The sequence below is a fragment of the Urocitellus parryii genome, chromosome 1 (genome assembly GCF_045843805.1).
Source record: "Urocitellus parryii isolate mUroPar1 chromosome 1, mUroPar1.hap1, whole genome shotgun sequence".
Classification (NCBI taxonomy): Eukaryota; Metazoa; Chordata; class Mammalia; order Rodentia; family Sciuridae; genus Urocitellus; species Urocitellus parryii.
The window spans coordinates 268992586-269241243 of record NC_135531.1 but is presented as its reverse complement, the minus strand read 5'-3'; the positions used below and the strand labels follow the sequence as shown (position 1 = coordinate 269241243).

General features: G+C 40.5%; 2 protein-coding genes and 1 pseudogene across 2 annotated transcripts; 1 reads left to right on the top strand and 2 right to left on the bottom strand.

The window, feature by feature from the left end:
* Positions 1-19398: 19398 nt before the first annotated feature.
* Positions 19399-97620, top strand: Farsb (phenylalanyl-tRNA synthetase subunit beta). Its single transcript, XM_026390400.2, has 17 exons — positions 19399-19481; positions 29032-29087; positions 31156-31310; positions 33380-33449; positions 34369-34484; positions 40830-40980; positions 48430-48538; positions 49473-49543; positions 51718-51779; positions 52890-52941; positions 56258-56319; positions 56663-56870; positions 57331-57411; positions 60973-61065; positions 66271-66388; positions 76710-76865; positions 96757-97620. Exons 1-17 carry the CDS (start codon positions 19424-19426, stop codon positions 96906-96908), a joined length of 1770 nt encoding a protein of 589 aa, XP_026246185.2. The 5' UTR covers positions 19399-19423; the 3' UTR covers positions 96909-97620.
* A 9474-nt stretch (positions 97621-107094) lies between these two features.
* Positions 107095-218429, bottom strand: Sgpp2 (sphingosine-1-phosphate phosphatase 2). The gene is made up of 6 exons (XM_026390424.1): positions 218355-218429; positions 211785-211805; positions 169350-169496; positions 138648-138827; positions 136210-136299; positions 107095-107646 (listed from the first exon to the last, which is right to left on the bottom strand). Exons 1-6 carry the CDS (start codon positions 218427-218429, stop codon positions 107095-107097), a joined length of 1065 nt encoding a protein of 354 aa, XP_026246209.1.
* On the bottom strand, positions 108888-109076 carry LOC113183912 (small nuclear ribonucleoprotein G pseudogene; annotated as a pseudogene).
* Positions 218430-248658: the final 30229 nt, after the last annotated feature.

Below are 248658 nucleotides of genomic sequence, written 5' to 3'. Positions count from 1 at the left end.
GTGTCCGCCGAGAACTAAAAAATAAACATTAAAAATTCTCTCTCTCTCTCTCTCTCCTCTCTCACTCTCTCTTTAAAAAAAGAAAAAGAAAAAAGAAATGCCATTGGGATTTTGATTGGTATTGCATTAAACCTATAGAGAACTTTTGGTAATATCGCCATTTTGATGATGTTAGTTCTGCCTATCCATGAACAGGGTATATTTTTCCATCTTCTAAGATCTTCTTCTATTTCTCTCTTTAGGGTTCTGTAATTTTCATTGTATAAGTCTTTCACCTCTTTTGTTAGGTTGATTCCCAAGTATTTTATTTTTTTTGAGGATATTGTGAATGAAGTGGTTGTCCTCATTTCCATTTCAGAGGATTTGTCGCTGATATACAGGAATGCCTTTAATTTATGCATGTTGATTTTATATCCTGCCACTTTGCTGAATTCATATATTAGCTCTAATAATTTCTTTGTAGACCCTTTTGGGTCTGCTAGGTATAGAATCATGTCATCTGCAAATAGTGATAATTTAAGTTCTTCTTTTCCTATTTTTATGCCTTTAATTTCTTTTGTCTAATTGCTCTGGCCAGTGTTTCGAGAACTATGTTGAACAGAAGAGGTGAGATAGGGCATCCCTGTCTTGTTCCAGATTTTAGAGGGAATGCCTTCAATTTTTCTCCATTCAGAATGATGCTAGCCTGAGGCTTAGCATAGATTGCTTTTACAATATTGAGGTATGTTCCTGTTATCCCTAGTTTTTCTAGAGTTTTGAACATAAAGGGATGCTGTACTTTGTCAAATGCTTTTTCTGCATCTATCAAGATGATCATATGGATCTTATTTTTAAGTCTATTGATGGGGTGAATACCATTTATTGATTTCCGTATATTGAACCAGCCTTGCATCCCAGGGATGAATCCTACTTGATCATGGTGCACAATTTTTTTGATATGTTTTTGTATCTGATTTGCCAGAATTTTATTGAGGATTTTTGCATCTAGGTTCATTAGAGATATTGGTCTGTAGTTTTCTTTCTTTGAAGTGTCTTTGTCTGGTTTAGGAATCAGGGTGATGTTGGCCTCGTAGAATGAATTTGGAAGTTCTCCCTCTTTTTCTATTTCCTGGAATAGCTTGAAAAGTATTGGTATTAGTTCCTCTTTAAAGGTTTTGTAAAACTCTGCTGTATACCCATCCGGTCCTGGTCTTTTCTTAGTTGGTAGTCTTTTGATGGTTTCTTCTATTTCCTCAATTGATATTGGTCCGTTTAGGTTGTCTATATCCTCCTGACTCAATCTGGGCAGATCATATGACTTAAGAAATTTATCGATGCCTTCACTATCTTCTATTTTATTGGAATATAAGGATTCAAAATAATTTATGATTATCTTCTGTATTTCTGAGGTGTCTGTTGTGATATTGCCTTTTTCATCCTGTATGCTAGTAATTTGAGTTTTCTCTCTTCTTCTCTTCATTAGCATGGCTAAGGGTCTGTCAATTTTATGTATTTTTTCAAAGAACCAACTTTTAGTTTTGTCAATTTTTTCAATTATTTCTTTTGTTTCGATTTTATTAATTTCAGCTCTGATTTTAATTATTTCTTGCCTTCTACTTCTTTTGCTGTTGTTTTGCTCTTCTTTTTCTAGGATTTTGAGATGAAGTTGAGATCATTTATTTGTTGGTTTTTTCTTTTTTTAAGGAATGAACTCCAAGCAATGAATTTTCCTCTTAGAACTGCTTTCAATGTGTCCCATAGATTCCGATATGTTGTGTCTGTGTTTTCATTTATCTCTAAGAATTTTTTAATTTCATCCTTGATGTCTTCTATAACCCATTGATCATTCAGTAACCTATTGTTCATTCTCCAAGTGATGCATAATTTTTCATTCCTTCTTTTATCGTTGATTTTTTGTTTCATTCCATTATGATCAGATAAGATGCATGGTATTATCTCTACTCCTTTATATTGTCTAAGAGTTGCCCTGTGACATAATATATGATCTATTTTTGAGAAGGATCCATGTGCTGCTGAGAAAAAAGTGTAACTGCTTGATGTTGGGTGGTATATTCTATATATGTCAATTAAGTCTAGGTTATTAATTGTGTTATTGAGTTCTATAGTTTCCTTATTCAAGTTTTGGTTGGAAGATCTGTCAAGTGGTGAGAGAGGTGTGTTGAAGTCTCCCATGATTATTGTATGGTGGTCTATTAGACTCTTTAACTTGAGAAGAGTTTGATGAACATAGGTGCACCATTGTTTGGGGCATATATATTTATGATTGTTATGTCTTATTGGTGTATGGTTCCCTTGAGCAGTATGTAGTGTCCCTCTTTATCCCTTTTGATTAACTTTGGCTTGAAATCTATTTTATTTGATATGAGTATGGACACTCCTGCTTGTTTCCGAAGTCCATATGAGTGATATGATTTTTCCCAACCTTTCACCTTCAGTCTATGTATGTCTTTTCCTATCAAATGCATCTCTTTAGGCAGCATATTGTTGGGTTTTGTTTTTTGATCCATTCTACTAGCCTGTGTCTCTTAATTGGTGAGTTTAAGCCATTAACATTTAGGGTTATTATTGAGATATGGGTTGTTCTTCCAGCCATATTTGTTTATTTATGTTACTAAACATGGTTTGTTTCCCTCATTGATTATTTTCCCCCTTTACTGTACTACCTCCCTCTGTTGGTTTTCATTGTTATTTTCCATTTCCTCTTCCTGTAATGTTTTGCCGAGGATTTTTTTGAGAGATGGTTTTCTAGCTGCAAATTCTTTTAACTTTTGTTTATCGTGGAAGGTTTTAATTTCATCTTCCATCCTGGAGCTTAATTTCCCTGGATACACAATTCTTGGTTGGAACCCATTTTCTTTCAGTGTTTGAAATATGATATTCCAGGATCTTCTAGTTTTCAGAGTCTGTGTTGAAAGATCAGCTGTTATCCTGATTGGTTTACCCCTAAATGTAATCTGCTTCCTTTCTCTTGTAGCTTTTAAAATTCTGTCCTTATCTGTATGTTGGGCATCTTCATTATAATGTGTCTAGATGTGGATCTCTTATGATTTTGCACATTCGGCGTCCTGTAGGCTTCTAGGATTTGGGATTCTGTCTCATTCTTCAAGTCTGGGAAGTTTTCTCGTATTACTTCATTGAATAGATTGCTCATTCCTTTGGTTTGGACCTCTATACCTTCCTGTATCCCAATGACTCTTAATTTTCGTCTCTTTATGTTATCCCATATTTCTTGGATATTCTGCTCATGGTTTCTTAACAGTCTTGCTGAGCTATCTATGTTCTTTTCAAGTTGAAATACTTTGTCTTCATTGTCTGATATTCTATTTTCTAAGTGTTCTACTCTGCTGGTAGTATTCTCAATTGAGTTTTTAAGTTGGTTTATTGCTTCCTGCATTTCTAGGATTTCTGTTTGTTTGTTTTGTATAACCTCTATCTCCCTGTATAGTTGATCTTTTGCTTCTTGGATTTGTTTATGTAATTCATTGTCGAAGTGATCTTTCATTGTCTGATTTTGCTGTCTGATGTCTTCCTTGAGACTCCAGATCATTTGAAGCATGTATATCCTGAATTCTTTATCTGACATTCCATCTGCTGCAGATATTACCTCTTCTAACGTTGAGTTGACCTGCATTGCTTGTGGTCCTTTCTTTCCTTGTTTTTTCATACTGTTCGCGTTTCTTTCTGCTTGGTGAAACTGTTGTGTTATTGAATTTTCCCCCTATATATTTATATTGCTCTTGTATAGTTGCAAAGTCTCCCTCACAGGCACGGGCAGCGACTCTGCCCCTCCTCCAATTGGGGCAATGTGCCTACCACACCAGCAGGCCGCTGGGCCTGTTCTGCCGGTCGGTAGCAGGTCCGCCTACCTTGCAGGTGCGGGCGGCGGCGGCTCTGCCCCTTCCCCAACAGGGGTGATGTGTCTACCACACTGGCGGGCCGCTGGGCCTGATCTGCTGGTGGGTCGCAGGTCCGCCTACCTTGCAGGCACGAGGCGGCTCTGCCCCTCCCCCAACCGGGGCAATGTGTCTACCACACTGGCAGGCCACTGGTCCTGTTCTGCTGGTGGGTCACAGTTCCGCCTACCTTGCAGGCGTGGGGGCGGCTCTGCTCCTCCACGGGTTGCTGGGCCTGTTCTGTCTGTCGGTTGCAGGTCTGTCTACCTTGCAGGCGCGGGTGGCGGCTCTGCCCCTCCCCCAACCGGGGCGATGTGTCTACCATGCTGGAGGGCTGCTGGGCCTGTTCTGTTGATGGGTCGCAGGTCCGCCTACCTTGCAGGTGTGGTTGGCGGCTCTGCCCCTGGGCAGGCCGCTGGGCCTGTTCTGCCGGTGATGAGTCCTACTAACTTTACAATCACTTTTGTAAACCCTGCCAGGAGTTGGCCTCATCGGTTTCTCTTTCTTGATTGATGCCCTTTGTTTCCACCTGTTTCTTCTCAGGGTTGGTGCACTTGCTGTTGTCCTACAAGTTACTTCACTGTTCATTAAAAGCAATTCAAAGCAACTCCGTGACCCCGCTATGTTACTGGTTCACATTTCACTGCTCATTACTGACTACTACCTAACACACTGAGGTGGTCAAAGGCAAAGGGAAGCACTTGTGTAAAGGTCCTCTAAAAGCTGGGATGGGGGTGTTGTTTATAACTTTTTGTATACAAATTTTAAGTTTGGGGATTTTTTTTCTTTTAAGAGTCACTTTATGCTCAGATTTCCTCTCTGAATCTTCCACCAGTGTTAGGTTGGGGTACTATGTCAGACACTGTGTGGATCCCTCCTTCCTAAGCATGTCCTCATTCTGTAGCAACTCTACAAAATGAGAATTAGTTTCAGTTTTTCATCTAAAGAAAGCTGGATTCAAAAGTCACACAGCTGACAAGGGGCAGAGTAGAGAAGTTTCAAATGCAGTTTTCTCTAAAACCTGGAAAGATGAGTCATCTCTTCATCAATGGAATCAAACATGGAGGAAACATGGGTTTGGGTACCTGCTTGCATTGGGCATGGTCCCTGGTGCTGATGACATAAAGGTAAACCAAGATGTTGTCTCTGTGTTTTTGAGAATTTACATGCACTTTTTGACTACTCATATGTATTAGGCTCTGAATAGGGAGTGGGAATGGAAAATAAGAGACGTCTCTGTCCTCCTGGGCTCAGGGTATAGTGGGAGGAAAAGAAAGTAAGTGTGTGTGTGTGTGTGTGTGTGTGTGTGTGTGTGTATGTGTGTGTATGTGTGTGTAAAATATTGTTTTAAAAGAAACATGTGGGCTCCATTGTAGAGAACATGGGCAGCTAGTTAGAACAGACTGGAGGTAACAAGAATGAAGCAGAAAGAGTCCTAGGGAAGTACTGTAGGATGAGTGTAGAGGATAGTGGACTGACCTCCTGTGAAAGCTAGGAGAACAGACGTGGATCCAGGATGTGCATTAGAGAGATAAATGGTAGAACTGATTGATCAACTAGATGCATAATATATTGGCAAATAAGAAGAGCAAAACACCCAGAACTCTTTATCTTAATCTCCTAGGGTGTGCTTAATAATGCTTTTGTCACTTTCCCAGAACACTCAGCTGGTAGAAAAGAACCATCATATCTCCACAACCCATGAAAGCAAAACATGGACCCACAAGGGTCCAGTCTGTGAAAAAAATCCATCATTATTTGCATGAACAATTAAATCATCTACACATTCTTTTGACATTCAACATGTATTTATTTGTGCACACATCATGTACCATGTTATTAGATTGACATAATGAGAAGGCTTCAACACTTTAAGCTATTCAAAACAACTCTTCTATACGAATGTCACTTATCTGTAGAAGTAAAAATAATAGGAAAGCAAGAATCTTAGACATTATCTCTCCAAACTACACATTTCATGGACTAGGAAACTGAGAGCACAGAGTTGGGTGATTTTTCCCAAAACAATCCAGCCAATTATTGTTAAGGAGTAAATATTGATCTCTTTGTAGACAAACAACCAACTTTTCATATTAAGAAACAAAACAGATAAGAAAAAGCAATGTGGTTTAAGATATGGTTTTAATTTTTTTTCAGAGGAATTCTTTTTTTAATCTTCAAAACCCTCCAGTCTATGAAACAGCAAACCAAACCAAAGCAGCTCTACTTGAAAAGTGACAGGGACCCTGATTTCTCCAGCCTAACTCCACATCTTCCTCCTCCCCAAGTTGACTGTTTCTTTAACAAAATGAAATTGACATCAAATAGTCAAAGACATATCTAGTACCGCTGAGGTGCAGCAAAACCCAGCTTAGAAAAATACTGTTTATTTTGCTTTTGGTCTTGTTTTGGGGGGACAGTCTAATATTTGGAGAAATACAAAGTCCAAAGCAGGGTTTCAGGTAGAAATTACATATATCAATATTATTGAGAGTTTACCACTCCCAGGTTCTGTTTATGCCTTGTGTGCCATGGTGATTCAAACCCCACAAGAACTCTGCAGGGTAGGTACTATTATTTCTTTCATCATTGAAAAAATTGAGTCAAATTATTCACATAGTAAGTAGTAGTAGAATTGAGTTTCTTTTTTTTTTTAATCAGTTTGTCTGTTCCTAAAACCAAAGCAGGTAGCTGTAATACTAAGGTTTTTTTCAAATAATACAAGGAAGAAAGTGGGTGTTGTTAAACAGAATCATTGTTTAATGACTCTGGGTAGAAGAATGCCAAAGTCTAAACTTGTGAGTTTGGCTTGGGACTAGTGATTCATTCAATCAGATCATTTTAGCAAATGATCAAAGAAAATTACACATGGCACAAAGGTTAGCTTTGTTCCGATGTGCTTGGCACTGACTAGGTATGCATGAAGAATATGTACATACATTTATAATAATTCAATAAAAGAGCATCAAACTTGATGTGGTGGTGCACACCTGGAATCCCAGCCACTGAGGAGGCAGAAGCAAGAGGATCACACATTTAACGCCAGCCTCAGCCACTTGTGAGGTTCTGAGCAATTTAGCAAGGCCCTGTTCCAAAACTAAAAACACTAAGGGCTGTGGATATAGCTCAGTGGAAAGTGCCTTCTTGGTCCAATTTCTAGTACAAAAAAAGAAAAAAACACCCCTAAACAAAAAACAAAATATCAAGCCACAGTGCTCTGATGAATCCTGGAGAGGGAAAGAGGGTACTGAAAACCAATACGATCCTGTTTAAATATTCCGAGATTGCAGGGTACAGTGGTGCATGCCTGATTACATGCATGCCTGAGACCTTGTGAGTATCCAAAGGCAAGAAGAAAGTATGGAGGGAAGGGCAGCTTGGACCATGATCATGGAGGCTATCTCAAGACTCCTGCAAATGTACCCAGAACATGTTTCTAAAACATGATATTCCACTGTGAGTTAAGATGTTCCTACTGCTATGTTAAAAAGGAAACAGTATTCTTTCTAGACTGAAAGGTTTTAGGAGGGATAGTTTAAGACATAAGTCACTGTTCTGAGTTTCATGAAATGCATTAATCATGAAAGTAATATTTTTTCCAGTGACCTAGGAGGCTGAGACAGAAGGATTGCAAGTTCCTCGCCAACCTCAGCAACTTAGTGAGGCTCTCAGCAATTTAGCCAGAACTTGTTGCTATGGGCTGGAGATGTAGCTAAATGGTAGAGTGTCCCTGAGGTCAATTGCCAGTACGGAAAAAAGGAAGAAAGAAAAAGATTATGAGATTTCACTGACTAAATATGGTTTCCTCTTTCTACTTGCCCACTCTTGACTTAAGAAATAATAAGTGGACAGTTCAAATTGTGTCACAGATTATGAAAGCCTTCTCTTGCAAATGCATGAAGGTTACTCCTTGTTTATTTTTTTCCTGTGCATTGTACCAAGAAGGTGTTGATGTGTTTTTCTAAATCATGACATTCCACTGTAAGTTAAGATGTTCCTACTGCTATGTAAAAAAGGAAACTGTATCTTTCTAGACTGAGAGGTTTTAGGAGGAATAGTCTAAGACATAAGTCACTGTTCTGAGTTTCACAAAATGCATTAATCATGAAAGTAATATTCTTTTTCTCAGAGAGAAAGACACCAACCATAACTTATTGAGAATGACCAGCTCTTGTTCAAGCTAGAAAGACCTTACCTTGGTAGTTTCAGCAGAATGTCCTACAAGAAGTTCTGTTTTCAGGAAATTTAGACAAGGCTCAAGAAATTTGTTCTGATCCCTCTGTTTTCTTATTGTTTTTCTTTAAAAGTATTTATCAACCTGACAGGGCTCAGGCATGTTTGTTCTGGGTAGATTTGCAGGAGTCTTGAGATAGGCTTTGTAGCCTCCATGATCATGGTTCAAGCTGCCCTCCCCTCCATACTTTCTTCTTGCCTTTGGATACTCACAAGGTCTCACATCCTATGCACTGTCTGACCCTCCTTCCTCTCATTCTCCTTTGCACACTCCATAAATCTAGCTTCAGTTGTTATTGAAGGATATGGGAAATGACAATCCCAAGAAAAGGAAATGACAATCTCCAGGAAGAAGGCGAAACATTGATCCTTTCCCAGTGACAAGACAATCCCTGGGAATGAGATATCCATCAATCCTAAAATGGCAGTCCCTGGGAAGAGGACAAGTATTGATCCTATCCCCAAAAAATCCTTTCCCAGTGACAGTATAATAGGCCCTGGAAGGAGAGAAAGGAACACTGAATGCTGGACTCTCCATCCTTGCTCAGTAAAAACAAGTTTCAAATTCTCACAACCTGTGTCCATTATCAAACTGACAAATTCTGTTAGAGATTTAAGTCATGTCTCAGTGTAACATATAAAAACCTAGACCCCTTCTGTAACCAGGGGTCATCTTCCACCCAGAAAGTGAGTCCGTCCAACATCTGACCCTGCTGCTGAATAAAAGGCATAGCTGATCCATGAACTCTGCTCCTGTCCTCCTTATTTGTGTTTTCTTTATGGTGCCGAAAACCATTTTGGTTATTTTTGCTTACAGTTATGTTTCCATTAATTTATTAACGTTAACATATGATGTTTGCTGTACAAATATGCGCTTCTCAAACTGCTCTTTTAAATTGTATATTATGACACCATGATGATTACTCTTAGAAGTTATAATGGTAATCACTCTTTTCTCATGACCCCACCCACCTCCATTTTCATTCGGTCTGGGAACCTCAATCAAAGCAGAAACAAGAAGAGAGATGTGGTCTGGTGCAACTCACCTTAGTCCAGGGCAGGCTTTTAAGAGGAAGTCAGCAACTCAATCAGCAGTGTCCCTGGCCAGGTAGCAAAGCAGCTTCCAGCATATATTCTAGCATCTAAGAAGATCTACACTATTGCCTGAACATCTGTGACCCCTCAAAATTCACATCTAGAAATTCAAGCCACCAAGTCACGGTGTTAAGGGGTGAGATGTTTGGGAGGTGACTAGATCACAGGGGCAGAGTCCTTATGAATGGGATTAGTGCCCTTATAAAGAGACTCAAGGTGATTTAGGAGATTGAGGTTAGGAAGATCACAAGTTTGAGACCAGCTTCAGTAACTTAGTGAGGACCTAAGCAACTTAGAGAGAACCTGTTTCAAAATTGAGAGAGAGAAAGAGAGCTCCAAGGGAGCTCATTTGCCCCTTCTGCCATGTTGACCATATGCAGTAGAGAAGAGGGCCCTCACAAGAACCCAACAATGCCGGTACACTGATTTTCTGCTTCTCCCCTTCTAAAATTGTGAGAAACTTTTGCTGTTTATAAGCTACTCAGCCTATGGCATATTGTTATAGCTATTCAAATGGACTACGATAGTACAATATGGGTAGATGAACTTGAACTCATGTGTGTATGTTTCTGGTTGTTTATCTACTTAGTATATGACCTGTGGAGTCCCTTGGCCCATTATTATTATTAGTTGTTGTTGTCATAGTTTTGACACATGCCATTTTCCTGTTATTTCTCCCCTATATTATTGAAACTTTCTAACTGATCTTCCTGCCATAAATTTTGCCCTCTAAACACCTTTAATTCCTTTTCCACAATATACGTGCTGTAGTTTGGATGAGCAAAGACCCCTATATTAAAGGCTTGGTGGCCAGGGTTATATTATTGAAAGGTGTCCATAGATAAGTGCTATCTAGTGAGAGTTCCTTGAGTACTGGGGGCATGTCCTCCAAGGGGATTAGGGGACTCTGCCCATCCCCCCCACTTTTCCCTCTGCTTCCTGGCTCAATATGTGACCTGTCATCTTGACATACACTTTTCCCACCCTCACCAGACAACCAAATAAATGGGACTGCTCAAACCTGGACTTGAACCTCCAGAACCACGAGCCAACATAAACCAGTCTTTATTTCATAAGTAACCTATGTCAAGTATTTCTTTAGAGTGTCAGAGAGCTAATACAACACTCAACACCATTTTTTTAAAATACCAAATTAATCATGTCATTTATTGAAATCCTTGAATTTCTTCCTATTGCTATCAAGATAAATATGAACTTTTAAATATGGTTTGGACCCCACATTATAGTCAAATATAGAGCTTTTTTTCTGTTGAAAAAACAAGTTTCAGGAAGAGGAGAAAGATATCTTGTTCTCAAAAACAACCAGGAATTTAAATACTTTTAGATTTTTCCATGATTTTTGCCCTTGCTCTACGAGTCATTTCCTCCAGCTGCAAATTAGTTCTGATGTTTTTGTTGCTGTTGTTGCTTTGGGTGTCTTGTTTTAGTTTTGGCTGCAATGAAGTTTGGACTGTGATAGTAGGAGCAAATGTGACTCCATTTTGTTTTATGATTTAATCCTGTAAAACAACATGCCAAGTAGAAGAGTCATGACTGGGGCAAGATGTTCTTTTTCTTTTGCTATAGAAACCTTTAAGAACACGGAACTACCTAATGGGGTATTGTTTCTGTAACTGGGGTGACTGGGCTAACTGTGATTGGTTAGGCTTCCCTCCGCTGGACTGCACTGTCCTGCTTCTGTAACCTGGCTGGCTTGCATTGCTAGACCCCTCCCCCCGAACATCCCTTTTGTGGTTTTCAGGCTTATAAGGAGTGCCCTTGCAATTGTTCGGGGATGATCAGGGGAACAGCTTTATGTTCTGGTCAGCTGCCACCAGTGTGCTTCAATAAAGGCTTGATTCGATTATATGTGGGTGGTCTGGAAGTCAGTTTATGAAACCTTGGGACGAACCTTTAACTATAACAGGACCCAGGGCCTTGCATAGGCTAAACATGAGATCAAGTATTGAGCTACTCCCCAGCTCAAAAGTTAGTTTGCTTCGTGGCATGGCACCCATGGCTGCCAATGACTCTTCACCTGCACCTCACAGCTTCCACCATTACATTAAATACAATGGACTTAGTTTCCAAGTCCAAAATCCAGTTTGGATTAGTTTTTCACTCCTGCCCCACATCACTGGAGTGAGATATAAGGTTCCATGCTCTAAGTTTACCCTGTGTCTGAGAGAGAAAATGCTAAGTAGATTTTGTCAAGTTTCTGTGATAAAAAACTAACTAGAGGGCCTGGGGTTGTGGCTCAGTGGTAGAGCACTTTCCCAGCACATGTGATGCACTGGGTTCAATCCTCAGCATATAAAAATAAATCAATAAAATAAGGGCATTATGTCCAATTACAACCAGAAATTAAAAGAAACAATTAGAAGAGAAAAATGAGGGAAGAGGAGTTAGGTTAATAGCTTCAGTACTTCTAACTTACATAACTCAGTGAATGAAAGTGACATTTGAACAAGCTAAAAATACATGGGGAGGAACAAGCCTCAGGGATGAGGGGGAAAGTTCTGTTTTTGACACATTGAATATGACATTCAGGTGCAGATGGTCAGAAGCTGGTAAGGAATAGTGACAAAAGAGAAGTATAGGATGAAAATTATAATGGGACATGTCCATGTTTAAGTGGTAATAGAAGCTGAGAATAACATTCAAGGAGAATATCACTAAGCATATAGCTCTGGAGAACACCCCGCACTGAGGAAAGGATAGAGGAAAGTATAGTGGAGGAGGGAGAAGAGGCAGTGAGAAAGTAGTGTTTATCAAGTGTTCATGATGTGCCAAACCCTAGGACAATTCATTTCTCTTAAACTTCATACAACCATCCTATAGTATATCTATGAGGAAGGTATTTTTATTATCATCTTACACATAAGGATTTAAGGCTGGTCAGTAGTTAGGAATGGGTCCAAAGTCTCAGAAATAGTAGAACCATCTTTCTAATTGCTGACAAACTTATTGAACTCAACACTATATTGACTTGCCTCTCAGGTAATGATAGTAGGATAATCCAAGGAGTCTGGAGTCAGGAAAACTAAGGACAATTTCAAGAATGAGAGAATGACCAACAATAGACAATGCTGAATGAGCTTACTTTTAAAATACAATTTGAAATCCACCATTGTTTTGACAACTAGGAAGTAGTACTGATCCACCTGATTCCTGGTAGCTCTGGCAGAATTTCTTAGCTTCAGATGGGTCTATCAATGGAAACTCAAGAAGACAGATGTTGGTCCTGTTCTAAAAGTCTCATGATAATCTAGAGAGATTAGAGTGTCCCTGAAAATTTATAGGAAAAGCATGTACGGCTTTGGTTAGATTGGAACCAGCTTGGGATACACAGTAAGTAAAAACAATGTCCATTAAAGTAAATTTTATGATCTCTCACCTGAATTGATAGACCTGCCTCTGGGAGATAACCAGTTTTACTAAGATTAATACTGGAGAGTTTGTAGTCTTGGATCACTTGGGTTATTAACTTCAGGGTAAATATTTAATACTCAAATACACTTTTGTGTGTTTCAGATTGTTTCTACATACTTTATCCTCATAACTATCTGAGGAAGTACTATCTCCATTTTATAGATGAGGAGACTGAGGCTGGGGTAGACAATGTTTTTGGAGAGTAAAGCACTGAACAGTATCAGTGGGTCACTTTAAAGAACCTGATGCTTTACCTTAAAATATCATCCAAGCCAGGCACATCCAAACCATACTAGAGGCTGAGACAGAACAATCCCAAATTAGAGGCTAACCTCAGCAATTTAGGGGCACCCCCAGCAATTTAAAGAAATGCTGTCTCAAAATACAAATAAAAAGGACTAGGGATGTAGTTCAGTTGTACAGTGCCCCTGAGTTTAATCCCCAGTATCAAAAATAAATAAAACATCACTTAGAACTGTGCTGCATTTTAGGTCCTATGTAGAAAGAATGTTATACCTGACAGCATCTCTTTCCCAATTATTGCCCAAACCACAAGCAGTATAGTAAAGTGACACAACCATCCCAACAACTTTCTTTGTAAACATCAATATATTTTATAAGCAAAAACCAATCAGCTTATCCAGGCTCTGATCCTATGTGGTTCCTACGGGGTAATGAGAGAACTAGATCAACTATTGATGCCTGATCAGGCATGGAAAAGATGTGAATGTGAGATCAACTATTGATGCCTGATCAGGCATGGAAAAGATGTGAATGTGACTGTGTTTTATAACCTTACTTTTTCCTTACAATAAAAGCAATAACTATTAATTGCAATGCTGTAGACTATAAAAGAACAAAGACGAAAATAGTTTCAGGACCCAAAGATAGCCATTAATAATACTTTTGATGTATATCATGCCAGCTAGTTTTTCCTTTTTCTTTTTATAGTAGTGGATATTGAACCAAGAGCTTTGCATATGCTGGGCAAATGGTCTACCATTGAGCTACATCCTCAGCCCCGGCTGTTTTATTTTTGTTTACAGTCACATTCATTTAAGCCTATTTATTTATTTATTTGTTATGGTACTGGGGATTTAATCACTGAATCCATTGAGCCACATCCCCAACTCTTTTTATTTTTTGAGTCACAGTCTAAATTGTCTTAGGCTTTTTTTGTTCTAATTAGTTATACATGACAGAATGCATTTCGACTAATTGTACACAAATAGAGCACAACTCCTCATTTCTCTGGTTGTATTTCATGCGCAGTCACACCATTTGTGCAATCACACATGTACACAGGGTAGAAATGTTTGTCTCATTCTTCCATGCTTCCCACCCACATACCCCCTCCCCTCTCCTTTCTCCCCTTTGCCCAGTCCTAAGTTCCTCTGTTCTTCCCTTGCTTGTGCCCTGCCCCTACCCTTCATTTACATTATGGATCAGCATCCACTTATCAGAGAAAACATTTGGTCTTTGGGTATTGGTTTTCTTTGCTTAGCATGATATTCTCCAACTCCATCCATTTACCTGCAAATGCCATAATTTCATTCTTCTTTAAGACTGAGTAATATTCCATTGTGTATATATATCACAGTTTCTTTATCCATTCAGATATTGAAGGGCATCTAGGTTGGTTCCACAGTTTAGCTATTGTGAATTGAGCTGCTGTAAACATTGATGTGGCTGAGGCACTGTAGTATTCTGATTTTAAGTCCTTTGAGTATAGTCTGAGGAGTGGGATAGCTGGGTCAAATGCTGGTTCCATTCCAAGTTTTCTAAGGAATCTTCATACTGCTTTCCAGAGTGATTGCACCAACTTGCAGTCCTACCAGCAATGTATGCGTGTACCTTTCCCCCCACATCCTCACCAACACTTATGGTTTCTTGTTGGCGGGGGGGTATTGAACTCAGGGGCACTAAAAGACCACTAAGCCGTATTCCCAGCTCTATTTTGTATTTCATTTACAGACAGTGTCACCAGTGATGCAATTTTTCCAAAGGAGCCGCCAACTGGCTTGGTGTCGTGGCATTTCTGTATCCTCCTCCCTTCTGCTAGTGATGGTCTAAAATTTGGGGGCCAACAGAGGTGAGGCAAGAACCTCACCCCCCAACTGGTGCACAGGCCTATCCACAAGTATGGCTGTATGCTGGACCGGTAGTCAGTGACGGGCGTGATCCAATTGCAGTGGTATCAACCTAAGACAGGAGGCTGACACCTAGAGGTCAGTTTTTCCCATGACGGGTAAGAACCATATGTTGAATTGGCCAACCTACCAGGCACGGTCCTTAAGCCACATTGCTTGTTGTTTAATTAATCAGAAGGGGGGAGATGCTGAGAGCCATTGCCAAGTAGGAATGACGCATCGAAATTTCCTTGCCAGCGTACCCCATGTTGCTTAGAGGAAGGAATTGTGGAAATGGACTTGCCTTGGACATTTGCAGTGACATTGCATGTATGCTTGAGTAAGGTGACCTTACTCAAGCATACATGGACCAGGGCGGATCCGGGTTTAGGGCAGATCAGGTTTTAGGGAGTATCCCGTCCTTGGGTTTAGGGCGGTTCCAGGTTTAAGGTGTACCCTGCCGGGAATAGGGCGTATCCTGCTGATTAGAGCCTGGTGGAGTATGTGAATTTTGCGGCAGAACGTGAATTTCCCCAGAACGTGTTTGTAGAGGGCCGGTGGGAGTTCGGGAATAAAGAATTGCTGTTTGAATCTAAAAAAAAAAAAAAAAAAAAAAAAAAAAAAATAGAGACAGGGTCTCACTGAGTTGCTCAATGTCTTGCCATTGCTGAGGCTTTATTTAAACTCCAGATCCTCCTGCCTCAGCCTCCTGAGCTGCTGGAATTATAGATGTAGGCCAATGTGCCTGCTTATATTCTTAATAATTGCCATTCTGACTGGAGTGAGATGAAATCTTAGAGCAGTTTTGATTTGCATTTCTCTAAGTGCTAGAAATGTTGAAGATTTTTTCATATATTTGTTGATTGAGTGTGTATCTTTCTCTGTGGAGTGTCTGCTTAGTTCCTTAGCCCTTTTACTGATTGGGTCATTTGTTTTTTTGGTAGCTTTTTTAGTTCTTTATATATCCTGGAGATTAGTGCTCTATCTGATGTGCACGAGGTAAAGATTTTCTATCTTCTAGAACTAATAAATTAATTAAGCACAGTAGCAGGATATAAAATAAATAAACACATAAATCAAATGCATTTCTATACATCAGTAATGAATCCTCTGAAAGAGAAATCAGGAAAACTACTCCATTTACAATAGCCTCCGAAAAAAAAAACACTTGGGAATCAATCTAATAAAAGAGGCGAAAGACTTCTATAATGAAAACTATAGAAGACTAAAGAAAGAAATTAAAGATGACCATAAGATGGAGAGATCTCCCAATGTTCTTGGATAGGCAGAATTAATATTGTCAAAATGGCCATACTACCAAAAGTGTAATACAGATTTAAGGCAATTCCAATTAAAATCCCAATGACATTCCTCATTAGAAATAGAAAAAGTTTCTGGTTTGATCCCAGAACCACAAGAGTAAGTAAATAAACAAACAAACAAAAAAGTACATAAAAGAAGAAATACATATGTACATAAAACAATCAATATTATTATTATTATTGTCATTGTTATTTCTGCTACATGGGGATGGAGCCCAGAACCTTGCACATGCTACACCCCCAATCCTACATTATGTTTAATGTTTGCATAACATTCCATTGCATACAGGTATCATACTTTATTCAAAACAAATTGTTCAATGTTTAGATTATTTCAAAATTTTCTGTATTGAAAAGGATATTTACCTGTCTATTTACTTAGAATAATTTGATAATGTGTTAATTCACATTATCAAACTGCTTTTGTATTCCTCACAGGAGTGCTGACTTACTAAATATTTGCCAGCATGGGGTGTGATGGTTTATTTAATTTTTGATAATCTCCTTTGGAGAAAATATCTCTGCTTTCATTGTGGTTTTAAGTTGCATTGCCCCCTCCCATTTTGTTTGTAGTTAACAAATTGCTTTTCACTTCCTTTATCTAATTTTTTTCTATTTAAGTATATATTTACAAGTATATTAATACTGAACATTCAAAGCAGCTCAGGGACTCAGAAGGATGTTGAATGTTCAGTATTAATTCCCCAAACTCCTACTTTTTTTCCAGCCACCTTACTGAGAAGCTGCCTACCTGCTTTCTTGGTTTCATGTCCCAGAGCAGCCTGGATAGCAATCTCCTCTACTAGTATTCCTGTCATTAAAAGAAAACTTCAAATATTGAAGGAAGGGATTGCTGTGTGCCAGGTAAGAACCTTTGCTCTTACAGAATGTATGTTTTAGTAGGGAGAGATGTTTATACCTAATAACCATAACAAATTGCAGGGGCAAGGATAAGACTCTTGAGAATACTTGAAGCAGCGGAGGAATGTAGCTCTATGGAGTCTGGATACAGTAGATTTTAAGTGGAGGAAACTGCTGGTTCAAAGACCTAAGATAGTCAACACCTTGCATGAGAAGAAGAAATAACAATGAAAGAACTTGCATGGAGTTATGGTTTTTGGATAGAAAGATTCCTAATCCATAATCCATGAATTATGGATTAAAGATTCCATAATCCATGAATTATGTTTGATTCATAGTAAATGAAAAGAATGTTTTTTAGAACTTGAAAAAATTCAGAATTCCATCTTAAAAAAATAACACGAGCCAGTAGTCACAAAACTTTTGAAAGAGAAAGTATCAAAGATAACTATTCTAGATAAAAATATATTATAATGCTACAATGATTTGTCTATTAGTCAGCTAATGTCACGTGTGATGAGTACTCATGGCCTACTTTTCGCTTTTCCATTAGAATCTTCTAACAGTTCAGCTAGACATAGAGAAGGTGCAGAGTACCTGCAATGTGTACAATGATAAAAACCAGAATAGATGCATTGGGGGATGCGGGAGATGGGAACATAGTGTTCCCAGATGGTCTGAGACTAGTAGGAAACTGACTACAAGGACAGGACAGCAGACCTATTTCCAGGACCAATGACTTGATAAGAACTATACTAGTCTGTTTTTTGTTATTTGTGATACTGGGGATGGAACCCGGGGCCTCAAGCATGCCAGCCACACATTCTACCACTGGGCTACACCCTAGACCCCAGACAAGTTATTTATGAGAATTATTTCTAAACGTTATAAAAGTGTGATTATCTCTATTTTATAGATGAGGTAACTGAAGTTCAGATGCCACAGAACACTCTCGAGTACCCAGAGGACACACTAATTCTGGGTCTTTTATTCCTTAATTGAGTTCTAAGCACCGATTTGGGATAGAAAGTTGTATATGGCATTAGGGTTTTGCCATTCACATGATGTTTGCATGTCTATTATGTTGTTCACTGGGGACTTCCTGTGGCCATGAAGAAAAACTAACATAGTCAATGACTGCTTGATTAACAGGGTGGCCTGAGTCCTGCCCAGCTTCTATCTCCTCAAGTGAAGTGCCTTCATTGTACTTCACCCAGAGGATAAGGGCAGGGCTCCCCTGAGGAACCGGGAGCCTTGCAAGTTGGGTGAGTGGGACATCTATAAAATGGGGACAATAATGGAATCTGCCTGAGTGTGTTAGTTTCTCAGGGCTTCTGAAACAAATTACCACTAACTTGTGGATCTAAGACAAAAATTTATTCATTCATTGTCCTGGAGGCTCCAAACCCAAAAGCAGTTTCACTGCTCACAATCCAAGTGTGCATAGGGCTGCTCCAAGGGCTAGGGGAGACTCTCTCCTTGCATCTTCCTGTTTCTGGAGGCTGCTGGCATGGTCGGTTTGGGGCTGCCACACTCCGATCTCTGCCTCCCACTTATAAGAACACATGTGATTACACTGATAGCCCATCTTGATAATCTAGGATAATCTCTCCATCTCAAAATTCTTAATCTACCAAGGCCCGATTCCATATAAAGTAACATTTACAGGCTCCAGGGATTAGGGCCCGATATTTTTTGTAATCTTTCAATTACACTCGGGGTTGTTTTAAAGAGGAAATCTTCTATTGCTGGCCGAGGGATGAGCACAGCACCCGACAGCAGGCAGCATTAATAAATCGCATATTCCCTCTTCTAAAAAGAGGTCTCTAACAATACTTCTCCACCAGAAGTGGCCGCTGCCAGATATCAAGCCCTTATAAGGTACTGCACTTATAAGGGCTTAAAAAATAAAATTAAGGCGTGTTCACAACATCCCCTCCGCAAAAAAAAAAAAAAAAAGTAAATAATAAAACAAAACCTTGTATTTACACATCCTTCCATCCAGGAAGTCAGACCCTGCGCTCCTTCTTTTCCAACCCTCAGGAGAAGTTTCTGTAACCGCAGAGCCTGCCCGTCCCGACTTCCGCCCCTTCTCGCCCAGCCTTTCTAGGCACCCGCCCCTCTCTCGCCCCGCCCACTGAATTTGGTGACCCTCGTTCTAGCACGTTAGATCCGGGACCTTGAGGTCTGTCCATTCTATTGCCTATCAAATCCTAGCCAACTCTATTCAATTATGTCTCCTTACCAAGAGTTTAAGTCATTGAAAAAAATAGATAGATTTAATCATCCTAATGGAGGCAATTTTATTGTACTCATGTACAAAAAAAATGGAGAAAAAATTGTCGTCTGTAGACTGGCTATATTTATGACAGCCTGCATGAGAAGTCCCGGGTCCTACGCTCCTGGGTCGCCCAGACCTGGCCCGCTCCGCGCGCAGGCGCAGTGGGCCCGACTCGCCATGCCGACTGTCAGCGTGAAGCGCGATCTGCTCTTCAAAGCTTTGGGACGGACCTACAGTGAGTGGGCTCCGCGCCTTTCCTCGGGGGCTGGGACGCCCTCCAAAAGGGCGTTGTGGCAGCACTGAAGGTGCCCTGCACCTTTTGGCCTTGAGGACGGTCAGGGTCCACAGGGAAGGCTGCATAGCAAGCGGCTCGGCTGCTCGGAGGGATTGTCGCGAGCGGCTTCACCGCGCGTGTGCCACCCGCACGTGCCCAGCTCTCAGTGTCATTCGGTCACTATCGGCATCAAGTGCCTTCTGCGTGCCTAGCCTCGACTTTAGTGCCCCCGTACAGAATAAGAGGCATCCCCTGGATTCGCCCCGAGCGTGGGCACGGTAGTGTGCTGTTTGACTCGGCTGGTAAAGGGGCGGGAGGAGTTTGAGCAGAAGAGAGGGGACGACATTCCCATCGGTCTCTGTTTTGTTAGATGCTTCCAGAATGGCTCTTAGTGTCAGGCAGTGTTCTAAGTTTTGGGGAGTACAGCTGTGCCCATGGCACTGAAGGTCCACGTTCTTGCTTTGATGAACAGGGCGGACAGCAACTAACCAGCACTCTAATAAAATGATTCTGGATAATGTTAAGTGCTGTCAGGGAAAGAAAAGCAGGTGATGTGCTGGGAACAGCATTTGATAAGGTTGGTAGCACTGAGTTGGGACCTGGATGATGAATATGTGGGATGGGTTTATTCTTCACGCTGTACCTCATCCTTTCCTCAGTTCCCAAAATACCACCATTAAACACACAGAGGGGAAATGTTAAGTAAGTTATCAGTTGCCACACAGCTGTAAGAGTCAAAATGATATTTTCCCCACCCAGTAGTTATCTGTGTGTAGAGGCCACAGCAAGCAATTTGTGAGACCTGTTTTTTGTTTGTTTGGTATTAAATGTCAAGATGATAACAAAGCTCCAATCAATTGAATCGCAGGTGCAGTTTCTTAGAATAAGAGATTACCATTACTGTGAAAACAGAGTTAGCTTTTAAAAAAAACTTTTCTGAATAAGCCAGGTGTGGTACATGCCCGCAATCTCAGTGAGTCTGGAGGCTGACACAGGAGGATTGCAAGTTTGATAAACATTGCAATTTAGTGAGGCCCTAAGCAATGTAGCAAGACCCTATCTTTAACAAAACAAACAAAAACTTTCTGAAGGGGTACTTTTATTATTTTTGGTGTTGGTTTTTTTTTTTTTTTTTTTGTGTGTGTGTGTGTGTGTGTGATACCGGGAATTGAACTCAGGGCTGCTCCACCACTGAACTACATCTCCAGCCTTTTTTATTTATTTATTTGAGACTGGGTCTCTTTAAAGTGCCCAGGCTAGCCTTGTGATCCTGCCTCAGCCTCCTGAATTGCTGAAATTACAGCTCTGTGCTATCTTGCTAGGCGAAGGAGTACCTTTAGATATTACCTACTCTGGAACTATTATTCTCCATAGGTTCTGTTCCAACTCCTGGAAAGTAGAGGTAATACCCTCACACTTTGAACTTGACTCTAATTCTTTAACCACTTTTTATAATATAAAATTCTTTTTTATATATTGTATATTTTTAATCCACAGTTTCACTAGTAGTGTGTGATATATCTGAATGGCACAAGATGGTAGGTGGCAAATATTTGTTTTAAACATCTATAGTCAGTTCCCAGCCAGATCTCCATCTTGGGAAAGTAAGTTTTTTTTTATAACCTCTTTACTACCATCCAGTTTTTTTTTGCCATATTCTCTACCCCTCCCCACTCTTTTCTCATATTGTGAATGATCAGGTAAGCTTGATTTTTTTTTTTTTTTTTTTGGTTCCACAGAGAATATTTATTAGCTACTGGGTCTTAAAAAAATTTTGACAATAAATATTGGTGTTTTTGAGATGTATTTCAAATGAGTTAGGAGTAATATTCATCATTAATTTATATTGTGTTCTTTCTTGAAACTTTAAGTATCAATTGGGTTGAGGTCAGAGTGTTTAGCAAAGCATCTGGTTTCCAAATAACATAGGCTCATCTCGTTTCTTCTTCTTCTTCTTTTTTTTTTTTTTTTTGCGTTTTCCTCTTTTACATGTTTTCACGCTTTTCCTACATTCTTATCTTTTTTTTCAGATCCTCCCAAGACTATCTTCTATCTGAATTCTGTAGTTTCTTCCAGTTGCAAACATCCCCTTCCAGGTGTGTTTTCTAGTCAAAGATGCTTCTCTCTTGGCTGTTTTGTTAATCTGGTCCTTGGTTCCTCTGCCTACTTTGGAGCAGTTTTATCTTCTTAGTCTGCCTTTTTATTGCTCATATAGTTTCCTGTGTCACATACATGCCGGTTAACTGATTTGTTATCACTGGTCTTTAATTCTGACCCTATTTTGGCTTGGAGTAATGGTTGGCAATAGTTATATGCAGTTTGGTTAATAACCATTTAGTTGTCCATTACTATGTAATAAATACCTCAAAAACTTAGCATCTTAGAACAATAATCATTTGTTATTTTGTGTGGTTTCTTATGGTCAAGAACTGGGGAGTGGTGGTTCGGCTCTGGATCTCACCAGGTTGTGGTTAAGGTATTGGCCAGATCTGTAGTCATCTCAAGGCCTCACTGGGGCTGGAGATTCTGCTTCCAAGTTTTTCTAACTGCTTGTTGGTAGCTCTTAATTCCTTGCTGATGTTTGGCTAGAGACTTTATTTCCTTCCACTTTGACTTTTCTATAAGACTGCTTATAACATGTTAGTTTGTTCATCCCAGAGTGAGAGGTCTGAGAGAGCAGATAAATGGGAGAGTGCTTAAGCAGAAACCTCAGTTTTTAATAATGACTTGGAAATGATATACTGTCCCTTTTCATATTCACTTGGTCACACAGACTAATCCTGACTCTGTGTGGAAGGGGAGTATTTAAGGAGGTGGGTATCATTGGTGGCCTTCTTGATAGCTGATGACTACAGTCTTCTGCCTGGCCCACAGTAATTCATGTTCTCCTACATGCAGAAGAGTTAGTACCACAAGTGCCATCTAGTTTCAGCAGCTGCTCAAAAATCCAAAATATTATCATCTGAGTATAGCTCCTGAAGTTCAGTTTACTCTTGGCCTGAGAGACTCAACAGCCAAGTTATCTGTCCACTGTTGGGACAGGTGAAGGATAGCTACTATAGCCATTCCTCTTCAAAAGGGGAGAAAATAGAAGAGCCAAAGTCTCTAGTCTGTGGCAATTCTGAAATCAAATGGCAAATGTTCAGTGTTCTTGATTAGGTCTCAGGACTTGGGATAATTCTCTCCATGACTCTGTGCTCTTGCCTCTTGGTTCTACCCATTGATTCCCAGAAAGCATTTGCTTCACAGCTGATTGATTTTCTCAGTCTACATCCTCTAATAGAATTTTGAGGGTCAAATACTTCTATTTTGTGTCATGTATGCCTCTTTCAGTTTAAGCTGGCAATGTTTCTGATTGTACATTTCTTCTAAAAACTTTATGGATCTTTAGTGAATTTTCCTGGCTTCCATTTCATTAGTCAAAAGCTTTACCATCTGCAAATCTCTGTGCTTTGGACTTTGCTTCATACAATGTTCTTAATTAAGATCTATTGTGTGATTAATTGGATTTCTGAGGCACACCCTTAATTTCTTTATAGCACCTTTTGTTTGAATGAATTGTGCCTTTGATTTTTCTAACTCTTTAACATTTTTCAGTCATGCTCTTAATTCTGTCTTATGCCTTAGGTTTGCTCTTTGCTTAGAAATTTTTAAATCTGTTTTTTCTTTTTCACACTGGGTATTAAATCCAGGGGCATTCTGTTGCTGAACCTCATCCTCTGCCCTTTTTATTTTATATTTTGAAATAGGGTCACATTAAGTTGCCCTGGCTGGCCTCAAATTTGTGATCATCTTTCCTCAGCCTCCCAAGTTGCTGGGATTATGGGCAGGTGCCTCTGCACTTGGCAGAAGATATTTCTTAATTGTAGCATTGTTTTACATCTGAGAGGTTGAACTTTTTTGGTGGGGGGGTGGGTTCTAAGGATTGCACTCAGGATACTTTACCACTGAGCTACATGTCTAGCCATTTTAAAAATAATTTTTAAAAATTTGAGACAAGATGTCTGTTTTAGTCACCTTTGTGTCACTGTGACCAAAATACTCTACAAGGATAACTTAGAGGAGGAAATGTCTATTTTGGTTCATGATTTCAGCGGTTCAGTCCATATGTTGACTGCATTGCTCTAGGCCTGAGGTGAAGCGAGCATCATGGTGGAAGGCTGTGGCAGAGCAGCTCAGGACATGGCACTAGGAAGCAGAGGGTGAGCTCTGCTCACCAAAGACAAAATACAAAACCCAAAGACATGCCCCTAGTGACCTACTTCCTCCAGCTACACCCTTCCTGCCTATAGTTATCATTCAGTTAATCCAAAGGTAAAGCTTTCATAATTGAATCATTCCAACTTTGAAAATTCTTGCATTTTCTAACACGTTAGCTTTTGGGGGACAAAAGCTAAACTCTAACGATGTCTAACATGCAACCCTCCTGCCCCAGCCTCCCAAGTAGCTGGGATCATAGGCGTGCACCACTGTGCCCAGCTGAGGCTGAGCATTTAAAAAATCATCAACATCCTGACTCCGTTTTGTTTAACATTCCTTCCTTTAGTTTATCCCTTCTTTCACGTGAGCAGCAGGAAAAAAAAAATCAGGCTGCACTTTGAACACTCATTGAAAATCTTAAGTCACTTAGTAAATGGTCTACATTAATTGCAGGCTGGTGTTTTTAAACTTTATGCTTCTACATACCAAGGATTTCCCTTCTTCTGCTTTCTAGTAGCACTCTCTTTTGCATCCTCACCTGCCTTTTGATCAGTAGCATCTTGAAGGCCCTTAGGATTTCATTACAGTACTCAAAGCCTGCTGTCTGGTTCCAAAGCCCTCCAGAGTTTGGTTTTTGTTTTAGCAGCACTGCACCTCCAGGGAGGTGTGTGTTAACAGTCTATTGGTACATAATAATTTACACCAGCACTGTGAGTGTGAGATAGTGTACCATTATTACTTCACACAGTTTCTGAGAAGCAAGAATCAGAGGGCTTAGCTGGGTGCTTCTGGCTGTGAATCTCTCACCAGGTTGACAGTCACGCTGTCAAATGGAGCTGTCAAATGGCACTGCTTCGTCTCAAGGTTTAGCAGAACCAGAGAATCTGCTTCCATGCTCACCTACATTGCATCTGACCTAAGTTCACACAGGGGCTTGAATACTAGGAGGCTGAATCATCAGGTGCCATCTTGGGGGCTGGTTACCTCTCTTATTACCTATACTAGTTAATGAGGCCTTTTTTTCCCTAAAACCAGAAATTTGGGAATCATCCTGGACATCCTGGCTGTTCCACCTGCCTTCAGTCAACCATTAAGCCTTACACATTTTGCCTCATTAACATTTCTCATGTTCATTCCTTCTCCTTCATACTCATGCTGCTGGGAAGACTCCCTGCTACAATCATCCTCTACCCTTCCATCAGTTTTTAAAATGCAGATCAAGGGCTGGAGATGTACCTCAGTGGTAGGATGCTTGCCCAGCGTCTGAGAGACTCAGAGTTCAGTCCCCCTCACTGGAGAAAGAAAACAAAAGCAGATCCAATTATGTGTTTGCCCAGCTGAAAACTCCTTCAATGTAATGCCATTGCTTGTAGGTAGGACAGAGGGCAAATTTCTTGGTATGTCATGAATTGCACTCTTTCTCCTTTTTCTATTTCTTCTTTCTTCTTTAAATATCAGTTCACATTTAATAGTTAAACAACATTAATTTCCAGTATACAAAGTAACTAGCTATTAAGCAAATATAAAAATGTTACAGGTAAGATGTTAAGAAGATGCGCACAAGACTTTTTTTAAAAAGCCATAGTTAAAAAGTAGTGGTTAACTGTCCACGTGTTCTCTAGAAAAGAAGTATTATCCAAATTCTTGCATATTAAGATGCATTTTTGGCTGTCCTTTCAGACACACCCATCCATTCCCCAATTTTCGTGTAAATCCATTCATTAATAGACATATTTATTGAGTGCATATTTTCAACATAGACTTTTTTTGGTGTTGCTGATTAGAGCTAAACAAAGTAGACTGGGTTCCCACTGACTTGGGGCTTATGGCTTCATTATTTAAACATGACCCTGCACACATTTACAACACCTGACACCTGCCTAGTAGTGCAGACTTTCAGAGGTGAAATGCTGGATTTAAGCCACAGAATCAGGTCTTTATAAATGTGTCTTATATACTAATAACAGAATTAGACTGCTAGCAATATCACAGATTTTGTTGCTTTGGGACAAAATGTCCTGAAAGAAATATAACTCTGATTTTTTAAAATTTAATTTAATTTTTTACACAAATGGAGCCCAGTGTTTCATTTCTCTGGTTGTACATATGTCTGTCTTATTCCAACATCTTCCCCCACTACACATACACCCTCTCATCCCCTCTCCTCTGGCCAATCCTAAATTCCTCCATTCTTTCCTTGCCCCTCCACCCCCATTATGAATAGCATTCATCAAAGAAAACATTTGGCCTTTGTTTTTTTGGGATCTGTTTACTTCATTTAGCATGATATTCTCCAACTCCATCCATTTACCTGCAAATGCCATAATTTCATTCTTTAAGGCTGAGTAATATTCCATTGTGTATATATACCACAGTTTCTTTATACATTCAGCTATAAGGGGCATCTAGATTGGTTCCATAGTTTAGCTATTGTGAATTGAGCTGCTATAAACATTGATGTGACTGCATCACTGTAGTACTCTGATTTTAAGTTATTTGGGTGTAGACTGAGGAGTGGGAGAGCTGGGTCAAATGCTGGTTCCATTCCAAGTTTTCTAAGGAACCTCCTTACTGCTTTCCATAGTGACTGCACCAGTTTGCAGTCCCACCAGCAATGAATCAGTGTACCTTTTTCCCCATATCCTTGCCAGTACTCATTGTTGCTTGAATTCTTTTTTATTTATTTTTTACTTATAGGTGGACATAATATCTTTATTTCAGTTTTATGTGGTGCTGAGGATCCAACCCAGTGCCTCACACGTGTAGGGAAGCTCTCTACCACTGAGCCACAACCCCAGTTCCTTGAATTCTTGATAATTGCCATTCTAACAGGAATGAGATGAACTCTTAGGGTAGTTTTGATTTGCATTTCTCTAATTGCTGGAGATGTTGAACATTTTTTCATATATTTGTTGATCGATTGTAATCTTCTGTGAAATGTCTTCCCAGTTCCTTAGCCCATTTTTTGTTTGGGTTCTTTATTTCTTTGGTGTTAAGTTTTTTTTTTTTTTTAAGTTCTTTATATATCCTGGAGATTAGTGCTCTATCAGATGTGTGTGTGTGGTAAAGATTTTTCTCCATTTTTATTGGCTCTCTCTTCACATTATTGATTGTTTCTTTTGCTGTAAAGAAGCTTTTTAGTTTGAATCCATCTCACTTATTGATTCTTGATTTACTTCTTATGCTTTAGGAGTCTTGTTTAGGAAGTCAGGTCTTAGGCTGACATGATGAAGATTTGGCCTACTTTTTCTTCTATTAGGAGAGGATTCTCTGGTCTAATTCCTAGGTCCTTGATCCACTGTGAGTTGAGTTTTGTGCATGGTGGAGATAGAGGTTTAATTTCATTTTGCTGCATATGGATTTCCAGTTCTCCCAGCACCATTTGTTGAAGAGTCTCTTTTTTCCAATGTATGTTTTTGACACCTCTGTAACTCTGATTTTAAAACAGAAAGTTAGGTCAGGTACAAAAACGTCTTTTGAGAAGCTCAGGGAATGAAAAATATTTGTTTTTTATAATACACAATAAAACTGCCGTGGCACCTGTACCTTCTGTAAATATACTGTAGAAAATAACTCTGAACACATGAATGTGTTCTCCACTTATCTGGTTTCTTTTGGAAATTCTCAGTGTCTTTTCTTCTTTGGTTCCCCTGGTTTCCTGGTTTTTGTTCTCAGAACTTTTGTTACTTCTTTGCTATCTGTGCTGGCTTCCTTCTATTCTCAGTGTTCTGGAAGCATGGCCCTGACCCAGAGGGAGTGACAGCACAGTGAAGGGACATTGACCTTTCTTTTTCTTTCTTGTTTTGCTTGAAGAAGCAAAACAAAAAGTCTTTATGTTAGTAGAAAGACATCGTTTATTTTTAGCAAGTTATTGGTGGTGGAAATTTTGGGAAGGATTTGGCTTCTTTAGATGAGTATCCACTTTCTTAGTCATCTTACTTCTTCAGCCAAATCAAACACGTGGGTGATTTTTAACTTTTTCAGTTCTTTAGGTCTCTCTAGTTCTTCTGCTTTGACCAGCAGTTTACCTGATCCCATTTCTTCAGTCTCCTCTGCCGTCTTAACTGTGTACAAGGCAGTTCTAATTTTGGTCTGGTGTAATTGAGGAAGCTGACCCAGAGCTCATCCTCCTTTTTTCTTGCATATGCTGACCCAGTACACTTTTGATTTCTTCGCTAGACTAAAAAGTAGTGGAGTATTTATCTTTGTAGCTCTGCATCTAAGTGCCTGTCATATAGTAGTTGCTCAATAAATATTTATTAAGTTGAAGTTCAGTGTCTGGATTAGATTAATCTTTTTTTTCACCTCCTGATGCTGGCAATTGAATTTAGGGCATGGCACATGCTAAGAATACACTCTTCCACTGAGCTTTACATCTGTTCCATAGTCAGGAATCTTAAGACAGCTTTTCACTAGAATGTACTGGTAGATAGTTTGTGTTCCATTTTTTTGTTTGTGTTTTGGGACCAGGCATTGAGCTCAGGGGCACTTGACCACTGAGCCACATCCTCAGCCCTGTTTTGTATTTTATTTAGAGACAGGGTCTCACTGAGTTGTTTAGTGCCTCACTTTTTGCTAAGGCTAGCTTTGGACACACAATCCTCCTGTCTCAGTCTCCTGAGCCACTGGGATTATAGTTGTGTGCCACTGTGCCCAGCTTGTGTTCAGTTTTTGATCATGTGAAAACTCTGAAAATGCTGTATCAAAGAAAGTGGAATAAGGAAGGAAAATATTAGTGTAGACACACTGTATTTCAGGATGTATGCCCACTCCATTATCTGCCTGATGTCATTTAAATCTTTGTAACAGTTCCATGTTAAAAATAACTGTAAAAGGTCACTTTATGGATGAGATATTGGTAAAGTTTAAAATAGGTGCCAGGAATATTTATAAAAGATACAAAGCTCCCACAGCTAATAAGTGGGATAATCAGAATTCTAAACCCTGATTAGCTTGGCTGTGAAGTCAGGTGTCTGATGGCCTCAGAGAATTTTAAAGGATAACTGGGCTTATGTGATGTTCTATTGTGTAGGATTGGTGGCTTGGAGCCATTTAGTAGGTTGTTGTTTTTTCCTTGTATCTTTTCAAACTTCCCAACACTGGTAATCTAATCCTGTACCTGAGCAATTAGTCCTACAATAGTTTTTTTTTTTTAAGCAAAACTTTTGATTGTTGTTGAATGATGATGTCTAATGTTTGATATTTAGTATGCTGAGTGTAAAAGGTAATTATTAATAAGAAAATACAATTCATAGACAATTTTTATTGTGCTGAACAAATTAAAACTAATGGTCTCTTTTTTTCTTCTCAGCTGACGAAGAATTTGATGAACTATGTTTTGAATTTGGTCTGGAACTTGATGAAATTGTATGTATTAGATACTTATTTTTCAGATATTCTGAATATGAGCTCATTTTTCTGAGGTTGCTTATCTTTGTTACCTTATAGTTAGACTATGATGATTCATCTGTGGACTGTGATGTTTTTAGTGTTCAGAGAAAATTACTTTGCCTCTCTAGTTCTCATATTTTAGACTCTGTTCAATTGTGAAGTAAGGAGTTTAGATTATATCATCTTGATATATCCCTCTTGCTCTCAAATTTAACTCAGTCTTCACATATGGTCTTTTTAAAAAAATTAATTAATTTTGTTTGTGCAGAATTTATCATACTGCCTAGCACAAAGTTACGTATGATCTTTTGATAAAATAAGATACTGAAAATTGACATCATTATCCAAAGTACATGTATGAAGACACGAATCTGATGCCAACCTATTTTATATACAGAGATATAAAAAATTGTGGTATATATGTGTAATAAGAATTGTAATGCAAAAAAAGTACATGTATAAAGACATGAATTGGCGTGAACATACTTTATACAAAGATATGAAAAACTGTGCTCTATACATGTAATGAGAATTATAATACATTTTGCTGTCATGTATTTAAAAAGAAAAGATACTGAAAATTGAAAGATTTAAGCTGTTCGCACGTGTGTGCACGTGTGGCCGCATACTGCAAAAGAATTAGGCCATTTTATATTCAGATACCTTCGTTTATCTGGTTCCCATATTATGGTGGTTTGAACTAGTCATGTGGTGGCTGTGGGAGTGCATCACGTAAAACCAAAGTTTTTATGTTAATAGAAAGCCATTGTTTATTTTTAAACAAGTTATTAGTAGTGGAAATTTTGTGAATTCTTGTTAAGTGGGATTTCTAAATAAAGGGTAACAATAACAGTTGGATGTAACATAATTATTTTGATTGAAAAATTTATATTTGAAATTCTCTGTTGTAGACACAGCAAATAGAAATATATTCTCTACTATAATGTGGTGAATAAGGTACTCTAAGCTTTGCCACTGCATTAAAAATTGCCACCCTGTGATGTTCCTCCTCCTTCTCTTGGTTGCCTTCATTCTGCTGTCTTTACAGTATATCTTTACTGTCACTAGATTGTACCTATTATGCTAATTCTCATTCATACCTTCTGATGATCACTTTCCTCGCCTGGAGATGTTTTTGTTTGCTTTTATATTATCAGTCATTCTCACATTCCTGCTGGGCTTGGGTGCCCAGATGATTTCAATTTGGGGTTTTTGTTTTTTTGCAGTGCTGGGAATCAAACCCAGGGCTTCATGCATGCTAGGCAAATGCTTGATCACTAAACTATACCCTCAGCTCAGGATTTAGATTTGGAATGGAATCTTTATCGTATAACAAATTGTATTCTTTTTTTTTTTTTTTCCTTCTCAGTACAGGGTATTGAACCCAGTGGTGCTATGAGCCACATCCCTAGCCCTCAGCTAAGTTGCTCAGACTGGCCTAGAACTTTCGATCTCCCTGCTTTAGTCTCTGGAGTTGCTGGGACTACAGTTGTGTCCCACTGCACCCAGCTAGAAATACATTCTTTTATTTGATGATTTATCTTTCTTTCTTTGACATTTTGGTTATTGTTCTGTGTTTCTTTCTTTGACACTTCCATTATTGCTTTTGGTGGTGCCTTCATGTTCTTTTAGATAGAGATGGCAAACTTTTTCTATAAAGGTCCAGATAATAAATAAGTTAGGCTTTGGAGGTTATTATCTCAGTTATAATTCAGCTATTGTACTGTGCGATAACAGATAATATATAAATGAATGGGTCTGTCTTCCAGTAAAATTTTATTTGGAAAAGCAGGTGCTAGGCAGGAGTTGACTAGTGGGTATTTGTTGACATTTTCTTTAGGTGGATTTGTGCTGTTCTGGAATCACTGAGGATCCTACATGTCTGAACTGAATAGGAATTTGAGTATTTTTCTGTCAGCTCCAATTATAGCATTTAATATTTTAATGTTGTTTTTGTTGTAGATGTAATAAACCTATTGTTGAAGAGAAGAATATGCATAATGTAGTTTTATTAACCTTTTCACTTTGATTTGGCTTGTTTTAGACGTCTGAAAAGGAAATAATAAGTAAGGAACAAGGTAATGTGAAGGCAGAGGGGGCCTCTGATGTTGTTCTTTACAAAATCGACGTTCCTGCCAATAGATATGATCTCCTGTGTCTGGAAGGATTGGTTCGAGGGCTTCAGGTCTTCAAAGAAAGGTAAAGAAATATATTTGTTAGGGTTCAGTGCCTCTTCTCCCTTTTATTCCCAAATTATTGTCAGCAGTTGTGTTTAAATCTCAAGAAACAATGTCTGAATACTTAGCTGTAGGTCAGCATAAAAGGAAGATTGAAGGATCAGATTCATGGAGATTGTAGCCATTTTAAAATTTACCTGAGTCATTGAATACTCATTTTGGAAATGCATTTGAAAATTGGGGTTAATGACTTTATGGCTTCTTAAAAAACTCCATAGGTTTGTGTGGTATACCCTACTAAATAATCTTTTTGGAAGGGGGTACTTCCTTGGATTTGCTAACATTTGGGAGGAAAAGTAGAGATGGCTGTTCATTATGTATCCTTTTGCCTTAAGAATTCTTAGGAAGCTCAGGAGTAGAGCATCCTAACTGGAAAACCTTGATGGTTTATGATATGTATATGATTGGTATCTCTAATTTCAATCTCCTAATCTATAATGAATTTATTTATTTATTTAGGATTTATTTATTTATTTATTGGTACCATGGATTGAACCCAGGGGCGCTCAACCACTGAGCCACACCTTGATTGTCTTCATTCTGCTGCCTTTACAGTATATTTATATATTTACCTTGCCCTTTCCAGATTTTATTTTTAAATTGCTTAGGGCCTCACTAATTGCTGAAGCTGGCTTTGAACTCACTATCTTCCTGCCTCAGCCTCCCAAGCTGCTGGGATTACAGGTGTGAACCGTCACATCTTGCTGAAGAAGACTTTTAAGGCCTTTTCTATTTCTGCATGTAACCCTTAATAGAGTTTAATGAAAATATAAAGTGAAAAGGGTAGAAGAAGTAGCTCTCAAAAGTAATTATTTTTGGTTTTAATTACTTATACATAATCCATGAGTAACAAAAGAATAAGAGCTAGCTGTTGGGATAGATTCTGAAATTATCATTGGGTGAACAATGGCTTTTTGTGAAATGATAATGATCGGTCATTTGATTAAGGTGGTTACAATTTGGGGGTTGAATAAATTGGTTCCATGCATGACAATCATATGCTTACATTTTAGGATATAAGGATAAAGGATAACCTTTCAGAGTGTTTCCCAACACATTGATCAGAGTCTGCATTTTTACTAGGCAACTCGTGTGCTTTTATTTTGTTTTATTTTTTCGTGGGGGGTACTGGGGATTGAACCCAGGGGCACTTGGCCATTGAGCCACATCCCCAGCCCTATTTTGTATTTTATTTAGAGACATGGGCTCACCAAGTTGCTGAGCACCTTGCAGTTGTTGAGACTGGCTTTGAACTCCCAAGCCTCCTGCCTCCGCCCCCTGAGCCATTGGGTGCCTGGCTCTTATGCTTTTTTTATGAGACAAAATTAGGAACAACTTAAGACCTTTGCAACTTAAAGTGTGGTCCATGGACCAGCAGTATCTGCATCATTGGGAGCTTGTTAGAAATGCAGATTCTTAGCCTCTATCCAAGATCCACTTAATCAAGTTCTGAGGTTTAACATACTCTTCAATTGACTATATACACGTTGAAGGTTGAGAAGCACTGCCTTAAAACAGTAGTTTGTAATCACCAATGGAAAAAATTATCTAGAAATGCTTTCAAAATGCACCAGTTACCAAAACTTTGTTTTGACTGTTCTGATTCAGTAGGTCTAAATAGACCCAGGGATTCTGTATTTTTAATAAGCTATGTTTTTTTTTCTTTGAAGCTTAGAATCTCATGGTTGTGGTAAAAAAATAACTAATCCCGTTCCTTTAACAGTTGCTCTATTAATGGTTTTGTAGCCTTTGCTGGAACTCTAGTGATAGAAAACTTGTTATTATTAGGCATCCAGAGACCTTTTTGAATAACCTAAAGTGTTAGAAAGTTTGTTAGTTTTTGTTTTCTTTTTTTCCTTTTTTAGTTTTTGCTTTCCTATTTTTAATATTTAACTGCTATAATTCATCTCCTCATTGCCTTAATTCTTTTGATTTTTGTAAACATTCTTTTTACTTATAAGCAAAGAATGTAATCAATTTATCAGATGTTTTCACTAATTACGAATAACTTTGTTTTATTATTAATTTTAGGATAAAAGCTCCAGTATATAAACGGGTAATGCCTAATGGAGAAATTCAAAAACTGATTGTCACAGAAGAGGTAATAAGAAAAAATTAGTATTTTCCCTTTCAAAAGAATCTCTTCTGTGTGTTTAAGGTGGGGAAGACAAAGAAACAAATCTGATCCTTCTGTCAAATGTGATTTTCTGTGATCATTTAGATATGTTTTTAGCCTATAGCTCTTTTAAAAAAAATAATCAACTTATTACCAAGAAACAATAGAAAACAAAGTACCTGTTTCCCATAAATGGTTTTGGAAAATGTCCAAATGTTTATATGAAACACATTTGAGGGCTAGTGTTGCTGTTCAGTGGTAGAGTGCTTGCTTATTAGCATGAAAAGGCTCAGAGTTTGATGCCCAGCACTGCAATCAATTAATAAACATTTGAGATATATTTAAATTATGATATGTTACAAAAATTTTAAAGATAAAATGTGGGAGGTTTATCTTGGTAAAAATATAAACTTTGAGCAGTTTATTTTTATTTTCTATTTATTTGTTTATTTATTTTGTTACTAGGTGTTGAATCCAGGGATGCCTAACCACTGAATCATGTCTTCAGCCCTTTTTATTTTGAGGGTCTTGCCAAGTTGCTTAGGGCCTCTTTGCTTAGTTGCTGAGGTTGACCTTGAACTTGTGATCTTCCTGCCTCAGCCTCCTGAGTTCCTGGAATTTTAGACATGTGTCACTATGCCTGGATGAGCAAATTATTTTTAAAAATTATTTTTTTCTCAATTATTTAGTAAGTTTTAAAAATCTCACTAAAATGTAAATTCTGTGAGGCTAGTGATTTTGTCTCTTGCTTACCACTTTATTTTGCTCCTATGATTGGTAAATGAAGATACTTGTTGGAATCAGAATTTTGGCACTGTTAGGAGTATGCAGTTACCTTTCTATTGTAAGATTATTATAAAGAAAAGCTTGAGTGTTTACTATCTCTTGGTATTTTTAATTGCAGACAGCTAAAATACGCCCTTTTGCAGTCGCAGCAGTTCTCCGGAATATTAAGTTTACTAAAGATCGATATGACAGCTTCATTGAACTTCAAGAGAAATTACATCAGAATATTTGCAGGTTTCTTGTTTTGTCTTATTTCCTCCTTGCTTTTTCCTCTGTTCTGCTCCTCTCCTTCCCATTCCTTTCTGTCTCCCTTTTTCCTGTTGTTCCTTTTACCTTTCCTCCCTCTGTCCATTTCCTTTTCTTCCTCTTGCATTTCTAAACTAATGGTATATGAGAGCTTACCTTTGCTTTCCGAGATAGATATTTGTTACTGTTTATAAATGATACATGCATGGAGAAATAGTAAATTTTGAGAAGAATTATCTAGTCATGGACATTTTCTTGTTTCGTCATTGAAATCATTAATGGATTGTACTGCTAAGTATTAGCTGTGGTAAAGTATGGTCTAGCTTTTTTTTTTGTTTTTTAAATGAGGTGATTTTTTTTCTCTCTTTGTTAATTTGTTCTTTTTAGATATATATGACAGTAGAGTGTATTTTGACATACACTCAGTATAACTTATTCTAATTAGCCTCCTGTTCTTGTGGTTGTTCAGATGTGGAATTTCACTGGTGTTGTATTCATATGTGAACATAGAAAAATTATGTTCAATTCATTCCACTTTTTTATTTGGTGTAGCATTTTAAAAATGAAAAAAAAAAGAATTTGACTTGATCTTACTTTTTGAATATATATAATCATGAATTAACAGATAAAATTTAAGTTTAGGACTCAGGGTATAACTCAGTTGTATAATGTGTGCCTAGCATGTGCAAGACCCTGGGTTCAATTAATTAAATGATTAAAAAACTTGTATAAATGACTTAATTTTACTTTTTCTATCTCTACATTAGTATACATCATTTCCTGCACAACGTTCTTTGATTCAGTGATATTTAAACCCATTAGGTCTAGGAAAATAAGAATGGGAGTATTTTAAGTAATGTCAGTATTTCAGAAATCCTAATGAAAACTGTATATTTACTGATGATGAGAAACCCCAGACTTGAGCTAACATATGAAGTTTATTTGTATTAGTCCTGAATAAGTTATATCATGTTGATCTAAAGATGTGTTGACAGTTACATATGCTTTTAGATTATGTCTTTGTAGGTGAGATGAATGTTTTACAGGCACCTTATTGCTGGATCTTGTTTTGTCTAATCAGCCAATCTGTGTCTTTTAATTGGAGAATTAAGACCATTTACATTTAGGGTTATTATTGAAAGGTATGTAGTTGTCTCTCATTTTGTTGATGTTCTTCAGGTTTGATTTTCTTCCTGTTTTATCTTTGAGGTTTGATGGTTTGCTCCTTTGATAATGTTTGATTTTTTTCCTGTTTTTCTTTTGTGTGTCTAATTTTCTAGTGAGACTTATTTTTTCCTGTGCCCAAGTGATTGTGTTAATCATTCTTCTTTAGGATCTAGGATTCCCTTGAGTATCTTCTGTAATGCTGGTCCCATGGTCATGCTGTTCTAGCAGTTTTAACTTATCTTGGAAGGTCTTTTTCTCCTCTTATTCATCACTCTGTTCTCTCCTGGCCTTTAGAGTTTCTGCTGCCAGGTCTGCTGCTGTTCTAATGTGTTTACCTTTAAATGTGACCTTGTGTTTCTCTTGCAGCTTTTAATATTCTGTCTTTGTTCTGTACTTTTGGCAGTTTAACTATATTGTCATGGAGAAGTTCTCTTCTGGTCAGGTCTATTTGGGGTTCTAAATGTGTCTAGTATCTGGAAGTCTTTGTCTTTCCTAAATTTGGGATTGGTTTTTATTATTTTATCAATAAATAGGTTTCCTCAGTTCTCAGCATGTGGCTTTTCTCCCTCTAGTATGTGATCATTCAGATATTTGGTCTTTTTTTTTTTAAAGAAATTTTTAAAATTTGTCAATGAATCATTTATTTTATTTATTTATATGTGGTGCTGAGGATCAAATCCAGGCCTCACACATACCGGGCAAGTGCTCCACCACTGAGCCACAATTCCAGCCCCAGATATTTGATCTTTTAATGGTATCCCAGAGATCCTGTGTGTTCTCTTCCTTCTTTTCTTTTCCTTCTCTCCCTCCCTCACCCCTCCCTCCTTCCTCTCTTCCTTTCTTCCTGTTTCAGTGTATTATTTTGGCAGAGTTCCGTTCAAGCTCTAATAGTCTTTCGTCTACTTCATCGAGTCTATTGAGGTTTTTACTGAAATTTTTTTAATGTAACTTACTGAACTTTCATTTTCAAGATTTCTGTTTGATTCCTTTTCAAAGTCTGTGTCCCCTTATTAATGTGCTTATTTATGTCTTGCATTGTTTTCTTTAATTCAGCTGATTATTTTTATTCTTTTGGATTGCATTGAACTTTAAGAAAACCATTTGTTTGAATTCTTTTTGAACTCTTTGTTTAACTTTCCATTCACTTTGATGATCTCTTTTGTGGGTAGGGGTGGGGTGGGGATTGAGCCCAGGGGTGCTTTACCACTGAGCTACCTCCCTAGCTTTTATTTTTTGAGATAGGGTCTTGCCGTATTGCATAGGGCCTTGCTAAGTTGCTGAGGCTGACCTCCAAATTGTTATCTTGCCTCAACCTCTCAAGTCACTGGGATCACAGTCATGGGTCACTGTGCCTGGATCACTTTGATATCTTTGGCATCTGTTATTAGGTAGTTTTGATCTTCAGGAGGTGTCACATAATTTGTTTCTTTTTTGCATTTTTGTTGTTTCTATGTGGAGATTTATGCCTCTGTTGGGATGGGTATATTTTCTACTTTTATGTGAGAGCTCTTTTCTGAATAAGTATCCTTTTTATTGTGTAATGTAGAGTTTAATTCCAACTGGGAATTCCTTGGGATTTCTGTACGATGTATTTTGACACAGGCATACCATGTTGGAGCCTGAGAACGTGCTTTCTGTGTAAGTCTTATGGAGATGGGACGCTTTGGTACTTAAGATGGGTGTGGTGTAAACAGCAGAGGATGTAGGGTGTACACTCTGGTTATTCCTTGAGAATGGACACCTCTCTCAGGTGTTGGGGTTTTCCTTGGGCTCTGTTGATATTGGTTGTTTCTTGAAAGCAGTTCTACTACTGGCTATTCCAATTACAGTGATAGGCCTGGGATTTTATACTCTGTGCAGACATTGGTATAATCCCATTTGTTTCTCAGGGAGAGTCAGGGGCCAGGGTCAAAGCTCCCCACTGTGGCACTCACCTCTAGTCTTGTCAACAGTAGGGTGTGGGAGTGATGGATGCAGTTCCTTGTAGATAGTACCTAGAACAGTTGTGCTATTTCTCCCTGCTGTTGCTATGGGGCGAGCTTCTAGTAGCAGGACATGTCATGCATGCTTGGGGGATATTGTCTGAGGGCTTTTATTCTCCTGTTATTTACATTGAAGTATCTTAGAAGGTTTGAATGGGGCTAGTTAATATTTTTAACTGGGCTGGGTATGTAGCTCAGCAGCCTAGACCCCACCCAGGGAGATTTGATTCCCAGGCCCAATCTTTACCACCATAAAAAAAAAAAGGAAAAGAAGAAAAACAGACAAAGAAATAAAGTGGAAGCAACAATAACACCATGAACAAGGGAATAGATGGGGAAAAATAATATAGCCATAAGATAATATTTTAGAAAAATAATAAAAGAAAAAAATGGCAGAAATAAAAAATGAGAAAAGGAGGACAAAGGATAGAAAAAGAATATTTTTAAAAGGAGAAAAGACATAAAAAACACAAAAAAATAGCAACAACAACAAAAATTTATAAAAATAATTCTTTTTTTCCTCTGCCAACGTGCTTGAATGAGCAGGAAAGAGTGAGTATTTGTAGTCTGTGATGATTGAGGTTTCTTTCTGTGTCTTCTTGGGCTCTATGCCTCTTGGACAGAGCAAAGGCTGGGGGTTATTCACTCCTCCTCTTCTTTCTTTTTTGGTGCTTCTCAGTTGATTACAGGAGTTTGTTGAATGTCTCTCAGCTGCTTTGCATGGTGCAGTGAGGAAGAGCCGATCACAGAGCTCCCAGATGAAGATTCTCTCTGGGCCTGTTCTGGTTGAGATCAGGGTAGATGCCATTCCCGTGGTGTGTCAAGGAAGTAGCACAGCATATGAACTCCTTCAAGATTGTCTCCAGAGGTGTTTGTGCACAGAATGTGGTAACACGAACTCTGTGGCATGAGGCTGTATGTCCCCAAAGATGGAGAGAGGCCATGGAGTTGAAAACATCTACAGGGGGCTGGAGTTGGAGCAAGTATGGCAGCAGGTTCCATCTGATCTGCCCATGATTCCAGTGTTGCCTCTTCTGTGTCCTGTGTGCCATCACACATGCCTGCTCACTTCCCCAGACTCTGGCAGTTGGGTTATCAAGCCACAAATTCCAAAAGCAGGTGCTTCCTGTATTCCCACGTGCTGCAGTCAGTGATAGAACTCTTGTCAAGTTTGTGTCAGTCTTTGACGAAACTGACTGCTGCTCACTCAGCAGTGCCATGATAGTTACTCAGGGGTCTCAGAGACAGGAAAGTGCAGGGGCCTTTCACTCCTAAAGTAGTAGTAAGCTCAGACAATAGGGCTCTTCTCAACATGGTTTCCAGTTGCAACACTGAGAACATGCTTGGAAGTGCAGAGAACTCTAGAACCCATTCGCCATGGAAATCTTAGGACTGTTGTCTGTTTAGACTGTGTTTCTGCAAGCTGCTGAAAACTGTGCCATTGATGGTCACTGGAACTCTCCCTCTTTCATTTCCACTCCCACCAAGCAGGGCTTCCCTTTTCCTCTACTGTGTAGTTGGTACTGGGACATTCTCTATTTCGCTATCCACAGTCTCTAGGTTTCTCCAAGTCTGTCTGTCCACTATTGAACTCCAGTGTTTTCCCCATGATCATTTACCTGAAAAAGCAGCTGCATCCCAGTTGTTTCATTTCTATCTCATGGAGAAGCAGGCAAGTGCTGGGTGCTCTTAATCTGCCACCTTGTGAAGTGAAACTCAACTTCTGTTCTATATAGTATTTCTCGAAGCCATCAGCGTTCCTTAAGGAAAGAAGAGAACACATCCTAATAGTCCAGTGTGCTCGAGTCATTTCCTTTCAGTAAATACTAATTAACCTCTTAGTGAGTTTTAGAAATTTGTGTTTTCCAAGGAATATATCCATTTCAGTGTATTGCCATAAAGTTGTTCATAATGTTTTCTTACTATCCTTTTAGTATCTGTAGTGATCTCACCTCTTCTTTTTTCCCCTACTTTGTCAGTGTGGCTAGAAGTTTAGCAATTTTATTGTTCTTTTAAAGAACAAACTTTTGGTTTCATTGATTTTTTTTTTTCCCCATTATTTTTTGCTTCTTTTCCTGTTTTTAATTGATCAAGCAGTGCTTTTTTCTATGACTGACAAGTCTCTACCTTCTTACCTTTGGATTTGGCAATTGTTAATTTATCTAAATTTTCTGAATCATGTGTATTTTATCATATGGTAGTTCTGTTTATCGTCTTCCACAAGCACCTAATTCATTAAGTAAAGTAACACTTTCTTTTTGCTTGCCTGCAGTTCTATTTAACCATAGTTTATAAAGTTGTAGTTCACCACTCTTGATCAAAATTTAATATTATACATTTTCTGTTGTAGTTATATGTGTAGTAATTCATAAATACTCAAATATGTGTACACATATATGTTAAACTAATTTAAAGAAATCTTAACACAAGTTCTGGCCAAATTTCTCTTTTTGAATTAATTGACTATTAAAAAACGTAGATTTAAATTTGTGACCCTCCCTGGTAAGATTTAGGCCTTTAGATTCTAATTTAGTTTTACATTTCCTAACTTTGTTTTATATCCCTATTTCTGTTTTTTTCTTTTCTATTTTGTAGCTTACTATAAATTCCTAAAATTACCTTAAATTCTTTGTGGATAAATTATAAGATAACTGATATTAATAGCTTTTGAACTTTGTTACACAGTAAACTTGAAATGTAATTCATAGCTTTAAAATCAAGTAATACAGCTGTGACAGAAAATTTAAGAAAATAGAGAAAGTTAAAAAAGAAAAGAAAAGAAAAACCCACAATAACTAAGTAGCTTATTTTAATCCAATATATAATTTATGTTTACTGGAGGACACCAAGAAGAGATCAGTTAAAGGAAGGTAAAGGGAATGCTGACTTTGAAGCTGTCCTAGTAACATAGCACTTGGGAAATCACAGAGACATGGAATTTGCTTCACATACTGAAGTGTGTTTTAAGTAGCTTTGTAGTTTCTTAGTACTTGAAAAGTTGTAAGAATTTATTATAATCTAGTAAAGATGCCATATAATAGAAAGTGCTGTTTTAGGGAAATGTTTAAGTTTTTAAAATACATAGTGTTAGTTTTAGAATTTCTACTTTGAAATATTCAGATCTGTTTCCCTTTTTTCATTTCCTTTCCTCCCTCCTCCTTTCCTTCTTCCTCTCAACATTTAGGAAAAGAGCATTGGTTGCCATTGGTACTCATGATTTGGATACTTTATCAGGCCCTTTCACCTACACCGCAAAGCGTCCTTCAGATATCAAATTCAAGCCTCTGAATAAGACTAAGGAGTATACAGCCTGTGAATTAATGAACATATACAAGGTAAATATTCTTTTTTATTTTGCAATAGCTTTGAATAAATCATTAGATGCATTCAAAATTGTCTTGAAGTTAGGGAAATGTAATAAATGCTTTGTAAAAAAACAACAGTTTTGGGCTCTAATCCAGAGATACTGACTGATTTCCTCTGATTTTTTTATTTTGATTACTATTTTTATTTATTTTTTGTTTTCACATTTTTTATTGGTTGTTCAAAACATTACAAAGCTCATGACATATCATCTTTCATACATTTGATTCAAGTGAGTTATGAACTCCCATTTTTACCCCAAATACAAATTGCAGAATCACATCAGTTACACATCCACATTTTTACATAATGTCATATTAGTGACTGTTGTATTCTGCTGCCTTTCCTATCCGCTACTATTCCCCCTCCCCTCCCCTCCCATCTTCCCTCTCTACCTAATCTGTTGTTGTTCAGTTCTCTCCCTTGTTTCCCCCCCCCCTTTCCCCTCACAACCTCTTATATGTGATTTCATATAACGTTGAGGGTTTCCTTCCGTTTCCTTGCAATTTCCCTTCTCTCTCCCTTTCCCTCCCACCACTCGCCTCTGTTTAATGTTAATCTTTTCCTCATACTCTTCCTCCCTGCTCAGTTCTTAGTTGCTCTCCTTAAATCAAAGAAGACATTTGGCATTTATTTTTTAGGGATTGCCTAGCTTCACTTAGCATAATCTGCTCTAATGCCATCCATTTCCCTGCAAATGCCATGATTTTGTCATTTTTTAGTGCTGCGTAATACTCCATTGTTTATAAATGCCACATTTTTTTTTTATCCATTCATCTATTGAAGGGCATCTAGGTTGGTTCCACAGTCTAGCTATTGTGAATTGTGCTGCTATGATCATTGATGTGGCAGTATCCCTATAGTACGGTCTTTTAAGGTCCTCAGGGAATAGTCCGAGAAGGGCGATAGCTGGGTCAAATGGTGGTTCCATTCCCAGCTTTCCCAGGAATCTCCATACTGCTTTCCATATTGGCCACACCAATTTGCAGTCCCACCAGCAATGTACAAGTGTACCCTTTTCCCCACATCCTTGCCAGCACTTATTGTTGTTTGACTTCCTAATGGCTGCCAATCTTACTGGAGTGAGATGGTATCTTAGGGTGGTTTTGATTTGCTGCTAGAGATGGTGAGCATTTTTTCATGTACTTATTGATTGATTGTATGTCCTCCTCTGAGAAGTGTCTGTTCAGGACCTTGGCCCATTTGTTGGTTGGGTTATTTGTTATCTTATTGTTTAATTTTTTGAGTTCTTTGTATATTCGGGAAATTAGGGCTCTATCTGAAGTGTGAGGAGTAAAGATTTGTTCCCAGGATGTAGGCTCCCTATTTACTTCTCTTATTGTTTCTCTTGCTGAGAAAAAACTTTTTAGTTTAAGTAAGTCCCATTTGTTGATTCTTGTTATTAACTCTTGGACTGTGGGCGTCCTATTAAAGAATTTGGAGCCCGACCCCACAATATGTAGATCGGAGCCAACTTTTTCTTCTATCAGGCGCAGAGTCTCTGATTTGCTATCAAGCTCTTTGATCCATTTTGAGTTAACTTTTGTGCATGGCGAGAGAAAGGGGTTCAGCTTCATTTTGTTGCATATGGATTTCCAGTTTTCCCAGCATCATTTGTTGAAGATGCTATCCTTCCTCCATTGCATGCTTTTAGCCCCTTTATCAACTATAAGAAAGTTGTAATTTTGTGGATTGGTCTCTGTGTCCTCTATTCTGTACCATTGGTCCACCCGCCTGTTTTGGTACCAGTACCATGCTGTTTTTGTTACTATTGCTCTGTGGTATAGTTTGAGGTCTGGTATCGCTATACCACCTGATTCACACTTCCTGCTTAGAGTTGTTTTTGCTATTCTGGGTCTTTTATTTTTCCATATGAATTTCATAATTGCTTTATCTATTTCTACAAGAAATGTCGTTGGTATTTTGATTGGTATTGCATTAAACCTATAGAGAACTTTTGGTAATATCGTCATTTTGATGATGTTAGTTCGGCCTATCCATGAACAGGGTATATTTTTCCATCTTCTAAGATCTTCTTCTATTTCTCTCTTTAGGGTTCTGTAGTTTTCATTGTATAAGTCTTTCACCTCTTTTGTTGGGTTGATTCCCAAGTATTTTATTTTTTTTGAGGATATTGTGAATGGAGTGGTTGTCCTCATTTCCATTTCAGAGGATTTGTCGCTGATATACAGGAATGCCTTTGATTTATGCGTGTTGATTTTATATCCTGCCACTTTGCTTAATTCATTTATTAGCTCTAATAGTTTCTTTGTAGACCCTTTTGGGTCTGCTAGGTATAGAATCATGCAAATAGTGATAATTTAAGTTCTTCTTTTCCTATTTTTATGCCTTTAATTTCTTTGGTCTGTCTAATTGCTCTGGCTAGTATTTCAAGAACGAAATTGAATAGAAGTGGTGAGAGAGGGCATCCCTCTATAGTTCCAGATTTTAGAGGGAATGCCTTCAGTTTTTCTCCGTTTAGAATGATGCTAGCCTGAGGCTTAGCATATATAGCTTTTACAATGTTGAGGTAAGTTCCTGTTATCCCTAGTTTTTCTAGTGTTTTGAACATAAAGGGATGCTGTACTTTGTCAAATGCTTTTTATGCATCTATCGAGATGATCATATGGTTCTCATCTTTAAGTCTATTGATGTGGTGAGTAACATTTATTGATTTCCGTGTATTGAACCAGCCTTGCATCCCAGGGATGAATCCTACTTGATCATGGTGCACAATTTTTTTGATATGCTTTTGTATTCGATTCGCCAGGATTTTATTGAGAATTTTTGCATCTAAGTTCATTAGAGATATTGGTCTGTAGTTTTCTTTCTTTGAAGTGTCTTTGTCTGGTTTTGGGATCAGGGTGATGTTGGCCTCATAGAATGAATTTGGAAGAGCTCCTTCTTTTTCTGTTTCTTGAAATAGCTTCAAAAGTATTGGTATTAATTCTTCTTTGAAGGTTTTGTAAAACTCCGCTGTATACCCATTCGGTCCAGGGCTTTTCTTGGTTGGTAGTCTTTTGATGGCCTCTTCTATTTCTTCCTTTGTTATAGGTCTGTTTAAATTGTGTGTGTCTTCCTGACTCAATGTGGGCAGATTATATGACTTAAGAAATTTATCAATATCTTCACTATCTTCTATTTTATTGGAATATAGGGTTTCAAAATACTTTCTAATTATCTTCTGTATTTCTGTAGTGTCTGTTGTGATATTGCCCTTTTCATCCTGTATGTTAGTAATTTGAGTTCTCTCTCTTCTTCTCTTCGTTAGCATGGCTAAGGGTCTGTCGATCTTATTTATTTTTTCAAGAACCAACTTTTAGTTTTATCAATTTTTTCAATGTTTTTTTTTGTTTCAATTTCGTTGATTTCCGCTCTGATTTTAATTATTTCTTGTCTTCTTCTACATTTGCTGTTTTGCTCTTCCGTTTCTAGGATTTTAAGATGTAGTGTGAGTTCATTTATTTGTTGGTTTTTTCTTTTTTGGAGGAATGAACTCCAGGAAATGAATTTCCCTCTTAAAATTGCTTTCATTGTATCCCATAGATTCCGGTATGTTGTGTCTGTATTGTCATTTATCTCTAAGAATTTTTTTATTTCCTCCTTTATGTCTTCTGTAACCTATTGAGCATTCAGTAACGTATTGTTCATTTTCCAGGTGATGCAGGATTTTTCCTTCCTTCTTTTATCATTCATTTCCAGTTTCATTCCATTATGGTCAGATATGGTGCATGGTATTATCGCCACACCTTTATATTTACTGGGAGTCGCCCTATGGCATAATATATGGTCTATCTTTGAGTAGGATCCATGTGCTGCTGAGAAGGACGTGTATCCAGTTGATGATGGTTGATATATTCTATATATGTCGGTTAAGTCTAGGTTATTGATTGCGTTATTGAGTTTTATAGTTTCTTTGTTCAGCTTTTGTCTAGAGAATCTGTCCAATGGCGAGAGCAGTGTGTTGAAGTCACCCATAATTATTGTGTTGTGGTGTATTTGACTCTTGAACTTGAGGAGAGTTGTTTTATGAACGTTGCAGCTCCATTGTTTGGTGCATACAAATTGATGATTGTTATGTCTTGATGGTGGATGGTTCCTTTTAACAGTATATAGTGTCCTTCTTTATCCCTTTTGATTAACTAGGTTTGAAGTTGATTTTATTCGATATGAGTATGGCTACTTCTGCTTGCTTCCGAGGGCCATGTGAGTGGTATGATTTTTCCCAACCTTTCACCTTCAGCCTGTGTATGTCTTTTCCTATCATATGAGTCTCCTGAAGGCAGCATATTGTTGGGTTTGTTTTTTTAATCCAGGTTCCTAGCCTATGTCTGTTGATTGGTGAATTTAAACCATTAACATTGAAGGTTACAATTGAAATATGGTTTGTACTTCCAGTCATGTTTATTTATTTATTTATTTGAGTTTGGCTAGTTTTTCCTCTTTGGTTATTTTTCTCCCCCTTTACTGAGATACCTCCCACTGTTAATTTTCGGCGCTATTTTTTAATTCCTCTTCTTGTAGTATTTTGCTCAAAATGCTTTGCAGTGCTGGTTTTCTGGCTTCAAATTATTTTAGTTTTTGTTTATTGTGAAATATTTTAATTTCATTGTCCAATCTGAAGTTTACTTTGCTGGATACAGTATTCTTGTTTTTCAGCGTTTGAAATACGTTGTTCCATGATCTTCTCGATTTCAAGGTCTGTGATAAAAAATCAGTCGTTAACCTAATTGGTTTACCCCTGAATGTAATCTGCCTCCTTTCTCTCGTAGCTTTTAATATTCTCTCCTTGTTCTGTATGTTGGCTATCTTCATAATTATATGTCTTGGAGTTGGTCTATTACAGTTTTGGATGTTTGGGGTCCTGTAGGCTTCCAGGATTTGGCAATCCATTCCATCTTTCATCTCTGGGAAGTTTTCTAGGATTATTTCATTTAATAAGTTGTCCATTCCTCTGGTTTGAACCTCTGTGACTTCTTCTATCCCAATGACTCTCAAATTTGGTTTTTTAATGAGATCCCATATCTCTTGGATAGATTGCTCGTGAGATTTATGCATCCTTTCTGTGTTGACTATATTCTTTTCAAGTTGATAAACCTTGTCTTCATTATCTGATGTTCTGACTTCTACTTGATCTAGTCTATTTGTAATATTCTCGTTAGAGTTTTTAATCTGGTTTATGGTTTCCTGCATTTCTAGGATTACTGCTTGTTTTTTTTTTTAAATCTCTATCTCCTGGTAAAGCTTGTTCTTTGCAGTTTGAATTTGTTTGTTTAATTCATTTTCAAAATATACTTTCATTGCTTGGATTTGCTGTCTCATGTCTTCTCTAATATTCCGTTCCATCTGAGTTAGGTATGCCTTGATTTCTTTCCCTGTCCATGTTTCTGATGCTTCTAGGTTCTCCTGTAGATTTAAGTTGTCCTGCATTGTTTGTAGTCCTTTTTTCCCTTGAATTTTCATGTTGTTCATGTTACTTTCCAGCTCTGTTTGACCGCTGTATAACTGCTTTCTCCTATACATTTGCTTTGGCTTTGTATATCTCTGTTGTCTCTCCTAGGAGATTATGCCTAGAAAAGTTGGGCTTTATTGTACTTTAAAGCTGATTCATTCAATTCATAAAAGGCTTCCGGGTTCTGTTTGCATATAGTGATTTGTTGTTTGTTCTTAGGACTTTATGTTTAGGTTAGGTGCTATGATGGTATGAGGGTTAGTATGTCTTGGCTACTTTAGAAGATTGCTCTACTGAGGGGGGATACTAACAGGCGATTAGATTAGGGTGTTGGTCGCAGCTAGGTACTTAGGAGCCCTATAGACAGCCTTGAGACATTCACCTATTTGCATTTAGATAATTACACGTAATAGAAGAAGTAATGCTTGGGATGAAAGTTGGGGGGTAGGGGAAGGAAGGTGCTCTTAAAAAGAAAGAAGGAGAGAGAGAGAGATAGATTAGAGGAGAATGAAAAGAACAATAAGACTTGAAACGGGAAAGAAAGAAGGAAGGAAAAGGGGAGAGAGGGACAGAGAGAGAAGCAGAAAAAAAAAAAGACAAATTGAAGTCTTAGAGATCCATTTTCTTCTCTTCCAGTAGACTGAGCTGTGCCCTCCGAGCAGAGCTTCTGCCCTCTACCTGCCAATAGCAATCCCTGTAAGGCGGCTCCTGGGAGTCTCTCAGTCTTGTCAGTCCAGAGCCGTTTCACTTCTCCGGCCCTTCCCCCCCTTCCTCCTGTCAGCCGGCCAGCCAGGTCCTGTTCACCAGAAGTGGTTCCCCAGAGATCTAGTTACACTTGCAGAACCACAGCGCGTCCCATTTAAGCCCCAGTGCTGTGGAAACTGGCGGCTAAGACCTTGGGAGTCGCCGCTGGTGATATGGGGGATTGGGGGTCGGGGATCCCCTCTGCTTCCCTACAGACACGCCCCCAGAGAGATCCCTGAAGTTTCCTGGCTGCTTGTATCTGGATGGGGCGGGAGTCACACACCTGCTAAAGTGGATTCTGCTGGGAAGGAATTCTGTCAGCTGAACTCCCATGACCTCACCTCTCTGCTATGGTGGGCCCCAGGCTCCTTGCGGGAGTGTCCGAAGGGAGGGGTGGGACTGGTCCCTCCCAGTTGGCCTCAGCTCCCAGATCCCTATTTCATGAAGGCTTGGCTAAAACCTCTTCCTGCCAAGCTGCGTCTTGGAGGCTAGCGGGACCCAGTCACCTTGGCTGCGAGCGGGCGGGCACCCGTGCCGTGGCGCGGACAGCAGCTGGCGGATCTGGACCTCTGTGTCTTGTGGCGTGGATTCGCTCGTCTGGGGCAAACTGTCACTTCAGAAAATCCTAGTGGCTCCCGGCTGGTCTCTCTTCAGTGGAATTTTGCTAGGAGATTCTCCTTGGTAGAATCTAAGGGTTATCTATGCATCTTTCTGACCCCATCCCTGAGGGGGTATTGAAAGTGCTGCTTCTCCGCCCGCCGCCATGTTGTTCGATTTCCTCTGATTTAAAGTGGGGCCTAGATCATAATTTTGTTTGTTTACTTTTTTTAATTACTTTTTTAATCTGTGGGATGATTTTAATGTACTTGTAGAGTTAAGAACCACTTAAATTGACTGTATCATATTTTAATCTTCATATTTGTATAAAATTAAAACTCATGCAAATATGAGGAAAATAATATTTAGTAGGCAACTGGGAGGGATACTGTTATAAAGTGTCTGCCTTTCATTACTAACATTTTAGAGTCCGACAATGAACATGCATTCTACTAACACTTTCAATTGCTAATAAATAAAAATAGTGCATATCAGTGAAGAGCTTTTTTTGATTTGGAATATTTTAATGTTTTTCTGACTCCCCCCACTTTTAAAATGTCAGTGTATGAATTAATTATAATAATAGAAATTTTTAAAATTAACTTTGTTTGACTTGATTTTTTTTCAGACTGACAACCACCTTAAACATTACTTGCATATCATTGAAAATAAACCTCTGTACCCAGTTATCTATGATAGCAATGGTGTCGTCCTTTCAATGCCTCCAGTCATCAATGGTGAGTTCCTTCATGAGCATCATGAATTATTGCTGTTTCTTCTTATTCTTTACCATTTTTGTAGATTCTCAGTAACTTGGCTGATCAAATCAAACAACTCAATCTGATAGTCTCAGGTCTTTTGTTGATTTTATTCTAATAGTTCTTTTCATTATTCAATAATGTTTTACTAATGATTTTTATATAATTTATAAATTTGTAAATATTTGTAAATGTATGAGTACTTGTAAATATTTATACACTTATAACTATTTATACACTCATAAATATTTACTGATAACAGTTTCTGGATTTTGTTATATTCTTCCAAAGGATGTTGACATTTTAGTTTTAGTAGTCATTCACTTGGTTAAACTCAGAAGTCAAACTCTGTCTTGCCTACAGTTTTTTAGTTAAAACTACAACTTTTAATCTAAGTTCTACACTCAATTTCTTTTTGAAGGCTCTTTTTATGAGGCAGTTTGAATGTGTTTGCAGAATTTAATGTCTAAGCCATGGGTGTTTGACTTTTTGGAGGTGAGAAAGAGGTTTAGCTAATTCACCATGAGAAGGAAAATCCTCTTCTTGAGATCTTGAACTTTAGCAGTTACAGTGGTTACATAGGCCTCAGAGTTAACCACCCAGAGCTTAGCTTTGCTATTTGCTAGCTAATGATCATGGCAAGTTGCTTAATCTCTCTGAATTTTAGTTGTCTTGTCTGTAGTTAGGTCATAGGTTGTGGTAAAGATTAGATAACAGTCTCAATAAAGGTTTGTTATTCTTTTATTGTATTCTCCAACTTGCCATGAGAGTTTAAAATAAAAGTTGTATATCCCCTTATCTCTAAGATGGTAGTTTATATTTTTTTCTAAATTTAAAATGTAGCCTCTGAGCTTTGTAATACAGTTATGTTTTTTAAAATGGTTGTTTTGTTATTGTTTTGTGTTCATTGCAGGGAATCATTCCAAAATAACAGTAAATACTAGAAATGTATTTATCGAATGCACAGGAACTGACTTTACTAAGGTAAATAAAACTTCTAATTTTTTTTTTCCCCCAATACTGAGCATTGAATCAAGAGCACTTGACCACTGAGCTGCATTCCCAGCCTATTTTAGTTTTTATTTTGAGACATAGTCTTGCTAAGTTGCCATGTCTGGCCTTGAATTTTTGATCCTCCAACCTCAGCCTCCCAAGTTTCTGGGCTTACAGGTGTGCCCCACCACACCCAGCTAAAATTTCTAATTTTATACCATCAAATAGAATAGATTTTACTTTTAAATCAAGTTGTATGGTAGAAATTAAGATATTTTAAGACATATTTATTTCATGTTTAGAAAACTAGAATATTAAATCAGTGTAAATTCTGTATGTTGTTTATGGTGTTTTCAGTTGACAAATTTTTTTGTTTTTTTTTGGTACCAGGAATTGAACTTAGGGGGTGCTTAACCACTGAGCTACATCCTGAGCCCTTTTTTATATTTTATTTAGAGACAGGATCTCGATGAGTTGCTTAGGGCCTTGATAAGTTGCTGAGGCTGGCTTTGTTTTGTCTTTTTTAAAATTTTTTTTTTAGTTATAGATGGACACAATATCTTTTTTCATTTATTTATTTTTATGAGTGCTGAGGATCGAACCCATGCCTCACCCATGCTAGGAAATTGTTCCATCCCTGAGCTATTGCCTCAGCCTTCCCAGCTGCTGGGATTACAGGTGTATGCCACACTGCCTGGCTGACAACGTTTAATGAGCACTTAATGTCTTCTCAGTGCCAGGGATTTTTAATGAGCACTGAATGTCTTTTCAGTGCCAGGGATTTAAGAATGGGTTACATGTTTTTTGACTTCAAAAAACTAGTCTAATGGGAGAGTCTGCCATATACATGACAACAAAAAAGAGACTAGAATAAGTACCATAACAAGATCAGTAAAAATCATTTATCTTAGTTGGTTTCATTTAAATGCTGAATGATTTCCTATCTTTGTGTACTTGAAAGTTTTCTGTAAAGAAGTTTTAAATTAACAAAGGATTTATGCATACAAAAAATGTAGAAGATGTAGTTTACCAGTTGTTTACTCCCTTTTATTTGCTACCTACTTTGGACTATGTTGGAATGGTTTACTATGAAAGCTCCCCACCCCCAATACTGGGAATTAAACCCAAGTCATCATAGATGCTAGGCAAGTGCTCTACCATTGAGCTACATCCCTAGACCTTTTTATTTTTTAAATAGGTTCTCATTAAGTTGCCCAAGATGACCTCAAACTTGCAATTTTCTTTCTTCAGCCTTCCAAGTAGCTGGGATTGTAGGCGTGTGTCACCATTATTTGGGTGACATATATCAGCATAGGGTGAGGGGGCAGTTGAGCAAATTCAGAAAGATAAACTCGAATAACAGAAGGCGGCTGGAGTATAAAGGTAGGGGAGATACCTAGTATTTGTGTGGGTCTTATAGGATTTTGGACATTTTAAGGTATTTCATTTGTAACATTTACCTGTCATATTTGCCTTTAGAATTATTGTCAGGATAATATAAGATTTAACTGTTAAAACATTTTTAAGCCTTTAAGTTATGCATTGACAGACCTTAGGTATTTTTTCTGAAACTTATATAATACTTGAATGTACATAAGAGCAATGCATACATTCCAATTAGGTTAGCATATTTTTTCCTACTTATTTTCAATTAAAAATTATTTAACAAGCTTGTGGTTCTTACTGAGCACCATCTTATGTGTATTGATGCTCACAGTGACAAATGAGATAGGAATTTTTATTGTGTCTACTTAACAGATAAGAAAAGTGAGATGAAGCGAGAATAAAGTAGCTTGTCTGAAGTCACACTGTCAGTCAGTGGTTGAGCCAGTATTCCGGCAGTCTGGTTTGAGAGACTTATGAAATTGAAAACATTTAATCCAGTAATTGGCCATTTATCTCTCTTGAACCTGGTGAACCAAGGTTGGGAGTGGGGAACTAAATGATTTGTCTCGGTCATGGATTGTAACTCTCAAAGAGCTGCGTAAATGCAGAGCACCTGAAGATAAGAATAGCCCTACTCGTAAGTTTTTATTCCATTTTCTTTTTTGGAATGTAAATGTAAAGGTCCATTTTTATGTGATTGAGGGCTAATTATTTTAAATATTCATTACCCTCTGAATGGAGAATATATAAATTACCATAATACTCTTTTTCTTTTGCAGGCAAAAATAGTTCTTGATATTATTGTCACCATGTTCAGTGAATATTGTGAAAATCAATTCATGTAAGTTCATTCAGCATCTTTATTGATGGCTTCTGTTTTGAAGTTGAGTCATTGGGCCTTGCGCTAAATATAATGATGAAAAATATGGTTCCTGTGACTAGAATATAAAATATGTTAAAAGAAATAAGAAATACGGCTAAGTAATGTAGAAAGCAAAAAGTGATAAATACTTGAGACGTTTTGGCGATGTTCTGGTATTTGTAAGGTCAAGTTACTATTGGCTGAAGCAATCTGGGATGGCCTCTTGGAGGCATTGAAATTTAGACTGTATTTAGGGATTACTGAGTCTGAGAATGTGTAGGAGGAACAGCAAGAGGCACAACTAAACAAAGAGAAACATATGAGAGTAAAATATATATGCCATATATTTATCAGTAAAATTACTTTTTCCCAAAGTGTGTGTGTGTGTATTTTTGTACAGGGAATTAAACCCAGGGATGCTTTACCACTGAGCTACATCTCTAGATCCCTGGCCCTTTTTATTTTTTGATTTTGAGACAGGATCTTGCTAGGTTGCTTAGGAACTCCCTAAGTTGCTGAGGTGGGTCTGGAACTTGTGATCCTCCTGCATCAGCCTCCTGAGTCACTGGAATTACAGGCATGTACCTGGCTCAAAGCATATTTTTAATTAAAAAAAAATTAAACCCATATGGCCTTTACTGTGTACAGTATTGATTATAATTCACAGTACATGTATAATTATAAAATGCATGACTGAAATTATATGGGCTGTATTAGTTGTGTGTGTTATTTTCTTTAACTCATTTTGCATTTCATTGGTTGTATCAGTTAACTTTTGTCACGTAACACTACCCTGATGAAACCTGGGATACCAGATTAGCAGAAAGTCCATACAGGATGCATGCTTTGCACTACCAGGAAATAAATTTTGCAAGTGGACACTGCCTACAGGGACATGGGAGCCTTAAGAAATGAAATGGTAGAATAATATATAGGAAGATTAGTTCACACAGTGTTAGAGTATGGTAGATTGAGTGTATTGAGATTGGAGTTGTAGCTCAAATTAAAGATTGATTAACCATGTACATTGCTGGAATTGTGACACATTTTTTCTTTTTAAGCATTTTATTTCTGACATTTGTTTTTTAGGGTTGAAGCAGCTGAGGTAGTTTTTCCTAATGGGAAGTCAAATACTTTTCCAGTAAGTATTTAAGAACTGATGGTGACCACAGTAAAATGGCTCCAGAGTGCTTGTTTTCTGTTGATTTACCCATCGATCCATTCACCCACCCTCCCTCATGCCAGACACTTCACAATGACCCTGTGAGGATGTTTTTTGACTTCAAATAACTAGTCTAATGGGAGAGTGCGATTATTTATGCCTTTTCTAGAAGAAGATCCTGAGATCTTGAGATTTTAAATAGGTTGCCTGTTAATACAGTGGTGGAGCTAGGATTTAAGATCAGACAGTCTGACATCAGATGCCAACATGCTGGGTTATACAATCACATTATAAGGCCATAATTTTTGTGATCTTATTAACCAGCTAACTGGCTAATTTATAGTCTCACCCCTTTAAGATTACTCAGCCCTGCAAATCTAATTAGTCTGTTCACACCTGAATTACAGTTGCTGAAGGCCAGCACTGTAACTAATACATAATTCCAATTGTGTTAATGAGACTAATTCAGTAGCAAGTACAGCTATTGTCAGAACATAGAATATTAGTAAAAAATTTAAATTAGTTTTATTTTTATACTTCTTTCTGATGATACTGGGGATTCATCCCAGGGTCTTGTGTATGCCAGGCAAATGCTTTGCTGCTGAGCTTATACCCTCAGCTCCCAAACTAGTATTATTCTTAATTGACTGGACTTACTTCTCCCCAAGATGGCTACATATAAAGATGGCTATTCTGAAACATGACAGTATCACAGTAAATTAGTTGTGGTTCTGACTCAGCGAGACCATTCTTTAATGAGCTTTTTTCTCTTTGGATTTTTTAGTTCCTTCGTCATTTATGGAGTGAATCAGAGCCCAAATAGTTAAATAGCTTTTAAAGTAAATTAAACCTGCCATGACCAAAACATCTCCCTCCCCAAAACAGTAGGTTTAACAATGCATTTTATTCTAGAACATTTATTGTTAGTCAAAATAACTGTATAATCATAGAAGGCATAACTGAAATTACTTGGTCAGTATCAGGGTTTTTTAAATTTTTAATTGATCTGGAATTTAGTAGTTATTATCAGTTAGCTTTTGTTGTATAACAAACTACGCTAAGACTTAGTGGCTTAAAATAACAGCCATTTACTTATCTCCTGATTCTCTTGGTCACTTCAATGGTTCTTCATGTCTGGGCCAACTTAGCTGATCGCTGCTGAGCTTGCTCATATGGGTAGCCGTGTGGCTGGTCAGCTGATGGCAGGATGATCTGAAATGGCCTCACTCATATATCTGTTTCTTGTTGTGGGGTCAGGGTGTCAACTGTCCCTAATCATCATCCAGCTTGCTAGCTTGGTTTTTTCGTGTTCACATGCTGCTGCTGATGGAAACCAGGGCCTTGTGTGTGCTAGCAAGCTCTGAGCTACACACACCCTCTACCCACACTTGGGCTTCTTAATATGATGGTGGGTTGCAGGGTTCCCAGCAACAAGGGAGCAGGCCCATCATGCTTTCAATCATGATGTCCTATTGGCCATCACTGGTGTGGTGGAGAAATAGATGCCATCTCCTAACTGTAGGATCTGTAGTGTCATGTTGCAAAACCATGGATGTAGAGAGATTAAGAATTTGTGATTATTTACCTCACTAGTAGTTGGAATTAACCACAGATAGCTTTTTAGATTGTTTTTTAAAATGTCTGATTTGAGGAAAGTTTCTCTTTAATATGAGGAATTGTCAAGTGTTGCTAAAACTAAGAATATACTTTTGTGAAAGGGGAGAAATGTGTTTTAAAATTTGGTTTACTTTTCTCATTTGGATCATTTATTTATGTTAAAAGAGCTTTCATAATTTTGACGTCTTTCTGAAAAGGAGTACTACACTGGTGTTTGGCATTTGTTAATTTATTTTCTCCTAAACTTTGGTTAGAATAGCTCTCAGGTTGTCTTCTCAGAGAGGAAGGGTCCTCTAGAGGTTCACTGCCTCTTCTTCACATGAAGTAGCAAAATTTCACAAATACTTTGAAAGTTCTTTGCTAGGCTTTTAAATTTTTAGAAAAGAATAAAATTTGAAATAAGATAAGTGGTAGAGAGAAATGGTTAATGGCTAGTGGTGAGAGCTTTGGAATTAGGATTTCTTAATTTGTTTATCAAGTCAAGTTTATTTTTTAGTTACTTTATGCATACATTTATTCATTAAATATATACCAAATGCTTATTATCTTGTAGGAATTTTTCTAAGCTTTGGGAATATAGCAGCAATTAGACTCAGCAGCTTAGTACTTGGAACCCAGTACTAGTTTTTCTCTAAAACTCACATTCCTTATCTGTAAAATGAGGATACTAACATTGAGGGGATTAAGAGATTATCAAAAGTATATCTTGAACTGTTAAGCGCACAGTAACTATTCAGTAAAGGTTTGTTATTACTGTTGTCATCTGAGCATCTCGACCAGTCTGTGCCACCGCAATTCTACTGTGCATTCAATTCACCTGGGAATCTTGATAGCCTGCAGTGTGGGCTATCAAGTTTAGTATGTGTAGTGTCACTGATGCTAGCTTGACCTGTGAAGAATGTAAGTCTGCCTTTCTCACAAGCACTCAGGTAATCCTGATACTCTCGCTTTGAAGACTGTATTTTGAGTAGCAAGGCTCTGGTGCATGGTCCTTGCTTGGATCAAAATAGGTTTTAAATATATAGCCTTTTTGATAGTGACGTTTATACTTTGAGAGTAATTTGGTGCCAAGAAATATTTGTTTCCAAAGTGTGGAAATCCCTGGATGGTAAATTATGTTCCATTTGAAGTATAGTAAGTATCAATTTATGAGATGTTCCCACCCCTTTTATCTCCTCAAGCAGATTGATAGCCAAGACTTGGGGCATCATTGATTTTCCCCATGTGGGACATAGTAATAGAGAAATGTCTTAACATTCTTAGACTCAGTATGATGGATGGTACATTGTGACACTTGAATTGTTCTTTTTTGGTCACACACACCTGCTTGCGAAGATGAGACTGAAAATCTTTATTAGGATTTATAAACATCTTGGAAATGATGTAATGCAGCTATGTTTTACTGTAGGGAATGTGGAATAAGCATCTAAAGAGAAAAATGTTTGGCACAAGTAGTACAAATCATCTAGCAAGTAGAATGTTCATATAAGAATGTAATGTAGCAATTTGTTTTTCTGTAATAATTTTTAAAACATCAAGTTTATTTTCAATATGTGACTCTAAAGATACTTTCTTGGCAAAGTAATAAAGCTGCAACAACAACTAATTGAATTAGAAAGAGTCTAAAACTATATCCAGTGGGAAATGATTTAAGCTTTCAAACTCTTTTCTCTTTAAGGAACTGGCTTACCGAAAGGAGATAATTAGAGCTGATCTTATTAACAAGAAAGTTGGAATCAGGTATGTTTTAAAAACTTCATTTACTTATTGTTGGAGAACGCTTTGGAATTAGGCTCTCTCAATTTGTTTATCAAGTCATTAATTTATTCCTTTGTTACTTCATGTGTAACATGTACAAACTTCATACAAGGCTATTTAATTTTTCCTGAAAGAATGCTTGGAGAGGATTTTGATATTGTTCAGAGTAAGTTAAAAAATGCCATGGCATCAGTTAGGATGTCTAATGTCTAATAGGATTCAAAAAGAAAGTCATGGTTTCAGGTAGTAGCATTATCTTAAATCAAAATGTAAACATGTTTTACATAATCCAGAAAAGTTTATGGTTTGTACATTCCTTTTTCAGAGAAACTCCGGAAAATCTTGCCAAGCTCCTGACCAGGATGTATTTAAAGTCAGAAGTCATAGGTGATGGGAATCAGATTGAGATTGAAATCCCTCCAACCAGAGCTGACATTATCCATGCGTGTGATATTGTAGAAGATGCAGCTATTGCTTATGGATATAACAACATTCAGATGACTCTCCCGAAAACATACACCATAGCTAATCAAGTAAGATTGCACCCTTAAATAAACACTCCTTATTGTTAGAAACTGATTATTGAATGCCAGGAAGGCTTTGAGAAAAACAGAACATAAGAATTAAGCAGTATTTGGACATGCTTTGCTATGAGAAGCATTTGCTATGGAAAGGATACAAAACAGATGCCCAAATGATTAGAGTAAGTTGAAAACCTGTGATGACTAGTTCTTTAAAGAAAGACAGGTTTTGAGAATACAGCCCTTGTTGAATCAGACTAGGAAATTCATTTTCTCAATGTGGGCCTGAAGGCAGAATTGTGTGTGGGAGATGTGGGGGTGGGGACAGGGTGTAATCTATATAGATAGTGGGGTATTAATGTGTGTGGGGATAGAGTGAGGGTTGTTTGCTTTTAATGACATGTTCAATATAAATGCAGTATTTTAAAAATGGAGATATTACTGAGGTGAAATAAAGTGAATTTTTTTCTAGTTTCCTCTTAATAAGCTCACTGAACTTCTCAGACATGACATGGCAGCAGCTGGATTCACTGAAGCACTTACCTTTGCTCTGGTATGTCTTAAAATGTGCCCTTTCTGCTCAGCTGATTTTTTTATTTTGACTAAATTATTTGTTCTGTGATTCTGTAAATGTGTTTTTAAATCTAGACTGCTAAAATTTCCAGACTATAAAAGAATACCTTTGTTACTAGAGATTGAACAGTTAAAAGAATGTTGAGAGGTTTCTGTATATAATCATAGGAAAAACATAAAAGTCTAGAAATATTGCCTTAAGTGACAGATGACAAAATATTTTATAGTTTCATGTAAGTGTTGAGGGTTCATAATGAATTGTATAACCAAATTTATGAAGTTAGAATATTTGGTCTTAATTTGGTTGTGGCTGTGCCCACTAGATGCCGCCCTGGTTAAGAGCTTGTGGACTGTTCTACATTAAACTTATTTCTTTGTCTTTGAACATGTTCACAAACATTTGCTTTGAGTTGAAAAGCTGACATAAAAGGCCTAAATCAGGAAATGAATTTTATTACAAAATCAGAAGGAAATCTCCCTCCCTTACCAGATTGACCATTTAAAAGAATAAAATATGTATGCAATTTGTAGGCTTTTTTCCTGTTGCTGAGTATTTCTGTGGTACCTGTGGTGGAGTTTTTGAGCATTCAAGTTTCAGTTTAACCTTAGGGAGGAGCTACTTCTTGCTCCCCAACTCAGTCCCAGCCCTGAAATTCTCAGTCTTTTAGAGTATTTCAGAGACTGTCTAGATTTTCTAGTTTAGGCCTTGATTTTTCTGAGTCAGTAGTCACTCCTTCAATAGTTGTTGAACATGTGTCATGTGCTAGGCATTATGCCAGCAAGGAAGCCTGAAACTGAAAGAGGACCTAAGTACCTAACACATTTTCCACAACAGCACCACCGTGACTACAGTCCTGGCCTTTGGATTCCTAGAGCCATTACCACTGTCTCCTTCTGTGTACACTACTTTTTATAGCAGGCACCAAGCCATTCAAATCAGGCACACACATGTTCTAGTCATGAGCATCTACAATTTTATGTAAAGGGAAATATAACACTGAGAAGTGTACTTTTTATTTTTTTAAAAGTTTTTTAAATATTTATTTTTTAGTTATAGTTGGACACAATACCTTTATTTCACTTATTTAGTTTTATGTGGTGCTAAGGATCAAACCCAGGGCCTCGTGTGTTCGAGGCAAGCGCTCTACTGCTGAGCCACAACCCCAGCCCCATATTTTAAAAAAAATTTTAATTTGTTCTTTTTAGTTATACATGAAAGTAGAATATATTTTGATATATATACATGGAGTATAACTTCCCATTCTTGTGGTTGTACATGATGTGGAGTTACATTGGTCATGTGCTCATATATGAACATAGGAAAGTTATGTCTGATTCATTCTCCTGTCTTTCCTGTTCCCATCCTCCTCCCTTCCTTTCATTCCCCTTTGTCTAATTCAGTGAACTTTTATTCTTCCCTTCTCCCCATTTTTTTAATATGCAAGTGGCATAGGAATCAACAAATTCTCTTATTGATGGATTTGGACTTCACAGATCCCATTGAGTAAACCATGACAGTTCCCCTCCCTATTTTTAATCCTGTTTTCCTTCCCAGATCTAATTGCTGTTAAAATTCTGGCATTAGTTTTCCCTGCCCTTCTATGTTAGTGGTGCATTCTGATGTAACTATGTAGCTTAGAGTATCTTTGGAAGAACACATAAGCTGAGTTCCACGAGTAACTGCAGGGAATGTTTACCCTGTGCTAAGGCTTTATGTACAAAATTCCGTTTCTTCTCTCTCAGCCTTGTGTAGTAGGCCTTTCTGTCTTCCACAGTGCTTAATTTGAGAGTCACTCATCCCACTCCCTGTTGTCAGTTGACTGTGGACCAGATTCCAGCCCAGGCCTGTTTTTTCATCCAAAGCTAGTGACTGAATTGTCATACTAGAGACACTTGTCATATTAGCCTGTTTGGTTGTCCAGAGTCACTTTTTAATACATTTGTTGTTTGTCACGGGAGGAAAAGAGAGGTGCTAGAGTGTTTCAGATTTCAAATAACAGTTTTCCTGTAGGATTTTCACCATTGGAGTTCAGTGTTTGAAAAGTTACACATTTTATAAGGAAACCTAAACATCACTGAGTTAAGATGGCCTGTATTGTTACATACGGTTTAATACAAGAGTGACAGTCATTCTTTTTTTTTGCGAGGGAGGGGGTTACCAGGGATCGAACTTGAACATTTGACCACTGAGCCACATTCCCAGCCCTATTTTGTATTTTATTTAGAGACAGGGTCTCACCAAGTTGCTTACTGCCTCACTTTTTGCTGAGGTTGGCTTTGAACACATGATCTTCCTTCCTCAGCCTCCTGAGCCACTGGGATTACAGTGTGCATCACTGCACCTGGCCCATGACCATTGTTCTATTCCTTGAGTACCCAAGTATAGTAAGCAGTTCATATCCCATCATTATGATTTTTGCTATATCTGCATACTGGTAGTAATGTTTTTCTTTTAAGATTGGCTCAGTTTTAAAACTAAATATCCACTTAACATTTTCTACCTCTGCAGCCTAAGCAGATCAGGGAGTTCTTCTTTGCTAGGCTTGGACATGGCTTTGGGATCTCTCCCAAGAGAGCATGATAGGAATCACTAGAGCTGGCTTTGGCATTAAATGAATTCTTTTTACCATGTCAGTTTTTCTACCTCCCCCCCTTATTTTGAGGGATATACATGCCAATTATTCCTTGAAAACTGTTTTGTAGAGCAGTACAATGGGCGATCGTTTACTCTCTGCCAGGCAGTGAGAATGCATTATCTTCTTATCTCATTTATTATTGGGCTTGATGTGTCTTAATAGTTGGTTTTATTTTCATAACTTTTGCCTGCTGTCTTGGTTTCTAAGGTGGACAAACCTTTTCTTTTCTTTTCTTTTTATGCAAGGGTACTTAGCAATTTGCTACCATGAGCTTTATCAAGCAGGTGCAGGGAAATTAAATGATAGAAAAACTTTGGGCAGAATTCAGGCCACTTGAATTCTTTCCACTTGAATTCTACCATTCTGTACACAGAGTGGATTTAGCAAGATTTACATTCATTGCTAGTCAAAACAGAAAGTCATAGGAAATTCCAAGGAGGCAGAGAGAATTTCTGATTGGAATCATTAGGGACATTTTTGTGGAAGAAGTGGAAAAGAGGTCATTTAAATAGAGCTTCAGGGAATGGCTGCATGTGGGGATGGGAGGCATTTCAAGTAAAGGCAGGGAAAAGTATAAGGTTCAGGAGGGTAGGGACCAGGGAATTAGGAGATTAGAAAGATAAATGGGAGGCTAGCTTAGCAAGGACCTGGGTATAGGTTTTACTACCATCTCCACTTGAAAAATTTACTTTAGCTGCATATCCTGGCTAAAACTCATCATAACAGAATTATTAATGTTAAATTATATATTCTTTGGTCCTGAAATTGATGAATTAATTACTAAAACTTACATATAGAGAATATAAATTGCTGAGACCATTGCAGGTTGATAGCATTCCTTTTTAAGTTACATTTATTCATTTTCCATATTAATGTATTTTTGTGTGTGTGTGTGTGCTTTTTAGTGCTCCCAAGAAGATATTGCTGATAAACTTGGTTTGGATATCTCTGCAACAAAGGCAGTCCACATAAGTAACCCTAAAACAGCTGAGTTTCAGGTAAAATTTTAAGTATGTAAGAATTTGTGTAAGAACTGAGAATTAGTACATTATTTAGAAAAATTCCTTGGTTATTATGCCTCCAGTGGTGAAATCAGAATTTTTTAATAGTCTCTTCTTAGATAAGTTTATAGTTGATTCTTACATGCGTTGCGAATCAAAATTCTTAACATATGTGTATGTGGTGGGATCAAACCCAGGTATTTACACATACTAAACAGATGCTCTACCACAGAGCTACCAGTACCTAAATTTCTTAAACTTTCTTTCTCTCTCTTTATATTTCCATATATATATATATATATATATATATTTTTTTTTTAAGGTTCTGGGGCCTTATGTAAGTCAAACAAGTCCTTTACCACTGAGCTACATCCCCAACCCTAACACTTCTAATCTTTTTTTTTTTTTTTTTTTAAAGAGAGAGTGAGAGAGGGGAGAGAGAGAGAGAGAGAGAGAGAGAGAGAGAGAGAGAGAATGAGAATTTTTAATATTTATTTTTTAGTTCTCGGCAGACACAACATCTTTGTTGGTATGTGGTGCTGAGGATCGAACCCGGGTCGCACGCATGCCAGGCGAGCGCGCTACCGCTTGAGCCACATCCCCAGCCCACTTCTAATCTTTTGATTATAGTTTTTGCATTTTTTTTTTTTAACAGATCTGGTTCAGTTTCTCTTAACTGAAATTTCCATTTTATAATTGATATTTTGTATACTCTTGTCAGATTTTCATCTCTTTTCCATATATCTGTGATAAATGAATCAACACCAGTTATCTAATACCTCCATAAGTCATTCACTTTGAAATTAGCTATTAAATCAGTTCTTGACTGTGCTGCTTTGTTTTTCATTGTAGTTGCCTTATTGGCAGTTTCATACAGAGTTTAAGAATATTTAAATGAGAATAATACTACTTTAATAGAGAATGTTAAGTGATTTATATTATAGTTTGGGATATTAACTATTAAAAGGGAATTTCAAGGTTATAATGTCTTTGCTTATTAAGTTTCAATAGTCCCTATCTCTTTCATATCAAGGTACTCTCACCTCATTTTTCTTTTATATTTTTTTTAACCCAGGCTTCTAGAATTAAGAGGAATGTTAGAACTAGAAGGATCTGCTTTTAAGAAAGTTAATGCTATCATAAATAATATATGAACTCTTTGATTTTTAGTTAGTTTCTTTGGACCTTGATTTTCTTTTTCTTTCTGTTTTAAATACTTTTAGTTGTAGATGAACACAATGCCTTTATTTCATTTTTTTATGTGATGCTGAGGATTGAACCCAGTACCCCATGTGCTAGACAAGCCACTCTACCACTGAGCCACAACAGCCACAACCTGAGCTCAGGCTTTAGTTTACATTTATGTAAAAGTAGGGCATTGGGTTAGTTTAAAAATTCCACATTTTGGGACTAAAAATATAGCTCAGTTGGTAGAGTACCTACCTTGCATGCACAAGGCCTTTGGTTTAATCCCTAGCACCACAAAAAAAAAAAAAAAATCCACATTTTATGTATACAACTATATACTAATGTGGCAAATTAGACTAATATTTGCATAGAATGATTTTTCAGTAAATCTTAAGTACATTTTTATTATTATTTGCTTATTTCAAATGTGAACCCCCCCTGCTATACACACACTCTTTTCATTTGTCAGGCATAATAGATTTCTTGAGATGTGGTAACTGCTATGGTTTTTAGGATTTATATTCTGGCTTATCTATTTTATGTAAGTGGAGGGAAACTAATCATCAGTGTACTGTCTCACTACAAATAGTTGTGGTTTAGCTTAAGAGGCACCATTTTGGCATAGAATACATTAGAGATGACTAGAGATGAGATTATCTTTTAGATTTGACAGATATCTATATTTTACCTCTGCTTTGCCAGCATATATATTCTACCACTTCTAGTATGGCTAATAGGTTTACATTTATTTTTAGTTAAATTAAATGGAAAATTGTTCATGGTCTTATACAGAATTTTCCTGCATTATTCTAAACCTTGGATTTATTTCTCATAATAGATATTGTTAAAAAAAAGGACAAGAAAAATATTATTTAGGTAAAATTTCATTCTAATCATTGTAAATAAAATTATAGAATATTATTTCTCTTCCCCCCAAATTAATTTGTATCCTGAAATGTCCATTTCCTGTTGAAGTATTCCCAGTCATCTTTGTTTTTTTTTTTTTTTTTTTTTTGAGTTTGAGTTGGTATTCAAATGAGGTTTATGCATCAAGTTAGATTGATGTGCTTCTCAAGTCTTATTCTGCAGGTTGCCCATCCACTTTTTTTTTCTTCCTGAAGCCCGCCCTTTCAGTTTGTTGAAGAAACTGGGTCCTTTGACTTGTAGAATTCCCACATTTAGGATTTTGCTGAATATATTCTAGTGGTTCCTGTATTTTCTGTAAACTGGTAGTTAACTCTGGAAGCTTGATTCGATTCAGCTTAATTTTTTTTTTAAAGAGAGAGAGAGAGAATTTTAATATTTATTTTTTAGTTTTCGGTGGACACAACATCTTTGTATGTGGTGCTGAGGATCGAACCTGGGCCGCATGCATGCCAGGCGAGCGCGCTACTGCTTGCTTGAGCCACATCCCCAGCCCCAACTTAATTTTTTTGTATTGCTGTTTTTAACTAAGCACATAGGTCTACTATGAAGTAAACTAAAATTTAAGAAAAGCTGTCTCAAAAGTTGCTTGTCTAGCTGGGCATGGTGGCAAGTATCTGTAATCCCAGGTGTTTGGGAGGCTGAGGTAGGAAGATCATAGGTTCAAGGCCAGCCTAGGCAACGTAAACCCTGTCTCAAAATAAAATGAAAAGTAAAAATGGCCAGGGATGTAGCTCAGTGGTATAGTGCTTTCCTAGCATGTGGAAGGCACTAGGTTTGATCCCCGTTCCACAAAAAGAAAAAAAAAAAGTTTGTTTACATTCCAGTAAATTAAATTTCTTTTTCCTTCACATGGTAGTTCCCTCCTTACAAATTAGGTACTGTAAGAGATTAACAATAGCTAATAATAAAGTGGAGCAATTGTAACAGTGTACTGAAAATGAAGGTTATGTGTGAATGTATTTTGTTTCTCCCAAAATACCTAATTTTACTGTAGATCGTAGGCATCTCACCATACTGTATTTTTTTTTCTTAAATTAGAACTTTAATCTTTTCATTTAAAGGAAATACTTCACAGCTGTTCTTTACAATATCTGAATTGCCAGCATCAGTGTTCTTGCCTTTTGGGGCCACTATTAAATAAAATGAAGGTTTACCTAACATGCATACTGCCATAGGTAACCTGATAACTGAGCTAACTTCTCAGTGCCTGTTGGGCAGAGGGTTCTTACAGTGGGTACACTGGACAGGGAGCTGATTGGGAGCCCTCATTATGCTGCTCAGAATGATACTCAGTTTAAAACTTGCGTAGTATTGTCAAACCATAGTTGACCACAGTAAACTGAAACTATGGAAAATGAAACTTAGAATAAAGAGGCATACTGTAGTTTCATTTCTGTGAATGGTTTGGACACTTTTTCCTCATTGTTAAGGTTTACAGTACTTATAAAAGACCAAGCTGAAGGCTAATCACAGTTTACTGGTAGAATGATAAGAAAGGTGTTCTTTTCTTCCTTCAGCACAGGATCCAGCAAATCCCCTTAGGGATTTCTGTTACTTGTGTAGAATCTAACAAGCCTACACAGTTTTAGTTGGAATATCAGAGGAAACCTCTGTAGGAGAGAACGTTTGAGCAGAGGTGTGAAGGAAGTGAGATAGCCATTTGTCAATCTGGAGGAAGACCACATGAAGCAGAGGAAAGAGCAAGGGCTGAAGCCCCACAATGGGAGACCAGCTTACGGACCTGTGCAGTACCCAGTGTGGCTGGAGTGCTGTAAGCTAGGAAGAGCAGAAGCAGTTGCGGTTAGGGAGGGAGCCAAGGCCAGATCCTATAGGGCCCCATGTAGGACATATATATTTTTTTTTCAAAATTTAATGGAAAGCTGTTGATAGTTTTTGAGGGGGGAGTTATATGATTGAATTAAGTATTGAAGGACTGTGACGATTGGACCATAAGATGGACAGAAGTAGCCTAAGAAGCTCATGACATAGTTTTGGGCAAAACAGTGGTGCTTGCCATGTGCAGTGGTACTCACTTATAATCCCAGTGATTCAGGAATGCTGAGGCATTGCAAGTTCAAGGTGAGCCTCAGCAACTTAGCAAGACCCTGAGAAGCTTAGTGAGACCCAGTCTCAAAATAAAAAAATTCAAAGGGTTGGGGATGTGGTTTGGTGGTAAAGTGCCCTGGGGTTCAATGCCCAGTACTCTGCTCCCCACCCCCCAAAAAACCAGTTGTGTTAGTAGGAATATGTAACAACAAATCCTACTGTTACATATAGTATACTACAATAATAAAAAGGGAAGAAAAAAATAATGTTGCTTAGAGGCTGCTGTAGAGTATAGCAATAATGTCATATCACTGCTCATAAAACCCATCTATTAACATATGTTGAAATAAAGTGAGAAATTTATCTCAGACAAAAGGAGTGAAGTTTTGCTTTTTTTTTTTTTTTAAGAACTGGGATATGCATTTCTTTGACTGGTAAGAATAAAATGACTATAAATATTTTCTTATTTGCTTTAGTGAATAAAAACCAAGAACTACATCACAGCCTGCCCATTGGCAGCTATATAATTTTTTAATGACTACATATTTATATTATATTTTCCTTCTTGTCCTGGTATTTTAATTGCATGTACGTTTTCCCTGGTCCTGGTTTTTAAAACTTTGATTAATTCATGTTTAATTCACTTAATTATTGATATTTCTTGTCATCTACTTCATTTACTTCTGAAATGGGGCAGGATATGAAAATTTACATATTTGAAATCTTGAAAGCCAGCTTTCATTTTAAAAATGATAATGGAATAAAATAACTAATCCTTAGGTGAGAGCAGTCATATTTTTAGTTAGTCTTGTGTGTCACTTATTTTTTTAATCAATTTATTATTTTTTGTTTTATAAATTTGGAATTGAGAATATTTTCAGTTCTTTTAGTGACCTGGAATTTAAAATTAACTTAAAATTTTAGGCATTGCATTTTTCAGAAGTATGGTCTTCAGAAGCCATGGATTCAGTGCTTTGTCTTTAACAGGTCTGCCTGTTTGGGTTCTATTTGTTTAGTGCAATTTCGCATCTTTTCCTGTAGGTGGCACGCACTACCCTTCTTCCTGGCCTCTTAAAGACCATAGCAGCAAATCGGAAGATGCCTCTTCCTCTGAAACTGTTTGAAATCTCTGACATTGTAGTAAAAGATTCTAACAAAGGTAGGAATGAATCACTTTTGACTTGTTACTTTTAAAGCATTTTTTTATTATGAAAATTTCAGTTCTATGTAAAAGTAGAGAATATGGTATAATTATCCTGTGAATCTATCATATATCTTGTAACAGCTAACAACACATCTTTCATCCATATCCTTGCCAATCACCATATATATGTATATATATATTTTTAGTTGCAATGCTGAGGATAAACCCAGAGCTTTGTGCTTCTAGGCAAACACTCTACCACTGAGCTATAGCCCCAGCTATCCCTCACCTTTTGTGTGTGTGTGTCACAGGATCTTGGCTAAGTTGCTGAGACTGGCCTTAAATTTGTGGTCCTCTCGCCTAACCTCCCAAGTTAATAACAGGGGTGTGCCACTGCACCTGGCTTCCACATTATTTTAATGTGAATCATTTCATCAGCAAATACTTTAATTCATATTTCTGAAAGATAAGGACCATCACTTTTGTTTGTTTTTTAATAACCCAACAATACTATCACACTTTACGGTCAAATTTCCTAGTGTTTAAATTTTCCCAATTGTTCCATAGATTTATTTTTGAATCAGAATCTTATCAGTGACCAAATATTTAATTACTATGTCTCTTATTTGTTTGAATGGAAAACACATTTTAATAATGTCTATGAAGAGCCCTATTAAAACCTCAACTAACACCATGAAGGCTCAGTGGTAGAGGTGCTAAGCACATTCTTACATGTGTGACGCCCCCTGGGTTTGATCCCTTGCACTGCAATAAATAAATATAAAAAATGGAAAAGAAAAACACTGAAATATTTTTATTATATATAATTTACATACATATCATTTTAATGTACTTGATATCTTGTCATTTTAGTTTAGCAGTAATTGCTTAGTTGTACCAGTGATTTTTTTAGCATGTTTATCATATTTGTCCTTTTTGAGTATAGCAAGTTTCTTGATCCATCACTTGGAGTAACAGTGGTTATTTAATACACATGTCATAAATTTACTAAGTATCTAAACTTGATTGTCAAAGAAGTCTGTCTCAAAATCCATGTCTCCAGTCTCTGATGCAAGTCTGACTGGAGCACTGTGCAGTGGTCCCTTGGTGAGTAGTGTCTCAAATGACTGCATTGCTGGCAGATTCCTGGGTTCCCTGAATTTTATACATCAAATGCTAACAGCATTTTTTCAGTGGTTCTTACTCCAAACTCTGCAAGATTCGGAGTGTTTTCTTTTGAATTAGTTAACAGAAGCAAAGATCTTTTTCTCTTTTTTTTTTTTTTTTTAAGATTCTAGTAGGCATCATTCTTAACTATCAAGTTCATCTTGGAAACTGATGTTCTGGAGGTATGAACTCCTTGATTTTCACATGGAGACTCTCCCTAAAAAACTTTTTTCATCCATCCAAGATTCAGTTCTGTCTGTTTTCCAACATTGTTCCATTTAACAAATTGGAAAATTCAGACAACAAAACTGGTAATTTGCCCAGGGCTTTATAAAATATTGGACTTCGAGATGGGGCCAGAATTTAGGTCTTAGTGGACATATCCTTAGAGAATAAATGTTCGTTTTAATATCAGTTTATGTAAAATTTTCTTTGGGTAATAAATAGATTTGGAAAACATTTTTAGTGCCAGCTGAAGAAAGTTTTGAGGATTCTTGTGACTTAAATTCTCCATTAGTACAGATAGCTGGAAATTTGTTAATAAAATTGCAATGTCACATTTATCTGTTTACTTTGACTTTTTTTTTTTCCAACTTAGTTCTTTGAGTTTTATGTTGTCTTGTTCTTTGATGATCTTTTTGTTTATAAATTTAAAATTAGGTTAATTATACAAGATTTCCTCATAAGCTTTGTAATACTCTTTCAGCAATGGTCCTTCTCTAATTGCCAGGCTCCCTAAGGGCTCTGCAGAGCTGGGCATGTTCACAACTAGGTAGCTCAGAGTGAAGATGAGGGCAAGGAGCAAGCTGGGGTCCCACAGTTGCTTTGAAGAAGGTTTGGGTGTAAGCTTCACTGTGTTACCATTCTGTGTAGAAACAAAGATTAGTTGTTTTTCTTTTAATCTCTGTGTTGGAAATACACAGGCATAGACCTCTCTGCTTCTCATTCTGGCTTCAGTGCCCAAGTTTTGAGAAACTCCCCTGAAAAGAGATTGGTCACAAGTGCTAGAGCTGTCTCTCATTTTTTTTTTTTTTAAACAATTCACCTAGTGATTACCCCCCAAACCCAGTTCTTATTATTTTTATTTGAAAGATTTTCACTTTTGTTGTAATCTGTTCCACCATGGAGAATAGTTCTTGTCTTGTTTGTACCTTTTTTTAGTTGAAATTATTCTGTTCTATTTTATACATTGATTTAATTTCTGATTCTAGTTTTGCCCATTGTCTCACACTGGTTTATTCATTTTCTTTAATATTTTCTATCTTATCGATAGGATTTGAAAAATGAAGGGAGGTAAATGCACTCAGTATATCTTCCATCTTGAAAACATTGGTTTAATGTATTTGGAGTATGTTTTGTGTTTAGGTGGGCCTGGATTTTATTTCATAACAAAAGAAGCCTTTCTGATGGAATATTCTAAATATGTACATGTGGGTTCCTGCCTGTCATATGGTGTACATAGAGGACTCTGTAGGAGAGGCAACACGGCATCACGGTTCTGCAGACACTATAGCCACAGTGCTTGGCATTTCAGTCATGGTTCTCATTTACCAGCCGCTTCTCTTTAGGCAGTTTATTTAGTCTCCTGTGGCTCAGTTTCTTCACCTGTACAATGGGGATAATGATAACACTTACTTTGTTTAAAAGGATTAAGTGAAATTAACATTTGGAAAGTTCCAGCTACAAAGAATGCAATATTCAGTGTTGCTCTAATTAGGGTTTTAATAGTCCTGATGGCAAATTAACTAGCTTCCTGATCTTTGGGAATTTTTTAGAATGGGTAAAAAAGCCTCAGCTATCTCCAAAAGATTAACGTTGCCTAGCTGAGGCATTGGGGCAGGTTTTTATCTTAACCTTAGACTTAATTGGTTTTTCTTCTGTCATGTTCTTTTCTTTGTAGGATGAGAAACAAAGACATACTAATGTAGGAATTTACTTAAGAAAACAGGAATGTTATTTTTGAAGGAATTTGTTACCTCCTATTTTTCAATGAATTGACACACACGTTTTTTACTGCCTATCAAATCAGTAACCTCTTATCTGTTGGGTTTACCTTAGCCATCTCATCCTAAATAATTAAATTTTTTGAAGAAAAGGTTCTAATTAATCAGAAGTTAAAAGAGGAGTTTTCCAATTAACACAAAAATGTCCCCAAAATCTTAATGATGGAAGTAGTTCCCTAAACAACAGGTTCAAAGAGGTTGGAGATGTTTGGCAATTATGAGCTACTCTCATCCAGCACATTAGTAGAAAGTATTTTTGAGTTCTTTTTCATTTTTAGGGGTTGCTTTAGAGGATAAGAGAAAGTTTCCAGTCTTGAAAGACACAGATTTGTGAGTAGATTCTTTGAGATCATAATCAGAGAGAATGTCCAAAGTGCCCTGGGAATGCAGAGAAGGGAGTGATAATGGTTATTGACTTTTTTCAAAATGTTAAGAAAAACCAACACCCCTAGCCTCATATCAATTTCAGGTCTGCAAGCATATCTTCCAAAATAGAATGAAAATGGAATCTACTGGATTTCAACATGACTCACACCATTCTATCTGACCTGCATTTCTGTAGGAATGGCTACTCTACTAGCTCCTAATTTTCATGTTTGACATAACTGGACATTTCTTATTCTAGTGTGTACTCTCTTGACTGACCATCCATGTTGAGTGAGACTGTTAGTCTGCCAATTTAGAGGCTGATTCAGGCATACTTTACACTCAGTAAATCTTCTCTAAACCAGATAGGTTCAGGTTCTTTGAGGGTGCGCCAGTTACTGCATTTATTAAGTCTCAAGATCTGAAGTTGCTGCAACATTTTTAAAAAATAGTTATGACTCAAGGGAGTAAGCTGATTTATCCCCGTGGTTGGGCAAAGTGGTATGTGTTTTTGGAACGAGAAGTTGAATGTTGATTCTGCCTGGGGTAAATTTTTCAGCTTTATAACAGGGAATTCAGCAGAGGAGCATTGAAGCTGCCATATCAGGCTGCTGTGTGAGTTAATGGTTGGTTTCAGTAGATGATACTTTTGCTCTTTTTGTTCAGTGTCAAGAATAACTAAACTCTGCACTGAATAATAAGAATCAACTGTAGGAGGGCAAAGAACCTAAATGTGAATTGCTGATCTTTCTGCTCAGACAAGCAGCAAAGCAAATATATTTTGTACAATCCAATATTCTGGCTTTAACATAGACTGAATTCTGTAATCACAATTTATTCCTCAGTGATCACTGAAGCTGCCAGTATGCCTACAATCTCACTGAAATGGCAAGAGAAGACATATCACTGGGTTGAGGGAGTTTTAGTTGAAAAGGAGAAAGAACCTAAGATGAATTATTTTGGCTTTGTAAAGTGTAGAGGAGGGTAATTTAGATAAGCAGGATACAAATATCCAGTTGTCTTTTTCTTTGTCCTGGGGATTGAACCCAGGGCGTTTAACCACTGAGTCACGTCCCCAGCCCTTTTTTTTTCCTGTGGTATGTCCCTATAGAGAACCTTCATCATCAAATTGCCATGCATTTTGGTTTCAACTGCATTTAAAATTCTTTGGATTTTAGTAGATGTTATAGTAAATGGAATAGATTGAAAGGCCTTTGACCACTGACTGGGCTGTAGTTATGAAGCAGGATTACTCTGTGCCTTCACTTCTTGCTCAGAACACTTCTATATTCTCCAGAGCATTTTAGCAGTCCTGGTTTAAACTGTGCTTTCCCACCCATCACTGTCTAGTTTCTAAAATCACACATTTCTTTCTGAAGTCTTTCTAAATGAGAGGTTGATCTACTTCTCCATACCCTACTTGTATGAAGATGAAAATTCAGAATTTTTAAAAAACTTTTAATTGCAATATATATTTAAGGTTCTGTTTCTTTCTCCTCCTTTGACCACCATGTCTGTTGTAGAACATAATAAACTCTCTTGGCATTTATGATTGAGTTTGATCTTTTCATTTGCTATCAGTTTGTACCACATATGTAGTTGGTATTTGTCTTGTATTCTAAGCTATTAAAATATAGGGGCACATGTAAGGCCGTGGGTTCAATACCCAGCATCACAAAAATAAGAAGAGATAGGTAGGTAGGTAGGTAGATAGATGAACCAGATCTATATAGTTTTTTTTCTTTTTTCCTTTGGTATAACTGTAAGCTTGATAAAGAGCTCAACAAAAGCATTTCACTATGGGCTTGTGAACTACCTCTCTGAGAAATTGTCCATTAATTCTGGAACCCTCAAATAATGGAGGATTATCTAGCATCCACATGTGGAATGTGGTTTTCTGAAAAGGGCTTATGTCATCAGTCTGGATTAATTTAATTTCACTATTTCATATTTTTGGCATGTAGAATTTCCAATTAATAATTCAAAAAATATGGGTGTAAGGAGCATTGACATTAACAATTTTTGAAGTAGCATCATTCACATATGTGATGGCATTTTAACTGTGTAAATATATCATTTTTAATATAGAAAGTTATTTTAGTATGTTTGGTTCCACATAGTTAAGATCTGCTAACGTGAGTATAATGTACTCTGTCATGCATTGAATATTGTATTTTTTTAATAGATAAAAATCCATTCCAGGTTTATGCTAACTAAATAAAAGCCAACCCACAAGGACATAACTTTTTCCCTCATGCATTGAAAAGGTCATAGATTTTTTCCTCACATTTGTTTCTTGGCTTTTCAGCATTAGTTAAAAAAGAAAAGTCTGTATTTTTATACTATAATATAGTACAATATAGAAGCACTTTAAGGCAAATTATTTCTGAGATTTCTTGTGTTTTAAAAATTGAAAATTTATTTGTAATGTCCTTAAAAGCTCTCATGAATGTATATTTTTAATTCAGACTAATTTTGTTCTTTTTCTACTTAAAAAGTAAAGTGCCCAACTCTTCCCCAATCCTATACTTGGAATTGGTTTTTAGACTTTGTGTGTGTGCAGCCTTGTGTTTGACATTCTTTATGTACCTGTAGATATACATAAATACATTTTAGTGTTATACAAATGGGATTTTATTTCACCTGTACCGTTCTGTACATTGGTTTTCTCTCTGAACACATTTTACCCACCTCATTTCATTTTAAAGGCTATATAATATTTCATATGGAAGCATATAATTTATTTATGCAAATTGTTATGATGAATATATAATTGCCAGAATTTTAGTAAAATAATGTCTGTTGAAGTAAACGTCTTTGTTCCCCTATTAAAGACATAATTTTAGAAATAGAATTGATCACTTCATTGGTATATACACTTAAGTGTTTAATAACTTGTCAGAATCTCTTCCAAAGAAGAACTTAAAGTTGTTATTTATGTATCTGTTCCTACCAAGAATATATCAAGTTTCCTTTTTCTCTCTGTTAGATGTGACCACAGGGTGCTTGTAGCTTTTATGAATCATTTAGGTTTCATTGGAATGCTTTAGGAAAGAAGTAAAATTTGCAATATAAATTATAAGTCTTGTGGGTGCCAGTATTGAATAGATTTTAAAATAAGGTGGTGTGTTGTATTTTCTGAGCTTGGCCAGACTATTAATTTCAGATGCTACATCAGCCCCTGATTGTCCCTGAAGCCTTTTAAAGGTCTTCTAGCACCTTTAGGGCTTCTAGGTGAAGGTGAGAATAGATATGGAAAGAGTCTCTTGAAGATTCTGCCCATTTCCAGTCTGTGCCATTTGTGCTAAAGATAACTAAATACCAATAATTTACTTAAAATCATTGGTACTTTGGTGAAAGAGGATCTATACCAGGTGGTAGCCTATTCTAAAATTTTGAATTATATGCAATTGTTATATAGTAGGGATATCAAGTACCTTTCTTTTTTTCAAAGAAAATCATTTGGCATATTCTTTCAGCTTACAGAACTGTAGCTAGCTGCCCCTCCTTTTGGTGGTTTAGATCAGCCCTCTCCAGGCTGTACTTTGAAGTCTGTGAAATACATGGATAATTTAGGCTGACATACTTGGCAGGCCCGTTTAAAAAGCAGAATTGTTTGATGGCATGACACAAGAGGTCTGTTAACTGAGTTATAAAGAACTGAGGCATTTCCAACAAATCCTAGCTTTGGCATGAAATTTAAATAGTTCTTATTTCGTAGTGTGCAGTCAGTGAACTTCCTGAGATATAATATGGTCTTTCAGTGCAAAATATTAGGAAATGGAAGTTTTACTGTACCTAGCTGTTTCTCCAAGGAGGAATGGATGGAATTGAAAATGTGGTTATTTTCTCTTTTAATTCATTTCAGCTAAAGAAGAGAGACTATGATAGCAAGATGTGAGGAAACCAGTCTAGAAGGATTGGTAGCCCTTGGGAAATGTGAAAAAGTAGTTAATCGGTGGTGGGGTTGGGAGGGGATACCAAAATAATGAGGTTAATCTAATTATTATGGTGAATTTAGTACATAGCCCAAAAGTCAGTGGCCTTTCTTAAAAATATTACAAAATTAAATCTAAAGATATGTAGTTAATTGTCTGTGTGTATGTTATAAATGTTCTCAAACCTTGCTTAAACAAAGTAGAATTTAATTTTTTAAAGTTCTATATGTTTATTGTAATTTCATTCTGATCACTATAATCAATCAGCTTTTTTAAAATTCTAAGTTTTTGACTCAGATGTGCTACTCTTACCAGAAAGGTGAGTTTTATATAATTTTGCGATGAAGAAAGAACTATTCCAAGGCAAAGGTTACCAAAATAAGGCTTCCAGTTTATGTTGCTAAGCTCTCTGAATGGTGGCATTACTATTGGGCCATTCTCTCACAATAAAAATGAAACTACAAAGTAGTTTGAATACATGCCTGTGTGTTATTAAAGTGGAAGCATGTGACACCAACAAATGGGTACCACATGGTAGAAATACCCAGAAGCAAGTCAGTAGTATGAAAGGGATAATTTAGTTCTGTTTCATTTCATTTTTTTCCCTTTAGGAGGAGAAAGAGTTTGTGTATGTTTGTGTTCCTACCGTAGAATTAGGCCCCTCATTTAAGTTTATGCACATAGTTGGTTTTGTGGGGTTTTGTTCCTGCCTGATTTTAATATTGATCTTTATTCTTTCTCACACCTTTGATTATAACTTTTAGATACCAGATTACTTTATCCTTGAAAATAGAAAGGATGGAGAGTGATAGTATGGTGCACACTTTCTTACCTCAGCAGTTGGCTTCTGTGTTGCCTTAGAACATGGCCTACCGTTCCTGGCCTTGTTAGTTGTTTGGGTGTGCTTAATTCCTTTTCCAGGCTTTAGTCATTTATCAGAAAATAATTATTGAGGGATTAGTACATTCAAGCCCTATGCTGCCGCTGACCTCTACCATCTAGGGATATCAATAGTTGAGTATGTTGAACATAATATGCTCTAAGATGTTACATGGCAAGAGCAGTTATTTCTCCATGTCTGTTTAGTCAGAACCTTAATTCAGAATATGCTTTCCATAAGTTACAATACCGTTGGTGACTTCACTTGATTTTTAAAAATAATGTATTCCATTTGCTTACATAGAATTCTTAAAAATCATGAAAATAAGCATGTGTATCAAAAAACATTTCAAGAATTCACATCTTTGCCCAGTGCAGTGGCACATGCCTGTAATCCCAGCAATTTGGTAGGTTGAGGCAAGAGGATCACAAATTCAAAGGCCAGCCTGGGCAATTTAGCAGACTGACTCAATATTTTAAAATCGGGGTAGAGACGGGGGTAGGGTGGGGATGTAGCTCAGTGGTATAGTGCCCCTAGGGTCAATCAATACCTAGGACTGCAAAAAAGAATGCACACCTTTAATTATATTAAGTAGATATATTTATAGCTATACATAACTTGGCTCTTTACCCATATTGTCTCCATCTAAATTTAAATTCTTTATCTGTGTACTATGTAGTACTGGAAGGAACATGGGTTTTATTGTTAGACAATCCTGATCATATCCTGATTTTGTAATTTATTAACTATGTAATTAATCATAGTTATAGCCAGTTAGTTTGATTTGGGGCAAGTTCTTAAGTCATTCCAAGTTATTGTTTCTCCTGTTTCATAAGGATAATAATACCTACCTTGTATAGTTGCCTTGTGACTTCAGTAAAATTATAGATAAAATTAAGTACTAAATACCTGACACGTGGTAGATTATCAGTTAATATTAGTTTTCCTTTTACCCCATTTGTGTGCTCACTTTTTTTTAAAATTGTTTTTTTAAGAGAGAGTGAGAGAGGAGAGAGAGAGAATTTTTAATATTTATTTTTTAGTTCTCTGCGGACACAACATCTTTGTTGGTATGTGGTGCTGAGGATTGAACCCAGGTCGCACGCATACCAGGCGAGCGCGCTACCGCTTGAGCCACATCCCCAGCCCCTGTGTGCTCACTTTTATACTACTTTAATAGTAGAGTACAGTATCTTAAAGTACCTAGGTCCTTTTGGATATTCAGATGAAAGTCTTATATACTTTATGTCAATTCTGACTAGTAGCTCTTACCTATTGTGATAATACTGTTGAAGAGCTTTTGCTTAGTATATGCTAAAATGAGGCCGCATTCTCTTTGTGTTTTATTTAGAGACGGGGTCTCACTGAGTCGCTTCGGGCCTTGCTCTTACTGAGGCTGGCTCTGAACTTGCAATCCTCCTGTCTCAGCATCTGTAATCCTCCTGGTTTAACCTCCCGAGCCGCTGGGATTACAGGCATGCGCCACTGCGCCCTGCTGGCCACCATAGTATTCTGATGAGTAACCATACTGTATTTTATATAGTTATTTCCCTATTTAGGTTGTTTCTGATTTTCACTATTGAAAATAATGATCCAGTAAATGTCTTTCTACATGAAGCCTTTATTTTGTTTGTATTTAAGATTATTTCCTGTAGGTAGTATCATGAATAAATGAATAAAGAGTATGAGTTTTAAGGCTCTGCTAAAGTGTTGTGCAAAGAAATTTTGTGCTTTATATTGTAATAAAACCTTACTGGACTCACATTGAGGGTTCTTCTCCCCTCCTCCCCATTAAATACCTTTGGAAATTCAGTGATTGAAAAGGACTTGCATTCCTGAGGTCCGATGCTTCTTTTTATGTCACATAATAGGTTTTCTTTTGTGTGTGTGTGTGTGTGTGTGTGTGTGTGTGTGTATTGAGTCAGTTTCTTTAGTAATGGTTAATGTGTCCTTGTGACCAGTTCTTTTGGTTTTTTTTCCAGATGTAGGGGCAAAAAACTACAGGCATCTCTGTGCTGTTTATTACAACAAGAATCCTGGGTTTGAGATAATCCATGGGCTACTGGACAGAATTATGCAGCTGCTCGATGTACCTCCTACCAAAGATAAGGGAGGCTACATGATAAAAGCGTCAGAAGGTAAGGTGGGCTTGCTGAATCCAGAGTTAGTGATAATGTATTAAAGAAGCTAAATAAGTCCTATTTTTCTTTTCTTCTTCTTCTTCTTCTTCTTCTTTTTTTTTTTTTTTTTTTTTTATTTAGAGGGTATGGGAAGGGTTATTTGTACTGGATTGAGGTTTGGTTGGAAGATATTTTTGAATTTTGCTTATATTTATTTTTCTTAGTCCTCAGAGATTTTTGTTTTAATGTTTGTTTTCTTTTCCATTTTGAAATTTCTTTAAAAATTACCATGAAATGTATGGATCTTTTTAAAGATGAGTAGGATTCTCTCTTTCTTTTTTCAATAAAATTGAAATATTTAATAGCATAGAAATAATGCAAGAAAGACATTATGCTCATAGAATTCTGGTGTTAGAATGTAAACAACACTGAATTTATCTCCAGTGCCACAAAACAAAAAAACTAAAGTCAGAAATCTTCAGAAAATAGAAGCTGTAGCATTCAGCATTTGGAGAATCCAGTGTTCATATAGTCCAGTATCCTGTTTTTCTAAGAAGGGAACTCTAAGGTGAGGCAAGTGAAGTGCATTGAGCTGGGTCACCCGTGTAGAACCAGGACTCACCTCCCATGTTCTTCCTGTAAGGCCTCGCTGTCAGCCATTTTGTACTCACTCACCTGCTTACTCTAACTCTTGAATTCTGCCCTAAGATCTGGTGGTCCAGGCTAATGGTAACCTGTAAATAGATGTGAAATATTTCTTTTCCTTGTATAGAAAATCTTTCTCAGAAATCTTATTTAGCAAACAGGTTAACTGAAATTAAAAATCAGTTCCCTAAAGCAGATTGTGTCACTTAAGTGAGGTCCAGTTATTTGGAAAGTTGCAAAGAGCTGAACTAGTAGATTCAAACATACTTTGGTATTGGTATGATGCTTTTTATAACTTTTATATAAATCATTATCTTTATATTGTGAATCTCCTGTATAAGTTCCTTAGACATTCATTTCTCAGAAGAATCTGAGGTCCCAGTTAAGAAGATAAGCATAATAATAATAATAATAAATTTTAATTAAAAAAGAAAAAAGAAGACAAGGATGGATAGGACCTGGGCCCTGCTTGGAGGAACTTGCAGAGGAAAAGGCTGCTGTATCTCATCTCTTAAACCAAGCTGCAAAGATATGTACCTCAAGGTTCAAAGAGGAAGAGAGTGCAGCTTCTTGAAGCTACCAGAAAAATATTAGTGAGTTTCTGGAAGTAAGGTGGATCTTTGAAGGAATAGATGGACCCAGGGAAACAGGCAACCCCTGTGAGCAAAGCTAAAGGTGGGAAACAGGCTGATTTGTCGAGCAACAAGCTGCAGTTTGTTTTCAAGGGAAAACTTGATTAAAAAACCTTTTGGAGCTGAGGATATAGCTCAGTGATAGAAGACTTGTCTTGCCTCTGAAAAGCCCTGAGTTCAATCCCCAGTAATGCAAAACAAAAACAAAAATTAGAAACCTTTAGAAGGTAGAAGCTATAGAATTTAGCTTTTGGAAAATGTCATGATACATGCCACTTGGAACTTTTTATGATTCAGTTAATATGTGCTGATCTCCCTTTAAAAATTGGATTTTTATAATTCTAAATTTGTGGTATAATTTGAATTCTACCTAAATTAGCACTGAAACAGAATATGACGCTTGGAACTTAATTTCACTAATATACCATTATCTGCTGCTTTGGTTCAAAATGTATTTTTTAAATTAGTAAATATATACATAAATGATGACTTCTTCTGATGTGGTTATAGCTCTTTTGTTTTTGTGGTGCAGGAACTGAACATAAGTCCTCACCAAAGGCAGGCAGACACTTCACCACTTAGCTACATCCACAGGCTGGTTGTAGCTCTTTAGGTTTGATTTTGTTAGGCCAAGTTGTTACTTTGGTTTTTAATTATGAGAATTTATGGATTCATACTTATGTTTCTTCTATGAATCTTCATTGGTTCTCATTATAATGAAATTTCATAATGTTTTAAAAAAGTTTTTACATCTATGAAATATCTAAGATTTTTTAATTTGGGCAGCTTTGGTATCACTTCTTTTTACATGTGGGTGGCCTGGATAAGTGGTATTCAATATTTCTAACTTGCTTTCCCTGAAAAGGGGTAGGATGTTTACTTTCACTGCCCATCACCATCATTGGCCACATCAGTTGCCCTGGATTCATGGGCATATGCTAGTCCTGGGTGCTTTTTTCTCAGGTTGCTTTCTTGAAGAACCATCAAGCCAAAGAGAATTAAGGTCATTATAAATAATGATTCCTCATTTTTCATAGGGATTTCTAAGTCTGTTTTGATTATCTAAAGACAAATATGATTACTCTTTTTTTCTTTTTTTATGGTCAAAGAAATCAAGGCCTAAAGAAATGCTTGTCAAAATAAGTCAGTGGTAAAGCTGGTATTAGTTCTTTGTCTAATATATATGCATACATACATACCACAACTAAGAAACAAAAATTTGTTTCCATACTCCTAAGTAAATCATTAAACACAGGAATTGGTTGTAGGGGCTTGTTTAGCTACATCATTTCCTCAGGCCTCCTGTTTTTACATATAGCTTTTTCTGCTAACAAAAGGTCTTCAGAGTATCAAAAAGTAGAGTAGAAACAAATTAAGAACTACTGTTCATGCCATTCTTGATTATTGAGCTGTATTCTATTACTCTGGCATATGGTTTACTTTTTAATAATTAAAAATCCCTAGTGGCTTTGCAATTATAATTGAGCTAAGCCTGTACACCAGAGATTCCTGCTAATGTCAGTTACACTGACAGTTATACCTAATTTTTTTCTGTCCTTTGTAATGTATGCTTCCAAGCTTCCCTTTGTGCTGCTTTGTTTGATGGTAGGGATAAGTGGAATAGAACTTAATTCCCTTTGAGAAACTTGGCCCTGTCCTTTGTAAGAGAAATCTGGAAATTCATTTGATTGATCATCACATCAATTCCAAGGAGTTGTGTTGACATTGAATTGTAACCCTGCTTATTATGCAGCCAGCAGCCCTCTGCAGCATGTGGAATATCTGCAGAAGCACTCAGAAAGCCTGTGACTGTCATCAGACTGAAAAGCCTGATTGCTTAATCTTACGTATTTTTCATTTGCTGAGCACCTTTGCAGTTTAAGACCCTAAAGTAAGCTGGAATATCAAGCTGATATGATGATGGAATAAGGTCAATGTTAGTTAAAAAAAAAAAAAAAAAAAAGAGCAACCTTTAACTAGTTAGCAGACTACAGAGAATTTTAAAGATTTCAAAAGGGTTCGACTCAAGAATGTTTTAGTGGCATTTGATCAGATTATTATAGCATATGTATATGCTTTTTTCCAGGCTTTTTCCTCTGTTTTTGTGGTTTGTTGCAAACTAAATTATGTATGTTTAGATGCATTTATCCTTTTCGAAAACCACTTCTGGGCAAGAAAAATTCTCAACATTTTTGTGTTTAGAACAATTCTGTGGTTGCTGGGCAGATCAGTGGCAAAAATTATTTCTTGTAGAATGTAGCGGGCTTTGCTTGTGATTGGTTGCATTGACTTGAGAGGTCCCCTCACCCCCCATTAGCTTGCTACCTATTTCAGTTTTGATTATTTACAGTTCTACAGAAAACTTCAATTTAACTTGAGACAGGGTTCCAGATGGACAGACAAAAGTCTTAGAACTTTAGTTTTGACAATTTTAGTTTTCATGCTGCTCATAATTCATTTTATGAAGTGAAAAATAGCTTTGTAAGTAATATGCACATTTAATCCTACACCATATGTATATACTGTGGCTATTTAGGAACCTTCTGTTACATCACACCTAATGATTGGCTTGACCTGTAGGTCATGACCTTATTTGCCTTTCAGGACACCTGTGAAAGATTTCTGATGCTAAAAAAAAAAAAAATATGGGTGAAATTGTGATGTTTCCCTGGTCGTCAGTCACACTGGTTCTCATGTAATAGGAGCTTAGAAATATCTGTTGAACAATTTGTTGAAGTAAAGGTATTCAGATTATGGTTTGATTTACACAAAATTTTCTGGGCTGTAATAAAGGAGGAACTGTATAGCATGTCTGAATTTAGTTACTATCAACAAAGGTGTTGTTCTGACAAGGCATCAGGTTAAAAAAAGAAGTTTGGAAGCTTTTAAACTTCTAACCTTATTACCCTGTGTAAAAATAGTTTTTACTCCTCTGACTGTCTACTTTGTTGTGTTTGAGGCAAGTTTTTCTAGTACTACCATTTTCATTGGCTTTCTTGCAAGAATAAAAGACTCAAAGCAGTATTAAATGAACAAGGGGTAACTGCCGCACAGCGGGATCAGTGGTGTCCTAGGGGCCACAGGGTTTTTACAGCAGCTTAGCACTAATCACAGATTCCCTGGCCCTGTCTTGGTTTTGAGCTTGTTTATTGTTTTTGTTACCTTCAGATATGCATGAGGTAAGTTCTGCCTCTCTGGTTCACTTAGTTCCTATTTTTGACGTGTTTTGGTGTTTACCTGACATGGCAGTACTCATAACAAATTGGAGTGTTGGACACCAAGTGGACTGGAAATGACTTGGTCAGCTCAGTATTCCCTCTGAGAGGTAACTATTTTAATATAGCATTTTTCAGATTTTTTACATGTTCTCTCCCCTAAGGACCTTTTTCAAACCTTTTTTTTTTTTTTAATTGCCCCTCCGTGAAATTTTAATATACAGGTAACACTGTCTACTATGGGTTGTATTTATAGTGCTGTATATATAAGAAAAATAAATGCAAAGCTTAACATTTTTTCAATAGTGTAGGGTTAACAATGACTAAGCAAAAATTTTAATCTAAAAATTAATATAAAAGTTTTAAGATTACTTATTCATTCATGTAAATTGTATGAAATTACATACACCAATTAGCAGTTTATGAAATACGTAATGAAATAATCAAAAGTTTTAAAAATCATTCAAAACTTGTTTTTTCAACAAAATAATGAAAAAAATTTAATTGGTCAAAAATTTTTCCTGAATTTAACTTTTAACTTTCTGTGGTATGAGAAAATAACTTACAAGTAGTTTATGGTAATCAGATATTGTCAACACTTTTTATATTTAGCATTTGACAATTAATGATGTATTCAATAACTTCTTGAGTTAAATGATGAACTATTTTTAGGTAATTCTCAAAACCTAAGCCACTTACTAAAGCTCTCGGGAGCATACATACACAATATCTCTAAGACAGCCAGTGGCCCCAAAGATACCTTTCAAGGTGACTTTTGAGATATTTGTTTTGAGGCAGGGTCTCACTAAGCTGCCCCCAACTGCCCTTGGAATTCATGAGCTCAGGTGATTCTTGCCCCCCAGCCTTCTGAGCATCTGGAGACACAAGTGTGTACCACCACACCTGGCTTGTGGCTGGGCAGTCGCTGGAATTCCATCACAGCTGTTCATTGCTGTAGTTTACAGCATCGTTACCACGTTTGCCTTGTCTTCTGTGTCAGTGCTGCTCATGTGGTATCCAGGAGAGCAGCCACAGGGATGGAATGCTAAGAAGTGTGTGATTATTGCCACATTTGGCTCAGCTTTGGAGGCGCCAGTCATCATAATGTGTAAGATTTGTTCGTACCCACTTCTCCAAAAACTACTTTTAACTTTTGTTGAGAATATATACACTTTGGACTTATTTAAACTCAACTATGTGTACTGGGTGACAAAAGATATTTTATTTACCACATTGTACTCCCTTTCTTTTCCCTGCCATTAAACTAGACCTTGGCCTCCACTATTCTAGAGAACAGAATGCCATAGCCTTAACACAAAGAGATATAAAATAAGGTTCTTTTTAGCTTGTAATCTTTCAGTGGTTCATGTCCTGAAAGCTTAAAGGATTTTTAGGGTGGTTTTGACTACTTAGTTTTTATTTTATACATATAAGACAGTTTTATTTTTAGGTAGCAGCAATTTTACACTTGGGTCAAAATTTAGCAGCACCGCGGGCTGGGGATGTGGCTCAAGCAGTAGCGCGCTCGCCTGGCATGCGTGCGGCCTGGGTTCGATCCTTAGCACCACATACAAACAACGATGTTGTGTTCGCCGAGAACTGGAAAATAAATATTAAAAAATTCTCTCTCTCTCTCTCTCTCTCTCTCTCTCTCTCTCTCTCTCTCTCTCTTTAAAAAAAAAATTAGCAGCACCTGATTTTGACATATTTGTTATATTTTGGCAGCATGTTAGTTAAAAACCATTATCCCATGAATTCCTATAGAATGTTGTGTTTTGGTAAACTAAATGTCAACCTTCTAAGTAGCAAGTGTAGCTTTACTCCATAAGGACTAATGGGATAGATGGATGGATAGGTGAAAAATAAATAAAATAGTCATAAAAAAATAAATAAAACCTCCATAGGTTTGATCAATCAGTAGCCTGCTGAACATATGGCCATTCAGAGTAAAGGTTTAAGCCAATGCTGTTGCTCAGTGTGTGGGGAGGTTGTTGTTCTAAAGCCTCTTCTCAGGACTGAGCTTGGGAATGTGTCATGGTACACACACACAAACACACATACACATACATACACACACACGGGCATCCCTCAATGTCTGAGAGGGATTAGTTCCAGGATCTACCCCCACTCTTATATAAAATGGCATTTGTAGTATTTGAATACAGGTTGCTTACAATGTCTAATACAGTGCTGTGAAACTAGTTGATATATTGTATTATTTGGGGAAAAATGACAGCAAAAATTTTGTACGTGTTTAATACAGATAAAACATTTAAGATATATATTTTCTGTCTGTAGTTGGTTGAATCTGTGAATGTAGAACCTGTGGATGGAGAGGGTCAACTGTATATATTTTTGAAGACCATAAGTCCACAGCATTACCTCCAACATAAACCTAACACTGCCAGTTTTTCCCTGATCCACATTTGTACCTCTGTTCTCCCATAGTGGGAGACTTGGCTTCCATTATCTTATAATCCATGCCCCTGGGTAACTTTGTCATTACTGTCTTCTCCCTTACACATCTGCCCTACTTTTCTTTGTGAGATGCTGGCTGCCCCTGCAGGGCTGTTCTTGGACACTTTTGGATGCCCTCTACTCTCCCTTGGACTCTGACAACCCATGCTGGCTTTCTATTCCTGATCTGAGACGCATACACTCCTATTCTCCCACTCCCAGTTGGAGATTTCTGCCTTCTTCATCACCTGTGGGGCTGAATTGTTCTGGAAGAGGAGGGTGAAAGTCTTTTTTAATTTCAATTCTTACAAAGTCTTTGGTAGTGAGGGTCTTATTAAAATAAAGGGAGAAAATAGTTGTATGTAGTGGGACTTTCTTAGAAGGGGTGGTAATGTAGAAAATGTGTTTCTTATATAGTTTTTCTGCCTCAGACCTAGAAACAGTCATATTTTAAAATGGCCCTTATTTCTCTTAGAAATCAAATTTAGATCATGATCTGAAGGTTAAGATTGCACATTGCACTGATCTAGAGGTTGTTCTGTGTGCATACATTTTAGTATGCAGAGCTGCACAAAGGCTCCCCCCTCCCAAGGAAAAGCACTGTATTCACATTGTCATTTTCCATTTATATTCAGGATTTAAGAATTTTACATAATATATTTGACTTCTAGCTCTTTTTCTTTACATTGAAAATCTTGGTTCCTAACACATTTATATGATTACTTATTTCCTTGCACTATTATTATAGTTTTAAAATAAAAATACTGATACTGTTACTAACATAAAGATTACTGAAAATAGTGTAAAATTTATTTTCAGTTCTTTTTGAATTTAGGATATTACCTACAAAATAAGGTACATTTAGAGCATTCTGGCTTCTTACCCTTTCCTCCCTGCCTCTACAGGTTATGATTTTTATTAATTTTTAGTCTATCGTTTTGTAGTGTTTCCTTTTGTTTTTTCAATATAAGTGCAGTTGTGTGATCACATTCTTCACTTATGGACAGAGGGGCTGGACGTGGCACTGTTCTGAAGTTTGCTTCTATCTGCTTGTCAGGCTGTGGTGGGGAGCATCCTACAGACAGCAGCAAGTGGAGGTCCACCTCGTTCCCTTGTCTTCTGCTCTATTGCTGTCTTCTCATGGTTTATTCAACTAATTGCCTGTTGATGAATATTGGGTGTTTCCCTCTTTTGCTGCTACAAATGCAGCTATCATGAGTAGCTTTGTGCTTATGCTCTTTGGAATTTTTGACAGTGTATCTTTGGGACAGATTCCTAGAAGTATGGGATCATTAGGGCAGATTCCTAGAAATATGGGATCCTTAGGACAGATTCCTGGAAGTTTGGGATCACTAGGACAAAGGAAGAATTCATATTTTTGCCTGGTAGTGCCAAACACCTCTCCTTCAAACAGCTTGTTTGAATGTTTTGCAAACTCAGCAGCAGCAGATAAGAAGACCTGTTTCTCTGCTTTGTTGTTAGAGTCACTAAATTTTTTATTTTCCCCCAATTATCAGGTAGGAAATAGTATCTCACAAGTTTTCATTAAATCTCCTTTCTTAGAAGCAAGTGTAAAGGTATTTCATGTTTATCAGAAATTTTTATTTCCTTTTCTTGGAATCTCTTGTCTTGCTTATATTTTCCCTTTGGGTTCATTGGTCTTTTTTATTTTTAGAGACCTTGTATATTATATGAACGTAACCCCTTATGACATATATCCAGCTAATTTTTTGGTCAGTTTGTAAACTTATTTTTTTTACTTCATTTTTTGCCATGCAGATTTTATTAAATTATATTGTCAAATTTATTAATCTTTTTTCTTATTGATGTTGAATTTTGAGTCATTTTTAGGAAAGTTTTTCCTGCTCTGAGATTAGTGGGGTTTTTTTCCTTAAATGTTTCATTTTCTTACCTCTTATCTATTTGTAATTTGTCCTGATTACAGTATGAACAGTAGGTCCAATTTTATCTTTTCCCATATGCTTTGTAGATTTTTTTAATACATATTGCTTTTGAATTAGAGTCTGAGTTTTTGCTAATGGTACTGATTAACTTCCTAAACTCACCTTATTTTATATTAAAAGTTCTTCTTGAAGCCATGAAGGAATGGAGGAAATCTAAAATCCCTTGATCTTTGATATATTTAAAAGGTAAAGCCCTTCTCAAATTGAACAGGTCCTTAAGGAAATGTGACCGTTTGAAACTCAGTGAGATTTGGAATAAAAATATGATTCATATCAGAGTGAAATTCACAGATCCTCAGAGTTATAAAAGTACACCTTCATGGTCTCCTTAATCATGCTTTTGGTCCATTTATATTCATTTTTTCCCAGCATTACATTTATCTGTAAGTAAAATGAGACCTCAATTTTGAAAATTAAATGGTTGTTAACTTGTGATTTCTGGGTCTTAAATTATCATATATGCAGTGTATATACCATGTATAAGATTTTGGAGAGGTTCTGAAAGGGTGCATGCTATACTTAGGAGGTGTAAAAAAACATTTAGCTGATACTCTATTACTTGGAATATTTATAAAACTTTAAAAATACATTGCGTATCAAAGTGGCAGCTTATCTTCAGAGCCCCTGTCTGGTTCTTAAGATCTGACTTAAACCAGGGCTGGACAAAGTGTCAGGGTCCATCTCCTTTTCAGAGCACTTTGCTAAGTGACCACATTTCTCATCCAAAGGCTTTGTTGAGAATGATTTTTTTTTTCCTTCTCATTTTCTTTTGGTCTTCTTTGTCTCTGTCATTTATTCCCATAGAATCATGAAGTCATTCCCCTGGATCTCAACACCTTTTTCACAGCCTCTGTTTTGTTTGTTCCCTTCTTGCTTAATTAACGAAGGTCTGGTTTGGTTTAGTGATTCCTGCTACTTATAAGCTAATAGCTCATTTCTAGTTCAGACTTTTATCTAGGAAATTAGAAGGTTGTTAAAAATAATTTTTTGATATTTTATGGTATTTCTTTTTAATGAGCTAGATTCTAGAAGCCTTTAATAACTAATATTAAAATGTATGTATGTGGATTTTTAGGGTGGTGAGTCTGCAGAAAATTAAACATTCATTAGGTGTCTGTCTTCTCCAGAGTTGCTTTTATATACAGCATGTTTCTTCTCTTCTCCCCATATATTCTTTTTTGGAGAGACTCCTCTCTCTCTCTCTCTCTCTCTCTCTCTCTCTCTCTCTCTCTCTCTCTCTCTCTCTCTCTCTAGTTTAAATCGGTCTATGTTACATCATTCCAGGAATCTAACAGGTTGACTTGCACAGTATTTCCCATACCACTTTACATATGATAGGCAAGCTGGGCATGGTGGCGCACACATTTAATCCCAGCAGCTAGGGAGACTGAAGCAGGAGGATCAGCCTCAGCAATTTAGGAAGGCCCTAAGTAATTTAGTGAGACCCAAATTAAAATAAATAAATAAAAAGGACTGAGGATGTAGCTCAGTGGTAAAGCACCTAAGTTCAATCCCCAATACCAAGAAGAAAAAAAAAAGACTTCATGGAGGTCCCAGTTCTGATTTTGATGAATTATTTTTGCACTGATGTTGAATATCTGTGGCCTGACTTGATCTGTTTGAGAAGGAATACTGTTGTTCATTAGGTGCTCAGGTGACTTGAGCAGCCTCTCACCCCTCTCAGAAATATTTCTGAGCACCTGCCGGCCCATGTGGGCTGTGGGTAAGGAGTGGATCTTTCTGCCCAGGGGGATTTAGGCCAGTTGTGGGGTTGGCAGCTTGACTTTGGATCCCCTAGTTGACTTCCTGTGACTTGATTGGATTTTCTTACACTCCTCCCTCCCTAGGATCCTAATTTTTCCCCTTCTGTGTCACTGTACTTTGGCGTTCACTTTCCAGAAGAAAAGGGTTTCTAGTCACACTTCTTTATCCTTAAAGGCTCCTGGTTGGTCTGAATTGCATTCTCTAAACAAAAATTCTTCTTGGGATTATGTCCCAAGGTTGTTTTGAGTCATTTTCTCCCCTCATGGGATTTTTTTGAAAGTAGTAGTTGGTACTTTGTGGGAGAAAGCTTTTTATCTACATTGTACAAGATGAGATCAGTATAGTCTGTGGTTTATCACTCCTACCACAGCTAGAAGTCTATTGCTTAACATTTTGATAAATAATGAGTGGCACAGTAATTCATTTTGGTTTTGTCTTTTTGTGTAGCACTACTTGTGGAAAAGGGAAGTAATCCAAGGAAGAGCAAAAAGTAGCTTATGTTTATAGAAACTTAATACTTGAGTTGTGAATAATTGAAAACAACTCTAAGATAAAATACTTAAAGAGTAATTTGGCAAACTATGATATATAAATATAATGAAAAGTCTTTAAATATGTAAATATAAGTTGAAAAAGCAGATCCCAAGGTGTCATAGATACTAGTTGTAATGATAGGAAAGAATACACTGTCAAACCTAGAACATACGCTAGGTCAGCTGTTGCTGCAAATCCTCTTTCGTTTTAACCATGTGATGCAGGACGTAATTTCTTCGTGCAGTTTCTTCAGCTGTAAAATGGAAATGAATATCTGTCTGTGTGGACCATTGAGTTGTTGGGAGAGGCAGAGACAAGAATTTTGGAACTGGTAAATCACTCCTCAGAGGAAACTTAGTAATGTTGAGTTTGACCTTAGAAAAGCAGCATTGGGCAGAAGAATTGTGAACTGAATTCAAGAAGACTTGGATTCTTAACTGTCCTGTAATCTGGCTGTGTATTTTTCTTTAACCTGGTTTGTCTCTGTTTTCTCCTTTGTCAAAAAAGGGAATGGACAGTATTGCCTACAAGGTCCTTTCTACTTGTGCTGCAGAAGTTTAAATTCAGAAGCAGATTTTGTCACAGGTTCTAACATGTCCACTCTTTTTCTTTGCTTTTTTGTTTATTTACTTTTGGTACTGGGGATTGAACTCAGGGATGCTTTACCACAGAGCTACATCCCCAGTCGTCGTCGTCGTTGTTGTTGTTGTTGTTATTATTATTATTATTATTATTATTATTTTATTTTGAGACAGCATCTTGCTAAATTGCCCAAACTGGCCTCTCCAGCTTGTGATCCTTCTGCCTCAGCCTCCCAAGTCCCTGGGATTATAGGCATGTACTCCCACACGCAGCTTTCTGCCCTTCTAGATAGTGTCACCTTGGTGTTTATTTGTATGCAAAAATAATTCTAGCCTTGTTTTAGAAATCCAGAATTTATTCACTAAGGCCACTGTTTTATGGGAGTCTTTAAAAATGTATTTCTGGGCCTACAGGTGGCATACGCCTGCCTGTAATCCCAGAGACTCTGGAGGCTAAGACAGGAGGATCACGAGATCAAAGTCAGCCTCAGCAAAAGTGAGACACTTAGCAACTCAGTGAGACACTGTCCCTAAATAAAATACGAAATAGGGCTGGGGATGTGGCTCAGTGGTTGAGTGCCTCTGAGTTCAATCCCCCCCACCACCACCACCAATGTAGTTGTACAAGACTACTAGAAGACTGTAGTATTGTTAGTATTATGTTATATTAGTAATATTGTAGCACATACCTGGGGATGTCCTAAGTTTAGAGGTAAGGACCTATCAGTCTTTTTTTACCCCCTCTCTTAAGTTGTGTTTATTTATTTAATTTTAGGCCAGAAGAAGTTTGCAAACATCAAATGGACAGCTTGACCAAAAGCTTAAAAGCATTATGCTATAGGCCTTCTGTGCCTGGAGGCCACAGGAGGAGGGCTGGTTCAGTGGCCCTCCTTCACCTTTAGCCTGCTCTCCTGCCTATACTATTGCTTGCCTTGGGCAAGACTTCTAATCTCCGGGTGCTTCACTTTTCCCATCTGTAACTTGCCTGTTCCACAAAGGATTTGGCCAGGGCTGCCCTGGGACTGCTTCACTGCTTTTACTGGTGATGGAAGATGAATAGAAACAGGCTACCGTGTTTTTATAATTGCATTACTGTTCAATTCTTTTTCTCTTACATGCCTTACTTGTCAACTGAATCTAATTCTAAACTAAAATACATCTATTATAATTGCATGTTTGAAGTAATGTTTGCTACAAGTTAGTCAAAGGTTTCCATTGAATTTACTAATTGTGAAATTATGGACACAATCTCATGATCAACATTTCCATTCTTTCCTAATTAGCCCTACTACATTCTTTTTTTATTAATATTTTTTGTAGTTGTAGATGGATACAGTGCCTTTATTTTATTTATTTATGTTTATGTGGTGCTGAGTATCAAACCCAGGGCCTCACACGTGCCAGGCAAGTGCTCTACCACTGAGCTACAACCCCAGGCCCCCTACTACATTTTTATTACCATTATTATTTCACTTTAATTATGGAAGAATTAGTACATTGTTAAATTTGATTTGAGAAACAGTACCCTTAAAATTTTTTGTCAGGTCATAGACCTATTTGTTGGCTTGGGAAGGCAGGACAGTTTGTACCTTTTATATTTGAAGTTGTTATTCTAAATATCTTGTGCATACTTAAGAAACAGAAAATGAGAGGCAGAAAATGAGTGTCAGGCAAATGTACGAGTTTTCAAAAACTGACAGTTTGAGAGGAATTTTTAACCTAGAGTTAAGTCCTTTGGTTTTACACAAGTTAATTTGATTCTGATTTAAAATTGCAAGTAGAAGATCAGGCATGGTGACACATGCCTGAAATTGCAGCTTTTTGGGAGGCTAAGCCAGGAGAATCGCAGGTTCAGGACCAGCCCGAGCACTTACTGATGAAACCCGTCTCAAAACAGAAAAGGCTGCGAATGGAGCTCAGTGATAAAACAACCCTAGGTTCAATCCCCAATGCCGTGAACAAATAATGAATGAATGAATAGTAGATAAATAATAGTTTTCCTTTAAGCTTTTTGCATCATTCCTGACCTCCTTCAGGTTTTTTAAATATATATATATATATATATTTTTTTTTTAGTTGTAGTTGGACATAATATCTCTACTTCGTTTATTTATTTTTATGTGGGTGCTGAGGATCGAACCCAGGGCCCGCACGTTCGAGGCGAGCGCTCTACTACTGAGCCACAGCCCCAGTCCCCCTCCTTCAGGTTTTTAAATATGACTGTTTATGTGTATGTGACACACACTAGTATAAAATTGGACTTTAAAATTAGATCTATGTTTCCCTAGCATTTTCTTTTTAATCATTTAGTGTTTGCCCTACTAGTTAACTAAAGAAATTTTAGAAAGTGATAGCATTGGGCTGGAGATGTGGCTCACTGGTAGAGTTCCTTTCTAATATGCACAACAAGCAAAATGAGCAAACAAAAATGATGAATTTCTGGCCTGGGGTTATAGCTCAGTGGTAGAGTGCTTGCTTAGCATGTGTAAGGCACTGGGTTCGATTCTCAGCACCACTTATAAATAAAGGACTGTTGACAACTAAAAAAAATTTTTTTAAAAAAAATGATAAATTTCTCTACACTAAAACTGGGAAATTTTGGAATTCTAATTCTAAATTCTTACTTAGTTTTAAGGAGATTGTAGTGACTTATGAAAGGTTGTTCTTTGTTGAAGACAAAGGTGCTTTGCTAATTGCTTTTAAAGAATAAGGTCCCCTAGCCTCATTTGTAATGGGTTTCACCAGGCGCCCTCTTGGTAGAATGCTGCTGTAACAAGGGTTTCCTCTGAGTTCCCTGCTATGGGGTTAAGTAGGCGCTGGTTCTTCTCTCTCATCCAGTTGCCTTCACTTTAAGAGTTAACGATGTCTGCAGGTGTGTTGGGATTAGCACTGGAAAGTTGTGTAAGGGGTTTTCTTTCTTTTGATCTTCAGAAGGGGATGAAAGATGGCCATTAAACTCAAAGGATTAGATCCCCTTTCTTCACAGACTTTAGGTACCATAAATATTTCACTTCAAATGCAAAGTGAGAATTGTATACATCTGGGGGAACATGGGTGTTTTATATTACCAGTTGGAAATTATTTAGTCTCCACTTACAAATTAAATGGTCTTTACAGAGACATTTCTTCTGAGTGTACTGGGATCTGAAAAAATGTTTTGTGTTTATATCTCAGTGGTGATCTTATGGCTCCTCATATTCCTAAGCCTTTTTCTTTCTTTTTTTTAAGTTAATGTCTTGCCTACCTTGTACCCTTTCCCTCCTTGTGTTCTCCCCTTCTTTCTGTAATTCCACTGGTTCTCAAAAATCTGCTGGTTCTAAAATTTTGAGAACAACTACCCATAAGAATTATGGCATGCTCCCATGTAGGAATATGTGCAGTTTTTAAGTCCTATACATTATTTAGAAAAGGAAGGTGAGGCTGACATACTGGCAGCAGAGTTAGACAGTTTACATTCTCTGAAAACTGGTGAGAAAGTAGGAGAAAGCCCTGCATAGGAAGGCATAGCTTCAGCTTTCAGCTCTCTTCTACTCCTTGCCCTGTCACCCACTTTGTTGGTTTCACTCCAGACAGAATGGAATACGTGGGGTTTTTTTTGTTTGTTTGTTTGTTTTTTGTCTTTGTGGGGAGGGAGGTAGGTGCCAGCTCTAGACAGTTCAGCCTATTAAATGATTATTCCTTTCTTCATCATATTACATTAATCAGTCATTTAGATCAGACTTAAACTACATTCATTAAAATACATTCAGGTGGCCCCAGTGACTTACTGTATCTATATAATTCTGTATTTTCTACTTCATTCCTGAATTGGGGATTTGACATCTGGGGAAAGCTCACAAAGACTGTTTCTGTTATTAGCTGTGACAAATGATTTATGGACATTCCTTTTCCAGTATTTCTTGTCCTCTTTTTTATTTTGTTCTTTTTCTTTCAGAAAATTTGGGTGGTAAAGTACCAGATTGCAGGCAGTCAGTCATATGAGAATTTGAACCTCAAAACATGTCCTGGTGATCCAAAGACAGGGAAGAGTTAAGTTATATGAATAGATGATTTTTAGAGATGGGCCAAGTGAAGTGCCAGATCAGTGGGTTGTCATAGCCAGTAGGACTTGAATTAAGGAGTAGGGACCTAGTGCCGGGTAACTTCCTCCATGCTTCCAGATGAGAAGTGCGCCACATTACCACCTTAAGCTTCTACTTCTGACGCTCATAAAATTAAAGGAATGGCTCAATGTGTAAAGCTTATCCCAACTTTAGGCCTGTACTATTACTCTAAAAAAAAAAAAAAAAAGAGGCAAAAAGAAACTGTGAAAGGTGCTTGGCAACGAGCAGGAGAGGTGCTCACAGACTCTTTGATGGTCAATTAGCCAGAAAATGTGCTAAAGACTGGGTGCTGTGCTGGATTATGGGTCCAGGAATGACCCTGAGGTCCTGAGTGGCCCTGCCGTTAGAGCAGAGACGATTACAGACCTTGAAAAGATGCCACAAAGGCTTTAATTAAGGGGCTTACTCACACCCCACTAAGTTTGGGAAATTAAACTCTTATTTGTGCTTAACTGATTTGGGGGGGGGTCAGGGCTTCCACATGTATTTCAACAGGAGCACAATTTCCCCCAGATCTATTTTGTGCTGGAAGCCATTTTTCCATGGTGGCTATCAGCAAGCTGAGAGTTTAATCAGCACAGGGACCTTGGTGCAGGGGTAGGCTGGAGAGGCCTTTTGCCTGGGTGGGGTGCTTAGGACATAGGTGGGACTCTGTACTGTTTGTTTATACATTTTGATATACCAGGAAGTCATGATCTCTATTTGGACTTAAATACACAAATAAATGAAAACTAATTAATGTATTCTTCAGAATTTGAATTTTAGAGTTCCTCTTCACCAGACAATATGATTCTCTTTAAATTGGCAACTATGTGTCTCTAGACACAGGATGTGCTCTTTCCAAAAATGTTTTTGTTTGTCAGTGAGATAAAAGTAGCCTTTGGAAGTTGGCTGCCATCCAGGTCTGAGTTTTCCTAAGCCTGGACCCATATTTAGTTCCATTCTGATATAACTGCTTTTATTTCTGGACAGACTGCTGTTTAAGATGCATCAGTCCTATCTAGCACATGATGACCACGTTGATCCACCTAAGTTACTGAGCTAAACTGCCCTCCTTCTGTTAGCATGGGGACTTTCTCACCTTTGAACTTTCAAGACTGATTAATGTTTAGTGGGGTGTTTCCCCTTTGTTAGTGAAGCAATTCTGCCTGTAAATTAGAAAACCAAAATTAAAAACCATAAAGGTTTTGAAAACGCTAAGAAATGCTTATGTTTTAGTAATTTAAAATTTTTTTTCAGCATTTCTAATTCACCTATAACATCAGTCAAGTAGCACATCTTTTAGGATCTGTCTGTTGCCCTTGATAACTTGAATCCTTTTGTATGCTGCTCAGTTTGTATAGATCTAGGACAACCCCAGCCTTGCTCTAATTGAGGCAAAATGCAGAAATGCTAAGTATTTGTATCATAGTCTGACCTTGTAGAATTGAAAAAAGGACAAGAGAAGTTAAAGTTGTCCTCACAGCTTTAAGTGTGCAGTTTTCAGCAGAGTGAAGTTCATACAGAAATCCCAGTGTTGGGTTTAATGTTTACATTTTAAGTGGGTGGGGGAGACTGTTTATTGAGAGAAAGGACAGCAGCCCCTTTAATGCCTGCTCCACTGGGATTCAGTGAAGACCTTCTGGATGCCCTTATGACTCAGATGGGTTCATGTGCTATGGTGAAAACTTTTTTCTTTTCATTTTGGTACTGAGGATTGAACCCAGGGGCACTTAACCACTGAGTCACATCCCCCCAGGTGTTTTTATTTTTTATTTTGAGACAGGGTCTTGGTAAGTTGTTTAAGGCCTCACTAAGTTGTGAGTGGCTGGCTTTGAACTTGCAGTCTCCTGCATCAGCACCCCAGTTGCCGGGATTGCAGGTGTATGCCACCATGCCCAGCTCTAGGGTGAAAACTTCTGGCATTTGCCATTTAGAATACTGTCATACTTGGCGATATCTTAAGGCATCATGCAAATTTTATTTCTCTTTGCTTGTCTTTAGAAAAAGAGAAAATTGTATTTGGTGACACAAATATTTTGTTTGACCATATACCTGCCTACTTAATGAGCTTAAGCAAAGTTTGATCCAGCTGTCTCTAGAGAGAGAGAATGCAAGCTGGCAACTAAAGAACGTATCTGAATTTTGCTAGAAAGTGCTGATCCAAAGGTTATATGAAGTAAAAATTCTGAGTTCTTATCTCTCAGGCTTTGTTTTGCTAACATTTGCCAGAATGAGCACATCTGGCTTAGATTCGAAAATAGTTTGGTTTTATGCTTCAGTAAAAATGAATCCAATCAAATTGAAATTGAAGATAGACAAAAGGAAAGATTCTGGTACAGCAAGGTTATCAGGGAAGGTCTTCAATATTTCCTTTCTGAGGAGCCTTTTAACCTAGGCCAGTGTCTTTCTCAGAGGGTGTGTGTGTTCAGCTCTGTTGTATGAAGGGGTGCTGGCTGATGGGAGAAGGGAGCCCCAACAATCTCTGAGGTTTATGGTTTTATCAGCTTGGGTTTGCCAGTCATAATGCTGACCATTGACACTTTATACAAACTCCTTGATTTATCATTTGAAAATTTCATTTGCTTTCTGGTTGGGGAGATAATCATTAGATTTTCATTTTAATAGAATTAAAATATACCATCTTTATCAGACTAAGCAATGATTCATGTCTCACCAGGACTTTGTATTATCCTTCCAGTTTGGTTTCTGAATTATTTCATTTGATTCCCTTCTTCACCCCTTTTCCTAAGTGTGGATTAAGTACTTAAATGCAATTCACTGGAACTCTCGCTTTGACCATGAAACAGAATTGTTTATGTTGGCAGACATGAGAAACAGACCACCTTACATTTTGTCCAGACTCTTAGGGTTAAGGACGATTAAAAATATTTTTCAGGTCTTTCCCACAAATATAAAAAACATCTTTCGATACTGACTGAAAAATGTGTACAATTCTGTGCATCTGTGGTATTAACTTGACAGTAGCAGATTTTTCCCTCCCTTCCAACCCTATTTTATAGTTCCTAATTATGCTGACCTTGAAGCCATTTGGAGACTCAGCAGCTTGCTCTTCCATAAATAATGCACTCACTCTGAGTGGCAGGCCGGAGGCTTGTGGCCCGGCTCTGCTGGGTATTTTTAGTTCATGCCAGTAAACGTGGCTTGAATCAGCCAGGAGCTGTGGGCCTGACCCTTTTCAAGTGGGTGGCTAGAGAAATGAGTCAGCATTATCTTAAACTTCAGTAGAGTCCAGGGCATGAATACGCTCCTGTGGCACTGGTAATTTAGCCACTAGGGAATGGGCCTATACGTTTGGTTTGTAGCCAGTTAAATCTTGAGAACCGTTAATGATTGGCGAACTGTGTCAGTGCATTGGCTCCCAGATGAAGAGAGAACTTTCTGCCAGGCTTAAAGTAAAGCAGGGATCAGCTTGGACTTGTTGGGTCTGGCCTTTGCTCTGGTTTTGCAGAAGATGCTCCAGAACTGCTTAGGAAGCTCTTTTCAGACGGGAACATGGGTCGCCTTCTGGCAACGCAGCCTGTAATTAGCCAGTGCGGTTCCCTGTAGCTTGTGAGGACACTGCAGCTTGGGTTTCTCCATGTAATCGGGTAGAAAGGAGTGATGTCACTGGAGTGAAGTAATCCATTGTGGACGTGGTGTCGGCTGTTCCACAGCTCCTTCCTCCCACTCAGCATCCCATCTGCATTTCATTTTTCCCCTTTGTCCTTTGAAGGACAGTTCCAGGTACCCAGGCTCTCCTGACTGTGTCCTCAGCCTCCTTTATTTCATACTTCCTGCTCGGACCCCTGTGATGAACACACAGGGCCCTTATTTTCCTATTCATCCCTAACTTTTCTTCATAGGAGTTCCTTGATGTGATAGCTTCTTGTTAACACTAGAGGGTATGAGGACTGCTTTCTTAGCCTTGTGCTTTAAAGAATAGTTATTTTTAAAGTTGACTTGTGGGCTTTTAGTGTTAAATGTCTATTGACATTTTGCCAGAAGAAACATTGATTTTTCTCTCTTTTTCAGGCCCTGCTTTCTTCCCTGGACGATGTGCTGAGATCTTTGCCAGGGGTCAAAGCATTGGGAAGCTCGGAGTCCTTCATCCTGATGTTATCACCAAATTTGAGCTGACCATGCCCTGCTCCTCCCTGGAAATCAATATTGAGCCTTTTTTGTGAGGATGGATCTCTATTGTACGGTTCTGTCCCCTAGTGTCCCTTTCTCCTCCTCCGGTGTCCTCTCCTACTCCACAGGGAGCATCCATTTGTGCTTTAATGTTTAATAAAGTAAAAAGCTCCGCCTGCCTCCCTGGGTAGCTTGCATTGGGCTGGCGTGTGCAGTGTTGGAACGTGTCTGTGTGCTTTCTTGGATGAGCACCAGAGGAGTGCACTGGGGGTGCAGGTCCGTCTGGAAGCAGAAGTGCTACTCAGACAGCAGGTTTCTCCTTGTCACCCGTAGCTCCTGCATAACAGGATCCCACTTTTTTTTACCCCTTATGGGTGAAACAGGATAATTAGAACACACATCTCACAAATGTGAGATAGTAAGAGTTTCAGCATGTTTTTTCCATTGGGAACAACAAAATAACAATATTTTTAGAAAACTTCTAAGAGTCAACTACAGTCGAGCAATTATCATTTTTGAAGTCTTTTTAAAGTGAAAGAAAAACCTGAAACACAAATATTTAAAACACGAGAACATGAAGGTGTTTTTCTACTCTGTGATAATCTTGAGTACATGCACCATAGATCTGTTCTGCTTACAAGAGTTAAAATGGGCAAGTGTTGATCCAGTGCAATGTGAACATTAGAACAATGAAAAACTAATTTTTGCATTAAGCCTTATGTTATGTAATAAGTCAGTTATAAAATTATGGTTTTAAATACTTAATTGAGCTACTAGTTTCTGCTTATTTTATAGGGAAGTATAATTGCAGCCCTCTGAAGCTAAACCTCTGCCAGTTCTCCTTGTCTTACATCTTATTTTCCTTTCCTGCTTTAATCTAGAATCCAGCTCAAGTACTAAGTGCTATCTCTTGAAAACAGAATCTGGATCTAATGTTTGGTAGAATTTCCCAGTGACTATTGAGATGATAGAAGCTTGGGGGTGTAGCTCAGTGGTAGTTAGTGTTTGACTAGCATGTGTGAGGCCCTGGGTTCAATAACCAGCACTGTAAAAAAAAAAAAAAGAAGAAGAAGAAGAAGAGGAAAAGAGACATGATAATAAAACGTAAAAGTTTGGGTAGCAGTAAAAATAACTGAAAAGATAATGGAACAAGAATTATGTTTATGGAGCTTCTGCTCAGCCTACTAAGAAAAACCCTCACCATATTACAGGGAATATGCTTCGCCTCAGTAGGGAGCATTGTTTAACATAGTAAAATTTTGCATGTAAGACTTCCACCTTAACTTCCCAGTTCTGTTGTGAGTAGACCTTTATTTACATTGTGAAAATGAAGTGAGACACAAGTCAAAGGGCTTGTATCCAGCATACATAAAGAATTTTTACAACTTATTTATCAAGCAATCCTGTTTTCAAAAAATGAATAAAAGAATAGAAAAAAAAAATTTCCTAAAAGAAATATGAATCTTTGCAAAGACACACAACAGCATTAGTCATTGGAAAAATGCAAATGAAAACCACATTAATAAAATACTGCATACCATCAAAAATGTCTAGATTTTAAAAGACTGATCAGATGTTAGACAAGTGGAATTATCATGCACTGCTGTTGAGAGTATAAAATGATAAACCATGTAAGAAAATAGTTGGCAGTTTCTTAAAATGTAAAACACCTACTACCCAGCCATTACTTCTAGGTTTACCCATAAGGCCATCCACACAACAATTTTTGTGCAGATGTTTAATGTTATAGTAGTTTAAATTGCAGTATATTCATTCTGTGGAGTACATCTCAGCAATACACAGGAACTACTGGTGCTCAAAACAACACAAATGAATCTCAAAGCATTATGTTAAGTGAAAGAAGCCAGATGTAGAAAACTATGTACAGGTAATTCCATTTATATGAAATTCTAGAAAAGTCAAAAGCAAATTAGTTGGTAGGATCTCCAAGTGGAATTGACTGTAAAGAGTTTAGAGGACACTTTGGGTAATGAAGATTTATCCAGCCCCCTAGGTAATTTTTGAATGGCCAGAAACTACTTGTATTGATTATTCAGCATGAAAAGGGAAAGATCAACTCTATGCATTTTACAGATGTCTCTGCCCTCTAAAGCAGGAAACTGAGAAGGAAAACCAAATTGGCCACATTAGAAGAGGCAAACTTAGCTTATGAGTGGAGGCTCCACAGCCAGACCATCTTAAACTTGTCCTGGATAAAGCATTTGAATTGGAGCCAAGGTAGCTTGCCAAAAGCCTTTATTAGAGGAGACACATCTTAGTAGAAGCTGGGAGCTCGGGTATTATAAGGAAAATTAAATATAATTGATTTTTGTTCTAGTTTACAGATGACTCCACTTCTATGGCCTTACAGTCCTGCATCACTCTTCTGTTTATAGTCTTCCCACATCTGATCTGGTTTCGTGTGTGTGTGTGTGTGTGTGTGTGTGTGTGTGTGTGTGTGTGTGTGTTTTAACAGTCATAGGAAGTAGAATGAAATTCTCTTGGCTGGAAACAGTTGAGTCTTGGAGAGAGTAATGACTTGCTCAAAGGGCAAATAGCAGTAGATGTGATCGAGACACCTAATAACAACTTGGAGTCCGTGAGTCAGTAGTTTTGCATCATTTACCTTTTTAGCCAACTGTTGAGACTTCACAAGTTTCTTCTAAATATAACAAATCCTGAAAAACAAAAAGGTAAGACTTCTACTTTAAAAAGTTGTACAGCTGGGCACAGTGGCACATGCCTGTAATCCCAGCTGTTTGGGAGGCTGAGGCAGGAGGATCACAAGTTCAAGGGCAGCCTCAGCAACTTAGTGAGACCCTGTCTTTAAATAAAAAATAAAATGGTCTGAGAATGTGGCTCAGTGATCCCCAGGTCAATCCTAATGCCAAAAACAAAGTACAAAGTAAGGCCTTCCCAAACTAACCTATACTTTCCCCCCTAATTCCCTAAATTGACTTCACTGTTAACAATTTTGGCCTCCACTGTTTCTGACATCTTCCTGTGTTTAACAATCAGCCTCACAAACTCTCACATTCTTTTGGGTCATGCTCTACTTACTGGGTTGCCACAAGTTTTATTGTATCTCATGTTTCATTTAATATGGCTTATTTTTCCAGGTTACCTCATTTCAGTTGACGCAATATTCTCTTGTATGGACGTCCGTGAATCGGTTCAGCTATTTCTCTGTTGATGGTCATTCAGTTATTTCCAACCCTTTGCAATTATAAACAGTGTTCCAATGAAAAATAGCACTGGCTTAGGGCCCAAGAAAAACCAGTCTTTATGGATACAACTGTATAAACATTCACATTTGGCATGTGATAGGCACACTTAAAGATGCATGGGGTTAATTAGATATTTCTTAGATGTGACTATTACACTTGAACAACATAATATTCCCTTAGCTTACATTCCTACATGTAAATGTTGCCAGGTCAAAGGATGCATTTTGAATTTAAAACATATTGAATGATTATTTTTACATTTTAAACAGGAGGAGCCTAAGTAGAAACCAGCCAAACTGCTGTTCCTGCTCTCAGCAACTTGAGGCTCATTGGATTAGTAAGAAAGAACATTACTCAAAATTTTGCTTCTTAGCCTCTGTGCTTGGTATTTTGTGAAAACATCAATAACAACACTTGGATGTTGGCTTGGGCTCTTCTCTCCATTTTATCCAAAAGCAGACAGATGGTCTTAAGTAAAATATGTCCTCTTAGGGACTGAAGCATTTGACCCCATCAGGTATCTCCCAAGTTTTGGTTTCCTATGTTATTAGGACCTTAATGTATATTGTAATGGACTGAATGTGTCTTCCCCCAATCCATCTGTTGAAGCCCTAACCCCACAATGTGCTGGTATTTAGAGATGAGGCTTTTGAAGGTAATGAGGGCTAGATGAGGTCATGAGGGGGAACGTGTGATGGAATTGGTGCCCTTGGAAATGGCACTATAGCGCTGGCTCTCATCTCCCCTCACTCTGAACACAGCAAAAAGGTTCCCATGAGCACACAGTGAGACAGTGGCTATTCACTGTGGCCCAAAGAATGAGATCTACCTTGCTGGCATCTTGAACTTCTAGACTTCAGGACTATGAAAATAAATTTCTGTTGTTTAAGCCACCCAGCCCATGGTATTTTGTTATGGCAGCCTGAGCAAAGACAAACTGAACATTACATTTAAGAAAACCAAAGACGGGCTGAGGTTGTGACCGAGTGGTAGAGCACTCGCCTAGCACTTGTGAGGCTGTGGGTTCCATCCTCAGCACTACATGTAAATAAATAAACATATTATGTCCAACTACAACTAAAAAAATAATTTTTTAAAAAAGTAAAGACTGGCATGTGTAATAAAACTAAAGGCAGCAGTGCACCTCTGGGTGCCTGTGAGCAGCTCCCTAAGACCCTTGACCAGAGTCAGTGTGGGGAATGTGACCTCTTTGGACAAAAGTAGGGGAGTCAAATGACCTTGCTTGTCAAGAAGGGCAAAGTCCATGCAAAGCAGTCTTAGTCTCCTTTACAGTCAGTCTGCTTTGATTTTATAGCAGACAGAACAACCAAATGTTATAGCCAGACTGTGGATTGGAAAAATGTCTCCAGCAAAGGGTTCATGAAATTGTGTCTGCCTAAAAGCCCTGAGTTTTTTCCACCCCCATGTGATGAATGCCCTGTTAGAACATGTTCAGTCTTGGGGACAATGGCACATGCCTGTAATCCTAGCAACTCAAGAGGCTGAGCCAGGAGGATCTCAAGTTCAAAGACAGCCTTAACCACTTAGTGAGACCCTGTCTCAAAAAAATAAAAAGGGCTGGGGAATGTGGCTCTGTGGTTAAGCACCCCTGGGTTCAATCCCTAAAACCAAAAAAAAAAAAAAAAGTTCAAGGACAACACTCGAGTTTTTCACATCTCATTCATAAGGTTCAGACTTCATTGTTGATTCAGGAGGCCAGGAACATGGCATGATTCTGCATTAGAAAACATTTTGAAACAGCCCATCAATGTCAGGAAGCAGTGGCGAGGCTGAGAGCAACTGCAGCACTGGGATTGGAGGATTTGTGAGTGCCAAGTAAATCAGGCCATAAGACAGCATAAAGATGTGGGGGAAATGTGACTTTTCTATAGCCAAAGAAATTTTCTACTTTCCACAAGCCTCCACTTTCTGTAGTGAACAATGAAAATATGCCCGTCCCTAAATAAGGATCTCCTAAAGGCTGACAGGAAGCCTTGGGTGGAAGTAAGCTTGTGTAAACACCCTTTTTTGGTGCTGGGCAGATACCGTGTCACATCCCAGCTAGAGATGGGCGGGGTTAATCAAAGATGTCCTGACTGTGAGTCTTGGGCAGAACATTTAAGCAAGAAGCACTTGGGGTAGCTTTGAGGCAGGTGAAGCAAGATGAGCCAGACAGAGAGGCTCCCCATAAACAAACCGTGCTGTAGGAAGGTCATTTAGGCCGGATGACTTATGGAAAGCCCTGGGCCCAGCTGTCACACGGAGGGCCTGGACTGGGGTTTGTATAGGAGGCATAATGGAAATCCCTTTTTGATCTTCGAGAAACTTCAACATCTTTTTATCAGTACTTAATTAGGATGTCTAAAATGGCTTGCATTTTGTGTACTCTGTGTATAATTTGTCCTGTGTGACTGAAGGACGCGGCAGCCTGGAAGCCCAGGAGACCTCAGTCCTCCAGGCTCATGCATACAGGTAGAGGAAGTGACTTGTGCAACGCAGGCAGTAAGGCAGCCCTAGGGGCCACCCTGCCGCCTCATCAAGGACCTCAGGCCAGTGCTGTGTATATTAAAGAGGTATTGACATTCTTTGAACACCTGCATTAGGAAGACTCTGACCAAGGGGACCTGTATGTCACAGCAAGAGAGAAAGCAAGGCCGGCAGATGTGTCGAGTGTGTGCGTTAAGGCTGCGTTCCCGCCGAACTCCAGCTACACCATTGCTTTTCTTGTTTGTTTTTGCATGCCATATAGACAGGCGTGAAAAAGGAAGAAGAATTTTTGGCTTCGTGTAGCTCCCTTGTCTCATGTGGCTGCAGTTTTAAGAATTTAACATTCTATTCATGGCCCACATTCAACTCTCATTCTTAATATGCATCTGTAAATATTTAAATGTGTCCTACAGGTGTGCCCCACTTTAAGAAAACAAAGGATTCATGGTGCACCCCAAGTAATTTATTAAAGCCTTATGTTTAGAGAAACGAAGGATGGCCATATGAGTTTTAAACAGCAAACCCTTCAGTGAACTTAAAGTCTGAAAAATACAAGCAGCTTTGAGGAAAACATCTATTGTGTAAAGTAAGGCAAGCGTATACCACTATTTCACTTGGTTCTGCCCCTTACTAGAGAACCAGGGCTTCACTCGTAATCATCAGAGATTACTGATGGGGTACTGAGTTCCCCACAGGAGGCAGGATCATGGAAATATTCTACAAGTTTCATTTCACAGAACTAGTTCAGGGAACTGGGCAAAGACAAGACTGAGGAACACAATGGGCACAAAGGACACAGATGCTGGTCATCTCCACCCAGGGCTCTCTGGGAACAAGGTTGTGAGTGAGCAATTCAGAGGTGTAGAAGGGGAAGGAGTCTGAAGTCACCTGTAGATGTCCCTTCATTTTTAACACAATATCTAGGTGAGTTTACTTTGGTTTTTCCTTGTAAGCACCGAAGGTATCTGGGGAAGCACCTCTGGTCAGAGCTGATCCCACGTGTTCTTTAAGCCTGGCTCATACATTGCTTCTACACATTGCTTGCATTGCTGCAGTCCTCCACCTGGAATTAATCTCCCCCTCTTCCCGAATCCCACGACACGGTATGTTTTCCCTACAGTCTTAACACTTCAGATCTTGAATTGTAATTCTCTGAGCCTGTGTCTTCTCTCTCCTTGGAGAACTCCACAGGACAGGTTGGAGTTGCTCATTCCAATGGTGCCTGGCATCGTAGGTAATAAATGCATCCTGCTCACAGTACAAAGAGACTCCTAGACTGCTCTTGCAAATATAAGTGTCAACTTCTCATACCATTTCAAATTAGCAAACCGGGGTACTTGGAGGCAGACCACATAGTTGCAGTTGTTACTTTGGTTTAGCAGATAGTGCACTCACCTTACCAGCAGCAGCTCTAACACACCTTCCAACACAGAGTGAAATTTATCTCATTTACAGTAAAAGGACATAGAGGTGGGCACTTAAGCATGCCAGTGTAATATTTCCACTAATCATGCGTGACCGCTATGGGGCTTAGTGGTATTTGCATGTGATTGAATCATGATAACAGAATCATGCAACTTGCCACTTATCTTTATCCCCTTTTTCCAACTCAGGTCCAGTGAACTCAGAAAAACGATCCAGGGTAAGGGGGAAAAAATCCAAAGGAACAGAACATTGACTTTTGAAGCATTTAATAAGAAGTCAGAATCAAACAAAAATGATTTATTTTAAAAAGAATAAATTTACATACCGTACATAAGCAAGACAGCTGAAGGCTTCCAAAATAGAAACCTGGAACACATGGTTCTGAAACACCACATGCTTTGATTACACTTGGGGAGCATGAGTTGTCTATTTGGGCAAGAAAATGCCATGTTTCAGTGAACAATTGAGCATGTGCTGGAGCAATTTCATCCTCTGTCATTGAAGTCCCCTTTAGTCCAGGGGTCTCTTCTATGCCCCGCCTCCATGTGTTGTTATGATGCAGATTTGAGCAAAACTGTCATGAAACAGAATGAAGGTTAAAGGATGAACACCACAGACCATAGTGACAGTGAGCTGGGGGTGGCATGGGGACAATCAGGAAAAGGGTGTGTCATTCTATCTGGCTCCCTGGGGGCTTGGCATCAAGGTTGGCTGGGCCATGTAGGCTTACATTGGACACATTGTGGGAAGCTGGATTTACAGTCTTAATCTCTGAAATTCCAGATCAAGAGAGGGGCTTTGGACCAAGACTAAAGCCAAACCAGCAGGGGGCAGTCTTCCCCCAGAGAGGAAATGCACACTTCATGAAAGGAGACCCCGGCCCAGCTCCCTGAAGGAGAACACTTTGTGGGAGGTGTGGTGGTGGTGGTGGTGGTGTAAGTAGCGGGAAGTTCTGTATGAGAGATGCATGGAAGAGGGACGGCAAGGTAGCGTTTGAATCAAGAAATGACATTTTTTCAATCGGTTTCTGCCTGATTCTAGGCCATAGACCAGAAGTCCCTCAAACTATATATGCTTGGCCTCACCAACATACCCTTATTCTCCCGTTGCTGTGATCAGATATTTTAAAAAGTGGCCAATCATGACATCCTTCTTTAATGTTCCATGGCTAATACATTCATCTTCCACTCAAATTCTGTAAATATAGCTTTGAATACATCCATATAATGGCTTAACCTTCCTATTTTGGGACTTAAAAGGGAGAACTGTAAAAAAAAAATTTATATGTGAATGTTCACACCTACTGCTATGACACTAGTTACAGCCTCTCTTTTCCAAAATTACAAGTGGGCAAAGCTGATCCTTTTGTCACCTGACTTCAGACACACCAAATAAAATCATTTTCTGTAAATAAGATCCAGTATTGCAAACTGGTTTAGCTTTTGGTAGGGACAGAAGTATGGGAAAGGGCCTTATCAAACCAACAGCCACTGCACTAAAGAGGCAGCCCTAGGCAGGAGGGCCTGCAAGCTAGGGGTCTCCCCCCCAATCATGTGGTGCAAGTGATAGATCCCTTTTGATCCCTACCTTCTAACTATGATAAGTGTGAAAAGAATTTTCAGTTAAAATGGTATGTTTTGCTAAAAATTGTTCTTGAAAAATTGAAGCACTAAGTCTAAGATCATCCCAACATTAAGGCCATGGAACATATTTGAAATCAGGAGAAACGTGGGTTTCAGTTTTAACTGAGCCTCTGCAAATTTTAAGGAAGATAATTTTTTTCCCAAAATGCGTACATAGTAATGATATCTTAGGAGCATAAAACATTGGCTTCTGTGGATTAGGGACTATTCCCCAAAAGAGAGTTTGTTAACTACATATTTATAGTAACATTTGAGAAAGTTGTTGGTACCTATTCTTTACGTTTAAGAACTGAAGAGGAAAATCTCGTGTATGCATATGATCACCTTCCTGAGGCTAAGCAGAGCTCACCCTAGGTTTAGTGGATCTTCTATTTGATTTGCTTGTTTTCTGAAGAGAAGCTGAAGTTGTTCTTGCCATTAGTGACCTTAAAATTGCCAAGAGTTAAGAAGTGGGAAGATAGAGAGATTCTATCTAGTGGATGAGAAAGCAGAACTACAGAAAGTCAGTGTGAAATGGAGGAGAAATGTCAGGAAGCCCTGTCACCATCAGGCAATATCACAGAAGCCTATCCCCTTGGAGTCAAAGGATTAAGGTTCATCCATTCTTCTGTTGATGCACTTTCATAGGCAGATGCCAGTAACTTCCAAGTTTACATGAAAGCCCACACTGCTGACGACATCAAAGACTGAGGCAGGAGAGAGCAGGAACCTCAGCATGTCCCAGTCAAGTCAACGTGTGATGAGGTGGCAGCGGCCAGTCATTCTGTGGGTCACAAGAGTATAGTACTGGAAGCTGGGACCCTGCAAATTGTATGGTCAAGGAAGAGCAGATCCTCATTTCCACATGAACCTGGAGGAGACTAGGCCTCATGAGGAAAGCAGGCTCTTCCCGTGGCCTCATAGCTCTGCGGGCACCCTTCATCTCCTCCCAGGAAGCTTTATTCCCATGGTCGTAATCTAACTTGACCATCACACAAGGAAGTTGTCTTGTCCGAGGAATGTGGTTGTGCATGGCACCATCCTTTCTCCAAGACCAAAGCTCCAAATTTGGAAATGAGATTCAGTGCTGGTCAAGGTCATAGCTAAAAAGACATGTTCTACCTCCACATCCTCCAACTCTGTTGGCTCTCCAGAGCCCACTGAGATTTGTACACATTCCTCAGCAAGGCCACAACTCCTGCCCGCCCAGGACCAGGTCCAAAGTCCATGTAACAGAAAGGGGAGGGATGTTCTTGAAGAATTCAGTTATGGTTTTCCGCTTGGGTTGGCTGTAGCACAATCCTTACAGACTAATGGGAGCATCAGTTCCACCGCAGCAGCATTTATCTGGTATCAGCAGCACAGATGTGTGACTTAAGCTGTATCAGAGAAAAACAAGTGGTCAAGATTGCCCACCCAACAACTTTCCTGAGTCTTGGCTCTCATGTCCAGTGGGCTAGTTTTCAACTGTTTGAGGCTCAGAGCAATCCCAAAAACCTGTGCAGCATTGGCACAAAGGTGGTAGCACAGATGCCAACCGACGTGTAGGTGACAAACTTGTAAGGCACTTCAATCTCCAGTCTCCGCCTGGCCTCCTTGTTCCTGGTGACCACCTTGAACCACGAGTACAATACTTGCAGGGAGAGATTTTGTACAAGTTGACGCACCAAGAGGATCAACACAATTCCCACAATAAATTTGGTCAGACCCAAAACTAACATGTCAGTGGTGAGCGGTGGAATGTTCTGAATGACAGGGAGCGATTCCGCGGGCTTGGACACGAGCTGGAAGAAATGATTGATCCAGAACCCTATGGCCACCCCGGCCCCTGCAGCCAGAATGGTGGTGGTGTCCGCCCGGGTCGGGCTGTAGTAATCAGACACAGGGTAATTGTAGCACAAGAAGAACGGCACCACCAGGACGCACACGGGGAAAAGGGGGCTGGCCGAGTCCAGGCAGTCGATGAGGGTCCAGGCAGGGTAGGTGAGGACAATGAGGAACACGGTGATCAGGACGCCACCCAGCACATCCTGCGAGGAGAGAGAACAACGGTGAGTGCTTCCTTGGGTACAGCTCTAATTTTGAGCCCAAGATGATTGATTTGATATTGAAAATACAATTTCTGCACTGTTACCTTTCACAGTACATGCTCAAAGAACAAAAATAGGAAGAAGTGCACATAACCATGTTATTCATGTTACATATTTTCTTCCATTTTTTTTCTCTGCATTTTAGAACTAATTTTGTCGTCCCTAATAAAGGCCTATAATCTCATGGTTCTTTTAGTCTTGTTTGTTACTTGAATCTTAAAAGTATTCCAAAACTTATATCATAAATATTGTCATGGTCTTCAAGAGGCTGCCATCCTTGGGGGCAGGCAGGGTTGTGACTGCAGGCTGGCTGGAGGGGGCAGGTAGCTTCTGGGGAAGCCACACTGACAGCAAGCAGAGCATAGCATCTTCAAGCAGCAGGGGTGGCATGTCATATGTGCAGGTGGATTGAGAAGTCTCTTTGGAAATGGTGGAGTCCAAGCTCACCTTGCTGGACTTGGACCACCGCTCTGTCTTCAGAGACCCAGTGTCAAACAGCATGCATACAATTTCATTGAGCTGCTGTACCATGTTCTCCCTAATCCCATTCTTTAGGACATTTTAGATTGAAGAACATTTCTTTCTTTCCTTTCCTCCTCCCTTCCTTACCCTCTTAAAATATCATGAATTTCTTGATGTCACACCTTTTCTTCTTCCTTTAGTTTTCTCACTGCAAAATTTATTAGAAGATGAAGTCTTCATGGAATCAATCAATAGACCAACACAGTTAAGTCAGAGAACTGACAGCTTGCTATGGTTTTGTCTCAGATTTCATGTGGATTATTTTGGAAGTTTACAACTGAAACATTTAAAACATGTTTCCTAACACACTGGAAAATCTGGAAAACACCAGAAAGCAATACACATGCATTGTAGAAAATCTGGAAATCTTTGAAAAGCATAAGAAAAATAGATCCGTGGTTGTGCCACTGAAATTAAGCACGATCTATGCTTTGGTATATTTCCTCCAACTTTATTTTCATAGATATGGGTTAGATGGATAGACACAGATATATTAGTATTAGAATTCTAAGCATGGCTTTTTAAATTTTACTACTAAAAAGTTTATTTAACAAAAAGTTTAATATGAAAATGTACATGGTCTGATTTTTATGTCATAGTTAAACAGGCCCTCAGGAGAGGGGACATAGATTTCTCTGCTGGATAACCATTATTTATACTCATTCCAAGGCTTCAAACGTGATCACACCATTTCCCTACGTGACCACCATTCCAGTATTGTTCTGTTGCCCACGAGTTGCCATCTCCACATGCTCATCTATCAGGAGATTCATAAAGGGGTGAAATCCCTGCAATGTCCCATGGACATGTCTGTGACCACTTAATTTCAGTGATAACTTCTTGTCCATAATTCTTTCAGCTTGAGAGGGTGAGCTTGGCTCATGTTGTCTACTCTGTAAGCCCAGAGATGCTTTGAAACGGCAGGCTCATTTTTTTCTAGTAACTTCATTCTGTGTGTGTGTGTGTGTGTGTGTGTGTGTGTGTATTATTGGGGATTGAACCCAGGAATAACTCTACCACTGAGTTACATCCTAATCCTTTTTTTATTTTTTATTTGAGACATGGTCTTGCTAGGTTGCCCAGGTGGACCTGAAACTAGCCTCAGCCTGCCTTAGCCTCCCAAGTTGGATTACAGGTGGGCACCATCTTGCCTGGCTTAACATTTTATTTCTTGCACTTCTGATGGCTGGGAAGCCTGAAGTTAAAGTGCTGGCATTTAGTGCCTGGTGAGGATCTCACAGCTGTGCCCTCACAAGGTAGAATGGATGGGAGGGCAGAGAAAAGAAGGTGAACACTATGTCCTCAAAGATCAAAGTGAGGGAGAGCAAAAAAAATAAGCCTCATATTATTTTATTTTTGCTGATTGCCTATAAAACGCCACCTGATGTGGGTAAACCCTGGGAGAGAATTGGGTCTTAGAAATAAACACTGAGACTGCAGCACATTTCATAGATTAGTGAGCATCCATCCATTCTGTCAAAGCCACATATGAGTGCCTACTGTATGCTAGACAGGACACTAGAGAATGCTGAGTGAACTAAGTAAATACAATCCCCACCCACGCAGCTTGCAGTCTGGTGCACAACCAGTCACTGTTACCTAGGGGGGCAACGGGACAGCCTGTGGATCCTGATGGTCTCTCGGGGAAGGACAGGAGAGTAAGCGCCGGCAGGAGCCTACCGTCCCATGCACTTCACAAGGACAACACCTTGCTAGCCATGTGCAGCGCTTGCTGGGTGACAACAGAACTAGATTTTCACTTTCAAAAGACTGTCTTGGCTGCAGGGAGGACAGATGGGAAGGCCACCTCCTGGGGTGGTGGGGGGGGAGTCTCGCACCTCCCATCTACATGGTGCCTCCAGTTTCCCAACGGCACGTGGCTGCTGTCTAAGCTTCTAGATGCCGCCTCTCAAAGGCCACCTTCTATGTATTTGTTGGTTGTTTCTTGGGCACCTATGTCTTCCTCCCAACAACTTTGGATTTCTCTGTGGGGATCCAGGAGGTTCTGGAAACCATGGGATTGGAGCATGGTGACCTGGGAGGCCACTGGTGCTCCACACCACCAATCACAGAGCAGTGGGCAGGTGGTCACATGGCCTCCCAGTCCAGTCAGAGTGACGTCGGGGCTTTCAGCCAGGATTCGTGGGCATCGATGTTCTCTCAACCTCTGAACACTGTGTCCTGTGGATTGCGGTCCTTGACTTAGACATTTATTTCACTCTGCCTCTCCTGGCTCTCTCCGACCTCTGAAGTCTCACTCTTGGCTTCCTCTTTCAGCTCTTCTGTCCACATCCTGAACGTGGGCATTTCCAGATTCTATCTTCAAGCCTCGTATGTTTTCTCTCTTGAAGAGCTTATGCAGGTCCATGCACTCACCTCTCCATTCTTTATCACCGCGACTCTCAAGTCTATCTTTGGGTGTCTCTAATTCTAATCCTGCCTTGTTTTTTTCTTTTTTCTTTTTTTCTTCTTTTTAGTACCAGGGATTGAACCCACTAAGCCACATCCCCAGCTCTTTTTTATTTTTTATTTTGAAACAGGGTCTCACTAAATTGCTTAGGACCTCACTCGATTGCTGAGGCTGGCTTGAATTTGAGATCCTCCTGCCTCAGCCTCTCGTTGCTGAGATTACTGGCGGCCACCCCAGTGCCCAGTTTAGCCCTGCATTTTAAACTTAAATGCTAAATAAGTCCGCATGGATGACCTGTCAGCTCCCCAAACCAACTTGTCGAATATAAAAATCACCTAAGTCCTCTTCCTGCAAAAAATGGTGACAGAAAGGAGCAGTTTATGAAAAAGGAAATGTAAATGTCTCTCAGATATTTAAAAATATCCCTGCACTTACTCATAAAACACATGAAAATTGAACTACACTGAGGGTAAATTAAAGTTTATGTTCCCACAAAAGTTGGTAAATGCATGTTTATAGAAGTTCTGTTAATAATCACTCCCAAATAGAAACAACCCATGCCATTCTGTGGGCGAGTGGGTAGATAAGCTGTGGTATATGCATACAGTGGAATACTTCTGAGCAATGCAAAACATCAAACTACTAATGTGTGCGACAGCTCTGGTGAAGCTTCAAGCAAGTTATGCTGAGCAGAAAAAGCCAAGACCCAGGGGTCACATACTGAGCAGTTCTATTTATATATCATCTCTAAAAGACAAAACCATAATGATAGAGAATGGATCAGGGATTGCCCAGGGGGTCTAGATGTTCTTAGATGTGGCTTCAAAGGGGTGATATGCATCAGCTTTGGGGTGATGCAACTGTTCTGTACTGTGGTGGTGATGGCAATAATATATGTGTTAAACTTCATAGACCTCTATGCCAAAAGTCAATTTTAAAATACACATGTTAAAAATGTTATTCTAAAATTAAAAACCCATTTCAAACAAATAAATGAAAATTACAAAGCTGGTGGGCTCTTCTGTTGCACTGAATGACACAATGGAGTCCCCACTGCTGTGTTTGGTCAAGCAGCTCTGGACACCTGGAGCTCCCAGCATGCCCGTGTCCCATCCCCCTCTTCCACACAAACTATGCTGGGAACACCTATCCCTGCTGAACAGAATCCAGGAGCTAGCATTTTGTTAATGAAACTGTGTGTTCATTAATCACTTGTCTATAAAATGGTGCGTGCTTTATGAGGATGAACTTGTTGATAGCTTTAAAAATTACTCATCTGTTTATCCTCTGACCCTCAATCTTACTCTGGGTCTCGATCTTAGTGATACAACTGCCCATGGCTGAAATGGGACATTTCCCCGTTATCCGTTGTAATACTAAATACTGTTTGTAATAAGAAGACACGGTTTGTATATAACAAGTATCATAGCAATACTGTTTGTATTAACACGTTCCATCTATAGAAGGACGGTTAAATTTAAGGGTGGTGTATTCACAGCATGGAATACTATGCTCTAAAAAGAAAAAGGACACTCAGATGATTTTTAAAAGGCAAGATGCAGGAAGTATGGATAGTACATTATCATTTTCATTGAAAAAAGCTGAGGGAAGTTATAGACGCATTTGCACTTGAATACACAAAGAGGTTTCCTTGGATGGCTGGGAAGGAGGCTTTTCACAAGATACCGCCAACCTTTGAATTTTTTATCAAGTGGTTGTGTTACCTTCTTTAAAAATATAGGTGAAGCCAGGTGCAGAGGTGCACATCGGAACTCCCAGGGACTCAAGAGGCTGAGGCAAGTTCAAGAACAGCCTGGAAAGATAAGCTGTCTCCAAATAAAGAATTAAAAACAGGCTGGGGATGAAGGTCAGTGGTAGCGCACCCCTGGGTTCAATTCCCAGTACCAAGAGGGAAAAAAAAAACTATGTAAACACTTTAATGTTATGATAAAGTAATAAGTTAAAAAAAGCCTTGTCACCCTGTGAAATGAATCTAAAGAACAGAATTTTAATGCTACTGAAGTAGCAGTCAGAAACTTTATAAAAATAAAATCAGTGGGTAAGGTGGTACACACCAGTAATCCCAGCTTCTCAGGAAGCTAAGGCAGGAGGATTGCAAGTTCAAGGCCAATCTTGGTAACTTATTGAGACCCTGTCTCACAATAAAAAGGGGTGATGGGTACAGCTCAGTACCCCTCAGTTCTGTGTTTTATAGATCAGTCAAAATCCAGGGGCCCCGGATGCTGAGCAGCGGCAGAATCCCCTACAGCCTCTGGCGGGTCAATTTTGCTCATATCATGTGTTTCAAAAGCCCTGGTTTCAATCCCCAGTACCAAAAAGACTGAAGAAAATAAAACATAAGTGAAATAAAATTCTACCTCTCCTTCTCCAAACAGGACTCTCCTCTCCAACCCTGCAGGAGAAGGGATCTCGGGAGCCTCGGTGCACCCTCTGCGTAGCAGGGCCTGATAAAACGTCACCAGCTGGGGACTGAGAGCGCTTTGCGTATGTTTGAAGGGACACTGATTTCGAAGGAGGCAGAGCCAGCCATAGTGCGTGCAACACGGGGAACAAGCCTCTCTCCTCCCACAGGGGAGAGAAAATTCTGCTGCTCAGATGTCTCCATGCACTCAACTCAGGTCTGAGACCCGAGGAATTCAGAGAGGGTGAAAGAGTTATTTTGACTGATCTATAAAACACAGAACTGAAGAATGTTGTTTTGAGACTCCTCTGGTAGAGGGACCTCCAAATGGAAGAATCCATCCTTCCTCGTACCCCATGTGTGCACAGTGACAATGCCAGACATTATGGAACCTCCTGGCAGTGGAAAGCCAGAACATCGGTGTCCCTCGAGATGCCCCTGAAGCTGAGTCAGTCATGGGACACAGCTGCTTCGCTTGGTGGGCAGCTGAAGCCATGATGGTATCATAGGGACCAGCAGGGAAGGGCTCAGGCTCAGGTGCCTGGCAGGGGCCCAGATGCAGAGCAGCGACAGGATCCCCTACAGCCTCTGGCGGGTCAGTTTTGCTCATATCAAGTTGTTTCAAAGGCACATAGAGGACCGTGGGCAACATCAAGGTGCTGGAGGTCACAACCTCACCAGAGAGCAAGGGATCCAGCAACCACCCCAACACCATGACATCAGAGGGCAGGTGGGACCATCTAAGTCATGAACACAGGCGAGACTTGCATGGAAAACTCCAGAAATATTGTGTGTACAATTTCTGAAGATCTCCAGAGCTCAGGGTGATTCTGTGGTGGCTCAGAGAATTCATTGTACCTTTCTTGGAGGGAGTGGGAGAGTTAGAGATGGCACCTGGGGCCTTGGGCCTGTTAGCTAAGCTCTCTCCCACTGAGCCACAGCTCCACCCCCTCATCCGATGATGTCCCCAGTCTGACTGATGGCAGAGGCTCAGACCTCAGAGTGCTATCGGGTCACTCCTGCCTCTTAGCCCTCAACCACTGGTCACTGGGTTCCACAGGTCCCTCCTTCGTGCGGAAGCTCCCCCAATCTGCCCTCACCCCTGAGTGCCCACTTCTGCTCCCCAGAGTCTGGGCCCTTCATCTCTGCTCTGTCTGCCAATTCCCAGGTCAGAGCCCTCATGCCTGTCTCCATAGTCGATGTTCTCAGCTGTCCTGAATCACGGAAATGAAGTCGGTGTACTGATGCCAATTCTGACCCAATGTGTGACCCAGCCTCTGCGATTTAACACTCCAAGGTACAAGGTAATTCAGATACAGTGAGTCTAAGTATAAACAAACAAACCAAAAAACAAAACAAAATTAGAGTCCAGAGGTTGGTAGAATCCTGAGGATAAGGGTTTAGTTAACCTGTCATCGCGGGATTTTCCTCTCATTGATTTTCCATTTGAACTTTCTGCTCCACCCAGATAGGTCTACTTGCTTTTCTCGAATGTGCCTGGTACACTGTTACCATCAGAGTTTCACATTCTTTTCGGGTATAACACTCTTCCTCTGTCTCTACCTTGTCGGTTCCTCTAAGGCTCAGCTCAAAAGCTAGTTCTTTCTAAGATATCTTCAGAATCCTCACTGTTGGGATCCCCCCTCTCCCTCGCTTTCCCTGAACTGCACCTGGACAGACCTGCTTAATATCACTTGCCAAGGTGCCTTCATCTTGCCCCTTGCAGCAGTTACGGGTTTCCACACTCTCCTCCAGGTTGATGATGAATCCAGTCCAGTATGCAGGCCAGGGTCCCTTACAACTCCACATCATTCCTCAAATGTATAGTAGACATTCGGTTGTAGTGACTGGGAGAATGTAATTCCCTTCTCTTATACTGAATATCTATGATATTTGGTACCCATTTTTTCAACATATAAAAATAATTTTGCCCTTCTTTCCTTGGTCTGCCTTTGTAATTGTGGTTACCAAATTCCCTGACATCTGGTTGGAATATTCTTTGTGAACTAATTCTGTTCATCTTCAATCCATCAGGAGGCTGGACTATTTTGGTCCACAGCCCCAGCATTGGAGGCAAAAATAATTTTAGTGAACATGGCTGCTAGAGTAGGTTTCTAAACTCTTTCTTCTAACTATGTGCTCGGGTTTTCAGCCATAAAAGGTGATTTGTAATAAAGATATTTAAGTATTTTTGTAAGGAAAATACTTGAACCATACGAAGGAGATTTCTAACTAGGAGGCTCTACATTTTTTAAATAAAATTATTCTAAACCACTTCTAAAATAGACTGCAAATGGCTCAAAAAATTAAAAACAACTTTTCACATTAGTTTTTGTTGTTGTTGTTGTTATTGTTGTTGTTTTACTAAATTCACAGAAACTAAAAAAACTCCCAAGATGTCCATCTCTAAATTGGATCTGCTATTTTGATTTTTACAAACTCAATAATCAGGAGGTGATTTCTCTGGAACTGCACCATATTTGGCACAGTAAGTGGATCCACAGGGAAAAGCAGCTTATAGTTCTGAAGTCCAGCAAAGGCAAGCGGGAGGGCAGATGACAGGGGACAGAGAACAAAGGACAAATGGGGGAAGCCAGCCAGCGTGTACCAACAGGTGGATCCAGGGGTGGATCAAGAGAAAGGCCAGTGCACATGGTTTAGAGGGAGAAATAAAATATCCAGAAGAAAATATAAAAAGCGAAAAGGTAAAAGATAATGGGGCAGAATGGGAAAGACAGTAGAATGAATTGGACGTTACTTTCCTATGTTCACATATGAATGTGCAACCAGCGTAAGTTCACGTCATGTACAACCACAAAAATGGGACGTTATACCCCGTGTGTGTACGATAAGTCAAAATATACTCTACTGTCTTATAGAACTAAAAAGAACAAAAAAGAATTTTAAGTGAAAAAAAAAGATAATGGGGCAAAAAGCTTGATAACAAGAAGACATGCAGGTAAGAGAGGCAAAATAAATATTCTTTTCTTATAAAAAAAAAAATAAAAAACCTTTAAATTCCTTTCCATGGAGGAAGATGATTAAACTACAAAGTATACAAAATATTCAAACATTAGATCCAGCAGTTTCAGTCCCAGGAATTTATTCTATGAAAATAATTCAAGAAGATAATAAAACTACTCACAAAGTTCTGTGTATAGGGATGATTCTTGTTGGATTATTTTAACTTATGACAATTAAATCCAAAAAGTAACACATGCTCCATTACAGAAAAATTAGAAAACGCAAAGCAAGCAAAAACAGGGGAAAGAATGGAGAATATATAATAATAAGACAAATCTGAAAAAAAATAAATCAAACACATTACGTTGCTTACACCAAAAGCAAGATAAAAATGCATACTGCTTTCCCATTGAATAATGTAGCAGGAACATTTTCCATATGAAAATATATATTTCTGCAACCTCATTTTTTAATGGCCTCAAATTAATCCTAAGTGAGATGTATCAAGCAGAACACAAAGACTGATCCCAATTTCATATAAATAAATACCTGCATGCATAGATAAAATGTCAGAAGGAAATGAACAAAAATGTTAATAGTTTTTGCTTCATGGGAATGTCACAGGTGACCCTCATCTTCTCTAGGCTCTATGTGCAACATTCTTCATATTTCCTACACTCATTGCCTGCTATTTTTATTACAGTAAAAAATACAGCCAAGGAGAAAAAAATCAGGATGTTGAAATTAGAATATTTCAAAATAGACTAAAGTAGAAATAGTTAACTGATGCTTACAACTTTCGCATCATGCCAAAAAAGAAATGTGTCCAAGAATCTAAATGAAAATCAACATACTATCCCTCCTGATCTAAGCAACATTAAAAATAAAGGCAGATCTCGAGGTTTGAAATACAATCAACTTTTTTTTATTATTATTATTGGTTGTTCAAAACATTACATCATATACACGGTTTGATTCAAGTGGGTTATGAACTCCCACTTTTTCCCCGTATACAATCAACTTCTGATTCAATCTACCATCCAAAGTTTAAAAGCAGCCTATTAAAGTCTTTGAGACCAAAAAAAATCATTGCATGTAACCAACATTTTCCAAAATTAAAATGCGAACGAACTTAAATCCATTTGATTGTTATACCTATTCTCACTTTCAGTTATAAAACTTGGCATTTAGATGAAAACTTGAGCTTTATCATATTTCACTATAGATGACAATAATAGGGACAGGCAACCTAAAGTGTTCAGAAGAGAAGGCTGAGAGCTAAACCAGTGGCAGAACACATCTTCGTGAATGCTTATAAAAACATATCAAATAGAATGTTTTTATCCCTAGCCAAATAAAACATTCCTCCTTTTGGTAAATGTCTCTAGAAATTTCAAGTGGAAGGCCCGGCCCTGAGAACTCTCCACATTTACGAATTCTGATCCAATGTCACATTCCCATATGCAGTTTACTGCGACCAATTTACATTCTATCTCCAAACATCTTCACTGAAGAATGCTATTGAGCAGGCCAACACAGGCAAGGTTAGCGGGCTAGAAAGAAAGAAGGGGACAGAACAAACCCTTTCATTCAATTGTTAGGAAAGAATGCATTCAGATCTTAGAACTATTTATGCTGAGAACTCTATGATTCTGGCATCTTCCCCTCCGCCCGGTCCCCTGCTGCGAATGTGAAGGGCCTTCTCTGCCCTTGGCTGCTCACAGAGCGAGCTGAAGCCAGGAGCTGAGTAAAAGCCAAGACCCACTTCTTTGCAGATACCATGAGCGTTTTGAATGCAGGCAGACGCTGACATTGAAACAAGCTAACGCAAACCCAAACCCAAACCCTGCTGTTATTCAAAAAAATCATTTCAGTTATAGGTCAATCAATGTTTCCTAGTTAACAGACTCAGAATATTTATTCTTTTCTATGTTAGCTAACAATTAATGAGATTTCTGAGAATAGTGCTGATGATATTCAACAGAAGCCAAATAGCAGGCGAGGGGCAACGTTGTTCATGAATATGAATATGAATGATTACAGAGAGAAACCTGCAAGTTATGCAATTAGCATTTGTATAGGGAATAAAAAGTGAATGCATAAGTTCAAAAATATTAATTTCCTACTGAAGCGCATTGATGTCCACAGAAATCAGTCAAAAGCAGGTAGCCGAGTCCAGGACACATGGTATGAGGGCAAGCAACAGATTCTGATGATGTTAATGGGTCTTTGAGTGGACACTGTCACTGAAGCTCTTGCTTTGAATGTCACGACTGTCCTCAAAGGCACCTAAGATGTCCCAAGGTTGTTGCAAACTCAAAAGACTAAGGATCACTAGGCATGCAAATTTATGGTGCTAGGACAGAAGACTTTGGAAAAAAAAAACACTTTTAAAAATTGGAGTAACTCTATAAGGTATAAAAAGTAAGCCAGCTTTTACTTTCTGCAGTTATAGAATAAATGCCCACCTTGAAAGTGAGTGTATGTAAAGGTTTAGGAGAAATTATGTTGACATTTTGGACAAAAAAAAAAATTTTTTAAAGTGTGTTAAGAAAAAATTATATAAAACAAGGACATGAGGGAAAATAGTCATTTCAATGTCATATGGGAGCAAAGGCCACCTAAGGATTATAGAAGGGAGAGAACTTGACTCCACTCACTGTTTACTATTGTTTCAAGTTCTCAGACTTAGTGAAGTGATAGGTTCACCAGTTGGGTTTTGTCTGATTGAGAGGCAGGTACTTGCCATTGTCATAATGATGCTTCCAAAGTACATTTTTTGTTCTATAGAATAGTAACCCTTGGGCATAGAGCTCATTTTGTACATAAGCCAGCAATCTTAATGTAATATTTCTTTTTTTTTTTAGAGAGAGAGAGAGAGAGAATTTTTTAATATTTATTTTCCATTTCTCGGCGGATACAACATCGTTGTTTGTATGTGGTGCTGAGGATCGAACCCGGGCCGCACGCATGCCAGGCGAGCGCGCTACAGCTTGAGCCACATCCCCAGCCCTGTAATATTTCTTTATTAAAGTTTCCATACAAGCCAGGCCCTGGCACACACGTGTCTGGAGGCAGAGGCTAGAAGATCAGAAGTTCAAGGCCAGCTACAGCAACTTAGCAAGACCCTGTCTCAAAAAAAAAAAAAAAAAAAAAAAAAAGGACTGGGGATGTAGCTCAGTAGTAAAGCATCTCTGGGTTCAATCCCCACTACTAAAAAATACATATATATTTTGTTTATAAAGATTTACTGTTCCTTCATTAAATCTCATTGGCACCTTCAATAATTAATGAGCCAAATAAGTGGTTTTGTTTGTTTTTGCAGCATTAGGGATGAAACCCAGAGCCTTGCACACACCAGGAACTACATCCACAGAACTTTTTACTTTTTATTTTGAGGTAGGGTCTTGCTAAGTTGCCCAGGTAGAGCTTGAACTTGTAATCCTCCTGCCTCAGCCTCCTGAGTAGCCAGGATTACAGGCTTGCACCACCACACCCAGGTTAAATGAAACTTTGAACACATATTTATTTTATAGTTGGAAGAGACTTGTAATTTGACCATTCAAAAATTACACACTAAGCTAGGTCTGGTGGCTCCAGCCTATAATCATGGCTACTCAGGAGGCTGAGTTGAAGGCCACCGTAGGCAACTTAGTGACTCCTGTTTCCAAGACAAAATAAAAAGGGGTGGGAATGGAGCTCAGCAGTAAAGTACTTGCCTGGCATGTGTGAGACCCTGAGTTCAGTTGATCCCTAGAACTGCAAGAACATTAAAATAATAATAATAATAATAATACTCCTGGAAGTACATAACCATTTAATGTTTATTCAGATGACTAAATGTTTGTAAAGGAAAGAAAATTCTCTTGGATGATTAAATGTGCATATCCCATGTGAAAACAATTGCAATTTTAATCTTTTTTTTTTTTTGTAAGACATTGGTGTGCTAAAAAAGTATAGGGCAGGCAGCAGATATTATGTTTAAGGTGATGATATTGAAAAACCAGCCTCTACCTCAGAGCAAAGCCTGTTCAAGGAAGGGACATGGCCTTTGTCCTTGGAAAGACCCACAGAGCACTCCTAGGCACATTCCCACCCTGCTAAGTGGTTTATCTACAAATAACAGGAGAGATCTGCTGCACCAGGTGTCCCTGACTCAGTCAGGTTAGGTGGGGACCCATTCCAATCCCCTAGCAGCCACCAATCAGCACGAGACAGGGAAATACTTGGGATGCCAGATGACCCTCCCAGTAGTTTATGGTGTTGGGAAACCACGAAGTTCAGCAGGAACACCCCTCTTGGCTTAAACCAATCAGTTCTCATGAATCCCCCTCTTGTAGTAACCAATCACCCCTACCCAACTTGTTCCCGCCAGTGAATGTGCTAATCATGTTTTAGAGTTGTTATTTGATTTTCCTGCGGTGTGTGATGATTTGCTAAGAGACGCTATGATGTATGTGAAGTCCCTGCCTTCTCCAAAGAATGTATAAAACTGCTGCAAACCCTGGGCTCGGGCCTCTCAGCATCACCAGTTGCTGTGTCCGTGCGGAGGACCCAGCTAGCTCCCAATAAACACCTTTTTGCTGCTTACATCGATCTTGGGTCTCTGGTGGTCTTTTGGGGGTCCTGAATTCAAGCATAACAATATTATAAGGTATTACTGTATGCTTTTCATAATATCAAAATTAACTAGAAAGATATTTGGGTATACTGTGTATTTCTAGACTTTCCCCCTTATACAGCATGATTTAGGAAATGATCGCTTGTTTGTCTTGCCTTCCCAGAATCTAACAAGTCCAAACGGCAGATCTTTATGAAACAAATAAAATTTCCCCACCCATAATTCACATTAAAACGAACAGCGGTATCGAGGGTGAGTCACAGGGTTTGGCAGGTCAGCAGGATTATGAGGTTAGATCAAACAAGCTCGCAGGCAAGTTATAACATTGTTTTGGACAAGTGCTAAGCAGAATGATCAGGATGGGGAAGGGGCGATGGCTAGCAGACACAAAAGACCCTGTCAAACATCCAAGTGATTTTTCTCAAGTCTGGGTGGGCAGAGGGGCCTCAGGGCAACCAGAGAACAGAAGACAGTCATGTTCAATGTCATATAATTGTTAAACAGGCCCATGCAGGTTGAAATTTAATTGGCAGCATCACTGTATTTGCTGGGAGATGGGCATCGACTATTTCAGTGCTTTTCAAACTGCTATCTTGCATTCAAATCCACCAGGAAGCATTTGAGAATGAGAGCTCTGGTAGGTCTGGGTGGGGCCTGAGAGTCTGAATTTCTAACAAATTCTCAAGTGACTCTGAGGTCACCTGTCATGGTCACACACATTTGTGAGCAGCTAAATCACAGAGGCTAGCATGGGGTCTTCATGCTAAGTGGCATATCTGAGCTGCCAGTGTGCTTTTTGTGATACATATAAATGAATGCAAGCCCCTAAGTTATATTAATGCACTTGACAGTGATATTGAAGTCTTTGAAAGGCCTAGACTGATATTCTGACATAAAAATATCTGTGCACAGAGAGGTGCAAAAGGACTATCTGGAGAGGCTTTTGTAGACCCATGACTCGGGTGCTCACATTTAGAGGAGAAGCAAATCTATCTGTCCTTTGTGGCTGCTCCTGGGGAAGGCTGGCTGGCACCTTGGCAGCCTGGCTCCCTGGGTGAAACAGACCTCCCTGAGGAACATGCACAGCCTTTCTCCATCCTAGGAACTGGAGATTTTTAAGATACTGGTCTTGCTTTGAAGGCTCTTCTGAGAAGTCAAACATGGAAGTTTTCTGATGAGGCTGGGCCATCTCAGTTATAGAGATTGTCGCTTCCCTGTCATGAAGCATGCATCAAGGGCCAAGAAGGTGAAGGCATTGAGCTTTGTGATAGTGGGGAAGCAAATCCACCATGCAGCAGGTGCTTGGGTGTTTTCACAAATGTGGAGAGAGCTCAGGTGTGTGGTGTGGAAACCAAACAACGCCACAGGCCTGTGCACGTGAAAGGCCTGTGCAGGTGTTAAGGTTTTAAAAACATCAAGTCACTGCACTCACAGGAAACCCAATATGCATTTAAACATGTGGTATGTGAAGCGTTGATTCCTTGCCCAAGTGAGCAGGTTTAAGGAGCATTCCCACAGAGATGTAGATCTAGACCTCGGCAGTGTTTTGCTATTAAAATGAAGTTCTAGACCTTGAGCTGATTTCCAGAGCATAGAGACAAGCCAGCTCCTTCCTTTTCGACGTGTCTACTCTACCCCAATTTGCGTTCCTCAGATCAGCAGCAGGACATATTTTGGTAACGAGGCCATTTCTCAGGCATTTGATGGTGTGATGGGTAAACCACACATTTGCCCTTTGGTGACTGGCTGAATACTGTGATTTTTCTCCACAGGTGACTTGACCCAGATCAGCTTCTCCACACATTTAAGATAAATTGTTCATCTTGAAACAGCACTGCAGAGAAGGGTGGGTTGGATATTAATTCTGTTGAGAACTTGGTTGCCTTTTTCAATTGAATTTGACCCAGAGAGTTACAATAACTAGGGGAATTTTTAAATCAAGGGTTTGCAAGTTTTAAAATTGATCCAAAACCATAAAAGGACAAAGAGATAAGCTCTTTGGGACTTATGTATTTGTTTGATTGACAAAAAGTATTATGTGATGTGAAAGAAAGGAAGGAAGGAAGGAGAGAGACACAGAACAAGGAAATAATCTAAGAAATGCGAGAAGAGTTATTTTTCGTCTAAACTCTTCCTTTTCTCCTAGGAAACCAGGATAAATAATAATAATAGAGTTCAAATAAGAATCCATACACCTGGAAATAATAATAGAGTTCAAATAAGGATCCACACACTCAATAGCTCTCAGGCTTTTATCTTCAGTTGGCTGTTACTTATCAAGAATATACTTGGGTAGAGGAAGAATAAAACATAGTCTATTGAACAAAAATAGCTTCCTTATTTTAATGTCAGGTTCACTTTTAAAATGCATTTCAGAATCAATTTAGAAATGAATTTAATTTAAATTAAGAAAATACCCACTATGTCAATGAGGAAAATAAATATCATATTAGAAAAAAAGGTACCTCCAAGCCCTTTGTCTGTAGCTAGGCTCCCACCCTGTGCACCAGTGGTACCACACTGTACTAGGTCTTCTGGAACTGGCTTTTTTTCCTTAACGACATATCCTAGACGTCTTTTCATGATATATACATATATGTACACATGTACGTATCTATGTGTATACATATAAATTTTTATATATATATTGATTTGTTCCACAGTTCTAGGGATTGAATTCAGGCCCTCACACATGCCAGGCAAGTGTTCTCTCAACTGAGCTACATCCCCAGCTGCAGAGAATTTTGTAAGGGTTTTATAATATCATGCTACTGTATGGAAATACAAAACTTCCTTTAATTAGATCTGACTGATGGACATTCAGTGTGTGTTCACTGTTTGCTGCTGAAAGCGTCTGAACATGATGGAGTCATAGTGTGAACGGTCAGGAGAGGCAGGGAGAAAGTGAGGCACAGTGGCAGGTCCCTGCAGTCCTGTTACTTGGGAGGCTGAGGCAGGAGGATCACTTGAGCCCAGGAGTTCAAGACCAGCTGGCAATGTCCTGAGACCCCATTTCAAACAAAACAAAACCAGGCCTGGATTCTGAAGTCAGAGGCTTTGTTTCGAGTCTGAGTTGAAACTCCCTCATCAAAGACACAACCTTGGGCAGTCTGCTTCACCTTTCTATGCCTTTTACAGATGGAGTAAAAATAGAACCTTCCTCCTGGCGTTGTTGTTAACTTAGAAAGGAACCTAGTAGACCAAATATGTTCAATGGCACATGGTATGCAAGACCTCTACTCAGCAGACTGAGAAAATCCAAAGATATACATAAAGGAATGTCCTACACCCATGTGCTAGAATACTCAGTATTGCAAAAGCTGCCAATTCTCTCATCCTGGTCTGCAGATTCAATGTAATCCATAACCATCTGGCATTAGGGAAAATGACAAGAAGAGTCCAAAATTTATGTGGAAGTACAAAGAGCCAAGAATAGCAAAGGTAATTTTAAAGAACAAAGTTGAAGATATCTTCTCTGCCTGACATCAATATTTATTATGAGGTTCCAGTAAAGAGGACAGTACTAATAGCATGAATAGGTACAGAAGGTCTAGAGAGAGAATAAACAGACATTTGACTCGTGGCCATGTTGATGCTTCAATAAGTGGATAAAGGATGATCTTTTCAATGATGGTGCCTTGTAAATTGTGTATTCATACTGAACAAAAATAAATCACAAAATTAATTCCACGGAGATTGTAGATGTAAGTAAGAAAAGTATTAAAAATTCTCAAATATAAAACAAAAGAATCTTCATGAACTTGTGGTAAGAAAAAATATCTTAAATAGGACACAAAAAGTTGTAACCATAAGGTGAAGATTGATAAATTAGATCACATTAAAGTAAAAAATACGTGTTCACCGAAATACACGACCAAAAGCCAGGTTTGGTGGTCCATGTCTGAAACACAGTGACACTCGGGAGGCCGAGGCAAGGAGGAGCACAAGTTTGAGGTCAGCCTTAGCAACTTAGTGAGAACCTGTCTCAAAATAAAAAAATAAAAATAAAAAGATCTGGGGAGGTAGCTCAGTACTGAGCACCCCTGGGTCGAATCCCCAGGACTACCCAAAAGAAAAAGAAAAAAGATACTACCAAAGGAATGAAGAGGAAAGCCACAGAGTGGGAAAAGAGACTCACAGTACGACTCACCAAGGACTCAGTAAGAAAATGATCAACAGTTCGGTAAAAAATTTCGTAAAAGACAAATAAGGACTCCAAAAAGAGGACATCTAAGTGGCCAATAGACACATAAAAGGGGGCTGAATGTCATTTTTCAGAGATCAAAACCGAATGCAATACTGAGATACCCGCTGGAATGACTAAGATGAGCGCCGTTAAGAAGGGAAGACAGGAATGTGGAGACCGGGCAATCCCTCACCTTACGGGTGAGAGTGTAAAGTGGCGCCGTTCTTGGAAAAACGCAGTGGGAGACACAAAAGCTGATCATCTATAAGCCTATGACGCATTCTACATTCACACTCAAGAGTACGACATACACTTTGCTCTAAAAAGCATAAAAAGCAGAGTGCAGAGCATCACTGCTTATCATATCCTCCAACTGGAAATGACCCAGACTATGCACAGAAGGAACAAAGGCTGGGGTAGTCACATGATTGCATATTATACCATAAAGGTTAAATAAGTTGCATCTACCAATCCGGGTGAATTTCATAAACATAACAGGAACTCAAAGAAGCCCAGTGCAGAAGAAAGCCCACTATAGGATTCTATTTACCTGAAATCCAACTTATCAGTGGTGCCAGAGATCTGGGGAGTGGGTACCTTCAGGGAGATGCAGGGTGGAGGGCGCGAGAGGGCTGCCCAGGTGTGAAGATGTTCTGTTTCCTAACGTGGGTTCTGCTGACTGTGTGCATTCACTCTCTTGAAAATTAATGGAACAGCACATTTATAATTCGTATGCTTTTTCAACATGTGCTGTACATCAACATAAATTTTCTAAAGTTTTAAAAGATTTCTTATTTTGAACCAAAAGCCAGGGACCCTAGGATTGAACCCCAGGTTTCTTGTCCTCTAATAAAAAAAAAAAAATACAGCATCCTCTAGTACAATATATTATCTTACACACCCAGCTCCAAGAACCAGGTAGCAGGGCCTGTGTCCATGACATTTTTAAGTCCACAGCGGATTGTGGAACTTCCTTCTCCATCCCTGGCCACATCAGGATCCCATTTTTTTTTTAACATATTTTCCTTTCCTTTTTTTTATTAAATACATGACAGCAGAATGCATTACAATTCTTATTACACATATAGAGCACAATTTTTCATATCTTTGTATAAAGTATGTTCATGCCATTTCATGTCTTCATACATGTACTTGTTTTTTTGCATTACAATTCTTATTACAATATATACCACAATTTTTCATATCTCTGTTTGTATATAAAGTAGGTTGACACCCAATTCGTGTCTTCATACATGTACTTTGGATAATGATGTCAATCACATTCCACCATCCTTGCTAATCCCCTGCCTCCTCCCTTTCCCTCCCTCCTCTCTTCCCTATCTAGAATTTGTCTATTCCTCCCATGCCCCCACTCCCTATCTCACTATGAATCAGCCTCCTTATATCAGAGAAAACATTTGGCATTTGTTTTCTGGGGATTGGATAACTTCACTTAATATATTTTCAAGATGATACCATTTTATATAAAGAATACTTCTAGTTGTTTTCACATTAATATTGCATAATAATTCCTCAATGTATGAATGGGGGTTGTTCCCATGATTATGAATGGGATCTACCATTATTATAAGCAATGCTACAATAACATACTTGTATCTCCTCATGTATATGCCTGTTTCTTCTAGATATATATCTCCTAGTTTAAAGATTAACCACATTTTCTATTTACTAGGTGCTATTACACTGCTCTTAAAGTGTGCCTTACAATGTACTCTCCTGACGACAATGAACATCATTTTTTCCTTCTGCACATATCAGCTAGATTTGTTTTCAGTCTTTTTAATTTTTGTTCATCTATGGATGTAAAATAAAACTCATTTAATTTTAATTTTGGATTATTAGTGCAGTTGAGCAATTTTTTTCTATTCATTAACATGTTTGGCTACCCTGTCTCTGAATTGTCTGTTTATCTGTACACTTGCACAATGGAGTATTACTCTGCATTAAAAAATGACAAAATCATAGAATTTGGAGGGAAATGGATGGCATTAGAGCAGATTATGCTAAGTGAAGCTAGTCAATCTTTAAAAAACAAATACCAAATGACCCCTTTGATATAAGGGGAGTAAACAAGGACAGGGTAGGGACGAAGAGCTGGAGAAGAAGATTTACATTAAACAGGGATGACAGGTGGGAGGGTAAGGGAGTGAGAAGGGAAACCGCATGGAAATGGAAGGCGATCCTCAGGGTTATACAAAATGACATATAAGAGGAAAGGAGGGGTAAGACAAGATAATACAAATCGAAGAAATGATTTACAGTAGAAGGGGTAGAGAGAGAAAAGGGGAGGGGAGGGGAGGGGAGGGGAGGGGGGATAGTAGAGAATAGGACAGACAGCAGAATACATCAGACACTAGAAAGGCAATTTGTCAATCAATGGAAGGGTAACTGATGTGATACAGCAATCTGTATATGGGGTAAAATTGGGAGTTCATAACCCACTTGAATCAAATTGTGAAATATGATGTATTAAGAACTATGTAATGTTTTGAAAGACCAACAATAAAAAGAAAAAAAGAAAAAACAATAGAGCAGACCAGGATCCCATTTTTTAAAGGGAAAGCATGGAGCAGCGTGTCTCGGGAAACTCTCACCAGGAGTCCCCTCTCTCCTAGGAACTCCAAAGTCCCCTGCGGCTTGACCCCCAGTTCCAAGATCGCTTCTTATCTAACAGTAGCTGCCACACTCTACTCTTGGGGTCTTATCAGCACGACTGAGTTTCATGCTTGCACATTTTCTGCTGTTAGATGACACTTCCCATCCCATGTTTCACAAGTTAAAATTTCTTCTCACAGGAGAAACAAACTAGTGTTGAAAAAAATATTAGATATATGATCTTTCTTGGTATCCCATGGCGAATGTGATCTTCAGACTAGTGGCTAAATGTTGTCGAAACTCACTCAATAAAGTGCAGAGAAATGAGAGGGGAAAATAGATTTATCAACAGCTGACAGATAATATTGATTGCAATCCACTCAACATTTATTGTGCTCTTACAGCCGGGCAACCTGCTGGGAACCGCGGGGACCAGGTGGGTATAGAGAGGTTAAAAAAAAAAAAAAAGATTCTTACTTTCAAATGACACACAGTCTCCTGGGACAAACAGACATAAATATAACCAGTCATATATATACCTATGTCATAGCTTGTGCTTATTCCTAATAAGTGAGATGGATACACTAAAATGCAATATGACTTAAGGGACTTTGTAAATCTCTTAAGTGTTCCTTAATGTACTGACTGAAATAGAAATATTTGTGTTTAACATTAAAAGAAACAAAGACCAGCCAGGCACAGTAGTGCACACCTGCAATCCCAGCAACTCTGGAGGCTGAGGCAGGAGGATCACAAGTTCAAGGCCAGTCTCAGCAACTTAGCAATGCCCTGTCTCAAACATAAAACAAAGCAAAACAAACCTTAAAAAACAAAGCAAAGCAAAAAGCAAGCAAGCAAGCAAGCAAACAAACAAACAAAAACCGTTAAAAGGCTGGGGATGTGGCTCAGTAGGAGAATACTGACCTGGCATATGCAAGGTCTTCAGTGCCATCCCCAGCACCAAAAAAAAGAAAAAAAAAAAAAAACACAAATAACCACAAGTACACGCCAATATTTTCCTGAATTGAGCACTAGGGCAGAAATGTGTGTATATAGTTTTGCAAGGAGCCAAAGAAGTGAATCTTTTTAGAAATGATGTAAATATTATGTTTTGGCTAAGATGAAGTATATATAATATTCTGATCTTAGCAGTTTAATTAAGTATGATACAAACCAATGAGAGGTCAGGTTCATTTTACAAAAATTAAATTCACTGATTTTGAAGACAGTGCTTTTTTCCATCAAGAGAAGCATAGGATTGTAGATTTTATAGAAAAATTTCACCCTTCAATGAAACTGCCACACACTGTGTAATCCAAAAAGCTGGTGCCTAATCAAAGAAACACCTGAGAAGGAACGAAGGGACGGAGGGAGGAAGCAGATGGTGTCTATGAAATGTTTAACCAATCCCTTATTCTCAATCATTTTTCCAGTAACCAGGCCTCACCTGGGAAGAGACGCAGCCATGACTTGAGATCCGTGCCCTCTCCTTGACTGGGGTGCTTTCTTACTTATTTGATGCCGTTTCAATGCAACCCACACTTTAAGCACCCACACAAGCGCCCTCTGCCAATCTGGGTCTCAGGTGGTCTTTCTGGTGGAGATAAGCTACCTGCCTCCTGACAGCCCCCTGCCTGTCTGTCTCAGCCCTGTCTGTCTCTGTGGCTGGAGGCCTCCGCCGCTGGCCACCCAGCCCTAGGCCTGCTCCCCAGGTTCCTTCCGACCCTCCTGGGAGCCTGTTCGTCCTGAGCTTTCAGAACACAGGGAAGCTGTGTCCCACTTGGGGCTTTTGGGACAGTGTTGGGACAGGAAATGAAAAGTTAATTTGTTGACCAGGCACAGATTATGCCTGTAATCCCAGTGGCTAGGGAGGCTGAGACAGGAGGCCATCCTTGCCCATGACTTGAGTTCCCTCCCCGGCTGGGTGAGAGGCGCTTAGACACAGCTGTGTCAGAGCCTTCCCCACCCTTCTCCAGGTCCCAGGGCTTGTCCGTGCAGAGGCGTGTCTGGCCACTGCTCAGTCATCGCCCCTGATCTTGGGATGCTGCCCCCCTTAACCTTCATTGGATGGATTTGTTCCCCAATAAAAGTCCACTCCCTGGCGTTATCTCTCTCTCTCTCTCTCTCTCTCTCTCTCTCTCTCTCTCTCTCCTCGCCACCGCATTAGGTGGCTGGAGGCTGGAGCTAGGAGAAGCCATCAGGAGCTGGTTTTAAAAGTAATTAGACTCTTGTCTCTTTAATTTAAAACTCCCTAAGGTTTTGCTCATGGTTTGAACCTTCTTTAATGAAGCCAGCGCTGGTCGCTGGGCAGAGAGAGGCACTAAGCAACTCAGTGAGACCCTGTCTCTAAATGAAATACAAAATAGGCTGGGGATGCGGCTCAGTGGTGGATGCCCCTGAGTTCAATCCCCAGGACTCTAAAAAATAAACAAATGAAATAATTTGTTTGTGGCTGGGAATACATACCACTGGCTGTTTTTTCAGGAAATTGTTCTGAGCCCTAATTTTTATTCAATTAGTATGGAAGCATAAAATGCCTTCAACTTCCCTTCACATCATCCCTGACAATGGCCATCTCTACTTCTCCTGTGATGGCTAACTAATAATATTATTTTGTCTTTAAAAAAAAAAAAAGAACTTTAAAAACAAGAGAGGTTGAATGCTTTACCATGAACGAGTACTTATTATTTTTGAAACCAGAAATAATTCTCTATTTTTACAAAAGGGTAAAAATATGACTCTCCAGGATAAAGAGAAGACAATGGGCATCATAATAACATGGTGACTGATGTTCCCAAGTCTCTTTTTAATCTCGGTGAGGAACTCGTCCAACAGGATATAGCAGAAAGTCCAACCTCATAGGGTGTGATTTATTTGACAAAAGCCTCTTTCCTCGTATTAAGGAAGGCACTTGAAAGTAAATTCTTGTGTGTGTGTTTTAAAGTGGTTTCCAAACAACTTGAAAAACACGGTTGTCCAAAGCCAGAAGGGAGTTTTGTATGGTCTGCAGATAATTTAATATTTAAGAAGCTTTTTCAACATCCTCCAACTCCAACCAAAACTAAAGGAATACTTAGGGGAAAATACAAATGAGTAAGCAAATAAAACCTAATATCTACATAATTATCCACAGATCAAACAACATAGGGACGATGAAACAGCAGCATTGCTTCTGATTCAAGTCAAAACAAACACCATTTGTTCATATTTCTCATATCCACTGATCTAACAATAGAAACTCTGGTTAATCTTCCTATTAAGATATTTGGTTCCTTGGAAAACTGGGAATGGAACCACCATTTGACCCAGCTTTCTCTCTCCTCGGTCTATACCAAAGGACTTAAAAACAGCATACTACAGGGACACAGCCACATCAATGTTTATAGCAGCACAATTTACTATAGCTAAACTGTGAAGTCAACCTAGATGCCCTTCAGTAGATGAATGAATAAAGAAAATGTGGCATATATACACAGTGGAATTTTACTCAGCAATAAAAGAGAATAAAATCATGGCATTTGCAGGTAAATGGATGCAGTTGGAGAAGGTAATGCTAAATGAAGTTAGCTAATCCCCCCCACCAAAAAAAAATCACGAATGTTTTCTCTGATATAAGGTGACTGACTCATAGTGGGGTAGGAAGGGGGAGCATGGGAGAAATAGACAAACTCTAGATAGGGCAGAGGGCTGGGAGGGGAAGAGAGGGGGCAGGGGGTTAGCAATGATGGTGGAACGTGATGGGCATCATTATTCAAAGTACAGGTATGAAGACACGAATTGGGTGTCAACATACTTTCTATACAAACAGAGATATGAAAAACTGTTCTATACGTGTAATAAGAATTTCGATGCATTTTGCTGTCATATATTTAAATAATAAAAGCAATTTAAAAAAGAATAATGCAAAAAATGATATTTGGAAAGACTGCTTTATCAGTCACAGGGATTTGAAGTTGTGTCTGTGTGGTTGAATAGTTCAGGGCATTGCAGTTATAGTGTGAACAATCTTCTTGAGTTCCAGTCATCCTTCTTCTCCCACAAACACAAAAACAATGTCATGCCCAGTTTCTGAGCCTTTTTGAGAGTGAGAAAAATACCCTGACATAGATGCAGGGCATCTTCTTCTGATAACTTATTTTTCCAACTGCCTGTACTGTATGCCAGCCCCAACCCTAACCTTTGCTGCCAATCACAGTCCCTGACCCAACATGCTGGCTCCTGACCCAGTGGCCTAATTAGTCCTGGCAGCCCTGGGTCAGCCGTGGTGCAGCAGTAGAGTCCTTATGCAATTAGAGACCTTTCCCAAAGCTCTCTTCCCTGGAATCCTTTCAGAAGTGAAACAGAAAGGATTTAAGCCTGGGGCTCCCTGGGTCTGGCCTCAGGGAGAAGAGGAGCACCAGAGCATGAACCACCTGTGGAGAGGCAGAGACAAGCTTTGTCAGAGAGGGAGTGGTGGGTCGGTGGGACCCAGGGGCCACTCTCCCCATGACCACCTGAACCTTTGACCTTCTTACATTGTGGCTATAAAGACCATAAATTTTCTTTTAAGCTTAAAATGGTTTGAGTTGGTGTCAGCTCTTTGCATTCAAAGGGCCCTGATTCCTGCCGGTGTGATCACCTGATGTTCCTGCATTGATGGGGCTCTCTGCCATTCCTGTCCTCAGGACACTCACTGCCTCTGCACCCCACAAGGTAGTTCCCAGGGTCCCTTTTCTGCTCTGGGACCTGATGTGTCTGACAAGGCTACCTGGTCCAAAGGGTAGTGACAGGCACATCCAAAGTCTCACCTCCGCACCTTAGAGAGAGGAGGTGGGAGCCAGGACGTGTGACTGGTGGCACTCCAAAGGGAAGACCAGGGCAGTCCTCAGAGCCACCCTGCTTCCTGGACACCCAAAGAGTGACCCTGCAAACCGGGCCATCACTTCCACGCGCTCCCCTGTGGGGCCTCGCTCTAAACGGACCTCAGCAATCAGGATCCTGTGGTTTCCACCTTGCACGGTGAGCCCCGAGGTGGGGTGGCCCAGGTGTGACCCAGTCAGCACCTGGGGGACGTGGTCACCTGTGGTCAGGCCGTGTGCCTTATGCTCCACGTTTTAAGGCTGACTGCTTTCAAAGGCCTGTTTCCCTGGGGCCCTAAACGGCTGCCAGTCATAGTGAGCTGTGTCATCGCACAGGGCCAGCAGGAGACAGAGACGCTTCTGCTCCAGTCTGATTTGGAAGCAATATCCTGGCAGCTGTGTGAGAACAATTTTGAGGTGTCTTTGGGAGTCGGAATTGGCAGCTTGGTGGCTACGGGGCTGCAGAGGTGTGGGGAGGGAGGGGTCTTGCCTGCCTTTTCCTTCCTTCCTTCCTTCCTACCTTCCTTCTTTTTTCTCACATTCTTTTGTTTTCTTTTGGTACTGGGAATTGAACCCAGGGATGCTTTGCCACTGAGCCACATCCCTAGTCTTTTTATTTTTTTTTATTTTATTATTATTTTTTTAAAATTTTGAGGCAGGGTCTTGCTAAGTTGCTTAAGGCCTTGCTTGCTAAGTTGCTGAACTTAAGGCTACTTGAACTTATGATGGTCCTGCCTCAGGCTCCCTAGTCCCTGGGATTACAGGCATGTGTCACTGCACCCAGCTTGCCCATCTTTCTGGCATGGGCACCTATGTTGACAGAGATGCCCTTTCCTTAGGCAGAGCTGGTCTGAGAAGGTCTGCCCAGGAGTCCAGTTGGAGCCTTCGGCAAAGCCTTGAGGTTGACAGTAAGGTGTTCATGTCCGACAAGGAGTAACCGTACCAGGTGAGATAAGCCAATTGTTTCTCTCGACGAATGGCAGTTTGTGCTTACGTACAGAGGACCATGTAGAAAACGCAGGCAGCCACTTTATGACCCTTCAGTGCTGAGTTTCGGAGGCCGAGCATCAGAGCCGGGTGTGATCAGAAGTGGGGTTCCTGACGTCGGTGCCACACAGCTGTTTCCACCTTCCAACTCAGTTTTGCTCAGGTGTGCACCCACGCCCAGTGCTGCAGGATTCTCATCATGAGTCTGATGGATGGCTGTCAATTCCAACTGCGCACCAAGATGTGAAAAAACACCACGGTTCAGGACCTACCTCCTGAGCTTAAGTTTCAAGTGAAGAAGACACACTTTACTCTAAATAAAAGTACACATTTTATTAGTTTCAAAGTATAGAGTGGATGGCGTTAATGGCATCACATTGCTGAGCAAACCTCACTCTCCATCTCCAGAGAGCTTCTCCTTTGGCAGATCAGACACCTTGTGTCCATTAAGTAGTTACTCCCATTCCCTCCTTCCTCAGTCCCTGGAGCCCGCCATTCCACCTTCTCCTTCCTGACACGACTGCTCTAGGTTCTTCCTATCAGTGAACCAGACCACATCTCTCCTTTGTGATTGGTTGACCCCACTTAGAAGATCGCTCCAAGGTTTATCCGTGTCGTAGCTCAGGTAAGAATTTCCTTCCTTTGTTAAGACCGAATAATATCCCACTGGACACAGGTGCCACATTTTGTTTCTTGGGTTTCTTCCACTTTGGGGCTATTGTAAATAATATTGCTGTGAAGGTGGGTTTTACAAATAGCACCAGAGACAATGAGTTAGGAAGCCAGGAAAAAGACAATCAGATGTCACCAGAGGTATTTTGGAGAGCTTTCCATGGGATTTTGAACAGGCAACAGGGTGGAGGGCATTATATACGGCAATACCTGGAAACTTAAGGAGCCCAGGGAAGAGGCGAGTTACCTTAGCTGACTCAATCCGGTTGCTCCGTGACAGGCCACGTCACGTCAAGCTAGCAGCACTTCACACATCTGCCTTCACCCAAAATAGACTTGGAGACCCAGGAGGGTGGGGTGCCTTTGTTGACCTCAGCATCTCTTGGATATAGCCCAATGCCTTCTTAATAGTTTATTAAGTTGCTATTGAATAAAGCAGCCTATAATCCACCTCTATCCCACTATGACAACCAAATATTCCCTTCCTCTGCTGGGCATCATGTCCCACTGGTCCCCAAGCCACACTCTAGTCCTGTAGCCTGACTCCTGGCCCAAGGTTCAGTCAGGATCCAAATCTTTTATGAAACAAAATTATGCGTGTAAAAGAAGCCTTGGGCCCCGACAGAGGGGCAGGACAGGGGTGGAGTGCCACAGCCTCTGTTTCAGTCTCCTCCCTAAGACAGTGGCTGTACCCATTCCTGCACATCTGTCACCCCACAGATATCTGCTTCTCCCGCTCCACAACCCGCTTTAAAAAGAAAAACCAAGAAGCAGCATTTCTATGGTGGTGGATGTGTGTGCTTTTCATTCCCTTTTGTGGCTCCACACGCTTGTGTTGACCTTGGTTTTCATTTTGCACCGAGTGTCCGAGATCACATTTTATGGAAACCTTTGGAAATTCAAAAGCAGACCCAGCTAAACGCCAACCACCTGGAGAGTTCTACTTAATTCCACCCGACGTGTTTGGAGAGAACCTCGATGTCATGCAGAGCAGTAGTGTAGCAGATTAAGAATGACCGGCCCCCTCCTCCCCTTGCCTCAGAAGCCACCATATGCAATGGGATGGGGACAGCAAGGGCAGGCCTTGGTGAGAAGAACGATAAGACTCGCCCTTGGTTGCTCCCTGAGTTTCCAGGAGCCGAGCTCCCCTTTCACCCAAGTGGCAAACTAGCAGGGGCCCGGATGAGGGGAGGCCAGGGAGGCTGGAGTGTGAGAACACAGGTCAGATCTTGCAGATCTGGTCTTTACTCCTGGTTTAAATACTTTGCTCATGCGTATATTTGATATTCAACTTGATTTTTTAAAAATACTGTAATATAGTCATTTGTGTTGATGACCGAGTTGTTGGCACCCATTAACCTTCCTTCCCCATGTGCCTCACTTGACTCCAGTGCTGCCACTGCCTCCCCCTGCAGCTGCCCGTGCTAACCCCCTCTTCCGTGTTTCCCATGGTAACCCACACCTGGCACAGGGGGGAGACGCAGGGAAGCTGGGCAGGGGTGGCCTTCCCCTCCCAGATCTTTTGCTAATGTCATCTTGAAGCTTTTCATTGAGATACCCATGACAAGCAAGGGCCCATTTCTTTTAGGTTGTCCTGAACTGAGGATGTTGACCAAACAGTGCCCCTGAGATAAACCATGACCAGCTTTGTGCTCTGGAACTTCCAGGCGACTGGCTGCTGCACTAGACATTTGAATTCTCAAGTTAATTTAACTGTGCTGATGGGAGCAGCCCTGGAAAAATTCCTCATGGAGTGAAAGGGTGGACCATCTTCCCAGTGCAGATGAGTCTCCCTGCTCCCACCCCCACTTCCCAGCCTAGGACAGTATGGGAAGACGAGAGGTCCTACCTAGTGGGGGCTCACCCTGCCAAGAGCAGTGGAGGCTCCTGGATTTCAGGCCCATCTCATGAGGACCTAAGTGGAAACTGTACTGCTCCTTGACTGCGACTTTGACTCTGGATGTTTGTTCTGTGCTGTTGGCTGCATCAGGAGTAAACCAATGCGGAAAAATGACCAGGGTCCCCCTGGCCTTCCTAGCCATCCTAGCTGGTCTTCCGAGTCTTGAGGATCCAATCCACCTCTGCCTCAATGACGTCATCTTCATATGTCATTACTATTACTAGACATGCACCCTAACATAATGATCAAGTCATTGATCTGATGAAAAACATCATTACGTAGCAGATGCTTGTGTACCTAAGCAGTGTCAGGAACACCATAACACACAGAAACCATCAGGGCAAGACCTGCCCACGCCGCCTTACCAGGACCGTGTGCATCCCAGTGTAGAGCCTGCTGAGGCACACCAAGCCGGAGAACACCACGGCCATCGTCAGTCCCAAAGCAAAAGGGTACTGTGGGGGGTGGAGCAGAAAACAAGGAAATCAGATCACGCTCGGACATGTGTGATGTGATGTTGTAGGTGGCAACAGGATTCATTGCGCCACAACTGCTGGTGTGAATCACATATTGCCTAGACCAGCAATCCAACCACCTGAAGACATTTTAAACCCAGGGAAAAAGAAGGGAGGGAGGGTTAGGAAGTTTCTCTACATATAATCATGCGGATAATGCAGAGTAGAACTTGGTTTTAAGACTCATGGTCACAACTACTGTGCTGGCATTTTAACTGGAGTGAATAAATTTATCTACCTATCTATCTATCTATCTATCTATCTATCTATCTATCTATCTATCTACCTATCTATCTATGTGTTTTCTGAACCACATACCCAGCCCTTTTTATTTTTTATTTTGAGGCAATATCTCACTAAGTTGCTTAGAGCCTTGCTGATTTGCTGAGGCTGGCCTGATCTTCCCGCCTCAGTCTCCTGAGTCACTGGGATTAGAGGCGTGAGCCACCATGCCAGGCTGGAGTGAATAACTTTTATTTTTAACTACTCTGAAGTGAAAGCTTGAGAAATACACAATTTGACCATGAAGCAAGGCAAACAGTCAGTGCCGTATAGTCTGAAAGGCCCAACCAGCAGCAGGCATCCAGATATTCAGGCAGGCAGTAGTCCAGACCTTGCTAAACCTCAGTCAGAGCAGCCAGAGGAATCTGGCTAACACCGGGTCATATGGGGGATACACAGACTCTCATAGCATATTAATCTTTAAAAATTGAATAGAAGCCAGGCACAGTGGTACACACCTGTAATCCCAGTGGCTCTGGAGGCTAAGACAGGAGGATCGTGAGTTCAAAGCCAGCCTCAGCAATGGCAAGGCCCTAAGCAACTTGGTGAGACCCTGTCTCTAAATAAAATACAAAATAGGGCTGGGGATGTGATTCAGTGATTGAGTGCCCCTGAGTTCAATCCCCAGTAATGCTTCCCCCCCCCACCCCCAGAAACAGAAAGGAAATTCACAATCATGGGTTTTCAGGCCTTATGAAAACCAGTATATCACGTGAGCTGAAAAGAACTTTTCAGAAGGACTAGGAGGCTTTAAAAATGAGCGTATAAGCGGCCAATTGTTACTGTTGTGTCATTGTTCTGTCCCTGCAGCCAGCCTCTCCTGGCTTCTTTTTTCCCTAAGTAACATTAGCGTGTTCACAGACTTCTCTGGATTCCGAGCAGCCCCAGGGAGGCTGGTGCCCACCGCATCCTCCTGGGGCAGCTGGCATTGGGTACAACATAGATCAGAAGTCTGTACTCAGTTAATTCAGACATCTTTGATCCTGGCATGATCTTGGAGGAAGTTATGACAAATGATTATATCTAGTTAAACAGACATACAATGGTCCCTTTCCCCTTCAGGAACAGAGTTCTAAACCCAGGCGGCCTGGTGGAGAAGGCTGCAGGGTCAGTGAGGATCCTGTTACTCCCATTTCTGCAAAACCCCCAGTATGGAAGATCCCCGATTCTCAGAGGTAAAGGGGCAGGGTGAAACAATACTGCCGTTTACCTATAAGGCAGCTAGATTTCATGAAATATAAAATTTCCAATAGCTAAAAGGTAACATTTATGAAACACAAATTAAAGCAATATATCTCCCGTAGGAGAAGACAAAAAAAAAAAATAAACCTTCATTAGAGTTTTCATATAACTGTTAAAAGGTCTTACTGTAATTGGGATCTAAGCAGACATTAAGGGACATTCTCCTGTTTTCATGATTAATCAATCTCCTGTCATTTAGACAGTTCTAAAATAATCAGAGTCATTCCTTCTAATGGCTGCGCCCTAAGCAGAGGCAGAAGCATCCTCAGAGGGTAATTTGAGCACAGACTCTTTTCAGCCCCAGGCCCTGGGGAGTCTGGCAGAGGGATTTGGTGGAATCATCTCTGCCCTGGAGGATCCTTTACAGGATCATAAGCTCTTTGTGTCTGGTGAAGGGAGAATGAGAGCACTGACTCAAGTCTGCCCAGGCAGGCAAGTCAGGGGAAATGGCTCCTGGGAGAAGACAAACCACGCTCGCTGCCTGGATGGCTGTGTTTCGCCAGTTGTCCTGGTGTGGTTATTAATGGTGCCCACTTGCACTCTTGGGCACAAACCCATACGGATGCTAAATTATATGGTCACTTTATTTATGAGGAAGCTGTCATCCAATAGGTTTCGGTTCCCATTAGTCTTTATCCCATGAACTTTAAAGTTCTTCAAAGCAAACTTAAGAGAAAATTCTGAAGTGTACCTCTGTTAGGTGCCTCATTGTACAGTGTCACTGGCCTGGGTAGGGGGTGGGAAGGAGAGTCAGGCCACCTTACCTGGTATCTGTCCATGGTAGAGATAAGGAGCGTGAAGGAGATGGCCGTGGCCGCCATGGCATGGGTAGATGGCATTCCAAATTCAGCAATCACTCTCTTCTCCAGTTTCACAACGGGAGGGGAGGAGGGACGGGGCCACTTCAATATATCCTTGGTCACCTGACCAACATACATCACCAACTACAAAACCAAAGGACTGAGGTGAGTCCAATCAAATACAGAAAATAAATGAATTTCTTAATGGCCTAGTTTTATTGGAGGTTCCCAGTTGGTTGGCTGAAGTCTCCCTTCTCTCTGATCACCCTTATTGGGAAAGTCTTGTAGAATAACATTTTAGCTGCTATAAAGAGATAGGCCTTCTAGATTCCATAGGACCACCGAGCAACCCAAATAGGACATTAATGCAAAGATTATTTATTTTAACCACATATCTAAAAAATACTTTCATAGCTTGGATATATGTCTAACACTGTTTTAAGAATTTTAACCGTGTTAGCTAACTTATTCCAATAATACCTGTAGAATGTATCTCCATATTACTGATGAATAAACCATTGCATGACTGTTCACAGGCACAAATGAACTCTGCAGGAACTGGAATCTGAATCCAGAAATTGGGCTTCAGAGTATGCTTTAAACTACCACAAGATGGTACCTCCAACTTGGGGGTGGTCCTGGGTTAAAGACAGTCTAATGCTTAAATCAGGCACCATGTTTTCAAGCTTTAGCAACAAAAGTGATAGATCTTATGGAACATCTAGTTAAACATTTTTTTGAATGCCACTGTTCATCCTAGTGAACATAACTGACATACTAAATTGAACTTAACTTCATTCAGAAATCAGAAATACCAGTAAAATAAATGGCATGGGAATTTTCAAACCTAGAGGAAAGACAAGTCAATCTGGAGTTTGTTCATTTTACATGAGGCCATTAAAGAAGAACTCTGCCTTCCTGAGTTTTTTTTTTTTTAAGTAGAAGAGAGCTAGGCACTGTGATACATATGGGAGGCCAAGGCAGAAGAACTGCAAGTTTGAGACCAGCCTGGGCAACTTAGGGAGACCCTATCTTGAAATTAAAAAAAAAAAAAAAAAAAAATATATATATATATATATACACTATATATTTATATGTATATATAAATATATATTTATACATAATATATAAATATATTATATATAAAAATATAAATATATTTGTTATAATATATATTTTAATATATATATATATATATATATATATATATATATTTTTTTTTTTTTTTTTTTTTTCCTGGACATGTAGCTCAATGGTAGAGTGTCCCTGGACTCCATCCCCTGTCCTGGAAAAATAATAAATACATAAAGTGAGCAGAAGATAAAAATCTGGATTTGACATTCACACTCTCCCAAAATGAATAGAACTATTATAACAACAGTTTCGCTTATTTGATGTAAGCATTTTCAGGACAATTTCCCCTTGGAGAGAGAAGAGCAACTCAATTAAGGAATTCCCTTCATGGCCTGAGGGCACCCCTACCCTGGAGGTCCTTAAATGCAGACTCTCAGGGCCTCAGGGGATTTGGATGCACAGGCCAAGGTGAGCGCCAGCGCTCTGCCTGGTGCTCTGGCTCAGGCCACTCTCATGGCGTTCATCATAACCCTTCTCATCTGACCGTGACTGCATTGATCTCACAAAGACGTGATGGATGGAGTTGCCTTGCTATCAAAACCACTAGGAAGGACCATTTCAAAGTAGCTGGGACTGCTCGCCCAGATTGCTCTAGGAAGGAGTCTGCTCCGGATCTTAGGTGGTCTGCTCATTCGGAGCATTACCCCAGCGGTGCAGGATCCCGCTAGGGGGCGCTGCTGCGTGGCCGTGCTCCTGCCTCTGGGTCCCTGGTGACCAAAGCGGAGCCACTGCTGTGCACCGCAGGACAGGTGGGCGGCTTTCCAGCCACAGCGACCATTACTCTGCATTCCGCAGCTCTGGTTTCCAACCGGACTTGGAAACTGACCCTTTTTGCTACCCCTCATTACCAGGCAGGACTGTCCTGGAGACCAGCTCACTCTGTGTTTCCACCTCCCTCCTGGGAACCTGGACAACCAGCCCCAAAGGACGGACTGTCTTCTGGGGAGTGGAAAATCGTGTATGTATTTCTGATGTCCAAGAAATTCTCAAAAGCTGCCTGAAATGTGTGTCTCAACTCCTTCCCTTCCTCACCACCAATATAGAAGAGTATTGTAGGCGAAGTGCTTAAGTCTAGTTAAATATAGAAAATAAAACCTTTAGAGACAGGGAAACTTAAAACCAAAAGGGAAGAATGATTGGGTAACCCTTATTCAGACCCACTTTAATTTCTTTAAAGTTCATGAGTTCCTTTATGTCATTTATAGTTTGCCTTCTATGTTTGAAGGTTGTTTTTTTTTTTTTAAATAGGACAATAGTTCATTTCAAAACATTGCTAGGACTTGCATGCTGTTTCTGATTGGTAAATTTCAAATAACAATGACTGTAACAACAGCCCTCTTCATTTTGTTTATTTATGTATTTATTTAGCACTATTGGGGATGGAACCCAGGGGTGTTCTACCCCTGACTAAATCTTCAGCCCCTTTCTAAAAATCTATTTTTTTTTTTTTTTGAGACAGGGTCTCACTAAATTGCCCAGGCTGGCCTCAAACATGCAATCCTCCTGCCTCAGCCTCTCCAGTGGCTGGGATTACAGACATGTACCACCAGGCATGGCTAGCTCTCTTTGAATAAGAAAAAAAAAACGGAGTGACATTTTTTAAGTTTCAGGGAAATAGCTCCACTCCTGAGATGCTCAGTCAGTCTCTGCCATTGCCGATGATGACAGTGAACCTGTCAGGTGTCCAACCCTGTGTTACCCTTGGGTGGGGAAAACAGCTGCACAGAGCATTTCATCAAAATGCAAAACAGCTTTGAAAAAAATTATCCACAGGATTTTCTGGGTACAAGCTATACTTGGATCTGGAATGTCCCCCAAAGGCCATGTGTTGAAGGCTTGGTCCTCAACCTGTGGCACTACTGGGGGGTGACGGAACCTTTGTGAGGTGGGGCCTGGTGAGAGCAAAGTAAGTCCCTGGGGGATGCCCTAGAAAGGATATTGGGACCCCTTCTTCTTTCCTGGTCACCATGAGGTGAGCAGCTTCCTCCACCATGTACACTCCCCATGATGTACTCCTCACCACTGGCCCAGAAGTAATGGAGCCAAATGACCACAGATTGAAACCTCCAGAAGCACAAGCCAAAATGAAACTTTTATTTTTTTCAGTTGACTATCTTAGGGTTTTTTTGTTATAGCAACACAAAGATAATACAATATGCATATACAGAGAGAGATTTTGGTTCAGCCAGGAGGGTCAGGGGCTCTGGGGTTGAGTGTTAAGATAAAGGACAAATCGCGAAGCATCTGGATTGCAAGAACAGCACGAGAGACGTAATGGTGGGGGACATGTAGTGGGAACTATCAGGAGGTTAGAAGTGCTAAAAGTGGAGTGGGGGGCATATCACCACACTTCTCCTGGGATGACTGAACTGAGCAAGACTGGCCATATCAGAAGGTGCTGAGGATGTGGAGCACCGCCTCTCCTAGGCCACTGGAGGAAATGCAGACTGGTACACCCACGCTGGAGAAGAGCTGGGCAGTTTCTTAAAAAGTCAAGCACACTCTCATCCTGTGATCTAGGTGAGCTGTTGCTAGACATTCACCCATGAGCAATGAAAACACACGTCCCATAAAGACTTGCAGGTGAATCTTCTTGGCAGTTTTTCTGTAAAAGTCCCAAACTGGAAACAGCCCAACTTCCATTGATGGGGGAGTAGATAAATGATGGTGTAATCATACAATTGAATGCTACTTGGCAACAAGAAAATAATGGGCGATTGACATGTGTTTGCAACATAAATGAATTTTCAAAATAATTATTTTGAAGGAAGAAGCCAGACTAAAACAAAACAACAAAACAAACAGTACAGACTAACGAATTCCATTTCTATAGAAATCTAGAAAATGCAAACTACTTTCTAGTGACAGAAATAGGAATGATTGTTACTATGGAGAGGAGAAGAAAGTACAAACCAGCCTGAGGATACTGTGGGGGGTGACATATCTTGATTATGAAAAGGATCTTAGGGTAGACCCACAAACCAAAATGGGCCCAATTGGATATTTTAAATATGAGCAGACCTTGTGACTACACTGAGAATGACGGAATCATATGCTTTAAATGGTTGAATTCTACAGTGTGTGAATTACACCTCACTAAAGCTGGGAAGTATGTCCCAATCACATCTCAAGAAGTGGCTCAAAGATTTCCTGAAATGAGAGGTACATATTTCTGGACAGGGCCTGGTGATAAGGCACCATGTTGTGGAAAGGGGACTCTGGCAGAGGCCTGGCCTGGCCTGCTGTGCCCTGGGTGTCTAATAGATCCCCTCGATGTCCATGGGAGAGTCCGGGGGGAGTCAGTTAAGAAACTATTGTGAAATCCAAGTGCAACCCAGGTCAGCTGAAAAGAGATTTGAAACGCCTTTTCCTTTATGTTTTAAGATGGAAGAAGGTTGAAGCCGACTACAGTGGTTCACACCTGTAATCTCAGCCACTTGGGAGGCTGAGGCAGGAGGGTTGTAAGTCTGAGGCCAGCCTCAGCCACTTAGCAAGACCCACTCTCAAAATTAGAAATTTAAAAAGGTTTGGGGATGTACCTCAGTAGTCAAGTGCCCGGAGTCCTGGGTTCAATTCCCAGTACCCAAAAATGAAAAAGAAGGAAGAACGTTGAACAGCTTGATAAGTCTAGGGAGAATGTTAACCAGGAAGAAATTACACAAATAAGAGAAAAAAAGAAACTGAGGTGGTCAGGGGTGTAAAAGTGCCTTTTAGATGGAGAAGAGCTGAGCCACTGGTCCTGCATAAGGACAGGCATAAGCCAAAATAAACCTTTTGCATTGTTAAGTTGACTATCTTAGTTTTTTTTTTTTGGTTATAATAACACAAAGATAACACAGTATGCATACACCAAGAGAGATTTTGGTTCCTCCTGGGCGCAGGAACCACAAGCTGCACTGGCATGGAGAGGGGAGGTGACGATAGGACAGTGCTGCTCTATGAAAACTGGGTTTTGTGTGACTTTTGAGTGGCCAGACATTCACAGAGGTGAAAACCGCTGCAGTCAGTCCTCTGAGGGGAAGGCCTAGCTCTGTTGATGAGTAAAACAGAGTGCCGTGCTTTGAACACGGTTTGAACACACGCTGGCATTTCCGAGACTGTCACGGCTTGTGCAGTCTGAGGGAAGATTCAGCTTTGGCTTATTTGGGACTCTATCAGGAGTTGTTCCCCATTAGAGACAGCCAGGTCGTCAGTGCAAACACTGCTGCTGTGTGTCTCTGCTCTGGCAGGTGGCATACTCATGGTGATACAGACTGGCAGGAAGGCTCAAGGGTTCTCACGCTGGGAAATGTCCCAGTGTAGACAAGTCCCCAAATGACTTACTTTAAAAGTGATTTGTATTATAGGAGGCATTGTTTTCTAAAAATCATATATGTAGTGAGGCCACGTTACCTATGATGTTGATTTCCAGAAAGGAAAAAGAACTTTGCAATACATTTAGAATGTACGGGGAACTCCTTCGTAATAAATACTCCTCTTCCTTGTTCTCAGTTTCGAAATCCAGATGCCAATGACCACACATTGTATGATTGCATTTATATAAATGCCCAGAGCAGGCGACTCCATGGAGAAGAAAGGCAGGTGAGTGCTTGCCCAGGGCTGGGGGCCAGAAGTCTGAATCAAGGGGTCAGCAGGGCCATCCTTGTTCCGGAGACCTCGTTCTTGGTGTCTTCCAGGTACTGGTGGCTGGAGTACTCTTGGACATGTGGCTACCCCACACCTGTCTCTGCCTCTGTGGTCACACCTGACTCCTCTCCTGTCTCAACTTCCCTCTGCCTTTCTTTATAAAGATGCCTGTCTTTGGATTTGACCCATTTAGATCATCCGGGATGATTTCTGTATCTCAAGATCTTTCATTCTATCTTCAAGGACCATTTCAAAAAATTAGAACGAGGACCCATCCTTTTGAAGGTCTCTACTCACTCCACTCGTCCACACCATGAAGGACAAGATACATTAGAATTTTGTTCTCACAGAGTCTATGAATTAAAACATGAGCTAAAGGTAAGTTGGTTTCTTCAAATTTTGTTGATTCAAGAAAATAGCATCATCATACTTAAAAAAAAAAAAAAGGAGATGCTGGTTCTGATAGGATTGAAAAGTTTGGCCTAAGAGATCAAAAACCTTACTATAGTTGTTCAACCCCATACGTCATTAGGAAATTGCAAATTAAAATAACAATTGGATACTGCCACACGCTTATTGGAATGTTCAAAAATTCATAACACGGGCCCACCAACTGCTGGTGAGGATGCAGAGCAAGGGAAGCCTCACTTTGGTTGGAAGCAAAACGGTAAAGACACTTTGGAAGAAGATTTGGCAGCATTTTACAAAACCAAGCATATGCTTGCCACATATTCCAGCAATTACACTTCTCGGTATTTATCCAAATGAGTTGAAGATTTATGTGAGAAAGAAAGAAATGAAAAGAGAGAGGGAGAAGGAGAGAGAGAGAGAACAGACTGCATGTGAATGTCTATAGCGGTTCTATTCATGGAAGCAACCAAGTTCTTCATCCAGGGGAAGGACGTACACTGTGGCACATTCAAGCAATGGAAGGTTATTTGGGCTAAAATGAAATGAGTGGGAAAGCCAAGAAAAGGCATGCGACTTAAATGCCTGTAACTAAGTGAAAGAAGCAGTCTGAAGGCTACATGCTGTATGAGTCCTACTCCAGCGACCTTCTGGGTCAGGCAAAACTATGGAGACCACAGGAGCATCCGTCGTTGGCAGGGGTCCGGTGGGGGGGTGAATACGAAGCTATTCTGTAAGGGGCTGGGATGATGGACAAGTGTCATCACACGTTTGTCAAAACCCACGGGATATGTAACAGCGAGAGTGAACCACAGTGAAAACCATGGACTTGGGTGACCGGGTGTCATGTAGGGTCGTCGATCATAACAAGTGTAGCCCTGTGCTGTGGGATGTGGATGGAGGGGAGGTTGGGGGAGCAGGGGGATATGGGAACATTGCTTTTCACTTTGTTTTGTTGGGAACCTAAAAGTGTTCTTAAAAAAAAAATAGTCTGTTTTAAAAAATTGCTGTGACAGAAGAGAACTATTTCTCCATTTAGTTCTCAGTTCAAGAGTATAATGATTAACTCAGGGTGGCGTGCCCTAGGCGGAGGACTTCGCCCCACATTGTGGACAGGCCCTCCTACCTAGAGGGATCCAATTAAGTTCCACCATCCATCATGCTCCTGTGGGCTCAGGTCCCAAAGGCCTGGCCATAAAAGCAGAAACCCAGGAGGCGGCAACACAGGAAGTAATTATAGATCATTAATGCCTTCAGCCAACTGACTGGGTCCCCCTGCGTGGTGCCGAGGGATGGCACGGGGGCCTGGTAGGTCACTGTGAAAAGGCGGTCACCTGCTTTCTTACTTCTACCCTGATTGCAGGGTAAATGATATGCATAGGTGGACAAAAATCTGGTCCTCTTCATAGTCTGCGCTGGTCCCAAGCAGACAAAAGGCTCCCCAGGGAACCAGCTCTGTCCCTAGGAAACACATCTTCATGTCGTAGAGGAGTTTCCAGCTGAGGGCTGTCCTGGAGCTGGCAGAGAAATAGCACATCTCTCAGCGTGGTGGCCTTTTTCTAGTTATTACGCTCTACAGTGACAACTGTACCATGCCTAACACATCTCCAAGTAGCAGGACTTTGCTTTTCACACTGGTCTAAATAAAATCTACAAAGTTTAGAAAACAGAAGATCCTTGAAAAAACATTATTGCTAGTAAAGCCACCGCAGGATTTTTTTTTTTTTTTAAAGTAAAGCCACACATTCATTTTTGTGTATGCTGCAGATTGCTGGATGTCTGTCTGTCTTCCCTCCCCCACAGAGTTCCCCTCCCCCACAGTTTTAGTGACACTAAAACCTTTGCAGGATTGGAGAAAGCACCGAGAGACTCCTTTCAAATTCCATCCATTCCCCAACCAATGTTGATAAACTCTGAAATCACCCTTCCTTCTCCTGAGTACACCCACTGCCCCTCCATCATGGAGGAACCAGAGTCTGAGATCCACTGTTAACTAACAAGAGTGTATGAAATCCCTTGTCCCTTATTGGTGGAGAAATGTGAACCACTGGAATTTGTAGTCTTCCCTTGTGTTTATTTTTAAAAAAGTCAGAAACTAGTTATATCATTCTTTACCCATTGGAGACTAGAAGACAATGACATTTAACCTGAAGACCACAGCTTCTGTGTTAGTTTTCCCTGTCCTGTTTCTTAATCTACCCAAATTAAGCTCAGTCTCCTTCCCAGGATGCTAATAAGGTGATTTGGTTAAGGAGACACCAGATCAGCAACCCTTCCATTGCTGGGAATAATATACTCAAGAGGACAGAAAACATGTTCTTACAGAAATTGTACACAGAAGTTCTTAGAATCATTCTTCTCTGTAGCAACAAGAACAACAACAACAACAACAAAAATCAACAACCCTAATAGCCGTCAACCAATGACTGGATCAACAAAATGTGGTCTATACTTACAACAGAATATTATTTGAACATAAAGAGCAATGACGTACTTGTGCATGTTATAACACTGATAAACCTTGAAGATAGTATCCTAAGTGAAAGAAGTTAGATACCAAAGGACCCATATAATATAATTCCTTCAACAAGATATGTGCAGAATAGGCAAATCCAGAGGAACAGAAAGTGAATGGGTGAGTGCTTAACATCGGCGGGGAGAGAAACGAGTACTAATGTATACAGGGGTTTCTTGTGAGGGAGAAGAAAATGTTCTAGAGTTGAAAAGTCCAGCTTCAAACATAGACTCAATTACATATTTTAAAAGGGTGGCAGTCATTATAGGTGAATGATATCTCAATGAGAAGGAGAAGAACCAGACACTAAGATGGGTCCCACACTACTCAAAAGAAGTACAGATGGTCAACAAATATATGAAAAGACATTCACCATCTTTAGCCATCAGGGAAATGCAAATCAAAACTACACTGAGATTTCATCCCATTCCAGTAAAAATGGCCCTCATTAGGAACACAAATAACAATAAATGCTGGCAGGGACTCATGAAAAAAGGAACCTTGTACACTATTGGTAGAAATATAAATTAGTACGGCCAGTATGGAGATTCTTAAAAAAAACTAGGAATGGAGCCACCCTATGACCCAGCTGGACCACTCTTTGGTATTTGTCCTAAAGAACTAAGGTCAGCATACTACAGTGACACATGCATACCCGTGTTTACAGCAGCACAATTCACTAGAGCCCGATTGGGAATCAACCTGGGTGTCTGTCAACAGTTGGATGGATACAGGAAATATGATATCTATAAACCGTGGAGTTTTATTCAGTCATACAAAAAGAATGAAATGATGCCATTTGTGGGAAAATGGATGGAACTGGAGAACATCATGTTAAGCAAATTAAGCCAGATTGAGAAGGCCAAGCGTTCTCTCTCATATGTGGAAGCTGGAGGGTCTCATGAACAGGGACCAGCAGGTGAAGGAAGAGGAGGCCGAGGGGAGGAGGGGGTGCTGAGCAATGAAACTGGTTAAATCATGTGCTTGTGCAAATATGCCACAAAGCCCACAACTCTGCATAATTATCATGCACTATTAAATTTATTTTTTAAAAAGGTGGGTCCTGATGTACCTCTTTCATATTCTTAAAGTCCCTTGTTCTGAAATGTTATTGGCAATGCCTGAAAATATGGACTCCAATGGAAGCAAATTGGTGGGCGTATCAGTGTTCATTTCTTTGCAGTGCTGTCAGACTCTGTTGAGGACCCTGGGATATGCGTAGGACCAACTGGTTACCTTTGTGACAACCACTATCCCCCTCTTGATCTGGGTTGGGCATCGTTCTTAATGACTACGTCATCCCACTTATTTCTAGATCATGAATCTGGCTATCACATCTTCAAAGAGAATCTCCTGGAATGAGTCCTGGACCCCTCCCCCAGCCAACGTATGAGAGGAAGAGAGAGACCCTGAGCTACTAGGGAATCCTTGCTCCAAGCACGGGGCATCTTTCATCCTCTTTGTAGGGGATCCACTCAGGACGCACAGGAAGGAAGGGCTTAGAAACTTCTTGTCATGTACCTTGTGCAGGCAAGGAAATAAAACCCCTGGAGAGACATCGACTAGGCACTACCCTCACTGACATTATAATCATCCATGTTACACTGAAAAAGAGCCTGATGGTTGGTAATTTATACACTGATCTAAAGCAATTATGCCAAGGACTTGGGACCTTTGTCATCTCTAAGAGGGACAGCCCCACAACAGCTGGACCTCACATCTTCCCTTGAATGTAGACTTGAATACTGAAGGTAAGTGAACTGATATGAATAAATGTATGCTCTTAATATTTAAAATAAAACAGCAAAAATTCGCCATGTTCTTTCCCCTCTTTTTATATTATTTCAACCCTAATGGGTTTGAAATATTTCGTAATATATTTAATTGAATTTCTGAGTCATCATCATTTCAGTAAATAGCTTCTACTCTCACTGGACTCTGTCCATCTCTCACTGTACTTATGTAGCAATGATGTTCTCCTCCTTTGATGGTCTATTTCTTGGTTATTTTTGCTGAATGGATACCATAATCTGAACAGAGATTCCGTTTACCAGGACCATACAGTTTCAATATTTACCTAGGTCTCCCAAAGCAGAACACACCATAGCAGGGGCTTGGAGCATAGGGGTATTCTAGGGATACCCTTAGAATAAATAGCTTTCCTTCACCTAGAAAAAAAACTAGCTCTATCTCAGTTAATGGCAAGCTTAAAAGTAAGCTGCAGGTGGGATGGTACACACCTGTAATCCCAGCAACTCAGTAGGGAGATTGCACGTTTGAGGACAGCCTAGGCAATTTAGCAAGACCCTACCTCACAATAAAAAATAAATATGACTGGGGATATGGTTCAGTGTTAGAGTGTCCCTGGGTTCAGTTCCAGTACTAAAAAAAAATTAAAAAGCAAGGCATAGAATATTTTAATCTTCTCTTCTTCCTTCTTCTTTCCTCTTGAGGTAGAGATGGAGATTCAACCCAGGTCCCTGGGTATGCTAGGCAAGTACTCTACCACCAAGCTACATTCCTGGTCTTTTAAAAAATTTCATTTTGAGACAGGGTCTAAATTGCCCAGGTTGGTCTCAATCTTGCAATTCTCCTAATCCAACCTCCCAACTCGGCCAAGTGCCATCAAGTCTGGCTTCGTTCAATATTTTTTAAAAGGCAATACAACTCTCTAATCAAAGAAGTGTCAAAAGACAGAACACACCAGGCACACTGGTGCACACCTGTTTCCTACCTCTTCAGAAGCAGAGACAGGAGGATTGTGAGTTTGAGGCCAACCAGAGCAACACAGGAGACCCCACCTCAAAAGAAAAAGCACAGATATCATTAAATGGGATCCAGGCTCAGTATATTTTGGAATAGATCTAGCCTTGGAGGATATCTAGTATTGAAGTCCACTGAGACAGCATCTGCTTATCAGGAAGTCCCCCAGTGTGGAGGGGGGTGGTGCTGGGTCAGCTATTGCTGACCTCGCTAATCAATACCCTGATTTTAGGCTAAAGGTCACTGACACTGATCATCAGCTCTCCTTACACATGTGTTGGAGTTGGGTCATTTATATGGGCCTCCTGTAAAGAGATGGCTTTGATGTTTCAGGCTATCTCCCTGTTGTGAGCTATTTGAACTGGAGGTCACCTCAGGGTGTCTGTCACAGGTCTACCATCCTACCAGGATTCAGAAAAGATTTGAGAAATGGTCACTCAAAAGAAGTTTTTAAAAAGGTTTATTTCTGGAGGAGGCAGTAGAAAAGAGGAGTCCAGCAGCCCCAACCTCACCCTTCAAGTTCTGAGTTAAAGTCGGTGGAGTCCCAGTGGCTGGCCTTTCCCAGGATCATCAAACCGTATTACACAGAAAGAAATCTGGATGGATGGTGACTCAGGTGACGCCTGCTATAACCCCAAGGGATCACCCATTTCCAAGAGTGAGCACAGTGTTAAAGGTGCACTGGTCCTAGGGGTCCTTGTTTGAGAAAGCGCAATGCTTGCTGTTTGTCTGGGTTTGGTTCCCTTCACCAATGCTAGAGTCTTCCCTCATGTAAGAGACAAGTAATTTAACGCTGAACCTTTTGGTGATGAGAACAGTAGATGATTGTCCCCAAACTCTCAGGTGTGCATGATCTTTTTCTGCAGAGGTGGATTCTGCCAGCTCTGCAGCCTCCTGCTAGGACAACTGCACATGCGTGGGGGAAGGACTGTGGCACGAGGAGGTGATTTGCCGGCAGCAGCCCATGAACAAACTGAATTACCAGTTAAGACGTTAGAGGAAATGGAAAGCTAAGGAAATGCAGAAGATTAAAAACTCAATATGCAGCCTAACAAAGTTAGGAGGGCCATAATCGCAGGATGCAGGGAAGAAAATTCACTTAAAGCTGATGATGCTGCAGTTCAGTGAGGGCACCCTAAGCACCTATCTCCACAGCCAATCTGGGGACGCAGCCAAGTGGACTCTTCCTCTCCCATACACACCATATATTCCCATTCTCGGTTTGATGTCATGGGCTACGCTACCGGTACTGGGAGAAGTCAATTTCATACTTAATTCGAATAACTGTCAAGATGATGACCATGGTCAGGGGTGCTACCAACTGTGTTGGCAAAATCTCCTGAAGTCAGTGGAAATGGGCCCATGATCTTCTCAGACACCCTCAAGTCAGCCATTTGTTTATCAACGTCCTCATTTGCTCCTCACCGCCGTCCTCCCCTTGTCTGGTTCCCTTCTCTTCTTTCTAAACTGCAAATGGAGACAATTCAGGACCTGCCAGGAGACAATCCAAGATCTGTCATCACTTCCCCGCTGGTCTCCAAGCTTCCAAGCCCGGTCCCTCTCCTCCACCGCTACCACAAGGCCAGGAATCATGGCTTCACAAGGTGCTTGTGGAAGTGAGCTGGCTCCTGGTCCAAATTCAGTCTCCCTAGGAAAACTCTAAACCTCCTGATAGTGTCTTCCACACACTAGAGAGGACCTAGCCCCGAAGGTCAAGTGGAGGCTCCTACCTCAGCGTTGAATGCCTCTCGTTGAAATGGGGAGACTATGACCTGGGATTTAATCCATGACCCTGGAATTTAATTCTGCCGGCTGGCCACACCCTTCCATCAATCAAAGGGTTCAGATGTCCTTCTAGTGAGACCCGAGGAAAGAACTGCACCTTGGAAGTTCTAGAATCTGAGCACTGATGTGCTGACTGATTCTCCAGAATCTCTGCTCAGGGAGCTCTGATCTAGTAAGTCCTGTGAAAGCGCTTATTTGGAGTAAATAAAAAGTCATCAACTTGTAGAGCTTAACCCAGGGGCGGGGTGGGGGGGGGAAATCTAACTCACCATCTCCCTGAATGAAAAGATTCTAAAAACTAAGATTGTAGTGAATTCCAAAGGCATCGCCAACATGAACACGTTCTCTAGCCCATCGTTGCCTTTTGACTTGGGTTGCAACGTCTTTCCGCAGAAAGACCCTCTTTTCTTTCCTTCTCTCCCTTCTTTCTGTTTCCTTCTGCTCTTTGGTGTTGCAGGGTTTCCACCAGGGAGAGAAGAAAGGGCTCCCTTCCCTGGGCTTGCCAGACTCCCCTCCTGAAGAGCAGGAAGGGACAGAAGTCCCCGAGTGCCCTGCCTGAGTGCCCTGCCTGACGCCTGCTCACTGCAGGGGTCAAAGGAAGGAGGCTGCAGGAGCTGAGGCCAGAGGAGGGGAGAGGGCAGGGTGCATTGATTTCCCGTTGGCCAGTGAGTGATTAACTCCCTGTTATTAGGAGGGACTGGGGATCACACCGGCAGCACCTCCCAAACAGGACTGTCACCAGGGCCATAACCTCCCCATGACCCTTTGTAATGAGAAAGGCTTGACCTGAGCCTGCCAGAATCTGCCTTCAGGCCCTACCCTTCCCTCTGCAATTTCCACATTCCACTCTAAGTCTCAGGTTTGTGGGACAGTGACCAGGAAAGTATTTTTGCAGAACTACTGTTTGATGCTGTCTCTCACCAGATTTGAGTTACAGCACATATTTTATTGTGATTCTTAAAATTTTAGTTTGGGTACTGGGATGGAATCTAGGGATGCTTTGCCACTGAGCCACATACCAGTCCTTATTTTTTAAATTTTGAGACAGGGTCTCATTAAGTTGGTCTGGGTCTTTCTAAGATTCTGAGGCTGGCCCCGAACTTCCAATCTCCTACCTCAGCCTCTAGAGTGGCTGAGATGATAGGGCTGTGCCATCACACCCAGCTCACCTTGTATTTTATTTTACTTTTTTTATTTTTTTGGTACTGAGGATTGAACTCAGAGGCACTCGACCACTGAGCCACATCCCCAGCCCAATTTTGTGTTTTCTTTAGAGACAGGGTCTCACTGAGTTGCTTAGTGCCTCAGTTTTGCTGAGGCTGGCTTTGAACTGGCAATCCTCCTGCCTCAGCCTCCTGAGCCGCTGGGATTACAGGTGTGCGGCGACACTGGGCCTGGCTCACATGTTTTATTTTAGAGATGGGGAAGATGAACTAAAGATGGCTTCTACTTTGTAAAATTTAGCTATCTTCTCAGAAGTCTTGCTTGCTGGGCTATTTAGACTTCTTGGGACACGGGTTTTCAAATGAATAAATAGAGAAATCAATCAGAAAGGTTGCTGATAAATTTCAAACTTTCTAGACTTGCCAGAAGCAATTTAAACATGAGTTACAAGTAAATGATAAGGACAAGCCAGCCCTGTACCTAAATGCCACCTGCTGGGAAGGGAGTTCCCTGGACACTTCACAACAGCGTGCTTCTGGCCACTTTGTCTCCCCAGGCCCTTCTTGGATTCTTCACAGAACTTTACCTGTCTGCATTTGGAGAATGTATATTTACTTTTCATTATTTCCCCCCTTTTTTTTTTTGGTACTGCCAAGTACCAGGTTCATAGGACAATAAGGAAGGGAATGCAGGTGCAGGTGTCCAGTTGGCTTTTCAGGAAATGCCACCTCAGTGGAGACTGAGCCAGGCAGGAGAGGTGAGGGTCTGCAGGGCAGGGATCCTCGGGAGAGACGCACAAGGTTAAATCTGTACGTGTCCAAGATTAGGGACTGTGGTGGGGCTTGGGGGTGGCTCAGCAGCAGCTCCATGGTTCCAGAGACACCATTCTTATGGGAAGGGGCTGGAGGGGGAGATTGGGGCAGAAGTCTGACTGCAAAAGGCCTTAGAGGTGATTTTAAGGTGCTTGGACATTCAAATGCGTTTAAACATTCCTATTTGCATTTGAGCTAGAGCACTGTAAATACTGTGAGGAGCATAGATTTGAAGGGTGCACAAATAGCTAAAGGAGCCAGCCAAGTGTGGCGGCGCTTGCCTGTAATCTGGACTGCTCAGGAGGCTGAGGCAGGATGGCAAGCTTGAGGCCAGAAGCCACAACTTAGCAAGAACCTGTATCTAAATAAATAAATAAAAGAACTGGCAATGTCGCTTAGTGGTGAGAGCCCTGTATTCAATCCCCAGTATGGAAAGAAACAGAGACAGAGAGAAAAAAGTGCTGAGCTGGGGATGTAGCTCATTGCTCAGTGGTGAAGTGCTAGACTAGCACAGGACATCCTGGGTTTCATCTGCAGGAGGTGGGGTGGGGGGCTGGAGGGAGCATAATTAGAAGATGAATGTGACCTGGGTTCAGTGGGGCACACCTGTAATCCCAGTGGCTTGGGAGACTGAGGCAGGAGGATCACAAGTTCAAAGCCAGCCTCAGCAATGGCAAGGCACTAAGCAACTCAGTGAGACCCTGTCTTTAAATAAAATAAAAAAATAGGGCTGGGGATGTGGCTCAGTCGTCAAGTGCCCCTGAGTTCAATCCCCGGTAAATGCACCCCCCCCCAAAAAAAGGGAAAAAGATGAATGTGAATGTGGCTGAGAGTGTGGCTCAGGGAAGCCCTGAGTTTGATCCCCAGCACTACAATAACGACCGAAAAGAAACCACCTGCATAGGACAACACATGTTTGATGCAATTAATCAATAGCCTGAGTGTCCTAATAGAATTCAAAGTGATTTTCCACTTATTTTAAATGATGAGACTCTCCTCAAAACTATTGCTGCCGGTGATCTATTCATTAGAAACAATAAAATGAGGTGGGGGGGGGCAGTGGACCCACGAGCAGGAGATGCCATGGAGCTGATCCTCAGTGCTCCCCTGAATGCTGGAAAAGCCAGCTCCCAGAGAACATGCAAGACATGACAGGATATTTGGCTGTGGAATGTGCTTTTGTAGTTCCCTTTGAAGAGAGTTACAGCCCAAGCTTGCTGGCTGGCTGAATTCAGAGGTAGAGTGAGGATGCCACTCTGTGCTTGCAAGAGTTTCTCCATGCGGTATGCTAACTCCCAGCCCAAAGGTTCATAGTGGCTCCTCCTAATTCTCTTTGTTATTTATGTGCTGCTTTATTAGAGAAAGAGTTCAAGTGCCTTGCACAAAGGTGTTCTACGATGCAAAGCCTTGGCACGTTACCTAAGGAGAGTGAACACAAGCGAATTTGGCCACAGAATGGTTCTTGATGATGTAAACCATAGCACAGCCATGCAGAGATCCCCCAGGGCTCAGCGTTCTGTGCTGCTTGACCCATGATCTCTGTGAGATAGAAAGCAAGTCAGGATTTAGGAAATGAGACACCCTATGTGGACAAACAATTGAAGAAGAGAAGGAGATCTACTGCACAGAAGAGACCCTGAGGCCTTCAGAGGCCTCAAAGATGAAGCAGAAAGGCTTTGCTGTTCCTTGGGAAGGTGTGGGTTGGGATAAAGGCTTCTCTATTCTCAGCAGGGTCCCGAGGAAGGGTTGCGTGAGGTGAGGATGGGCCAGACTTCACTAAGTTTGGAGGAGGCCAGGTAACAGGTGTTTTGCCACAGTTGGCCAGTAGGGGCAGAATGCAGGTAATTTCGTAGGAGACAAAGAATGGGAATTTGGAGTGTGTGTGTCTGGATCTGTCCTGGGTAAACAACAAGGGCATCTGTAAGTCTCATCTAAGCCAGCTGCATGGGAAAAAGATGGTTGCCTGCAGTAAATCCTTCCCCAGAACACACGGAATTTGGGGAGGAGCATCTTCATGCCTTCTGTTTTCTAGAAGCATGGGGCACAGGCCAGGCCACAGAGGTCACTTTTCTTCCTTTCTTTTTTTAAGCCAAGAGGTCTTGAATGCATTGTCTGATCAGTTCCTCATTGGCAGGAGAAAGTGTAGACCTGAAAGCAGTTTGGGTGATTCAAGATAAGCTCTTAGCAAACTCCTTCAGGCTCTCGAACCATCAGCAGCCCCGAGGTTGAGGGAAAGCGAGAGAACTGTGCTGAGCTTCCTGGAAGACTGACACTGGCTAAGCCAGAGCTCCTGGCACCGGGAAAAGGGGCAAACTCTCCTTTAAACTGAAAGGGGCTGGCTTGGGAGGCAGCTTGGTTAGTCCCAGAGCACTTGCCTAGGATATGCAAAGCCCGGAGGTTCAACATCACCACAAAGGAAAGAGAAAGAGAAAGAGAGAGAAAAAGAGAGAGAGAAAGAGAGGTCCAGTCTTAAGCAAGCATCTCAATGTCTTTCAATCCTGCTCAGATATGCCCAATAATCTCATAATGACTAGTTGTACAATGGCTTTGGTTTATGTAAGAGCAAGCATTTATGGAGGGAAGGCACATATGCAAACCAGGACAGCAGGCTCCTGCTGGTGGACGACCTTGGAGCCCCTGCTGTCGCCTGGCAGCTTTCCTCTTCTGAGTCAGCCTCATCTCATTGCCTCCTTTTCTAAACTTTCACAAGCGGTTGATTCCCTGGGCATCATATTCTCTTTACATCCACCCTACAGTCCGGCCTTACTGGACCCTTTCCAAAAACTCTTCATCTCCTCCCCAAGGACCCTGTCTTTCAGTCCTGATGCAGTAGGATGACATAAACAGAGAGCCGGTTTCCAATGTCCTGTTTTCAGTCTCATCATATGTAATTCAAGTATTAAAACCTGACACATTAATGTTAGATTCAGGTAAGGATACATCTGGAAGTGCTACGCCATCTGCGGAGTTGTATGCTTTTCTAAAACATTATTTTTAGAAACCATGGCTGACTCATGGTTCCTGTATTCTTCTTTCTTATTTACATGCTCCTGAAGTCCTATTTTTGGATACGGAAGTGCTACAGTACGTACTGGGGTATGAAATTGACCAAATTATATTGTTCTATTGTGAGCATGAACGAATACCTAATAATGAATCCAGCTATTATGTATAATTATACTGCAGAAATTGAAAAAAAGCAATTAAAAATAAAAAGAAAGAAACGCCTATTAGTCCTATTTCTAATTTGCTTACGGCAGCTGGTTTTAAGGTAGAGGTGAGGCACCAGGATGAGACAATTACACCACTATCTCATCATCTTAAGGGGCAAGGACATTTTAATCATCCTTTATATTATTTTTCAGACTTAGTGGAGATGCACCCAGACCTAGTTTAGGAACAAAGTGTTACTATATATAACTAACACATTCTGCTCATGGTTTTAACCCCCTCACTCCTATCAATCCAAAACCTATAAGTAGAGACCTAAGCTTCATGGATCTGTGAGAATACAAGATTCAAAAGATGATTTATGAAGTGCTTTCAAATATCACTGTTTACTATTCTTACTGGTATCCAGTCCTACTGTTCAAATGTCATTGATGTCCATTTCAGGGCTGAGGGTCCATAATGTCTCAGCACACACTAGGCCCTGGGTTCAATAGACAGTACCAAAAAACAAAATCAATTTCAGACTATAAATGTTCAAGTGACCCCCCAAAAGAGTCTTTAATGTCACTCACATTTTTATCTGGGGGGTCTGTTCACCTCAGCTTTTAGAATAGTTTTGATTGCAATACCTCTCTTCCACTGAACAACATTTTCTGAACCAAGATCCATCCCATGCATGATATTTATATTTTAATCTTAAAGGAGACACTCTAAAAAAGCTCTAAGCGCTGGGCGTGGTGGCACACGCCTGTAATCCCAGCGGCTCAGGAGGCGGGGGAGGAGGATTGCCAGTTCAAAAGCCAGCCTCAGCAAAAAGCGAGGTGCTAAGCCACTCAGTGAGACCCTGTCTCTAAATAAAAAACAGGGCTGGGGATGTGGCTCAGTGGCTGAGTGCCCCTGGGTTCAATCCCTGGTACCAAAAAAAAAAACAAAAAACAAAAAAACCTCTAAGTGGTTTCTTATCTCTCACATAAAATGTCTTAACATTTACTTCTTGTGAATGTACAAACTTACTCAAAATCAGCATCTGTAAGAGGGCTAGGCACCAGGTCAACAGTCCTGAATACATCCTTTTAGGTTATGGAGACTTTTAAAATAAATTCCAGCACCTAGTTTCTGCAGCCCAGGTCCTGACAGAGCTGTAATGATTTAATCTTCTCAGAGCTGAAGACACACCCCTTTGATTGGCCCGCAGGATGAGTAGTCAAACCTTCTTTGTAGATTAGTAGACTTTTAAGGAAAACATAAAACCCGGTCTTTAACATACATTCTAGGAGCTTTCCACAGTATAAATCTAGGTTTAAATTTCTGAATCCAGCTTCCAAAATGGAAAAGCCCTCAAAGAAGACTTGCCTTATTTGGAAAACTTATCCAGGTGAATGAGTTCCTGCCCTTGATTTCTTTCTTTCTTTCTTTTCTTTTTTTTTTTTTTTAAATTCTAATTAAACACCCAAGATACGGTTCTTGTTGGTTACAGAAAAACGAAGACTTTCAGTCCGTGTCATTTGTGTCTATCTAAATATTTTCCCCAGTCATGTAGACAAACACTGAAAATTGCTCAATCTGTCTTTCTTTCACACAGCACCTGTCTAAGCAGCCCCGACAGCTGGCAGCCACATCACAGGTGTACAGTCAACTGCAGAGTCAGTATTAAGAGCAGAGTCTCATGTTCGCCTTTGCCTGGATCTTCTATTATGGACTAATAAAAGAATTCGTCTCTCTTCTTTTACTCATTTAGCCTTTGTTTACCAGTGTGAGTTTAAAAGGAAGCAAGCCTTCTGCTGCTCACAGCGTGCTAATTCCAAGTGAGAGTGTTTTGGAAAACCTTCAGAACATCATTCCCCAGCCCCCAGAGTCAAATCACTATGTGTTCGAAAAACATTTTCAAATTGAACAAAACATTTTTCCCTTCTGATTTTGTAATGCCTGCGAATGCCAGAAGAAATTTAATTTTAAAAGGAACAAAACCCATAACATCTTTTTCTAGTTAAATCTGAGCATATGCAATGCAAACAATGAATTCATATGCATGCGTGTGTACACACATTCTCTCTCTCTCTGTGAAGCTAAGAGCAAGGCTTTCGTGCTCCATTTGTGTCCAAACGAGGACATCCCTAGTCCCCAATTCTTAAAGGGAAATATATCAAGTTTTGATTCAATTATTACTTTTTAGGTTAAAAGACTGATGAGATGAGTCTTCCTAATTCCATTCCTGTTTCTGGCATATCATGGACAACAAGTCACGTATTACTTAATATCAAACCATTCTCCGAAAAGCAGGATACTGTGATCAAACAATGTGAAGATAGATACGGCTAGATAGAAAAGGAAATGACCCTCAAATCAACAATGAGGTAGGATTTGGGGAACTTGCTTATTTTTTCAGTTTATGTGAAGGTGGTTTACTCCTTGAGAAATGAAAAATAAAATTAATTGAACATGTTTCATACACACATGAAGAGTTCCAGAGTATATTTAACATAATTAAGGGCGGAGGCTCTGCAGAGAACAAAGGTAGGAGGATTCTGGAACTAGGTAGTTATGGGATTGAATCTGACCCTAACCTTCTGCCTAACGTGGCTGGTCTCATGCTGTTTCCTTTCGAGAAGAATAATAGTGCCTTATACTCCATGACGCTTATAGAGGCCACAGCCTTGTGGCCAGCACACGGTCAGAATCTGCGGCACTCAGAGGTTTACTGTCTTGAAAGCTGGCCTATGGTCCAAACTCGTGTCAACAAGTAATCAAACAGAGCAGCACAGCAGCCTGTGGCCTACATGTATGAATTTTAGAAGGCTGTTTATTCACAAGCAGCGATGCAGTGACTCCTTGCAAACTATTTATTCAAGACCCTTTACTCTGCCTCATGGAATAGGTGCGTAGAGCATGCAAACTGGCCAAATGCCTGTAATCCCAGTTACTCGGGAGGCTGAGGCAGGAGGACTGCAAGATTGAGGCTAACCTTAGTGAGACACTGTCTCAAAAAGCAACATTTTAAACAAGACTGGAAAAAAAAAGTGTGTGTGGAGGATGGGAGTGTAGCTCAGTGGTAGGGTGCTTGCCTAGATGAGTGGGGCCCTGGTTCAATCCCCAGCACTGCAAAGAAAAGAGAAGAAGAAAGAAAGGAAGGAAGGAAGGAAGGAAGGAAGGAAGGAAGGAAGGAAGGAAGGAAGGAAGGAAGGACCTGAGCTAGCCTCAGCCTAGAGAAGAAAGAGCTGTGAGACTGAGCCTCAGACAGCAGGAGGTGGTCAGGATCACCAGGGACCAAAATGTCTGCCAAGGGAGGGCCAGTGCTCCCAGAGCCAGAGTCAGGAAGCCTCAGTGTCCCGGATTCGCCCTCAGCTGGCCAAGGGCCACTGCAGACACAGCACCTCCCTGCTGTGGTGTACACCCACAGATGGCAGGGCCTGGCTGGCAAGTGGTGGCGCTGGGCTCTAAGGACAGGAATCAAGGTTCCTGCTAAAGAGGGCACCCCGCTGTCTCCCAGCTCTCCCACAAGAGGTTCCCCCTGGGAAGATCTGCCTGCGTGGGTGAGAGGGGAGGAAGAGGCCAGGTGGCCGCCTTCAGGTAGGTGAGGCCAGGTTCGCCTTGCGGTTCTCAGAAACTTCCAGAGCCACAGCACATTGTGACCTCTCAGAGCCCTGAACCAGGAAGCCTGTCCCTCCCTTCCAGAACCTGAGGCCCTTGTTACTCACTGAGGCTGGACAGGGTGCAGGCAGGGAAGCCCAGAGGTCAGAGGTACGCTGACAAGAAGAATGCCCTGTCCTCACTCTAGAACCCCTCTAGGGACGAAAGGGCCACTCTTTTCCTCTTTCACTCGGCTCCTTTGCAAATCTGGACAAGGAAGTGGAGCTTGGGGCCAGGAAGGAGAAACCCTGGGGTCCGCCAGCAGGCAGCCTTCTTCAGCCCTTGGCCGTCCTGCTGGGTCCCTGGGGTGCTCTGGTTTTCCCACTAAAGCACCAGAAACTTGGGACACGCTGTCCAACAAGACTCACAGGGAACTCAGAACAGAGAGCTGGAGGGAGGAAGTCTGTGCCACATGGTGGCCATTCCTAGGGGCCCTTGCCATGAGACTATGACACTTGTGATGGAAGAAGTCAAGTTGAGCCATTGGAGGCATCACAGTGTGGTGGAAAGGAACAGAGCCAGGCCTGCCCCTACCTGCCATCCTCACTGGTGGTGCCTCCTTGGGAAAGTCACTTGATCTCTTTGGGTGTCGGTTTTCTCATCTGTGAAATGGGATGCTTGGCACGTAGCTCTGTAAAACAGCTGCTGTGAGGACCACAGCCCCCCCCCCCCCGACCCACAGGAGTGCGGCATCACGATGGAATTGGTTGTTTCTTTAAAGAGAGAGAGTTGTTGTCATTTGAAAATGTCACCTGAAAGAAAGGCCTCCAAGACCTGAAGATTGAGATTGTGTGGGGCGATGGCCCCTTTCTGGGCGCGGCAGCTCTGCTGGATCCCAGCATCCCAGTCTTAGAAGCGCTGGGAAGGGACAGCGTGAGAGGGGGAGCAGGAGGGAAGAGGTGGCACATTCCCCGGCCACCATCATTAAAAGAGAAACATCGGAATCATTTTTCAGACAATGACGATGATGAGAGGTCCAAATGTATTTGTTCCTGTGTCCAGTTTTAAGGCTTTTACAAATCTACACTAAAACCAATACATTTTTGCTGACTGTGCTTCAAAACCAACCCAATACAGCTAGCATGACAGCCCTATGAGACCTTTGCTTAATCTTTAACTAAGGCTAAATTACAGATTCGACTTCAGAGGGACCAGGCAGAATCTCTGACACCTAATTCCATTCCATTCACTGCAGGCTAGAGAGGGTTACAATCTGGCCATTGTCCCTCTGCTTAAAGACTCATTAATCTCAAGCAAGAACCAACTTAAGGAGCAGGGCAATCTTTTGAAGGGACTGGTGGTGGTGGTTTCAACAGAGGATTAAGAGATCATCATATTTAAAGCTATCTTCTGGCACTGAAATTGACCCCCTGTCTATGGGGTGTGAACTACAGGCACAGGGCAGACTTTCCCCCTCACCTCCCTAACCAAGTGACAAACTCCCCTGTGAGACAACCTGGTGGCAGCCTGCCCACATCCAAAGGGCATGCTCCATCTAGACATGTAACCACAAAGTTTACTTCTTAACCAATTTATGGGACTGTTCTATAAAATGATACCCCAAACTACAGCAGTTAGACACTATCTAGCTCATAGGCACAATTTAAGTGTGAAGTTTAGCCAAGCAGGATGGTGCTTGTAACCCCAGAGGCTCCAGAGGCTGAGGCAAGAGATGGCAAGTCCGAGGCCAGCCTGGGCAACTTAGAGAGACTTTATCTCAAAATAGAAAATAAAAGGGCTGAGGATGAGCTTAGTGATAGAGTGACCCTGGGTTCAACCAAATGAATTAATGAATGATTGAATGATTCAATGAATGACAGTTTTAGGTCTGCTTTATACTACAGGTACAAAAATAAATAAATAAAGGGTTGGGGGAACCCATCATTTAAACTGGAGTTCTCCAATCTAAATTAATTTATCTTGGAAGAATGGGACTGGAAGGGCCTCTTTATCACCAGGACCTTGCAGCTACAAAAAAAAAAAAAAAAAAAAAAAGAAAAGAAAGAAAGAAAAAAGAAATGGAATTTATATTTACCAAACAATGAAGCCTTTTCTTTTAAAAGTACTTTTTTGAGAGCCAGACATGGTGAGGTCATGCCTGAATCCCAGTGACTCTGGAGACTGAGGCAGAAGGATTACAAGTTTGAGGTCAGCCTCAGCAACTTTGTGAGGTCTTAAATGACTTAGCGAGACCCTGTCTCAAAATAATAAATAAAAAGGGCTGGGGATGTAGTTCTGTGGTAAAGTGCTCCTGGGTTCAATCACTAGGACCCAAAATAAATAAATAAATAAAATTATTTTTTCATTGTGTTGAATACAAATAGCAGCTGATCTAGCAATTATTTAGCAATAGGTTTGGTATGCATTTCAAACACACTGTCTGATATTGAGGAGATTCACAACGCAAGAGACAATAAGTCAGGCCACATTAGTACTTGGTCTACATAAGAGATGAAATCTCTCTCTCTCTCTCTCTTTTTTTTTTTCTTTTAAAATGTCATCCTACCCAATTTTGGCTCTTTTCATTCTTCCTCCACACTCTTTGAAGTGTCGTGTAGCCCTTATGATAAACACTCATGGCCGTGTTACCAGCCTCCAGAACCTGGACCACAGTGATATGGCCCTGGTTTGTCACCTATCCCCATCCCCAGCACCCCTGTTTGCACCAAGTAGAGCCAAGTTATGACTGGGCAGAGATGGATGGATGGTAAGACCTTGCTACATAACACACTGCATCAGATTGACTGGAAATCTGAATTAAAAGGCAGAAGTTACCAGCTGATCACAGGAGACAAAAAGACCTGAGGAGTCGATGTGGGAACATCGAACCAACCAAACCATTCACTGGTATCTGTTCCTGTGAGTTTCTGCTTCTTGGATTCCCCATAAACTTAGGATGAATCGTTCCCCCTCTCCCCATCTTGAATAAGTTTGGGTGGCTTATATTTCTGGAAACTACAACACACTACATCAGCACAGGGCATCTTTTTGGACCACAACCTCAAAGCTGCTGATGGAGGTGGGAGCAACCCCATGTCCATCTGTTATAGTTTGGATGTGAGGTTTCCACCATAAATAAGCCCAGGTGTTAGTTAATGCAAGAAGTTTCAGAGGAGAAATGATTGGGCCATGAGACCATTCAGCCAATCAGTGAATTAATCCCCTGTCAGGAATTAACTGAGTGGTGACTGAAGGCAGGTAGGGTGTGGCTGGAGGAGGTGGGCATCGGAGGTGTGTGGCTTTGGGGTATATTTTTGTATCTGATCAGTGGAGAGTCTCTCTGCTTTGTGATCATCATGTGAGCCACTTCCCTCTGCCACACTCCTCCGCCATGATGTTCCGCCTCACCTCAAGTCCCTAGGAGCCGGCTGTCTATGGACTGGGACCTCTGAAACCATGAGCCCCTAAATAAACTTTTCCTCTCCTAAAATTGTTCTTGTCAGGGATTTTAGTCACAGCAGCAAAACAACTGACTAAAGCACCACTCCATCACAGACACTCCGTGCTTCCCATCAGGGAGATAATCCAAGGCCATGAATTATTAGAAAAGAGATTTGCACTGCCTAGAAACTCTCAGAAACAACCAGGACCTTCAACATAATCAGAAAAATATGCAGCAACTCATGAGGCTGAGGCAGGAGGATCACAAGTTTGAGGCCAGCCTGGGCAACTTAGCAAGACCTGTCTTAAAGCGAAATAAAAAAGAGCTGGGGACATAGCTCAGTGACAGAGCACCCCTGGGTTCAATCTCTAGTTCCAAAAATATATAAATAAAATGAGAATATAGAAAGCTCAGAAGAAGGAGTAAAAATGTGTACTCTCACACAGATGACCAGGGGGTATTGATGCCAAATAATTTTCCTAAAAACATAACCAAGCAATATGTACCACAAGCCTTAACAATTATATCAATCCTATCCGTGGTCAATCTTTTAGGAACTGGCTTATCATTTATTTCCTAAAAGATAATGTAACTTCACTTTGGGCTGGTCAAGACAAAGTTCAAAGACTTATATGTGGCTCACCCTTGTACCAGCATGCAGTTTTGTTTTTTTTTTCCTTTTTAGTACTAGGGATTGAACCCAGAGGTGTTTTACTACTGAGCTGTATCCCCAGTCTTTTTTTTAACTTTGAGAAGGGGTATCACTAAGTCACTGAAGGTCTAAGTTGCCCAGGCTGGCCTTAAACTTGTGATCCTCCTGCTGCAGCCTCCCAAGTCTCTAGGATTACAGGCATGCACTACCCTCAGCATGCTCTATTTAATGTGAGTCTGGGGTTTAATCTTTTATTAAACAACTGTATTTTGATTTTGATCTACTTATCCTATTTTTTTCCTTATATCTCATCACGAATGCTATGAAATGTCTGTGAAAAGAGGCAGAATATAAATAAGTAAAATAGGATAAGAACAGAGGAAAGACTCCCAAACCTCAAAGATCAATTGTGTCATCAATATTTTACAAAATAGAGAATAACTGTATTTGGCAAACGGCGAGCGAGACTGCTTCGTGTTACAAAGTTGGGCACCATCCAGTTCCAAGGGAATCGCCTCTGACCTTTTCAGGGTGCATCAGTTTAGCGGGAAGCCCTTTCTTTTTCCTTTTCCTTTTGTGGTGGGACTGTCGCCAAGCCAGAATCGAAGTCAAGAGCTCAGCCAAGACTCATCTTCTGAAGCCCCATCTACTTGTCCTTCTGGGAATTCTCACCAGGTGACTCACTCAAGGGCTTTTCCTGTCCTGATGTCTGAGGTTCTTTTGAGTCCAGACAGGACTCAGAATGACTTGACGGATGTCTTTCAGCTAATTGAACAAAAGCTTGTCCAAATGTCCTGGGCTGAAATGCATCTGGCTTATCAAGGAAGGCACACAAAAGACACCTGAGTGGAACCCAGGGTTGTGCCATAAACACAACCAAAGCAAGGGAAGAGGTGAGTTGTTTTAACCCATCAAGCCCCAAAGCATGAACATCTTAAAAAAGAAAAGACAGAGAATGCTCTTCACTTTGAACGCTTACTTGTGTTAGGGGGAAAAAATGGGGTCCCTATGAGGCTGAGGAGGCCCAGGGCAGGATCAAACCCACTTTGCCATTTAAACCAGTTCAATCCTGGGCAAGTAACTAACTTATCCTTACTTTATTTCAATTTCATGACCTCTAAAATGGGCTGTTAAGAACTATTTCTCAGGATTGCTGGTAGGATTCAGTGAGGTAAAATATGTAAAGCACTATTACAGTGAGAGAGCTATAATATATATACACACATATATATACATACGTACATATATATATATAAAATATCACCTTTATATATACTTACATATATAAATTCAAATATATATGTATCACCTTCATATTCTTACATATATTATATATTTATATATGATTTTCTGTTATTTGAAGTATTAGTGTCCCAATCTATAAAATGATACTTACTTATTGAATGAAATTCAAATAAGACAAATGATGCTGAAAATAAAGGATGCATAATAGGAGGCCAGAACAATTATGATTGTGAAGACAGCAGTTAACACAACCATAAATTATGCTAAGCTACTTCAGACAGTATGAGTCACCTCTAATGGAACAAATAATTTTTAAAAGCAGGAGACAGTGACTGAATTAACAGACAGTTTGGTCTGGCGCTCCTGAACGAGCAGCTGCCTTCCAGGGCATTTTGGATGAGATGTTACAAAACATGAAGTTCTCCCCTAAGGAATTGACATTCCTCTACTCCTTGAAGAGGCTGTCACTAATTTAGGAATGAAAGTCCCTTACATGAAAGAGGATGCCACAGCAGGAAGCTGACTTCCCTGGTTGGCTCAAGTTCAAGAAAACCTCACCTGGCTCCACCCTACACCCCCAATCCCCAATCACAGAGATTTCCCCTCCTTTCTCCACTTTGCTGTGACATCTAGCTGACCACACAGAGTCATGATAGAACTTTCACCACGGATGTCCGTGGACTAGGTCACACACCCACTTAAAACATCAGGTAACAGGAGGCCGGCCTCAGGACAATGTGCTGACTCAAAGGTTGCACCTACCTTTCTCTGACAAAGATTTTGACTCCTCCTTTCTGACAGATAACTGAGTCATTCTGTCTCAAGAAACACACTGACCACTTTGACATGAGGAGTCCAAAGTGTAAAATATCCACTAGCAATGACAACCCGAGCCCAACCACGGCCTCCCATCAAGTCTGAAGGCCTCCCGGCCCCTTGGGGACAGTGTTTCCACCCTCAGTGGGGGAAATAGACGCCAGTGAACTGACCACACACTTGACAAGATGTTGCTGGGTTATTAGAGGTATCTATAGCATCTGCCCCACTTCAACACTATGAAATTTTGGGAAAAAAAAAGTGTGTGTGTGTGTGTGTGTGTGTGTGTGTGTGTGTATGTGTGTGCATGCCAGAAAAATAAACAAAATTCAAGCATCAAGGGTTTTTCCATGGGTTTGCAGATCTTAAAGATAGAAGAAAGGCTCGCTGCTTCTTCTGTCTCTTACCCAAAACTCAGTTCTCTGGCAGACCCAGAAGGGGGCTTCAGAAGGGGTGAGGGGCATCTGGACCAAAGTCCCCTCCATGACCTGCTAAGACGCATGTGCTATCGCAGATTCTTTGGTCATACTTTTAGAATTCAAAAGCTATAGCTCGTGGCCAGGCAAGAAGCAGGGATGAGGGAAGGAAGGAGTGGCCTGTAGTTTTAGAGAGAAAAGGATAAAAGAGGAAGAATGTGGGTACAAATGATCAGAAGTGTCCAACTGAGGGGTCCCGTAGATGGAGAGGCTTCACAACAGGGTTTCTGCATTTGGTCTTTGAGAATTCTTTGTTTAGTTGGCATGCTTTAAAAATGTAAGCCTACACTGAGAATGGGAGACATCTGAGGAAAAACAGAAGGATCCAGCAACTCCTGTCTCCTGGCAGCCACAGGTGGAGCCCAGGAGCTTCTGCTCCCTAGTGCCCCCAGGTGGCCATGGGGTGAATGACTCACACAGAGGACCACCCTCCACAACCCTCACCCCTGCCCCAGGAGGACAGTTTTTCTTCTCTTGTCCCCAGAACACTTTAATTTATGTCCTTGATCAAGTCCACTCTACTTGTTCTACAAAGGAGAAAAAGCCCAGAGTGGGAAGTCATTTGTAGTTTACATAGCATCTCCTGTACACCCAGTTAAGTCTAATCTTCTTCTGGGGGCATAATCTTGAGTCAGGGAACCCACTAAAGCTTCCTCTGCCAGCTAAGCAAACTTGGACCCCAGAATTAGTTGATGGTTGACTCCTTTGCCTTCTGGGACTAGTCACTGTGTTTTCCTGCACAAATAGCAGCTTGTAACTGCTCCCGCATGGCAGGCCTGAGCTCAGTGCGCTCCCGGCACCTTCACAAGGTACATTGCTAACTCCCTTTGACAGAGCAGGATGGTAAGGCTCAGGACAAGGGGACACAGATATGACCTAACTGCATCTGATGGCAGACCTGCTGGACTCCAAAGCCTGTGCGTCTGTAGTGTGCCTTGTCGCCTCATACTACCCACAATCCACTAGTTAAACAGCAACCAGAACTCAGACAGGCGGGTGGCATCACCTGCAATCTCAGCCAATCTGGAGGCTGAGCAGAAGCATGGCAAGTTTGAGGCCAGCCTGGGCAACCTAGTAAGACCCAGTCTCAAAATGAAAATAAAAGGAATTGGGGATGTGGCTCAGTGACAGAGTACTTACCTAGCATACAAGAGACCCTGGGTTCCATCCCCCTACAAAAACATCAGAACTCAATGGGTTCTGAATGAACTTAGATGACAGGTCCACCCCTTTCCTGGACCTGCCATAGGGTTTGTGCATGGCAGCAGCCCCATTGCCCTAGAAGTTCCCTCTAGGAAGACACTTGCCTTGCCTGTTTGGCCTCTGCATTGGAGGCTAGCAGCGGACTACTGCCTGGAGTTGTCAGTCAACAGCTTCTAATTCTAGAGTTTGTTCAAATTTTACTAAAGTGCCTCTTTTTTGTTGTTTGTTGTTTAGTTCTTGCAATCTGTGTTCATTTTTATTTTTTAAAATGCCTCTTAGGAGGGTGCATTCCGTACCCACTGTGAGTTCTTAGAAAGGTCCTTTATTCTGGGCTCATCACTTTTCCCTTCTAGTTTTATTTAACTGTGGGGAGGTAGACATCAAAGTGCATGAAATCACTTGGTTAATTTTGTTTCTACAAACAAAACAAGTTGCTCTTAGATTTGCTTTCTCCAAATTAGACAACAAAATTATACTCTAAAAGGTCAGGAAGAAATAAAAAATATAAAGAACATTTGGGCAAGCTAGGTGCAGTGGTGCACACCTGTAATACCAGCTGCTCGGGAGGCTGGGGTAGGAGGAGAGCACATTCAAGGCCAGCTGGAACAACTTAGAAAGATGCTGTCTCAAAAAATAAAAGGGGCTCGAGATGTAGTTCAGTGGTGAGTGTCTCTGGGTTTGGTCTTCAGTACTGGGGGGAGGGGATAAAGGTCATATATGCAAAGTACTTGAATAATGAAAGCAGACGGTTATCTTAGAAGTCACAGTGATTAATAAGTAATAATACTACTTATGGGTGAGGGACATAGCTCAGTAGTAGAGTGGTTGCCCAGCATGCATGAGACCCTGGGTTCCATCCCCAGAATACTACCACGAATAGTACTTACAACCCATATCATGACCAGTCTTCTGGATAAGTAAGGATCAATATTCCAGTGTGTGAATGGAAGAAACGTGATGTAGAACACTTCTTGACCCAAAGCAGCCGAAAATCGGAAGAGGTAATAGTAGAAGTAGTTCTTCACGATGTACTTCTGTACATAAGCCTAGAAGAGAGAAGTTGGAAGAGTGTGAGTTCATGTCACCATCAGCCGGCCTTGGTCTCCAAGGTGCTGCTCCTCTCTGGTCATGTCATTGTGGTGTCCTTGGTGTCTGCATTGCCATTAAACACCTGTGGATCCCAGTTTGTCCACACAAACATACAAGACATTAGTTCTTCATCAACCTACGTGAGTGACATCAAAGACAGAAGGACCAGGAGAAGACTCAGAAAAGCCTGGTCTTGTTTGTGTGTATACAGAAGGCCTGGAGCTTGGGGGTAGTCATCTGTGTTTGGGCACCAGATGGGTTCCTGACTGTGGTGGGCAGAATGCAAACACGTGCATACCCTAACCCTGAGAACCTGTGAATGTACCACCCCTCACCCAGGAAAAGGGACTTTGAAAATATCATTAAATTGATGACTTTGAGATTCAGAGATCATGAATATCTGGGGGCTCAATGAAATCACAAAGATCCTTAATAAGGTGGAAGAAGGAGGCAGAAATGACAGTGTCAAGAGCCATTTGAAGATACAACACTGCTGGTGTTAACGACGGAGGAAGGGATCCTGGGTCAAGGAGTGCAAGTGGTCCCTCAAAGCTTCAAAAAGCAAAGAAACTGACTCTCCCCTTGGGTCTTACCAAGGAAAGCAGCCCTGATTTCACCTCAATTTTAGCCAAATAAATCCATTTTATGCTTCTGACTTCCAGAACTTTAAAGAGAATAAATTCGTGTTGTTTTATTCACTAAGTTGGTGGCAACTTGCTACAGCAGCAATACATATCTAATACACAGGCTGGAGAAAAATCACTTGCTTCTGAACTTTAGTTCACCTTTTAAATGGGACTAAAAGAGACAACCCAGCCCAGCAATGTTGTGAGAAACACTGCAACACACGGGGTCTGTTGACACACACTCATTTGTATTGTATCTTCCTTCCCTCTTGCCCTGTAAGGGGTGGGTGTGGGTGGGAAGACTTAGAGTTAAAACAGGAATAAGCAATCTATTTAAAACTGGTGAAGACTTTTATAAGATAGTTATGTTAAATCGCGACCCTGTTGAACAAATCCGAAGAGTAGAATTTTAGTGCTACTGAGAGCCGACATACACAGCCAGGTGCTTTGTAAAAACCAAATCAAAGTGAAATCCAACACTGGAAGTGGGGAGAGGAAAAGAAACAGCGCTGCGGCAGGGCGACTTGGGAAAGACCTTGTGGGTCTGGATTTTTAGCACCTGTGCTGGGTGCTAAGAATATTCAGAACGGACAGGGGCAATCCAAGTTCTTATCTGGTGTGGGGCATCTGTACTATGAGGCAATAAAAATTGAGAAGACCAATATTGTGTTTGAGCCCTTGAAAAATGCCAACAGTACTATTATATTTGAGAGATGAAAAAAGATGACCTTGGCTAGGTGTGGTGGTGCACACCTGGAATCCCAGGTACTCTGGAGGCTGAGGCAGGAGGATGACAAATTCCAGGCCAGCCTGGGAAACTTAGTAACCCTGCCTTAAATAAAAAGAGGCTGGGGAAGTAGTTGAGTGGTAGAGAGACTCCAGGTTCAATCCCAGTGCTGGGGAAAAAAAAATGCCCCTGGAAATTGCCAGGATATGACTGTTCTCAATCCTACTGGCTGCCTACCAAGTCTGCATTCCTCTCCTTTTTCTCCCTAAGAGGTTCCTGACTGTATTCCAGCTTCTCTGTCTCCCCTACAGAGAGCCCTGAGGTGCAGGGGAAGGTCGACACTGTCCTGTGCTCCAGAAATGGATCTGGATTCCTCTAAACCTGTCATGGTGCATTTGAGAATTTCAGCCTCCAGCCAAGTAGCATGCTCACCCCCCCCGTCCCGCCCCCAACAGTTACCTGTCAGTGTGAGCACAAGTTATAAGGGGGCGGGGGTGTGTGTCTCTCATTGGGAACAAAATGTTCTCTGAAATGAGTTCAGATTAGAGATAATAGCAATAGATCAACCCTAAATAGGGATAATAATGCACAAATTGAATCCAACAAAGAAGGGCTAAAATACGGCCGGAATTGCAAAACAAGAACCAGGGATTGTAACAAATACATAGTGACAAATGCCTCTCTCCCTCTAGAGGGTTCTGTTTTATAAACATACACCCAACTGGCCTGACCTTGACAAAACCCTGCCAAGAGCCCCTTTTTACATAGAGGTTACATATTTTATCCCCCAGCTACCAAGTACACCTGGTAATCTGTCCTGCTTTGAAGATTTACAAGGAAAAATTTTGCCAAATTCTAACAAAGGTCAAATCCTTCCTCAGTGTCATTTCATGGTATCTGAGTGTTATGTGACATCATAAAAGCTCAATGACAATAATTTCCCTCCTCTAGAGATGATTGAGACCAAGTTCAGCAGCTGCTTTACTCTCTCATAGTACTAATTAGTATCTTTAGACATGATTTTTTATAATCTCTCAGGAATTCTCTTTCAGAGATTTAAATATATGTATGTGTGTGTGTGTGTGTGTGTGTATATGTATTATTTGTATTTCCTTAATTGCTAAAGATGTTAAACTTTTTTCATGTATTTGTTGGCCATTTGTATATATATGTGAGTGCGTGTGTGTGTGTGTATACATACATATATATGTATATGTGTATCTATAGAGAGAGATAGAATGTACATACTTATATTCTAGTCCAGGGGTTGGTTCAAATTTACTTATTCTCATATTTTATTGAGGCATTATAATTGCACACAGTGGAGGAACTCACTGTTCTGTATTTGTGCATGTGCATAATACAACAATATAATTTAGTCAATAATGTTTCCCAGTATTTACCTTTCCCAACCCCGACCCTCCCAATGGTTACTTTCCTCTCCTCTGCTGATCTCTCTTCAATTTTCATGAGACCCCTGTTCCCCACAACTTTCTTTTCCCTTTTCTTCTCTGTCTTCCTTATATGACAGAAAACATATGACTCCTAATTTTCTGAGTTTGGCTTATTTCACTTAATGTAAGTTTCTCAACTTCCAACTATTTTCCTGCAAATGACATAACTTTATTATTATTTATGGCGGAATAAAACTCTATTGTACACACACCCCCTTTTCTGTATCCATTCATCCATTGACAGACACCTACACTGATTTTATAGTTTGGCTGTGGTGAATTGTGCTGCTATAAACATGATGCATGCATCACGGGAGTATGATGACCAACCCTTTAGGGTAAACACCGAGGGAGTGGTATAGCTAGGTCATCTGGTGGTTCCATTCCTAGTCTTTTAGGAACCTACGTACTGATTTCCACAGTGGCTGTACTAATTTACAATCCCACCAACAATGTGAAAGTCTTCCTTTTTCTCTACATCCTCCCAAATTTATTATTGTTTGTATTTTTGATGACTCCATTCTAACCTGAGAGAGATGAAATCTCTGTGTAGTTTTGATTTGTATTTCCTTAATTGCTAAACATATTGAACATTTTTTTTCATGTATTTGCTGGCCATTTGTATCTCTTCTTTTGAGAATTGTGTGTTTAGTTCATTTATTCATTTATTAATTGGGTCATTTGGTATTAAATGTTTTGTGTTCTTTTTGTATTCTGATTATTAATCCTCTGTTACATGAGTAGCTAGTGTAGACTTTCTTCTATTCCATGGGTTCTGTCTTCACAGGGAATTAGTATTTTTAAGACTTAAATATTCTCCAAATCTTCTTAGGGACAGAGGAGCCAAGGTGAAATTTAAAGTAGCCCTTGTGCCCAAGGTGGTAGTGCATGTCTGTAATCCCAGCGATTCAGGAGAATGAGACCAGAAGGATCCCAAGTTCAAGACCAGCCTCAGCAACTTAGTGAGGCCCTATCTCAAAACAAAAAACCAAAGGATGTGGCTGAGTTGGTTTAGTCCCTGGTACTGAAAAAATTAAAAATAAACAATATGAGCTTGTATACAGGGCACTCAAAAGATTTCTTAATAATTTCTCTCTATACATTATTAAATAGCTTGAGAGCCAAAATTTACTACCAAATTCTTAGGGGTTATATGTACCTGAGTAAAGCAAGTACTTGCCTTTTCAGACAAAGAATCCTGAGTTTTCTTTGTAGGAAATCTCATTTTATAGAACTTCAGTGTAGCGTAGGAAATAAAAGGAATTTCATTTATGGAGCATGTGTTGGTCTTGTTGAAAATAATTAGAGAAGGAAGAGTTTTGTTTGGGGCTATGATTTGGACCTGGAGTGTTCCCCAAGGCTCATATGTGAAGGTTTGCTCCCCCTCTGTGTCCTGAGGTGGGGCTTTGGGGAGGTGATGGGTCATGAGGGCTGTGACCTCCTCAATGGATTTTCTATCGAAAGGTTCATAATTTAATGGACTTTGGAAGGTGGTGGAAACTTCAGAAGATGGGAGCTCCTTGGAGGGAGCAGGTTACTGGGCTGTATTCTGGAAGGGTGTATCTTGTGCCTGGTCCCTTCCTCTGTCTCTGTTTCTCTCTCTGTGTTTTCTGGCTGCATGGAGTAAGCAGCTTTGATCAGCTACCCACTATTGTCATGATGCTGTGCCTCATCACCGGCCCAGCTGGCCATGGAACCAGCTGACCATGATTAAAGCCTCTGAAACCATGAGCCAAAATAAATCTTTCCTTGTTTAAGTTGATTTCTTCAGGTATTTTGTCACAGTGATTGAAACTGACCAACCCACAGGGGTCAGAAGTGGAAATGATGGGTGAAGTGGAGTGGTGGAGAGGAGAGGGGTAACAGTGGAGAGAAAGGAATCCCAGCTGGCCACGCACAAGAGGGTGATGGCTGAGGTTCTGAGGTGATAGGTGATAAGAACAGAGGCTCAGGTGATAAGGACTAGCAGCTAATCTTTTAGACAGCAAAATAGGAAAACAACATCCTTTAGTGGGCGGGGGAAGGGAATCCCCTCTTAGAAATAAAATGCTTTGAGCTGGGTGCAGTGGGACACACTTGTAGTCCCAGCTACTCGGGAGGCTAAGGCAGGAGGTTCACAAGTTTGAGGCCAGCCTGGGTAACTTAGCTACCTTGTCCTACCCCCTCCACAAAAAAAGTGTTAGGTATGTAGCTCATTTGTAGAGCACCCCCAGATTAATATTCAGGAACACACACACACACACACACACACACACACACACACGTGCACACAATTCAGAGGCTCATCCTTTCTGTATGATTTCTGTGTTGTGATTCTCCCTCCCACACTTCAATAAATTTATAACGCCTTTTCCTGCTGTTACAGAAATGCATCTTAGTATGCATATCATCTGTCACACAGCCAGATGAAGAAGTGTCTGGTAATCAAGGGATAATAAAATGAAAATCACCCACCCATCCATCATTACTGACTACAAAATGTCACTGATAATGTCTTCAGTAGATCTGATTTATTGGTTTCTTTTCCTAAAATAAATAAATAAATAAAAGTGTTTTCACAGAGTTTTTTGTGCCCTCAGAAATCCCTAGAATCCATCTTTCCATTTTGGTCATAGATTCTTCAAATGCACATTCTTCTAAGTTGGGGTTTTCCGTAATTTAACCATTCAGAAGGAAGAAAGCTGCTGTGTGTGTGTGTGTGTGTGTGTGTGTGTGTGTGTGTGTTAGTTACTGGGATCAACACCAGGGGCACTGAACTCCATCTCTCCCTCCTGGGTCTCTCGGGTGACAGGCCTGCATGGCTTTTCTGGGGTTGCAGTTTGCAGCTAGCAGAGTGTGGGTGTTCTCTTCAAGGCTGCCTTCGATGTATAAATGACAAGGAAAGTTGCCTGAGTGGTGTAAGAGGTGACCACAGAGGAGCTATGATGTCTTGGCCAGCCCTGCCATGAACACCTGAGCAGTGCTTTGTTTTCTAAACACACCAAGGTGTCCGGAATGCAAAGGGGAAGACACACGCCCAGGGCAGCAGCCTGGACATAACAAGGGCAGGCAGCAGAGGAGCAAAGCCGGGCAGACTTGGCTGCTGGCCCAGCTTTTGAGCTTTCAAAGGGTGAATACAAGAAACAGCTTTTAGTCAAAACAATGTGTGACCTTGGGGAAGTCAATTTGCCTTTCTAAACCTCAAGGGACTCAACTGCAAAGAACACAAAGGATACATTGGGATTACCTCACTTTTGTTCAGTTGCTTTCGGGTTTTTCTTTTTCTTTTCTTTTTTTTTTTTTTTTTTTTTGGGGGGGGTGGCTCTACCAAGGAGCCATGCCCCCAACTCTCAGTCACCTGTTTTTTCTTTGAGGCACTGGGGATTGAACCCAGGGGCACTTTTACCACTGACACTGAGCTATATCCACAGCCCATTTAATTTTTTGTTTTTGTTTTGAGCCAAGGTATCTCCAAGTTGCAGAGGCTGACCTCAGCCTCCCAAATTGCCGGGATTATAGGCATGTGCCACTGTGTCCGGCTCCCTCAATTGATTTTTACTGTATAATTTAAGGGGGAAAAAAATAACAGGAGAAATCTCATCAAAGAACATGTTGCCCCAGTCTGTGATATAATAAGATTGCAATTCTGTCCTAATGGGTTGAAAGTGAGTAGGCAGGAGGAGCGCTCCCGCTGGGCTCCCCACCTTTCCAACAATGTTCTCTGCAGCATCCCTGAGAGCACTTCACTGAAGAGCTTCACAACCACTGACCTTGATCTCTTCCAGATCCCCGATATCACCTTCCCGTAATTAACTTTGGCCTTGAGGACCTGGGCCACAGTTATTTCAACCTTGAGGTCTTTAAGGGGTTTGATAAATTCTGGATCAATGTCATTGCAAGGTCATATTCCTCTTCCCCACTTTTTTTCACATTATAGTTACAACTGTAAGTTTTCTTCTAAAGGTCAAGGCCAAGATACTCCACTATCTCAACAGAGCCGGAAGGAGTTCACGTCCTGGAGGAGGGTAAACTGCAACTCTAAGCAGTCCACTTTAATTAGAAGCAGCAGAAAGAGCTCATTCTCTGGGGCTGAGAGAGATCTAATCTATACGCGGCATAGACTCAGTATTACTTTAAAATGACTTCAAAACCTAAACCTCTTTCACAGAACACACCAACACACAGCCTGGGTTTCACAATAGCTTGTCAAAGGATACAATGTGACAATTTAGTTTAAAGATCTTAATTGGATTTAAATTTTATTCTAGAATTGGGCATCACTTCATTCCATAAGATAGGTTGAGAATCTCTTGGGCCCAGAGCCTCATGCATGCTAGGCAAATGCTCTACCTCTGAGCTACATCCCCAGCGCTTTTATTTTTCCAGGCAGGATCTGTAAGTTGCCAAGCCTCCTGCCTCAACCTCCCGAGTCACTAGGATTACAGGCATGACTACCATCTCTGGCCCCAGCCCTTTTTTTATATCTTATTTTGAGACAGGGTCTGCTAAATTGCCCAGGCTGGCCTTGAACTTGTGGTCCTCCTGATTCTAAGTAGCTGGCATTATAGGCATGAGCCACCATACCTGACAAAGTTGATTTTATAGAAAGAAAATCAGAAACAAAAATGGGAGCAGACTGGTCACTGAAAATTTCTTTTCTTGGAAGGCTGGGAGGCAGAACACAGAACACTAGGAAGACAAATGATGAGTTAACATGAATTTGCTTTTGGTTACTAGTTTTTTTGTAAGGATTAGGTAAAGGGGACGTCATCGTCATGCCAATCGACACTGGGCTGTTTGGGGAATTTTGCAGTTACCTTTCTAATACCGATTTCTCAGAATGTCAGGTAAATAGCTTAGTCTCAGTGTGAATGACTTCATTGTCAGTGTTAGCCTGGTCTGTTGGAGTTCAGTGCAGGAGCTTTGTTTAAAACAATGGCCTCTTGTAATTTTCATTTAACAGGCCTTGCTTTAGTCTAGTATGACAAACTAACAAGAAGGAATCAAATGAATACAGAATGGATTGACTTGGGGAACAGCAAAGAGCCCGGGGAGAGTCATTTTACATCAACTACATGATCTCCCCGAGCCTCAGTTTCCCCATCTGCAAATGGAAATAGTACTAGAACATGCCACACACATAAGGACACTGGGAGCACCAAGTGAGATAGTGTTGATGGTATGTGTGAGGCGCTCGGACCAAACTCTGCACAGGAATTCTCAGTAAGACCTAGCAGTTGGTTGTGATGACGATGATATGATAATAGTAAAGATGACAGTGGTGATGATGGTGATGGTGGTGGCAGTGGCAGCCACTGGAGGCAGTGAGGAATTTTGGGAAGTGTTTCTCAGTTCTAATGTGCATACAAATCAACTGGGATCTCGCTAAAGTGCAGATTTTAATGCCCTTGACCTGGGGCTGAGAATTCTAAGGAGCTCCCAAGTGAGGCCCAGGTTGCCATGTTGGCAGCCCATGAGCCACACTTTGAGGGGTAAGAATCAAGGATGCCCCAGTGTAGGGTTTTCAAATACACAAGTAATGCTTTCAGATTTAAGGTGCAGTGTTAGAGGAAGCCACAACGGAATTAAGAGAGTAAAATAGGGTGATCAAAGTGACAGGTAAAATGCTGGTGACAAACCAGGGAGGGACAGTTGGTGACACCCATGAAGGATCCTGCAGGAGCCAGAGTGCAGGACTGAGTGCAGACAAGCGCTGGACCACAGAAGGTACAAAAGGGAGAAGCACAGCAAGGCCCGCCCCCTGGACCCGCAGGTGGACCCAGGACAACTGGTCGGCAGAACAGCATAAGCCAAGCTGGGGCTCCCGGCCTTGATGGAGGACAGGTCTACATAAATTCATGGATGACAAGTCCAACATGAGTTAAGAAGAAGTCATGAAGCTTGAAAAGCATTTCCAACCTCTCAGACCACCATTGATAAAGAAAAATAAGCCTCTTTCCTTAAAAGGGGCTTTTGTATCGTGATCAGAATCTTGGCTTAGAAACAGAGTTCTCAGATCTTTGTAGGGAGGGACATCTGTTGTAGGGTCTACTAGCACGGAGGAAGCATCATTTACTCTTACATTGACTTTTTTTTTTAAAGATATTTTTTAAAGGAAAAATAAAAGCTAAGAGAACAGTATCACATTAACATCAACAGTTTTCAGAAGTCAACCCTCCCTCACCCCCCTGCCCCGGGCTCCATTTTAACCCAGCCAGGCTGGAAGAGTCTTTGCCATTTCTAGCCACATCTGCAATCATACATTCCAACCTACCCAGATCGACACACTCATTCTCATCAGCTCCTGAGGGTTGCTCTCCCAAGATCATTCTTTGGGTTACAACTCTGCAGGTGCTTGGGGTTGTGGGAGGAGAGGGGATCAGATTGACAGACACTTATGGAGACACATATCCTTATACACTGCAGAGATGGAATATTTGTAAATAAACACTCTCTCCAAGCTATTAGAAACTCCAACCAGCACATTAATACACCAGGTACAAACCCAGCAATACTCAACGTTTTAAAAATAAATGAAAACAGTGAGTCTTTTCCAAACAGGCCATATGCATATAGACCATTCATTACACTTTAGTTGTGGAAGGTTGACAATGAGTAGGTGACATCATTTAGGTATAAATGCTATGATGCCATTAAAGCTGGGTAAGGTGCTACAGAGCAATGCAGGTGTTCAAGGGAGGCTGCCCAAGGAGCTGGGTGAGCTGAGCCCTGGATAAGGAGAGAAGCTGGTTCTATTGGGGTCTCTGGGTCAGAGAGAGAACACTGTGCTGGGACACAGGGCATGTGGAAGAGAGGCAGGAGAAGAGTCTAAAGCAGAAGCTAGGTAGAGCCAAGGTTTGAGATTGAGGCTTGGAGAAATAATATGTCACTAGAAGTTTTTAAATAGGAGTGTGACTCAACCTATTCTGATTAGACTAAAACAAATTTTGGCTCAGAAAAAGTGGAATGAAGCCCTGACTAATGGAGCAGGCTGGATATACAGTTCAAAGGTAGAAAGCATGCTTAACATGCATGAGGCTCTGAGTTTAACCCCAAGGACCAAAAAAGTAGATAAATAAAGAAGAATAAATGTCATGGATAAATATCACTGGTAGTGCCAAGTTTCAAAGCCGGGGGGGGGGGGGGGTGAAGAACTTCAATTCCACCATGAAGTGACACCCCAGATTCACAAATCTATGGACTAATATGTTCCCAACACTTTTAATTACTCTTATTATCAATTTTTTTTTTAAGATTAAGGAATCAAGCCTTTCTGTCGCATGGAAAAAAATTGTATGCGGATTCCTTAAGGAGCCTAAGAAAGATTGACAATGTCCCTTGAAGGGAAAAACAAGGCGCAAGAAAGCCCGAGGGTTTCTTCTTTCATCTTCAAGTTCAGATAGAATGACCCGTTGGGTGATCTAACTGATGTCTGCTCAGAGCTCAGGCGATTGAAATTTCAGGATGGTGAGACCGAAAGTCGATAAACTGGAAAGACAAAGACGAGCTAGAGAGGAAACTGCCTGTTAATCACTTTCATCTGCTTTGCTGGCAACTGCAGGATTCCTCAGTCTGTGTCCAAAACAAGAGGGAGGCTGCGGGGACCGAGCCCCACGTGGCTGCTGTGGACAGCGGGGTGGCAGCTGAAGCTTCATCTTGCTGACTTACCCCAGTTCAGCTCGTCCTCTGAACAGCTGATGACTCTCCTTTTCCTCTGGGCTGCGATTATGTCGGGCATCATTTCAGAAGGGTAAAACCGGTTCTGCCGATGGGGAAATTCTCAACCTGGTGGCATGGTGGTCCACAGCCCCAGTGTTCCACCTAAACCTAGAAACTTGTCACCCTTGGAAACACTACTGCCGAATCAGCACTTCAGAGCTCTGCCTGAAACACCCAGTATTTGCTTAGGAAGCAAATCTGGGAATCGGACTGGGAGAGGGTTTGAAGGGAGCCTGTGGTTGGAGAAGAGCCATCTCTAGCTTCACTGCAGGCGACAGAGCTGTGGGTCTCCCTCTGCTAGAGAATTCCCTCCTCAGACGAGAGGAGCAACAGGAGAACAGAAATAACATTGCCATTTTTAAAGGGAGAGAGAGAGAGCCAGCTGCCTTTCAGATACTCAAGATGTCTTAAGAACTGAACTGTTTTTCAAAACATTGTGGATCCGCTAAAACCCGAAACACATTGTGCTAAACATTCTTCCATTTAATTGTGAAGCCCTTGTGTGTTCAGGGGGATTTGTGCTGCAGATGTTTTGGATTTGTTTATATTAACTTATCAAAATGACATTTGGAAGAGCTATATGATGTTCAAGAAGGAGTCTTATAAATTGGAGTTCATTAGCTCTAACCCAGGAATTCCACCTCACCCCCCAACCCAGCCTCAACGCACACACAGAATGCAGAACTGGGAAGGTTTGGTTCAGTCTCTTCTAACCTGGCAGCATGCACCCACCCATTCTCGATTCCTTTTGTAAAACTTTTCAGTTTTTTGTCTAGTGGGGTAGTACATGCCTGTAATCCCAGTGACTCGGGAGATTGGGGCAGGAGGATGGCAAGTTTGAGGTCAGCCTTAGCAATTTGGGCCCTAAATAATTTAGTGAGACCCTGTCTCAAAATAAAAAATAAATTGGAAAATGTAACTCAGCGGTAAAGTGCCCCTAGGTTGATCCCTAGTATCAGAAAAAAAAAATTGTATTTGTTTTTTGCAGTCCAGGGGATTGAACCCAGGGCCTTGCACATATTAGACAAGTGCTATCCCACTGAGCTTCATTCGTAGCCTAAAAAAAAAACATTTTCTAAAACTTTAAAAGACACCATCAAAATGTAAGAAAGTTATTTGGGCATGGATAAGGTTTCCTCCTTGATAATCTTTCACATACAAAGATTCTGGAAGCAAGCTGGGCGCAGTAGCACATGCTGGTATTTCCTGTGGCTTGGGAGGCTGAGGCAAGAGGATCACAAATTCAAAGCCAACCTGATCAACTTAGCAGAAAAAAAGACGGGAGGTGGGCAGAGATGTGACTCAGTGGTTAAGTGCCCCTGGAGTTCAATCCCCAGTACAAAAAAAAAAAAAAAGCAAACATTTAAACCAATAAAAACACACCTGAAGGCCAACTAATTTGCTATTGAAATCAAAGGAAGCTATTATGGGGTGGAGCGGTCCTGCTGCCTTCTTTCCTGTTTATTTGGGCTAAATGCAGACAGACTTCTTAGCTTGGAATTCTCTTAGCCAGACTATCATCCCTGTATGTACGGAGAGAAGGACAGAGCGAAAGGCACCCACCCGGCTGTGACCTCCTCCTTTTTAAAACCCCGTCCTCCACTTTCCAGAGCTCCAGAGGAATCCAAGATGGCCAACCCAGGACCGGTTTTCCCTCCTGATCCTTCCCACTCCCTGGGATGGACATCCGTGACCAGGTGGGGACGGGACAGTCCCAGGAACGACATCATGCACATGGGAGGACGTTTTGGCAAGGGGGCCCCACTCTTTCCATTCTCCTCCTAAGTTTTCTCCATGAAGAATTCTTGGGTCATATCCATGAATTTCCCTTGCATTTTCCAACCATAGCCCCCCACTGAAAGGCTGGCTCTAAGAAAGTTTAAAGTCACTCTTCATAAAAATAAACTCAGGAAAAGCTTTGAAATGCTGTGTTCATACATGAAAGAACATCGGGGCGAAGGACGTGCTGGGTCAGAACAATGCACTCTCCACCCAGTCCCTGGCTGACCCCGTGGCTTATTTGTGCCCTATGAATTTTTTTAACTTTATTTTTTGAGTTAAAGTTTGAGGCTCTTTTACATCATATTCTCCCCCGATATTTGATTCCCGCTTTTTTTTTTTGATTAATACATTTCACATGAGACCCTCTGAAAGTTCAAAAGCTACACATAAACAAAATCCCACCCCTCATTCTCAACCCCTTTTCGTATTTCCTCTGCATAAACATGAGTGTGAGTGGGGGTACAAATTTTAACAAAATTGCGATTGCACTGAATGTTAGATTTTGTAGTATTATTGACTGCACTGTGAGCCCCTCCCCGAGTCCTTAAACATTACCTTAGATCATGATTCTGGTTGAACTTGACTTTTCGATTCTGTAGCTCTGTTTTTGCTGTGTTCCACTTTCTCACTCCTCCTTTTTGCTGACAGAGACAGCGAACAAGTCCCCTGCATGAGCAGTGTTGATGAGAGCAGCTACCTTATCCCCCAAGAGCCTCGCTCTCTCCGAACGCTCCCTGCCTGCACGCGGAGGCCCCACTGGGGCAGACCTCTCTCTTCCTCACTCGTTCCACGTCCACACTGACAGTGGTCCCTGGGGTCATCTTCTTGCCATTTGCTTGTTTTGCTTTCCCACGTACCTAAAGCCTCCCTTTCTATACTTTGCAAAAGCTTCAACATTTCATTCTGAAGCTTCCTGAGAACACAGCTCAGAGATGTTGCTGAAGAATAAAGAACAACCAGGCGATGGACATGGCCCGTGACATTCATTGTGCTGGGGCAGAGAGACAGTCCCCTGATCCATTTCGCAGCAGGGAAACCCAAGTCCTCTCTGGCTTGGACGTCCTGCAGGTTCCTACATAAGCCAGTGGCCTACTTTCTCAGCTCCAGCCTCTAGCTGAAATAAATGGACCTCAGAGATCTGGGCATTGTCACCAGATTTGGACCCAATGTCAGACCTCCTGGGCAACCTAAGGAAGTTTGAACTTCTTCACCTGGGCAGTGGATTGACCATGCCAGCTTCCTTACAGAGGCATTGGAAGATGAAATGAAGCCATTTATGTGAGACACATAAGATGTGCTCGACAAATGGTAGCTGTATTGGCACTGTTTTCATTAACAGCATAAAACTAAGAGAATCACGAAGAACATTTAGTTACAATAAAATGCAGAGGAGAGGAAGAAGGTAAGGAAATTAATAATAAAGATAAAATACCATGGAGGAGGAAGAGGCAGGCAATTCATCCTGGAAGGATGACTCAAGTTTTGACCTAGAAAGGGAAGAGGGACGTTCGATTGAAGGGAACCGCGTAAAGAGAGGCACAGAGGCGGCATGGCACAGCGTTCCTGGCCCAGTGCGTGCTACGGTATGGTGAGGCTGGAGGGTACTCACATGGTGAGTCCAGGCAGCAAGGCTGGAAGAGGACACAGAGCCAGAAAGAGAAGTCTCGGTGGCCCTGATAAAAAGGTTGGATGTAACAAATGTCTAACGGGGAGTCACTGAAGGTGCTTGAGTAGGGAAGTGGCACAGTCAGAGATGTGCTGCTCCAAATGGCCACGCTCTACTCGAATTCTGGTCTGCTCGTGCTGATTTTTCACCTTTTTCAGATTCCAGTGGGTCACAGGGAGAAGTTGCAGTATGCTGCTCCACATCCAGGAAGCTCATGCACGTCTTGGGCGGTTCTCAGAGGGCATGCCACACAACCTGGCCTGTGCCGTCCAGGTCCAGCAGAGCCATGAGCCCCCCTGTGCTCCCACTTCACATCTGACATAGAAGAGGGGACACTGGGAGCCTCGGGGACTGTCTGGAAGCTGACTCAAGCTTGGCTTCTGTGTCTGGCCCTGGCTTTGCCATGTGGGATCTGATGACATAATGATTGAGCAAAACCACAGGGACCAAAGCAATTTGATGAAACCCAGGGAAAGGAAATCTTTCTTCTGTGGAAGCTAAGAGAATGTCACCGGCTGCACAGCGACCCACCCACATGGACCCTGAGGCTCTGGACTGTGACTTAACTGTGGCACCCAGTTATTCCTCCTGCATAACTGGGGACCACCGTCCCTATACCTAAGGAAATGGAACTTGTCACCAGGATCCCAGTGTGGAAGATGGGGTTCTCGTTTCTTTTCACAAGACAATCTCCAGAGAGCACTATGTGACCAGAGTCGATGACCCTGATGTGTCAGAGATGCTCAGAGATACATGATTTTGCAGTCTTGATGGAACCAGGAAGGAACCACGTCAAGTTAGAACAATCTACAGTGTCTCTGCTCTTACGAGGGTGACAATGCACCAGGAAGGTCATGAATTTAGAGAGTAGGAGCGAGCAAAGCCCTTTAGAAGTCCTCATGGTCCTCATTTCAGAATGGTAGATAGAGGTCCAAGGACCAGAGCCCTGGCACTGCCCAAGTCCCCCCACCCACATGCACACACACATGCTCATTACACTGCTTGCCAGACCATGGGGCGGGGTGGGGTGGGGGAGGGCTGCCAGACTAAGCCAGTTCTAAGTCTCCTTGACAATCTCTCTGAAATGAAGCTTCTCTAGTTAAACAACGACTGAGCATCATTTCTGTGCTTGTCCTTTGAAGTGTGGTCTCCAGACCAGGAGCATCAGTGTCACTTAAAAATTCACAGTCTCCCTGGGTGTGATGGTGCACATCTGTAATCCCAACAACTCAGGAGGCTGAGTCAATAGCTTCACAAGTTCGAGGCCATCTTCTTCAACTTAGTAAGGCCCTACATAACGTGGTGAGACCCTGTCTCAAATAAAATATTTAAAAAGGCTGAATGCCGCTCAGTGGTAGAGCACCCCTGGGTCCAATCCCCAGTAGCATATGCACATGCGCGCGTGCGCACACACACACACACACACACACACACACACACACTCACGCGCGCGCAAAAATATTCAGACTCTTAGGCCCAACCCAGATCTGCAGAATCACTGGGAACTTTTGCTAGGTTCCCCTGGTGGTTTTCCTGCACATTAAAGTACGAGAAGATTAATGTGTGAGAAGCACTCATCTACATCCATTGAGAATACAACAAGAATATCTGAATACAGTGAGACTTGACTATTCCATCTGTGGATGTGCACAGGGCACTTTAAAAGTACAGAAGCACTCAGTGGAGAAGGGACAAACCTCTAGAGACAAAGGAGATGGTGGATGCCTAGTGCTGGGAGTGAGAAAGAGGGTGACTGCTAATGGGTACAGTTTCTTTTAGCAGAGATGAAAATGCTCTAGACTGATTGTGGTGATGGTTGCACAACTTTGCAAATTCCATGATAAAAGAACACTGTCTCAACAAATCGAAAACTTCTGATTGCAAAAGCGACCACCTCTAGAATCAGATTTTAGAGGGTAACTCTGACCAATGACTTCTCTGTTGTCCCAGCCTGGGGACATTTATAGAAAATGTTAGGAGTAGAGTTTCTTTCCACAAAGAGCAATGGTATGGGTATTGGAGCCTAAAACAGGAGAGATTCAGGGCAGATCTGATCTTAACGAGCAACCAGGGTCCATGTCCTGATCTCCATGGTTTAGGTGCCCGGCTCAATTTTTGTTGTTGTTGTTTGTTTTTTAGTGCTGGTGGTAGAACCCAAGGTCTTGCACATGCTACACAAATGCTTTGCCACTGAGCTACACAACTAGCCTTAGATGTCCCACTCTGTACCTGCTCCCAGAACAAGTCCTTCTGTGACCTTCCCACAGAGCACGGGAAGATCCCATCTTCGAGATCTTTCCCCAAGCATCCGGGACCCCATCATTCCCGGCGCAGATGTCCAAGCCTGCATCCCAGGCCTGCGCAGGTGACTGACCTAGGTTGGTCCTCCCTAGGGTGGGACTGTACTGGCTCCAGGGAGTAGTCCCCGAGACCTGAGGACTGGCTGAGGGATGGCTGCTCTTAGGGACACCCACAGCCTGGACACATCGCTGGGGAGTCCCTTGCACCGTCCTAGATGGACACCAGGCTGCTCCCTTACTTGGCCACATTCCTACATGGAACTCTGGGTAGTCTAAGAATGAGAATTCAAATTTAGAAATTTGAATCTAGTTTTCCAGGTCACACGAAGATATAGATATCAAGGCAGGAAGTCCAAGTACATTCTATCCAGTCGTTAGTCAACTGAATAACTAAATATCTTGACCTCTGCAATCTTAGTCTACACTTGTGCATTAGCCTAAAACCCTGCCATTTTAAAGGCAGCCTGGCTGCCTTTTCTTCTAAGTTTGACTAATGAGTAATTTTTGCCTTCTCCTCCACATGCCATATTTTATAGGCAAATATTAATTATTCATTAAGGGACATCTCACTTTTTTCATAACTTCATACATAATAAATACCAAGGATTCATTTTTGCTCCAAAACGGTATAGGAAGTTTTAGGACAAGAAGGATTTAAAATGTGTTTGCCTCCATGTTGGCCTCATGTATGCCAAACGTGGTGGTTGAAAAAACAAAACGGGAAATGAAGAACAGTGATTAAAAAAAAAAACAATGAGCCTTTTACAGCATTAGTAAAGTTTAAGGTACCTCTCAAGTTACTTTTATTCCTCTGAAGGATGACAGAAAAACCTTCTAGAAAAAATGCCTATCTCTTGCGACTGCTTTTTAATAACAGAAGCAGCTTCAATGGAACTTTGGGGAGGAGGGAAAGTATCCCCATGAGAGTCTAAAGAGTCTTTTGTGGCGCTTTGATTCTTCTTAGGTAATAGTTTGGTGACAGAACCCAGAAAGGCAATTTTGTTCTTGTCACATGCAACCCACAACTTGAGCAAGAGAAACGACCTGACTGTTATGCCCCTCTCAAAATATTCTGCTTTCGGAGTCATCTTCACTCTTTGTGAGTTGTGAAGCTGTGGCCACGCTCACCACTTTCCTCTGTCCTCTCGTGAGCATCCAGATGTCACTCATGCCCAGTGCTAATGAGGGTGACTCCCGCTCGCATATATTTATAGAACAGGCCACTTCGTCTCCTGCCCCTTGTCATCTGGAGTCCTTGTGGGAACTCTCGAGTTCTTTTTTTTTTTCTTTGTAGGGAGGATTAAATTTAAATACAACAATTTGTAGAGCATATGTTTCAAAATTTTAATGATTTTCGAAACTGGGGACGGAGGGGGACATAGAGGAAAGTGATTTCAGATAAGAGTGTGGATTTGTAAATTGCCGCAGAGCTGAGCTGTCCAATGTGGTAGCCATGTGTGACTATTTAAATTTGAATGTCATCAAAAACAATCCAGTTCCTCAGTTACACTTCAAGCGCTCAACAGTCACATGTGGCTAGTGGCTACCAATTTGGACAGCAGAATGAAGAATGCGTCCATCACCGCAGAAAAGTCCCACCAGATGTGCTGCATGTGAGACTTTTAAAGTTGTCTTTACAGTTGCAGTCAAGCCTTCTTTGACTCACTCTGATATTTTACCACAATTTCTTATAGCATTATGTATATTTTTTGCAACTTAAATCCTAAAAGGAGTTGCACTGCTGTTTGAATATACTTAAAAAAAAATAGGGGTAAATTTTGGGGTATGCGAATTACACCTCAATTTAAAAATATAAAGCCTAATTGGTCAAATATCAAATTGTATTTGATGTTATTTCATAAGTATCACGCAGAGCTGCCAAAATGAGCTTACGGAAGTGTAAATCAATTCATTTCTAAAAGCAAACAGAACGAAACACTGCCACTCACCAGTGGCATCCAGTGGCACCCAGAACAAAGTCCAATCGCCCAACCACAGTAAGGCCTGAGGTCCGACCTCCACTCATGGCTCCAACCTCTGTGCCATCCTCCCTCCTTGTGCTCAGTCACCCTGGCCCTGGTGAGCCGTCCTGAGCATGCTCACTGGCTGACTGCTCCTCCTCACCTCCCACAGGCCTCCTCTGGTCACCTCCTCCGTGGCTCTGCAGCATAACTCTGCCTTCTTTTCACCACTTACATCCCACCTGAAATCCTCTTAGGCCGCTGTCTCTACGTTTGTCTGTCTGAATTGGACGGCAAGATCCTTGAAGGCGGGACCTTGACCACCTTGTTCCTACAGGATCCCTGGATCCAGCACGTTGGCCAATGAATGGTGTTGAATGAATTCAGAGATGAGGGAGAGCCCACCAGCAGCCCACTCTGGCAGGCAGGTGGTCACGACCACCCCAGGAGCTCTGGAAGATATACATGCCTCAACCCCATTCCTAGAATTTGTTTTACTAAATTTGGAAAAAGACCCAAATTGGTCTGTTTGTAAAACCCTCCACTGTCTAGTCAGTTGCCTCATTTTTAGAGGAAGCCACGAAGCCCAGATTTCCGAGCCTTCAGCTAGTCCTGCAGAAGCCTGGCTGTCAAGCCCATGAAGCTCAGCTCTTAGCCTCTGTTACACCCTGTCTGTGAAACCCCTGTGGTTCCCACTAAGCTCAATCTATTCTGAGCTGGACACAGTGGTGCACACCTGTAATCCCAGGGATTCAGAAGGCTGAGGCCAAAGGACTGCAAGTTTGAGGCCAGCCTGTGCAACTTAGCGAGACCCTCAGCAACTCGACAAGACTCTGTCTCAAAATAAAGCTAGTGCTCCTGAGCTCAATCCTCAGTAACATAAATAAATGATTAAATAGAAAAATAAGTGTTTGGGGGCATAAGTCAGTGGTAGCGTGCCTCTGGGATAAATCCCCAGTGCCTCCCCACTCTGCCTATCTATCTATCTATCTATCTATCTATCTATCTATCTATCTATCACATCAGCTTTATAGAGTGGTGAAAATTAAATGTGTTAAGGCACAGGAAACATTTAGACAGTGGCTGACTCAGAATGTGCCAAGTAAATGTAAGCCGTGGATGAGGAGGAGGTTTCCCAGCCTCCCTGCCTCCTCCCTCCTGAATGTGTGTCCTTAAACTTGCCCCCAGGGTCTCCCTCTGCTTCCTCGAATCCATTTTCAGGCTGGGTGTTGGCTTCCTCTGGTTTGCTTTCTTGTAATGCCATCAATCTGGAAGTGGAGGCGCGGTGCTGCTAGCAGACGGCCCATGATGGGAAAGTGCAGCGGCGAGCTCAGGGCTCTGCCTTAGATAAGGGCAGGGTCATTGTGCCTGGCGACAGCAGTGTGTCACACGACAACCAGGGCTCTGCACAATGGCTGTCAGGTGCTGCTGTGCCATTTCTGTGACCCACACAACATGCCCAGGGTGTGGGCTCCTGAGGCACATCCAAATAATTCTTTACGCATGTATTTTTAGACATTAGCATGACTTTCAAGAATTCACCATCAGAGGGGTTAGGAGTAGATTGCATCTTTTTTTTTTTTTTTTAAATACTAGGGTTTGAACAAATAGGGCCTCGGGCATGCTGCAGTGCTCTACCCCTGAGCTACACCCTCAGCTCCTTTTAAATTTTATTTTGAGACAAGGTCTCACTAAGATGCCCAGATTGGCTTCAATCTTGCCATCCTCCTGCCTCAGCCCCCTGAGTAGCTGGGATTACAGATGTGTACCACCAAGCCCAGCTTATACATTTATTTAATTTTCTTCTTTTTTTTCACATAAAGAACAAAAGCTAATCATTTCAAAAAACAACACTTTTCCTCCTCCAGAATACCAATCCAGATGAAGGATATCATGGATACTCTGAAATTGTTTCTGGAAACGTGTGTGTGTGTGTGGGGGGGGTAGGTACTGGGGTCTCTACCACTGAGTTATATCCCCAGCCCTTTTTCTTTTTTTAGGACAGCGTCTTGCTAAGCTGCTGAGGCTTGCCTTGAACTTGTGATCCTCCTGCTTCAGCCTTTGAGGTTGCTAAGATGGCAGGCCTGCATGGCTTTTAATATTCGTGAGTATTCTATTTCATTTTACTTTATTTGCAGTGGCTGGCGGTCTAACCAAGAGCCTTGGGCTTGCCAGTCGAGCACTGTACCACTGAGCTACACCTGCATCCTTGATTCTGAGACTTCTGTTTCAATGGAGAGTATCCCTGAGTCTCTGGTACAGCCTTCCTTCCTTCCCTCTTTTCTTTATCATGGTTGTATTCATTTGTTTCTTACTAAAAGAAATGCATTGTGCATCTGGTCAAAATGTATTTTCTACATTCTGAAGGGAATACACAAGGAGTTGGCTGTCAAGTCTAATAAGTTCACCTCTTAAATATAAATATACTTGGAGTAAGCCTTAAATGTTAAAAAAGACAAGAAGGAAAGAAGGGAGAAAAGGAGACACCTGTTACCCTACTGTTCCAAAGAGCTCTTGGAAATGGAGAAACTCTTTTATCAGAGTTGGAGTTCTAGGACAAATGGCGAAGCCAGAGACAATGGCGAGGGTCAGGACAAGGCTTGTCCCCACCCCAGGCAGGAGGAGACGTGGCATTGGGGAACCTGCCCTCCCGGTTCCCATGAGAAGGTTCTCCAGCCTTTCGGTTTGAAAGAATGGCACCTCGGTGGGCAATTTGATTTCTGCCTGAGTCCCAGTGTCTGTGGGTGCTGGCTGGCTGGGGACAGCCTTTGTAGCAGGAATCAGTCCTCCTGCCTATGGATCCCCACTGTTTTATTTGCAACTATGCCCCATTAATTTCAAACCTGTGATATTTTTAAAATGGTAGCCTGTAACCAAGTGGAAGATGGAAATAAACAAGAAGAGAGGCCGATTTCTTTGGGAACTTTCCACAGATGTCTGCACTTCCGTGGAAAGAGCTTCAAGGATGTGAAAGCCATGAATCCTGGGAAGAGCAGACTCTCCCATCACCTGGTGCCAATGAGATGATGGATGCCATTCAGGTGGTGGTGATGTCACCTCCATCTGCCAGGCACGGCTTGCTGGGAAATACCCAGGGGAGAGCTTTTCTCATCTCAGGGAGTCAGTGTCGGTAATGCACCAGAGAGCCCAGTTTATATTTTATGTTCTGATTTTCTTAAAATGCTGGTTATTTTTAGGCTGAAGCATATGAAAATTGATAAGATCTGGTTATTTTTGATCTTCAAATGGAAATTTGTTATGGTTCAATCCACAAATAGAAAAGGTTCTCGTTTGAAAAGAGGAATTCTGGGGCTCACATCTGCATTGAACTTGGGCAGATGCTCTGCCCCTGCCTGTCAATAGGGCCAATGTGCCAAGGTGACCTCACAGGGCAGAGATAACAGATGAGCACTCCGCACACAGAATCAGGACCCACAGATCTATGCTTACTTTGGTGCACAAATGACTGACTTTTTCCTCCCTCGGCACTAAGGATTGAACCTAGGGCCTTGAGCATGCTAGGCAACCACTCTCCCACTGAGCTAACGACCTCCTCAGCCCTTTTAAAAACTGTATTTTGAGATAGGATCTTGCTAAGTCACTCAGGCTGGCCTTGAACTTGCAATCCTCCCACCTCAACCTCCTGAGTAGGTAGGATTATAGGCATATGCCACCATGTCTGGCTATAATTGGCTTTTAAAAAACAGTTGCCCAAATTTAAAACTATACTTCAAATTTCCCTTGAAAATCACATTCAGGCGGCAGCAGCACACATTTCCATAGGACTTTTGAAAAGAATGGGCAGATGCAGGTAAGACTATGTCTTTCCTAATGGGGAATGTGTGGGCTTGAAGATGTAACTCAGTGGCAGAGTATGTGCCTCGCATGCAGGGAGTTTTGGAGTTGATCCCCAGCACTGTAGACAAAAAGAGAAGAGCAAAAAAGGGGGTATGTGAAAGCCATGTTCATCAAAGACCTAAACTTGGCCAGTGTTGCTTTTCACCTGACCCAGGTTAAAAAAAAAAAAAAAAAAGCTGGGCTTCCCATCTTCAGGGTTAGCTAATTGGATTTGTTTTGTGTGCTCCCCCTTCCAAATACCAAAGCCTACAATCTGAGAGTCAGAAAGCACACAGCTCAATGGGACACTCACCCCTCTCCCTCATCCTTTAGAGAAGGTTCATGTGGCTACAGAGACCATCTGTGTAGAAAGGGAGAGAGAGAGAGAAGGCAGAGCCCGGTTGCACGACAGTGTCTGTCTGTAGTAATCTCACAGAAAAGAACATGTTTTCAAAATCCCCCCAGATGGGAATTCTACAGTCTCTCCCTGTAATCCAGTCCTAATGTGGAGCGACCCCACCATCAGGAAGTTCTGCCATAAATAACCCCAATCCTTCAAGCAGCTTAAACCCATTTCCTCTGGCTTTCTGCTCACTGGAGATGGGGAACAGCTGGTTACCACGCTGTGCACCAAGCTCTTTGTCAACTGGATGATTGGATCCTGGCGCTGAACCACTGTTGCAATGAGAAGTCTGACTGGTTCCGTGTTCTGCTGTCTGCACAAGCATGTAAAATGGGGAGATAAAATTTTGAGCCTGCTGAGCTCCAAGAACATGCCGTCAGAGGAGGCTGGTCCCTCATCCTGTCACCAGGCTGTTCACGGTCTATAAACTTGTGAGTGTGAGGTTTCTTTTTTTTCTTTTGGTACTGGAGATTGAGCCCAGGGGTGCTCTACCACTGAGCTACAGCCTCAGCCCTTTTTTTTTTTTTTTTTGAGACAGGGCCTTGCTAAATTCTCGAAGCTGGTCTCCAACTTGTAATCCTCCTGTCTCAGCCTCCTGAATCACTGGGATTGAAGTCACACACCCTTGTCTCAATGTGAGCATGAGGTTTCTGCAATGTAAACCAACATGTTTTTCGGAGGTCTGCTCCATAATGTGTACCTAACATCGGATAACGCAGCGTCTTTAAATGCCACCAACAGACACAATGCAAGGAGTCAGCGTGTATGAAGCGCTTTCTGTGTTTCTTCCAGCTGCATCAGCTCACGTGCTCACGACCACACAGAAGGGATTAGGACGAGTTCCACTTTGCAGGGAGGAGAAAGTCCCGTGGAGGCTAACTTGCCCATGTGTATAAGCCAGTGAGGCAGGCACCAGACCCCAGACCTGTGCTCTCTGGACCATCCCTGCATCCTGCACAGGAACCAGATGCTGGTCAACTCCACGCAGCTCTGTGGAACAGGGTCCTTCTGCTCCGTCAACCACGATTGGCCCGCAGAGACCAAGAAGTCATGGCAAAAATTCAAACATTGTACTCCTGACATGGAGCAAAGATAAGATTTAAAAGAGATTGGCATCACTAAGATTCAATTTTTTTGTTTTATCTACAACATCCCCACAAAAGACCCTAGGTCTCAGTTGGCTGCAGACTAACGGTTCTCCTGATTCCCAGCTATATGCCTGTTCTCAATCATGCACTTCTAAGTCCAACCTGCATCAGGTTCTGCAGAACTTCTCTGGTCACTTTAGATGCTGGCTGGACTGCCTCAGTGTCCTTGGCAGTAAAATAGTGTCCACAGAAGTCGCTCCCCTTCCCTTGACCCTGTCCAGCTATATACCTCCTCACCACCTGAGGTTCCTCCTACCTGAGCTTACGCCATCACGCATCACTTGTCAGTGGGGATATGTCTGAGCAACGCACTGTTAGGTGCCAACATCACAGAGAGCATTTACATAATCCTAGATGGTACAGGCCAATCCCTTGAGCAACCAAGAGCCAGGGGAACTTGGGATGCTTGTGGCTGCTGCCAGTGAAAGACAGCACAGGGCTTCACAGTGAGCTCTTACAAGTAGGAGGAGCACACTCTAAAATAATGATAAAAAAAAAAATACTGTTCAGTAAATACATTAACTGGTAACATAATCATTTATTGTTATTATCGAGCCTCATGTATTTTACACAATCATATATGCTAGACTATTGTGTGACTGTCAGCTCAGTAGATTTGTTCACATAGCATCGCTACAAACATGAGTGACACGTCACAGTAGGAGGTCAATCCTGCTCTGATGTCACTTGATGATAGGAACTTTCAACTCCATTTTAATCTTCTGGGACCACTGTTGTCCATTCACCATTGCCCCAAATGTAATTCTATAACACATGGCTTATTTTTTATTTACATCTATGGTTATTTATTTACCTCCTTCATTAATCTGTAAGCTCTACAAGGAAGGGGCCTTGCCTGTCTCTCTCATCACTGTATCCCCAGCTCAGTGCCCCACACTTGGTGGGCACTTGAAAGATATTTGTGGAACAGCGTCATTAGGAGGATTAAATAGGAAGCACCGTGTAACGTGTAGTCAAGGTCAAGGTCAGTGGTGCCCACTTCTCACTGCGTTTTCTCCTGGAAACTGGGTGGTCTCCTACTTACCTTTGTCTTGCTTGTCTGATTCATCAGCTTTGATTCCCTTCATGGCTGGGCAAGGTCACTCCCACTTCTCTTACATGGAGCCTGGTCCTGGTGTAAGGTTTCCTAGCTGCACACAGCAATACCTCTTGAATGTCCCCTGCAGCTGGATTGCTCAGGGTCCGGTGCAGACCCTCTGAATTGCTCACTGAACACCATCCATCCCGTTTTGACTTGCTATCAAGACACACACTCAAACCAAACCTCAGGCAATTAGCGGAGTCAGTCTGGACAATCCTCTTCTTTTCCCACATTCCCTTGAAATCAAGGGAGGCTAGATACCTTGCTGTGTCAGTGAGAAGTGTGTGTGTGTGTGTGTGTGTGTGTGTGTGTGTGTGCATGTGTGTGTGTGTGTGTGGTGTCTTCTTGTCCTGCTTTTGTTTTCTTTATTTAGAAAGGATATAGCCTCTGTCACACTACTTCGACCTTCTTCCTAACTTGAACACGATTCTGATACCAGAAGCAACAGCAGGTTTTGTTTTTTTGGTTTTTTTTGTACTGGGGATTGAACCCAGAGGCACTTAACCACTGAGATACATCTCCAGCCCTTTTGTGTATTTTATCTGGAGACAGGGACTCACTGAATTGCTTAGAACCTCACTAAGTTGCTGAGGCTGCCTTTGAACTCACAATCCTCCCTGCCTCCACTTCCTGAGCTACTGGGATTACAGGCGTGCACCACTGTACCTGGCACAACAGCAGTTTTCTTAGCATCATGAAGCAACAAACCAACAAGCCAAAACAGTGTGAGTACTTGCCATATGGAGCCAACTTCTAGACTCCAGTTACATGAGAAAAAGAAAAAAAGTCAAGCAACCCTTAACAAAGCTTACTGTTACCCATAGCAAGATTTCTTTACCTAATGAGTTCATCATCTTCCTTCACATCATGATTCTCCCTTTCCCCATATTTTCTCATCTATGCCAATAACATCATCCCAAATCCTTAGTCCCAAAATATTGAGCTCTGTTTGGATAAGAGGAACAAAGAAGAAATGCATTTCCAAGTCCTGTCCATCCACTGGATTCTCCTAACCAAATCAACAAAGATACACACATAAATATTTATTATAGTATGTACATTAGCAGAAAATGGCAAGATAAACCCTAAATTAGAAAATCTGGCTAGATGCAATATTTTTGATACAGATGGGTGTAAGGCACTCTGCTTTGACTAGACACCTTTCCATCCTCTGCTCTTTAGTCTGGTTTCTTAAAGGCTTCTTCCAAGTGGCATGCTTAGTCCCACCGCGGGTCCTTACTCTGTGGTGGTCTGCCTCTGGAGCATTTGATAATCCAAACCTTTAACATTCTGCAAAACCCACTGCATCTTTTCTCACGAGCCTAGTCCAGGATGGAGCTTCTGGCAGGTGCATGCACCAGGCAGACAGTAGGTCCATCTAAGATTTGAGCAAAGGACGAAGTTGAAGCCTACAGGGTAGGCACAGAACAACAACAAAAAATGTCACAGCAAGTCACCAGGCGTTAGCCTTTTCCACAATATGTCATCAGCAGCATGGCTTTGTGGCCTAATCCCTCCCCAGGGATTCCAAGTGTCTCCTCTGGGGACCACCACAGAGGAGATGGGGCATCCTCGCTCCAAATAGCACAGGACTTCTACCTTAGGATCCCTGAAAATTCTCCCTCTCTCTGGAATTTTCTAGGCCAAAAAGAACAAATTCAGATGTCTCTATGGGTCAAGCCAGTGATGCAAATCATGGAAGCAATTGCAGATAGAAGACACGGGGGTTTGTGAGGACCCATTGAGCCTGCTACCTCAGAAGAAAGCACCTGCCACTCTAAGCCAGCCTCTGTGGTTTTGTAGGCATGCAAACCAGAACAGCTTTTATTTATTCATTTATTTAGGTGCCAGGAAATGAATCCAGGGGCACTTTACCACTGAGCCACATTCCCCAGCCTTTATTTATTTATTTAGAGACAGGGCCTCGCTAAGTTGCTAAGGCTGGCCTTGAACTTGCAATCTTCCTGCCTCAGCCTCCTAAGTCTCGGGGATTATAAGCGTGTACCACCATGCCTGACTTGCTTCTATTTTCTTAAAAAGCAGAAGCCAAAAAAGTTAGAAAGATCCCATTATTAAAACCAGGTATGAAAAAAGCAAAGGTTGACATGGTCAACCTTCAGTCCCCAGGCCCTGGTTTGTGGCCCCTGCTCTGAGCTTCAGGGAGGGCCAGTGACTTCAGAGAGCCAGGTCCCAGCAGCAGTAGTCAGTTAGCATCTTCATCCTCACAGAGTGACCACGTGGGGCTCCAGGGAGTGGCCTTGTTCTCCTAACTCTGCACATAGTCTAGGACCAGTAAAGGTTCCTCGGCTCCTGGTTACTGAACAGTTAACCCTCTCCTGGGGGAGGAACTTGGCCGGAGCCTAACAGGAGTCTGGGAGACCACATCCTTGAGACTTGATCCTATTACCCACGCTCAGAGTTCTCTTCCCATTTTAAAATTCTCTTAACTTATAATATTCCAATGTTAAGCATGAAATCCATATGTCATATATTGTAATAAAAAAAATCTCTGAGGATTTCTTCCTCATATGAAGTCCACATGTATTATTTTCTTGGACCTTTTTGAGCCCTGAAACCTTCGGCTGTACCCAATTCTGTTTGCTTAGTTTCAAATCCTCTAATTTCCATCAAAAGTCTTAGCAGCAAGTTCTTTCAAAATGTTGGTTTAGTGTTTTCTTCTGGGGCATTATGGAATTGGAGAAAGGAGGCTCCTGTTCATCTGAGTTTTGATGAACTGAGAGAAATAGTCCTTTTGCTCATATGCTAAGCTCAACTGTTCACCTCCCTCCCTGGATGGATTGAAGGCTCTTCAAGAACAGGGAGCAGAAGCGTGTCTGTCCCCGGCAGGGCTCAAGTTCTAATCCAGGGTCTGGAACATCATATGTACTTAGTGGATATTAGCTGAATATTAACGTTGTTATCTTAGGACAAGAAATATTCTAAGACACTGTCCAGCACACAGTAAGTCCAGATGAGGGGAAGCAGAAACTGGAAAGATATTTTTATGGCAAATGATTGGGTGCCACAGACCATTGGAAGAAAGACCTCCAAAGTCCCTGCTATAGAAATCCTGGAAAGCAATTTGGCAAAACGCTTCAGTATGCTGCCTTTAAAAACATACGATTGACCCAAATGTTAGAGATTAGCATTTTGAAGTGGCATAAGAAAGTAGATTTGCACTGCCTATCTGAGCCAAGCCCTCTCACTTCCACCACCCACACCCCACAAAAGAGATGAAATTCATTCCAGAAAAAAACCATTGGATAAATGTAACAATAGCAGCATAAGTAGTATTAGTTGTTGTTGTCAGTTCAGGTCAAGCATCCCTAACTGAAATCTGAAATTTGAAATCCTCCAAAATTTGAAACTTTTAAAGCACTGATATCATGCCACAGGTGGAAAATTCCACATTTGGCCTCATGTGATGAGTCCCAGTCCAGCCACCGGCACACCAAAGATATTGCATAAAATGAACTTCAGCTTCTATGTACAAGGTGTATATGAAACCTAAATGAATTTTGTGTTTAGACTTGGGTCTCCGATGTATATCATTATAGACATGCAAATATTCCAAAATTTGAAAAAAAAACAAACCCCAAATCTGAAACACTTCTTGTTGCAAGCATTTGGGTTAAGGGATGTGTGATGGCAGCAACAGTATTGGTGGAGGGAGGATGGAAGAGTTGACCATGGAAATAGCCTCTGAGGACCTACCTGATGCCTGGCGCTATGTGCTGGCATCCCACTGGTGATCTTATTTCCACCTCAGAACTCTAGGAGGTGTATTGTTTTCTCCAGTTTTGCAGATAAGAAAACCACTGTGGTAGAGGCCATGTGATATGTCGAATGTGCCATGGCTCGAAGTGTTAAGAAGCCAAGACCCTCTGGGCCCATGCCACTGCCTCCCCAAGAGCACAGCACGGCTCAGAGCTCAGCTCAGGGCACGGTGCACTGCCAGGGGCAACAGCAGCCATGAAAGGCTCACCGACATCTTGTCAGCAGACAAGCCAACCAACAACACCAGAACAGAGGGTCTACAAACAGAAGAAACGGAAAACAAACCATAGCAATACTTGCTCCTGGCATAATACAGATCTCCAAAGGAACTATTAGAAAGAAGAAATAGCAAGGAAAAAAAGTGGGAAAGAAAGTCACTGTTATTCCTTCTCTCTATGCTGATCTCCCATAAATCCTTTCCTTCAGCAATACAATAAGCTGAAATTAAAAAAAAAAAAAAAGAACTCATAAGGCAAAGCCAAGTATACCTTCACTGCATGGTGCAGGACTTCTACTTCACAAGACAACTACCATTGGTAATTTATTTTCATTTTTAAAATTGTGATAATTTTTAAGGGGAGAACAACCAAAAATGTCATCTTCAAGTGTGATTCATAAAGGTCACCACATGCAAATGTGACAATTTCTTCTGAGGTGTTCCTTAGTATAATACTATTATTCAATATGTGATCATTCTCATCTCAGGTTTTGTTTGGCCAAGCTCCACTCCGAACGATCTATTGACTCTTGCTGTGCTGTCGTGCCAATCTTCCAAATACTGAGCACTATAAAACAGTGGCTGCTGAGGAGGGATGTAGCTAGGAGTACTCTGAGTCATATCCTCCAATGTTACTCCATTACATTAGAGTGAATCCAAAACTGCAAGATATCCTGAAGTTCAAATATCAGTACAGAAACACATTGCAAAAAGAAACCACGTTATTTTTTAACATTTTGGATTCTTAGGCAAAAGAAGCTCGTCTAGTTGTTAAGTTAGGAACAGGGTATTATATATGTTCAAGGATATTTGTATCATTAAGCAAAGTTTACAATATTGGTGGCCAATGTTCATGAATACATGAAAATGAATTACAGGGTTAAGTTGTCTGATTTTTTTCTGTGCTTATCAAAAACATAACCAACAAAGCCAAATAGGGTACGAAGAGGTATGTAGATCTTTTAAAAATGTGCTAGGGCCAAAAAACCTATTAGGTAATATCTTTACCTCTGTTATAAGCACTAAATATTGCTATTGACTATATAAAGACAAAAACTATAAACCCAAAGTAGAAGGTAGGCCCAATAACAGAAAACCTGTATTAACTCACCCTTTTATAAAATTAAAGGAGAAAAAAAAAGTATGATTCTTTCACCAGATAAAAAAGAATTCAGGCCAGGCACAGTGGTGCTCACCTGTAATCCCAGCTGCTTGGGAGACTAAGTCAGGAGGATCTTGAGTTCAAAGCCAGACTCAGCAACAGTGAGGTACTTAGCTACTCAGTGAGACACTGTCTCTAAATAAAATACAAAAAATAGAGCTGGGGATGTGGTTGAGTGCCCCTGAGTTCAATTCTAGGTACCAAAACAAAACAAAAAGCAATTCAGTAAAATTTGATAATAATCCATAAAAATATCTCTCAGTAAACAAGCTGTAAAAGGAAACAATCTATGTCAAGTGCAATATTCTATGGTGAAATTTGAAAATTATTTCCTTAAAATAAAAAAAACAAGAATGTTCACCAACACCACTTCTACACAACACTACACAGAGGTCCTTGTCTGTGGAGTAAGATGGAAGATAAGAAAGATATAGGAATTGGAAAGGAAGTAACAAAATTTGTTTTTTGATTGCTTTCATAGCAATCCGAAAGAAATACGAGGCAACTTGTTAGAATAAAGGTTTAACAAGGTTGTCAAGTCAATACACAAAATTCAGTTGCATACCTACACACCAGTAGAAAACAGAAAATGCAATTTCAAAATATTATTTTAATAGTAACAGAAAACAAAGTATCTTAGGAATAAATCTAGCAAGATTTTATGGAGAAAATTGTAAAACTGATAAATAATTATAATGCACTAATTAAAATAAAGTAATGATGATGATAATGACAATAACAGTAGAAGGGAGATCAGTAGAGTAGAGCAAGTGGATCAACAGCAGGGAGAAGGGAAGCAAGAGGAAGGTGCTGGGGAACGAGATTGAACAAAGTATGCTAAGTGCAGATGCAAATATAGCATAGGGGATTCCACTCTTATGTATAATGATAAAGCACACACACAAAAGGTAAATGGAGTGTTAGGGTGCAGCTCTATGAGCACTTGCCTATCATATATTAGGACCTGAATACGCTCCTGGCACTGAGAAAACAAACAAACAAAAAAACTCCAACTTAGGTAAGTGAAAAGACACACCATGTTCAGAGATAAGACTCCAGAACATAAAGAGGTCAATTATACCAAAATTAATCTACAGTTTTAATGCAGCTCCAATTAAAATTATATAAAAAATCATCTACAAATTATTTAAAATTTCTTTAGTAACATGAAAAAAAGATCATAGTGTGGGAATTTTCAGGAGAGAGAGAGAGAGGGAATCCTTTTATTTTAGTTTTTGAATCAGATTTTATTTTATTTTTTCAGTACTGGGGATTGAACCTGGGGATACTTTACCAGCCCTTTTAAATTTTATTTTGGGGTAGGGTCTCTCTAAGGTGCTAGCCTGGCCTCCAATGTATGACCCCCTGCCTCAGCCTCCCAAGTAGCTGGGATTATAGACATGTGCCATCTTACCTTGCAGTAATTGTTTTATTAATTAATTAATCAATAATATTGATAAATTCCCATACCATCCGTTTGAGAGCCAATTGAGTATGTGAAAATGATAGTTATGATGTACCCAAGCTGAATTTGACTTGACTTCAATCACTGATACCAGATGAAGGGGAACCAAGATCCTATTTCAAACAAGCCCAAGACATGGCCTGCACGTGACAAACAGCTAAAACCATGACCTATAACAACCAAAAGAAATATTCATCTGTTGATGGGCACCTGGGTTGGTCCTGCAGCTTGGTTATTGTGAATTGTGCTGCTGATTTTAGATCTTTTGGAAACATATTAAAGAGTGGGATAGCTGGGTCATATGGTGATTCCATTCCTAGTTCTTTGAGGAATCTCCCTCCATACTGCTTTCCAGAGTGGTTGCAGTCCTACCAACAATGTATGAGTGTACCTTTCCCCCCACATCCTCACCAACATTTATTGTGATTTGTATTCTTTATAATTGCCATTTTAACTAGAACGAGATGAAATCTTACTGTAGTTTTTATTTGCAGTTTGCATTTCCTTGATTGCTAGAGATGTTAGACCAGTTTTTCATGTATTTATTGGACATCTGCATTTCTTCTTTTCAGAAGTATCTATTTAGTTACTGAATATTATTCAGGCATAAAGAAGAAAGAAATTATGGCATTTGCCCATAAATTTCATGCTAAGTGAAATAAGCCAAACCCAGAAAGTCAAAGGTCGCATGTTTCCTCTGACAGGTAGAAGCTAGTTCAAAATAAGGGAAAAACAGTGGCAGGGGTGGAGTGGGGATTGCAAGAAAATAAAAGAGAGATCATTGGAGTACGGGAAGGGGACTGAGGGGAAGGGAGAAGGGATAGGGAAAGGGAAGAATGGTGGAATGAATCTGAGCAAACTTCCCTATGTACATATATGAATGTACCACAGTGAATCTCATATTTATGTGTATCTACAAGGCACTAATTAAAATATATATTTAAATAAATAGAAGAAAGAGCAGCAGAATAGAGGAGAGGAAAGAGGGAAGGGAGAAGGGGAGGGAAAAGGGCAGTACTGGGGACTGAACTGGAGCAAATTATCTTCCATGTCTGTATAATTGTGTCAAAATGAACCCTGGTGTTATGTACAGCTAAAATAAACTAATAAAAGAGATATTCTAAGGCAACTTTTTAAGAAATAAGTAAAAATAAATGCCCCAAATTTACTAGTAGGAGGAGGGATGGTATAATACTCGGCATCTGCTTTTCTTAAGATGTTTTTGAACTCTCGAAGAATACGTTTTGGGCCAAGAAAAATAGAGATTTTTTCAAAGCCAAAATTTTTCAATGCATTAGGAAATTCCCATGAGTACAGAAGAACTTTATGCATTTTAAGCTTTTGGCATTTTGTGTGTTGGTTTGGACAAAGTACGAAATGATGTATTATAATTTCTCATGGGGTCTTTATGCAAAGACCTGGGGTACCATTTTGTTTCATTTAAGGAAGCTACTAGAATACTTCATGTGGCTTAGTAAATATTCCCTTAAGGTAAGGATCACAAACAGTACAGTTGGGGGACTTTGTTACAAAGACATCAATGGTAACTTTTTGAGTTCTAATATGGAACAATGTTAGTAATCTTAGTGACTACCTAATAGTCTTCAAAATTAAATAAAAAGTGTCCTCATAGGAGCCTTTTTTTTTTTTTCTGTACTGGAGATTTAACCCAGGGCACTAAACCACTCAGTCACTTCCCCAGTCATTTTATTTTTTCATTTTGAGACAAGTCCTCGGTAAACTTCTAAGGCTGTTCTTGAACTCGTAATCACCCTGCCTCAGCCTCCTGAGTTGCTGGGATTATAGGCATGTGCCACCTTGACTGGCTCACAGGAGTATTTTTATAGAATAAAAATGTTTTAGTTTTTCTCTAAACATAAAACGATCTTGTTATTGTTTTTAAAAATGCAGCAAATGCAGATATGCATGAATAGGAAAATAACAGATTTTAAACCCAGTGAGAACCACTGGCAATATTTAGTTCAACTCCTTGGGGCTCTTTTAAAAATATACATTTCAATATATACTAAATTCAGTTTTAAAATTTGGGTCACATTATAAACTTCATTTTTTAACATCTTTTTTTTTTTTTTTTGGTTGAACAATATACATTGTGTATGTTTCCATGTCCAGAAATTCAAGAAATTTTAACTCCTTTCCTAGCATCTTTTGAATTTTGTGATTGATTTTTCCCTGTTTATAATATAGCGGAAAGACCTTTTATGATCATATATTGATAATATATATGGTAATAAGAACTATGTGTGGGAGAACATAAATCTAACATACAAATCCCACCACTTGGGGAATGGACACTGTTGACCTCAAGGGCAGGACAGTGGCCATGAGAGGACAGTCGGTTCCCCTGCCCTCGCCCTGCCCTTGCAACTTGGAGTACAGTTTAAAGAACAATCAGAGTTTTATGTTTAACAGAAGAGAATTCTTTTACAATTTCTAACTTAAAAAATGAGCTATTCTCAATGAAATTACACATGGGTAAAGAAAGCTGTAAAATTTTTTATCTCATGCTCAACATTTTCTCCTAGTTTTATTTCGTCTCAGTTCATCCTACTCCAGCTAAAGCCAAGCAGTGGGAACTAACACAGGTGAAAGAGCAGAAGAGAGTATAGACTGTGGATGAATTTTTAGAGATTTGGTGGCTAAAGAAGGGGCGTGCATTAGCTCCCAGGGACGGCTGGGCTCCACAAAGACATTCTGTGGCTGGTGAAGAAGAAGGTTAATGACGTTGAACATCTTTCTACAAAGGAAGAAAATAAGCAGAAAGGAGACTGAAGATGTAATGTGTGACTTTGACCTATTTGCAATACCAGATTGAAGCAGTTTGACAAAATGAAATGCCAAATAATTTTTAAAAAAATAAATAAATCCCCTCCAGCTATGAAACAAGATTGTCAAAATAAAGCTAATGACAAATTTACATGTTTTTTTTTTTCTTTCTTGTATATTCAAACCCTTCTGTGTTCCACCTGGGCAGAAAACAGAGGCCTGTGAGCAGGACGTTTAAAACTAGGCCCCAAGGCTCCTGTGACAGAATGACCCTGGGAGAGGCAGATCAGAGGAAAGGCTCCCAGATGCTCTTCTGTGTTTCCTGCACAGTGTGCAAAGACAGCCTGCAGCAGACGCTCAGGGAAAGAGCAGGACCAACTCTTGAAAGGCAGTATTGATTTAAAACAATCATTTGAAATAATGAGAGATTCATAAGCTGTTGCAAGTACTAAATGTCCTGTATTCTGTCCATCCATTTTCTCCAAATGACTACATCTTACAAACTGTAGCACAATATCAAAACAAGGGATCTGACATTGTATCAGCACTGCATGTAAGATATAAACTACTGTATCGCCGCACGGACCTTCTTGGTACCAATAACTCGGATGGATTAAAATCAGTCTTTTTCTTCTCCTTCTTCTTTTTTTTTTTTTTTTATTCAGCATAATGCCCTTGAGATCCACCCAGGTTATTGGGTGGATCATCACGACAGTTCTTACAGCTGAATAGTATCCCATGGTTTGGATGCATCACAGTTTATTTAATCATATAGTGAGGGATATTCTGGTTCTTTCCAGTGTTTGGCTATTGCAAATAAAGCTGCCTGGATGACCAGGTACAGATCTTTATGTGAATAAATTTTCATATCTCTGAGGTCAATGTCCAGGAGTGTAACTGTGGAGTACATGACAATTGTGTGCTTAATACTAACTTTTAAGTATTTAATAAACAAATTTATCTTTTCAAAAGTAACATTTTTCCATGATTGATTATTTATTTACCTGGTGAGTCAACAGAGCCCAGTATCAATTGGGATGGAGGAGAGAAAGCACTGATTACCAAATAATTCTAAATCTAAGAGACTGTGCTGTATTGATGGGCCTAACTGTAACTTCTTACAGGCACTATAATCTATGCAGGTGTACCTGCCTGCACCAGGGTGTACTCAGAATCAGAGTGGGAAATCCTGCTTCTCTTCCCACAGTGGTAGTCAGGGGTAAGAGAAAGAAATGAAGGCTGGATCATTTATCACCCCTTATGTTGGAAAAAAGTCACAAGATTCCTTAAGGGGCAAAATTTGGGGACAATAAAATATGACATGTGGAGTCAGATGGGCTTAGATGGAGGCAAGGTTAAGTGGCCAATGGATCTCAGTCCACCCCCTCTCCAGAAGTAAGAGTTATTGAGAAATTCACTCTGAATAACCTTTGAGGACAGGCATCCCATTCTGTCCATTTGAGGATGCGTGTGACATCATGCATGTAAGCATGACAAGAAGAGATGACATGGCAGTCCTTTGGGGCCTCTGGAGGAGGCCAGAGGACTAGAGCAGGCTTAGAACTCAACTGAGGATGCAGGAGCTGTTGGCCACCTTTTGCAGGACCACAAAACTAATTCTCTTCTTGTTTCAATATCATACAATCATACTCTGTGACATATATTCATACCCTCTAGACATATACTCCTTTCTGGCTTGGGGTACAGGGAATGTGTGCTTTCTCCAACCCTATCAGAAGCTCCAAACCCTGCCCAAGGTTACTGACATTGCACACGCATATCACAGGACACAAATGATAACCCTTACCTGGAAGGTACAGGGGAAAGGACAGGGCACCAGGTGTGGCTTATCTAAATCCAGAGATAGCTGCAAGGGAGGTGCCTTGCCTGTCTTTCCCTTCCTCCCTCAGAATCCAAATACTTTCCACTTGAAAGATTAGAAATATATGAAGGTTGTAAGCTTTTGCTAAGTGAGATGCAGTGAAGGATTCTGATGTGTAAATGAACAAACTAAAAACATAGAAACTAATAAAAACAACAAAAAACTTTACTAAAATCACAGTGGAAAACGTGGGCAAAGTACATGCCTGGGTCATTCACAAAAAGAGTAATATGAGTTGTCTGCTAAACAAGAAAGACATATCACCTTGTTAGAGGTAAAAAACCCACAAAACTAAAATAATGGAATACTTTCATGTAGGTATCAAATTGGTGATTACTTTTTGCTTTTTTTTTTTTTTTTTTTTTTTTTGTACTTGTGGTTGAGCTCAGGAATATTCTACCTCTATGCTACATGCTTAGCCTTTTAATTTTCTTTTGGGACAGTGTCCCTGTAAATTGATGAGGCTGTCCCTGAACTTGCACTCCTGCTGCCTCAGACTCCTGAGTAGCTGGGATTACAGGCATGCACCACCGCGACCAGGTGGCAGATTACTTTTTCAAAGAACTCTTCACTAATGGATGCTAAAATTACTGGGTAGAAATATGGAGAGAAAATAAAAGATATTTATAATGTTTCAGAATGCCAGTCTGTAAGATAGGTATTGATTACAAAGAGACAGTAATCTGGAAAACACTTTTTCAAAGGTATTTAAAAATCACTGGTAAGGGATAGGGTTGTGGCTCAGTGTTAGAGCACTTGCTTAGCACATGTGAGGCACTGGGTTAGATCCTCAGCACTGCATAAAAATGAATAAAAAAATTAATAAAAAAGAAAGGTATTGTGTCCATCAACAACTATTTTTTTTAATCACTGATAATAGACTAAATCAACACTATATGCCTCCTGATAGGATGCACTAATAAGGATGCAGTGTCTTCCTGTGAATCCCCAACTATGCAGAACCTGCCTACAATTTAGAGGAAACAACAGGCAAACCCAAGCTGGGGGGCTCTATGCAAATAATTTGCCTGGACTTTGCAAGTGTCAGTCAGGGAAGGCAAAGTATGACTAAACAGTTGATCCACATTGGACTAGAGGAACATGTCAACTAAATGTAATTTATGATTCTGACCTAGGACCCAGAATAGCCAAATGATACTCAGAGGCAATTGGCAAAATATGAATAAAGTCCATAGATTAAATAATATTGCCTTATTTTGATTACTGTACGATATGGTTTTATTTTTTAATGAGATAGTTATCTTACAGGATCTCACTATTATTATCTTACAGGATCTCACTATGCTATTGAGGTTGGCCTTGAACTTAACATTTTCTACCTTAGCCTCCCAAGTAGCTGGGATTATAGTGTGGGCCACCACACATGGTATACTATAGTTTTATATGATGCAAACATTAGAAGAATTTTTAACACTAGGTCAGGAATTTTTTACTATCTTTGCAAAATTTATTTTTTTTATTTATTTATTTTTTTTTAAAAGACTATTTTTTTTTTTTCTCCATCATACACTTTTGGCACCTTTGTCTTGGATCAGGTGACTGCGTTTATGTGGATTTATCTCTAACTCTTTTTTTTTTTTTTTTAAAGAGAGAGTGAGAGAGGGGAGAGAGAGAGAGAATTTTTTTTTAATATTTATTTTTTAGTTCTCGGCGGACACAACATCTCTGTTGGTATGTGGTGCTGAGGATCTTTGCAAAATTTAAAAAACCTTAAAGTTATTTCAAAAGAAAGTGAAAAATTACAAAAATTTAAAGGTGATACTACTTGGTGTTGTTTTTTATTCATAATTACACAAATATTTATACAAAGCAAAAGGGATACTTATGCCAGGCATGGTGGCATACACCTATAATCCCAGAGGCTTGGAAGGCTAAGACAGGAGGATTATGAGTTCAAAGCCAGCCTCGGTAACTTAGTGAGGTCCTAAGCAACTTAGTGAGACCCTCTCTTAAAATAAAAAATAAAAAAGGCTGTGGATGTGGCTCAGGGGTTAAGTGCCTCTGGGTTCAATCCCTGGCACCAAGAAAATATATATATATATGCTTCATAACTGTCAAACAACTACTGCTTCGTATCCTATCTAACTCCATCAGTTCAAGAAGATGCAAAAAACCATGGTGAGCAGAGGTGAGCATGACATTCACTGGTAAGACCAATAAGAGCCTTCTGAGTCTCTGGGACTGTTCTGTTTCTCCACCTGGGTGCTGGCTGTGGGGATACAGACGTCTAGCCACTATTTCTGACACAAGCATGTATTACTTTTAATGTTTAAAGGTTGTAGAAATTGGGCTGGGATATAGTGTAAATGGTACGGCTCTTGCCTAGCATGTGCAAGGCCTTGGGTTCAATCCCCGGCACCATGAAAAAATTTTAAATATTTATTTTTAAAAAATGTAGCATCTTCTTAGTGAAGAACCATCAAAAGGTCAGAATTCAGAATGAAAGAACAACTAACTTCCAACAGTCTCCTTTGTTGCAATTTTACCAAAATCTGAGATGTTCTATTTCACAGCTACCTTTCTAGTCATTTAGTAAGAAAGGATGAGTTTTTTAAACCGCAACCAGAAATTATTCACCTAAGGCCTTTCTCCACCAATTAAGCCCTGGCCTTGAAGCTACCAACACACTATCCCCAGGAAAATTTTCACCATTATTTTCTTTCCCCACATCCTTGCGATTTACTGTGATCTGCTGTTTTCCATAAAATTCTACAGAAATCATATTTTTTTGCCATTTAAAGAAAACAAAAACCTACCCAGATATTACAGAAAGAATGCTTCTTGTAAAGACAGAATTACTAAGTAAATAGCTTTATTTAAAGCAACAATGAACCTGGTGTTTTGTTTTTAAATGAAAAATATCTAAAAGGTCCCTGTGACCTAGGCCTGTCATCTCAGTAACATGGACAGCGGAGGCAGGGGGATCGTGAGTTTAAGGCAACCTTTGCAACTTAGCAAGACCCTATCTCAAAAATAAATAAATAAATCAGAAGTATAAATGTGTGAGTGAAGACGTGTGTGTGTGGGGGGGGGGCTATTATTTGAAGTGGTTCAAGGAAGCCATTGCTTCCTTTCCCAACCCCAGATCCTTAGTGGTTCACCCCTTTCCTTTCCATCTAATCGGGCCCCAAGCTCAAGGATTTCCCCCCCCACACACTGTTTTTAACACACTGTCTCTATTAGTCCATTCCATGTCTGAAGCAAGATGAGAAGACAAAAATGTGAACCATGATCTTGACTGGAGTGTTTTCAAAGTTTCATTTTCTCAACATGCGGAGTGTATCTCACCAGGTGAGAAGAACATCAAAGACCAGTGGATGCCCCAAATTTCAGCATTTTCATAGACTCCTAACATCGACAGGAGCACTCTAAACGTGTTGCCTGGAAACCGGAGCAGTGCTTTTCTCCCAGGAAAGCTCTGTGCTACATAAAACGCAGGAGTGCCTTTCTCAGGATGTCCTCCTTATCAGGGCAACACAGGATTTAATCATTATTAATATCTATAGCAACAGAAGTGCAAGTGTTCTTTGAAAAAGTGAAGGTCTTAACATCTTTGTGTTTTTCTCCCCATTTTTGTAATTGGTGCACTATAGTTGTACATGCTGATAGGATTTATTGTACATATTCATATATACACACTACATAACCATATAATGTGGCCAATATCACTCCCCAGTTTGACATCTTAATTCCAAGTCAAGAGAGTTAACGTTAGCCTAGGCTTGCTGTCAATAGCCAGCTAAAACATGGTGATTTAGCCACATCTTTAACTCAATAGCTGTTTCACCATCAAGTGACTTTTTAGCAGTGCCTGTACTTTCCTTCGTAGTGTTCAAAAGAAGAAAGCAGAGCAATGAGAAAGTTATTCATTAATCAAAACCTTTTATTGTTGCTGGATTAAAAGGAGTCAACACCGAAAACAGTTATCAAGCTAAAAGAAGACCCAGCCAGGTAAAGTGTTCAGGGATAAAAATCAGCTCCCAGAACCCCATCGTCAAAGGAGCAGGTGATATCTATGCCAAGCAGGGAAAGGGAAAGTTTCACATAGCTCTTGTTCTTCTGTTCAATAGGTAGTATTATGTACCTGCCCCGTTCCAAGCACACGGTAGGCCCTGTAGCTACACAGGTGAGCAGAGGGACCCGCCCACTCTCCACATTATTCTACCATTTTGAACCTCCCACCATTTCCCAGCTCAATAGAGGTCACAGAAATAATGATCTAATTGAAAATATGTGCAAATCCTTAAAAGTAATAGAAATCAGCATATTCTGGTTTCATGTGGAGACCTTCAAAGGTTACTTTCAGTGTGGGGGTGGGAGGGTGGTTGTTAGATAAGTCCTCAAAAAGTAAGGCACAGTGCCAGATGCCACATGGCCAGTTACCTTTCCCAAGGTCCTCCTAAGCATTGATATTTTGTTGTAGTTGATTTGAGACAGAGATTGACTACATTGCCCAGGCTGGCCTCCAACTTGTGGTCCTCCATTCTCAGCCTCCCAACTAGCTGAGATTACAGAGGCATGCCATTGTGCCCATGCCAGGCTCCCCTTGAGCCATTCTATTTCAAAACTCAACTGTTCCTCTAGCAACTCATGCTCAGAACTGGAATCCACCATACTCAAGTCTCAGCTCCTCTCTGCACTGGGAATGTTCCCATCTGCCTGTGCCATGCTGTGCACTCTCTACTCTCCTCTCTACCCCTGGTTTCCGTGTCCCCGTTTTTTTTCTGGCTCAAGCCTTCTATTCAGTGACCTCCCACTTTTTTTCTCTGAGGTTCATCAGCATCTACCTTTTATGTCCCTATGTCTGGATCTTGCTTTCTGACTCCCTGTAGGAACAATGCGATTGTCTTAGTCACTATCCAACCTGCAGATCCCAGATGGATGAGCTCATGCCGGGCCATTGTGCAGGATGCTGTCCCACCTGTGGAAAACTGCTTTGACTCAGGACTGACCCCTAATCAAATCAGCCTGTACCCATAAAAATGAAGTTCCATGATTCTAAAGATGGTAACTGACATCTTAAGAAGCCAGTTGTGGTATCTTTCCTCCTAAGGGCTCACTGCATGACAGAGACACTCAAAGTAACATGAAGAACCTGAAAATGACACTAAAGTTTGATTTTGTGTCTTTGCTGCTGTTTCTAACATCACTGTCTTAAAGGATTCACACAAGGCCCTGTAAATCCCCACACAGGCATCCCCCCCAATCCCACCCTCTTCCCCACAGAGACACACACAGAGCTCTAAGTTGCCAATTCTGATGGGCTGGAGGGATGAAACTGGTTTGTCATACCCTGTCCACGGGATGAAGGCCAAACTCTGCAGAGATCCACGTTAAGGCTTCAGACTAAAACTCTCGCTCTCGCCCAGCATGACAGCCAGCTTACCACCGGGGTTCTCTATGCAGCCCGTGCTGGGGTGTCTCTATTTACCTTCCCAGGTCTACCGGTACCTTTCCAGGAAGGCAGGGTGTTCACCTTTATGGACTGCATCACCCCAACACCCAAGCTCCCTGTCTTCGGATAGAATTTGGCCAAAGGGGGGCACTGGCAGGAGGTGAGAAAGAGGCACACAGCAGGAGTTTGAGATGTACGTCCCTCATTGCTCCTTGTGGTTACCTTTCTCCACGTCTTTTATGTGGGGGGAGGCAGTGGTGATGGAGATTAAACCCAGAGTTGTGCACATGCGAGGCAAGCACTCTACACTGGAGGGACATCCCAGGTCGACTTTTTTCTACTCTAGGTCTTGGCTCCTGTCAGGGGCACCTCTCTGACCTCAGTTCCCTCGAGGTCTGGGGTTACCAAGGCCCTCTTCCCTCTCCTTGAACATGGAGGCTGAAGTTGCTTTCTCCAGGATGTACCATCCTCCCATGACGATTTCCCCCACCCTTTTTGCATATTTGTAAGTGATCTGCTATTTGGACTGCCTTTGATTAGTTCCTCTTTTATATGACTTTCAATAGAGTGTGCTTTTCAGAACAGATTTAGATTTACAGAAAAATTTAGAAGATGGTGTCAAATTTCCACGTGACCCATATTCTTCCCATATATTCTACAGTTACCCCTATTATTAACATCTTATATTAATATGGTATATTTGTTTCAAAACTGATACATTATTGTTAACTAAAGTCCACACTTTATACAAATGTCCCTAGTTTTGACCTCATGAGCATTTTGTTGTTGTTCCCAGTCTGTCCAGGTGACATTCAGCCATCACGTCTCCTGAAGCTCCTCTTGGCTGTGACAATTTCTCACTTTTCTTATTTCTGATGACCTTGTCAGCTTTGAAGAGTACTGGCAGTATTCTGTAGAATGCCTCTCAGTATGAATCAGGAGCATATCATTTCAATTTGCATCAAGAGAGCATACTATCAACATGACTTTCACTATTGATGTCAACCTTGATCACCAGGGTAATGTCTATCAAGTGTATACATCATGAAATTATTTGCCCCTCCCCTTTTCATATTGTTTTCTTTGGAAGGCACCATGTTCAGTCCACATTTAAGAAATAGAGAGCCATGTGTGGCCTCCCTATAGGTAGAATACAACGTATGTTTCTTTTTTAAATTTTTAATTTATTTTTTATATTTTATTTACTTATTTATTTATTTTGGAACTGGGGATTAAACCCTGGGGGTACTTTACTACTGAATTACAACCCCAGTATAGATTTTGAGATAGAGTCTCACTAAGTGGCCGAGGTAAATTTTGAACTTATGATTCTCCCGCCTTAGCCTTCCCAGTAGATGTGATTACAGGCCTGCACCACCACACTCAGCTTCTAGTATTTTGTGTGTTGTAACATTTTATTTGGGGTGCTCTAAGGCAGGAACTACATTTTCTTTATCTTTGTATCTCTGAGACTAACAACTATGCCAGAAACATAATAGTTGAACAATAAATGTTGGTTGTAAATGAAGGAAGCAAAAATGAGATACAAGTAGAAGTGGCCTATTTCTCCAAAGATTAGAGAACTATGAATAACTGAAGACTGGGAAGACTGTGGAAAACCTGTAACAATCTGCTTATAGATTTTTATCCTGGTACACTCTTCCTTTGGGAAAATGTGGCAATGTTTATTAGAAGACAAAACATATGCATATTCTTCATTCAGCAATGCCCTGTCTGGAAATTTAAATTGGGAAATAACCAAAACAGGTGGAAAGACATGTTATAAAATAACATCTTTTATAAAGATGTTATTATTTTTAGTGAAAAAATTGGAAACAATTTATTTAGATTGGAAACAATCTAAAGTCCCAGCAATAGGCCAATTAAATTATATAGGATGTCCAGGTAATGGAGTAATACTAAGCCATCACAAATCAGGTTGAATGTTTTCCCACTCTGGGCAGTGGCACATGGGCATAAATTAAGCTTTTTTTGTGTGTTTCCCCAAGTTTTCTCCTCTAAATAATGAAGGTATCTGTGACTAGAGCAAAAAAAAAAAAAGATCAAATGCACATTTTCAGAGTGGCTCATTTACCATTTCAAACATCAGATTATAGGCAATCAAAATTTGTAGTTTGATCTTTTGGCAAGTTTAGTTACAGTGAAGCCAAAACATCACAGCTGCTGTGACAATTGCCTCCAGCCACTTACCCCCCACACTGAAGTGGGTGGGTCCCAGGATAAGAGAATTCAGAGCTTCTTACTGTTTGCCAGCTTTTCTGGGTACCACTTCTAACCTGGACACTCCACAGTGCTTGTTTGTTTTGCTTTTAAAGCTCCTCTGCGTGACAATATAGCCACATTACTATGGTCCTCTTTCACTGTTCATTTTGCAGATGCTAAAACTGAGGCCCAGAGAAATACAAGTGATACAGAGGCAGAAGCAGAGGCAGATCACAGTCTCTTCCTTTGCAGAATGTATTCTTTGCTCTTTAGCAAGTCAGTAATTTCAAGGGAGGGATTTTTGTAGACCAACAGACTTGGAGGGGCCCAAATATTTCATGAGAATGCAAAGACTTTGAAAAGGCAACCTACCCTTGATTCCCTCCCCAACCCAATTTTAGAACTATGGCTGAGCAGTTAGCAAACAAGTATTTATTGAGTAGAGTGAGACTTGGAAAGATCATATTTCATCTAATATAATGATGGGGGGAAACACAGGAGAGTCTCACTAAATACAACTGCTTTGGGTAATGTTGAGAGCCACAGCCGAAGGGGCCTTTCCCACATCATGAAGTTCTATTTTGTTTTTTGAGCTCATACAGACCTAGGTTAATGTTTTGCTGATCAGTTCTATTTTTTGACTATAGAGTTTTTAAACATTGCAAATGGAGATTTCACCTGTAAAAAGTTATAAGGCCTTTACTATTATGTTATGTGTTGTGTGCACACTTGTGTTTTATGTTGTATGTTTGTATGTATGTATGTCCATACATACATATGTATGTATGTATGTATGATATGTATGATACATACATATCATATATGATGAGCACTCATGAAAAAATGGATCCAAATTTTTTTTATTCACGTGATTTAAATGGTTTAATTTAAATTGGGTAAACAGCTGTTGAGGATTGTTTTAATATGTGAACAAAAAAGGAGGTTAACAGATCTGTTTGTTTACTTTTACCTTTCCTTTTCATTATATTTAATAATTCTGTTCAAGATAATGTAAATTGTTAAGAAAATTGTTTTCTTTTAGTGCCTTCTGGAATGTTACATAATTTTTTCTTTAGCCATTATTGCCAGAATTCCTATCTTCATCCCAGTGCCGGTGAAGACAAAGATAAAACCAATCTACAGCTTCCGCAATAGCCATCACTGAACTGCTTGCAGAACTTGCCTGGACTATGTATCACTTGTATGCATTGTGAACTACCTGTTGGTGCAGCAACTTGTGGTAGTGTTGGGGTATTTTTGCTGATGGTGTCATCAGTGGTTCAATTTTTCCAAAAGGAGCCGTCAATTGGCTTGGTATATCTTCCTCCCTTCTGCTTGTTATGATCGTTCAGCTAAAAGTTGGGGGCCAACAGAGGTGAGGCAAAGAATCTCACCCCACCCCCGATGGTACAAAGACCTATCCACAGGTGTGGCTGTATGCTGAACCGGTAGTCAATGATGGGTAAGATCCAATTGCAATGGTACCAACCTAAGACAGGAGGCTGACGCCTTGAGATCAGCTCATACAATAACAGGTAAGGACCATATGTACTATTGGACAACCTAAGGCAGGCATGGTCCCTAAGCCACATGTTTGTTGTTTAAACAGAGAAGGGGAGATGTTGAGAGCCACAGCCGAAGGGGCCCCAGCAAACTTCCAGCTGCCAGCAAACTTCCAGCTGCCAGCTGATGATTGGCTCACAGTGGCCCCAGCAAACTTCTAGCTGCCAACTGATTGGCTCCTCTGCGGTGATGCTCATTGGGGTGTTTCCCCGCCCTTTCAGACCACGGAGCTGCTCATTGGGGAACCTTTTTTTTTGGCTCTGCCCACGCGACCCAGCCAATCAGCCTCAAGAGCAGGAGGAGTGGGGGAGGTGGAGAGGCAAGTGGGAAGCCAGTGGTGGCAGTTGGGCTCTGAAGGTTTTTCCTGAGGAGCTGTGTGGTTTGGTGTGTGTGTTCTAAAAATAAAGTTCGTTTCTTTTAACAAGTGGCTCCCGAATTGTGCCCAGCCAGACTGCGGCAGGGTAAGCAAAGACATTAGAAATCAAAATGACATTGCATCCAAGGTTGATGTGACCCCAGAAAAAATCAACACAATCTCTTAAGGGTCTTTGCCCTCCCCAGCAAGTTCTAGGTTCTGTGTCTCTTACTCAGGACACTGCTTCTCAAGGTGACTGCCAAGAATGCCCTCAGATGGTTAATCTTGCGAATTGGCTACCTTTGCAAACTGCAAACAATACCTTCTCATTCTACCTGATCTCTACCCTGCCCCAGCCAGGACTCACAGCTCATACCTCCACAGTACATCAGTCACAGTGAGGTGCTGTGTTAGAAGCTGCACAGTAGGAAGAAGCTCAGACTTGGAATTCAAAAGATCTGGCTTTCCCTGGCTGTGCAGAAAACTGGGAAGTCCCAAGTCACCTAATCTTTCAGAACTCATATTTACTGGGGCAATCCCTAAATCCCAGTTCAATATTCAACAACAGGTCTGTGCGAACCCAGCCCAGCCCTAGTTTGTAAGAGACATAGTTAATTTTTAAACTAGCAGTGTGTGGTGTTACAAGAATTTATAGAGGAAGTCTTTAATCATCCCATATTTGTGCAGTGTTAAGGACTTAAATAAAAACAGAAAATGTGGAAGGTAAATTAGATTCATGGAGGTCTAAAATTATTGAAGTGAAGGAAAGTTTACTTTTGTTTGCAGGGTATTAAATGGATGTCTTTGGGTTGCCTTCTAGATTCTGGGACAACCATTTGTTTTTGTTTTTGTTTTTTTTTCATTTGATTTTTCAGTAATCATTATTTAATTTTTAAAAATCTATTGATTTCTTATTGTAATCTGTATTCAAATATTTATAAAATTCACTGTGAATAACCAGGGGAGGAAAACAATGAGGACAGAAAAATTTCCTGCATTCTTAGAGCTTATCCTCTACAGGAGGAGACTGGAATAATCAGATATCCACACAAAGGCACATTTACACAATGTGATTATGCTGCAGGGAAAAAATATACAAGCGGCAAAGAGAGTCCATTAAGGGGGAGCTAGCCTGCAAGGTCAGTGAAGGTACCTCTGGAGGAACTGACCTTGATGCTCAAGGGTGGGTGGAGGGTATCTGGAGAAGGCACCTGCAACTGAGGCAAGTGGGCAAAGGCCCAAGGCAGAGGGGGAGTCATGGTTGATAGGAAAGAGTCTTCTCAACTGCCCTTTTAAAAATCCTATTATGTATCCAGGGACAGGCACGTAATCATTTCCTTTTTGGAACTTCCTGTGTGTCCCTAGTAAAGTACTAATCTTCTCAAGTCACTTGAAACTGATCCACCTTTAAGAACATTTATTAACCTCTCCCTTATCAAACGCTCTTGAGTTAATTCCCCCCACCACCACTATCACCAAGTACAGGGATTTCTTATCTTGATTTTGGGTTCTGTCTTGCTTCTTCACAATCTGCTGTGTGAGTGAGGTGCTGTGTTGGCCGGGAAGGGCAGGCCTACCCCTGGGCTTACCAGCCACCTAAGGCACTAGCAGCAAAGAGGCAAGAAGTCCACTTGGCTTGCTTTTAAAGGGGAAGACAGCGCATCTCCAGAATTTCAGGTTACCTTACCAAGGGTAATGTGGAAAACAGTTTGAAAAACACTAGTGAAAAAATGCACTCTTTTCAGCTTCCTGAATTCAAGAAAGAGGGTAGAAGTGTGAGAAGAGAGCAATAGAAAGCAGCCTACACATCCACCTGTGGGTGTGAGTGTGAATGTTGTGTGTGCACAGAAAATGTCAATGAAAAACACTTCTTCTGGCTCCTCCCCCTTTAAGACACCACAAGAGGAAAGGGAGGGGTCAGCAAACTCAACTAAAAGTTCCTGGAACTTCACATAGGACAAAGAAAGGACTATAAAAGGAGATAAAATATTATAGAGGTGGATTTTTCTGTAATGGAACACACAATCCACCTCCACCCTCCCAGATGAATTCTATAATTCAAAGCCTATTCATATTCAGGTTCATATCAAGGTTCTTCATAATTCCTCACTTACTAAATCTAGACATCTATACATGAAGACAGGCTGCTTTCTTGTCACCAGAAACTTCTAGGAAGAAAAGAAAATATGGCTTTTTAAAAAGAAAAAGGAATTACTGTCCTCACTTGCCACACTTGTTATTTTGCCTGGCAAAAGGTCAGTGTCTGCAGGTACCAGAGTAGACAGCACCCCCCCACACCCCGCCAGCCTTCTGCAGGTGCCAGGGTAGACAGGCACCCACCCCCTGCAGCTGTCTGCAGCCTGTCTGTCCCTCTGCCTGGAGTCTCTGTGCACTGCGACGACGACACAGGCTGGTTCCCCCAAAGCTGCAGTGGTTGTATAACCACACTCAGGACGCCTAGAGGAGAGCGCGGTGAGCGTCTCTCCCCAAAGCATCTGTGAAAAGCCATCGGTGCCGGTTAATAAAAGACCCACCAGGCAGAAGGGGGCGAGAGGGAGGTGTTGTCAGGGGTCGTAAATCTCTTTAGGAGCAGTATGGAAACCCGAGCTCTGTCCCGAGAGTCGGCAGAGCGCACCATCAGACAACTGAGCCCCACAACACCCGCATTTGCGCGGACAGGGGAGGGGGATGGGCGGCAACTCAGAGTTCCCGGGAATTCTCCCGGGGAAGTGCCAAGGACATCCCCACTCCTTCAGTTACGTAACTCCGACAGATTTGGTAGAACGTACACGAACGTGAATGTATTCGTTAAAACGGAAAGCCTCTAAGGAGACCGCCTTTAAAGGCTCTGAGCGATTTAAGTCTGAAAAGACTTGGTGGCCACCTGGCAGGGTTAGAGGATGGCATCCCGGTGGCAGGACCCCCAAGGCCACCCCCTCCACACACGACCGCCGGACCCCAGGAGCCTCCGGGGACCGCGCTCTCTCCACCGGGCTGGTTTGGGGCACGCCTGTCCCCACGTCGCCGAGTCGCCTGGACCTGCACGTCCGCAGGCTGCGGAGCGGCTGCCCCCTCCTCCCTCCCGGGCGAGCACCTGCCCGCGGTTACCTGCGGCGCCGCCGCTCTCCGCAGCCCATTGGGCGGCTCCGCGCCGCCCTTGACGCTGGCCGCCCGGCGGTGCCCGACCTCGGAGCGGCGCGTCGCATCCTCCGGGGGACCCGCGCCGTTCTCCTGGGGGCCCTCATCCAGCGCCGGAAAGAGCCCGCAGCGGCGCTGGAAGCGGGCGACTATCTGGGAATCCTGCAGGCTCCACAGCAGCTCTGCCATCGTGCACCGGGCCGCCCTCGTCGCCCGGCAGCCGCCGCAGCCTCGCCGGGCCGTCACCTCCTTCCGCGCTGCGGTCGCTCACACCCCGACCCCGGCGCAGGGCGGGCGGGGCCCCCGCCACCCAACAGGTGCGCCGCCCGGGTCCTAGCGCCCGCCCTGGGCGCGCCTGAGCCCAGGTGTCCGCCTTCACCTTGCGCAAGACACGCCCCAGCTGTAAGGGCGACAGCACAGTCTAGCTTTCCTTCTCCAGGGCTAGCTAGCGACTGGGCAGAGAAGCACAGGTGCCTGAACTCTCGCTTTTATTTGAGGGCGACTTGTATCCACTCCCTCCTGGCTAGCCCAGACCTGACATTAAAAGACAGCTGATCCCGTAGTGACCTTCCTTTTGACTCCCAGGCTCAAGGTAAATTCAATTTCCTGGCGCGCCAGCTCCCCACTCGAACTTTTGTCCGCACCCTGCAAGACTCAGCAAGTACAGCGAGGGCCCCCGGGGAAAATTCCCAGGTTCTTTCCAAACTCTGCTTCATGCAACTTTTCCTCCGAAGCCCGGACACCCTCGACCTTGCTCAAGAATCGAGGGAACACAAAGTGGGCCCTGAGTCATCCACAGCGTGAAGATGTGATGTGCAACCGGGGAACACTTTAAGGTGGGTGGGGAGGAAACCTGCTTCCCTCTTGATTTTCTGCGTTGAGCATAAAGAGTCCTACTAGCTCCCTTATCCCTTCTGCTATGCCTCTGCTTAAGAAACGACGCTGGGAAGAAGCAACCAGACCGTGAGGGACTTCAGACCCATAGAATCAGTTGCTGAGGGCTGCGAGGATAGTTGGGCATCTCACTGTACCCGCGCCTGCGTTAGGGCTCTCAGCTGGAGAGCGGAAGAGGAACCGTCCTGCAGTTTGGAGTGGTTTTCCCTCACCCCTCCTAAATCTCCCTCTAGGGTCGGAGATCCCAGCCGCTGCACCTCCTCACATGGAGATGAGGGTCCAGGTGATCATCCTGCAACAAAAGCACAATTTACTTGTCTTCAGGTTACAACAGAAGGCTACCTATTTGCTGACTGCCCATGTAAAGCCTACTAAGTATTTGGTAGCACAAATGATCAGAAATGGACACCTGAGCCACCTTGCTTAACCACTTGTCCTTTTAGGCCTGAAAACCTCTGGGTTGTAACTTCCAAAGATAATTTAGTCTTCCTCATGCCCTAGTTTCCGCTTTCCTTGCTTCTCAGTCTTATCTGGAAAGCAAAGTCAAGGTGGCTAAGAGGACAATGGAACTCTGGGGAGATACCATTTTCCTCTTACAAAAGCACCAGGCTACTGTCACACCCAGCTGTGTCACACCTAGACATGTCTGACTCAGGCAGCAGTGACCTCTCTCCCCTGTGCTGTTTGCTATCATTTATAGGCACTAGGACCAAACCCCTTAGTTTAGTTTTAAAAGCTGGAGTTGTAGTTGTTCAGAACCTGTTTTGTTCATGTGTTAAAGAAATTTGTTCTCCCATGAAGATTCCTGCATCAATGTATCTCCCAAATTTAGTGCTTCAGTGTTTCATTAAAAAAAAAAAGTAAAACATGGCACATTCAGCATAAGTATACCAACAAATTGCATTTTCAGACAGAGCATTTTATCTCTGACTTCAGCTTCCAGTAACTCATGAAGTATCTTTTGAAAAGGAGAAAAGAGTGAATGTACTGAACAGCAATTTTATATTAAGCATGAAGCAGAAGTTTACATATCACTTCTACGGACAGCCTATCAGTGAGAAGGTAGTCTCCTGGTCTCAAAAAGGCTTAGAAATGTCACCTCTAGCAAGGCAGCCCCTTTTCAGCTTAATCTATATAACTGTGGAAGAAGGGAAGAACTGTTCCATTTTTTAACTACCAACAGTCTTCATCATGGTATGAAAATAAATCATTGTTGGTTAAATGTTGTAAAAATGTAAGTCCAAATTATAAATTCACTTTTGATCTGCCTAATTTTATCTATGCAGTCTGTCTCTAATGTGGCACATTCTACTCATGTGCAGTAAAGGAAGCACTAAAAATAACCTATTTCAAGGAACAACAGGCATACCTTTAATATATTTTAAAAATTTTTTTTCATTGTAGATAGGCATAATACCTTTATTTATTTATTTTTATGTGGTGCTGAGGATCAAACCGAGTGCCTCACATGTATGTGCTAGACAAGCGCTCTATCACTGGGCTATAGCCCCAGCCCCGCCATTAAGATATTAAAATGAGAGAGCTGACAGACAATGATGTTAAAATGCATTCACTCAAAGTGAACATTTTTGGAATTAATTAATTATTGCATTTTAAATTCTGAGTTAGAGTTGTCTTTCAACAAGACAGGTTCCTTCCAAATTACCATTAGTGAGGCAGATACACAGGATCTGGGCTGTGTAATAGTTATCTACTGCTGCATAACAAAGAACTACACAAATAGTGGCTTAAAGTAGAAATATTATCTTGCAGTTTCTGTAGGTCAGGAATCCAGGTGCATTTTAGCTGGGTCCTATGACTCTGGGTTTCTCACAAGATATCAATCAAGGTGTTGTCTGAAGCTGCAGTCACCTCAAGGCTCAACTAGAGATGGATTAGCCGTGAAGATCACTCATGTGTATTGTTATATTTCAGTTCCTTATGGGTTATTGGTCAGAAGTTGCCCTCCCTGCTTTGCTACGAGGGTGCCACCACAGAACAGCTCATTAAATAACCCTTTCTTCTATTGAAGCAAGCAAACAAGAAAATCTGGAGATACAGAAGGAATCTAAACAAGACAGAATAGCAGATTTTTATAACAAACCCTTGGAGGCAATATCCTAATACTTTTGTCATTTTCTACTTCTTAGATGCAAATCTCCAGGTCCGGCCCACAATCAAAGGCAAAGGGGATGAGACAAGAGCATAAATCTTAGGTGGGAGGGACTGTTGGGAGCCATTTCAGAAACTACCTATTATACATTTACATCAGTTCTCTGACTTAGCCACAATATCAGTAGTTATTGTCCCAAAGAAATATGATACATGAACTTGCCCTCAGAGAGCTACCATCTGTTGCAGAAATAAGATGTTCACATACCAAACAAATAGGTATAATATAATAATAATATAAATACAATGGTGTAATGGAAAATATAGTGCACCACATGACAAATTTTCCATAAAAATCCACACGTTCCACAGTTGTAATTCAGAAATCTGGGATCAAAATCACCTTACAAATCTGCCTAAATTACAGATACTTTAAAATAAATAAAAGCATAAGCTATTGAGTTATAAAGAAAAACAATAAATCAAAAAAATGGTTCTGTGAACAAAAAATCAACAAAATAGACAAATCTTAGTTAATCAAGAGAAGGAAGAATAAAAGGAAAAAACTGAATTGCCCCAAACCAAAAATACTATGGGGAAAATAATCATTAATAGCAGAGGAATTTTTTTTTTAGAGAGAGAGAGAGAGAATTTTAATATTTATTTTTTAGTTTTTGGCGGACAAAACATCTTTGTTTGTATGTGGTGCTGAGGATCGAACCCGGGCCGCACGCATGCCAGGCGAGCGCGCTACCGCTTGAGCCACATCCCCAGCCCAGAGGAAATTTTTTAACCATGGAGTTACTTGACATAACCTTTTTTAAAAAAGGAAAAGACAGCTTACTAAAATGAACCTCAGTGAAGAAAGTCTAACCAGAATAATTATCATAGAAGAGCTAGAAAGTGGGTTAAAACACTCCTCTCTAAAAAGCACCTGGCTTAAATGGTTTCTCAGGAACATTCTACCTAACCCATAAAGTATGGATGATCTCAATGCTACTTAACCTATTCCAGATTATAAAAAAAAATTCAAATTTTCACTTATGAAGCCATTGATGTCAAAATTGAAATAATTCCAAAAGGAAAACAGAATATTCCTGCGTGTGAATATGGTTCAAAAATCTTAAAACATCAGCAGTCAGAACCCAGCAGCTCCTTTACCAAACAATACTTCATGACTAAGTGAGATTCATTCTAGTAATACAAGAGGGTTACCTATTATAAAATCCACCAACATTGTCAATCAGACTAGCCGAGCTAAGGAGACCATCATATGCTGTGTTATGGATTTAATTGTGTTCCCCAAGAAAGATGTGTTGAAATCCTAAAACCAATATCTTGGAATGACGCCTTGTTTGGAAATAGGGTTGTTGCAGAGGTGATTAGTTAAGATGAGGTCACAGGGATTAGGGCGAACCTCCTAATCTATTATGACTCGTATCTTATGGGGCCAGATGAAGACAGATGCACCGGGAAGTGCTGTGAAATGGAGGCAAAGATTTCAGGGAGACAGTGCCAAGAATTGCCAGCAAACCTCGGAAGCCAGTGCCATGCTTCTTCTGAACGGGGCAGAGGAATCATACCCAGCCTCCTTCTAGGTTCCAGAACCGTGAGACAATAATTTTTTTTTTTTTTTTTTTTTTTTTTTTTTGCTTTAAGTCATCCAATTCATGGTTTCCTTACAACAGTCTTAGGAAACAAATACATGATGTTTTCGAGAGATGTAAAAGTCATTTGGCAAATTTTAGCACTCAATTTATGTCAAAACTCCTTAGTGAAATAGGAATGTTTGGTGTATCTGAGGTCAGTGGGCAACAATTTTTGGCAATATCTTTCCCACATTAGCTCCCATTTGAATAATGAGGGAAAAATAAGTTTTGTCTTCAAAGCAAAGGGCCCTGAATGTCAGGCTACAAAATTTGTAGTGTACTATATGTTTGAAGCAATTAGAAGTCATTGAAAAGCAAATAATGGACACAAGAAGAGGAATGCTCCCAGAAAATTAACCAGGAAGTTTGCTATTAGACAAATGGTGTCTGGAAGCCAGGGTAAGCTGGAGATGTAGATTACCATGGTAGCCTTCTTCACACAACATTTTCTGCTTTGAGTTTCACATTAATGATATACCTACAGACTGTTTCATAACAGTCTAAGATTATTTTTTTTCCTGCTGGACAGTATTCCATTGTGTGCTGTAACTTATTTTAGCAGTCCTTTGCCCATGGATGTTTAGGTTGTTTCCAACAATACAATAAAGAGTACTGTAATAAGTAAGCTTTATCCACGCCTATGTTTCTAGTACAATGGACTGCTAGAGATGGGATTGCTGGGTGGAAAAGTGTCCATGTGTTTTGTGATTGTTAGACGTTGCTAAATTGGCCTCTAGGGAGTGATGTACCAATTCATTCTAGTAAGTAACCTTCTACACCCTTGGCTACACAGTGTTACCTAACTTCTCGATCTTTGCCAATGTGAGAGAACAAACATGGTATCTTGTGTGGAAGGTTTAATTTGTACATCTCTTGTCCTGAATGAGATTGGCCATCTTCCTTCATGGAGTTGGATAAAAATGTCTATTCAGGGTCTGTTCTTGTCTCTGGATCATAGATCTGGATAAGAACACGGACTTATCCTAGTCAATGGTAGGGAAAATATTCCAGACTCTAGTGTCACATCAACCCTACCATGCCAGGACGCTCATATCCAGTGCTTACTGAGGTACCAGAGTTGGTGCTGGTCGTGGAGCATTTTTGGAAGCCACAGACCACCATGTGGATTGGAATAGAGACCAAACCTGGTCTGAAACAGCTGCTCCAACTCTGGGTTGACCGAGTGGGTCTGGTGCTAAAGCCATAGAGAGCCCCCAGTGCAGGTAGCTGTGTGCCACTGCTTCCCTCATTCCCCACTGGACATTAGGTTATTGCAATAAGAGTCAAATCATTAATAGCAATAATGAGAACCTCCTTTGATTGATCAAGTATTATAGTAAAAATTACCATAAGATGAGTGGTTTACAACAGCAATTTATTAACAGAATTCTCACAGTTTGGGAGGCCAGAAGTCCAGGTGTTGGCAGGGCTGTTGCTCGCTCCTCTCTGAGCCTCTGGTGGTTGTCAGCCAGCAACTGGTGGCATTGTATGGCTGTGGCAGCCTCACACCAATGCCTTCCCCTGCCATCACAGAGCATTCTCCCTGTGTGACACTCTGTCCAAAGGACCCTCTTTTTATAGAGAGACTTGTCAGTGGGTTTGTGTCTGCTGTAATCTGGTGTGACCTGGTTTTAATGTGATTACATTTGCAAAAACTCTATTTCCAGATAAGGTCATGTTCATAGGTTTTGGGTGGACATAAAATTTTAGAGACATTAACCAACTAGCACAAGCTTACTCTGAGATAGGTCTATGCCCAGAATTTTCACACTGAAACTTTTTCAGTCATGTTTTGTCCCTCCAGCAGCCCCATGAGATAGCATTTACCCATGAAGGGGACAGCAATGTGAGGGAAGACTGGCCACCATGTTATGCCATATGACCCGGTCTCCTGGCCAGAGCTTATTGGCCCTGGACCAGACACTTAACTTAATTTGGGCTTGTCAAATGCTCTCTCTTTGGGGACTTAGATTCAGAGATCCTAGTCAGTATCTGTTGAACTAAAGAAAAAAACTTAAACACTGGATCTTATATATTGTGAGGCATACAACTCTGCCATGTGCTACCAGATGGGAATAAAGTGGGCATTCAGGATAGTCAGACAAGGTGAGCAAGCAGCCCCCGTGAGATTGTTCTCCCACGCCAGTCATCAGGAGCTTCTTCTTGCCCCTGGGTTCCCTGAGCTACTTCTGAGTCCTTGTTTAAAAAATTCCCTATTTCTTGCTGGGCATGGTGGAGCACACCTGCATTCCCAGATGTTTGGGAGACTGAGGTAGGAGGATTACAAGTTTGAGGTGAGCCTTGGCATCTTAGGGATACCATGTCCAAAAAACAAAAGAGGGGGAGCTAGGAATATAGCTCAGTGGTAAAGTGCCCCTGGAGAAAGGAAAGGAAAAGAAAAAATTCCCTATTTCCTTTCTTTATGATCAAAAGAGCCTAACTCAGACAGCCAGGGAATCATGAGAACCTGGAAAATGAGACTCTATGAAACAAACCCCAGCCACCTCCCACCTTCTTGTCATAGTTACTGGCTCACCAAAGTCCCACTCACTTCTTGCTGTATGACATCTTCTTGTTGCCATGGAAACTAATAACTGCTACCCACCGCCGCTCCTTGTGGGATTGTAGTAGCTGCAGGATCCACAGAGATTCTGGAACTCAGAGTCTATGGTGCTGCTTCACTTCATGATTCACCAGATTGCTTCCTAGGCTTTGCTGGAAATCCAGCCACTTCACATATGGGATCTGTATACACAAGTGGAATACTATTCAGCTTTTAAAAAGGAAGAAACCCTTCTTTTAAATACCACTTTTAAGGCCTGGGGCCTTTTAAATAGCACTTACAACAGCATGAGTGAACCCGTAGGACTCACATGAAGTGAAATAACCTGGATGCAGAAAGACAAATACATGATTTTACTTATATGTGGAAATTGATAAAGTCAGACTCCTAAAAGCAGAGAACAGAATAATGGCCACCAGGGGCTGGGGGCTGGGAAAGGATTGGAAGATGTCATTCAAAATTTCACACAGACAGAAGGAATAAGCTCAAGGTCACTGTAGTTAACAATGATGTATCGTATACTTGAAAATTGCTAGGAGAGTAGATTGTAAGAGCTCTTACTTAAAAAAATAAGGTAATGCGCATGTTAATTGCTTGATTTTGATATTTCAAAGCATGCTGTACACTGTAACTATGGAGAATTTGTGTCAACTTATAAAATAATCAGATGAGTTTGCTTAACATACAGATCTTTACCTTCTCTTAAGAAGCTGGAGCTCTGACATCGCCAGGCCAACATTCATGGTGAACAACCCTCAGGGGAACATCTGCTCCTCTCCTGGGGCATTTCTCTGGATTTTCCTGGTTCTCTTCATATTTTACATGCGGCCCCCTCACTCATCTCCTAGCCCTCTTGGCCCTGAAGCATTGGCATTTACCACCACCAAGCCTAGTGCTAACAAGACTATTCATTTGGAATCCCTCTTCAAATGTTTGATCCAAAAAGAAATCATGTCCCTCTCCTTAAGGAATCTAGGAAGCACTGGAGAACCCAGGGTAGCATCTACCTCATTCAATCTAGCCATAGGTGTGGCCCCCAAATCTTGCTGTCCTCTTTAGCATAGTTAATATCTGCTGGTAAATAATCTTACATTTTCATTTCCTTGATAAAACCCATTTTTTTCCTGTCATCCCAGATTTGCAATACCTACAAAAACTTAAAAATAATATGTAACGTGTAATCGACTTATATAAAATAATTATAGTGAAATTGGTTAATATTAATGTGGGCATTCGGGACAATCAGACAAGGTGAGCAAGCAGCCCCCATGAGAATGTTCTCCCACGCCTGGTTCCAGTCTAGATTATGATTTTCAGCTTATTTTAATTCCCTGTGTCAGTTTCATTGACATAGGTGAAGCATTGAAAGTTTGTGATTTACTGGGTTTTAAGTGGGTCTGAATTTTACTGGTAACATCCTGTCACCTGCAGGACATCTGTCAAAAGGAGTCAGTGTGTTTACTGGCTATTTTAATAAGGGATGTTGTGTGACAAATAATTAACTAAATGCTACTTTATAACCTTGCATTTGGTTCTTTCTCGATGCCTGTCACAGCCTTCTTTATTGGGAACAAGGCCTTATTACCAATAGTGCTGAGAGGCAGCATGAGCTGGAAAGAGTAGGTTTCAGCCAGGCACACCCAGGTTCAAAGGCAGGCCTCTTCTTTTCTCTGTGCTCCTATTTAGCCGTTTGTAAGACTGGGAGACTATCATCCCTTACCCTGCTATTCCTGAAGGTGATTAATGTGATCCTTCTTTCTGCTCCTCTTTCCTCCTTCTCCTCCTCCTCCTCCTGGGCTGGGGTCAGGGCCTAGCACGTACCAGGCAAGTGTTCTCCCATGGAGCTACATCCCCAGCCCTCTTCCTTACTTTAACTGTAATAGAATTTTCCCCAGGTCCCCCAACTTCTTCTCTTTCTGCATCATCATACACAGTTTAACCCACATCATTAGGCTAATTTGTAGTTGAAGCCACTCTGTTGGGTGAGATAGAAAGCTTTGTTTGCATGCCACAAAACTGCTCATCACTGACATGTGTGGTCCGTGTGGAACGAAGGAGCACTGTCGTGATGACCAGTTGAAGCGTTAACAGGAGACCAACAGAGCAATCACACACGCTCTGATTTCTTAACTACATATATTACCTCCAGGTTCTAAAGTCTTAAATGCTCACAGCTTTTACAATGTGTTTTATGGTGGACATTATGCTCCATTAAAATATGACCATAAATAAATACTCGGTTAATAAATACTTACAGAGCCTTATAAACTCACATTCTAGTCATGAACTGAGTTTACTAGCCACGGTAAATATCATTTGCCTACATGTGGTAATCAGTATTTGGATTTGCTACATGTCGGACTGAATGCTGGAGAGTCCTAGTTGTTTTTTTCTACTGCTTTCCCAGAAATGAGCTAGGAATTCATAAGAACCAGGAACTTGACCTACTTTTCAGTGATTGCAAAATCTCGCTAACCTGGCTTAACTTTTTGATCTTTTTTCCTGCTGGGTTCACCCTTGCTTTTGGTGGTTAGTGCTAGGGAAATAGCATAGTAAAATCTATTCAAATGTCACTATCAATGGTAAACATGACTCAGTAAAAGGGCCTGAGAAGCAGGAAAAGCTGATGGCGTGGTACAGACTTTCCAAAGAAAGCCATGTTGCCACTAAACCAAAGCTCTAGGCTCCTGGATCACAAAGACCACTCACAGAGTCAACAGGTCCCCTACCACCTGCTGGAGTGGTCACTGTGCGTCTCTGCTGTGTGTGTGGAGGAGCACACCTTCTTGTTCTTGTTATTCAGGCCCGTGGGATTTCATGCCATGGATTCCTTCCATTTATTTATTTATTTAATTAATTTTTAATGATTCTTCTAAATGTTCCCTTTCGTCACAGGGGTTGGTGGGCTAACACTACATTTCCCAAACTCACCCTCCCTGGCAGAGTTCCGGTTTTGATTCCTCCCACCAGACTCACCGCTGATGTTAGAGGAAAGCCTAAGCCATTTTGCCACTGTGGCCCAGGAAGCATCTAGTGGAGACTTCAGCAGACGGTAGACATGAGGCTTGGCCAGCGGCTTCCAGCATCTTGCTGTGAGTCACCCGTGTCCTAGGATTCCTTTATTTCCTGATTACCTAAATTCCAGCAATAGATTCTGTGATTTAGGTTCTCCTAGTCATTCCAACGGGTAATGAGTTCCTGTGTGAAGCCTCTTTCTACTTCAAATATCTAGACGAGGGTGCTAGAGAAACAGAGCCAACAGACTGTTTATAGAAAGATGTTTATCATAAGAAATTGGCTCGTGTGGTTATGGAGGCTGGCAGTCCCAAGGTCTGCGGGGTGAGCTGGCTCGTCAGAGATCCAGGAGAGCCCATGGTGTCCTGCCCTCTGGAGATCAGGACAGTCGGTGTCGCAGTTCCCGTGAGAAGGTGGCAGGCTTGAGACCCAGGGAGGGTCGATGTTTTGAAGAAAGGAAAAAGCTGATATCTCAGTTTAAAGGCAGACAGGTGGAGAGAATGCTTTCTCTCTTACTTGGGAGAGGAGCAGCCATTTTGTTCTGTAAAGACCTTTAATAGCATCCAGTGATAAAGTAGAGTCCCTTTATTCAGTCTACTAATTTAAGTGCTAGCCTCATCCCACAAGTACCCATGCAGAAACACCCACAATAATTTTTGACCAAACATCTGGGGACCCTGTGGCATAGTCAGATTGGCACCTAAAAGTAACCATCACACGAAGCTTTTGGTTTTGGCCAACCTGTGATGGATACATCCGTACGAATGTTTCTCCTATCTAGAACCATCTTTTCTATTTTTTAACCTACATTTTATTCTTGATGAATTTTACAGTTGGACCCACGTAGGGGATGCGGAATGAGTGCCCTGAAGAAAAGGTAAGCTCTAGTGAATAGAGAACTTTTCCCCCCTAAAGGACAATATGAATTTGTTAAAAAACATTCCTCATACTTATCTCCTTTTCCTCACTGTCCCTCTCAAACTCAGTTGAAGGTGCATGTCTGCTCAGTGGTGCACGGAGCGGATCTCATAACCCAAGGAGACATCTGGCACATCCCCGGTCAGCGGGAGCCTGGGTCTGAGGAGTTGGAGCAGCATTGTCCACCAGACAGCATCATAGTTTCTCCACTCCAGTGACACTGCACTGTGCCAGTGTAGTGCCAGAACCTTATAACGGAGTGGCCCCAATTCTTCCCTTGTAATATCACTGTCATTTATTTCACTTGTCCATAGGCTATAATCACTCACTATGGTGTTTCTATTATCACTTTTTTTTTTTAGGTATACATGATGGTAGAGTGTATTGGGGCATATTTCTATATGCAGGATAACTTACTCTCATTAGGATCCCATTCTTGTGGTTGTACGTGATGTGGAGTTTCACTGGTTGTGTGTGCATCTATGAACATAGGAAAGTTATGTCCCATTTGTTCTGTCTTTTCCATTCCTATCCCCTTCCCTTCCCTTCATTCCCTTTTGTCTAATCCAATGAACTTTTATTATTCCCTCCACCCCTGTTATTGTGTATTAGCATATACATATCAGAAAAAGATTCAGTCTTTGGTGTTTAGGGATCGGCTTATTTCACTTAGCATGATAGTCTCCAGTTCCATCTCTTTACTGGCAAGTGCCATAATTATTTTCTTCTCTATGGCTGAGTAATATTCCATTGTGTATATATATATACACCACATTTTCTTTATCCATTCATCTTTTGAAGGGCACCTAGGTTGGCTCCATAGCATAGCTCTTGTGAATTGAGCTGCTGTAAACATTGATGTGGCTGCATTACTATAGTATACTGATTTTAAGTCATTTGGGTATATACCAAAGAGAGGAATAACTGGGTCAAATGTTGGTTTCATTCCAAGTTTTCTGAGGAATCTCCATACTGCTTTCCAGAGTGATTGACCAATTTGCAGTCCCACCAGCAATGTATGAATGAAACTTTTCCCCCTCATACTTGCCAACATTTATTGTTACTTGTATTCTTGATAATGGCTATTCTGACTGGAGTGAGATGGAATCTCAGTGTAGTTTTAATTTGCAATTTTCTAGTTGCTGGAGATGTTGAACATTTTTTCATTTATTTGTTGGCCCATTGTATTTCTTCTTCTGTGAAGTGTCTGTTCAGTTCCTTTGTCCATTTATTGATTGAGTTATTTGTGGTTTTTTTAATATTAAGTTTTTTTAGTTCTTGGTATATCCTAGAGATTTATGCTCAATCTGAGGTGCAGGTGGCAAGATTTTCTCCCATTCTGGGGCTCTCTCTTCATGTTCTTGATTTTTTTTTCTTTGCTGTGAAGAAGCTTTTTAGTTTGACACCATCCCATTTATTGATTCTTGACTTTACTTCTTGTACTCCTAAAGGAGTCTTGTTGAGGAAGTTGGTTTCTAAGCTGACATGACTTAGAGTTGAGCTAACATTTTCTTCTAGTAGGTGCAAGGTCTAATGCGTAGGTCCTTGATCTACTTTGAGTTGAGTTTTATGCAGGGTCAAAGATAGGGGTTAAATATCATCCTGCAGCCTATAGATTTCCAGTTTTTTTCAGCACCATTTGTTGAAGAGGCTATCTTTCCTCCAATGTATGTTTATGGCACCTTTGTCTAGTATGAGATAACTGTATTTATGTGAGTTTGTCTCGTTATCTTCTATTCTGATCCATTGGTCTTCTTGTCTGTTTTTGTGCCAAAACCATGCCATTTTTTGTTACTGTAGTTCTGTAGTATAATTTAAGGGCTGGTTTTGTGATGCCTCTTGCTTCACTTTTATTGCTAAGGTTTGCTTTGGCTATTCTGGGCCTCTTATTTTTCCAAATGAATTTCATGAATACTTCTTCTATTTTTAAGAAGAATGTCATTGGAATTTTAATAGAAGTTGCATTAAAATCTGTATAGTGCTCTTGGTAGTATGGCCATTTGGACAATATTAATTCTGCCTATCCAAGAATGGGGGAGGTCTGTCTTTTAAGGTCTACTTAAATTTCTTTCTTTAGTTTTCTGTAGTTTTCATTTTAGAGGTCTCTCACTTCTTTTGTTAGATTGATTATCAAATATTTTATTTGTTTAGAGGCTATTGTGAATGGGATAGTTTTCCAAATTTCTCTTTTATGCTGATTCATTATTGGTGTATAGAAACACTGATTTATGGGCGTTAATTTTATGTCCTGATACTTTGTTGAATTTGTTAATGAATTCAAGAAAATTTCTGGTGGAGCTTTTTTTTTTTTTAATAGCTGAAATCTAATCAAGGTCAAATGGGGAGCATATTGGAAGTACAAATATACCCTGTTCACAAAAATTTATGGTGAAGTTTCTGGGTCTTTTAAATATAGCATCATGTTGTTGGCAAATAGGGATACTTTGATCTCTTCTTTTCCTATTTGTATCCGTTTTATTTTTTTCTTTTATCTTGTTTCTCTGGCTAGAGTTTCAAGGACTATGTTGAATAGGAGTGATAAAAGAGGGCATCACTGTCTTGTTCCAGTTTTTAGAGGGAATGCTTTCAATTTTTCTCCATTTAGAATGATGTTGGCATTGGGTTTAGCATACATGGCTTTTATGTTATTCCTACTATCTCTAGTTTTTCCAGTGTTTTGAGCATGAATGTATGCTGAATTTTGTCAAGTACTTTTACTGTATCTATTGAGATAATCATGTCATTCTTGTCAGTAAGCTTATTGATGTGATGAATTATGTTTACTAATTTCCTTATATTGAATCAACCATTCATCCTTGGGATGAAACAATTTAATCAAGGTGCACTATCTTTTAAATATTTTTTTGTATGTGATTTGCCAGTATTTTATTAAGAATGTTTGCATCTATTTTTATCAGAGTTATGGTCTGAATTTTTCTTTCCTTGATGTATCTTTGTCTGGTTTCATTATCAGGATGATACTAGCTTCATAGAATGAGTTTGGGAGAATTCTTTCCTTCTCTATTTCATGGAATAATTTGAGGAGAGTTGGTGTTAGTTAATCTTTTATGGTCTGGTAGAACTCTGCTGAGAATCTTTCTGGTCCTAGGCTTTTCTTTGTTGGTAGGCTTCAATTTCATTGCTTAAAATTCATCTCTTTAAATTTTCTATGTCCTCCTGATTAAATTTGGGTAGGTCATATCTCTAGAAATTTGTTGATGTCTTCTTGATTTTTTTATTTTATTCTAGAATAGATTTTAAAATAGTTTCTGATTTTCATCCACATTTGTAGTGTTACTGGTGATATTTCCTTTCTTATGAATTTTAGTAATTTGAGTTTTTTCTCTTTTTTTGTTATCTTGGCTAAGGGTTTACCAATTTTATTTATTTTTTCAAAGAACCAACTTTTTGTTTCATTGATTTTATGATTTTTTGTTTCAATTTCATTGATTTTGGCTCTGATTTTAATTATTTCCTGTGTTCTACTGTTTTTGGTGTTGATTGCCGATGTCTTGGGGGGCACCAGAATCAGGAGGCACCACAGCTTTGTAGGTTCAAACAGCAATTCTTTATTCCCGATCTCACACCAGCCTCCACACACGTTCAGGGGCAATTCCAATAATGTCCGATCCCAAATCCTACTCCACGAGGCTTTTTCCAAATCCCATTTTAATCTCACGAGAACTCAACAAGCCGCAGGAACACCCTAATCCCAGCAGCAATAATCTTCAACCTCAACTTCCCTAAAACCCATATTCTTAAACCGGGAAACGCCTTAAACCCAAGGACCGGGATACTTCCTCAAACCTGCAGGATACTTCCTCAAACCTGGATCCACCCTCGATCACCTTGAGCAGGGTCATCTTACTAAAGCACACAAGCAAGGTCGCAGCAAATTTCCAAGGCAAGTCCATTTAACATGGGGTACACTGGCAAGGATTACGATGCGTCATACCTACTTGGTAATGGCCCTCAGCAGTTGATTAATTTTTCTTTTTCTAGGACTTTGAATATAATGTTAGGTTACTTATTTGGTGACTTTCTATTCTTTTAGTGAATGAACTCGATGCAACAAGCATTCCTCTTGGAACTGCCTATCAGAAATTTTGATATATTGTGTCACTATTGTTGTTTATCTGTAAGTATTTTTTTTGTTTCTTTCCTGATTTATTCTGCTATCCACTGGTCATTCAGTAGCATATTATTTAGTCTTCAAGTGTTAAAGTAGCTTCTATTTTTTATTTTATCATTGATTTCTAATTTTATTCCATTACGATCTGATAGGATGCAAGGTATCATCTCTATGTTTTTGTATTTGCTTAGAGTTGCTTTGTGGCCTAAGATATGGTCTATTTTAGATAAGAATCCATGTGCTGCCGAAAAGAAAATATACTCAGTTGTTGATGGATGAAGTATTCTATATATGTCTGTTAAGTCTAAATTATTAGTTGTATTTTTTAGTTCTACAGCTTCTTTATTTAATTTTTGTTTGGAAGACCTATTCAGTGATGAGAGAGATGTGATAAAGTCACCCAGTATTATTGTTTTTTGGTTTATTATTGTTTCTTATTGTTCTAGTTGATTCTTGACATTGAGAAGGGTTTATTTAATATATGTACATGCTCCATTGTTTGGGGCATACATATTTATGATTGTTATATCTTATTGATGTATAATTCTCTTTTTTAAAAGAGAGAGAGAGAGAGAGAGAGAATTTTTTAATATTTATTTTTTAGTTTTCGGCGGACACAACATCTTTGTATGTGGTGCTGAGGATCGAACCCGGGCCTTACACATGCCAGGCGAGCGCGCTACTGCTTCAGCCACATCCCCAGCCCCTGATGTATAATTTTCTTAAGCAATATGAAATATCCTTATTTGTCTCTTTTGATTAACTTTGGCTTGAAGTCCACTTTATCTGACGTGAGAATATGAGATCCTTGTGAATGATGTTTTTCCCCATCCTTTACCTTCAGTCTGTGGATGTCTTTGCCTATAAGGTGAGTATCTTGGAGACAGCATATTGTTGGGTCTTGTTTTAGAATCCAATCTTCCAGTCTATGTCTTTTGATTGATGAGTTTAGGTCCTTTACTTTCAATGTTATTGAGATATGATTTTTATTCCCTGTCATTTTGAGTTATTTCTGGTTTTTTTTTTTTTTTAAATATTTATTATGTTTTAGTTCTCGGCGGACACAACATCTTTGTTGGTATGTGGTGCTGAGGATCGAACCCGGGCCGCACGCATGCCAGGCGAGCGCGATACCGCTTGAGCCACATCCCCAGCCCCTATTTCTGGGTTTTAATTTGATTAGTGTCTCCTTGGATTGACTACTCTTCTAGGGTAATTCCTCCCTTTGCTGGTTTTCACTTTTGTTTTTCATTTCTTCTTCGTGAAATATTTGATTGAGTATGTTTTGTAGAACCAGCTTTTTAGTTGTGAATTCTCTTAACTTTTGGTTATCATGGAAGATTTTTATTTCATTAAAAGCTTAATTTTACTGGGGATAGTATTCTTGGTTGGCATCCATTTTCTTTCAGAACTTGGTATATATTATTCCAAGATCTCCTAGTTTTGAGGGTCTGAGTTGAGAAATCAGCTGAGATCCAGATTGTTTTCCCTCTAAATGTGACTGGCCATTTTTCTCTGGTAGCCTTTAAAAATTCTGTCCTTATTCTATATGTCAGGCATTTTTATATAACATGGGTCTATTGTAATTTTGCATATTTGAATGCTATAAGCCTGTATTTGTTTCTCTGTTTCCTTCTTAAAGCTTTGAAAATTTTCAGATATTATTTTATTTCAGATATTTTGTCTTCATCGCCTGAAACTGTCTTCTGGTTTAGTCTAGAAAAATAGAAGGAACAATATAAGGGAGGAGAGAGAGAATGGAATTTGGCTGTCAGCAATAGAAAAAGAGAGAGGGAAACAAGGGAGATAGAGTAGTGATAAAGACTATAGAAAAAAACCCCAAACTTGCAGATCTATACTATTTATGTTGATAAATCTTAAGTTTGGTCTTTTCACGATATCCCATATTTCTTGGAAGTTCTGTTCATGGTAACTTGACATCTTTTCTATGTGGTCAACTTTATTTTCAAGATTATATATTTTGTCTTCATCACCTTTAATTTTGTTTATTCCTTCCTTCATTTTGAGGATTTCCTAATGATTCTTCTTTAGGATCTCTATCTTAGTATTAAAATGATCTTTAATTTCTTGTATTTTCTCTTTAATTTCATTTCTTATGCCATTGTTTATCTTATAAATCAGTTTAACCATGAATTTTCTGAATTCCATCTCTAACATTTCCTCCCCTGTAGTATCAAAAGAGTCTGTTTTTGAGATATTCTGTGTTGTTTGGGATTTTTTTCCCTTTCTTTTTTGTATTGTTTGTGTGTCTATCCATCTATCTGTATGGATCTGAGGCTGTAGAGTTTCTACATTACAAGATTATAGTGTCCCTGGCTGGGGATGTGGCTCAAGTGGTATCACACTCACCTGGCATGCGCAGGGTGCTGGGTTTGATCCTCAGCACCACATAAAAATAAAATAAAGATGTTGTGTCCACCGAAAACTAAAAAAATAAATATTAAAAAAATTCTCTCTCTCTCTCTTTAAAAAAAATATTGTGTCCCTCTCTATTACTAATACCTTAGAGATTATGGGGGAACCTAGTGATAGCAATAATCTAGGCAAACAATATATAGAAGTAGACTAGGTACTTAGTTCCTTTTTGATATCTACAGTGTGAATTGGTACAATGTGCAGAAATAGTAGGATTAGCAATTTCCATCAGTAAAAACAGTAAATAATCTTGAATTATGTCTGTAATAAAACCAAACAATAGTTGTTGTCTATGATTTCCACCATATAAATTATTTCTGTAGCATTGGTGGTAGGGACAGACATTACACACATTATATACTACAGCTATACTACTATCTGTAGTACTAAGAAGTGTTAAGGATGGAGTTGATTATGAGGAAGGAAGAAGAGATAAGAAGGGTAGGAGGGTAGAAAATGGAAGAGACAGTGATAACTTAGGATGTGTTCTTAATGAGAAAGGGGAGGAAAATAAAAAGAACAATATAAGGGAAGAGAGAGAGAATGGAATTTGGCTGTCAGCAATAGAAAAACAGAGAGGGAGATAGAGTAGTGACAAAGACTACAGTAAAAAACCCAAAACTTGCAGATAAACACCCTAACTCTCAAAAAACAGAGCATGGGAAAATAATGCCTTATAAAAAGGCTAGAAATGAGGCAAGAGAAGCATATATATATATATATATATATAGAGAGAGAGAGAGAGAGAGAGAGAGAGAGAGAGTGTCTTTGAATCAATCAATACACATTCAAATAAAACAAAAACTAAATACAGAAAACCAAAACCAAAAAAGCAAAGCAAAACAAAACAACAACAGCAAAAGAAAAAAAAAGAAAGAAAGAAAAAAATATCTTGGTGAAAAGTTAAAAAATAAGGAGTGGTTTCCACTATGGTGGACAAAACAGTCAGTGAGCGTGTGTGTTGGCTGCCTGTGCCCAGCTCATTTTCTTTTTGTTTCTTCTTAAGCTTGGGAGTATGGGACATGGGCTGTCGAGTTCTTTCTTTTTATTGTGTTGCTCATTGAGTTGAAGGTTGGGGTTTAGGACTTCCCAACTTCCCTTCTTGGGAGATTGGTGAGGGCAGGCCAGGCTGTGGGCCAGGTGGCAAAGCCACTGGCTGAGGCAGGTGGGCCTGGCAGTGAAGTGACCCATCAGGCAGGCTGGGCTGAGGCTGGGCATCCAGGCAGTTAGCTGGGCGTGAAGCAGTCTAGCAGCTTGTCAGGTGGACCTCACTTAATGGAAGAAAAGCTATTTTTGTCCTATAGTACATGACTGTTCCTTAATAGTTAGACCACTCTAACTATTGATAAATAGTTGATAATTATTGATAATTGATTGAAATACTATTTTTAGTAGGTGGTTTAACTCTTGAAAAAAAATCTCAGTTTTTTTTTTCATTTATCAAATTGGGTAATAGTAACTTTTCCTAATTTGTCAGTTGCTATGATGATAATGTCTATACAAGGCCAACTTAAAATAGTACCTGGCAAACAGCAGGCACTCAGTAAATGATGGTTACCTACAGGTTGTATGAGGACAGAATTGAATATAGAATCATTTTATTCTAGTCACTGGTCCAAATATTTTTCTAATTAGCAAATTTATGAAATAGGACTCTGATAGCATTTTATTAAGTATGATTTAGAAAAAAAACATTATTCAACACTAGCATAGACACTAAACTACGTGTATTGCTTTCAAAAACATGAAAGTTAAAAAACAATTATTGCCTTCAGAACTAGAGTAGGTTCCCTGTACTAATGAAATATCTTTAAAATTGCCTTATATTTGGCCGCAGTCAAGGGCCAGTAACACTGGATACTGATCACATAAACAAGAAATTTTTAACAAAATGATTATGTGCTTGGTTTGTATGACACTTTCAAAATGGATTAATATCCATTTTCTTCTCAGGTGGTTTGGATCTAAATATGTTTATATCAAAGTATAAAAGAAATAAGCTTCAACAAACAACTTCAATTAGATTATCAAAGCTTAGCTAAATAAATCTTTATCTCAGGTATATTAGTTCACAGAACTTGTGTAGCTTGGAGAGAGGATATTTGCTCCAAAAATGATCCTAAGGAAGAAAAATGTGTCTAATGACAAGAGCAGAGCTCATATGGCAGCTGGTGGACTAATGGGTCCTGTAATTGGCAGAGACTGGCTTCTGCAGAGGAAGGAAGAAGCCTAATGATGGTGCTAAAAATATACATCAGTGTTTGGCTCTTAGCAAATGGGCTGACCCAGGAGTATATGCATGAGGCTAAGAATACCTTGCAGAATAGCTGCAGCAAGATGCCCTGGGACACAGTCAATAATAGACCACTGTTTCTTGGCTGTCAGACCCCTGCTTGACAAAGCTAAAATATCATGTATGGCTTTTTCATTTACCAGGAACATCAGAAGAATAAACACAAAATCATCAACGTGGCAATGGAAGAAAATGCTCATGAAAATGTGAGACCTGAGGATCAGGAAATGCAGATGACTGTGTGGAGTATTTCTGTCCTCAAAATAGCTCACTGTAGCAGGGGCCATGTATTTTGATACAGGAAGACCAGATTCACCTGACTGTGACTTAGTATCACTGGACACTCGATTTTTAATGACAATATGTTAGTAGATATATTACTTGGGGCATGGTGTATTACCCACATCATTATTCTGGAACCTAGCTTTTGCATCCACAAAATGGAATTAATAAAGACTCTGGATGCTGTGAATGTGGATTAAGATGAAACAGAGCGTCTGAAACTGTGGTCATCTTTTTCTTTGGAATCTAAATTGAGTCAAGAATAAAAGTGAACTGCAGACACATTACATTATTTTCCTTATTCCAAAATAAAATAGGGATTAAGAGAGATCTTTTTTGCAATCCATCAGATGTCTTGGGTATTGTAACCTTGGTGATATTTTGAAATGCTTTTGAGATTGCTGCTGCTGCTGTTGCTCTAATTAATCCATGAGGCTTTGTAGTGGATCTGGTATCTCTGGCCCTGACAGCAACAGAAGCATTCTCCAGAATAGTGGACCCAGTGGGTCTTCTCCTGAATAGATCCTCCACTCATCCTTCCTAATCAGACCCTGGATTTCCTGGTCATGTGATTTGGTGTGATGTATCATATAATTCAGATCCAGCCAGTCAACATGGGGCATTTTCCTGGCTTCAGTGATTCATTTAACTATGTGATCAAAGTGGGTCCAGTTAGAGTAAAGCTTCATTCTTTTCTTTGGTGGTCAATGTATGAAAATTGCTTTCTCCCCTAAATGTGAATAAGAAAGGAAGTATTATCAATACACAAAGCTTGTTGCAGAAACACACACTTTCAACAAACATCTAGAAAACATATTTTTAAATATTTGTGTGTGTGTATACACACACATACACACAAATGCAGTAAAAGACAAGCTTCCAAGAAAAAAAAACACTAACAAAATATGTGCAATGCTTTTAATGAGAAATTTAAAATCTTAAAGACACTAAAGACCTAAACAAATGTTGTATTAATAAATATAAAAACTCATAAAAAACATTTCACTTCTAAGTTATTCCTTACTGTTCATAAATTTGCAATGAAAACTCCAGCAAATATTTTCAAGGAACTTGATAAGTTGCGTAGTCCAGAAGCAGATATTGAGATGGAGTTTGTGGGTTTAGGAGTGTTTGAGGAGTCTGTAAAGGAGCAGGGAGAATGCAGAATTAGGCAAAGGGAGAAGTCAAGTGTGCTGGAGCCTGGGTAAAACTCTGCCAACCCTGTGAGGAACCCAGAGATGCGTTTGAGGGTCCTCCTTCAAGCCAAATGGCCCTCAGTTCACTCAGTCAGCAGATACATGTTTACCATCTTGGTTTAGCCATTTCACAATGCCTTAGTCAGTTCTTGCTGTATAACAAAATACCACAGAATGAGTGATGTATAAATTATAGAAATTTCTCACATTTCTGGGGGCTTCGAAGTCTGGGATAAAGGCACTGGCAGAGTCAGTGTCTGATGAGGGCTTGCTCTCTGCTTCTAAGATTGTGCCTCATGGCTGTGTCCTTCAGATTGATTGAAGGGACAGAAAGGGCTTGCTATTTCTCTTGAGTCCTTTTATAAAGGCACTCATCCCATTTATGAAGCAGATCCCTCATGACACAATTACCTCCTAAAGACCCCACTTCTTAATACCATGGCACTGTGAATTTTCAGTATGAATTTTAGAAGAAAGCAAACCTTCAAACCATACATAGCACATAGTGTGCACATATTCCGTACCACAGGTTATATAAGATAAATGCATTCAATTTTTGTCATCTTTAAAACATAAATTATTTAATGTTTAAAGAAAAAACATAGATCTTAGAAATAGTCTTAGACATAGTCATAATCCTAAAAGAAACTCCCAAATAATTCTGAAGAGTTCATCTAAGGTGACTTAGTGGAGAGACATTATATACAGCTAAGTATAGCCCCAACTCTTATACCAATGTATATTTAAGAGCAATAACAAAATATTCATTTGCAGTGAAAAATAATTATAAATCCCATGGAGGCAGAAACCCAAGAGTTACTTTCAGTCCCCTCTTTTCTTGCCTGACTTCTGCTAAAAATGCTTGCTTTCCCAGCTTTCTGTGAAGCTGGGTGACCAGGTGTCTCAGTCCTGACCAGTAAGAGATGAGAGGAACCCTGCCTAGGATCTCCAGAGAGTGATTTTGCTTCCTGATAAAAGAAGGGGTAGTCAGGGAGCTACTCCCTCTTAGCTTGTGGAATGCATTTTAATGAGAATGTGACATTGGTATCCACCCTGCTACCAAGAGGGGATGATGAAGAGGGTCACAGAGAATGGATAAACAGAATGATTTCTGTATGATATGGATGAAACCTTGTTATCACTGTGCTAAGTGAAAGAAGCCAGACACAAATCCTCCACTCCATTTATATGAAATGTCTAGAGGAGTTAGAGCAAGAGAGACAGAGAACAGATCAGTGTCTCCTGGGGCTAGGGAAGGAAAAGGGCATGAGGAATGACTGCTAATGGGCATGGGGTTTCTTTTAGGGATGATGAAAATGTTCTAAAATTGGATTATGGTAATGATTGCAGTACTCTGTAAATAGACTACAAATCAATGAATTACATACTTTAAATAGGCAAACCTTGTGATATGTAAATTATATTTTGATAAAAATGCTTTAAAAAAAAAAAGAAAGAATCATAAACACATCAATTCAGAGCCTGGGCATCCTCTGGCTATTGACCAGTATCTCCAACAGTGAACTTAAGAAGATTCTTTGTGTGGGGGGAGTACAGAATGATACTGGCTTTTTTTGAGGGGGGGTGGGTACTGAGGATTGAATTTAGGGGCACTCCACCACTGAGATAATTCCCCAGTCCTTGCTATTCTTATTTTGAGATGGGTCCTCCTAAATTGCTGAGGCTGGCCCCAAACCTGTGACCCTACTGTCTCAGTCTCCAGAGTTACTGGGATTACAGGTTTTTACCACCCTGCTAGAAATCTGGCTTTTCAAAATCATTATTAGTCAGTTTTTTTTTTAATTTCCTGTAGTCAGAATTCTTCTTCTTCTCTTTTGTTACTGGGCATTGAACACCAAGAACAGTTAGCCACTGAGCCACATCCCCAGCCCTTTTTATTTGTTATTTTTGAGACAGGGTCTCACTAATTTGCTTAGGCCCTTGTTAAATTGCTGAGGCTGCTTTGAACTTGTGGTCCTCCTGCCTCAGCCTCCTGAATCACTGGGATTACAGGCATATACCACTGCACCTGTCTAGTCAAAATTATTCTAGCACACTTTATGTTTTCATTCAATGCTTATTTAATGTGCCCTTTATGGCAGGTACATAAGGGGGCCAACATTTGTTGCATCCCACTTTGTGCCAGGTGACTTGTACACCTTGCAGCCTCAAAGCCTCACAGCAGCCCTGATAAGAATGGCCTCTGCCTTACAGGGGGAATTCTTGCTCTCCAGTGGCCCGTGGAGCTCCTACCTCATAACCCTCAAATTGCACTAGCTAAGAATACAGATTCTTGGCATCGTCTTGGAATTGCCAGAGCAGATCCACTGGGAATAAATATTCTATTAAGGTGGCCCATAAACATACCCGTATCTTATGATGCTTTCAACATAAACCTGAAAACACTGAGATAAAAAGAAATGCAGACAGAACTTCTGACAGCAGAACAAAAGCATCACAAGGGCATAGAAGTAGGAAAGACAGGAAGTGAAGAACCGTGCAAGGCCCAGTCTCTGTCCTCAAGAAGGTGTGGGAGGCAGAATTCTGAGATGGTCTCCAGATTCCTGGCCCTGGGTACCCCATCCCCCTTACTGGTTATTTAATTGAATGCTAATCTGGTACTGCTGTGAAGGGGTTTTGCAGATGTAATTAAGGTGCCTAATCTGGTGACTTTAAAATAGGGCAATTATCCTGGTGGGCCCCAACTTAATCACAGCCACTCTCAGATCAGGGTCTGGAGGCAGAGGAAGTCAGAGGTTTAAAGCACAAGAGGGATTTGATGCCTGAGAAGTTTGTTGCTGGCTTGAAGATGAAGGGGACAAGGAATGTGAGTTGTCCCTGGGGACAACCTGAAAGGAGCCCTGGCTGGTGACTGGCAAGGAAATGGGGACCTCAAATCCCATGAGAACTGAATTCTGCTGAACCATGTGAACGTGAAAGAGGATCCTGAGCTCTGGAAAGGATCACAGCCCAGTGACGCCTTGACTTCCACCTTGAGTAACCCTGAGCAGAGAACTCAGCTCGGTGGCACCCAGACTCCTACCCCATAGGAACTGTGGAATGATGAATTGGTGTTGTTTACAACGGCTGAGTTTGTAGTAATTTTTATGTAGTCGTAGAAAACTAATACGGAAAGAAACTTGGAAAGACCAGGAGAGTCAGCAACTGATGGAGCATAGAGAATGAGAAGGTGGGAAGAAGAAATAGAAACTGGCTTCCCTGTGCCTAAGTATGTGTGCTTCCTGTTACTGTTCACCTTCAAGGGTGGGAATAATGGTAAGAAGTGCATTGGCTGCCAAGTCGTGGAGTGCTCAGCGCCCAATAGCGTAAGCAAGGTTCCCCTCGAGCTGGTGCGGATGCTTCATCATGCTGTCTTGCCTACCTCCTGTTTTTCTGAACCCCTGCCAGGTCTCATGCGTTGGTTCTTGTCTTCACATGTTGAGATCCGAAGATGACTGCCCCAGACCTTGCTGCATTCCAGTCAGAAGAAAGGGGGTAGGTAGAAGATTTGGCCAGCAGAGTCTGATCTTTCCTACTGGAAAAAGTGGAAGCTTCCTGAAAACCCCACCCGGAGGACTTACTCTCTTCTCCATGACCAGAACTGGATTTCATGGACACCTTTCGACAAGTGTTGGCTGAGGAGAATTGAATTATCAGGACTTCTTGAGACAATCACAGTTCATGGCCTGGGGCTGGGTACAGATGCCAGTCTCTAGCTGAGCAAATTCTGCACAGGGGACAGAGGCAAGGCTGGATAATGGTTAGGAAAGAGACGGTGTCCCCTGCAGTTGGAGAAAACATTCCATCATTGATTCAGTCTACATTTGATGAGCACGTATTAGGGCATAAGCTGAGATTTAAAAGGTGTGTGTGAGTGTGTGTGTTTTGTGTGTGTGTGTGTGTGTGTATGTGTGTGTGTTGGGGAAGGAGGAGGCCCAGATGTGCAAATGAAAATTACAGTGAGAATTGCTTGAATTAAAATAAAGTCTCTACTTTTTTATGGACCAGAATATGCTACCTACCCTAGATACATCAGGTGAGTCTCAAAAGCAGCAATAAAGGTCCCAAGAAAGCATATATCAATTTATGCTTTAATTTAATTTATGTTTTAACTGACAGAGAACATATTCTGAGTAAATTTCTAAGGAAAATTAATTATTGGTCAGTATCTTGAACTAAATCCAGGCAAGAGACATAACTATCATTTAAAATGCAGAAGTGATAGAAACACAGATATGAAGTACTCCAAACGAGGTGTTATCTGTCTCCATTTTATGGGAACAGCCATACTGAGTTTCAGTATAATTTGTACAAGAGTCTCAGGGACTCCACCCATTTTAATATGTAGTTAAGAACTTGGAATACATATATATCCTTTCCAAATTGTTAGCTTTTGATTCACCAACTTTATTCTTGTGAAACATCTGCATGGAAACAATCATTTGTTTCCAAACTCTAATTTGATGCTATGGAATGTGACACTTGGGTTTATTAATACAAGAAAAAAATCAATTCAGTAATTAATTGTTCTGATATGGACTTGGCTTGAAGCTTGCTAACCAGTTTCATAACTAACATAATTAACCAGGAATTTTCTCCCATGTGAAACAGATGTTTTAAAAAGGAGCAACTTGCTGTAGATAATGCAAAGGAAGAGATTTGCGGTTTTTATTTTTAAGGTTTAAAGATTTAAGAGTTGGAAGGAAATTCTATGTCAATTTCTTAGGTGCTATTCAAGTGTATGAGTGTTCCCACATAGATGATAACAAATATGATCATGTTTTTTTCTAGTGAAAACTACTGGATTGGAAGATGGGTAATATGGACACTGATACTAGACATGACTTTAGGGCAGGACCTCAGGTGGATTTTGCTCTGGCTTTCAAATCCCTAATGATGCCTAAAAACATAGTGTGATAACAGTGATGCTAGGATGCTTTTCAACTCCATGATGCTTTTCAAAGATTGATTGATTGATTTTTTGCAGTGCTGGGGATTGAGCCTAGGGCCCCAAGTATACTAGGAAAGTGCTCTACCACTTAGTCACTCCCTCAGCCCTAAAGAATTTTTTAAAAATAAAACTGTTTTTTAAAAATGGCTAAGCATAAGCTTTGGGTGATGTTGCATGGGTCTTAATGGGTTTTCCTGTCACAGCAATTTGTCTTCTCAGCACAGAGCTAAGCCCTGCTCCACTCTCTAGGAAACATCCTGGCCCAGAATGGAGGGATCCTCATCAGGATTGATGGGTGTGCTGCTGGCTCACACAAACCTTTCAGAGGCTGAGTCACATGAATGTCACACTGGGACCTGGTGGCCCCATCTCCACATGGCTGAATTTCCAAACCTGCACGCTCCTGCCATCCAACCTTGTCTTTAGGACTGGCTTCACAAGAGGCCAATTCATCTGAGCCCTTGAACTCTCTTTTGTAAGTGCAATAAACTAGGCTTTCATTTTTTGTTCTGATTTAGAAACTTTCTTGAGCTTTAATTTATATACCACAAAATTCATCTTTTTTTGTTTTGTGTTTTGTGCTACTGGGGATCAAACTCAGGGGCTCATGCATGCCAGGCAAGTGCTCCACCACTGAGCCTATCACAGTGCCTATTGTTTGCTTTTTAAAATTTTTATTGATTCTTTTTAATTACACATGACAGTAGAATTCATTTTGATATGATTATACAAGCATGGGATAGACCTTATTCTAATTAGGACCTCATTCTTGTGGATGCACATGATGGTGGTATTCACTATGGTGTATTCATATATGTACATAGGAAAATTATTTTGTATTCATTCCACTGTCTTTCCTTTTCCTATCCCCTCTTTTTTCTTTTTATTCCTCTTTGTCTAATCTACCAACTATCTGTTCTTCCTCTCTCCCTGCTTATTTTGGATTAGCCTCCATATATCGGTGAGAACATTCTACCTTTGGATTTTGGGGACTGGCTTATTTCACTTAGCATTATAATCTTAGATCCATCCATTTACTGGCAAATGTCATAAAGTCATTCTTAATGGCTGAGTAATTATTCCATTCTGTATATATATCACATTTTCTTTATCTATTCTTTTGGTGAAGGGCACCTACGTTGGCTCCATAGTTTAGCTATTGTTGATTGAGCTGCTTTAAACATTGATGTGACTGTGTCACTGTAGTATGCTGATTTTAAATCCTTTGGATATAAACTGAGGAGTGGGATAGCTAGGTCAAATGGTGGTTCTATTTCTTATTTTCTGAGGGCTCTCATACAGCTTTCCAGAGTGTTTGTGCAAATTGGCAGTCCCCCCAGCAATGTATGAGTGTACCTTTCCCCCCACATCCTCACCAACATTTATTGTTACTTATATTCTTGATCATTGCCATTCTGACTGGAGTGAGATGAAATGTCAGTTCAGTTTTGATTTGTGTTTCTCTAATTGCTAAAGATGTTGAACATTTTTTTTATATATTTGTTGACCATTTGTATTTCTTCTTCTGAGAAGTGTCTGTTTAGTTCCTTTTCCTATTTATTGACTGGATTATTTATTTATTTTTTGATGTTAAGTTTTTTGAATTCTTTATTATTAATTCTTTAGATATCCTGGAAATTAATCCTCTATCTGAGGTGCAGGTGGCAAAAACTTTCTACCATTCTGTAGGCTCTTTTCATGCTCTTGACTCTTTCCTTTGCTAGCAAGAATCTTTTTAGTTTGATGCCATTCATTTATTGATTACTGATTTTACTTCTTTATTGTGGTGGGGGGCACAGGTACCAAGGATTGAACTCTGCTGAGAGCCACAGCCGAGTCTGTATGGCCCCTGGCATTTTGCCAACAGTATTGATTGACAGGCAAGGCGTTAATATCCGCCTCTGCCGCTACTTTTGAGTTCTAGCGCTAATTTTGAGTTCTCGCGCTATTTTTAGTTCTCACGGGGATTCCCCGGGAGTTCCCATTGGTTGGCGAAGTGCAGGAGGAGTTTTTTCCCGGGGAGATATTTCCGGCTGGGGGTTGCTGGAGGAGCCTCGTGGCTTTTCGGGAGGATTCCCCAGGAGCGTGTGTGAGGTTTTTTCTTGCAGTAGAAAAAATAAAATTTGTTCCTGCTTCAGTGGCTCGTGATTTGTGCCCAGCCAGACTGCGGCATTTGGTGGTCCGTACGTGGGATGTCTGAAGCTTGGGGGTAAGTGAATTTGCTCGCTCCTGAAGGAGAGCAAAAAAAATGGGTGACCATTTCAAAAAACAATGTGTTCTTGTTGTGATTTATTTTGTTTTTATTTCAAGTTGCCTGTTCCTAGAACTTTCTCAGGCAAACTGGGGAAAATGGTTGACTCAAGGTTTGAATTTGTTCGCCTCTGAGGAAGACAAATTGTTAGAGAAAGGAGGCACCCCAGTAAGACCAAGAACAGCTAGGGCATATGTTGATACAATACAAAAATGTAGCCCATGGCTTTTTACAGACGAGTTATTAAGTCTATCAATGGGACCATCATGGTATCCTGTAGAAGGATTTTTCTTCAACAAGAAAGAGATGGCTAGTTCTGTTTACTACATTTGTCTAAGATCTTGGTTTTTACAGACATCTGATTAATTACCAAGCTAAAGTGTTAAAATATCAACCACTAAATATAAAATCAAGTACTCTTTACTTATTAAGTTCCATAAGGTAATATATTTAAACATTATGTGGGTTTTCATAAATTGGTAAATGGGAAAAAAAAGGTTTAATATTGCTTTGGTCTGTGTCTTTGCTAAAACAATACTAAGAGTTAAGATTCTATCATGTGTAATTTATATACAGAGAGTATAAGAAGTTTCAGTTGGGTTTCAATTACAGTATAATAGTACCTTAGAAAACATGAAAATATTTCATCTTATTAAAGTGGAGTAATTTGTCTAAATCAGAAATTTTATAAGGGTTGTTTTAGAATGTGAATTTATAAAAAGGGTTAATGGTTAAAAAAGAGATAAAAAGATTCAAGATGTGGAAATATATTTTAATATAAAAGGTTAAAGGAAAAAGAAATGTTTCTAGATGAGATAATCTCTGTGTGGTAAAGTAAAAAGTTGTAAAATGCCATTTAAAAAGATTTTGAGGAAACTAGACTTACTTTAAAAGCTTAAGAAAGGAAGAAAGAAGAAAAAAAGGTATTTGTACATGGCAGATTGAGACAAAGCTTCTTAATGGAGTAAAAAAAAAAGAGCCTTTGGTTGAAGGGCAGCCATGTAAACTAACATTTAGCGATTTAAACAGAATCTAAGCCTCATTTAAAAGAGTAAAGCTGTAGGTGGTGAAAAAGTACATTTAAAAGTACAGTATACATGATAAATGAAAGGCTTTAAAAGGTTAAATTGAAGGTGGTCGAGATACCTTCTTGGCGGAAAAAAAGATTGCTTTGCTCATCAAACTATTAAAACGTACTTATTAAAGCAAAAAGAGGGAATTGGAAAGGGGTATATATCCCCCAAAGATAAACTTAAAATAACCCTTTTTACTCTAAACTTTCTAAATTTGGATTCATCAGGACTTAGTGCTGCGGAAAGACATATGTATCCGAAAAATGTACATAAGCCTAAGGTACTTTGGAAAGATATTCTAACAGGACAATGGAAAGGTCCCGACCCAGTTATTGTCTGGAGTCGGGGTTCCGTTTGTGTGTTCCCACAGGGAGAACAGCAGCCGATTTGGATTCCAGAGAGGTTAACCAAAACAATTTCTACAGAAAAAGAAGATGATTTGACTGAAATCCATAACAGCTGATATCCAGAGCTCCAGCTTGGCTATTCTTACATCTGCGACAGTGATTAACCACGGTGCCTTTTTTCAATATCTATTTTATTATTGCATTTTTCCCACATCATAAAGTTCTATTTTATTTTTTGAGCTCATACAAACCTAGGTTAATGTTTTTCTGATCAGTTTTGTTTTTTGACTGTGTTTTATTTTTTGA

Coding starts and splice junctions, on each gene's coding strand:
- Farsb (XM_026390400.2), top strand. CDS start 19,424: ATGCCGACTGTCAGCGTGAAGCGCGATCTGCTCTTCAAAGCTTTGGGA. Junction 19,482..29,031: donor AGCTTTGGGACGGACCTACA/GTGAGTGGGCTC, acceptor TTTTCTTCTCAG/CTGACGAAGAATTTGATGAA. Junction 56,320..56,662: donor AACAAGAAAGTTGGAATCAG/GTATGTTTTAAA, acceptor TTCCTTTTTCAG/AGAAACTCCGGAAAATCTTG.
- Sgpp2 (XM_026390424.1), bottom strand. CDS start 218,429: ATGGCAGAGCTGCTGTGGAGCCTGCAGGATTCCCAGATAGTCGCCCGC. Junction 169,497..211,784: donor CAAGAGGAGCTTCAGGAGAC/GTGATGGCTGAA, acceptor GCTTATGTACAG/AAGTACATCGTGAAGAACTA. Junction 138,828..169,349: donor GACTGGTCATGATATGGGTT/GTAAGTACTATT, acceptor TTGGTTTTGTAG/TTGGTGATGTATGTTGGTCA.